The sequence below is a fragment of the Castor canadensis genome, chromosome 3, assembly GCF_047511655.1.
Source record: "Castor canadensis chromosome 3, mCasCan1.hap1v2, whole genome shotgun sequence".
In the NCBI taxonomy this organism is placed as follows: domain Eukaryota; kingdom Metazoa; phylum Chordata; class Mammalia; order Rodentia; family Castoridae; genus Castor; species Castor canadensis.
Window position 1 is genome coordinate 195308642 of NC_133388.1, and position 288358 is coordinate 195596999.

Genomic DNA, 288358 nt, shown 5'->3' on the forward strand with positions numbered 1-288358 from the left:
ATGAGAGGAAATTTTTGCTCTGGGAAAAATATCTAGAAAGGCTAATGAGTGTTTACCTCCCTCCTTGGTAAGAAAGGTAGGATTTTTTGCACGGGAAAGATAAATATCCAGCTAAAATTTGGCCCCATGAAAAGCCTCTTTAATCAGACTCTGCTTGAAGATCAGGTCCAAAAGACAATTTCCGTTGAATTTCTGTGAGGTACAGAGGGACTACCTGTCAGACCTAATCTGCCCAAATGTTCACACTTGCTTTTGTGATTGCTGAAAGAGCAAGGGCAACAGCAGGCCATTCCTCCCCATCTCAACCCCGAAGGCATGTGCCTATCACTTTACAAATGATGGGGACTTCTACATTGACCTTACACCTGTCAGAGCAAACAAGTAAGCCTTCGTTCTATTGTGGGCAGCAAAGGTGAAGGCAAGTAATCTTTTCAAAGCCCTCAACTGTCAGTCAGTCAATCAGTCACTTCTCCATCCCTAACTGACTCAGAGTTTAATGGCAGATTTGAAATAGACTACTAACCCTTCTGTAACTTCTTAACTGTGTCCAGAGGAAGTTGCTTAGTCCCTCAGTCTGGAATTGTTTATTGAGCAGATATAATCAGATGTATTGCTTTGTTTTATTTTCATAGCCAAGTATAGTAGCTGTAACAATCACTTGAGGCTATGACGTATGTAGTTCATTCATAATACTTCACCATAAAACACTATAAAACAGTGTAAATAAGGGTGCTAATTGGTTTACACAACGAGCAAGGGGAAATCATTGCTTTCAGGACTTAAGATCGTAGAGATGTTCACGTGTTATTAAGATCAGAAATCATATCTCCAAAGTTGGGTACATGGCAATCTTTCTCTTTGATCAATACCAAATATATGCTAACTAACATTGGTTATGGGAGATTGGCCTTATTTAAAATTAGTGGCTTTTACAATATATAGTCTGGCTAAAATATGTCATCTACTTCTCTGCTATTGCATTAGCTAAGTAGGAAAACATAGAACCCTATCTAACCTGAATCCCTAGGGATGACAAATAATGTTTGATCCCTAAATAACCCTGTGTTCAGCTACTAGGTAGAATTCTTATTGACTGATGATCAAGACGGTGGCATAGTTTGGTTTCTGGAATACTTCTGTTTGTTATTCAGTTAATGTTGCATGCAAGGCATGGTGGGATCACCTAAATTACCAAGAACTAGAATTTCATCCAGTCTAGAAGTGGTTTTGTGCCAGCTCACTAAACTTCTTTCATAGATCTTTACCTGGATAGCAGAATTGAAACTCGTTGTTGTCAACAATCAAGTAGCCCAACCCATTTTCATAGCTATCTGGTCTAGTGCTGCCTCACCCTTACTAGATGGACCAAGGGATGGCTTAGATGATGAACAAGGCAGGACAGTGGCTGCCAGCTACTTCTGTGAGTCAGAAACCGGGGCAGTTCATGACTACAGACCTTCTGGGAGCTTCTAGTATAAGCTCTACCTGATTTGGCTGGGTTTATTTTGTGAATTGAGTGAACTAAAGCAAAAAGTTAAGTACTTTTAAACATCACATGAGAATTCCCTGAAGAGATGTGCTTTTTGCCCCCTTCTGGGTGGGACCTAAGGAAAAGAGGCAGTAAAGCCTGGTCTCTCAAACATTAGCTTTCATAATTGAACATTCACGAAGAGAGCTCTTCATTAGTAGTATGTAATTATATTATGCCACAACTTGTTTTGGCTGTTGGAAGCAGATTCAAAGTAGGCCATCTGAGAGGGTATTTGTGGAGAAACTAAAGTCCTCCATGTGGTGAATGCCTCCCCTCCTCCCCCTCCGCCCTCCCCCCACTCCCCTTCTCCCCTCTTTCCCTCCCCTTTCCCTAATGCAGTAATTGCTAAGAAATAGAATTTCCCATTATTAGCTGTAAAGTGAATGAACACAACAATCAAAGCAGAGGATGAACCAAGGAATGTCCCAACTGGAGCATACCATCTAATGGCATTCTCCAGACCATAACCTCTCATCTTGACTTTGTATGTAAATCATCTTGGGACAATTGTGATTCAATAAGGCTGAGGTGACACTTCTAATGTATTCTCCTTGTCCATAGACCACACTTTGCATAGCAAGGGCATTTCACCAAGATATACATGGAATTTGAATGCACAGTAAAATTTGAGAAACTCTATGTCTACCTCAAATTCTTGACCTTAAAGAACCCTTTGGGGTGACTCTGAGAGTTATGAATAAGAGGCATTGACTCAATGCAGAGGATGTGGTTGGGCATATGCAAATTTCAGTAACTCATCTGGGTGATAGCACAGCTACTGTTTCTTGAATGTATTCACATATTACAGTCCTTCATTCTAACTTATTAACATCAGTTCTCTGAGGCAGGAATTGTGATAATTGCCAATTTATAGATGAGGAGGCCAAGGCTTGTCAGGGATTGTGTAAAGGTCTCGTAGGTTTCGCAGTTAAGTTTGAATGTACTAATCATGATCAGAATCCACAGGCTTAATGAATACTTCCCTCCTAGTTCAGTACTCTGATAACCACAACAGAAGCAGAGACCTTCATGATGGGGCTTGATCAGCAACAGCCAAGCTGGATCATCTGTCTCCCCTACAATTTTTTATTTTCTGCATTGGGTTTGAAGCCAAAAAACTGAACTTGCTGCCTCCTGGGGTCTGGACCCAATCCCTTCACCTTCCTCCCCTGGCCCAGTAGACTTGGCAAGCAATTGTCAGACAGGACTGGAGGTAAAAGTGCAGACTTCCCTGTTGAGCTCTGTCTGGGGTTGTAACATTTCATGAATTCAAAACATCTCCAATTCACCATAGACAGGGCCTAAGGCACCTTTCTTCATTCTTTCAGCATTTTTGCCCCCAACCTACAAGGCTATTTGAGGGTACATAAGCAACTAAACTTATTTTCTTCTAAACCCTTTAATTATTGTAAAAATAGAAAGCACTCAACCACAGTTATCCAACTCGATAACCATGAATAATGCACATTAATGCACAGGCTAAGAATAGGAGCTAGGAGCACCGATTAAGCCAGCCATGAGCAACCAGGACCAAGGGTAAACTGTATGTAAACTTTCAAGGGATATTTATTCGCACACATGTGATGTTCAGGTACCATACTATGCATTAAATAGGTTTGAAATCCCCAGAGCAATGTCAACATCACCTGGATTGAAATTCTAGGAGTGGGACCTAGCCATCTATTTTAACAAATAATCCAAGTGATTCTGATGCTATGTTTAAGAACCAGTTTCATCTCAAGAACAGCTTCAAAGATAAACAATTTTGCTTGACTTTGAAAATGTGTCTCAAAGGAAGGGAAAGGGCTAGAGCTGGCCAATATAATGGTTAAGAACGAGGGACCTAGAATCAGACCCAACCTGGGCTTCCCTCCATCAGCGGATGACCATGTGTCCTCAGGCAGGCTAAAACTTTTCTAAAGGACAGTTAGAATTTTGGGAGAGGATCTATTAATACTACAGAGAAATTACAATGACACATAGCAGCTCAGTGAAAGACGGTTGTAATTCTCCCCTCCACGTGATATTTTAAGCAAGAAATCACTTCACAGTACTAAAATCACCCAGCTTTGGCTGACCGATTGTGGATTTCAAATCTTTGTCCTGCCATTGCTAATATCTCCACTGTACGTATACTGAAAAACTGAGTGAAACAAAATGTGCCAGTTGTCTGTTCTACACCATGTATTTCATCTGTACTATTACTCCAGGTAATTTGAACTCCTCTTCTAGAATATGGAACCAAAAAATGTTCACTACAGAGAAACAGAAGATCTTTGAGGAAAATGTTAACCGATCAGAGTCCATCATCTCCCTTCAACTAACAACACATAGTGAGCAGATGACTTCCACTGCTCACTTCTGCCCCTAAAACTTCTTTGAATCTCAGAATTTCAGAGACTCACACTGAAAAGCATTAGAGAAATATCCAGGTTCTGATTCAGACCCCCTTTGCTCCTGGGCTATTTTCGCTCTAAAAGAAGACGTAGACATCACAAAAAGCCCCTCTCTAAGCAGGGCCTACAGGAAGACCTGAGGCATCACTGTGACCATTTGGTAGGCAAGCTGTCCTGGGCAGCATCAGACCAGTGTCTCAACCAAGATCTCCTGTCTAGTTGGAGGCTGAATAGAGTGGGGACATCACCACTGCTACCTTTTCCATGTTAGCCACATAGCAGTGGGACAACTTCCCAAAACAAGTCTGCTGCCAAAAGCCTGAGAAAGATTCCACGGTTCTCACACTTTCCAGAAACTTCCCCTTGTCTTCACTGAGCTAATTCAGTGGTTCTCATCAGGGGTTCAGCAATGATTTTGGCCTCTTTCAGGATCATTTGCCAATATCTGGAGGCATTTTGGGTTTTACAGTTGGGGGATATCTCAGTGGTAAAGCACTTGCCTCATACGTATGAAGCCCTGGATTTAATCTCCAGCACACACGCCTGAGTAGAGGCCAGGAATATTCTACTAAGTGTACTGCAATCCATAACAGCTCCCACAACAAAGAATTATCCAGCCCAAAATGTCAACAGGGCTAACATTGAGAAATCCTGAGCTAAATTCTCCTGAGCTCAAGCATTTGCTCTCTCAAGAAGCTTCTGGACCTGTATCCTCTTAAGACTTAAGAGTCCTTATCCTGGGTATCCACAGAAGTAGCACCCAAAAGGAATATCGGGGTCCTCAGACCACTAAGTTCGTTAAGTTGGTTACCCCTGGTTCCTATCTGTTTCCTCCACTGGACCAGAAATAGGGTATTCCAGGCAAGATCCATGCCTACCTCCTCTTTCCTCTTTATTTAACCTCAGGTATAGAGCATTGGGTTAGTCATGCTAACTAATTAATAGAACTTATCTTCCTTGTTCTATTTAGCATCTTACAAAGGTTTGCCACACAGTATATACTCAATAAATTGCTGTGCAATCAATGATACAACTGGAGATTATAAATGATTTTTTTTCTTCCTGCTACAATCACTCAGCCTGAAAAATAAAACTTAAAAAGGCATCTGGCACCATGGTAAAGCAGGACTCTGACCCACTGTGAGGAATGGATTTTTGGCAGGACTGTGGCATGAACTCCCAGTGCCTTTCAGGTCACTGTCTTCTCTGTTGATGCCAGTAGCTTTACTGGAGCCTCTTGAGCTCTGAAAGGTCACTGCAGACCTTTGTCACTTTGCCTCTGAGATAAAGACAGTGAGATACTTGGGAACCAGACAAAGTTTTACTGGCCTTGGATGACTTGAATTTAGGACTAATGTGCCAGAAAAGTACTTGTCTGACACCCACTCCCCAGGGGAGAATGCTCACTTGATTGATGGGAACCTACGTCTCTTGCACAACCTTCTTTAATTTGGGCCTTGGATTGCCTTTTGCATGTCATCTGCTTGACTCTGTATTTGCTTACCTGCATGGGTGACCCATGCTAGATCTTGGGTCCTCAGCTGTAGAACACTTGTGCACCATTCTCACTGACTAGGTGCCTGATACCCCACTGCAGAGATTTAGAGAAGCCATAAGAAAGCAGTACTCAGGGGACACAGAACAGCTCTGGCTTCTTTTCCAGCTCACAGACTTCTCCTTCACCATGTTCATCCCCTGCCAGGTTTATGGCCCTGGTGAAAAATGAAGCAAACCATAATAGACAATGGACTCATGGCTGTGCAATCTAAAATGCTGTCTGTTGCTGAGTCAACTAACTCAATAAAATTCAGCTGCATTTCTTTTATTTGCTTGCTGAACTTTTTTCTAGCATCACAGGAATGAAATGGGAGCATAAAATCTATATGAAGTCTTATTTATTGCCACATATATTATGGTAAAATGCTAAAGAAATGATTTCTTGGTAATGACAGCTCCCAATCAAATCTGAGTTTCTGATCACTGATGTAAGTTTGTATTTATAAGACATGGTGCTTGTTTCATGTCTTCCCTATGTGCTCAAAGGCCCCAATAGGTAATAATCCAAAACCCCATATGGGCACATATGCCATTATGAGGTTTTACCCCATAGCATCATCTGTTACTCTCTACTACAGGGAACTTGGGACTGCTTGAGAGCTGATGCCATCCTGTCACCTTCCTAGTCACAGACTTTCCTCTCAGCCTAACAATGAGGATAGTGATGAAAATAATGATGATTTTAAATGCCACCTCTACGTATTATTCAAAACTCTTTCCAAATTTTAACTAATACAGTCCTTATAGGAACCCTTAAGCATTGTCCTATTGTTGTTCTAACTTTACCAATGAGCACACTGAGTCGCAAAGGATTAATTTGGCCAAGGTCAGACGGCAGAGTAGATGCAGATGCAAAAAAGTTCAGCACTATGGAGCTCGTGGGCTCCATAGACTGTGATCTTAGCACGGGGTGGTTCCATCTTCAGTGACTACGAAAGCTTTTCTAACCTGCACTAGTCGGCAAATGTATCGCCAACTCTGAGATGTCAGCACAAGTCACCATTCTAAAACTATATCACATCTTGCCTTCACTCTTGCATGATTGAAAATAAGCTGTACTATTATTTTTTGTATTAGGACTGAGGTTTTTACATGAATTTTTTATATAAAAATTTTAACTTTGTCCATTTTTATGTTAGCACAAGAAACTAACATTGTAAGTCATATTATCTTAATATATCAGTGCCTTTGGTTATGCATGCATCTATTTTAGGTGTAAACTTGTGCAACTTTGTATTCTGCTCATATATTTGTATTACAATTGCATATTTATGCATTTGTCCCCACCTTTTGGTGTCTTCCTAATTCTAATTTTAAACTGTTGAATAATAGTCCATCTGGCTCATATGTCCCATCTACCCTTAAGTTATTTCCATCTTTTCGTGCTATTTACAAAATCCTGTAAATAATTATTTTTGGCATATTTTATTCTATTGTAAACGTTCATCTTAATTATTTGTGTAGAATAATTCTGGAAGATAAAGTCCTGGGTTGAAGGCTATGACATACTTAATTTCACCTCTGAATTGTCCTTTCTGAGGTGAAGTAGACTTCTGAGATTCTCTGAATATGTGACTCCATGTCTCTATGGACTGGGTGTGGTTATTAGAGCCATTAGCTCCTGCGCTATCTGTGAACATGGATGGAATAATAATGAGAACACTGCCTGACTAGTTGGAGGAATACAAAATATCTCAGAGAAATTTCTAATGTTCTTACCACAAAGAAGCAATGTTCGAGGTGACGGGTATGCTAATTACTCTTCTTTGAGCAGCACACTGTATGCATAAATGTGGTAAACATACCATCGATATGTGCAACTGCTATGGATCAACAAAATTATCATTAAGAATGTTAATGACTAAATGCCCTGCAACAATCTTAAAAACAATTATATTCTTGCTTAGCACTTTCTCTCTGTTGGGTGTTTGAGCTCCTGGGGGGGGGGGAACATAGATTATAGAGACCTGTGAACCTCTACTTTTAGTATTTGGCTTCCATCTATTAAAAGAATAAAAGTCTCAATCTTTTAGAAAATTTATTTTGCAGTGAAAGGGAAACATCAAAAATAAGACACTAACTTTTAATGTGAATATACTGGGTATCAGAAAATGCTCAACGTGCTTCCCATGCATTATCTGTCCTTCTTTTATCAACATGGCTATGAGGAAGCAAACTGAAGGAAATTAAAGCAAGAAGCTGCAGATCATCCTGCAAGGTAATGACACACTTGAGATGCCTCACAGGAGCCCACATTTAAACATGACAAGAGGGCTCCTCTTCTCCTGCATCACTCCCAGAGCTCCAGGTTCCAAAGAGAAGCAAGACAACCCAGAGGTGGTGAAAAACAAAACAAAACCCAGAAGCATCCTGCCGCAGAAACACCTGCACACAGGAAGCCTGGAGCAGATGCAAGGGCTCCAAGCCACAAGAGGGCGCTGCGGATCCAGGAAGATGCAGCTGCTAGCATCCCCTCCACTTCTTCCAAGTCCAGATCTGAGACAGTCTCTTAGGAGTCACTGAAACAGATCTCGGTAGAAACAATACATCTTAGAAAATGCAACTAAACCAGCTCACATCTTTTTCTACTTATATATTTTATAGTCCAGTGGGATCTACCTTCCACCTTAGTCTGAACCAGAGTGACTCAGATGCTTATGAGACAGCCAACCCCAACCTCCACCTGAGCTCATTCTAACAGGCACCTGTCATATGCCCATATACTCAAAATATACATGTACAATAAAATATGACATGGAGTCCCACCTAAATATGGCAAGTCTCACACCAGGGTGATTCTTAGGGTGATTCTACTAAGGAACCAAGAGGATGGAGAGTAACTCCCAAAAATTAGTGGTGGGGGAAAGGAAGGTGACCAAATGTAACAGGATGATCAAAAATGGTAGGCAGTGAAAAACAAACCAAAACCTGGAGGTTGTTTTGCCAGCATTAGGAAGAACAGACTCCTCTCAGCTACCTCTCAACATGGGTGTCAGGATCTATGACCTTCTCTTTCTGTCTATTCACCAGCTCAGGCCATAGATGGCTGTTTGGGGACATGATCTTTATAATTGAGTCAGGTTTTTCCTCCAAAGCACTGTACTTATGGATGAATATGCCAGGATCCATAAACACTGTTGAACACAGGAGAGGGACCAGTTTCCAAAGTGAGGAACAGAGGCAGTCCAGGGGCACCAAGGAATAGTCTTAGAGCAAATGATGACGACATGGGGATACTGCCTCTTGGCTCTGGCAGAGGCAGGAGGTCTGACCTGCTATGTTAACTTGTACCTGCTACTCCCCTTCTCTAAACTTCAGTGTTTTCACTTGGAAAGAAATAATAGGCTTTGATAGGATTTTCAGCTCACTCTCATTTTAATGATCATCAACAGCTTTGTGTAGCCAGCTACAAGCTGTTCCACAGCCCATCTTCTTCAGATCTCTAAATGTAATCTTGAATCTGCAATCTCCTGATCCCTGAAAGGGGGATAACATTAATGTCTTTGAAACACTAGCATAACAACTAGATGTCAAGCACTAGCATAACTTGCATTTGCTTAACATTGAGTAGGGACTAAACCCAGGACTGTCACAACTACAATTAGCAAAATGAAGGTTAGTAACAAAAAACTAAAAGCAAAAAAGCAATTTCTTGGGGCGTCAGACTCCATCCTGGTGAATTTCCTTAGCACATAGCAACTCTGCTGGAGAGACGAGACAATCTAGCAAAAGAGCTTATTACCAGTCCCTTCCATGAGTCATCGGCTGTCACCTCCCTGCCTGGGGTGAGGGTGGCCAAGACTGATCAATGAGGCCAGAGCGTTTGGGCTGGGGGTGGAATGATCATTTGTTCATCTGCAAAAATGAGGAGGTTGGAGAGAGGCACAAAGGCCCTCCCAGGTGGGGAAATCTGAGAGTTGGCAGAGGCCCAGATAGAGGAAGTGACTCACCCCAAATCATCAGCTATGAAGAGTCTGCAGAGCTTGAATTTAAACATGGCTTTAAAAAAATTACCCAAGTGCAAGACAGTGTCACTGAGGCCTAGGCTGTGTTCTCCCATGAGCACTTGAAGTAAAAAGTGCTTCATATGCAGGGGTTTCCAAGGGAGCTCCATGCTGATGGGGCCCGGTGTTTTGAATTAGTAATAAACCAAAATTTGAGGTCAATGGGGAGTTAGCCCTAATAATGAAGAGAAAGAGAAAGAAGTCTCCAAGGAAAAAGCTCCCTATGCATCCAATAGAGAAAGGATGGCCTTCCCTGGGATGACCGAACTCACACAGCTGAGCATTATAGAGGCAGATCTTCGTGTGCCTGGCAAGGTGACTTCTCCCCAGGATACCACCATCCTTGTGCCCCTAGGCCAGAAAACTCTTGACCCATCGACTCAGCATGCTTTGCTCTGAATGATAAATCACACCTGCAGGATCCCTGCATGGAGGAGCTGGAGTTGGTTTCTATCTTCCTTCATGAAAATAAAAATTGTTCCCCTATTTGACCACTAATGACGTGCTGGATGCTCTGCATTTCAGCTGACAAAATAGTTCTCATTAATCTCCATTCTGAATGAACTGATCGCAAAGAAAAGTAAATTGTTTTTTAATCTAAGATCTGAGGGCTAGAAATTGTCTTGATTTCAGCCAGATCGGCTTGACTCCAAAGGTCTTTGCTAGGACACTCTGCTGTCCCAGACTTTGACTATAGCCATATATCACAATATGTAATGATGTAAATAATGTATAAACATATTTAGTGTAGACATTCTTCACATAAACAAACACAGTATGTGTTTGTTGTGGAGTCAATGGAAAATTCAAATGCCAACCAGCACCTTAGGACAAATGTTAAATCTTAAGAGTATTTTTCTCCAGACTGTCTGTCTCCTCTCTCTCTCTCTACCTCTCTGCCTCATTGTCTCTCTACTTCTCTCTCTCTTCTTTCTACCTTCTCGCTCCTCTTTCTCCTTTTCTGTCCCCTTTCTCTCCTTTCTTCCTCCTTCTGTCTTCCTCCGTCTGTCTTTCTCCTTTTCTCTCCTTTCTCCTTCATTCTCTTCTTTCTCCTTTCTCCTTCCCTCTTTCCATCTTTCTCCTTCTGTCTCACATATACACACACACACACTCTCACTAGTGGTACATACTTTTTCAGTCTGCTTCATGAAATTATTAGTATATTGTCCTCATTTTGCATATCAGTAACTATGCTACCAAATACAATTTTGGATCATTGCAAGCTTGTTCAGAATTTGGTTGTGCCATGATTTACTTCACTGATTCCCCTATTCCACAGCATTTTGTTTTTGCTTTTACTCACAAATGACACTGTAACAAACATTTGTGTATGCAAATATCTGTACCTGTAGCTCTTTTCATTTTCATGAATTAGTAATTCAACTTCCATGATTGGCTCAAAGGTTTAAGGTATTTTCACAGTCTTTGATGGGCCCATCTATGGGGGAGAATGGGACTGACACACCAACAGAAGTCTGCTTATGTGACCAGACTCCTTCTCCATGAAATTAATAAAGAGGCATTTGGTTCACTTATCCACTCCCGTGTGATTAGCTAATGTGAGCGAAGGCAGCTGCCCCTGGGGAGCTCTTGAAATCACCTCTCCGAGCCCGCAAGCCCTGCATGAATCAAGGTGAGTATTCCCTGTGAGCTCTGCTGCCTGCTGCTGTGAACAGCCCTGTTGAGGAAGATGAGCACTCACCAGGCAATCGCCTCTGGATTTAAACCACTGTCCCAAAGGAAAGCAGACGCTGAGTCTGCTGAGTGAGCATCTAATTTATGAATGAGGAATGGTACTCTTAGTGAGCTCCTACCCTCTGTCAACCTCATGGACACAAGCCCTGGAAGCCCTTTCCCTCTTGGAAGGAGCTGTATACGGCTCAGAAGTAGTAGGATGAGTACTAGTACTAAAGAAGATGCAACTTTAAGCAAAAGAAACACTTTTAGGGTTCCCCCAGTGTCTCTGTCACTCCTCTCTTCCTGTCCAGTCTCATGCACATGTTGAGCACGTTTCAAACACATCAGTACCAACTTTCTACATCCCCATGTTAGCCACTTGCGGTTACCCAAATGCCTCTCATCTCAGACCTGCTAGTGCTTTGTTATCAGAACTGTCTGCTGAAAACATCTTTCTCAGAAACTCCAGCCTTTGTCAAACCCCACAAGTAACTTCCTAAAAGAGCACAGATAAAGACCCCAGACTCTGCTTCATTATTTAAGATCTTTTGAGGTGGTCCAAACCACTTCTCCAGTTTTATTTCCCAATCTTTGATTAAAACAATAAAATAGAATATTCTTCAGTCATTGCCATTCCTAACTGAGTTCTTATACTTTCTCCCCTCCTTTCATTTATGCATTTTGCTCAGCCTACAACCTGCCAAATACAGGTCTATAACTGGAGCTGCACAATGGCCTCCCTCCATTTCTAGAGTTCATCAGAAATTCTACCTTCTAGACTGGTTATTCCCTGTGGACCTGGCCTTCCAGTCACAGTGGAGTGGCTAGAGGCAGAGCAATGCATCCACCAAGAACAAATAGAACAACCTGAGAAGATGCTAGAAGATTTTTTCTGAGGGCATCAGATAGCTATAGTAGTATTCAGGATATGGGGAGCAGGATTCTTGAGAAAAATGAAATGCAGAAAAATAAACCCATATTCTATGCCTGCATTCCCTCAACTACATTTGCTGATTCATACTTCAGTGTATGAGAATCTCACATAAAAGAACTGGAAAAGAGCCACTGCTGAAAGGCAGAGAAATTGGCAGGATGGAAATCACATAGGGAGGAACTGACCAAAGGGAAAATGCAGTTTGGGGTCATCCAGGCAGCAAGGGCATAAGATTCATGATCTTGCTAAAAAAAAAAAAATTAAGCACAGATACTCAGCTGCTCTCTCTACCAAGCACTAATACTCTTATAGTAGCCAGTACAACATTTAAAAGGTTCAGCAAAAAGCCACTGGAAACAGAATAATGCTAATCATAATCCCAAAGTGCTGAAAAGACAAAACTTGTAGTTAACAGCCAGTGAAGGAAGATACATTCTAGGTAAATCACAGGGTGAGCAACGGCAACCCAGGACTGGGGACAAATCTAAGGGAAAAACAACATTGTGACACTGCAGAGAAATCTCAGCACCTGATTGGTTTAGGGTGATTTCATCTCTCTATCTAGTAGAAGGCAACTTCCTAGGTTCTACAACATTCCATATGTAGCTTCAGACACTTATTTTAAAATATCAGGTTTGTCAAGAAACAGCATCAGAAGGGAAAAGAAAGACAACAGGAACAGACTCAAAAGCTTAGTCATTGCAATCCTCAGACAAGGGCTTTTAAAAGAGCTGTAATTATTGGATCTTAAAAAACACATGACAAGGTAGAGAATTTCACCGCAATATTAGACTGAGTAAAAATAATAAGCTTGAAATTTAGCAATTAAATTGCAAAAGTTAAAATTAAGAATGCAGAAGAGGAGTTAACCATGGATTGAATATAGCAGATATGATCTGTAAACAGGAAGGTAGAGCACTAGAAAAGAGAGATGGATAATACAGAAAAGACTGTAAGAGGCATAGGGACCACAATGCTAGGGTATAACAGTGTATCTGGGGTCAGAGGGGAAGAGGAACGAGAAGAGTATCTGCACCTGTGCATGCAGGGTGTGTGCACACAGCAATGAGCCTCCTTATGTCATTCCTTTGGGTCCCCATGACTGAACCAATATCTGACCTCCCTGCCAATGGTTGAGCAAAAGGGTCACCAACTCTGGCTCACTCCTTCCCAACACAATTCTTCCAGTGTGTTCAGGGTACCACCCTCCTATACACACACCCATCTGTTTGAGCAAGACTTTCACAGAGCTGTTCTCTGGCATGAGATGCTTCCTGCCAGACTCCTTGTCTATGCTTTTCACCTCCACATTTATTCTTCACAGATGATCCTCCCCATAGATCTCTGAAATGTCCATTCTTAGCATCTACTTCTAGAGAACCTGCAACGACAGAACAGGTAATGATGCAGAGTTATGAAAAGTGATGAAAGACCATAGGGCACAGACTCAGGGTGCTCTGTAAAGCATGTGTGTGATGAATACACATTAAACTTCAACTAGGGCCTTCCGATTTCAGCTGAGATATGTAAAGGAGCTGGAAGTGCTTACTCCCATGCTTACAACAAGGAAAAGCTGGACAACACAAGGCTTCATCTGCAGGGTAAGATATTATTGGCAAAATGCCATCCAGCTCCAGCCTTCCTATGTCACCTAAGGAAAAGTGAAGCCTTAATGGGTCACAGAGAGTGTCTCAAGAGCATGAATCAGAGAATACTGGAGAATAAGAGTGAAGACTCAAGCATAAAATGTTCCGTTTAAGAACCACTCTGCCTTAAAGGAAGACAGAAATGTATGTGAAGAACACACCCTCGGGTACAGCCCATCGTGCACTCTAATGCCCAAGGCTTCATCAGAAGGATACAGAATGATGGAGGAGCAGGGTCCACCAAAGCTCAAAGCCAAGAGGAGGGGAAAAATGTTCACTAGGGGAATTTTAAGCCTCCTGTGCCCATCGACACAACCAGCACACACCAGAATCCAGCTCCTGACCAGATTAACATATCTACTCACAACTACTCACAAGAAAGGCCTGTGTTCCTCAGTATTGATTGCATTATGTAACAGAACAAAACCTGCAAGGCATGCCAAAGATAAGAAAAAAATCAGACTAAAGAGGCAAAGCAGTCATGAGAACCAGAATCAAATGTTACATAGATGTTGGAATTATCAGACCAATTTAAAATCACTAAATTTCTGATAAATCTTTTCAGGGGTATAATGCCCATGGTAGGCAGCATGCCAGACAAGTGGGTAATGTCAGCAGAGACATAAAAACTGAAAGAATTAAGAGAATTCTTAGAAATTAAAACACATTAATAGAGATTAACAATATCTTTGCCATGCTACTTAGTAGCATCAACATAACTGAGGGAAAATTGAGTAAATTTGAAGTTGAAATTACTCAAACCAATGTACAAAAAGTGACCAAAAAGCAATAAACATAGTGCATTCAGGAATTGCAGGTCAATATAAAAATACTAGCCATACAGTCAGTTGGAAAACCAGAAGAAAGAGCACAAGGCACAAGAAATAGTTAAAGAAATAATGGCTGAAATATTTCAAAATACATGACAGACCAAGATCCAATCCAAGCAGCTCAGGAAAATACTGAACAGGATTAAAACAACAACAACAACAAAAATGCAAAAAGAATTCAGGCTACCTAAAACTTGAATGTGGTTGATGTGCTCACTGTACAGGAGCAAATAAAGTAATCTTAAACTGTCAGAGGACACTATGGGAAGGGAACTGGGAAGCAGTAAAAAGATCTGGCAGAGATGAACCAATGTGGGTTGCAATACACAGTGCATGGAAGCAACACTAGGAATCTCTCTGTATAATTATTTTTATCTCAAACTAGCAAAAATGCTATATCTTTATTATCTCTATGTTTTCTCATCAACAAAATTGGAGAAGAGAGGAGCGGGAGGAGGAGGGCGGTGACCCAAACAATGTATACAAATGTAAGTAAATGTAAAAATGATAAAATAAAAGAGAAAGGACCCAGGCATATAATATTCAAACCAAAGAAAAACAAACAAGAAAAAGAAAACAGGGAGTATCCAGGAAAGGAAGCCTTAAGGGAAATTAAACTTTTTAAAACTAATTTCAAATAAAATGTAATTATCCAAAATTTATAGGTGTAGCAAAAGAATACTTAAAGGGGAATTTGTAGCATTAAATGCCTATACCAGGAAAGCAGAGAAATAATGGGCCAGTGTAAATAATATACAATATAAATCTAACAAGAACTGTCACTATGAATCCCTCTGTGTAATGAATATATCCTAATAAAAAATTTATTTTAAAAAGTCACAAGAAAAGAAAGCTCTAAAACCAGTAACCTAAGTTTACACCTTAGGAAATTAGAAAAGATCAAATTAATCCTAAAACAAGTAGAAGAAAGGAAGTAGCAAAATATAGCAGAAATAATGACATTGAAACAGAAAATCAAAATTTGATCCACTAAAAGTTCAATAAATTGATAAATCCATAAGCCAGGAAAATCAAAAGAAAAAAGAAAGGTCAAAATTACCAGTACTGGAAATGAGAGAGCGGACATTGTTACTGGTCTTATGGACATTAAAAGAATGATAAGGAAACACTGAAACACTGTGCACATACATTTGGTAACTTAGAAGAGGTGGACCAGTTCCTTGGACGATACAAACTATCAAGATCATTCAAGTAGAAATAGATAGGCCTGAGTAGCCTTCTATCTGTTGAAGAAACTGAACACTAATTCACTTTCAAAAACTTGTCAACGTAGAAGAACCAAGCTCAGATAGTTTCACTTGGAGGCTGTACCAAACATGTAAACAAGATGTGGGAAGATGTGATACAAATTCTGTACCTCTCCTAGAAAGTAGGCAAGAACACTTCCCAAATACTTTAACGAGGCCAGCATTAGCTAATGAATGATCAGACATTTCAAGAAAACCATAGGCCAGTATCTCCCTTGAACATCAATGTTAACTTTTAAATAAAATAACAAATGCAATCTAGCAATAAAAAAATATTCACCACAACCAACTGGGATTCATTTAGAGAGGATATACATATGGAAAATGAGCACATGAAAAGATGCTATTATTAACCTAAGGTCATTAAGGAAATGCAAATTAAATCTACAATGAGATAGCACTACATTGAGGTGTGGATCAATCCAAATTGCTGTACAGAACTGGGAGGAATGCAAAATGAGAGAGCCAAGTGGGAAAAGAGTTTGTCAGCGGCCTCCAAAGTAAAACCCCAGTAACACTCCTACTAAGTATTTACTCAGTGAGAAGAAAATTAGCTTTACTAAAGTACTTATGTCTGAACATTTAACGATGACTCTGTTCATAATTACTGATAAGTGAAAACAAAACAAATACCTCTCAACAAGTGACTAGATCGACTATCCACAAGATGCACAGAGCATGGCATTTGAGAATTAGAAGGAAGAAACCACTCAACACCACACTCAACAAGAGTGGATCCTGAACACATTATGCTAAGTGCAGGACTTAGGCCTGGTGGACTGCACATTGTGTGACAGGCAAAAGGGTAAGGGCAGAAAATAGCTCTGTTGTCCCCAAGGCTTCCAAGTAGGGGTGGGTTAGCTTCGGGGGGGCAATTTTACAGATGGTGGGGGGGGGTCTTTCCTGTCTTGATATTTGGTGGTGACTTACACAGCTTTTTACATTTTCAAACTTTGTAGAAGGGTGTAGTAAAATAATGTTTCTGGGCCTATGCATCTCTATCAACCCGGCAAAATAGAAACATCAGAAGTGACCTTGGTGGGAAGATGAACTCAGAAAGTAAAATGGCCTGAAACCCTTTCCAAAGAATAATTTAGCTCCCATCCCTTGCCCTGTGGGAAATGGAATATGGAATTAAGAACACAGAATGGATGCCTTCAAATACATAACCAGTGGGAGAAACAAATGCCATAGTAAGAAGACACACAGCTTCCTTTTCTCCTCTAGGAAGTCATGAGGAAAAGTGCAGGATCTGAGCTTTCCAGCCCCTGAGCACGACCGGAGCTCATGCAGGGACCAGGGTCAAGGCCATGCTACTTGGGGCAGGTTGTCTTGGGTTAAGATCCATGCTTAGGAAATGGCCATACCAGCAAAACAATCTGTAGTGTTCCCTCCTGCAAACACTTTTCTTATGCTTTAAAAAAATTCATTTGAATTTTTCTCTTATTGTTTGGCAGAGTCTAGGGTCATTATTTTATATTAAACAGAGGAACATGAGAAAGAACTGGGCTCACAGTTCCACATAAAATGAAAGGTAATTTTGGAAAATGTTAATAGAGGACATGATGTGCTGTGGGAGAGTGGTTGGAGCATCCGAGGCTTTGGAGAGGTTGGCAGGGTCTAAATGCAGGCACTGTCTCCCACGAGCCAGGTGATGTGGCCTGGTTATATAACCTATCAGAGCCATCCTGATCTTGAGCAGCCTACCTCACAGGCTGTTGTGAGAATTAAGTGGGATAAGGTACCCAGAGCATATAACGTCATATAGCAGGTCAGTGATGCTTCACCATTATCATCATTACTGTTGTTAACAGGCTGTCATCAAAATTATGTCCCCTCAAATACAAAGCTACCATAAAATTTTCCAAACCAAGCTGTATTTCTCAGGGGCACAGGTGGGCAGGCTACCTTCAGAAAAAGCTGAAGTTCATTTGACTTTGTCTCTTGAGTACTTCTTCCCCCACAAAACTCCCTTCTGAGATTGTTTGTACTTGAGAGAGATCTTTTAGACATTATTTTGGCAGTGAAATTCATCTTTTTCAGTGAATGGTTCTGCAAAGTTTGACCTTAGCTCTTGTTTAGTGTTGCTCCAAGGTTCAGAACTCAGGGTGCACTCCATGTGAGAGATGGCAGGCAGGAGGCATCAGGGCTCACATCGAGGTGAAGGGTTTGAGCCTAATCTTGGGCTGGGTTATATTCCCTACTACTTCCTAGCTGTGTTAACTCAGGCAAGCTCCTGGACTTTTCTGAGGCTCTCTTTTCTCATCTGTAAAGTGGGAATCACCATGATACAAATCTCACAGGATTGTTACGAAGCTTCATGCAAAATTCCTTCATGTGATACCTGAGCTTCCCTAGTAGGTCACAGTTTTTAAAACAATCGTTATTTTACTGTTTGAAATACCACTGTCATTTTCACATCAGGAAGCATTTCTAACACTAAATTCTGCCCAAAACATCATTCTTTCATTTCCTATTCTACTACCAGGGAGAGAAAGACAGCAAGACAAAAATCCCTGATTTCATGAAATTTAAAGAATTTGATGGGGTTTGGGGGTGAAAAATAAGTAAGGTACCAAGCACAAAGACAATTTCAGGTTCTTTACGTCCCATGAGTAGGGCCTGGGAGTGGAGCTGATCAAGTGTGGGTGGTTAGGGTAGGAGAGGACTTTGGAAGAAGGGCAGAACTGCTTATTAGGAGATCGAGGGGGGGAGGGGACGGAGTGGGTGGTAAGGGAGGGGGTGGGGGCAGGGAGGAGAAATGATCCAAGCATTGTATGCACATATGAATAATAAAAAAATTAAAATTAAAAAAAAAAGGAGATCAAGGGGTACACGGAAAGAAGTTTCTAGTTGAGGGAAAGCTGGAGCAGCTGGTAAGATTGTGGACTCTCCTAGTGAGAGCACCCTTTTGAATAGACTTTTCTTCAGATTGTTCCATTTCCAGATGGAGCTCATTACATCAAGGTAAATAACGTTGGGGTCTTCAGAGACCCAAAACAAAGTAGGAGCTGGATTTATTTCCCTCCAGATCTGGGTGCAAACATGCCACAGCCCTGGTGTGGGAGCAGCCAAAAGAAAAGGTCACAGCCTTCCAAAGTCCCAGCAAGCACTGGGAGAAAGGCTCAGTGCTGATAGTTTTCCTTTCTACATCTTCATGGGAAGGGGAAGAAAAGGTAAGAAGATAAAAGCTGTATTTCCAGTGTATTGTACTATAATAAAAAAACCTGTAATTCCCGGGTAGAGAATAAAAAAAGTAAACTTCAACGTGAAAAACTTTGAACAACAAGCAATTAACTAGGTGGCAGCAAAGGGCACTGAGAGAAAAGATGAATTGCCTGAAATAAATAAGGGCTGGGAAGGAAAATGAAAAATGTTCCTGAGGTAAATGGGCTATAATGCAAGGCGCTGTGAGATAAAGAAGCAATTGTTTAATGCAAAAACAAAGGGAAGGCATCTCACTGGAGCCTCAAAGTCACACAGGAGAAGATGGATGGTTCTTAATTGCTGGCTGATGGGCTACTCCTATCTACTGTGTGCCCAGCACCTACTGTGTGCTTCTCAGTTCATCCTTTGCAGTCTGCCCTGAAAATACATCTTTTCTGAGTATCCCAGGCAGGATTGGCTCCTCTGGGTCTCAGGTGACTGGGGATGAGGTAGCACGACTCTTTATTCCTCCTTCTTAGTAGGTGGTGTGCTCCTGAAAGTCCAAGCAGGTCCAGTGTACTCATTCATCCCCAAAAATGTGTACTCATTTTTGTTCTTGTTTGAGACACTCTTTGTTAACAGAAAATTGGAGAGAGACAGCAACTAGGGGCAAAAGAAAGGAATTTGAACAACATTCATTGAACACCTCCTATTTGTTCAGATTCCAATAATTAGCATGCATATCTTTCTCTCCTGGAACACAAGTGGAGAAACAAAACTCACAACACGTCATCTCAGGATATGGACACATGAGAAGGCAGAGCATGTCTAAGATGCAATATGAACAGTTGCTTGTTTTCTTCATGCAGCTGTGTATTCAGGAGGACCTCCTGGAGAGGGTGAGTCCTGATCTGAATTTGGAAGGGCAGGTGACAGCTGGTCAGCAAAGGGGGATGAGGGAACCACCACAACTACATCAGGATGACAGGAGCTAGAGGTGAGGACCAGGAACCACTGGCAGGACTGCCTGGGGAAGAAGGGAAGCAGGTGTTGTAGGTATTACCTGCTCCATTTAGGCTGGTGGTCCAGTGGTCACCATGGGTAGTGTGGAGCCATGGAAAGATTTTAATCAGAAAGGTATGAATTTTGAAGATGTCACCCTGCATACTAGGTATGAGAGGACAGAGCAAGGTTGGAAGTGAGAAAACCCATCCCGAACCCTTGAGGTAGTTTCTGATGAAGTAAAGGCGTCTTTCTCCTGGGTGTTGTTGGCATGACAGAAATGAGTAGTTGTGTTGGAAAGATGTAATAGGGCAAAGTGAATTAGAATTGAGATTCCATGGGATGTGGGGTTGAGGGAAGAGAAGAATCCAGAATGTCTGGAGCTAAATTTAAGACTTTCTTCATGTCTGCATTGTTACTTAAATATGAAATAATTCTGACTCTATGCAAGTTGTGTGAGATATTCAGAAGTCAAAGTCATAGTTATGAATACTTAGAGTGGATTCCACACTTAGAGTAGAATCTTCCTGTCTGTCCCAGTAGTAGGACCAGTTGCACACCTCACAAGGCCCAAATGCAAGAAAGAAATATGGACCTCCTATTTTAAAAAGTTAAAAACTGGAAAAAATGTGCCAGGAGGCACGAAAACTTGAAGCTAATTTTTTCTTTTATGGTCCCTTGGCATGTCATGGGTTTTTTTACTTGTTTGTCATTCTAGTAAAGAGAATTAAAATTTTAAGTTTTGAGCATGAATTTTACTTTACATCTTTATAATGCACAATGCCTGTTTTACTTATTTTATGTATCAAACTTATTGTTGGATAAACAGTACAAAATTGTTATCCCTAGTCACTCTACTGTGCAATAACTCACCCAGACTTCTTATACCAATGTAACTATAACTCAATATCCATCGATAAACCTCTCCATGTCTCTCTCTTCCCCTCTCTACTCTTCCTACCCTCTGGTAACCACCACTCTACTCTTAATTTCAAGGAGACCAACTTTTTCCTATTCCCCAAGTGACATCATGTGACACTTGTCTTTCTGTGCCTGGCTTATTTTACTTAACATGATGAGCTCTACTTCCATCCATATTGTAGCAAGCAACAGTGTTGCATTCTTTTTGTGGCAAAATAGTATTCCCTTACATCCATCTGCCATGATTTTTACCCACTCATCAGCTGATAGACATGTTTCCATTTCTTGACTATTGCAAATAACACTGCAGTGAACATGGCAATACAGATGTCTATTTGACATACAGAGTTTATATCCTTTGGATGTGTATCAAGTAGTGGGATTGCTGGATCAAAATAAAATACCTACTTTAGGGAGTATGGACAAGGCTCTATGCTGTTTTATGTAATACAAGTTCAAATCTACATTGCCACTAACAGTGTGCAAGGGTCCTCTCTTTTTTCCAAATCTTCAGTACTTTTAAAAAATTTTTTATTCATTTATTCACATGTGCACACATTGTTTGGGCCATTTCTCCCCCCTGCCCCCATGTCTCCCTCTCTCTTCCCCTCTCCCCCCACCCCCCCTCAATTCCAGGCAGAACCTGTTCTGCCCTTATCTCTAATTTTGTTGAAGAGAAGACATAAGCATAATAAAGACAAAGTGTTTTTGCTAGTTGAGATAAGGATAGCTATACAAAGAGAGTCCTAGCGTTGCTTCCATGTACAAATGTGTTACAACCCAACTTGATTCATCTCTGACCTTTTCACTAGTTCTTGATCCGCTTCCCATATTGACCTCTATTGCTTTAAGGTTTCTGTATTAGTTCCTCTGCAGTGGGAACATCAAACACTTTCAAGTTTTGGGTTTTCTATGTATCCCCATACCTCCCGTATGTGCTCTTCCCAAGTCCAGCATGTGACCCAAGTCAAACAACATTGCTGTATTTGCCCTAGATCTAAAGTCCGCATATGAGGGAGAACATACGATTTTTGGTCTTCTGAGCCTGGCTAACCTTGCTCAGAATGATGTTCTCCAGTTCCATCCATTTACTTGCGAATGATAAGATGTCATTCTCCTTCATGACTGAGTAAATCTCCATGGTGTATAAGTACCGATCTTTACTCTCTTGGTACCAGCCATTCCTAATGGAGTAAGGGAACATCCCATTGTGGTTTGATTTGCATTTACCCAGTGATTAGCTATGTTGAACATTTTTTCATGTACTCATTGGCCAATTGTTTGTCTTCTGGGAAATGGCTTTTTAGGGCTATTGCCTATTTTTTAAATTTACTTATTGCTACTGAGATTTTTGAGCCCCTGATATATTCTGGACATTATACTCTTGTCAGATGTATAGTTTACAAATGTTACAAGTGTTGCAAATGCTGTCTCTTCACTATAATTACTTCCTTTGCTGTGAAGAAGCTTTTGAGTTTGATATAATCCCATTAATCTATTTTAGCTTTTTACAGGCCCAAAACTTTTGGCCTGCCACAATATCCTGAAGCATTTCCCCTATTATCTTACATTTAATATTTTAACCCATTTTGAGTTGATTTTTATTAGCTGGTGAGAGATGGGAGTCTTCTGCATGTGAACATCCAGTTTCCCCAGCATAGTTTATTGAAGGATAGCTTTCTCCAGGGCATGCTCTTTGCACTTTGATGAAAATCAGTTGACTGTAGACACATGGTTGACGTCTTGTCTCTGTTTTGTTCTGCTGGTCTGTGTTTTTATGCCAGTACTGTGTATATTCTTAAGTCGGGTTGTAGAATGCCTCCTACTTGGTTCTTCTTGCTCAAGACAGTTTTGGTTATATAAATTTTAGGATTGTTTTTGATAGCTCTGTGAAGAATGTCATTGATATTTTGATAGGGATTGTATTGGATCTGTATATCACTTTGGGTAGCATGAGCAAGCAATGCCAATTTTAAATACAAATGTCAGAACATTTAACTCATATGGCACAATGTGTATTTTGTAGCTCATATACATATGGATTTTGTTCATAAGAAGGCAATAAGCACACTACCTAAAATTCAATTATTTTCATCTCAGTCTTCATGCACATGCATTTTAAGACATGCTTTACTTTTGGTTTACTAATGAGGAAGAAAGGACTGGGAGGAATAGAATAATGCATGCTCATCTTTCCCTTTCCTTCCATGTCCTCATCTTCAGTGTGTGGTTGGCTGTTACAGGAAAGGTACATGAGTGAGAAAGGGTGTCATAGCAGCCTGGATCCTTCATGATTCTTGGAATGTCATTGCTTTGTTTTGACATTCCAAACAAGTTAAAATTGGGTAACCATATACAGAAGAATTAAACTAGACCCCTGCCTCTCACAGTTAACAACTGGTGTCACACATTCTGAAGGAGAAATGTGACTTCTTAGGGCTGCCGGGGCCCAGCTCACTCAGATATCCATGGAAGCGCTTTCCTATAGTACTCACTCACATCTGGTCTGTCTGACCTCCCACATGCGAGCGTCCGTTGGGACATCACAACTACTCTATGCCAATGGGACAGAAGCCCCAATGGTCACACATACCACAGGAGCCCCATTTACCAATGTTATATGCTCTGATGTTCCATCTGATTTTAGTTAGAAAGCACAAGTTCAAGAAAAGAACTTCAAGATGGTAAAAGAAGAACATGAAACCAGTCGTGGGCCATTCTGAGCACACAGAGGTTACATGTCCTCCAAGTGGACCCAGGGAAAGAGGGAAACTGAGGCTCACTGACCTCACGAGACTGCAGTAAGGCCAGGAAATGTATCTGGTAAGCCTCAGGGCCCAGTCTAAGGTCTGTTCCTCCAACTTCCTACATCTAGTATTTTCTTCCTATAGCAGGCAGATCCTATCTTTCTATTGTTCCTACAACAGGCAGATCCTATCCTTCCATTGTTCCTACAGCAGGCAGAGCCTATCCTTCTGTTTCAGGCCAAATACATTCCAGTAGCCTCAGTTCTTTACTGGAAACAAATAATGTGACTGCTGTGGAAACTGAGTTCCATTCAAAACCTACAAACCTCAACTGTATTTAAACTGACAAGGCATATTCTCCATCTCTTGCTCCTACCCTAGCTTGGGGTAGCTTTGTGTAGGCAGATTATGATGAAGTGGGTAAGACAGACCTTTTGTCCCCAGAGCTGTGCAGACAGGACTCCCATGCCATGTGTTGATGGATGTCCTCTGATCTTGTGATGCATTTTCCAGAAGTCTCAGAGTTCACAGACAGTGGGCTTCAGGATTTATTGACTGATCAACGCAGGATGATTCTATTCAGTCACCAAGTAGGTCTTCACAGGGGTCTCTTCACATACCTAGAGCTGTGTTTAGGAACTATGAAAGAAGATAGGAAACCTATGAAAGGTTTGAAACCTAGAAGCATGGCAGAGAGACCCATGATTCTTTCTTTCACGAGTGCTTGTGTTTCCATGTTGTCCTTGCAGTCATTCTGCTGATTCTCCACACACTCTTGTATGCACTCAGCAAATATTTCTGAAGCACACCAGGCTCTCTGCAAGGTCTAGTCCACAGAGATGGATGCACACTCTTGAGTAGAATCCGCTCCCGCACACTTTCCAATCGGATGGGGAGAAACAGAAGTGAGTGAGCATGAGGCGGTATGATTGGGTTATCAAGAGGGTAGCATTTGAGTTGGGCTTTGAGGGAGGCATCAGAGTTCACCAGGTAGACAAGATGGTGCACAAAAGCAGATCTTATTTCTTTGTTATTAGGACACATGCCTTGTTACCTTCATACTGGGTAGTGAGAATGACATTAAGAGTCCTGGTAAGTTACTCTGAATCGGGATTTTTAGGGAAACCACTTTAATGGCACATCTAGAGGGAGAAAGGTGGGAGAGGGTTGCGCGGGACGCACTGCAGGTAAGATGGTGGCAGCAGCTGAGAAGGAATCATCTTATGCAAAGAAGCATTAGGAGGTCACCTCAAGCTGACCCCTGACTCCTTCCCCAGCACCTTATAGGAGCCATAGCAAGCTCTGCTTCCTACACCAGAAGCCTGGACCTCTCCTCTTGTACCCAACACATCCCTCACTTGCATCCTTCCTTTTGGCTATGTCCCCTCTGGTTCTGCCTTCCTGTTGTTTTTCCTAAGGGTGTTTCCTCAGTGAATCCCTATTCCAGGCTCTGCTTCTAGACAAAATGACCTAAGGCAGGCATCCCAGAGGAGGCTCCAGTAGACAGATAAGATGGAGATCTGAGGTTGGAGTCACACTGCACAGAGATGGCAATGAGGACCCCTTGTTCCAACAAGAAGCATGGGACCTGTCCTGCCACCACAGTGTGAACGCTAAGACATCCACCTATGGGTGAGCACAGTTGGAGTGCAGTGGGAGGGTGTGCACTGCTGGAGAAAAAGTCATGGGAAAATGATGAGCACTTGTGGCTGCTGCAGGAGCAATTGATGCATTAGAAAGTAGCAGGCTCCATTGGTTCTTTGAAAAAATAAACAAGATCGATAGACCCCTGGCAAACCTGACTAAAATGAGGAGAGAAAAAACCCAAATTAGTAGAATCAGGAATGCAAAAGGGGAGATAACAACAAACACCATGGAGGTCCAGGAAATCATCAGAGACTACTTTGAGAACCTATATTCAAATAAATTTGAAAATCTAAAAGAAATGGACAGATGTCTAGATACATATGATCATCCAAAACTGAACCAAGAGGAAATTAATCACCTGAATAGACCTATAACACAAAATGAAATTGAAGCAGCAATCAAGAGTCTCCCCAAAAAGAAAAGTCCAGGACCTGATGGATTCTCTGCTGAATTCTATCAGACCTTTAAAGAAGAACTGATACCAACCCTCCTTAAACTGTTCCATGAAATAGAAAGAGAAGGAAAACTGCCAAACACATTTTATGAAGCCAGTATTACACTTATCCCAAAACCAGGCAAAGACACCTCCAAAAAGGACAACTATAGGCCAATCTCCTTAATGAACATTGATGCAAAAATCCTCAACAAAATAATGGCAAACCGAATTCAGCAACACATCAAAAAGATTATTCACCACGACCAAGTAGGCTTCATCCCAGGGATGCAGGGGTGGTTCAACATATGAAAATCAATAAACATAATAAACCACATTAACAGAAGCAAAGACAAAAACCACTTGATCATCTCAATAGATGCAGAAAAAGCCTTTGATAAGATCCAACATCATTTCATGATAAAAGCTCTAAGAAAACTAGGAATAGAAGGAAAGTACCTCAACATTATAAAAGCTATATATGACAAACCTACAGCCAGCATTATACTTAATGGAGAAAAATTAAAACCATTCCCTCTAAAATCAGGAACCAGACAAGGATGCCCACTATCTCCACTCCTATTCAACATAGTACTGGAATTCCTAGCCAGAGCAATTAGGCAAGAAGAAGGAATAAAAGGAATACAAATAGGTAAAGAAACTGTCAAAATATCCCTATTTGCAGACGACATGATCCTATACCTTAAAGACCCAAAAAACTCTACTCAGAAGCTTCTAGACATCATCAATAGCTATAGCAAGGTAGCAGGATATAAAATCAACATAGAGAAATCATTAGCATTTCTATACACTAACAATGAGCAAACTGAAAAAGAATGTATGAAAACAATTCCATTTACAATAGCCTCAAACAAAATCAAATACCTAGGTGTAAACCTAACAAAAGATGTGATAGACCTCTACAAGGAAAACTATACACTTCTGAAGAAAGAGATTGAGGAAGACTATAGAAAGTGGAGAGATCTCCCATGCTCATGGATTGGTAGAATCAACGTAGTAAAAATGTCGATACTCCCCAAAGTAATCTACATGTTTAATGCAATTCCCATCAAAATTCCAATGACATTCATTAAAGAGATTGAAATATCTACTGTTAAATTTATATGGAAACACAAGAGGCCACGAATAGCCAAGGCAATACTCAGTCAAAAGAACAATGCAGGAGGTATCACAATACCTGACTTCAAACTATATTACAAAGCAATAACAATAAAAACAGCATGGTACTGGCACAAAAACAGACATGAAGACCAGTGGAACAGAATAGAGGATCCAGATATGAAGCCACACAACTATAAGCAACTTATCTTTGACAAAGGAGCTAAAAATATACGATGGAGAAATAGCAGCCTCTTCAACAAAAACTGCTGGGAAAACTGGTTAGCAGTCTGCAAAAACTGAAACTAGATCCATGTATATCACCCTATACCAAGATTAACTCAAAATGGATCAGGGATCTTAATATCAGACCACAAACTCTAAAGTTGATACAAGAAAGAGTAGGAAATACTCTGGAGTTAGTAGGTATAGGTAAGAACTTTCTCAATGAAACCCCAGCAGCACAGCAACTAAGAGATAGCATAGATAAATGGGACCTCATAAAACTAAAAAGCTTCTGTTCATCAAAAGAAATGGTCTCTAAACTGAAGAGAACACCCACAGAGTGGGAGAAAATATTTGCCAACTATACATCAGACAAAGGACTGATAACCAGAATATACAGGGAACTTAAAAAACTAAATTCTCCCAAAACTAATGAACCAATAAAGAAATGGGCACATGAACGAAACAGAACTTTCTCAAAAGAAGAAATACAAATGGCCAGAAAACACATGAAAAAATGCTCACCATCTCTAGCAATAAAGGAAATGCAAATTAAAACCACGCTAAGATTCCATCTCACACCTGTTAGAATAGCCATCATCAGCAACACCACCAACAACAGGTATTGGCGAGGATGTGGGGGAAAAGGAACCCTCTTTCACTGTTGGTGGGAATGTAGACTAGTACAACCACTCTGGAAAAAAATTTGGAGGCTACTTAAAAAGCTGGACATCGATCTACCATTTGATCCAGCAATCCCACTCTTGGGGATATACCCAAAAGACTGTTACTCCAGAGGCACCTGCACATCCATGTTTATTGCGGCACTATTCACAATAGCCAAGTTATGGAAACAGCCAAGATGCCCCACCACTGACGAATGGATTAAGAAAATGTGGTATCTATACACAATGGAATTTTATGCAGCCATGAAGAAGAACGAAATGTTATCATTCGCTGTTAAGTGGATGGAATTGGAGAACATCATTCTGAGTGAGGTTAGCCTGGCTCAAAAAACCAAAAATCGTATGTTCTCCCTCATATGTGGACATTAGATCAAGGGTAAACACAACAATGGGATTGGACTATGAGCACGTGATAAAAGCGAGAGCACACAAGGGAGGGGTGAGGATAGGTAAGACACCTAAAAAATTCGCTAGCATTTGTTGCCCTTAATGCAGAGAAACTAAAGCAGATACCTTAAAGCAACTGAGGCCAATAGGAAAAGGGGACCAGGAACTAGAGAAAAGGTTAGATCAAAAAGAATTAACCTAGAAGGTAACACCCACGCACAGGAAATCAATGTGAGTCAATGCCCTGTATAGCTATCCTTATCTCAACCAGCAAAAATCCTTGTTCCTTCCTGTTATTGCTTATACTCTCTCTACAACAAAATTAGAAATAAGGGCAAAATAGTTTCTGCTGGGTATTGAGGCGGGGGGGGGGGGGAGAGGGAGGGGGCGGAGTGGGTGGTATGGGAGGGGGTGGGGGCAGGGGGGAGAAATGAACCAAGCCTTGTATGCACATATGAATAATAAAAGAAAAATGAAAAAAAAAAAGAAAGTAGCAGGCTCCAGTCAGTCAGTCAGTCATCAGTACAAAGTATGGCATGGGAGTCCTGTGGCACTCTGGGCAGCATTTAACCAGACCCTTGTCATGTGCGACTGGGGAGCAGACCCAAGACCAGCAGGCACAGGAGTCAACTGTGAGTGCAGCATAACCTCAGAGAAGCCAACATAATGAGCCTGAACCATCCTCCTATGACAGCACTGGGCCCTGATGGGGAAGGAGTGGGGGACTGGGGGACAGAGATGGGCTTGGGGACACCATCTGCACAGAGGTGATTGTGAGCCTTGAGTCCCCAGATGTGCCTGACATGAAGAAATGACCCAACCATACACAAGGAGGCCCTGAGGGAGAATGCCCATAGGACAATGCATGTCTCCAAGGCAGCCCACCACAAGTCCTGGTCAGCAGACCCATAGCACAGCATGCCAGAGCTAATGGGCAAAAGGCCTCTGTCCAAAAGAGACTACAGAGGTGGCTGGTAGCTGTCATATATCAGCAGGAAGCATAAAAGCACACTTGGGAGTACTTAGAGCAGAACAGATAATATGGATAGTTAGGAAGAAATTGTCAAGGCTGGATTTAAGGACCTTGTGGAGGACATGGGCCTGGCTCTAGTCCACTGTGCACATGCCACTTGGAGAATATCCTGATATTCATATGGCCCAACTTCAGGGCAGTACTTCCTGTGCAGGCATTAACCCGCCAGACTCAGACAAACCTTTCTCTGTAAAGCTCAGGACCCCCACTGAGTGGACTGTACTCTGTCCACTGTCCACTACAGCTTCCTTTGTTTCCTGGGGCTGAGGTGACCAAGTTTCACGAGAAGGCTTAGAACAATGGAAATGTTTGGTCTCATGGTTCTAGAGACCAGCAGTTTGAAAACAAAGCATCCTGTGTGCCCTGTGAAGATGCAAGAAAAGATGTTTTGCCAGCTTCTAGAGGTCTTGGGTGTTCTGGGGGTTTGTGGGTGGCCATCTTCGCCCTGTGTCTCTGGATATTGTCTTCCCTCTGTGCATGTCTGTCTCTGTGTTCAAATCCCCCCTTTCCAAAAGGACATCAATTCTATTTGACAAAGATCCCTAGTGATTTCCTCTTAACTTGACCCCTGTAAGGGCCCTATTTCCATTCAGGTCACATTCGGAGGTGCTGGGGCTTCTGACTCAACATATCATTGACTGAGTGACTATTCAATCCTGGGCAGTAGGAATCCTGCAAAGTAAACTGAGGACAATGCTGCCTGCTTCCTGCACTCTGATACAGCCTGGTGAAGAGGGCGTATAGGGACCACAGGGAGCCTGGCCTTCCTGGGGAAGGCAGGATGTCTCCCTGGAGGAGGTAACTCCTGTCATTTGTTTGGAAGGAAGATAAAGTGTTGGCCCAAAGGTAAGGAAGGGCAAGAAAATATTTCAGACTTCTATCTAATCTGGGAGTTGTTGATGTGACTGGAGAGATAAGCAAAAGTCAGATCACGAAATTATCTTCCTTACCATAAGGAGGAGTGCTATACAATTCTGAAAGAAGAATGAAGACAGTCACCACTCTAAGTCACAAGTATAATTAGAAGGGTTATTAGAATCTTTGAAAGAGCTGAGGCATCTTTCTGCCTTCAGGTTATTTGGGCACTCACCATTATTCTCAGCACAGATAAGGTTCTTGTTTATGGCAACTATCTTTTCAAGAAAAAGTACCACAGGCTAAATTGATCCAAATCGATCGAGACTTTTCATTAGACAAAATGTTTTAGTAGTAAATTATGCTCTTGTTTGAGAGCTAATAACAAATGTTGCAGACGTAGAACCACAAATGAGATTTTAATCTTCCAAAATTCATGTTCTTGTGTTCTATAAAGCATAAAAGTTTCCAAAATATGTGAAGATCAATGGAGCAAGTCAAAACAAGAGTCATACACATAAAATTTACTCTGACAGGATCTTACTTCCTTGTGATTTCTCTCCTAAAAAAAGGAATCCACTGTCTCTTTCCTGTGGACTATAAAAAGCAGAAAGCACTTGTTCTATAATACAAAGCCTCAAATTCAAGTCCTAGCCCTACTTTTCACTTGGATAACTAGCCTGGACAAGTCTTGTAACCCCTGATTGAGCTTTGGTCTTATTATCTGTGAAATGATCTTAGGGAAAAAAACCATCAAAAATGGACCTGTTAGAATTACTTTGATAATTGAGTGAGATAAGCCCATTAGCAATTTAGGTTCCTCCCATCTTTGCAGTCATTCTGGAGCAGTTCAGTCCTGGGAATGGCTCCTTAACACACACTCACACACAATTTCTGGGTGCTCTTGTTTTACTGCAGACATAGTTAGAACCTTGTTATAAATACACGTAGGGACTAGATCAGGTCATTTCCACCTTTGTAAGGGGCATCTTCAGCCATTACCCTAAAAGCCATCACAAACTCAAGAAATGGGAGAGTTCGTATTGCAAGTTGAATTCCTCCCCAGCAGGTCATTAGTCAAGGTTAGGTGGTTAGGTGAGGTTATACTGGAGCAGCATGGCCACTAATTCAGTATGACTGGTATTCTTAAAAAGCTTTGGACATGGTGATGGTCACAAGAAGACTGGAGCATTCTGCTACCAGCCAAGGATCCCAGAAGCTAAGAGCAGATCCAACACAGCCCTACTGACACCTTGACCTCAGACCTCTGGCTTCCTGAGTGGTGAGACATTACCTATCTGCTGTTTAAACAACTCAGCATATGGGTCTCGTTATGGCAGCCCTAACTAACTAATGCATTTTAGAATTGCCCAGGCCTAATGATCCGGGCAGATAGAGTAATATTCAAAGCCCAGTGGCTTTGGATCTATATTGATTATGACAATCCATGACTTAACATTGGCAGCCTGGCAGAGAAAATGATCTGGGGATCGTTGTTATTTAAAAGTCACTTCATGGGAAGGCTCTTTTACTTGACCACAAGGAAATCCTTGAGGCTTTTGGCAATGGACCTCATACCAAACTGAGCCACCAGGCCTGGTTCTCCACATACCCTAGGAGCCTGCCCTGCCTCCAAACCTAGGAAGTAAAGAAGATGGCAAAAATTTCTGATGTTTCCAGACCTCATGTGTAGTGTGTACCGTGGGTTGGGTAGGTCTTCATTCCTGAATGGACCTACAATGTGTTTCCAGTACTTTGGGCAAACTTTCTGGTCTCAAGTAGTTTAAAAGACAGTTCACATTTCATTTGGATTACTCAGAATAAATGTGGCTTCAGGCATAGATAGGCGATCGATAGATATAGTTACAGATAATTAGATGTAGGAGGTAGGTAGATAGGTGCAGATTGATATCACAATTCCCAGTTGTACTTTGGAGCTCCAGGTGGACATTCTGCTATTTGATAAGAAGATGGAATCAGCATCTCTGGTGGCTAATTTTATGTGTGAACTTGACTGGGCTTCAGGTTGTCCAGATTCTTGGTTAAGTATTGTTTCTGGCTGTGTCTATGTGGGACTTCAGGGATGAGATTAGCATTTGAACTGGTAGATTTAGTAAGACAGAAGGTCAGAAGATCGTCCACACCATGGGTAGGCATCATGTACACTGCTGCAGGCTTGAAGAGAAACAAAGAGGCAGAGGAAGGGAGAATTTGCCCTCGCCTGATGGCAGGAGCTACACTTCAGTCTTCTGCCCTCAGACTGGAACACCACGTTTTCCAGGTCTTCAGCTTGCATATGGCAGCTAGTGGGAGTTCTCAGTCTCTGTCATCACAAGAGCCAATTCTCTATAAGGAAGTCTTATATATCAATACATGTAATTATATGCATATAAAGTATAAATGTATATGTATATATGCATATATAACACATGCACACACATGCATATACACATATATAAATTCATTCTGTTTTTCTGGAGAATTCTAGCATATCACCCAGAGCCCCTCTTACTCTATAACTGTATGCTCTTTTCCTATAGATTTTGGGCAAAAGTTTGAGAGGAAAAATAGATTACAAAAGCTTGAATATTGGGCTCTTAAATTCTTTTTTCCTTACTTCATTTATCCAGACATGAAAGACATATTGTGCTGTGGATATGTGCCAACCACCAAGCCTCAGATGCACAGATCTGAGATACAAGAATAAATACCTCTCTTGATACAGAGATGGATATACATGAGCTACCATGGTCCCTGCCCACAGGAAGCTCCCAGATGACCAGGGAGACAGACCCAAGAGAGGTAAGGGTGGTAAAATGTTCCAGTTGTTTCAACATCCTCGCTGTAGAGAGATGAAGGGTATGATTCTAGATGAACAGCCTCCTCCTCCTTCTTGACCTTAGATTCAGCTTAGGGCCTCGCATCCTTCCCACCTCAAGCTAGGTAGGAGGCCTCCTCTGAGCTCAGAGGTTTCTGAACATTGGCTGTCCTACTGGACTGGAGGTTCTTCCAGGACTGGGCTGTGTCTCATTTACCTCTGTACCTCCAAGGCACAGAGCAGGCCTAAACACATTGTTGGCCTAAGGAAAATGCCTGGTTGAAGGGAAGGGGCAATTGTGATGCTTGAGCTGAGCATAAGGACAAGGACTGGTCAGAGGACAGGTCCACATGCAGATGGTGTACACAGATGGAAATGAGTGAGTGAGCAGCTTTCCCTGCGAAAGGAAATGTCCAGCTGTTTCCACATGGAGTTTTGTACATAGCTATTCACCCCTGAATGCTTACATGTGGTAGATAGCATACGGTCAAAAAGCTAATCCAGATCTCTCCATTGCTGAAAGAACTCTGATTTGCCCCAGACTGTCACTGTGCCGAGCCCCAAGTGAAGAGCCACAGTTGATCTGTCTACTCCAATTTTAATAATTGCATTCTTCACTACACCAGCCCCTCTTGAAGCTAAGAATGGCCATGTCATCTACAAAACCTAAGCAGAAGTTAGCTGGAGTTGTACAAGGAAAACATAATTGTTTGAAGAAAGAAAACAGAAGGAACTGGGAATGGTAGCGATTCCACCATCGAGGTGTTGAAGCTTCGGTAGCCATTTTGTTACCTGATGAGATAGACCAAGAGGATCAGGAAGTTGTGGCCCTTACCATGACTCAATATTGGCAACTATCTATCTTTTGTGAGAAAGTAGACCAACTCCCACTTGATGAAATCACTGAAGTTGAGGTTTGTTTCTAGATACTCTTGTCCCTTCACTTCCCTAGAACCCATTTTCAAGGACATTGAATGAATCTAGGTACAAATTTCCTTCTGGACTTTTAAATTCAATCAGTGAGTGTCTGGTGAAGATAAATGCTTCTTTTTCTAGTGTAGAAGAGACTCACTAACCACAATACCACCATCATCCCACAGCTATGGACTCAGCTGGTAACCACTGAGGACCAAGCAGAGAAATATTCCCTTTTCTCAGAGAGGAAGGGTTAGCAGGGTTTCAAGCTTATATCTAATTAGTTCTTGCATTCATTTTCTCCTTGGAATACAAGAGAAAAGGAAAGTAACTGCTTGCATTGAGCCCTGGACCTAGGAAGTGTCTTTTCTAGGGCCATGTTTCTCTGCCCATTTACCTCCCCCAGTCTGCATGACTATTACTGCCCTCTTAGGACCCTCCAGGTGCGAAGACATCTCTGCAGGAGTGGGTGTCCTGGAACCAGAAGGAATCAAGTAACTGCTGTGTGCATGCTGTTTATAGCTGCTGCGTGAGGAAAAGTCCACCACAGCTGTGAGGCTTGGCCATTCCAGGGCATCTATCATTGACTGTGTGACCTGAGACTAGCCATTTAACTAATCAGGACTTGTTTTCCTTAGTGGCGAGGGAGAAAGATGTGTGTGGTGAAGGCAAGAGGAGAGGGAGGCACAGAATCTCACAGGTGTCTCTGAAGATGGTCCACATTCAGGGGTCTCCAGTTAGAGCTTTCTGCAGTCCCTGCTTTTCCTTCATTCCTATTTCTGGATGCCTGGAAATCCCTCCAAGGTGAGAACACAGTGCCTAGCAGGCCTTGGGGAGGGACATTCTCCCATCTCTTCCAGGGCAGACTCTTTCTCTCTGTACATATGAGAAAGCCCACTCCAGAGGTTAAATAGGTGGAGGGTCGTGGTTATAAATAAATTCTTCCAAACAGACATACAGCAGCTGGTGGATTTGAAAATTCAGATGCATTTAAAACCTAGGAGAGGAGGTTGTGGGACCTAGGTAGGAGATCAATAGGACCAGTAGAGGCCAGGACAGGATGCCTGGTGGTCTGAAGGGGACCAGACAGAAAGTAATCAGTGTGCATCCATCACCCCTAAACAGCCACCGCTGAGTGCAGTGACCACAGAGAGATGGATGACATTCCAAGTGGCCAAAGGAAGAGGTAGAGGAGGAGAGGGATGATTCAGACACCCGCAGACACACAGCCAGTTCTTCACTACTCCCCAGACAACCATCCAACATAGAGATTTGCGGAAGGATCAGAAATGACAGCAGTTGCCATGGTTACCCAGGACTGGGGACTGGAGTTGGTCCCCACCACAGCCCGTTAGTATAGAACTGAAGAAGCTCTGTGAGGTTGGTGGGCTGTCCAAGCTCACAGTGGCAGCTCATAGCGTTGATCCCACTCCACCACCAATCATCTCAGATATGTGTGACGACCCTCAGCAACCTGAACTCGACTTCCAGCCCATTTACCTTTTTAAATCTAATGCTTCTCTCAGAATTCACTTGTGTGCTTATTCCATCACTTATTTCTTCAAGGAACAATCATTTACTTTGCTAAACACCTGGTGCCAAGCTGAGAAGTGGGGACACTGTGAGGAACAAGGCATGTGAGTGCCTGCTCTCCAGAATGTCCATCCTCTTAGGGACTGGTGCTTCTGCTTCAGAAAATCAAAACAAAGGAGGAAACAAAGGTCTTTCTGCAGGCAGAGCTTCCTTGGCCCTGGGGAGTTCTACCACCCAGACATGCATGCAGAATGACAGGTAGTATGGTGACACCAGTACTGTGATCAGTGACTCAAGGACAAAGCTTGACATTCCCACAGCAGGTTTGTCAGGAGGCAACCAGCCCCAAGAATGGTGTCTGGTACATGGTAGGTGATCAATAAATGTGTGTGAGGCACAGAGGGGTTTTACTGCTCTGTGGCCACCCCTGGAACCTTTGCAAGCACTTGACACACCTTCATGTTCATGAGAAAGACAATACTGACTTCACAGGCTCCCCATGATCTCACATTCCTTCCCTCTGAGCCTCATCAATTCAATTCCTTCTCTCATGTCCTTTAGACTGGAAGGAAGGTCTGTGTCCATGGTCTCTAGTGTAATTTAGGGGAGGCAGGGGATGCCGATAAATGTTTCAGAGGCTTCCAAAAGGAAGAAGTTCATCACCAGTAAGAGAAATCACCCCGAGCCTGCTGACGGCCACCTGCTGAGGCCCTGCCTCCACAACACCTTTGTCTGAGAAAGCAAATGTACACCACTTGTAACTTGGGCTGAGTCTGAGGGGATGGACTGAGCCCTAGATCTGCCTGTTATTAGCAAGAGCTGCACTCGATCCCTAGCAGAGTTTGAGCAGATGGAGGCCCTTGGCAGTGCCACCTGTCCTCACCTGGTGCCAAAGTGGACATGTCTGCGCACCCAGCCAGGCAGAGAGCAACATACCCTGCCCTGTGTATTGCAGGAGCCTCAGTCAGCCAGTCCTAGGTTCAAGTCAGGGGCTTATCTGTCAGATGACTTTTTCCACCAGCACTGGAAAAGGCCCTTTCCATACATCCTTATGGAAATTAACAGCTGTGGACCCCACATGGTACTCTGAGCCTATCTCAAGATTCATTCATTAATTCATCCGTATTTTTTACTTGGCATGAGAGAAGTCCCTTGTACTAGGAATAAATGCAAACAAGTCGAAGATCCAGACTAACCCAGCTATCTTCTCTCAGCTATCCCATCACGCTAGTCAAAAACCAAATGCTGGTGAAGATGTGGGGAAAAAGGAACCCTTATACACCATTGCTGGAAATTAAAAGTAGTGCAGCCAGTATGGAAATCAGTGCGAGGCTCCTCAAAAAACTAAAAACAGAATTACCATGTGACCCTGCTCTACCAGTCCCAGACACACCCTGAGACACAGGAGTCAGCTTACATAGACACCTGTGCAACCATGTTTACCGCAGCACAGTTCACAATAGCCAAGCTACAGATCCACTCAGGTGCCCGTCAACAGGTGAATGGATGACAAAAATATGATTTGTACACAATGGAGTATTGTTCAGCATAAAGGTGAATGAAAGTATGCCCTTTGCAGGAAAATGGATAGAACTAGAGATGACCGTGTTAAGTAAAATAATCCATACTCAGAGAGACAAATGTGCATGTTTTCCTTCATATGTGGACTCCAGATCTAAAATAGTCCGCCAAAATGGGGGCTATTTGTGGGAAGAACCACGAGGGAGTGGGGCAGAATATAATGGAAATAGATTGTATATGTGTATGAAAAAGTCATAATGATACATATTTAAAACTTTGCAAGAAAGTTTCTAAAAGGGAGCTTTGGGGATGGGGGCGAGAAACACAGGTTGTGAATTCAATCCAAGTGCATTATATGCAAGTATGGAAGTGTCACAGGGAAGTCCCTTTGGATTATACATGCTAATAAAAATTTTAAAAAGTGCATGTGGACTGTGGGCATGGGGTTTGCAGTTGACCTGGAGGGGTGGATGAAGCAGGGCTAGACAGTGGACAGTGGGCAACAGCCCTTGACAAGGCCACATTAGACTATAGTATAAAAGGTAGGCAGTTGGGGCTGGAGCTTCTCTGCCAAGGTCACCCACACAACTTTGCTCCTATCCATTTCAACTGGATGTGCCTGTGGGTGAGGAACCATGGGAAACTGTGCACTTGGGGAGATGCTGAGCCTTGTAGCAATCAACCTAAATAACAAACAGCCAGAGGGAGACTGTTGAAAGTATGATGTTTGTTTGCAGATGAGCAGGGAACATGCATGCCATAGAAACCATGGGCAAATTCAGAGAGGGTGGGACAGGGAAACTTTTAAAAACAAAACAAGGAAGCTTACATCAGTTATTTTGAAGCAATAATCCTTGGCCACAAGGATTGATAACAAGGGTGGCATCTGTCCAAGGTTGAACAGACAGTGACTGGGCAGATGTCCTTGAGGACGTATTTTCCATGTAAGGTTGTGGTGACCTTTGGGAAAGGTTGTGGGTCTGGCAGTCTTTTGTGACAGCTCTTGTTAGCAGGCACACACATGAGATCACCCCCTTCAGAACCTCCCAGTTTGCTGATTGATTTTTGTTGGGACTTGACACAAGTAACTCCATTTTGATTCTAAGAATTTGCACAAATTGGATGGAGATGCTGTGTTTCCTGTCTTCACTGAAGCTAAGTAAAGGCAGTGTGCTGTCTGTGAATGTCCACTGCATTGAGGAGTGTGAACCCATCCATGGTCACTGGTGGCAGGGACAGTGGCTGTCATGAGACCCACATTCCAGGGGGAGGGACAGACTTAATGAGGCAATAATAGCATGGGCTAGTGACGGTTCCTAAATGATCATTGTTAAGGAACTTAGTGAGATGCTGCAGGGATGGACATGAGGGGGGCACTAGCTACTAAATATTCCAGTTAGGAAGCCATAGGGATGCAGCACACAGGATGAGAGCAGAAGGATGCCCAGGAACAGAACAGCACAGGCCTCCATGGTCCAAGAACAGGAGAAGTACAGGGAGGGAACCCTTCCCACATCAGGCCATATGGGATCTCATCACCCAGACAAAGGTGTGGCACTCATGCTCAGTGTAAGGGGAGTGGAGGGTGGGATTTTGAAGGAGAGCAGCTTTTAAACCCATGTTGCACTTCTCAGATTCCTCCAGCTTCCCAACACGGAGTGGTTTGTCTGGTGGAGAAAGCCAGCAGGAGAAGATTGCGGCATGGCACGGTGATTCTCACTAGTTGTAATACAGAACATTATAATCCCCAGATCCCAGTGCCCCATGATTTCAAGTGTCCCTGGGTTTCTCCTCATGGAGCAGCACCAGTAGGTGTCACCAAAGACTGAGTGAAACTTTCACCGTGGGGACCACAGTGGAGAGGGTCTTGCAGAATCTCTGCTCTACCACAGAGAAATAGCAAATGCATAAAGAAGGTTCAGTAACTCTGTGTTCAAAGGAGAAAAAGGGCTTAGTAAGGTCCTGACTTACACAATGAAGACTGAGTGCATAGGGAGTGGAGCCAGAATTCAACAGCTGCGATCCAATAGAGTGAGGGGTGTGTGTGAGAAAGGAAGAGATGGAGGGAGAGAGACAGGAAGAAGGAAAGAGAGAGAAGAGGAGAAGGAAGGAGAGAGAGAGAGAAAAGAGAAGGGGATACACAGAGGAAATAAGGGGGAGAGAAGAGGGAGAAAACACTTGACTTGCGCAAGGTCACACAACTGGCCAGTGCAGAGATGGGATGCAAACTCTGACCACTTGATTTCAAAGTTGGTCCTCTCATACATCTTCTCTCTCACATGACTGGTAATTAGTGCATTAGCTCCTTCCAAATGTGCCTGGGGCCTCTGCTTACAGAGTCCCACTGTCACTGGCCTTGAAGGGGCCTGAGTGAGCACCCAGTGCAAGCCCTGCCCCAAGCATGCTTCAATCCACTTCTGGCCCTCCTGGGAGTGGTGTTGCACATCTTCTGAGTATCCTGGACATCAGGAGCTCCCTGCTTGTGAGGAGGATACCATTGTTCATGCTGTATCTTTCCTGAATGACCTGCTCTGCCCACTGGACCTCTGTGAGCTACAGCGATGCGTGTGTCCACAGAAGACTTTCTGAGATATGGTATCCTGCCAGCCAGGTGAAGCATCCTATCTTACAGTCACAGGCAACTTTGTCATCACCCCCAGCCCTGTCCCACCCAAAGCCAGAGTCTAGTCCCCTGGGAGCTTCGCTCAGGAGGACATGCCCATTGTAGCCATGGACAATCTAGGGTGGCTGGGACCCAGCAGGTACAAAGGGAGCAGGGACACAGCCCATGGGAGCCTGAGGTGAAGAGGACATCGTGGAAGAGAAAGGGGTGCAGAAAGATGGACCACAGCCAGGCGCTGTGTTCGCCCTTAGGTCAGAGGCTGGAGGCTGCAGACATGCAGCATAAGGGTGCAGATTCCAAGGGAAATGAGGTGCTCTGTCCTGATCCTCTCAGGGCCCTTCAGTTTCTGTTCTGGGTGCCATGCTTGCTAACCTGTTTGGAATTGTGCCGTTGGTTGTGCATCAAGCATACCAGTCAGGGCATGGCATTTCCACTATGGGTTTTGTGCGTGTGCATGACCACAGTGAGTACACATGGGACTATCTGCGCTGACTGGCTGAGGGGTGTGTGTGTGTCTGAATCAATTTCCTGTTGCTATAACTGAATATAACAGACTGGGTAGTTTATAAAAAGCACAGGTTTCTTTGGCTCACAGCATGGAGGCTGGAAAACCCAATATGGAGATGCTGGTATGTGGTGGGATCTCATTGCTGTGCCATAATGAGGCAGGGGGCATCACACAGTGGCACAGCAAGTGTAATGGCGGGGTCTCTATTCCTCTCCTTATAAGGTCACTAATAGCTCCATGGGGGCCCCACCCTCATGACCTCATCTCATCTTAAATAACTCCCCAAAGCCCCACTTCCAAATACAAGTGTATGAATTTGAGGATTGTTTCCAACATATGAACTTTTAGGGGATACACTCAAACCACAGCAGCATGTATGCAGCTGTGTGCACCACAGGTGTTTGACAGATCCTCAGGTGAGGCTCCCATGTGATAGTGCCTGTGTGGACACAGTCACAATCACAGGCTGACCCTGAGAGCCCTTCTGAACTTGGCAGGATCCTTCCAAGTTGAACTGAGACCCTCCCCTCACTCCCTCCAGGGAACTAGACAATACTTGTGAGACAAAATGAGGAGTAAAATGAGATTTGATATCTTATTACTGTAATTTCTGTTATTTAACATCTTGGCGTTTCTACAAAATGCAGATAATTATTCCTTCAAATATAGTGAAATTAAAATAAAATGAGTATTCAGGGTGTGATGGCACACATCTGTAATCCTAACTACTCAGGAGGTAGAGATTGGGAGGATCACAGTTCAAGGCCAGCCCAAGCAAAAAGTTAGCTAGACCTTATCTCAACCAACTAGCCAGACATGGTGGTTCACATCCGTAATCTCAGCTACACAGTAGATATTGGCAGGAGGACCAAGGTCTAAGGTCAGTCCTGGGCAAAAACATAAGACCCTATCTAAAAAAGTAACCAAAACAAAAAAAAGGGGTGAGGGCATGGCTCAGGTGGCAGAGTACCTGCCTTAGAAATCCAAGGCCCAGAGTTCAAGTCCCTACTGCCAAAATAAAATAAAATGATTATGCAGATGCACTCATGATGTGGAGGGCGTTCATTCATTCACATATTCATTAATTAAATTAATATTCACTGTGAACCCACTCTGAGCCAGGCCCTGTGCTGGGCATAGGCTTAACTATTTATTCAGCTGAAACACAAGATAAAAATATACTGTTAAAATTAAAACTGTTCAAACACCAGCAGATGTCAAACTTGGCACAAGGTCAGGCCAGACTGCAATGTGTTCGGTGAGTGAGTGGGCAGGATTAAGCAAGAGAAGGTATCGTATCCTGGAAGTCCTGAGACTGGGCTCCCATCACCACCTCCTCTCAATTCGGCCTCACTGGCTCCGAATGAAAAGACCCTCTAAGCAACTCCTTGCCCACCCTGCTGTCACCTGCCCAGAGAACACAGCTTCCTGGATTCCATACCTCCAATCTGTCAATTAGTGTTTCCTATCCCACCTCCCAAAGCTTGACTGGAGCTGCAACCCTAATGTGCATGCACAAACAAATGCACACATACACCACACACCAATGCACACACCACACAGACACCACAGCCACATAACACACAATAGCATACACACACAACACACCCTCCACACACTGCACAATACACACACATGCAACACATACTACACACACTACAAGCCACATGCTGCACTGGGTGTTGGTCTCTACCCATCTTAGAACTCTGCTCCAGATAAATGGTGAGCATGCTCTGAGCTGCCTAGAAAGCCCTCACTTCCCTGTACAGAGATATCCTGAGTGTTCAGTTCCCACTTCATCACAGAAGATGGTGATGCCCTGTGATGGTCAACCTTGACTGCCACCTTGACTAGATGGAGACCCCATCCAGTCACTAGGAGATTAGTAAAGCACACCTCTGGGTGTATCCTTGAGAACATTTGTAGAACAATGGGATCTGATCTAAAGAATGGTTTAATCCATTTGTGGGTTTGAAATTTGAATAGACTATTTGGAGGTGATAGGTGAGGCCTGGTTGGAGGAAGTAGGTCACTGCTCTCCTGTGCTTGGGGACTATATTTTGCTTGGCCCTTCCTGTCACTGCTCTACTTTGCTTCCTGTCTGCCACCCCACCACTATGAACGAAAACTTCTGAAATTGTGAACTAAAATAAATCTTTCCTCCCTTGAGTTGTTTCTGTTGAGAATTTGGTCACAGTGACAAAAATCCTGAGTGAAACATGCCCCGAGAGATTAAATCATTTGCCAGAATTAGGATTTCAGCATGAAGCTTTCTGTTTTCAGCCCCTAGCTCTGCCTGGAAGAAGGGGTGTAGAAGGTTGTGATGGTAAATACTTTGCTAAGTATTTCTGCACATATGTATTGCTTGAACCTGGAAAGCATGGGTTCCAACCTACCTTGGCTACTTGCTGCCTTTGTGTCTTTGGAACAGTCATTTAGCCTCCATGTGAAGTGGTACAATGACATATGTGCCATATTTCCTCCAGGCGTTGGCCATAGAAGGTGAATCAACTTGTAAATGATCAAACATCATACGAGGGAGATGTTTTCACCAACCGTACATTAAATGTCCCATCCAGACCTAGAGAGAACTTTGTCACCCCAAATCATTCTCCCTCTTTCTCAGAGATGGCACCTGGCTCTCGTGGTGGATGGTGTTCAGCCTGAGATGTGGAAGGTGTGGGATATTTTGGACTTGGAAGTGACCTCACTGGTTACTCCTTCAGTGCTCCCCCAGCTCCCTCTTTTTTTTCACGTACTGGGAATTGAACTCAGATCCCCACATATGCTGGACAAGTCCTCTACCCCTTGAGTCATGCCACCAGCCCTTTTGTTTGTATTTTGTTTTTCAGATAGGGCCTCACTAACTTTCCCCAATTGGGCTTGAACTTATGCTCCTCCCTGCCTCCACCTGACAAATAGCTGGGCTTACAGCTGTATACAACTATGTCCAGGCAGGCATCCCCTTTCAGTGGTAATTGGAAGTTGGTCACAATATTCCCCAGGCAACTGCAACTTGGGAGGTGTATTTTGGGATATCCAAGGAAGCTGAGAAGTCACCTCCAGGCTGTGGTGTGGTTAGGAAGTCTCAGTGGTGCCCCTGTCCATGCAGATGTGGCTAGAGTCCTCCTTAAAGAGGTTCACTCTGCTATAACTTCTCGCCATCTTCAGTTGTGCTGGAAGAGATAGGTCTAAGATAAGGACCAGGCTGTAGTGGAATTTTACTACCAGAAGATAAAAATCCACATTCAAGACAAAATGAGGGATTGTGCAATGACAGATGAAGGCAAAACCTGTGCACTTGGGGTCATGCACTCCCTTCCATCAGCCAGGTAACCTTGGGTCCGTTCCTTATCCTTGTCTTCCCCAGCGGTCACAGAGCACATGCAGAAAATAATGGCGTGCACTCAGAGATGCTGAGGTGTCAAAGGATAATGAGCATTTACTGGATACCCATTACATACTTTAAGTACTTTCGAAGTTGCTGGTGGTTGTTATAAAATTGCCTTTTCCTTGTTACAAACAACACATTGTCCAACACAGAAGAGTCTGAAGAAACAAACAAGATAAAATGTACAACACCCACCCAGAGACAATAGTGTCAACACAAAATCCCGTGTACTCAGATAACTTTCCATTTGTATATAGTTACTTCTAAAATGGAATCGCCCTCTACACACCTCCAAATAACCTCACTTTTTTCCCTCCAGTTAACAGTCTGTCATGGTGATTGCCCGATTCACGAAGCCCACTTTCACTGTACCAGTGCAATGTTCACATTTCCTTGTGTGGGTAGGTCATCTCCTGAGTTTGTTCCCAGTTGTCGACCACAGACATGTCCTCTCAGTTTCCTAATAGAATCTGCATGGGACTCATGCAACAGTCTGTGAGGTGGTCCTTGTCACATGCATTTTACAAACTTCATAATGAGCCAAAAGCCCTGGAGAGCTCACAACCTGGAATATTCACAAGGAGGCTCGGCCTGGACTTGGTCTGGGTCTTGAGATTCAGGAAACCTGTGATGCAGTTGAAAAGCTTCCAGAGACCTTCACTAAAGCCACCACACACGTACACACACGCACACCACAGACTACACGCACCATACAGTGCAATTCATACAGAGAAATTCCTGGCAGCTCTTGAAATGATGGCTACAAAATGTATTTATATTGATCAACATAAGAGATAATCCAAAAATTGTCTGCTTTTCAATGCAGAAAGAGCTGGGCAAGGTAGAGTACGCCTGTCATCCCAGCAACTTGGGAGGTGGAGATAGGAAGATGTCAAGTTCAAAGCCAACATGGGCAAAGTAAGCGAGAGCCTATCTCGAAAACAAAATACAGGGCTGGGGTGTGGCTAAAGTGGTAGAACATCTGCCTAGCAAGTGCAAGGCCTAAGTTCAACCCAGAACCATCAAAGGGGAAAAATCAACCACAAACAAACAAACACAAACCAAACCAAAAAGGGCTGGCAGAGAGCATGTCATTCAGGAGGCCCTAGGCTCCTTCCACAATACCACAAAAAGAAGATATAAACTTCATGTTCAGCACAGTCATGTTTTTATTAAGAAAAAGACTTACGTGTCTTTGTGGGCCCATGTGTGTTGATGTTTGGAAGAATATGGGGAAGAATATTGCTAACATCTAGGAAGGCAGAATTATAAAAAGTATTTTCTTTATAGTCTGTGGCATTTCTGAACTATTGTGCAAATAATTTATTAACTTTATAAAAGAAAAAGCAACAAAGATACTTGCACACAGACACAAGGCACACCTGTTGGCCTGTGGTGTATGTGTTTGTACAGATGAGAAGGCTTTCCAATCTTTTCTTGGGCCCATTCCACTCTTCATTCCTCCCCCATCATCTTCCTATTTTGCTTATTTTTCTTTACAGTGTTATTGAGGTATAATTTGCATCAAATAAGATGCAGAAGTGTAATGGAATAGTTTATGAATAGATGCAGTCAGGTAACCACCATAATCAGGATGGAGAACACGTCCACACACCAGGAAAAGTCACTCAGTTGTTCATCAATGTCCTGGATAAAATCTACCAACTTGTTTGTTTTCTATTGGTTCCATCTTTTTGTTTTAGTCATTTGTTTCCTCTTCTGAATATTTTTAAAAAATATTCGTCTGTCTCCATTACTGAGTTAGTGCTGTCTTTTGATATGATGTTTGTTTGTTTGTTTAAGTGGTACACAAGGGTTTCACATTGCACTTGAAAACCTTATGATGGCATTCCACCCTTTTCCTTTCCTGGCTTTCATGCTAAAGTCCTTTGCATTTACTTCCATGTTGTCTTAAATCCCATTACTCCTTTTAAAGATTCTACTGTCTTTCAGTGATATTGAAAATGGAAAAATACATCCCAAGGCACATTATTTACCTGTGGTTCTTCGATTCATTCACGTAGATACAGATTTCTTTTGTTATCATTTTTCTTCAGCTTAAGGGACTGCAGCATTTATCACAGAGCAGGTCTGCTGACAACTCTCTGGAAAATTCCGTATGCTTTCACTTTTGAAAGATATTTTTGATGTTTATCAAATTCCAGGTTAATAGGGATTTTGCTGTACTTCAAGGTGTCCCTCTACTATTGTCTTCTGGTTTGCATTGTTTCTGACAAAAAATTGACTTCTCTTATCCTTTATTTATTTCTGTGTAACATGTAACATGTCCTTTGTTTCTTTGGGTGCTTTAAGATTTCCACTGATTGTCATCAATTTGACTATGGTATATATTTTTTTTCCTTTTTCTTTTATTATTCATATGTGCATACAAGGCTTGGATCATTTCTCCCCCCTGCCCCCACCCCCTCCCTTACCACCCACTCCGCCCCCTCCCTCTCCCCCCCACCCCCTCAATACCCAGCAGAAACTATTTTGCCCTTATTTCTAATTTTGTTGTAGAGAGAGTATAAGCAATAATAGGAAGGAACAAGGTTTTTGCTGGTTGAGATAAGGATAGCTATACAGGGCATTGACTCACATTGATTTCCTGTGCGTGGGTGTTACCTTCTAGGTTAATTCTTTTTGATCTAACCTTTTCTCTAGTTCCTGGTCCCCTTTTCCTATTGGCCTCAGTTGCTTTAAGGTATCTGCTTTAGTTTCTCTGCGTTAAGGGCAACAAATGCTAGCTAGTTTTTTAGGTGTCTTACCTATCCTCACCCCTCCCTTGTGTGCTCTCGCTTTTATCATGTGCTCAAAGTCCAATCCCCTTGTTGTGTTTACCCTTGATCTAATGTCCACATATGAGGGAGAACATACGATTTTTGGTCTTTTGGGCCAGGCTAACCTCACTCAGAATGATGTTCTCCAATTCCATCCATTTAACAGCGAATCATATCATTTTGTTCTTCTTCATGGCTGCATAAAATTCCATTGTGTATAGATACCACATTTTCTTAATCCATTCGTCAGTGGTGGGGCATCTTGGCTGTTTCCATAACTTGGCTATTGTGAATAGTGCCGCAATAAACATGGATGTGCAGGTGCCTCTGGAGTAACAGTCTTTTGGGTATATCCCCAAGAGTGGGATTGCTGGATCAAATGGTAGATCGATGTCCAGCTTTTTAAGTAGCCTCCAAATTTTTTTCCAGAGTGGTTGTACTAGTCTACATTCCCACCAACAGTGTAAGAGGGTTCCTTTTTCCCCGCATCCTCGCCAACACCTGTTGTTGGTGGTGTTGCTGATGATGGCTATTCTAACAGGGGTGAGGTGGAATCTTAGTGTGGTTTTAATTTGCATTTCCTTTATTGCTAGAGATGGTGAGCATTTTTTCATGTGTTTTCTGGCCATTTGAATTTCTTCTTTTGAGAAAGTTCTGTTTAGTTCACGTGCCCATTTCTTTATTGGTTCATTAGTTTTGGGAGAATTTAGTTTTTTAAGTTCCCTGTATATTCTGGTTGTCAGTCCTTTGTCTGATGTATAGTTGGCAAATATTTTCTCCCACTCTGTGGGTGTTCTCTTCAGTTTAGAGACCATTTCTTTTGATGAACAGAAGCTTTTTAGTTTTATGAGGTCCCATTTATCTTCTATGCTATCTCTTAGTTGCTGTGCTGCTGGGGTTTCATTGAGAAAGTTCTTACCTATACCTACTAACTCCAGAGTATTTCCTATTCTTTCTTGTATCAACTTAAGAGTTTGGGGTCTGATATTAAGATCCTTGATCTATTTTGAGTTAATCTTGGTATAGGGTGATATACATGCATCTAGTTTCAGTTTTTTGCAGAATGCTAACCAGTTTTCCCAGCAGTTTGTATTGAAGAGGCTGCTATTTCTCCATCGTATATTTTTAGCTCCTTTGTGAAAGATAAGTTGCTTATAGTTGTGTGGCTTCATATCTGGATCCTCTATTCTGTTCCACTGGTCTTCATGTCTGTTTTTGTGCCAGTACCATGCTGTTTTTATTGTTATTGCTTTGTAATATAGTTTGAAGTCAGGTATTGTGATACCTCCAGCATTGTTCTTTTGACTGAGTATTGCCTTGGCTATTCGTGGCCTCTTGTGTTTCCATATAAATTTAACAGTAGATTTTTCAATCTCTTTGATGAATGTCATTGGAATTTTGATGGGAATTGCATTAAACATGTAGATTACTTTTGGGAGTGTGGACATTTTTACTATGTTGATTCTACCAATCCATGAGCATGGGAGATCTCTCCACTTTCTATAGTCTTCCTCAATCTCTTTCTTCAGAAGTGTATAGTTTTCCTTGTAGAGGTCTATCACATCTTTTGTTAGGTTTACACCTAGGTATTTGATTTTTTTTGAGGCTATTGTAAATGGAATTGTTTTCATACATTCTTTTTCAGTTTGCTCATTGTTAATGTATAGAAATGCTAATGATTTTTCTATGTTGATTTTATATGCTGCTACCTTGCTATAGCTATTGATGATGTCTAGAAGCTTTTGAGTAGAGTTTTTTGGGTCTTTAAGGTATAGGATCATGTCGTCTGCAAATAGGGATATTTTGACAGTTTCTTTACCTATTTGTATTCCTTTTATTCCTTCTTCTTGCCTAATTGCTCTGGCTAGGAATTCCTGTACTATGTTGAATAGGAGTGGAGATAGTGGGCATCCTTGTCTGGTTCCTGATTTTAGAGGGAATGGTTTTAGTTTTTCTCCGTTAAGTATAATGCTGGTTGTAGGTTTGTCATATATAGCTTTTATAATGTTGAGGAACTTTCCTTCTATTCCTAGTTTTCTTAGAGCTTTTATCATGAAATGATGTTGGATCTTATCAAAGGCTTTTTCTGCATCTATTGAGATGATCAAGTGGTTTTTGTCTTTGCTTCTGTTAATGTGGTTTATTACGTTTATTGATTTTCATATGTTGAACCACTCCTGCATCCCTGGGATGAAGCCTACTTGGTCAGGGTGAATAATCTTTTTGATGTGTTGCTGAATTCGGTTTGCCATTATTTTGTTGAGGATTTTTGCATCAATGTTCATTAAGGAGATTGGCCTATAGTTGTCCTTTTTGGAGGTGTCTTTGCCTGGTTTTGGGATAAGTGTAATACTGGCTTCATAAAATGCGTTAGGCAGTTTTCCTTCCCTTTCTATTTCGTGGAACAGTATAAGGGGGGTTGGTATCAGTTCTTCTTTAAAGGTCTGATAGAATTCAGCAGAGAATCCATCAGGTCCTGGACTTTTCTTTTTGGGGAGACTCTTGATTGCTGCTTCAATTTCATTTTGTGTTATAGGTCTATTCAGGTGATTAATTTCCTCTTGGTTCAGTTTTGGATGATCATATGTATCTAGAAATCTGTCCATTTCTTTTAGATTTTCAAATTTATTTGAATATAGGTTCTCAAAGTAGTCTCTGATGATTTCCTGGACTTCCATGGTGTTTGTTGTTATCTCCCCTTTTGCATTCCTGATTCTACTAATTTGGGTTTTTTCTCTCCTCATTTTAGTCAGGTTTGCCAGGGGTCTATCGATCTTGTTTATTTTTTCAAAGAACCAACTTTTTGTTTCATTAATTCTTTGTATGGTTTTTTTGGTTTCTATTTCGTTGATTTCAGCTCTTATTTTTATTATTTCTCTCCTTCTATTTGTTTTGGGATTTGCTTGTTCTTGTTTTTCTAGGAGTTTGAGATGTATCATTAGGTCATTGATTTGGGATCTTTCAATCTTTTTAATATATGCACTCATGGATATAAACTTTCCTCTCAGGACTGCCTTAGCTGTGTCCCATAGGTTCCGGTAGGTTGTGTTTTCATTTTAATTGACTTCCAGGAACTTTTTAATTTCCTCTTTTATTGCATCGATGATCCATTCTTCATTAAGTAATGAGTTATTTAGTTTCCAGCTGTTTGCCTGTTTTTTGTCTTTACTTTTGTTGTTGAGTTCTACTTTTACTGCATTGTGGTCAGATAGTATGCACGGTATTATTTCTATTTTCTTATATTTGCTGAGGCTTGCTTTGTGCCCTAGGATATGATCTATTTTGGAGAAGGTTTCATGGGCTGCTGAGAAGAATGTATATTGTGTAGAGGTTGGATGAAATGTTCTGTAGACATCTATTAGGTCCATTTGATCTATTGCATATTTTAGATCTTGGATTTCTTTATTGAGTTTTTGTTTGGATGACCTATCTATTGATGATAATGGGGTGTTAAAGTCTCCCACAACCACTGTGTTGGCATTTATATATGCTTTTATCTTTCATTGTATGTTTGATGAAATTGGGTGCGTTGACATTGGGTGCGTACAGATTGATGATTATTATTTCCTTTTGGTCTATTTCCCCTTTTATTAGTATGGAATGTCCTTCTTTATCTCATTTGATTAATGTAGGTTTGAAGTCTACTTTGTCAGAGATAAGTATTGCTACTCCTGCCTGTTTTCGGGGGCCTTTAGCTTGGTAAATCTTCTTCCAGCCTTTCATCCTAAGCATATGCTTATTTCTGTCGGTGAGATGAGTCTCCTGTAAGCAACAAATTGTTGGATCTTCTTTTTTAATCCATTTTGTCAAACGGTGTCTTTTGATGGGTGAATTAAGTCCATTAACATTAAGCGTTAGTACTGATAGGTATGTGGTGATTCCTGCCATTTAGTTGTCTTAGTTGTTTGAAGGTTTGATTGTGTGTACCTAACTGGATGTTACTCTCTACTGTCTTGCTTTTTCTTATCCTGTGGTTTGGTGCTGCCTGCCTTTTCATGGTTAAGTTGGGTGTCACTTTCTGTGTGCAGGATCCCTTGCAGAATCTTTTGTAATGGTGGCTTTGTGGTCATTCCATGCTTATCATGGAAGACTTTTATTGCTCCATCTATTTTGAATGATAGCTTTGCTGGGTAGAGTATCCTGGGGTTGAAGTTATTTTCATTCAGTGCCTGGAAGATCTCACCCCACGCTCTTCTTGCTTTTAATGTTTCTGTTGAGAAGTCTGCTGTGATTTTGATGGGTTTACCTTTGTATGTTACTTGTTTTTTCTCTCTTACAGCCTTCAATATTCTTTCCTTAGTTTCTGAACTTGTTGTTTTAATGATGATATGTCGTGGAGTAGTTCTATTTTGATCTTGTCTGTTTGGTGTTGTGGAGGCTTCTTGCATTTGTATGGGAATATCTTTCTCTAGATTTGGGAATTTTTCCGTTATTATTTTGTTGAATATATTACACATTCCCTTCACTTGCACCTCTTCTCCTTCTTCGATGCCCATGATTCTCAAGTTTGGTCTTTTGATGGAGTCAGTGAGTTCTTGCATTTTCTTTTCACAGGTCTTGAGTTGTTTAATTAATAGTTCTTCGGTTTTTCCTTTAATTACCATTTCATCTTCAAGTTCTGAGATTCTGTCTTCTGTTTGTTCTATTCTGCTGGACTGGCCTTCCGTTTTGTTTTGCAGTTCTGTTTCATTCTTTTTTCTGAGGTTTTCCATATCCTGGCAGTTTTCTTCTTTAATGTTGTCTATTTTTGTCCTGAGTTCATTTATCCATTTATTCACTGTGTTCTCTCTTTCACTTTGGTGTTTATACAGTGTTTCTATGGTTTCCTTTATTTCTTCTTTTGCTTTTTCAAATTCTCTATTTTTATTGTCTTGGAATTTCTTGAGTGTCTCCTGTACATTTTGGTTGACCCTATCCAGTATCATCTCTATAAAATTCTCATTGAGTACTTGTAGTATGTCTTCTTTTAAATTATTCTTGTGGGCTTCATTGGGTCCTTTGGCATAGTTTATCTTCATTTTGTTGGAGTCTGGATCTGAGTTTCTGTTCTCTTCATTCCCCTCTGGTTCCTGTACTAATTTTTTGCTGTGGGGAAACTGGTTTCCCTGTTTTTTCTGTCTTCCTGTCATTGTCCTTGGTGTTGTTACTGTCCCTGTACTGTGTGTAATTAAGTATTTTCTAGCTTGTAATAATAACAATGGTAATATTTCAAATGGAAGGGTGAGCTGAGATGGAAAGCAAGAAGTTAAAGAAAAGGGGAAAACAAATATACAGACAAGAGGGAGAAAGCAGAACAAGGTATCAGACAAGAGAGTTTCAAAGGTATAAACAGGGAGTGTTAGTGTACTAATCAACAGTAAGCTGAACAGACATTAGAGAGACAGAGAGAGGATTGAAAATCAAAGATAAAAAAATAAAAAATAAGTAAATGAAAGAAATATCTATAAATAAAAATGAATTAAAATAAAATGGAAAATAGAAAATTAAAAAAAAAAAAAACCAAAAAACTTCCAAGTTTATATGCAATGCAGTTTCAGTCTTAATAATTTAGGTGTCCATCTCAATCTCCAGTCCTGGAGTTGGTGCCTCAGATGTTGTTCTGTAGTTGTCTCATCAAAGGGGATGCATAAAGTAGAACAAAACTATACACACACACACACACACACACACACACACACACACACACACACACACAAAAGCCCCACCAAGTGTCCCAAGTTCAAATGCAATACAGTTTCAGTAAGTTTTTTGGCTTGCAGGTGTAATTCGGTTGTTCTCTCATCAAAGGTAGGGAGAAAAAGAAAAAAAAGCATCTGGAGACAGTTCTGAGAGTGGTATCTGCAACTGTGGCTTGCCTGCCTGCTGCTCTCAGCCTGTAGCTGGCGGTGTTATTTATGCAGATCTCTGGGGTGAGCTAGCACTCACCTGGTCCCACAGGCTTTGTTTGCTCAGAGTTCTCCTGTGCGGGAGCCTCTGCTACAGGCTTTCCCCTTTCCAAGCACTGGGAAAGGTGACACTGCCCCCACATTGTCAGGCCTGTGTGTTTATTTACAGTTCATGTGGGAGGTGGGTCTTCCCCCCTCTCCTGTACAGTTTTCCTCCCACTGCCACTTTCAGAAGCTTTCCTGCTCCTGCTTACTGGGTGGTGCTGCTGCTCCTGCCGGCCGCCATGTTTGTTTACAGCTCACGTGGGAAGTGGGTCTTCCCCCCTCTCCTGTGGAGTTTTCCTCCCTCCTCCACTCTCACAAGCTTCCCCGCTCCTGGTTGCTGGGCGCGTGCCCCGCTCCCACCAGAGTCTCTCCGGCCCACGCGGCTTGTTTATTTACAGTCCCGGGAAGGATTCCCTTCCCCCAATCTTCAGTGCTCAGGGCGCCCCACCCTCTTTCCAGTGTGTCTTAATTGCTCTTATTGCTTATTACTCAGTTTCTCTGTTTTTCCCTGGGTGGAGGTCAGTCTGTCCAGGGGGCTATGCTGCTCTGGCCCAGGCTTGTCTGTGGGGGTACTGCGGTACCACGAAGCTCACCTGGTCCGCGTCTTCCCAAGCCATATGGGCGCCAGCCACTCCTATGGTATATTTTGATGCTTGTTTTTTCCTTGCTTGGAGTTTGTGAACTCTCTTCTTTTGATTTCTGGTTTTCATCAGTTTGGAAAATTTCCAGCCATAATTACTTCAAATCTTTTTCGGTTTCCTCTCTTCACAGGACTCCAGTTATGTGTATTAAGCAAACACTGGAAGAAGGGCCCTTGATTACCTATTCACTTATTTTCTTCTTTTTTCCTCCTGTGCTTCATTTTGAATAGCCAACCACTTGTGGTCAAGCTTACCAATGGTCTCCTTTTCAAGGTCTTGATTTCTGTTCTTAATGTCAACTCATGTTTTTGACTTCTGACATTCCATTTTCCAACTCTCCCTATATGTTTAAAATGTTCGGCACCTCCCATTTCTCCCTGTCTTGTAACCATTTTATTCTGTCTCCCTCAATGTGGAGGATGCATTAATAGCCCCTGTTTTAATGGCCTTAACTGATAATCTCATCAAGTCTGTTATTTCTGTGTACGCACCCATCCACTAGTTTTTCTCCTGGTTTTCAGTTATGTTTTCCTGCTTCTTTACCAGACTGATAAGTTTGACTGAATTCTAGACATTGCTGTGTTGCTAGATTCTGTTATATTCCTTTAAATGTTGTTGTCTTTGTTGGGGAGGGGGCAGTTCAAGGCTTGTTTTTCAGCTGTATATAGGCAGCTCCAAAGCAGCCTTAATTTAATCACATTACCAAAGCAATACCTTCATAAGAGCTCTACCAAATCCCCAGATATTAGAAATTTTCCAAATGGGCTGGTAGAAACTGAATCTTCTCCCAGCCCCAAGGTCCAGGCCTTGTCTGCCTTTCTGATTTCCCAGAGTTCTTTCCCTTGCCTGGACAGTCACCTCAAATGCCTGCTCAGCTGAGGATTCAGCCACAGGATAAAGGGCGTCCCTCTGCAGAGCTCTGGCTCCCCTCTCACCACTGTCTTCTTTGTGATGCTCTCTCTGTCCCATGGATTCTATCACGTTGACCTCCCAAACCCTTACGTCTGTCTTCTCGATTCAGTGTAACTACTGAGTTCCATTGGGATTTCCTTTTCCTACTTCCATTTCATTTATATATTTATTCATTTATATATGCAAATCAGGGAAGATATATGCCCACACTACTCCAATATGAGCTCAGTATGAACTCAGTTTAACTGAGTACATCTCAGTGAGTCTATTCCAAATAAGGTCACATCCTGAGGTGCTTTCATTTCTCTAGTTAAGGTGGAAAGCAAATGTTTTCAAAACCTTGTTAACATCTCCATGCCACTAAACAAAGCCAAATCCCTGCCTTGGCTGAGTTGATCACTAATAAAATTGAAGCATTTGAGTGTGTTCTCCCAGAGGCTGGACTGAGAGATAATTCTTGAACGTGTTTCCTTTTTTCTTTTTGACATAAAAACCTTCCTTTTTTATGGGGGCAATAGCTGCTTCAGTGCTTTCGGGATATTTGTGACTGAGGGCCAGGAAGGTTTTAGGCTTAGGGGTTATAATCTCAAAGAAAAATTGCTTGAAGGTTGCAAAGGGTTTATGAGTTCAGGAGGTCACACCAAAGATCCCTTTATAGCTTTTAAAGATGGCCTCCTGGAGGCCCAGGGATGGACTAAATTGTGAGTATGTGAGAGAAAACAGCATGATGTTCCAGAACCATTCCTCACAGCAGCCATCAGGTGTCATGGCTGTGGCCCCTGTGCTGAAGTTAGGAGTTGTGCAGCTTTCACCAGCTCAGCATGTCCCTGTGAGACCCATAAGGCAAACGGCTGTCCCTAAAACTATGCATTGCTACATCTGTGCATCAAAGTGGCAGGTAGGGTTTGTTAGCTTTCTCATGGACCTGAAAATGAAGCTTCATCTTCCAAACATGTAAGAGGAGGATGTTACAGATTGATTTGCAGCCCTGCAAATGCAATGCTGAAGCCCTCATTGCACCTCAGGATGTGACCTAATTTGAAATAGTCGTTGACTTACAACCCATCCTGGAGTAGGCTCGGCCCTATCCAAGATCACCAATGTCTTTATAAAAGGGAAATCCTGAGCACATATATGCACACAGGGAGAAAGCAATGTGAAGGTGGGGATAAGAGTTCAGGTGATGTTTCTCTAAGCCAACGAACACCAACAATTATGAGCAAACCATCAAGAGCTAGGGGAGACACAGAACAGATTCTCCCTCTGACCTCACAAGGAAGCAACATTAATCTTAGATTCTGGCTCCCTGATGAGACAATAATTTTCTGTTTTGCAAGCCACAGAGTCATGGCCCTTGGTTTTGGCAGCCCTACCACACTGACACAGGAAGATATTTGTACACAACACAGGCTTACCCATGAGCCTCCTGTGAAGCTTGAGAAAAATTTCATTGTTATCATTTCATCACCACCATCGGGAACTGTTATAAATTAAAAATGTAAATGTGAGGGCTTTGTAGTTTATTTTTAGGTTCAAGTAGACAAGATTGAACTTGGAGAAATATTGCAATGAGTTCACCTGGCTTGCTGTATAGCTTTCCGCAAAGTACTAACCATCTCTGCACTTCAGTAAAATGGTGAAAACAATCTCAGAGTATTAGAGCACTGATAAATTTGGATGAATTCTTCCCCCCATAGTAGTCAAGCCTCCCAGAGTCCCCAGGCTTGAGCAGTTTTCTACCATGGTGAGTTGGGGTTGCTATCCTGGAACAATAGAATGTGGTTGAGAGAGTGTTATGGAAATTCTAGCACCTAGACCGTAAGAGGCAAATCCAACTTTTGCTCTCTTAAAACTTGGCTCTGATGCCACCTTGTAATGAAGCCAGTTGTCCTGCTAGAGGATGAACTGCCACATCAAAGAGAACCTAAATGCTCAGGTGACTGAGCACTGCCAACACATGAATCAAACATCTTGGACCTCGTAGCTCCACTGACCCTCTAGCTGACCCTCATGATACAGTCACATGAGCAAGCCCAGCTAATTCCCAGACCTGCAGGAAATAAGAGCATTTGATGTCTTACATGCTCGAATAACATAACATTAAAGCCATGTGAAATACATTACATATGCCAAGTACACAGAGATGTCCCTTCTTCCCAGGGAGTCAGTCCCACAGCCCAAGAACTCCTCCACCCAGTGCCAGATGACAGCCTGCTCCCCAAATCCACCCTGTGTTTGCCAAGCTCTGATGTGCTACACAGCCCTTAACAAAACATGTTTGTTAAAAAATAAAAAAAAACATGTTTATTTTGGGATTTTGTTTGGATTTTTAAGCATGCCCTCAAATCTATATTCATAACACCAGCCCAGCACAGCAGCAGACCTCTAATGAATCCAAGCTCACAACCTTGATCTGAAGGCAGTTCTAAGAGCACTGCATTCTGTCTATGAAAATTCTCTTTTCCTACATCCTTCGCTGCTTCTTTGGGGTTGGTGCTTCATGATCCTGGGTTCAGCTGAAAATATTATGGGGAGAGTTTGTTCTTCATATCCTCCTACAGATCGGTATAACTAAATCCAGGGAAGTCCATCCTTGAGGCTTGAACTCTCAATGACATTTATTTATAGTCATGAAGAGCCACCATCATACCTGCTGTGGGTACAGGTCTCTGTGGAAGCTCTCACTGCACATGTTGCAAGATCCATTCATGTGTCTGTGTCCTTGCTTGCCTCTGGTCTCCTTGAGGGTAGACACTATGCTTCACTGGTATTTCTAGCTCCAGTGCCCAACACAAAGCAATTGTTCAGTTAATTGGCAATAATAGGAAGGGAGGAAATTGAGGATTTGCAGGAAGGAGAGAAGAAGGAAGGTTGGACAATTCAGAGAAATGCAGAGCTGGGGAAGTCCAGCCTCCAGCAATCCTATGCTCCATTGCCAATTTTTTTTTTACTATTCAATGCCGTGCTAGAAGTTGAGTTACATATTTTATGGGTTCTTTTCTTTTCTTTTTTTTTTTACACAAGTGCAGAATTTTATTGCTGGAGGAGATTTTAGAAATCATCTAATTTGAACCCTTTATACATTTCATAGATAGTAACTCACAAATAAATGTGATCAACTGACTAACTTACAAATATTCAAGGGACAGCAGTCCTTCAAATGAATCCTTATGTAACTCAGTCAGGCGATTTTCACTGAAAATTCTGGAAGATGAAGGTTATTGCTGATTCAAAATTCATTAAAAAGATGGAACATACCGAGTGGTGAAAGGTATGGGAAAATGAGTGTTGTCATATTCTGTTGCCTGGAGTGTAAGTTAACACCACGTTTTGGAGGGCAGTTAAAATTCCCTATCTATAATAGTCTTCACCTCAACCATCCTATTCCTAGATCCCTATTGTACAGGAGTACTTGTCCATGCACACAAAGAAGTATGTATAGGGTTGTTCATTGTAGCTATGAGTGCAACAAGAAAACTGGGTGTGCTCTAAAAAGTATAAGGGATTATGAAGTCAACCATGATGTGCCCATACTACAGAATATTATGCAGGAGTCTAAATGAATAGGGAAACTTCTATGTACAGGGAAGGAAAGAAACATGACATAGTGAAGAGAAAGAATCAAGAGGCAGGATGTTACCATTTATGTAAAAAAAGATGAAAGTCATGCAATAAAACTATTTGCTGTATGTAAATATGCATGCACGCAAATACAAGGGAAAAGATCTGGAAGGGTAGATACCAGACTCAGATTAGTGGTTACCTCAACAGTGGGGGATTATGACAAGGAGGGTTTTCACTGTACCTGATATTTCACTTGTATTACTTGTACAATGGAAAAATCAATTTAAATTGCCTCTTATTTCAAAGAGGAATAATGAAAGTTTATTTTTTATTTTGGCTATAAGGACTCATGCATGCAAGACAAGTTCTCTACCACTGAGCTCTATGCCCCAGTCCCTGTGAAATTTATTTATGTTTTTTTTTTAATTCATTTGTTCATGTGTACATACATTGTTTGGGCCCTTTCTCCCCCCTGCCCCTCGCCCTCTCCCTCTCTCCCCACCCCCTTCGCTTCCAGGCAGAACCTGTTCTGCCCTCTTCTCCAATTTTGTTGGAGACATAAGCAATAAGAAAGACATAGCATTTTTGCTAGTTGAGATAAGGATTTATGGTTTCTTTATTGACATGAAACCTCCAAGTTAATTCTCCATTCCACCCTATGAGGAAGATTCCGCTATGATTCCCATTTGATAGCTGAGGATAATTTAATTGTTTAGTCTGGGTAAAATAATTAGGCCAAAGAAACATGGTCTGTAGCAGAAGTGCCATGATTTGAATCCCGAATATTGACAACCAAAGTGCATGCCATTTATCAGATAGCTACATGGCATGTCTTTTATCTGGCATATGGCCTTAAAGAAAAATTTTATGTACAATTGTTTTTCTCCCAAACAAGTAGACTGGACATACTTTTCCATTTTCTCCTCTGAATATGACAGAAAACCTTAAAGGTTATATGTAAAACAATGAACAAGTACTGGCTGAAGACTGCAGGACTCAAGAATCATGTGGTCCCAATGAGTTCCTGGGTTTTCTTTTTCCCTCCAATATCCCGGATTGGATTCTGGAGGAGCTGGCAAGGCAGAAATGACAGGTAGTAGAAATAAAAACAGCCTGACAAAAGCCTGGTCTCTCTAACCAAAGGCCCAGGCGAGGAGCAGACTAGCAAGATAGAAAACTGCTCTATTCTAGTCAAAACCCACAGGAAAAGCTGAAATTTCATCTCCATCTGTACCAGCTAAGGCCAATGAGAGAGCTTGGATGTCCTCTCTTGCCAGGATGGGAGGGATTATCCCAGTCCTTCTCCTTCCTCCTCAGTTCCCTCTCAGATGGCATCAGAGGGTCAAGTGGGAAGTCAGAACTCAATTCCCCACTGGGAAGTGGACTTCCACCAACTTGGATTACTAAGGACCCACTTTTCTGGATAGGAACCTAATAAAGAATTTTCAGACATGACCCATGAAGCAGAATCCACAAAAGAGCAAACTGATATATTGGACTTCATCAAAATTATAAACATTTATTCTACAAAAAAAGCCTTGTAAACAGATGAATAGACAAACTACAGACTGGGAGAAAATATTCACAAATCACATATCTGACAACAGATTCATATCCAGAGTATATAAGGACTCTCAAAACTCAACAGGAAAAACAAACAAACAAGCAATCTAATTAGAAAACAAGCTGAAAAAACATGAAGAAACATTTTACCAAAGAGGATATACAGATGGTAAATAAGCACATTAAAAATATTCAACATCACTAGCAATTAGGGAAATGGTGAGACATCACTACACATTTGCTAGACAGCTTTACAGAAAAGCAACAGTACTAAATGCTGGAAAGGATGGAGAGAAATTGGATCATTCATTCATTGCTGATGGGAATATAAAAGGCATAACCATAATGGCAAGCAGTTGAGCAGATTCTTTAAAGTCCAAATACAGGACTTAACAATTGTACTCTTGGACATTTGTCTCAGAGAAGCAAAAATTTATGCCTACAAAAGAATCTCCACATAAATATGCATGGAAGATATCCTAAAACTGGAAACAAGCAAAATATTCTTCAGTAGATAAAAGGCTCAACAAACCGTAGCATGTCCATGCCATAGAAAGTTCTCATTTAAAAACAATGGCAAAAGCCAGGTCATGAGCACATACAACTTGGATGGATTATGCTGAGTGAGAAAAGCCAACCTCAAAAAGCTTCCTATTTTGTGGTTCCATTTGTATAACATTCTCAAAATGACAAAATTATATGAGATAAAACTTACTGGGGTTAGGGATGGTGGGGACAATTATCTTTAGTCTTCAATTTCTGAATTACTCCATGTTATTGTCAGCTCCTCACCCTTCTCTCCTGTCCCCATCTTAGGGTTACAGTCCAGCTAGCCTGGGCTCCTTCCCAAGGGCAGCCGTGGGTGGAGGCAGGTCACACCTTGGGTCTTTGTGGGGCAGAGCCCAGGCAGTGGTCCTCCAAAGGCATAAAAATAATTCCCAATGTCCTCTCCACTGTCACTGTAGCCAGCATTCACTGTATTAGGGACCAGGGCAAAGAAGAGTGGTGAGCAGAAAGCCATTGAGTGACAATGAGATTCAGTACACTGGGAGGACAGCCTGCATAGAACGTGAGCTCTGTCTGATTCAGAGCCTGGTCCTTCCTATTGCACACCGGCACTAAGCAGAATGGGTGCAGGCACTGATGACATGTTGTCAGGGCAATGGAAGAAGCTGAGGGTAAGAATTTTGCTGTGACATAAATGTATAATGTGTCTATGTCCAGACCACTGAGCTGGGTCTTATTGTTGCAGCCCTGACTCTGAGCACTGCCTGGGTTTCACTGGGTTTTTTTTCCCACTCATTCATTCATGCACTAAAAACAGACGCCACTCACCATGGTGTCTAAGATGCTGCCTGAATTGATTTTGAAGTATAGTGGTGGAGGTTGATGAGCAAGGAGATTGTGAAATATGACAGACTCCGTGTCTTGCTAGGGGCAGCCCATGGTGGAACAGAGCACATGAAGAGGTCCTCCACCCAGTTTAGGGAGATAAGGAAAGCCTTCCTGGAGGAAGAGAGCTGCTTGCGCTGAACTCAGAGTGACTGGTGGGAAACCAACAGATAGGCAAGCATTACCTCCACCAGCAACAACCTGCTCCCTGTCTAATTTCCTCAAAGGTGAACACAAGCCTACAGTCCCCTCTAGAAGGAAGCAAAGTGTTTCAGAGTTGGGGTGATGGGAGTGACAAAAGGACAGGCAGGATGGTGAGCTTGGGATTCATGGAAGACCTCTATGTTTGGCAAAAGGGTATGTGCAAAGGACATAGAAAAAGAGGTCACCCTAGAACATGAGAGGTCTGCATATTATGTGTCACAGTGGGCACACAGAGGTTGTTTTGAATTTTCCCAGAATAAGGACCATCATGACCTAGCACAGAAGGGACTAGTGCAGATGTGGGCCCAGGAGGGCCAGGGACTATGGCATCCTAGGGGCCAGAAAGCCTACTGAGACATAGATTGGAGCTCCAACAAAAGGCTGCAGGGCAGGGTGACTGATTGGGTGCTGAAAAGCAGGTACAGGGAGATGCCTTCAATGACCCCAGGTAGTCTGGTTGGATAACTGAGGGCCAAGTGCTAAGGTGGGCAGCATTAGAGCAGATTGAAGGTGGTGATGAGTTCCATGTGTTTGTGGGGCATCCCATGGACAGAATCTAAGGGCAAGGGAACAAACACACATGGTTCTCAGTAGAAAAGATCTGGGCTGGAATAGGGATTTGGGAGTCATTAGCATAAAAATAGAAATGGGTTCCCAGAAAGAGTGGAGCAGGAAACAGAAGGAAGAGAAGTCAGTTATGATTCTCTGGGTTACTCTTTGCAGTACTTTCATTCCAACTTGGGAAATCTTACATTTCTTCTCCACCATGAATTGCTTTTCTCAGTTCCTTGTGTTTTTACCTGTCAACCACTGGGTGGGATGGTTTGTGTGACAATGACAGTTATCCTCTCGTTCTTGGATTAAACCTTTATCATCCAGGTGACTCCCACTGATAACTTCAGAAGGGGTCCTTGGGCACCAGCCCCTCTATACAGCTTAGAACACTAACAGTGATGGCAAGTAATTTAGTCTAGGTCACAGAGCCATCTACCAACAGAGGAAAGGTTTGAAACCCCAAGGAAGGGACAAAATAGGTGCCTACTCTGAATAGGCACTTCCACACATTACCCCATTTAATCAAGAGTACACCCATGAGGATCCTGAGGGCAAGCCTTATGCTTATTGCGCCCCACTGTATACCCACTGCTACCACAGCCACCCACAGATGGTGAAGGAAGGGAAGGGAAGAAAGAAAGGAAGAAAAAAATAAAGTCAAGCGAGCAACCACACAGAGGAAAAGCAGGATTTGAACCATACAATCTATTCCCATTCTGAAAAATAGAGCCAAACTAGCAGGGGGATCTAAGGTGACTCAGATGTCCTTGCTGCCCTTTTTTCATTTGCTGAATATGCGTAATGAACAACATCTGAATGACTAAGGTGAGCATCATCTGTTTCCCAGAGTTCCCTCATCCATCTCTGTCCTACCCCCAAAATAGAAGCAACCCAACAGCCTCTCAGTCATTTAGCAGGCATGGAGTTAATCCAAGAGGCAAGCAAGTGATCATGAGGGCATTTCAGTCCATGTCAGAAAAAAAAAATGTGTCTAAAAGAGTTGAGTGTGACCAGAGTGTCTTGCCTCAGGTACCCATCATCTTCTTTTTAGAGGAAGAATTGGGATGGACATTCTTAAAGAATTGTAGGGATCCAGGTTCATGTGGGAGATGGAGGCCCATAGAAAGATAGGGGGTGCAAGCAATTATGGAACTCCCAAATTCATATGTTGAAATCCTAACTCCCAAGGTGAATTATTAGGAGGTAGGACTTTGGGAGGCTTTGGTCATGAGAGCGGAGCCCCCAGGAATAGGGTCAGTGCCCTTGCAGAAGAGATCCCAAGGATTATTCTCATCCCTTCCACCCTGTGAGGACATGGCAATAAAGCCCCTTCTGTGATCCAAGAAGTGGCTTCGCTGAACCCCTTAATCTGCTGGTGCCTTGATATTGAGATTTCCTGCCTCTGGAGTTATGAGAGACAAATCTCTGTCATTTATAAGCTACCCAATATATGGCATTTGGTTATAGCAGCTGCAAAGGACTAAGGCAGCGGGAAAATCTGGTAAACTTACAGGGCTGGGTGCTCAGGAGAGACACGCAGCTCCCCAGAACCTCACCATCTGCTGGGAATCTCATTTCTGATTCCCTGATCTCATTTCCATTCTCTGTTCTCTCCATAGAGTCCATCATGCCCTCACCTGTGTTTGTTTTTTTAATTTCTTTTATTCATATGTGCATACAATGTTTGGGTCATTTCTAATGATGGCTATTCTAACAGAGCCTCACCTGTGTTTTTAAAACTCATAAAAGCATGGGATTTTGGTCAGAAAAGCATGGTGTTACAGACTGGGTTATGCCCCCTGAAATTCATATGTTAAAGTTCTAAAACCCAGACTTGGAAATCCTTGTAACAGAACTAGGGCTTTAGAGAGGTAAGCAGGTTAAAATAGGGTCCTTTGGGGTGTTGTCTAATCCAGTATGAATGGGTCATTATAGAAAGGGGGAGGTTTCAACGTGAAAAACTGCACAGAGAGAAGATGATATGAAGAGACACAGGGAGAAAATCCTATGAACAGAGAGGAATGGAATGATACTTTCTACAAACCACGGAATGGCAAGATTAGCAGGAAATCAGAGGAAGCCAGGAGAGAGGCACAGGTCTCCAGAAGGAACCAGTCTTGCTAGCACCTTAATCTTGATCTGAGGACAGACCACAGTTCCAGTCCAGAGCTCCAAGACAATAAACTTCTGTCGTCAAAGCCATTTTAAAGTTTTGTTCTTATTGTTTGTTTTGGCAGTACTGTTTGAACTCAGGGTCTCATACTTTCTAGGCATGCACTACCACTCAAGCTACACCTCCAACCCTTTTTGCTTTAGTTTGTTTTCAGCTAGATCTAGCACTTTTGCCCAGACTAGCTTTTGACTGCAGTCCTCCTAACCCCACCCCCTGAGTAGCTGGAACCAACTGGCATATATCACCATGCCCGTTTGTTGGATAGGGCCTTACTTTTTTCCCAGGCTGACCTTGAGCCATGATTCTCCTGGTTTCTGCCTCCCTAGTAGCTGAGATTACTGGGCCACCATTCCTAGCCAGTTTATGGTGGTTTGTTAAGGAAGACTTGGTAGCTAATACATGTGGGTTCTGTTCAATCTCTACCACTATTGGTTGTGCAAACCTGAGTAAATTACTTCAACTCTCTAAAACCAGCACCATCAAATAGAAATCACTTATGAGAAACATGTGCCTTTAACTTTTCTAGAAGCCAATTTTAAAAGGAAAAAGAAACATGTAGAATTAATTTCAGCAATTTTTTAGCACCATATAGCCAGTATATTGTATGAGCAGTATAAATGCTATTAATATGTAATTTCACACACGTTAGTAACAGGTCTCTGAATGCCACATGTATTTTATACTTACAGCACATCCCAATTCAAAATAATCTTATGGAGTGTTCAATAGCCACATGGTTTACACTGCAGTTTTGACCTTTAGTTCCTCTGTCTGTGATGTGAATATAATACTCCACTCACAGAGACCATGGGGCTTTGGGGATTTTAAAGAATGTCTCGAGCTAACAGTGGGCCATGTAATATGTATGCAGACTGACTTATTAAGGCATCTTCAAACTGGAATTCCCAGAACTTTTCAAGAAATGGCTCTGAAAGTCATTTTCCATTTTGTTCTTGAAAATCACAGCCTGTCTTCTGCTTTCCTCTGCTTTGCCTATCAAATATTCCTTTTTTAGGTATATTATAGACTCCAGTCTTTTTTATGGGAAGTCTCATCTCACAAATTCCCAGTTGAGGAAGCATAAACCCTCCTCTGAAATGAGGGGCATAATGACTCTGGGATGACCAATCACATGCCTGCGTCCCCCTGTAGCATGGGATTTACTAACCCAAAGCTGAGCCAACCAGAGAAATTTTGCTGGAGATTTCAGAAAGAGACATATTTGCTATGTTACTGATCCTGGCGATGCTGGTGGCCACCCTTCCAGACTAAGGGGAAAGTGTACTAGAGACTGAAGTCACATCTGAGAAGAGCAAAGGGAAGATTCATCATTTGAGAACCAAACCAAGGTCTTCCTAGAGACAGCAGCAAAACAGGATTTTTGTTTTCTATGAGCCCAGCATGATGGATGATGGATGACGATAGGTGAGCTGGAGGAGGGAGGGAGGAAGGGAATATTTTTAAATGTCATCCAGTTTGAATTGTTTTGTCACTTGCAACCAACATTATGATGACTCCTAAACCCACACAAGCAGGCACTACATTTGTATAAGCTCCCGGCCTCTCATTACCTATGTTAATATCCTCCATAAGCAGAGTATGAAACAAGGAGCCAGTAAAGACGAAGAAGAAAGATGCTAGCTACACACATAAGGTGGAATACTGCCATAAAAAGGTGAGCCCCTCTCAGCTGCAGCACAGGGACAAAATTCAGGGCAACAAAACTGCCTGATTACTTCCTCTCCTGAATTCATTCAGGCCCCTTTGATATCTTCATAGGAGAAAGACAAGGAAAGGCTGAGGGTAATTAGTCAATAATTAAATTTCAAGTTTGAAATCTAGTGGGCTTTCTGAGTAGCATGTGAAGAGACTCTCCTGCAGCCCAGGAGATGAAAACTAAGGATGGAACACAGGACCTAATTACAAGAGCAGTGGAGCTCCTCCAGAGTAGTTTTCTTTACTAACCTTGGGATGTTTTCTGACGTAATGTCAGGGTCAGGATTAAGAAGTAGGAGCCTACAAGATACCAGGTGTGGAAATTTTGCTTAATGCACTTGAACATCTTTAATGTAAAAATTGCTCAAAACTTCTGGACTGCCAGACTTATTCTACTCCCCATCATGGAAGGCTTAAAGGTAATGCAGAAGTCTTTTGTATTGTAAAAAATGTGAATGTCCCCTCTCCATGATGGTACCAGACAACAGCTGGGGTTAAACCACAGAACGACACAACTGGAAACCTGCTGGGTCTTCTAGGAGAGGAGAGGGACTGTCCTCCTGAGGAGCAACATAGCCTGCCAATTTGTAGGAACAGGAGAGCAGATGGAACTGGGTGTTCAGGGTGCTGGATCAAGGAGAGTGAATAGAAGTCTGAATAAGGAGATGTGCTCAATGTAAGTAAGTACATCTCTCATGGTGCCAGATTTATCATGCTGGTGAGGACCCATGCTCTGCTGGCCCTACTCTTGGAGCCTGAAGAAATAAGCACCCATGAGAGAGTTGGAAAAGCCAAGCCAGACAATTGGAAATGGCTCAGGGAGGTGGATGTGTGAGAGTGGACCTACCTATGATGCCAGTCTGGAAAACTCACCAGCTCAGAGGACAGTCCATTGAACCTAACAGGAAGACATGAACTGATGACAAAGGTACCAGTGCCATCAAGGAGCTTGTGGCTGTCCCTAAGGGCAGAATGGCAGTGGACATACTGTTATATTGCAAAATAAATCATACTATTTCTAAGTAACGATAGAGGCCATATGGCAGCACTCAACTGTCACATGCAAGGTGGGAACAGTGACTACAATAAGCAGCAGGTCAGGGACTTTGACCCAGGGAAAGCCATGAAGCTGGTTATTAGAATATGACACATGGCAGGAAGCAAGGCTGCTGCTCAACCTATGAGACCAAGCAATATCATGAGCTGACTACAACAGGCACGACCTGACCCCACAGGGAAAATGACCACAAAGGACCTTATGGGTCGACTGACAGAATTGGAATTTAGTAGATTAAAAAAATTGCATCTGAAGCTGGTGCATTTTTTTAATCCATTAAATTATCCCAACTGAAGTCAATGGAGCATACCTTCATGGACATGGCTGAGGCCAGTCCATCCCCCAGAAGTCTTCCTAATGACCACAGTCCTGTCCCCTGTTTGTGGCAGTCTCACCCTTGGCTTCTGCTTTTCTCCAAGTAATGTCTCCTTTAAGGTGTTATTTCAGCTTTGCTTTGTTCGTTTTTTGGTTTCTTGTTTTTGTTTATTTTTTATTTGTTTGTTTTCAGTCTGTTCATCTCCATTTTGTTCCTTACCTTTGATAATCCTCATGGCTCTTTCTACTATATGTCACCATTCTCCAGAAAATTAATGCTTTTGTTTACTTATTTATTTAAGCACAAGCTTCATCTGGGCAAAGAATCACCACCACTCAAACCCGTTCTTTCTCTGGTCCCTCTGCTTAATCCTAGACATGCCATGAAATCTGTCCAAACCTTAGTGACAACATCTGAAGAGTGTGGTCACCAATTCCTACCTCACAGGACTGTCACAAAGCTTGCATGAGATGAAGCTATAGGCCTGGCCCGTGGGAATTGCACATTCGACATGGCATGTTCACATCCTGTTTGTTATGATGACAGGGAGAGGAAGAACCAAAGTCCCTGTGAGTAGGAAGTAACTTTCACAGGGTATACAGTCCAACCTCCAAGATGAGACTTATCTCTCTCAAAGAGCTTCCCACACTGTCTTGTAGGTCTGTTTGACACTCAGTTATGGGATGCCCATCACTTTATGAGGTCATCCCTTAATCATGCAGAGGTCTCCTTGTTAATTTCTTATCTATTGATAAGAATTGTCAATAAATTCTAGACATTAGCATTGATTCTTCTCCTTGGGAACTGAAGCAGAGGTGGTTTCTGCTCCAATCGGTCCCTTCTGTGGGGCTGTCAAAGTCATTCTGTAGTTTCTAAGAGCACCGCACCTTGCTTAGGAGGTGCTTCTGTTGATAGGAACACCTGAACTAGAAATTCCTAAGGGGTCATGTCCCTACCCCAGGGTGATGAGTAGCAATACCACGCCCAGCCCCTTGCCACAATTGAGATAGCTGAAATTCAGACATTAGCTGAAACAACGCCCTACTTTGTCACTTCCTAGGAGGTCTCTCCTCTGAGCATTCCATGAATTGACCACTTGTATGAAGCATTCAGTGCATAAAACCCATGGAGACAGGGACGAAGAGAGGAAATCTTCAACAGAGCAGCCCTTCTTTCCATAACAGCCTTGTCCAAGGAGCCCTGAATCTTTTGTTCCCTACAGTTTCACACACCCCCTAAGGCCATGGCTTTGAATTCCCCATGCTTCCTTGCTCTTATCTTCCAAATGTTCCATCTGATAAATGACTTCACCAGTTAGGAAGATATAGCCTACAGCCCAATTCATCTACATCAGAAGTACCCAGAGGGGCAAAGCTAGTAACATAAACAGGGAAGGTAGTTTGGGTAATGCAATAGGGAAGAAAGGAGATTGCGGATAACTGGAGAGCCCCTAGTCTCGGCTGAAGTGGGCCTACTGCCTTTGAGAAATTAGAACCACTTATGCAACTCTGATGCTCCCAAAGAAATCAAAACATCTGACTTTTATGTGAAATCTCTTAAACTTTAAATTCTGACAACTTATTTTAAAAACTATCAAATACCATGTGAATCCATCAAACCCTTCTAACTTTAGTCCAATATTTCATATTTTGAGGTGGAGGAGGGCATTTACTCTTTGATGAAAGCTTTGAATAATAACTTGAGGAAAATCTGCTCTCAAATTGTCACCAGACTTTAAATAAAATTGAGAAGTTCATAGAACTTCTCAGAGTAAGAAAGAGCCCTGACAGAGTGCAGTCATTCAATGAACAAGGTTGGAGATGGGAGGGGTAACTACTGATATTTCTCACCTCAGGGTTTTTGTAAATTATTATTTTAAAAATCAACTTTGCTCGGAAATAGTTTACATACAATAAAATGCACCCATTTGAAGTGCATCTTGAGGAATCTTGAAACAGATGGGCACACCCGTGTCACCATCACCACAGAGAAGAGATGCCACAAGGCCTTCAGTGCTTGGATTCTCCAGGACTCCTGGGTAGTTAACAGGTGAAGCCACTTCTCAATGTCTTCAGCTCAGCAAACACTGATCTGCTTTCTGTTGGAACAGATTGAGTTCATCTCACCTTGGTTCACATCAATGTCGTATACCATAAGCATTCTTTGTGGGCGGCTTCTTTTGCTAAACATAATGGCTTTGAAATTAATCCTTGGAGTGTGCCAGTAGTTCTATCCTTGTTTAATTGGAAGGTGGTGGTCTGTTGGGCCAATGTGCTTCAACTTGTTTCTATTCACCTGGTGGTTATTTGTTGAGCCACAAATTCTGGTCATAACAGATCCTTTCATAAATCCTCTGCTAAATTTAGCCACAGCTTTTACATGAAGCTATAGTAATAAAGACTAAAAATGCATTTTTCATTTGATTTGACCATATGATACTTAAATTAAATAATGGCATTTAAATCTTGGATTCAGTTCCAAAATTTAAGAGACATTTACTGCCCCATAAAAATCCATTGACTCAGCTTTATGAATAAGTTTTTTATTTCATTTGGAGTATAGTATATTTTTAAAAACCTGAATAGTTCAGATTATCTGGTGCTCTAAACTCTAAATAATTTATAGGGTTTCTCTCTTTGTGGCTTTAATTTATAGAAACTAATATTGCTTGCCATTTAAATAATAACATTTTAATTTGCTAAGCTAATACTTTACATTTTTTTCTTTCCTAAAAATGAAATTTCTAGTGCTGAGCTGAAGACATATAGATGTGTTGCATGGTTAGTTTTATTTTGTTTTGTTTTTTTAATAGATTTTGCTTTTTGAGATGTTTTAGATTCAGCAGAAAATACAAAGTTCCCACATTCCTGTTCCCTACAGCCCTACCATCAACACCCTGTGCTATGATGGCATACTTGTTTCAATTAATGAACCAACATCATTACCAACCAATGTCCACTCGGTCAATGTGGGCAAGCATATGATGACATGTACCCACCTTGATACAAGATAGCTCATCCCTTCCTCCTTCTCTTCTTCCCTGCCTCTGGGAACTACTGATCTTTTCACCTCTCCATAATTTTTACCTTTTCCAGAATTCCTGGAGTAGGAATCAGAACATGCAGCCTTTTCAGGTTGGCTTCTTTGACCCAGTAATCTGCTTAAGAGTTTCTTCAATGTCTTTTGGTGGCTTGACACCTCATTTCTTTTTAAGACAGTGTGATCCGCTCTCCAGACGTTCAGCAGTTGGCTTAGGCATTCATCTACTATAGGAAATCTTGTTAGCTTCCAAACTTTAATAGCTGTTTAAAAAGCTGCTGCAAACATCCATGTTCAGAGTTTTGTATGGACATAAGTGTTTGATTCATTTGGATAAATATCAAGAAGCATGATTCCTTAGTCATAAGATAAAAGATGTTTAGTTTTATAAGTCCAAAGTGAAATTCCCTTGAACAAGCAATACACACTTAAAAATGAAGGAAAGGTCCTATCAGGATTTGGATACCAGTGGAAGGGCAGAGGGTAAATGGAGAGTGTAAAGGAGGGCAGATATGGTTGATGTACTGTGTATACCTGTATGCAACTAGAACAATGAAACTGTTCTAAGAGGGTGGGGAGATGAGAGAGAACAATGGAGGAGGTGAATTTCATCAAGGCACACATTTTAAGCATGCATGTAAATGTCACAAAGGGAACCTCTGAGATATATAATATATGTTTATATATGCTAATAAAAATTGTATTAAAAAAAAAGCAAGACACTTCCAGACTTACTTCCAAAGTGGCTATTTCACTTTTGCATTCCCACCAACAGTGAATGACAGTCCTTGGCACTCCATATGCTTACCAGAATTTGGTGGGGTCCATTTAGGATCTTAGCCATTCTAAAAGGTATGTAGTGATGTCTCAAGGTTGTTGTAATTTTCAGTCCCCTAATGGCAACTGTTGTGCAGTGTCATTTCACATGCCTGTTTGTCATCCGTATGTCTTTGGTGAGGCAACCCCCAGACTTTGAATCATAAATGACATAACATTCACTGTATACCTTCTCTGTGCTGTTATCTCTTTCAATGATCATTGGATAATTTTCTTCATTTCACAGAGGGGAAAAGTGAGGTTCCTAGAGGCAAAGGGGAGGGTCCCAGGTTAGCAAGGGACATAGTTTGAGCTCTTGCCCACTTGATTATACCCTACTGTACTGTAGCCAGATGTACCATCAGAAGCTCATCCACAACGAGCAAGCCCTAAAACTTAAAACTTCGCCCAGAAATCTCTTCCAACTAAACCAGGACAGAGCAGCAGACTGTGAAGCCAGGCGACTCAAGCAGGTCGAGAAGTTTGGCTTTCCATGTCTCTTCCAGGATAGAAAACTGCAGTGAAAGAAAAACTAGGATCAGCTTAATTTGGATTGATATGATTAATGTAGAGGTGAAGGCACTCTGCCAGCAGCCAGTTCAAGTTCCTCCACCCCAGGGGATCCAGAGCCAGAGCCTGCAGAACAAAGTCTCCATAGGAGAGGGAAGAAGGGCAGGACAGGTGCCCAGTGCCTGTGACACCGGATGGAAACTCTGATCAACCACAGAGGAGACAATTCAGAGACAGGATAAGAAGTTGTCTGGACACTTGGAGAGGGTCTGTCAGGTGATAGCTCCAAATTTAAACAAGATGTGCAGAGTGTATAAAAATTAACCAAGAACCTAAGAGAGCCTGGGTTTTTGTTTCCCTCAGTGTTGTCTATTTGTTTAGTTGCTTGGTTTGTCTTGTTTTGATTTGGTGGGGAATGCTCTAATTTTGCTCCAAATTTCTTACTGATATTTGGAAGATGCTGAGAATTTGGAAGAATCTTCTGCCTATGTAGGTATTTACAAAATGCTCAGGTGCATTTCCACTGACTTGTCTCTCCCTTACCTGAACTTCTGGTGAGTCACATACAGACCAGCTCAGGGTATGGGCAACCTGCAGGCAGTAGGGACAAAGGCATTAAACCACTTCTTCCAGATGTGCCTGCCCATCTGCCCAGAGAAGAGAGTCTTACCTGACAGGGGTGTCCTAGAGACACCGCCAGTCCCACAGGGTGACCTGCTGGGTATAGCCCTGTCCCCAAAACTTGCCAGCTTCAGCTTTCAAGAACATTTCTAATGAGTACTCTCCAAACAGTAAAAGGAATAGCTGAGAAAATTAATTATAACTCAGCTAAGCAAAGAAGATAAGTTTGAAAGACAAAATAAATTAGACCTATAGTAAAATTTCTAAGCAACAAAAGAGGAAAATATCCCCCTTGAGGAGAAATGCAGTCCTCAAAATGAACTACAGTCAGTGAGGAAGGAGGTGAGGAGGAGTTGGGCGGATGGAGGGGGAGTGGAAGTGGCCGGGGCCCAAAGTCTGGGAAAGACAGAGATGGGCAGGAGTCTGGGAAAGGGTGAAGGAAGGGAAAGGAGGGAGTTACGGGGACAGTGAGGCCACCCAGTGCAGTTCAGAAGGGACAACAGCTCCCTTTCAATGGTAATTTGGGTCCTTTCTACTGCCAAGTGTGGAATTGCCATTGTCAGTTCCTGGAAAGTTTGAAGCCAGCACAGGGTGAATGGGGGCCATGGGTGGATGTCTACTCTGCCTGGACCTGCAAACCTCAGTCCCAGCTGCTCTTGTCAAACAGAGTGAGGGTGGCTCCCCACCCATGTACAGGTCATAGATTCTATGGCAGAAGTTCCTCTACAGGCAGTGTGGGTGCAAGAGGGCAGTAGACATGACACCTTTAGTTTTGGATGAGAGAACAGAAGGCTCACTGAGAGCCATTAAGTCACCTGCAGAGCCACAGGGATGGGAGCCTAACCTGAGTGTTCAGAAACTCTTGCCTCGTACAGGGTCTCCTCCATAGACACTCACAGATGGTCTCAGGGAACTTAACTCTGGACCATCAGTCCTTAAAAAGAAACTACCTAGAAATATTGTAAATTATATGAGAACATTAAAATGACTCTCTTAGCCCACCTGCCCACCTTTAATAAGGTTCTAAAAATCAGGTTTTTTTTTTCTTTCTTCCACGAATTTGTATTAGCATACATTAGTTGTACACGGGGGATTCATTGTGATATTTCTGAACAGCCTTAAGTTGAACAGTGATTAGGTTTGCCCCACCATCTCTCCTTTTCATTCCCCTCCCCACCCCACCTAAAACAAAAGCAAAAGTTTCATTGTTCTATTGCACATATGTATATAAAGTATATCAACCATATTCATCCTCCTTTATCCCCTTCATTCACCCACCCCACTCCCACAGGCCTTTTTTTTTCTTTTATTTCTTTGACTGCATCTTGTATAGTAGCAGACTCCTAACAGTGTGACTCATGTGAACACAGGATTATCCCCACCTAGTCTCTGTCTGTCACTCCTCTCCTGCCTTTCTCCAACCACTCCCTTGTCAATTCATTCTGCACATGCTTACTGAGCTCATACTCACCCCAGGGTCCACGTAGGTCTAAGAACTGGAGCAAAAATGGTGGTTCCTGGCCTCCACAAATTCATGGTATATTGATAGGATAAGGCCCTGGTACCATGATGGGAACAAGACAAGTGCCCTACATCCCAGAGCCTCCTGGCCAGATGTTGGTATACCTTCTTGGTCCACATCGCATTGGGCTATGCAGATAACTACGGTGGGGCTGGGTGCCAAGGGTTGTGTGTGGTGCTGGCATGCTGGCCAGCCTGAGGGGCATGAAGCTGGCATCCAAAATGGGGAGATAAATTGGAAAACAAGACAGTAAGGAAGACACAGTCATGGAGCAAGGCGCGGTTGGTGGGGCAAGTGGGAATTTCAAATTCAAGAATCAGAGAAGACCTCTCTGAGGAAAAGGAGCAGCACAACCAAGGAGGAGACTTGAGGGAGCACTTGAAGGGTGACCTAGAGTTGAAAGCTGTCCTGGGCCTCTAGACAAAGGAAGAACTTGAGTGTGGAGTCTAGGACTCTTTTTGTGGCCCAGGTCTTATGAAGACTGTGATGCGGGGAGGACAAGCTAGATTTGGGATCACGAAACAAATGAGGGGGTTGGTGATGCCTACAGAGGTTGATCACAAACCTCACCATGTTTGAGCAGCATCCAATGAAGGACACCTAGAACAGTGTCCCCACTCTAAAGTCCCTTGTGCGGGGAGGATGGGGAAAAGGGGCACCAATATGGCAGCTTCTCTCCTAAGACTCTTATAGCCAACTTGCTGCCCTTTGCATAGGCCTCATCCCTTCCTCCTATTCCATTTGCTCAGTAGGAGCTATGCATGTCTGAGTACCCATATTACAGGGTGAAGTCCCCTTGGCATTGACATTTTTAGATATAAGCACAGATTCAGATTAAGACCACACACACACACACACACACACACACACACACACACACACACATCCATTTCCTAGGAGTGCAGCTGGAGGCCAAAAAGAGACAAGTTTGCTAGAGACCTGAGAGTACTCACAATCCAGGAATCTCCCAACACAATGTACTGACTTTGCAGAACCTAATTTCTCTGCAGAAATGGAGGCATAGGTCTGGAAGTTCTGGGAGACATTGACTTTGTTCATCAGTCTTTCCCTGATGAGACCTGGTGGGACAGGAGGCTAAGGCAGGAAGCCCCAGGGTGATGGTGGCTGGACACTCTCACCTGGCTGATGCACACAGCATCTATCTGCAACATTCAATCAAAGTAGAGGAGTAGCCCCAGGCCCCTTCTGCCAGGGCATAGCACTCTCTCATTGTCCTCCTCACCAGTTGGGTCCAGTGGAAAAGTTGATAATGTGCACATGGGTATACACATACATATTTAAACAAAAACTGTATGCTCTTAAACAAAACAAGAGGCAATTCCCTGCAAACTTACATTTTCCCATTTCCTCCAGTTCCCAACATAACATCTTAAAAATAATTTCAAAGTAGTAGTAATAGCAAAAAAAAAAAGATAGTATTAATGAAAACACTTGATCATTGTAAACAAATACAAGAGAGCCTTAGTCAGTCTGTGCCAGCCACACACCATGAGCTATCCATGTGTGAGTGTGGGGCCATGTGATTTACGAGGGGTGTATGTGTGTGGTGACCTTGGCTTTTTGGGCTGCTCTTGCTGTTGCTGTTTGATTTTGCAGGTGGTTCTGTTTCTCTTCTCAGGACCACACACAGGCATCTTTCATCTTGCAAGAGACAATGTAAGAAAGGAAAGCAGGAGCATCCTGGCCACACTGGCGTGTGCTCAAGAGCCTAGTTTCATCTTTTTCCAGTGGTGATCACAGCAGCTGCCCTACAAGCCTGTGAGAAGATAGGTGGAGGTATATGGATCACTGCTTCCCATCCATATGACTCCTTTGCTCAAAGTGGAACCCTATGTCCTACCTGTGCCTCCCACAGGGATGATGTTGGCTGACCTAGAGTTTCTCCTCCAGTGTCTCCATCTGTATGGTGCCAGGAAAACTAAGGATCAACGGGATAACTTCTCACAGGCTATCATCTTACTAATGGAACCATCAAAGAATCTAAAATAGTGCAGCAAATGAAAACCAACCTTACCACATAATAAATGTCTTAGTCTACCCCAGATGCTACAACAAAAATACCACAAACTGGGCAGCATGTACTCAAAAGAATTGTGCTGCTCACAGCTCTAGAGGCTGGGTAGTCAAAGATCAAGGTGCAAGAAGGTCCTAGCTGGTGAGGACCATACTCTCCACTTCATAGATGATGTCTCCATGTCGTATCCTCACGAGGTGGGAGGCCTAGCTAACTGCTGTAGTTTAGATATATGTCCCCAAAGGCTCATGTGGTGAAGGTTTGGCACCCAGCACATGGCACTGTTCTGATATAGTGGATCCTTTAAATTCATGCTCTCTAAGGGCACAGGGGGACTTCAGCCCCTTCCTTTCCTCTGTGTTTCACTTCCTGGCTACAAGGGGAGTGATTTTGCTCTGCTGGGCAATTTCACCATGATGTGTTGTCTTGCCATGGCCCCAAAGCAACAGAAACAACAAATGATGGACTGAAACCTCCAAAACTATAAGTCAAAATGAACCTTTTCTCCTTATAAGTTCATTACCTCAGGTATTTGTTCTAGCGACAGAAAGCTGGCTAACACACTAACTCTGGGCCTCTTTTATAAGAGCACCAATCCCATTCACAAGGGCAGAGACTTCATGGCTCCACCTCCTGCTAGCTAAAATGTTTATGAGCCCTCCAAAACTCGTGTTGAAACTCAATCCCCAATGTAATATGTTGGAAGCCAGGGCTCTTTTGGGAGAATGCTCAGGTCATGAGGTTGAGAATAGGTTTATTATAAGAGGCTTTGACTGGGGAAGTTTGACCTCTTTTCACCTTTTTGCCTTTCTGCCATGTGAAGACCCTACATTTTCACACCTCCAAAGGTTGCAGTGACTTGGTGCCATCTTGGAGACAGAGTAGGAGTTTCTTGCCAGACACAGAGCCTATGAGCACCTTGATCTTGTACTTTCCAAGCTCCAGAACTGTGAAAATAAGTTGCTGTTCCTAATAAATGTCCCAGTTTCTAGTATATTGTTATAGAAGCAGGACATCTGCCAAAGGTTCCACCTTCTAATACTGTCACACTGGGGATCAGGGTTCAACATAGGAACTTTAGGGGGACACAAGCATTCAGACCACAGCAAAAGGGCATTGAACCCTTACTGTGTGCTTGTACTGTTCTAGGCACTAGGAAGACAATAAAATTATTCAATTTTGGGCTGGCAGAATAGCTCAAGTGGTAGATCATTTGCCTAGCATGCCTGAGGCTCTGAGTTTAAACCCCAGTATCATCACAATAAATAAGTAAATGAAATTATTCAGTTAAAAAAAACAGGGTAGAATTTAAAACGGAGGACTGAATGATGAAACAGGCATGAAATGCTTATGAGAGCACACCAGTGGGTGAAGACATGTGACCCAACCAAATGTGAACTGCTCACCACAGCCCCCCATCCCATGTAAACAGATATCAACTCCCCCGTGCTTTGGACACAGGGGATCTTGTTGGAGAAAAACAATATACCCATGAAGTGATCAGAAATACACACACACAAATTCCCTGTGAAGGTATTTTGACATGTTTTTAAAAAACAAAGGACAGACTTTGGTTAAAGCACTTGTAGCAGATTATCTGAAAATACCAATGGTTCAAAGAAAAAAAATTGGTTAGATCCATTTGTAAGCAATCATATCCATTATAGACATCCAAATCAACTCATTGGCGTATTTACAAATGATATGTATTCAATTGCAGAAAATTATAAAATGCACAGAAATAAAAAAGAAATAATTGCCCTACACTGATCCTGTCATCCAAGAGTAAACCAGTATTTTGGCATACAGTATAAGCCTGTGGACCATTTCTATGCATTCATAAATATTTAAGGGACACAGATGTCCCTGTCTTATTGCTGCCTCCAGCTCCCTCTGTACTGTGGGACTTTCTTTTCACCAAGTTCACTCAGAGAGAGGCAAAATCCAGGTCACACCAGCATTTGGCAGAACTTTACTTTTTAGCTGTGCACTACTTCATAGGAAAGGGCTTCTAAGATGAACCACATACATGACAGTTTCCAAAGGAAAGGTATTGGAAGGAAAAATCTTATGCTAAGCAGGTGAGGGAAGTTTCACCTGTGGCCCTGATGATCACAAGAAGGCAGCCTCCAATGGAAGAACACTGCCCAAAGACATCCATCTGAGAAAGGTGAGACAGAAGAGAGATTTCCTAAATACCAGGTAAAAAAACTCCTTTGCATCTATTTTGCAGACAGAGAAATCAAGGAATAACTTGAATGAATACCCCAATATGGGGAGAAATGAAATAGAAATGTGGTTTGCAGATGAGCTGTACCCTACCAGGCAAGACAAAGAAGCTATACGAAATTATGAATTGCCTGACGAAGCAAGCATAGTGTCAAGTCCTGCAGCCCATGTTCTAAGACCACAGAAACAGTTTTCTTCTTGGTCTTATGTGTTCAAAAGCTACAACCTCTGGTCAGCTGCTAGCTGAATTTACAAATCATCCCAATATACATCCAAGCTGCTCTATGAGACCCCCAAGTCAGCCCCACCCTTCTCACACAGGAGGGGCTGTTGTCTAAACAGCCTCTCACTAAACCTGGCTTTGACTCCCCGATTTTCTTGGTCTTCTTTATAGAGAGTCTTTAATGGTAATTGTGCTTATAAATAATGGACATCCACTGAGGATTTTTTAAGCCCTCAAAGACCCATTACTTCAATACTTTATAATAACAGCTTCCTCTTTGCTACATTTTCTTTTCACTTCAAGAGTAGAGAAAATTGCACTCAAAGATGAGATTTTTGGTGAGAATCCATTTGTTTCCTTCCATAAAATCACACACTTCACTTTGACGAAACTACATCTGTACCTAGCAAAAACAAAGCTGGATGTGCTATGCTTCTTAGCTCCTGCAATTCAGACTCTTCCAATCTGGAGTAAATGACAAGCTACCTGGCATCCAGGGTCTCATGCCCTGCAGCCTTTACCCTTCCAGGACTTAGGTGCCAGGGGCAGCACCACACCGAGGTTGTCCTCAGCAGCGTTGTTCTAGTCTTGCTCCAGGGTGACCCCTGCCACTATACCCTGTCACTCTGGGTGTGGACAAAAGCAGTTAGGACTGCAACCGAGTAAGCATTTCCCCAGAAGGCGAGAAGCCATGTTTTCTGCCTTAGCTGTATTGGGAGAAAGGGCCCCTGTGTGTCAGCTTCTTCTGGAGGTAGAGATTAGGAGTGTACATATGGATGATCTACTCGTGGAGATTCTAGACAGCATTCCACTCCAGACTGTGCTTGCACCAACCTCCCCTAGGGGCACCCTTTCAAAATGTAAATCAATCTACATCATCCCTACAAGAAACCTTCAAAACCTTACTTCCTATCACCAGAAAAATCACGTTCTAAGTCCTCTCATGCTTCTGAGTTCCTATTGACTTGTCCAGCAGCCTCTTTGGCACCCCATGTCACTCAAGGTGTTCCACCCTCACTCTTAATACAAAACACCAAGGTCTCCCCACATTGGGGTGTCACATGTTATTCTGGCCTCAGATATCCTCTGCCCTCACCTCATTCAGGTCTGTGCAGATCTTACCTTGTTAGTTCTTCCCCGATCAACACTTTTACCAACACTCATTATACCCTATCTCCTTACTCTGTAGAGATGATTTTAAAATGCTTTGTAAGGCATGATGGCTGTTGTGAAGAAAAGATAACAGTCGTAGCAATCATCACCCCTTACAATGCATGGTTTTTGAATCACCCAGGTCTCATGCAAAATCCATGAGAGCCAGTGCTGGTTATCCAGTGCCTAGAAGAGTACATGTCACCCAGAGACTGAAACAAATCCTGATCAAACAGGTGAAGTTCAAACAGTTTCACTCATGTTCCATTGAGAATCTCAAAAATCTCTGTAGTAGGAAAAACAAAAACAACTGCACCCACCTCCATGGGCTTGGTTCTCTCTTCCGCCTCACCACAGTGTGTCTAAACTCACAGTGCCTCTAGTGGATGGAAGACAGCACTCCACTCGTGAGAAGAACATGGAAACCCAAGGAGTTCTTCAGCAATTCAAACAATGCCTAACGCAGGTTCCTTGTCTACCACATGGCTTGGGTGGAAGCTTCACCTACAGAAGGAATATTTTTCGGATTATCTTTCTGCTCTGGAGTCTTTGATTCAGAAAAGCTCATGGAGACAGGATGCTGAAAAATTCAATTCCAGTTTCATGGTGGTTCAGAGACCCTCTCTGAGCATAAAGAGACAAGACAGTGTCTTTTCTGACATCCCATTTTATTCAGTTGAGCCAAAAAAGACTGTTACTAACTCACCCCTCATCACCACCTGAACACTGTTAGGGCAAGCTTCTTTATCCATGTGCCTGCTGGATTTGTAGGACAGAAGCAGTTACGTGAAGATCAATAAAGAATTCAACATTTCTGAACCGCCCTGCTCACTCCTGCCCTTTGACCAATTCCCCCTCCTTCTAGGATTTCTGTCCATCCCCAGTGGTGACTGCTGTGGTTTGAATGTGTCCTCCAAAGGTCACTTATTGGAAACTTAACCCCCAATGCCACAGTGCTGAAGGCTGGCAGGTTCTGAGGGTTTCACCTTCATGAGTGGACTGCTGTTGCCATTGCATGGGGGCTTTGTATGGCAAGAGTGAGTTTGTTATAAAAGTGAATCAGGAGATCTTTAGCTCCTTCATCACCCTGGGATGCCCTCTGCCATGTTATAGCATAGCAAGGAGGTCCTCACCAGATGCAGCCCCTGGATCTTGGACTTCTCAGCCTTGAGAACCATGGGCTAAAAACACTTTTCTTCATGATAAGTTACCCAGTCTACATTGTTCTGTGATAGCAGCACAAAATAGATTAAGACAGTGACAGACCCATGTCACAGATCAGCTTGTTCTTGGCAACCTCAGACCTTTGGACCTGAGGCCTGTGAGGTTGAAGCTTCTGTGGCCCCTGCACATGGGACAGTCTGGCTGTAATATGGCATGCCAGCTTTGCCATTCCCTGAGTGGAGCTCCATCAGCTCACTGTAGGGGTGCTACCTCTGCGATGTGAGAAAGGGAAAATCTGTTTAGAAGGCAAAAGGAGGGAGTGAGTTTTATTCAGTCTGTTCTCCACAGCACAGCCTGTCTCTTGCTTGGCGTCTCTGGTCCCTAGTGTGCTCATGGTGAACTCTCTGTGAATTTAGCAGTTTACAACCATTACTTATACTTTATCCATACAACAGCCCCCTCAGAATGGACACCCATACTTCAAGAGAGGAAACTGAGATTATAATGGAGGTTATCTGGATCACAGTCACACAGCTGGTTAAGTGGCTGAGCTATCTCATGATTTAAAATTCATCAAGAGGCACAAAGTGTCAAATGCAAACATGAAAAACTTCTCAATTTCTCTAGCACCTCAGACTATAGTCCCAGGAGACAGAGATATATGTATGGAATGTTCATCTTGGCACTCCTTATAATTGTGAAAAATTGGCAATAACCTAAGTATCAACACAAGTAATGAAAACTCCGTATAATGATATATCAGGCAGTCGTTAGGATTGGTAATGTAGAGTCGTGCTTATTTTCGTGTAAATGTGTCTAATGCATTCCACCGAATGAAAAAGAAAGGTTAGCAAACAAGTCTCCCAAAAGTGCTCTCCGCTCTCCGTAAGTTGACACCATCATGTTTCTTCTGCAGCTTTGCAGATATTTACAGTACACTTGAAGGAATTTAAGACACAGACACTGAAAGAGAGGTGAAAGAAAATAATCTATTTTACAAAACAGGGACAAACAATACATGCTGTTCTGCAACTTGCCTCTTTCACTTCACAACCTTGGGTATCTATTTAGACCTAGCTTATTGTTTGAAATGACCACTCTGTATTTCATTAATTTATTTGTGCATTTATTTATGCAACACTCATTGAGCATCTATTGCACGCAGGGGACCACCCATAGCACTAGAAAGCTATTCTCAAATAGCTTAAATACTGTTATTTATTTTATGATTTTCCTGTTCATGACTTTTTTTGTTTTGTTTTGATTTGTTTTCCTGTTACAAATAATACTGTGACAATTCTCCTGTATGTATCTATTGCAATGTGCAGTACCTAGTTTTGCCTGTGAGATAAATTCCTACAGATGTGATTACTTGGGGTAAGCACAGCTTCAGATTAGATAGAATTTTTTTCCTGAACATCTTAATTGTTAGTGTCTGATCCTGATCAATAAAGCAACGTCAACATTTCTTTGTTAAGGGGACGAAGCAGATGGGGACTTTGAAGCAGAGAAGTTGGTTTACAAAGTGGAACTTGTATCAAAGAAGAAAAGGAAATAAGTTGCCATGCCATAAGCTCAGCTATGGACTTGGGTGTCCCATAGGTCATCACATTTTTCCTTTACACACCTGCAGTTCTCAAGAAGTAGAGGTAAAGGCATCAGAAATATTTCTCACTGGACTGGGAGGCATGACTCAAGCAGTACAGATTCTGTGAAGTATAGCAAACATGAAGCCCTGAGTTCTAACCTTAGCAGCACTAAAATAATGTTTTTCAGTGAGTGTAGGTGAGATAGATGTTACCATCTCCACTCCTCTGAAGCCAATTAGTTAAAACTGCTCTCACTCACGCAGCTGGCCCATGGTGGGGCTGTTGCCCAGAAGCCATGTGTCTGCCTGGGGGACAGGTCAGCAGGAAGGAGGCTGAGCCAACTGGTGAGTTGGGGCTTTATTTGCAGCTCTGCCCTTCTGTTATGAAAGTGTGGAAAATCAAAGTAAAAAATAATGTCTAAGGTTCAGAGAGAGAGAGAGACAGAGAGACAGAGAGAGAGAGCGTGCCCTGGCCATAGAGTGGCATTATCCATCCTTCTTATTTAAGAAAAACATTAATCTCCTTTCTTAAATTGTATGTCTCTCTCTGTATTATAGATATCACTCTTTCTCCCTGTCTGCTGTGCATCCTTTGCCCTAGCCCTCTGTCTGGGCAGTATCGATCATTTTGACAAATTGCATGAGCCTGGGTTGGCTTTTTCCTCACTCACTTTTTCCAGGACAGACAAAGACTCTTGACAAACATTCAGAACATGAAGAGTAGCAGGAGTGAGGCTTTGGAACCAATGCTGAACTGAGCCAGCTATACTGGCCTAGAAATGCCAATTGTGTACACCCCTCCCCAGCTTCATACTCAGCAACATCAGTCCATAGGAGTTTACCTTTGGCATATGGGAGCACAATGGTCCCCTATATCCACAGTTTCAGTTCCCTGTATTCAACCATGGTTGAAAATATGGAATGGAAAATTCAATTATGAACAATTTATAAGTTTTAAATCAAGTGCTTTTCTGAGTAGTGTGATGAAATCTAGGAGGTGGATCCTCCCTTTGTTCAGTGTATCCACTCTGTATATGCTACCCACCCATTAGTCACTTTGTAGCCATCTTGTTTATCCAACTTTCTGTCCTGGTATTTCAGTGTTTGTATTCAAGTGACACTATTTACTTAATAATGGCTCCAAAGTGCAGAAGTTGTGATACTGGCTGTCAAAAACAAGCCATATAGTTAAGAGGTGAAAATTCTCAAGAAATGATGACTATTTCAAAGTGACTCATTTGTTGCTACTGTCACACAGAGTATGTCTCTATCTGGACCCCAAGAAGGGCCAGGTTGGGAAGGATCAACCTTCCTGTGTCTGCAATTTATGCACATCAGAAGCCTGTTGGGCGGCCTCAAGAGAAGGAGATTGCCACTGGATGGCCTTTACCACAATTCACCAGAAATAAGAAGTTCTAACTGTAAGGCACCAGAGTCTATCCATGCCACTGACAACAAGGACAGAGGAAATGTCAGTGCTGGGCCACCACCACTTCAAGAGCTGCAGACATCACACCCAACATCATGAACACGTTAGATTCCTGCCTGCACCTTCCTCAGCTCACAGCAGCCAACTCTCCTGATGTACAGGATCAGTGGCTCAGCCTCAGAGCCTCTGGGAACAAAAGGTCTTCCTCTTTTACTCCAGGCCTGTCTGGGTAGGGAGAATGAACCCCCAGCCCCATGGATGGGGAAGAAGTGATGCTGAAGAATGCCTACCTCAGGCTTTACTTTGTTTATTTGTTTGTTTGGTTGGTTGGTTGATTGGTTTGGGTGTTTTATTCCTCCAAATATGTTCTTTAAAATAACATATCTTAGGTATTGTGTACACACCTGGAATCCCAGCTACTTCAAAGGCATAGGCAAGAGAATAATGAGTTCAAGACCAACCCTAGCAAACGTAGGGTACCCTAACCCAACATCAAAATTGAGGTGTGGCTCAAATTGTAGACCACTTGCTGAGCATACGGGAGACCCTGAGTTCAATTCCCAGTGCCATTAAAAATAAATTAGTTATTTAGATATCTGACATCTTTCTTACTAAAGAAATAATATACCCTTAGGCACAGGTAATTACTTTCTAAACAGGACTCCAATTGCTCAGGATGCAATTGCACTGGAATGATAAATGGGATTGCATGAAAAAAGCTTCTGCACATCAAAGGGAAACAGCTTCCAAAACCAAGAGACAATACAGAATGGAAGGAAGTCTTTACCAGTTGCTCATCAAAGGATTCATGTCCAGAACATAGAGAGCTCAAACAAACATCCAAAGAACAAATACTCCAATTAATAAGTGCGCAGTTCTCAAAAGCAGCACAAGTGACTAATAAATACATGAAGAAATGCTTAAAATCCTCTGCCATGAAGGAAATGCAAATCAAAACTACATCAAGATTCCATCTCATCCCAGTCAGATAGTCATCATCAAGAAAACAAACAACAATAAGTGTTGGTGAGGACGCAAGGAAAAGGAACCCTGTGCACTGCAGGTGGGATGTAAATTGTGCAGCCGCTGTGGAAATCACTGTGGAGGGCCTCAAAACTCGAAGTACTTTTGTTCTTGAGCTACTGTATGATCCTGCTATACCCTCCTTGCCTGTGTCCAAACAACTGTAAATCGATACACAAGAGACACTTGCACACCGTAACAGCATATGTACAGTGGCCAAGATGTAGAACCAGCCCAGTCGCCTAACAAATGACAGCTGGATAAAGAAGAGAGGTACATGAACACTCTGGAGTATTAGTCAACCATACGGAAAAATGCAATGATGTCATTTGCAGGAAAGTTGTTAAGCAATATAAGCCAGACTCAAATGACAAATACCAAATGTTTTCTCTCATAGGCAGAATCTAAACCTAAATAATAATAATAATATTACATGATTGTAAAAGGGAGATTGTTTGGGGGAGAACCAGTGGGAGGGAAGAGGGGGAAAGGAGAAGGTGATAGGGGTGAGTATATAGAAGTATATTATATATTTATGTATGAAAATAGCACAATGAGTCTTACCAAAATGTGTCAAAGAATAGGGAGAGAGTGGTGAAGAAAGAGTCATACAGATGGTCTGAATTTTATTAAGGTACATTATATGCATAATATAAATATTGCAATGTAACCCCTTTAGACAATTAACTTACGGTAATAAAAAGTTTTTTTTAAATAAAAGCAGCTTAGTGACAAGAAGAAAAAAGGATAATATATCTCGCAAAACACATCACAAAGTTTACATAAAAGATGCATCTGCAATTCAGTGTAACCAGGGTGACCACTGAGTCTTGCGCTAGCAGAGGGAGCTTCCTGGACAACACATCAGCAGGGTAAGGTGTGTTGGCAAGGAAGGGCATGCTTAGGCCGGGTCTCCAAGGATGAACAGGAGTTTTCTCTGGTGAGCCAGTGATGGATACTCCCAGCAGAGTAGGTAGTGAGTGTGTCTTAGTAACTGACTAAGGATTTGACTCTGAGTTTTTGGCCAAGCCATCTCACCATCTTCTGGAGACCCTGGAATGAACATCCATTTCTCACAAGTGTGCATTGCTTTGTGCTTGCCTTCTAGTCCCTGGAAGGGCAAATTCATCACAGCAAGCCCACTCAGCTTGCAGATGCCAGTTTAACAGGTGCGTGTGTGTGTGTGTGTGTGTGTGTGTGTGTGCACGTGATTTCCAGATTCCTCACTAATCATATGCTAATCTATAATCAGAATGCTGTTAAGCACATTTTGCTTTGCAAGTTTACAGTACTTTCTATGGAAAGAAATGGGGTCGTTGCCATGTAACAAGTGACTGTGATTGTTTTTTTTCCAGGGTTTTTTCCCTGCCACAAAAATACTGGGCATATATTCTTAAGGCTGGTCATCCTATTTCTGTAGTATACTTTCCTCAAAGTGGGTCTAATATCAGGTGCATTTTTAATTTTCATAGCACAGATAGCTTTCCAGAATGACTGTAGTAATTTATAATTCCACATGAAAATCTGTTTGCCCTCATCCACTGTCAGCCCTGAATTTCATAGATCCTGTTTGCTTTTGTTGGTGGGATAGTCGGAAGTTACAATTAACTTCACGGTTAATGATGGTTTTGTTTCTCTCCTCTCCGGGAGGCTGAGCGGGTTGCTGCCTCTTGCTGCTGGGTGGCAGCTGGTGAGCTGGTTGTGATGCAGGAGGGAAGTCCTGCAATGAGGAGCTCACACAGCAGTCTGGGCCACTGCCCCCAACAGGGTCTGTGCCAGAAGGGTAATGTTCGTCATTCCATGGGTTACCTTTTCATGGTTTTGATGGTGTAAAAACATAAGTTTTTAACTTTACAGTGTTCAATTGAATTTTTTCTCACTTGTGCTGCTGATTTGTGTCGAAGAAGGCTTTGCCTCACCTGCAGTCACAGGTTTATACCTCTGTCATGTTCTAAAGGTTTCATCACGAATGTAAATGTTTATTTATGGACACTCAGTTATTCCATTGAGCTATACCTCCATCCTGTGCCAGTACCACACTGCTATGGACAAATGCGGTCCTGGGTAACAGATCAACATTGGAAATTAACACACGTAGTCCAGAACAGTAATGAAAACACAGCATAGCACACATGGCCTTTGGGAGACAAGTTCCAAGCTGGCAGCCAGGAGGCCACAGGCTGTCTGTCCCCCAGAGGAGCAAGCACAGCTGTCTATACTTCAGGAACATCTTGTTAGGCGCAGGCCAGTTTGTAATTGTTGTGGGTCACCACTGGGGTGGTGACCGTCATTACTCAGTGGTCATTTCATCCCTAATCATCATTTTGCCTTAAAAATTTTGCTGTTACTGCTTTGCTTACTAACCATCTTCATCATGTCTTACCTCCCATATGCTTTAGTGTTTATATATTTCTGTAACTTCAGTTCTTCTAGTTTGGAACTTGTTTACACTGTCCTACTATTGCTTTGTCTCTTTCTTTTTTTTTTGACCATACTGGGGTTTTGAACTCAGGGCTTCACACTTCCAAGGCAGGCACTCTACCACTTAGTCACTCCTCCTGCCCTTTTTTCTCTGGTTATTTTGGAGATGGGGTCTTGTTTTTTGCCCAGGGAAGCAGGGACAGTAATCTGCCATTTATTTATGCTTCCTGCTCTAGCTGGGATCTCAGGCACGAACCACCATGCACAGCTTTTTTTGGTTGAGATGGGATCCTGTGAACTTTTTTTGCCTGGAATGGCCTGGAACAGCCTGGAACCGTGGCCCTCCCATTCTTAGCCTCCCATGTCACTGGGATGATAGATACTATAAGCACCTGGTTCATTACTATTCTTTTGAGGCTGTCCTTTGCATGATAATATTAAAATGACTTTATAAATAAAAAAATCGAAACATCCTTTCTTTCCTAAATGCAAGTACATCCTACCAGTGTGATTCTTACAAACCCTGACTACCTTCACATATGATAATGTTGGTATTTTATTCTTTAGCCACATGTACTTATACATTTTTACATATATTTAAAGGAATGTTTGCTGAAACTTATCTACATCTTTCCCTATTGGTTTATTCACTATTACTTCTTACATCTTAAACCTTTCAGGGCTCATTTTTCTTCTTTCTAAAGTATGTGCTCTAGTAATTCCTTAAGGAATAGGAAATTAAGAGTTTAGCAAAAGTCTGAGATGTCCGCTCTCAAAAGACATCTATGTTTAATCTTTAGTGATAGCTCTGTTCGTACCTAATTGTAAACTGATGGCATATTTTAACACTCCCTTATCACTTCTGTAATCCTAATTGTCCTCTTTGTGAATGACATGTCGTGTCTGTATAGATGTTTGACAAATCATCTTTTCTCTTCTATAGATTTAATGCACTATGCTTAGGTTTATTTATTTGATATTGTGATGTTTGTTGTAAGTGATGCTTTCGGTACATGGGTGTCTTTCAAGTGTAGAAATGTGTCAGCCATGTTTTCTGCAGCTCATGTTTCTCTTACATTTTTTCTTGCTTGGGAATCTGATCAGATGTGTGCTAGAGTTTCTAATTCTACCTTTTTTGTCCCATAAAATCCTTTTGTGTTTTCTCCCTTGTTTCTTGTTGCTGCATTTCAATCAATATTTAAGTCACTAATTCTTTTTCAGCTGTGTCTTATCTTTAGTTTTATTTCATAAAATGTCTTTTTACCTCTAATAATTCTATTTTAAATTCATTATTTTTATGTTTTGTTTTGTTTGGCTCTTGTTTTGTTTTTGGGTTTTTTTGTGATGATAAGGATTGAACCCAGAGCCTAGTATATTAGACAAATTCTCTACCACTCAGCTACATCCCAACCCTCAAGACTATTTTTAAAATCAACTTTATTCAAAATTTAAGTGTATAATTTAACAAGTTTTGACAAATATGTAGAGTTATATAATTGTCAGCCCTCAGTGCCCCTACAGCCAGTAAATACTGATCAGGTTCTAGCACATAGGTCTGCCTTGTTTGGAATTTATTATAAATGGAGCCATTGATGTAAGATGTAAGCATTATGGTACCTGGAATTTTGCAGGTACCATAATGCTTTTTGAGATTTATCTGTATTGTTTCATTTATCAATGGTCCATTCCTTTCATGGCTAATTAGTATTTCCTTGTATAGGCACACCATAATTTGTTCATCCTCTCACCAGTTATGGGCATTTGGGCCATTTTCAGTCTTTGACTGCTATGAACAAAGTCTTTTTTGCAGACGTGTGCCTTTATTTCTCCTAGGAAACTATCTGGAAGACTATTGGCTCCTATGGAAAGTGTATATTTACGTATAAGAGAAACTTGTGCTTTTCCTTGACTTATGTACGCTAGCTGTCTTGAACTAGAGCTTCTGCTAATATTCTTGGGTAGTTGCTGTCCGACACACATCTTCCCCTGCCCTCTCTGCTCTCAACATTGTCGCAGCACTACCGTTAAGCTGCTAAAGAGTCTATCCTGACCACCTGCTCCCTGCAGAACAGAGCATGTACTGTAGTGACTTAGCTACTTTTTCCTATGGTACATTTTCAATTTTTTTTCTTATAATTCCTTCTTTGTATCAAATCTCCCTTTTTAAAATTGCCCAAAGCCGTATCTTTTCGGTTATTTTATTTAGTGTTCTACTTCTTTTAAATTGCCATCTGTTAGTTGTACAAAATAATGGATTTCAGTATATTTTCATACATCTGTACAATGTACTTTGATTATACTCATCCCCCCACACATTTTCTGATGGCTAAGGATTATTTTTTCATGTATTTATTGGTCATTCGCAGTTTATCTTTTGAGAGCTGTCTCTCCAATTCATTTCTCTCTTTATTGATAGGTTTATTTGTTCTTACGGTCTCTTTTGGACAAAGTTCCATGGGCTGCTGAGAAAAATATGTATTCCACAGCTGTTGGATGGAATCTTCTGTAGATGTTTGTTAAGTTCTTTTGATCTATGGTGGAATTTAACTCTGATGTTTCTTTGTTAGGTTATTTTTTTGCAGGGGGTGGGGGTGTCTGGATGATCTGTCTATTGATGTCTGAAGTCACCCACTATTATTGTTCCTGGATTGATCTGTGCCTTTATGTTCAGTAGTGTTTTCATGAAATTGGGTGTACCAAAACATTTGGTGTGTATACATTTATAAACATTGTATCTTCTTGATGGATTATTCTCTTTATTAACATGTTGTGACCGTCTTTATCTCTTTTAACTAACTTTGGCAGGAAGTCTACTTTGTGAGATATGAAGATGACCACTCCTGCTTGCTTTCAGATTCCATTTTCCTAATATACTGCTTGTCATCTTTCCACTCTTAGTCTGTGTGTGTCTTTGCCAGAGAGGTGTATTTCTAACAGACAAAAACCAATTAGATCTTGTTTTTTAATCCAATCAGCCAGTCTGTGTCTTTAAATTAGAAAGTTAACATTCTTTATATTTAAAGTTTTTATTGAGAGGCATTTTTCAATTCCTACAGTTTTATTAGGTTTTTTTCTGGCTGATTTGAGTATTTATCCTTTTCTTTCTCCATGATTAACCTGAGGAGTTTGCTGGTTTTCTAACAAGCTTATTTCTCTCCTAACTCTCCTGTGTTCATCCATTCCTCTTGAGAAATGCATTCCTTACTGAGCTCTTGGGTTTGGAACTGTCTTTTTTTTCTTACCCATGTGCAGGACTCATTTTCGTACCTTCTGCAGTGCTGGATTGGTGGTTATGATTGCTTTAGCTTGTGCTTATCTTGGGAGGTCTTTATTTCTCCATCAGTTTTAAAGGATAAATTTGCTGGCTATAGCAATTGTGGTTGGCAATTATTTACCCTTGGTGCTTGTTTTTGTTTTATATTTTATGGGGGGGTTCTTAGTGGGCACCCTTCTCTTGAGGTCATTATCCCTACTACCACTCAAAGACAACAACAATTCTAAAACTAACCAGATACCTAAATGTAGCAAAAATTAATTGTAAACATCATCTATACCCTTTTAAAGTTAGAAATAAATGCTTTTTTTTTATGAGGAAGACTAGGAGTTTAAAATTGATTAAAGCTAAAAGTATTAATAATAAAAACAAGGGGGATGCGGAAGTAAAAAAGAGCAGAAGCAAAAGAGAAAGGGAAAGTGTATGGGATGGAATTATAAGAAACAACAGAGTGCCAGGCACAGTGACTTACACCTGTAATCCTAGCTACTTGGGAGGTGGGATTAAAATGATCAAAGATCAAGGCCAGTCTAGGCAAAAAGTTAGTGAGACTCCATCTCAACAAACCACCTGGATATGGTGCCTCACATCTGCAATCCCAGCTATGTGTGAGCATATGATAGGAGGATTACAGTCTGAGTCTAGCCCTGGGTAAAAAGCGCAGACCCTATCTGAAAAATAACCTAAAGGCAAAAAGAGCTGGAACGTGTGGCTCAAGTGGTACAGTACTTGCCTAGCACATGCAAGGACCTGAGTTTAACCCCCAGTACTACTAACTAAATAAATAGGGAGGACGGAGGGAGAGTGACAGGGAGGGAGGGAAAAAGACAAAATAATCTAAAAAGAATAATAGAAAAAAGCACCAGTCAATATTTCTTCCTTGCTGAGGAGACAGAGCTCCAAGTCAGCTGTGGGTTAACAGAGGAGAGTGACAACATGACACAGGATGGTTGGCACTCAGCTAACCTAAGAGTTCAGTGCTATAAGAGCCTATGCCAAACCGAGTAAACTTCAAAGGGCAGGCCTGGGGGAGACCCACCCTCTTCTCCTGAGGGTAATCTTGGAGACCCAGACACGGTCCCCTATTCTACTCATCAACATGTCACACACCTATGGAGGCCACTCTATCAAGACAGAAAGTACATGTCACAAGCCAGACAAGCTGATTATACCGGTTAGCTTTAACTAAATGATAATCCCAAACTTCATGGCCTGGACGAACAACTACTCAGTTAGCTCATGACACTCCATGCTACTGTTTGGTTTGGGCTCAGCCTGGCTGCTCTCCTGCTCTCACTGGGTTGCTTATGCAGCCAGCTGCCCTCCAATTATCTGCATTTGGAGCTAGTTGCATGCTACATAGGGCAGTGGAGGAGACTGGCCCATGTGTGTCACTTTGTGCAGCAGGCTAACTCTGACTTCTCACATGAGAGCAGGGTTGCAAAAGCAATAAAAGCAAGCCCCAGTGTGCAAGCACTTCCCTGGCTTCTGCCTGCACCACATCTGCTAATACCCCACTGTTTGGAGCAGGGCACATAGCCAACCTGGATTCAAGGGTAGAGAAATAGATCCTATACAACCTTGCATGGTGAGGGCATGGATACAAAGAAAAGAGTAATTTGCAGCCATTTTTTTCAGGCAGCCACAGTGCGACACCAGTGACCTGCCAGAAGCCTGGCATCACAGACAGAGTGAAGTGACAGACAGCAGGCTCTGAGCTGGTCATGAAGCCATCAGACTACATCACAGTCCTCTGGCAGTCCCTGCCTGGGGCAGACTGCCACCAACAGCTGGGTCAATAAAAGGGAAAACAAAATCTCAGCACAGAATAACAAACCATAAATTCTTTTGTTCTAAAAAAATATATAGAAGCAATTATTGCAAAATCATTAACCCTAACAGAATAGCCTTGCACATGATGCTTTGCAAAATGCCTTCCTGATCTGCTGTGCCCTTTGTCCTCAGGAAAATTCTGTGAATTAAGAGTGATCATCCCACTTTACTGATGAGAACTAGGAAATGGCCTGGAGAGGTGGTATAAGTTGCCCCACAGAGATACACACCCCACATGTGATTTCAACCACTGCCATCACCGTAATGTAATGTCTTTTTCCACATCACAGGTACGCTCCAAGCCGGGGCTCCCGCTCCTCAGAATGGATGCAGAGGGAGAGGCTCATGACAGCTGGGAGGCAGTGGCTGCGACACCTTGAGAGTTACCACCTCTGCATATAAGTCATCAAACACACATGACTTCCTTCTGGGTGGTGACCTATAGCAAAGAAATAGAGAACGTGGTGACACACTGCCCACAGCACTCCTTTAAGGAGTGCCAAACCATTACAATATAATCGTCATAAGTTTTAACTGGTTTGCTTGTGTGGGTCTAAGTACCATGCAAGAAAACATAGATCTGAGCAAAAAAAAAATATTTCAAGTAGGTGATTCAGAATATGTGCAAACAAGAGGGATAATCTCTCACTTTCAAGAAAGCAACAGAAAAAGAAAGAGCCAAATACAACCAGCTGGTCTGAGGGCGTAATTGCCATGCTGGTAACACTGGCCTCTCCCCGTGATCATGCTGGGCTCTAGGGCCAATGAGACAAGCATTCGAATACCAGTTTCTGCTTTCAAGAGTCGTCAGAACAGTAAAACAGAGGCTGAAACAGTGTGGGAATGGGTGAGGGAGGTAAGAGGGGTCTCTAAGTCTCTCAGAAATGGGTACATTCTTATTGCATGCTAGGAAATTGAGGAAGTTGGGCCCTTGGCCCTGATTCTCCTGGCCTGTATCGGAGTGATACATCCATGCATCCTTGCAGTGGATCTGGCCAATACCCACCACACTTGGAAGATTATCGCCCCTAGCATGGAACTTGGCTATTGAATATGAATCCACGTCAATGGACGGCATTTAGAGGACACTTCACTATGAATCCCCATTTGCACTTCTGATGCTCTTTCCACTCATCTACAACTGCTTGCCAAGGACAAGCAAAGCTGATGTGACCAAAGTTAGAAGCCCAGTCTCCTGCAGACCCACAGACTTGAGAATGAGAAACAGAAGTATGTACTTCTGCAAGTCACTGAAGAGTAGAGGTAGCTTATTAGGTAGCAAAGAAAAGACAAATGGCTAATAACAGCATCTATGCTGCTGGCCAGAAGACCTGTGCTCTGGTCCCTGCTGTCAGGGTTTGGGTTTTCCTAGACCTCTCAGGTTTGTTTCTGGATTAGACCACAATTTACCCCATCCTGGTGCCAGCAAGTGATCAGTTCCAGGCAGATTGTAGGCATGTAGTTCCACTTTTGGTGTTTAAGTCAACATCAGGGTGTTGGGGTACTCTAAGATGTACTTGTTAAGGTCCCTGTCCTGTATTCCCCTCTAAGCAGTTCATGTTTGAGCCCTCCTGAGCACTGAAAGGGTCTGTATTATTGCAAGCTGTGGTTTAAGAGCAGCCTGTTGGCACCATGTTCTTCCCTTGGCTCTGTTCTGAACTAAATGAAAGATGAAAAGAAAAAAAGAGAGTCCCAGTATCAGGCTGGCATTCTCTAAGATACCTGGGCTTCAGTGTCCTGATCCACAGAAGAAGACAGGTTGCCTCAGGAGCCAGGACTGCAGGACTGGCACCTCACACACACGCACACAGGCTTCTGTGCCTCACACAGGAGGAATTGCCAACTCTCGGTCGATTGTTTTGAGTCAATAGGACCCAGAGAAGGACATCTGAGACAGGAGCCCAAAGCTGCTCGGGGAAGGGGACAAAACATAAAGTCCCACAAAGGCAAGTGTGTCCATCCTGAGGCCTACTTCTGAGACACAGGATTTAGCAACACAGCAAGGTCCTGGGACACAGCGCTGAACACTGCTGAGATAGCTTCTGTAAGCAGGAGCAAAGCGATCCCACACCGAGCAGAGGAGACACACTAGAACATTGGCAGAGGGAAGTGTGGGGTAGGGGTGAACGTATATAGAGGTGGGGAGAATCCACTAGATGACTGCCGAGTGGCAGGGCCTACGTGACGCTCTGGTTGTTAGAGCAATGGTGTGGGAACCACAAGCGCAGCTCCATGTCCCCAGGAACCTCCTAGGTCACTCTCTATGGGGACTAAAGCCAAAGATACTGTTACAGAAGTGGTCTTCCTCATGATGCTGGGGCTATCAATGCTGAAAGAATAGAGCCCCGTGACAGCCCTTAAACACGAGAAGCAAGTCCCATCACCAGCACTGAGGCCATGCAGGAGAGGAACCCAGGGACAGAATGTGAGGTGACTGCACTCCATGAGCCTGAGAACAAATGTCTCCCTGCATCCTGTGCCTGGGATCTTCTCTTGCCTCGTTTGTCCCAGCCCCAATGGTCATCAGGGAGAGATGAACAGGACAGTGCTCTAGGATCAACCTAAAAGCCCCAGGCCCATCTATGATCTTCCCTCTTTTTCGGAATGTATCATTGGAGTAGATGAATGGGGTTGCACAAGTGCCCACTGGGCTCTTAGTCTGTGGAATAAGAGCTGTCATACTACTTGGCAGGGGCCAAGCAGAAGCTGTGAAATGATTCCCCATCCAAAAAAAGACAGCAAAAGAAAATATTGTCGCATTCCAAGAGAGAAGGGCAGAGGTCCTTTAAAGGACACAGGTGGCAGGACCCATCACATCTTGCCTTCAACTTGAGTCAATGTACATAGGCAGTATATGTGAGCAGGGGTCAGGCAAGCATTCATGTCAGCCCTATGAGAAAGGAGGATCTGAAACAGTTGTGGTCCTACCCAGGCCTGCATGACTCCCACTGTCTCAGCATAATCCAGGGGCATGGACCACCTGGGTATTTTCAGAACAGCACAATGGTCAATGCAAAAAGGCCACCATGTTCATCACATTAGCTGAGCAGGAAGTGCCAAATATGCCAGCACTTGGTAAGACAAAGGCACTCTGAAGAAGAAATGAAGCTCGTGAAGATCCAGGGCTCTCTGCATCAGTGCAGTGGTCTTCGACTGCCAGGATTCTCTTCTAAAATGAAGTTATTACGTCTTATACCTCCTGCCACTAAGAAGGAAGTGCAATACCTGAGAGGCTTCTTCAGGTACAGCAAATGGCACATTTCACACCTGTGCACCCTGCTTCACCCTGTATATTTACTGGGTAGCACATCAGGTCAGCTTGGATTGGGTTCAGAGCAGGAGGGCTCACCAGCAAGCATGGGCAGTGCAAGTGCCCTGACAGAGCTTCTTGTGTGATGGGTAAGCACACTAAGGAGAGACACTACAAAGAACACACAGTAAGCCCCTGGGGAAATTATAATTTAGACACAGACATCAATAATGCAAGGTCTTGCCATCTTAGAGGAAAAATCACATGCTTTCTAAAAATAGTCACTGACATGTGGCCCTGGGAGAGAAGTACCTGTCCATGGAACATGAAGAAAGTTCCATCCAAAGCAAAGCATCAGGTGATCCATCAAATCATAAGGTCACATAAAAAAAAAAACTGCACCTGGGAGCAGCATGAGCAGGGCTGCAGGCAGCTGAAGCTGGTGACCCCATAGCAGCCTACCCTTCAGCTCACACCTATAGCAACATGCTGGTCCCTTCTGACCAGACAGTGGAGGAGGAAATAGCCAAGCTTGTTCACAGCTTCATATGTGCATATAAGCACATATGAAAACTGGAAATAATGCCTCTTAACTCTCAGGGTGGTGATGAAGACTTATGACAGCATGGGTCAAATACTGATGCATTCAGTAAATGCAATACCAATCTTGGCATTGCTGTGGAAGTTATCAGCATCACCATTGTGCAGAGAAAGCTGGTGGGCAGACCATGTGGCCTGCACTCACATCTCTTCCCCTCCTCCATATCCTGGTTCTGATGTATCTCCTGACCCACTCTCTCCTGGATGCCCAGCCTGTGTCACACTGAGCCGGAGCAACTTCAGAGCATACACTGCACAACCAGGCCATGCCAGTTCTGGGTAGACTTTGGCCTCTCACTGATCAGGTCCTTCAAATGCTCTCTGGAACTAACCGAAAAAATAACAAAGCAGCCACTCAGACTAATTGCAAAGCTTTGGTCCACCTAGAGGAGCCAAAATCTCTTCACCTTATTTTGAGTCCCTGCCTCCAGGAGAAAAAACCATACAGACCTACACATGCACACACACACACACACCCTAACTCACAACATCCTCGAAGGGCAGAAGCAAAACTCAGGACCAGCATCTGAAAAAGCAAATCTCAGCAGGGAACAGCTAGGTAGGCAGGAAGGACAGGAGAGGTGAGGCACTGCCTCTGCCCACGCACAGTGTCCACGGGGTGCAGAGCCTGTCTCTGCGCATTCAAGTTCTATGTGGCAGCCAAATAAGGAATGACCCAACTTGCTAATGGGGATAACTCTGTACCCTCATTCTCACTCCCTGTCTCCCTGTGAAACCGGTGGGTGTTGGAATGCTGTCCTGGTGAGTGATACAGAATTCTGATGCATCTAATCTCATCATGGCATAATTAATTTGACAGCTATTTCCTAACTATACTGAGATCCCTGTTCCTCCTCTTTTAAGACAGTGAATTCCTCCCAAGTAAACCTGAACCCCTGGGGAGACCCTGGGGCAACAAATGTGTTAGCTAGACAGGTGTCTTTGCTAAGCCAAAATTCACAGGAGGACTGGGACTTCTTTTCATTCCAGAAGGTTAAAAAAATGTCTTTATTTATTCTTCTGCCAGGCCACTGGGGGAGAATTTGGAAAATTTATACACACTGACAATAAGCTTGTTGTCTAAGGGGCACTGATGTTCCCAGCTGTGATGAACAATTAGCAAATTCTCCATTCCAGGCTGTGTTTATCCTTTCATTGTGATGCATAATCACTGTTTCCTTAAGAAAGTCTGTGTATCTTAATCAGATTTGACTTTGTAAATCTTGCATTTTCCCAGAGAGAACACACAAATGGTTTCTTTACTTGCTAGTAGACTAACCCCAATCTTGCTGCTTGTAAAAGGGACAGGAAATTCAATTGAAGACATTAAAACATAATCACAGGACCCCAGACAACAAGCAGCACGAGGAGATTAACCTTCACCCTGCCTGACCCTCTTCTTGGCACTCACCCTGCTCATGGGCTTTCACCACCTGGGCACAGGTCTCTGTTAGGAAAAGGCTATCACGCCCTCCCTGAAGGACCACACTCTCTTGATGGGCCACCACAGCTACCAGAGATTGCAGCTGGCTTTTTTTTAAAAGGGGAAGTTACTTCTTCTGTTCCAGCCTGTTCTTCTCCTCCTCTCTGTGTACAAGAGGCTCCCCCACTTTCATTGCTGTCTTTAGGAAATAACATATGTGATGACCACCTTGGGCAAATCATTTAACCTCTCAGACATTCAATTTCCTCATCAAGAAAATTGACATAATAATACTTGTGATTATGTTCTTTTGACAATTCCATTGCATAACACACTCCTGGTATTAATGACTTCTCTGTGTTACCTAATGATGTCACCACCACCAATATTTTCATTGTCATGGTTGTTAACACCATGAATGCCTCCATCAGATTCATATTCATCATCTTTATTTTATGAATAGTAATAAACAGCCCCAAATCCCTCTCTCTGTGTATCTCACAGGCTTTGGCATGCAGAGCTCTTACTGTCCTCACTGCTTTGTAGCAAAAATGTCCCTTAGACCAGTCACTCAACTCTATCACCCTTGTGTCCCCATCTTTAAATAGGGAAGTTAATGCATTAAAGTGCATTGTATGTTGGCTGATCCAGAGTAGAGGTCAAGTTCCCCATTGACCCAAGCTCATTCTCTAGAGTGTTCATTGCCTGGTCTTTGCTTCCCTCCAGAAATTAGGGCACAGCCATAAACACCTAGCAGGACCAGTGCTTGTTCTTGGCATGAAAGCATCATGTTTTCATTCTTTCTCTGGGTAGTAACTGTTTGGTGGTGTCAGGATAGATGTCATTACGCCTATGAACGATGTCCAAACATGAGAAGACAAGATGGTGAGCTAGTTAACTCAAGACGTGTCTTTAAAGCAAAAATCCACTTGCCAATCTCAACCTGGCATTCTTCTATGGGATAATGGGCTTTAGGGTGACATCTTTTGCTATCCCACTATTTTAACCAATTTAAAATCCACCTAAATTACAGATACTTATTTAATATCTTTAAGCCTCAGTGTCCTCATCTTTGATTTGGGGGTTATAATAGCAGGTACATCAATAAGTATTGAATGGCATAATTCATATCAAGAGCCAGTCCAGTACTTAGTAGTAAATACTTAACCAGTTAACAATTCATAAGGGTTACCAGCACTTAAGTCACAGTTCTTATGAAGAGAAGTTTACAAGCATGGTCTGGAGCCTGCCATGCTTGGCTGCCATGGCAGCATGATTTTCTCTTTACAGTTATTTTGCTCAAAGCTCCAGCCCTTATGCCCACCACATCTGAGCAACCCACTGTCATTGCACCAGTCCAGTCTGACTGCAGAGTTGGCAGCCACACCAGCCATCTCTGACACTTCCAAAAAAGTTTCCAAACTGAATTCCAAACAGCAACTCTGGACTGGCCACAAGAGGACCCAGAGCACATGCAGGCTGCTCACAATCAAAGTCCCTGCAGCTGCAAGGCCCCTGGCATCCTGTGTGCCACAGCCTGGGGCTGAAGAGTGCTCAGGTGATGGATAATTATCACACACACTGCCAACACCTGCATTCCGATGAGGTATTATTCAAATCCACCTGCTTTCCAAAGAGCATTGTCTTCTCAGGCCCCAGGACAAGCATCCATACAGCCACCACCTGGACCGGTTGAAAGTGGACAGGCAAGAAATAGTGCAGAGTTAATGATTTTAGCTTGCTCTGGTTCTTCGACCATAAGGGCTCTTGCTCTGCTCAAGGATCTTCCCATGATCTCTAATTCATGTGGCTTCCTTTCGAGGTAGGGAGGGAGGGTGAAAAGAAGACAGGAAGAAAGAATGAAAGAGGAAAAGAGAGCAGGAGGAAGAGAGAAAGGAAAAAAGAAAACAATCTTTTCTGTGAACACTCATAGCATCATCGCCAATCTCTGCTGGGGGTACCTCAAGAAGCCTGATTGCACAGCCCTCCCCCAATCAATGTGTGCCTTGTACACTGAACCCCAGGAAGGTGACCATTGCTGCATCTCAAAGGTGTACCCCAGATGTCCCCATAGGAGGCCTTCCTGACCAGCATCAAAGAGTGTGGTCAGAAGGCAGCCTCAGCTCTCAGCTCCTTCAGAGTCCACCTCAGCTGCATATAGCCACTGTGCCCAAGGCTATGCTTTTCTTGGGACAGTCCACACCTGGTGACTGAGTGAGGTGAACTTATTAAAGCCCCCTCATTCCAGCCGACTGTAAAACACTGATGGGTAACACTTTGTCCAGAGTTCCCAGTGGTCAGCTGAGGCTCTGTGGGTCTTTATTCCAGTTGGACATTTTCCTCTCCCCATTCCAGCTTTTTTCCACCTCCTTTCACACATAGTGATCCCCAATAAACATCCTGACCCACAAAGTCTGCCTTGGCATCTGCTTCTATAAACACAGCCTTTACCATTTGTTACTGAGAGTGGGCTGAACAAACTGTGCAGATGTTAAGGTGGAAGGGAACATGCTAGTCCATGGGATGTCTCTGTCATTTGAGACTATGAAAAAGTTTCGAGGTTAACACTAGTGGGTGGCATTGTTGGATGCCACCAATATCCTGCAGAAAGATAGTAAACAGCTGGGAATAGAAACCAGCAGCTGAAAGCCAGCTGTGAGTACTAGAAAGCCTCTTTTAGAAGCAAACACTCATCTCCAACAACTGGCAGGTGGAGAGGGCTGAAGACCAAGTCCAAGACTTAGTAGTCAGAGCAGCTGAACATGGAAGATGGTGCAAGGCCCAAGCAAGCAGGTCTGAAAAGCTTACTGGGAAAACTTAGGACCCTGAGGCTTGGATGGCCCCCAGGGATTTCCTCTGAACACTGTGAGGCTGCAGACTTAGGCCACCCATCCATACTGGAGGCAACGCAGAAACCTCTGCCCTTCAGACAGCACCCTGTCCCCAAGAGACCTCCCTACCCATTCCTGGACACTGGCCTATAATTAGGGTTATGTCGCCATAAACCCAGAAAAGGTGGCTCCCAGAAACCTGAAGACCATGATGACCCACACTGAGCAAAGCTGGAATGTCAAGTGGTCATAGCTGACAGTGGAGAAGGATGTCAGCACAGAAAGTAGTGTGTGCAGGAATGGACACTTACCAAAGGACAGAAAACCTTCTGTTCTGCAGATGGCAGCCTTCCAGGAACAGGCCCAAGGATTCAGCACTTGCTGAGGTCATGGGAATCTGACAGTAAGAATGGCACCAGGAGACTAAAACAGCCATTGTGACTCTCCTCTAAAGGCCTAGGCTAATGGAGGAAGAGGTTGTTTTAGAACTTGGCTCATTGAATGCAATGATGATGATAGGGTTCCTGAAACAGCTGGAGCCAGGTGGCAGTCCTTGACTGACATCAACCAGGAACTCACAATTGTCACGATTACTGACAAGACTGGGCTGACTCCCATGGGCCTAATCCTCAGAGAATTATGGAGATGGTGGACAGAACAAAGCATTCCTAGGGCCAAAATAGATGTGTAGTTCATTAGGGCACTAGCCAGCATGTATCTTCAGAACAGGTAAGGATGAAGGACCAAGAGACCAAGTCAGAATACTTTGTTCAATCTCCACACTTGGCATTCCCCAGTGTGGGCCATTGCAGAGGCCTGATATGTAAATGAAAAAGAAACCTGTTAAGAAACCTATTATGGGTTGAACTGTGTCCTCTCCACAACCTGTCAATTCGTGTGTGGAAGCCCTAACCTCCAGAATGTAAGAATTGAAAAAAAATATATATATATATAATTTGTATAATATACATTTACATGAATATGTAATGTATATATACACATATATAAGTTAAATAATCTATAGGATATATATGATCATGTATATTTCTACTTCTTTCTGGCTTGTGCTATATTATATCTCCTCCTATTCTGTATTAGTGTGAAGAAACCCAAACTTAGGAAGATATTCCTTTGTTTTATTCTAACAGCTTTAAGATTTTTCCTCTTACATGTGGTTTATGATATATTTCAAATTATCTTCCTGTATGATGTAAAAGTTGGAGCCTGTTGCTTTACACATGGATATCCAGCTGTTCCAGCACCATTTATTCAAAAAAAAAAACCTTTTTCCCACTATCCTGGAAGGCCTTCATAGTAGTCAAGGTGACAATATAAGTTGTGGGTCTATTTCTGGGCATACTTGTTTTCCATTTGTCTATTTGATTATCCTTCTGCCAACGTCACATCTCCTTAACTACGATAGATTTTAAATAAGTCATTGCAATGACATAGAGTAAGTCCTTCACTTCATTGTTCTTCAAGTCAGCCTTGGTTTATTCTGGGTCTTTTGCATTTCCATATAAATTATTATTTTGATTGGGATTGCATTGGATCTCTAGATCAATCTATGATAATAATGAGTTTCACAACAGGAATCTGGTATCTCTCACACATACTCACAATTTCTTTAATTCTTTTGTTTAGGTAAAAAGTAGAAAGTAGGGGGTCAGTTTGTCTGTCATTGCAGCAGCTGGGGTAGGAAGAGCCAGGCCAGCAGGGGGAGCTCTCCAGTAAGCATCACCCACTGGAGAAGCAGCACCTCTTGCAGAAATGTTCCTGGGATAGAATCCCTGCACTCCTTGCTAATGCACTGGGAGAGGCTCATGAGAAATGTGTCCCTAGCAAAACAAAACAGCAACAAAAAACAGCAGTGGCTGGATTCAGAATGCAGCAGCTGGGGGTATGAAAAAGTGGCAGATCCCAATTTAACCCCAGCTGCCAGGCCTCAAGTCCTCACATTTCTTCACATTGCTATACTATCTAACCTCACTGGTTGTAGTAAGTGTTAAAAATAACAAAGTGTGAAGCGGTGTCCCCGCCTGTGCAAGCGCTCATCCACAGCTACAGCTGCTCACTGCTCTCTTACGCAAGTCTTCTCACTGTTTCATGTCAGGTTTAGCTACAGTACCAACAAAAGCAACTTCCACCCTGTTCACGTCCACTTCTCTGGAACCACCATCATCAGACTTTGTAATCCGGCCTGTTGGCAAGTTTCATTTGGGAAAAAGATGAGAATCATGCAGTGTTTCTCCCTGTTCATCTAGGTTGTTGCAAACTGTAGGATTTCTCTTTTTCTTAACACTATGTGTATCTACATTTTCTTTATCCATCTGTCAGTGGACATTTGTGTTGTTTCCATACCTTGACTATTCTGAATTATTCTGTAGTGAACGTGAGAATACAGATCGCTTTGAGATGTTGGTTTCAATTCTTTTGAATAAATACGCAAAAATAGAAATGCTGGATCATATTATAGCTTTTTTTTTTTTGAGGAACCTCAATGCTGTTTATCATAGTAATGTCACCATTTTACATTCTACCAACAGTATCCAAGGTTCAAATTTCTCTACAACATTGTCTTTTGTTTTTGTTTACAATATCATCTGTTTTTGTTTACAATAGCTAACCAGTAGGTCTGAGGCAATACCTCATTGTAGTTTTGATTGCATTTCCCTGACCGTTAGTGATACTGAATTTTTATCATATATCTGGTGACTGTTTCTGTGTCTTCTTTCAAGAAAAGGCCATTCAAATCCTTTGCCCATTTTTAAAATTTGGTTATTTAGGGTTTGTGTGTTTGTTCTTACCATTTTCTTTTCTATTGATTTGGAGAAGTATCTTATAAATTTTGGGTATAAACCCCTTTCCAGATAAATGTTCTGCAAATATTTTCTCCCATTCCACACTTTGCCATCTCATTCTTACGTCTGTTTCCTTTGTCATGCAGAAGCTTTTTAGTGTGATGTAGTCTTACTTGTCTATTTTTGCTTTTATTGCATATGCTTTGGTGTCACATCCAAGAAATTATTGCCAAGACCAATGTGAAGAAGGCTGTCCACTATTATATAAGGTCTCTAAAATAGTCAAATCATAGAACAATGGGTAGAATGGTGATTTTCCAGAGCTGGGGATAGGTGGAAATTTGGAGTTGCTCAATGGGTATGAAGTTTCACTTTCGCAAGATAAATAAGTTCTGGAGATTTGCTGTACCGTGTAGCTCCTGTGCTAGCATTGAGGTATTGAGCACTAAAACACCTGTTGGAAGGGTAGAGCTCCTGTTAAGCATTCTTAACCTACATTGGTGGTGACAGGATAACCACAATCAAGGTAATTCTAAAAAACAACTGTTTCCAAAAGTTTCCTTGTGTCCTTCATGTTTTTGTTTTTTGTTGGAGTTGTGTGTGTGTACATTAAACATGTACTAAGCATCAATTATACCTTGATAAAGCTATTTACAAAAAAAAGGAAAGAAAAAAATTATTAAATCAGTAATGTGATTAAGCTTTTTCCCGGCATCTACCGTCTCCAGGTAGACTCACCCCTACGTTCCAACCAACTCTCCTGTTTAATCTCCTGGTAAACATTTGGCTCCACCCACACTGGCTACTGTGCTTCCTAAATTCATGCTGCTCAGCTGCCTGGGAAGGGTTTCTCCCTGGTGCCTTCCCACCTTCCCCCAACAGGCAGCCAAGGTCCCTGGCCCTCCAGGGGATGGTCCTGGGCGGCTCAGCCCACACATCTCTCAGCAATCTGAGCCTGAACACTGTCTTTATTGATCACTTGGCAATTAATCAAGCTGCATGAAAGCTCCTCTACTGTGCCATTGAAACATAAACTTGTTATTTTACTTCCAATGTTTACATATTGTCTCCTAAACCAAACTGAAAGCTGGGTCAGGAGCCATGTCAATTCAAGAAAGCTGTTCAATTCATCAAAAGCCTTTCCACACTTTCGATGCTACAAGAAAACAAGTTAGACTTGTCTTTCCTTCAAGGAAGGAAGATGTGACTATACAAAGAGACCTAGGCTAGAGACCAATGACGAGAGTTCATGTTTAAATTGTGTTACTCACAAAACATGTGACCTTGGGTAAGTCACTTACCCCCTATGAGCTTCTGGTTGAAGGGGAGCCCCTCTTCCACAAGAGTTGGTTTGGTTTGTTTTGGTTTGGCTTGATGTTTTTTAAATGGGGTGAGAAAACTTCAAGGAGAGGGACAGAGAGTATAAAACTCTTTGGGAAAAAGTAACTTATGGTTCAGGGAAATAAAAGGAAATCAGATTGTTTATATTAATTATTTGCCACGAAATGACAATTTCTTAGCACTTTACATGCATTATCTCACTTCAGTCATCCCAATAACACTGTAAGAGTTAGCTTCACAATTGGGTAAGGTTACATAACTTGGCTTGCAGCTGATGTGTGGTAATACTGAGATTTGAACCAAGGAAATGTGTTTCAGGGCCTGACCTCTTCTGCTGCTGCTGACTTGGTAGCAATATGTCCTGCAAAGCACAGGAGATCTGCTCACTGTGCTTAGATGATCTTCAGCTAATGGAAAGTATTCTTTAAGTATAACATAACCATTGAAAGGTTTTAAGCAAGGAATACATGATAACTTTATTCAGTAAGAATGCCATTTTTAATAGTAGCTTTCATCAGAGAACAAGCTACCTAAAAAGGTAAACAATACCCAGCTCAATGAAATGCCTCAAGCAAACACACACTTGTGTTACCAATACCTACATAAAGAAATAGATCACTAGCAGGATCTAAAAATGCCCAGTGTCCCCTTCCAATCCCTGCTTTCACCCAAGACTAATTTTACACACCATAGATTAATTTTGCATACTTTTTAAACTTTATGCACATGGACTCATATAAGTGTGCTTTCTTTTGTGTTTGCCTTTTTCCTCAAAGATGTTCATGAAATTCACCCTTGGTGTTGTCTGTAGTTGTAGCTCTTTCATTCTTATTGTAAGTATGCAGTCTGTGTATTGAACATACCATCCTATTTATTCAGTCTACTGTGGATCGCCATTAGGGTTGTACCTGTCTGATTTGGGGCTACTATGAAAATTACCACTCTGAACATGCTTGTTCTTATTACGTGACAAATGTATACACACACAGTTCTTTCAGGAGCATACGTGATTCTGGAGTTCCTGAGCATAGAGTTCACCATGTGTCCAACGGTTGATCCAGTTTCTTCCCACAGAGACTGATAAGAAATTCTGGCTTCACATCTCTACCAGTGTGTGGTTTTGCCATGCATTGACCAATTTAGCTCTTCATAATAGGTATGTAGTATTTTTTCATACTGTCTTCAATTTTTAGTTCCTTGATAACTAATAAATTTGCCACCTTACCTCAGGTTTTTTTGGCCATTTGTGAAGTCTCTGTTCCTCAAGTCTTTTGCCCATATGTCCAGTGGGGTCTCTTTGTTTTTATAGATTTTAGGAGTAAAACCAGAATTTTAGTCACCTGGTCCACACTCCTGGGCTTCCACATGTCAGGTCTGGTCATTATTTACACCAAATAAAGAGATATGGTGAAAGTTGGAGAAGGGAGATTTATTACAAGGCACAGGCAGCCATGAGAGGGACAGAATGATCACTTCAGCCATCTTCGGGGTACTGACATGAGCGTTAGGTTTAAACAGAGTAAGAATTAGGGCAGGTATGCATGAACAGGCTCAATCACAGATGTGACCTCTTGACCATTATCTCAATGCTTGTTTTCCCATGGTTATTGAGACGTTGTTACTGCTTTTCTGAGGAGACTCTGATGCTCCCTTCCTTTGGGGCCAGTTTCCTCCTCACTTCCTGTATGTTATCAATAAGTCCTGTCCTTCCTAGATTCCAAGGTGATTGCAAAGTGACTGCTGAGAGAATAGCTTAGAGCAAAGACAGATACAAAATGGAGGCAAGGAGGCCATGATTTTCTCCTGCTTTTGGTTGATTCATGGGGCTAAGTACTGATTCAGTACTTTTCAGCAAAAGCAGCTTAAGTGCCTGTTACAGAAGGGCTTTCTAAAAACATGTCAGTCATGACTTCCTTGTTAGAGAAATGCTTTACAGTCTTCTGCCAGCTGAGGATTGCCTCTATAAGTTCTTAATGGCGCTCCAGGTGTGTGGTATGTTCCTTTGATCTTTTCAAGGTGTTTTCTTTTTCCAATCCTGTCAGGAAGGACAATCAAAAGCAGTTCTTAGTCATCTAAGAGGACATCAGCACACAATTGCAGTGTTTTAGTCCTTGCCTGTGGATATCTTAACTCTTAACTTCCTGAAATATTATCGTCTGAAAGGACCTTTACCATCTGGACAGTCCAAAGAACATCACATTAATTCAATCAGTGTATCAAAGACATCTCGCTAATTCGATGAGGTGTACCAGATATATCAGGAGCAAGAATGATAAAAGTCTCTATAAGGAACATGTGTTCCTACGATCAGGGAATAGACCATGTTAAGATTTAAGAGACTACCATGTCAGTGACATTTATAGGGAGCTAATGGCCTGGGGCATTCTGGGACTTTCTTACCAAAGAAAAATGCCAAACCATAGCATCCACACCACCCACAACTAATGTCTAGTAGCAATCATCAGGCTCTGCACTTCAGAATACAGTTGACCATCCATGGATTCCACAACCATGGATTAAACCTACTACAGATAGAGAATGTGCAAAAAGTTCTGTTCCTTTCATGTATAGACTTTCTTCCTTGTCATTGTTCACTAAACAATACAATATAGCAATTATTTACATAGCATTTACATTTTTTAGTTGTTTTAAGTAATCTAGAGATGATTTAAAACATATGGGAAGGTGTGCAGATCAAATGTCTGCACAGATGTTAGTACCTATGGAGAATCCTGGAATCAATCCCCTGCAAATATAAAAAGACTACTGTACTTGTTCCAATCCATTCACCATGTAACACAGAAGGCTGCCAAGTTTGAGTGGGACCAGACCAGGAAATGGCTCTGCAGCACATTCAGGCCACAGCACCAGTGCTCCTGTCTCTGAGGCCCTACCAACTGAGAGACTGTAAGGTACTAAAATATCTCTAGTGGCAGAAAATGCCATGTGAGGCTAAAGAAAAGTCCTACCAGCATTCCAGTGTAGATCACATGTGTTTGGAGCAAGGGTATGAAAATAAGCAGGTCCTAGGATGAAATCTGGTCCTGGTAAAAAAGGAACATCTGATCACAGGGCATTAATTGATCATGTGGACAGATTTTCCTTTAAACATTTGGATTAAAACAGACCTTACAAGTCACACATCTGGCAGGAGTGTTTCATCCAGGATTAGTCTTTGCAGGACCAGAGGACATAGTGACGCCTTCTCAGGAACAGTCCATGTCAGCCAACACTGAGGCTCCAGGGTCCCACCCTTAGGTCACATGTGTACTTTTAAGGGTCTCCCTATGTCCAACTGACAGGAGTGGAAAGGCTGAGACATGTTTACAAATGGGTCAGTGTGGAGTGAGGGCAAGCTGAAAATAGCTAGTCACTGCTCAGCAGCCCTTACTCAGGACTGTTCCTAAAAGACAGTGATGCGTGGAAATCCTCCCAATGAGCAGAGAATCAGGCATGCCACTTGGTCATTCACTTCATGTCTAGGAAAAATGACTTAAGATCAGAACACGTCAGGACTTATGGACAGTGGCAAATGGTTGGGATGGTTAGTTGGGCCCTAAAAGAACAAAACTGGAATACTGAGGACAAGAGCCTTAGGAAGACACTGGGATGGACCTCTGGGAAGTGAAAAATACACGAGGGTCTTTGTACTGTACGTTCATAATCCATCAGAGGGCAGAACCCAGGAGGAGGCACCAAGAAACCAGATAGACAGTATGGCTTAGCCATCTGATACCAGCTAGCCTCTGTCATTGCTGATGGCATGATCAGTTTGTGAGCACAATGGGCTCATAATCATGGTGGCAAGGATGAAGACTACATGTGACCACCCTTAAAGGTTCCACTCATCAAGAATGACCACTTCTGCCACCATTTCTACCCATTCTGCCAACAACCCATGTCAATACTGCACTTCTAATACTGTACCACTCTCAAAGAGATTAATGACCCATTTGGTAGTAAAGTAGCGTGGGCTCATTTCTCCTTGGAAGGGGTTAGGAATCACATCCACTGTAACTGATACATAGGCTGCACCTCTTCCAGAGGTCTTGGGAATATCCACCTGAAAGAGCTGTCTCCCTCAAGGCACAACCCTCCCAGCCTCCATGAACTGAGGGGGTCATCTAGCCACAGATCTCCCCATAGTTAGAGAAGGGCTCTGGTGCAAACCACATCACATTGCAACACCTGGCTCACCTGATACTTCTTTCCTCACACTCTCAGGGGTGTTACTCTGTGAGCAGACTCCAGCCAACTCCCCAAGTAGATACCTCCTTTGTACATGTTTTCCCAGGGAACATTACCTAGAATAGAATTCCACACTGAAAAACCTAGAGGAAGGAATGAAGCCAATTCTAGGAAACTCAAGTTGAGGAAACAACAGTAAGAGGGAACAGTCACTTTGGCAATGATAATAATTTCAGCTTATTCGCCTCCAACAAGGAGGCCAGCAAAGCTAGAAGGACAATCAGGAAGGGGGAGTTAGTGCAGCAGATGACAACCTGAAAGAAACAGCCACTGGACATGGTTGGACAGAGGAGTGATATCAAATTTATCTTGTGTAAAAATAACTCTGAGCCAGGTGCTGGTGGCTTATACCTATAATTCTAGCTACTTGAGTGGCTGAGATAGCGAAGATCAGAGTTTGAGACTAGCCTGGGCAAAAAGTTCATGAGATCCCATCTCAGCCAATAGCTATGTATGGTGGCACATGCCTGTCACCACAGCTACAGCAGGAAACTTAAAATAGGGGGATTTAGGTTCAGACCAGCCTGAGCAAAAAGCAAGGGCCTATTTCCAAAATAATAACCAGAGCAAAAAGGGTTGGAGGCCTGACCCAAATGGTACAGCACCTGTCTAGTGTGTGTGAAGCCCCGAGTTCAAACCCCAATACTACCAAAAAATATTCAGCTGCTGAGGTAAAGTTAACTGTAGGGACAAGGGTTCAAGCAGGAGACTGGTTAGGTATCACTGCAGTAATCCAAGAGATGATAATAGAAAGATGATGCTCTCTACCACCCATGAGGGCACTTTTATATCTTCCCTACTTAGAGAAGGAATACACAGATCTGTAGGTAGAACAGCTCTTCTCCCCTTCCTCCTCCTGACCACCTCCCAGTGTGGACTGGCAGAAACTACTGAGTCCTTCATGGGAACCCTGCCCTAGAGGCACCAGCCTCTCAGCACTCACAAGGACATAGAAGGACACGCTCACAAGTCTACTCTGCCCACCCATGATCCTCCGGGGGAGAGACCCCATCAGATGTGCATCCTCATCCCCTGTGGAAAAGAGGCTGCCAAGGAATTCTGTTGGAATGAGTAAGCAAAGTAGCAACTCATCTCATTGAACCCCACAAATCCTCCCTAAGGTAACTTTTCCCCTTTCCCATTTTACAGGGGAGGAGGCTGAGGCTCAGAGAGGTCAGGAGTCATGCGGATCTGTGAAAACACAGTATGAATCCAGAGCTGTCTAAACCCAAATGCAAACATGGTTTCGACTCATAGCTAGAGGGATAACAAATTTTAAAGTATTTGGCAAAAATGTTGTTAAATATTATTTTAAAGTCAATTCATGTGTGTATGTACTCACACACACACATACATACACAGCAAGGTAACTTTACCTTTATTCCTCATATGCAAGGCATAAATATGTGTCTTTAATAGATGAACCATGCATGCATCTGTGCACACACATACACACAGCCACACTTATTATGGACAAGGGGAAATATAGCCATGGCTTGTTAACTGAATAGTTATCAGGTGCCACTTTCTATGGTAATGTTTATGATTGGTTCCACCCTTTGAAGAATGAGGAGAAGGTAAACAACCAAATGTAGCCTCTGGATCACAGAGTTTACTATTTAATGCAAAATACAGGTCTACCTGACCCCAATGCTGCGGTTATTCCCATGTATGTGCCATGTTTTCACATGCATTTCTCCACAGGGAGGTATTGGATGCTCACAAGACGTACGTTAATTTGTGAATCCATCACCTATATGTATGGAGATGTGAGCTGCCCTCTGCATTAAACCTGAAGGTTTTATATCTGTTTAATGTGGAGTAGTCTATATGGTGCATTCATGTGCATATAGGAAAGTAGCTTTTGCTGGCTGAAGAGTAGAATTACTTTGGTAGCTTTTTAATGTGCTTTTCATTCCTCACCTGGCATGACATTAATCATGGCAAGATTTAAAGGACTTTAAATTCAATTTTCCTTCCTCTTGAATGCCAGCCACACAGCCTTGTTTACAGGGAACACTAAACAAAAGTGGAAGAAGAGGGGAAAAGGTTCAATCAATTCTTCTCACTAATTGGGGATTTATTACTGGCTCGTTTGCTCACAGTGGTGGGGAGCAGTTACACCCTTCAGTATCCAAGCTGTGGGCTGCTAACTAGAAGGCATGGCTGCCTCTTAAGGAAGCAGAGGGAGGAAGACAAAGTGATATCTTTATGTAGTCATCATTTTCTCTGCAGGATGGGAAGAGCTTTCTGGAGTGTGGCCGATTTATCCTGTAGGGTGCTGAGTTTTGGCAGAAAGGAGGGGCTACCCTCCAGTTGCATTTTTTAGGAGAAATGCCCCCATGGACTTGGGTTCAGTCATTCATTCCTTCGCTCACACATGTATAGTTTGTTGAACTTTTAATGAGTCCATGTGAAAGGCGAGCACTGTGCCAGGGCTTGAAGGTGCATGGAGAGACATAGGCTATGAACACATGAACCCAGTGGGACTTTATGCATGCTCCACCACAGGGGGAAACAGTGGCCACAAAGAGGGTCAAGTCAATCATCTCTGGGACCCAGAAAAAGTCAGGCCACTGAGTTTTGAAGGGTGAATAGAAGTTCAGAAAGTAAAGAAGTCAGGACATTCCAGAGGAAGTCTGGAAGTCTTGACATGTGCATGGCTGATGAGAAAGGCACATGGATGGATGAACGTGGGTGGCTGTTAGCAAATGGTTCCTCCTATGTGGCTTTTAGTCTCCATGGAGAGATGTCTTAGCAGGGATCAGCATCCAAAACCCTAGAGGCATAAGAAGAAGCACAGGTCAGAGTTCACATCTGGCACCTATAGGAGTCACGAGGGGCTTTTAAAGACATGGCCTGGGGCTGGCTGATGAGAGAAGAGTGTTGCAGAGGGTTGATTCAAAAAAGAAGAAGCAGAGCCAAGAAATCAGAAGACAAATGCCAGCTTGGGCAAAATAGTTCATGAGACCCTATCTCAAAAAAACCCATCACAAAAAAATCCCAATCCATGTGCAGGACTCTCCATGCTCAGATTTTCTCTGTCCTGCTCTGTGCCCAGGGGGCTGGCTAAGTCCAGGAAGAAAGTCTCCAGGTGTCTACTGCCTCCTGGCCTCCAAGTGGTTTGGACAATAGCCAGTTGGAGGTTAAAGAGCAGAAGAGGAAGGGACTGGGGATTCGTTTCTCTGCTCCCATCTTCTGCTGGTGTCCTGATAACAACCATTTATGCATCCATCCATTGTCATCCCTTCTGCTCCAGCTTTTTTTTTTCAGTACTGGGGTTTGAACTCAGGGCCTACACCTTCAGCCATTCCATCAACCCTTTTTTGTGATGGGTTTTTTTGAGATAGGGTCTCATGAACTATTTTGCCCAAGCTGGCTTCAAACCATGGTCCTCCTGATCTCTGCCTCCTGAGTAGCTAGGATTATAGGCATGAGCCTCTGCGCCCAGCTCTAATTTCAGCTTTCACTAGTCACACTGATTCTTTCTTCTCCAGGGGTACCATGTCTTCCCCACTCCCACCCCACCCACTGCTGCTAGTTCCTGCTGACTCAGCACCATTCTGTGCTGGTTCTCTTGATTCTGATCACAGGTTTAGGGGCTTTTCTGTAAAGAATGCCTTCATTCAGTCTTCAAAAATTCCAGCTCAGTGGGTACTTGTTTCCTGCCAAGTACCTAATGACTTTAGTTTTATCTAACAGGTTGACTTAGGTTGATTGCTGTTGGTTTCCTGTAGTGGTATGTTTAGAAAGAATGCTGTGGTCTGTTAGTGATGTCTGTCAGTGTGCAGCAGGGGAGGAGTAGTAAGAGTGCTTGGGTTGGCCTTCTCTTAACTAGATGATCCCACTCTTTGCTGACTTTTATGGTACATTTATAAACAAAGGGATGCATTTCCCTGACCAGAAGATCCTAAAGAAAATGATGGAGTCAATGACTCTGGCCAAGAGGCTGACAATTTTCTGTCAAATAAGCCATTGTTACTATGGGAAATAATCTCTGTGGCCAATTAATCTTGACTTTCTAGCTCATGTACTGTTTATGATGCTGACAGAAATGGTTTGACAAGAAGGGTGGGGTTTATAGGATGTTGGGAGCAAGGTAAATAAAGACCGGATGGCCTATTGAATGTCAACACTTCCTGTTACACGTGGGAGATTTAGACCGAGACAGAGGAATGCTTTGCTCCACAACCTTCATTAATACATGTTTTCACTTAAAATACTTTTGACCAGTTACTATGGGCCAAATTTTGTGCTAGACCCTGACAGAGAATAAGAATAATCATATAGCCCTAAAACTAGTGAGGACAGGAGATCCTAAATAGAATAAGTGTGTGATTTCTAAATTTGATTTAAATTATGAAGGTGAAGACTCATAATTTTCATTAGCATTACGAAAGATCTGAACTCTGGTACTCTGATAGGAAGGAGCCATAGGGGGGCTGAAGGGTTATTGGTCCAGGCCGTAGAAAAGGTAGGAAAAGACCCTTACGCCAAAAGATGCAGCGGTCAGAAAGCAGGCTAGCATATTTGGATTATAATGGAGAAGAACCAAACCCATCAGGAAGAAGGGAAGAAGAAGGCAGGACCAGATCCTGAAGTTTTGAGGCCCAGGGCACACCAGGGAGAGGGCTGACCTGGTTCATCCGGCAGATGCTCCCTGAGCTGTGAGCCCTAAGACAAGTGGAAAAGAGCTACGTGTGGAGCATGGGGAGGCATGGCTTTTGTATCCTTACCTGTACAGTGTTGTGTCATCAGTGCCTACCCCCTACCAGGAGGCTCCATGAGATTCTGTGTGGGATGCACTTATAAACTGTGAAGTGGAGTGGAGGCAAAGGGGTTGGAAGTGAGCAGGTGTGTCCTTGCGTTCACCAAAAAGCAGCCAGAGCATTTCCTGCTTCTGTATGCTTTGGTCTGCATAAGGATGGTGCAGAAAGGAAGTCCCTGCCTCTGGGCAGTAGGGAAGGGGTCAGGGAGGATGGGCTGTTGGAATTGACCCTGGAAGCTCCAGGGGCTTGATGTGTGCCATGCAGGTAGGAGGCTTCCTGGAGAAGGAACTGTTTCAAGTCAGAACAGGGCAGTTCCCACCAGGAAACTTATAGGATCTACTCACCTCAACTCACTTGGAAGTGATTTATGGAGACTTCCTGTGCAAGGGGCACAGGAAACTGAAGCAGCAAGAGTCAGTCTGTCAACAGAATCCTAACTGGGCTATAAATTCAGGAAGAGGAGAAGATTGGGACAAGGGCTCTGGGAACAAAGGGTGCATGGACCGTTAGTCCATGGTGACAGTGATCACATTCCTTCTTTGCTGGTGGTCTTGCTTTCACACTCCTTCTACTTAACTTCAGGATCTAATGTCCTTATCCATCACCACCTTGAACATATCAAAAAGGCTTTGCTACAAGGCCTCTAGCACACAGGGCATCCAGGGTGAGCTCTTCTAAGCAATGTTTGTGTCTCCAGGGTATTCGGAGCATATAAAGAGAGAGAAAAGTGGATAAATAAAATATTGAAACACTAGATTTTAAAAGTAGGAGAATTTAACAGGATATTCATGGAGAGAAGAGTCAAGAACTCTTCAGGACCTCCTAGCTCATCGCTGGCCTAGAGGAAGTGGTTGGAAAGGTGTCCCAGGTGAGGTATGTCTTAGTTTAAACTTGGGCAATGCTTTGATAGCTAGGCAAGTGGGGGTCAAGGAAAGAACACACTTGGTACAGGGAACAAAGTTCTAAGAGGACTTTGCCCCACATTTGGGTGAGAGGAAGGAGAGGTCAGGGTCAGATCACGGTAGCTGGCATGGGAGGTTGGGCTTTATGCTGTCTAAGCAAGAATCTAAGAACAGACACACAAGTCAGAGCTGCTGATAAAGAAACACAGCACCCAGCACTGGAGACGGAGGCAGGAAACCAGCATGGGCTCAGTCCTGGTGAACACAAGTCTCTGTCACCTGGTGGACAGGGTCAGCTGCCCTGATCTCCTGGCCTCCCCATCCCTGCCTCCTGGGACAGCTATTCTTTTCTTCCTGTTGGCTGCTATTTCAAATTTGATTTATTTTCTTCTCAATTAGCAACAATCCAAAGATGTGCCATCTACCCTTACATGGGAGCTGGTGGACTTCATTGTATGCAGGGTTTTTTACAAAAATGAGTCTCTCCTGGACCTCTGCACTTGTGGAAAGAGCTCAGAAAGAAAGCAATCAACTGTGGACTTTTCTGATTTGGCAAGTCTAAGCATCTCTTGGTTCTAAAACTCCACCAAGTCTGTTCCTCAATCAGTATCCCTAGCCCAATCACAGGAGCCCACTCTGGTCAAAACCTTAGGACATGTACTTTATTTGAAACAGACCCCAAATCACCCTCTGCTCACTGTCTCCACCCTGTGCTCAAGTCAAACCCATGGATCCTGTTCACCAGCATTCACACTTGACCTCAGGAGGAGGCCGAACATATTTAAGGACCTCTGAGATTTTGTCTCTTACTTGTGCTCATATCTCATCTTCTGCCACTACCTGTCCCTACGACACACACACAGATGCATGTACACACACACGTGCATGCATGCTACCATGCATGATGCCCCAACAACACGAGACCAATTTCAGCTTTACTTTTCTATTTTTCTGTTCCTTTACAATTACTGTCCACTCTACTCAGACAGCCTTTGTCTCCACTTGACCCATCTGAAAACTTCTATAAATGCTCTGACTTCTGTGAAGCTCTTGAGTTACGTATACAGTCTGCTCATGATGGATACATGTCCACATTTACCTGCTCATCTAGACTATGAGCTCTCTGAAGTCAGAAGCAGGCTTGGGATTCTCCAGGCCCAGAACCCAGTAGGTAGACTATGGAATATTTGTTGAAATGAGACAAAGTAGTCAGGGCCACTCACAGCCCACACACTCTCACAGCAGAATCCATTCAACCTCTAGGAAAAGGGAAGTGACTGCCCCAGATTCCCAAGTGATTAACAGACTCCAGCTAAGAACCCAGATGTCTGCTTCCAACTCGGAGCTTGCTTCTAGAATCCCATGCTTTCCAGAGACCTGGGGATGTGACTGACTGGAAGGCCAGGAGCACGCACTGGATCCAAGAATGTGGATGTAAATAATAAAAAAAGTTATTCATCATTTAAGTGACCATTTGGGATCTAAATTATCCAAGAAATGAGGAACAGCTTTATAACTAAAGATTATATTGAGAAGAAATATTAACTGTCGCACCAGTGAATTCCTTTCCTCAGTGGGCCTGCTAAAGCTGCTCTTTTCTTCTGTCCCTATGACTTTTTCACATCTCCTAGAAAGAGAGAAGACTGAGAATACTAACTGGTGTTTGCATCCTATCTTTTCTCACTGATCCTTGAAGATTTGGTATGTTTGGAGGATGAATAAGTAGTGTGCATGTGTGAGCTTGCCTCCCCTTTTCTTGCACTTCTCCAGGGCTTTGACTGCATGGCAGTCATCACCCACTATTGTATTGTTTTAATAGGAACTAGACATCATATCAAGATGGCATAGGAAGCTTAGCTTACACATCCTATCCACCCAGCAATTCCAGGAAAAGGAGAGTCCCTTTTATGACCAAATCCAACAATTATCACCAGCTCTGTCCTTTATTTGTTACCAAAAAGAACTGTGGAACCATGGTCAGAGAGCCGGGGAACTTGGTGGCTCCATTTCCTTTCTTCTTTGATTTCCTAGAATCCTTGAATTCTTCTGTGCCTAGCACAGCAGCTAGTTTTAGCAGTCCCATAACAAATGCTGGGTGAATGAATAAAGAAATGAGTAACACATTATTCTATAGCCCCTACATGAGTTTTCCTTAAAGAGTAACAAGAACTGTCGGTGATTTGGCCAACCCAGGTTGGTGGAATGGTTTACTTCTTTGGGAAACTTTTGGACATGGACTTATTCTTTTGGACTTGTAGAAAAGTAAGAAAATGATCACCAATTCTTATGCAAAGAGAAAGGTTTTGAAAAGGCACGGGATGGCCATGAATGACTTGCAGTTCAATACATGTAGAAATAAGGAGCTGTAGTAAGGATGGAGGGGTTTTACTCCTCCCTCATTTGCCTTTCTGGAACTCATTCCAGACCTCCTTCTTCCTGGCATAGGAAATCCTTAAGGCAATGATGGGTCTGTCTGTGGAGACTCTTTGTCTTGTCAAAAGTGACATGCTGAGTCTTGGCCTTGGTATCTTTTGTATCTTAGTCCTTATACTAACCACCCACCTACCCTTTGATCTAACCCTGGCCACTAGTCCTGGTTCATTGCATTTGACTTAGCAAGGATGCCCCATTTATCTAGAGTAATTGTTTATTAATTCTCTGACTGTTGGCAATTCTGAGCATGCCTGCACATGTTACTCAAATGCCATTTTAAAACAATCAGTCCCAATGAGAAGAATCAACCCTAAAACAAACTTCCACTGGATATCTGAGAAGACTATCAAGATGACCAATGGCTTATAAAATAGACAGTAATGTACAAAATGAGGAACAATTTGTTAAATGCATATAATAGTGTCCCCAAAATTTGGAAGAACAAACTCAGTTTCAGAGGTTTTCCAAAGAATTAGCCCACTCTTTCTAACTGATCAGGCTCAAATTACTTGGATTTCTTCTTGTTCCTTAAAGAAACAGAAATCTAGGGGGGAATTCCAAGATGGTGGCTAGAGGGAGGAAGCAGAAAGCAAGCCTCCTATAGTGAAATCTTGGAGAGACGCTGGAGACACACTTTGCAGGCATAATCACCGAGAAAAAGCATAAAAGCGAGAGCACACAAGGGAGGGGTGAGGATAGGTAAGACACCTAAAAAACTAGCTAGCATTTGTTGCCCTTAATGCAGAGAAACTAAAGCAGATACCTTAAAGCAACTGAGGCCAATAGGAAAAGGGGAACAGGTACTAGAGAAAAGGTTAGATTAAAAAGAATTAACCTAGAAGGTAACACCCACGCACAGGAAATCAATGTGAGTCAATGCCCTGTATAGCTATCCTTATCTCAACCAGCAAAACCCCTTGTTCCTTTCTATTATTGCTTATACTCTCTCTACAACAAAATTAGAGATAAGGGCAAAATAGTTTCTGCTGGGTATTGAGGGGGGTAGCGGGAGGGGGTGGAGTGGGTGGTAAGGGAGGGGGTGGGGGCAGGGGGGAGAAATAAACCAAGCCTTGTATGCACATATGAATAATAAAAGAAAAATGAAAAATAAAAAAAAAAAAAGCATAACTTTGACCCCTCCACACCTCCAGCCGGCGCAGAGAATCTCCACTTCACGTTAAACGGAGAACCGAGGAGGCCCCTGGGGCCGCCAGTGGCCGGCGCCCATACGGCTTGGGAAGACGCGGACCAGGTGAGCTTCGCGGTACCGCGGTTCCCCCACAGACAAGCCTGGGCCAGAGCAGCATAGCCCCCTGGACAGACTGACCTCCACCCGGGAAAAAAAGAGAAACTGAGTACTAAGCAATAAGAACAGTTAAGACGCTGGAAAGAGGGTGGGGCGCCCTGAGCGCTGAAGATTGGGGGAAGGGAATCCTTCCCGGGACTGTAAATAAACGAGCCGGGCGGGCCGGAGAGGCTCTGGCGGGAGCGGGGACGCTTGTGAGAGGAGGGAAGACCCACTTCCCACGTGAACTGTAAATGAACACGCAGGCCTGACAACGCGGGGCAGTGTCGCCTTTCCCAGTGCTTGGAAAGGGAAAAGCCTGTAGCAGAGGCCCCCCTCCCCCGCACAGGAGAACTCTGAGCAAACAAAGCCTGTGGGACCAGGTGAGTGCTAAGCTCACCCCTGAGATCTGCATAAATAACGCCTCCAGCTACAGGCTGAGAGCAGCAGGCAGGCAGGCCACAGTTGCAGATACCACCCTCAGAACTGCCTCCAGACGCTTTTTTTTCTTTTTCTCCCTACCTTTGATGAGAGAACAACTGAATTACACCTGCAAGCCGAAAAACTTACTGAAACTGTATTGCATTTGAACTGGGGACACTTGGTGGGACTTTTTTTTTTTTTTTATCTTCTGTGTGTGTGTGAGTGTACTTTTGTTCTACTTTATGCATCCCCTTTGATGAGACAACTACAGAACAACATCTGAGGCACCAACTCCAGGACTGGAGATTGAGACGGACATCCAAATTATTAAGACTGAAATTGCATTGCATATAAACTTGGAAGTTTTTTGGTTTTTTGTTTTTTTTTTATTTTTCTATTTTCCATTTTATTTTAATTCATTTTTATAAATAGATATTACTTTCATATACTTATTTTTAATTTTTTTTTATCTTTGATTTTCAATCCTCTCTCTGTCACTCTATTGTCTGTTCAGTTTACTGTCGATTAGTACACTAACACTCCCTGTTTATACCTTTGAAACTCTCTTGTCTGATACCTTGTTCTGCTTTCTCCCTCTTGTCTGTATATTTGTTTTCCCCCTTTCTTTAACTTCTTGCTTTCCATCTCAGCTCACTCTTCCATTCTCAATATTACCATTGTTATTATTACAAGCTAGAAAATACTTAATTACACACAGTACAGGGACAGTAACAACACCAAGGACAATGACAGGAAGACAGAAAAAACAAGGAAACCAGTTTCCCCACAGCAAAAAATTAGTACAGGAACCAGAGGGGAATGAAGAGAACAGAAACTCAGATCCAGACTCCAACAAAATGAAGATAAACTATGCCAAAGGACCCAATGAAGCCCACAAGAATAATTTAAAAGAAGACATACTACAAGTACTCAATGAGAATTTTATAGAGATGATACTGGATAGGATCAACCAAAATGTACAGGAGACACTCAAGAAATTCCAAGACAATAAAAATAGAGAATTTGAAAAAGCAAAAGAAGAAATAAAGGAAACCATAGAAGCACTGTATAAACACCAAAATGAAAGAGAGAACACAATGAATAAATGGATAAATGAACTCAGGACAAAAATAGACAACAATAAAGAAGAAAACAGCCAGGATATGGAAAAGCTCAGAAAAAAGAATGAAACAGAACTGCAAAACAAAACGGAAGGCCAATCCAGCAGAATAGAACAAATAGAAGACAGAATCTCAGAACTTGAAGATGAAATGGTAATTAAAGGAAAAACTGAAGAACTATTAATTAAACAACTCAAGACCTGTGAAAAGAAAATGTAAGAACTCACCGACTCCATCAAAAGACCAAACTTGAGAATCATGGGCATTGAAGAAGGAGAAGAGGTGCAAGCGAAGGGAATGCGTAATATATTCAACAAAATAATAACGGAAAATTTCCCAAATCTAGAGAAAGATATTCCCATACACATGCAAGAGGCCTCCACAACACCAAACAGACCAGATCAAAATAGAACTACTCCATGACATATCATCATTAAAACAACAAGTTCAGAAACTAAGGAAAGAATATTGAAGGCTGCAAGAGAGAAAAAACAAGTAACATACAAAGGTAAACCCATCAAAATCACAGCAGACTTCTCAACAGAAACATTAAAAGCAAGAAGAGCGTGGGGTGAGATCTTCCGGGCACTGAATGAAAATAACTTCAACCCCAGGATACTCTACCCAGCAAAGCTATCATTCAAAATAGATGGAGCAATAAAAGTCTTCCATGATAAGCAGAAACTAAAACAATATGTGACCACAAAGCCACCATTACAAAAGATTCTGCAAGGGATCCTGCACACAGAAAGTGACACCCAACTTAACCATGAAAAGGCAGGCAGCACCAAACCACAGGATAAGAAAAAGCAAGACAGTAGAGAGTAACATCAAGTTAGGTACACACAATCAAACCTTCAAACAACTAAGATAACTAAATGGCAGGAATCACCACATACCTATCAGTACTAACACTTAATGTTAATGGACTTAATTCACCCATCAAAAGACACCGTTTGACAAAATGGATTAAAAAAGAAGATCCAACAATTTGTTGCTTACAGGAGACTCATCTCACCGACAGAAATAAGCATATGCTTAGGATGAAAGGCTGGAAGAAGATTTACCAAGCCAATGGCCCCCGAAAACAAGTAGGAGTAGCAATACTTATCTCTGACAAAGTAGACTTCAAACCTACATTGATAAAACGAGATAAAGAAGGACATTCCATACTAATAAAAGGGGAAATAGACCAAAAGGAAATAATAATCATCAATCTGTACGCACCCAATGTCAACGCACCCAATTTCATCAAACATACCCTGAAAGACCTAAAAGCATATATAAACGCCAACACAGTGGTTGTGGGAGACTTTAACACTCCATTATCATCAATAGATAGGTCATCCAAACAAAAACTCAATAAAGAAATCCAAGATCTAAAATATGCAATAGATCAAGTGGACCTAGTAGATGTCTACAGAACATTTCATCCAACCTCTACACAATATACATTCTTCTCAGCAGCCCATGGAACCTTCTCCAAAATAGATCATATCCTAGGGCACAAAGCAAGCCTCAGCAAATATAAGAAAATAGAAATAACACCATGCATACTATCTGACCACAATGCAGTAAAAGTAGAACTCAACAACAAAAGTAAAGACAAAAAACATGCAAACAGCTGGAAACTAAATAACTCATTACTTAATGAAGAATGGATCATCGATGCAATAAAAGAGGAAATTAAAATGTTCCTGGAAGTCAATGAAAATGAAAACACAACCTACCGGAACCTATGGGACACAGCTAAGGCAGTCCTGAGAGGAAAGTTTATATCCATGAGTGCATATATTAAAAAGATTGAAAGATCCCAAATCAATGACCTAATGATACATCTCAAACTCCTAGAAAAACAAGAACAAGCAAATCCCAAAACAAATAGAAGGAGAGAAATAATAAAAATAAGAGCTGAAATCAACGAAATAGAAACCAAAAAAACCATACAAAGAATTAATGAAACAAAAAGTTGGTTCTTTGAAAAAATAAACAAGATCGATAGACCCCTGGCAAACCTGACTAAAATGAGGAGAGAAAAAACCCAAATTAGTAGAATCAGGAATGCAAAAGGGGAGATAACAACAAACACCATGGAAGTCCAGGAAATCATCAGAGACTACTTTGAGAACCTATATTCAAATAAATTTGAAAATCTAAAAGAAATGGACAGATTTCTAGATACATATGATCATCCAAAACTGAACCAAGAGGAAATTAATCACCTGAATAGACCTATAACACAAAGTGAAATTGAAGCAGCAATCAAGAGTCTCCCCAAAAAGAAAAGTCCAGGACCTGATGGATTCTCTGCTGAATTCTATCAGACCTTTAAAGAAGAACTGATACCAACCCTCCTTAAACTGTTCCATGAAATAGAAAGGGAAGGAAAACTGCCAAACACATTTTATGAAGCCAGTATTACACTTATCCCCAAACCAGGCAAAGACACCTCCAAAAAGGAGAACTATAGGCCAATCTCCTTAATGAACATTGATGCAAAAATCCTCAACAAAATAATGGCAAATCGAATTCAGCAACACATCAAAAAGATTATTCACCACGACCAGGTAGGCTTCATCCCAGGGATGCAGGGGTGGTTCAACATACGAAAATCAATAAACGTAATAAACCACATTAACAGATGCAAAGACAAAAACCACTTGATCATCTCAATAGATGCAGAAAAAGCCTTTGATAAGATCCAACATCATTTCATGATAAAAGCTCTAAGAAAACTAGGAATAGAAGGAAAGTTCCTCAACATTATAAAAGCTATATATGACAAACCTACAGCCAGCATTATACTTAACGGAGAAAAATTAAAACCATTCCCTCTAAAATCAGGAACCAGACAAGGATGCCCACTATCTCCACTCCTATTCAACATAGTACTGGAATTCCTAGCCAGAGCAATTAGGCAAGAAGAAGGAATAAAAGGAATACAAACAGGTAAAGAAACTGTCAAAATATCCCTATTTGCAGACGACATGATCCTATACCTTAAAGACCCAAAAAACTCTACTCAGAAGCTTCTAGACATCATCAATAGCTATAGCAATGTAGCAGGATATAAAATCAACATAGAAAAATCATTAGCATTTCTATACACTAACAATGAGCAAACGGAAAAAGAATGTATGAAAACAATTCCATTTACAATAGCCTAAAAAAAATCAAATACCTAGGTGTAAACCTAACAAAAGATGTGATAGACCTCTACAAGGAAAACTATACACTTCTGAAGAAAGAGATAGAGGAAGACTATAGAAAGTGGAGAGATCTCCCATGCTCATGGATTGGTAGAATCAACATAGTAAAAATGTCTATACTCCCAAAAGTAATCTACATGTTTAATGCAATTCCCATCAAAATTCCAATGACATTCATCAAAGAGATTGAAAAATCTACTGTTAAATTTATATGGAAACACAAGAGGCCACGAATAGCCAAGGCAATACTCAGTCAAAAGAACAATGCAGGAGGTATCACAATACCTGACTTCAAACTATATTACAAAGCAATAATAATAAAAACAGCATGGTACTGGCACAAAAACAGACATGAAGACCAGTGGAACAGAATAGAGGATCCAGATATGAAGCCACACAACTATGAGCAACTTATCTTTGACAAAGGAGCTAAAAATATACGATGGAGAAATAGCAGCCTCTTCAACAAAAACTGCTGGGAAAACTGGTTAGCAGTCTGCAAAAAACTGAAACTAGATCCATGTATATCACCCTATACCAAGATTAACTCAAAATGGATCAAGGATCTTAATATCAGACCCCAAACTCTTAAGTTGATACAAGAAAGAGTAGGAAATACTCTGGAGTTAGTAGGTATAGGTAAGAACTTTCTCAATGAAACCCCAGCAGCAAAGCAACTAAGAGATAGCATAGATAAATGGGACCTCATAAAACTAAAAAGCTTCTGTTCATCAAAAGAAATGGTCTCTAAACTGAAGAGAACACCCACAGAGTGGGAGAAAATATTTGCCAATTATACATCAGACAAAGGACTGATAACCAGAATATACAGGGAACTTAAAAAACTAAATTCTCCCAAAACTAATGAACCAATAAAGAAATGGGCATGTGAACTAAACAGAACTTTCTCAAAAGAAGAAATTCAAATGGCCAGAAAACACATGAAAAAATGCTCACCATCTCTAGCAATAAAGGAAATGCAAATTAAAACCACACTAAGATTCCACCTCACCCCTGTTAGAATAGCCATCATCAGCAACACCACCAACAACAGGTGTTGGCGAGGATGCGGGGAAAAAGGAACCCTCTTACACTGTTGGTGGGAATGTAGACTAGTACAACCACTCTGGAAAAAAATTTGGAGGCTACTTAAAAAGCTGGACATCGATCTACCATTTGATCCAGCAATCCCACTCTTGGGGATATACTCAAAAGACTGTTACTCCAGAGGCACCTGCACATCCATGTTTATTGCGGCACTATCACAATAGCCAAGTTATGGAAACAGCCAAGATGCCCCAGCACTGACGAATGGATTAAGAAAATGTGGTATCTATACACAATGGAATTTTATGCAGCCATGAAGAAGAACGAAATGTTATCATTCGCTGGTAAATGGATGGAATTGGAGAACATCATTCTGAGTGAGGTTAGCCTGGCTCAAAAGACCAAAAATCGTATGTTCTCCCTCATATGTGGACATTAGATCAAGGGCAAACACAACAAGGGGATTGGACTATGAGCACATGATAAAAGCGAGAGCACACAAGGGAGGGGTGAGGATAGGTAAGACACCTAAAAAACTAGCTAGCATTTGTTGCCCTTAATGCACAGAAACTAAAGCAGATACCTTAAAGCAACTGAGGCCAATAGGAAAAGGGGACCAGGAACTAGAGAAAAGGTTAGATCAAAAAGAATTAACCTAGAAGGTAACACCCACGCACAGGAAATCAATGTGAGTCAACTCCCTGTATAGCTATCTTTATCTCAACCAGCAAAACCCCTTGTTCCTTCCTATTATTGCTTATACTCTCTCTACAACAAAATTAGAGATAAGGGCAAAATAGTTTCTGCTGGGTATTGAGGGGGGGAGCGGGAGGGGGTGGAGTGGGTGGTAAGGGAGGGGGTGGGGGCAGGGGGGAGAAATAAACCAAGCCTTGTATGCACATATGAATAATAAAAGAAAAATGAAAAAAAAATGAATGCATTAAAGGCACAAAAAAAAAAAAGAAACAGAAATCTATAGAAAAAAGTGTCATTTTTGTTGTGCTCACTCATCATTTATCAAGTGAGTATTAAAAGTCAGATATGGGACCAGACTTAGGAGATTCAGAGAACAAAGGGTTTCTCAGGCTGCCCTGCATTATTTTGTTGGAGGACAAAGAGAAAGTCACTTAGCTAGTGACTCTTGTTGGAATTGTTCTATAAAAGGAACAGTACTGAGGTTGCTGAGTGGATAGGACATCAAAGCTGAAGCTTCTATTGACCGTCTTGTCATGGGCGGGCAGCCTGTCTAAGTGAAATAAACACAGTAGAAAACAGAGCTGAAGTATTTAGAGGTCTTGTCCAGGAGATTTTTTTTCTCCTACATCTACACATTCCTAACATAATCTCCCCTGCAATTCTCAATTATTTGTATCTCTGCAGGGAAAGCTCTTGTGTGTATTTCAAAGCCCTTGGTCTTAAATGTTGTTCCACGGACAGATAGGTCAACCACTCCTTTGGGTTCCCAAACTGCTCATTCATCTGTGGCCTGAGAGCACCTCATTCAGAGGTATATACCATCCTTCCGTCTTCCGGCCCCATGGCTTCTCTGATTCAGAGTGGGGCGAGGACAGTAAACAAGTCATATCACATATTTAAAATCCAGAACTCCGAAAATGTTGACATAACTTTGGTAAATCGTTGTCAAATAGGGCATAGAAGTCAGTGATCAGTGCTTCCAGCTTTCATTCCTCAAACAGATTTCTCAGAGACATACCCCATAAGCATACTTTACAGATAAAGTATCCACTCAACCCTTGGGAATTGCCTATTAACCCTCCTCCCTTTCCCACTGACCCTCACACAGTCACAGTATGATCAAATCTCCAAGTGAAATACTTGCATATAATCTTTTTCTTGACGGAAATGAGGCTAAGGGAGTAGAGACCAGGGATAGGGTTAAAAACAGACCTTCTGGATAGGATTTAGATCTTAGTATCACTTCACTTAGATGCAACAGGACCCCACTACTGATGGTAAGTGGGGTGCTGCTAACACAATTAGAAAGGTGTTAGTGATGGTTTATTGGGGTGAGCAACAGACACAGGAAGAAACATTGGTGCACTTGAACAATATGGAGGCAGCTGTAACTGTACAGTTGGTGGAGTGGACTGGCTTTTGATAACTGCTTTGGAAACCTTAAAAAGAAAGTGATAGATTTGAGTTGGCCAACCACAAGCTTGAGGCTTGTTGTAAAAGTCAGAGGGTCTCTAAGATACACTAAGGAAATTCTAATTTCAGCAGTTTAAGGCATAGTGTTTTAAACATTAGGCCCAAGGTCTAAGGTAAGAGTAGCCACAAAAGAGATCGAATGCATAGCTTAGCCTGTCTCTCACATCAACGTCAGGACTACATAAGAAGAGAAACTTAGATAAGAAATGGGAGAGTTCAGGGAAAAGCCTACTAAATTTGAATCCAATTCCCCTAACTCCACTCAGTCTGCATAATAAGCCCTTTCTGCTGGCTACAGGACAGAAATTCCCCTCAGCATGGACTTTGTACATTTACAAGGGAATTTTGTACTCATATCCTCTCATCACCTGTAGGCAAATAACTAGGGTTATATTTTAGGATAGGCTGAATGGGAAAATGAAGAACCTGATCTGAGGAAAATAGCTTACACACAGAAGTAGTTGCAGGATCAACTTAAAACATGGCAGTGGAAATGGGGAATGGGCTGGTTGGGTAAAGATATGTAGCACTGGGTATTGAGAGTGTTGAAATACAATACAAGGCTAGAAGAGATGAGATACTAACATGGGATGGTGGAAGGTGCATGTTCCCATTACTTGGAACTCAATATTTCAGCAGACATCCCTAGTTCTAATTCTAACATTGTGCTTGGAACTTGAATATGACCATGAGCTCGAATAACAAACTGACGGTTTATTTTAAAGTGTCAAGGAAAGGGTCAGAGAAGACAAAGAGAGTTGGAATTTAAAATTAATTATGTAAAGTCAGAAAACATAGCACCTGTGTTCACTAGATGGGCAAGAGGATAGCTACTCCACTAAGACAATAAGAAATCACAGATGGCAAGTGACATCTTTGAAAACCTTGGTGGTGGTTGGCCTCTGATTGTTGCATTGACATTGGAGATGCTGCCATGGAACCTGCCTCCATGGTACCAATGGTGATGATGTGACTCCACGGTGGCAGTAGTGAGGAAACAGAGACCAGGTTGTGTCCTCAAAAACACAGTGGTCATCAGAGTTCCTTGATCTGCAGGGGGATTTCATGGTAGCTGATAAAGAGTAATATTCTAGAGGCAAGATAGATGGGCAGATGTCTAAAATGTTTATAACTTTTTATAACAAGGAACAAAACAAGAGTTGGTGGAAGTGTCACTTAACTTGTACAGTGATAAAATTTGAGAGCTGATTGCAAAAGGCTGATATCTTCCAACTCAATGGAAAATTGCAAATTGCAGTACCTCATCTACTTATCAGACCTAAATCCGTTCACAGACATATTGCTCACTGATTGAAAACAAGTCTCCCTCCCTTGAAGAAGTACTCTGCAAACCTGCTAAAACTTTTGACAATATTCTCCCAAACATTCCCCCAAAGAGAACTGTAGCAATTTATCAAGATGTCTGTGAATGGTGGAAGAGGAAGAGACAGCATATTTGAGGATTGTTTGGTGTAAAAATTGAGGTAATGTTAATACCAGGAACCCTATAATGGTCCTTTGCTTACTTTGATGGCTTATTGAGTCCAGGTGATAAACAAGGCTGTCACTCAAGTGCTATCACAGTCCAATGTGCCTGTGGATCCACACTGTGGTTAGTCCAGGGTTTTATAGGGCATAATTAAAAAAAAAATATATATATATATATATAGTACACACTTGGATGAAGAGCCTCATTTGATCCCTGACGTGTATTGTAGTAGTGATGAATACACACAAGTCCATGAAGATGTAATTCAACCTGAGCAATATTGTACAACAAAAGCAAGATTATAGACTTGGAGCCATTGCAGAAATTAGTACCACCATCAAAAACGGAAAGATCCAGAGGTTAATGTTCTCATCATATCATCTAAAACCATCAACTAAACCTGTTTAGTTCCTGCAAAATCCAGGATTCTTTCTGGTTATGGTGGACTGTTTAAGCAGGTGTGATTCTTGTAACAACTGCACTGGGTTACCCAGAGCTCAGGAAAGCTCTTGAAATTACCCAGAGATAATTTCTGTACTGGAATAGATAGCTAGCTTTGGGCATTTGTTTTGAGGGTATTGATCTTGGAGTCATATTTCATCAGTAGTGAAGATGACAAAAGACACCTTCACATAAGGGGAACAGAAGTAAACATCCACTATCATTCCCTGACTTTCCTAATCTCCGTTAGTATATAGTTCATAGGGAGAAGATTGTCTTGCTGTTGTCCAAATTGTCACATTATTCCAACTCTACCTAGTTGAGTAGCAGGTAATTCTGTGCTCCATATTATACAAGCATGCCAGAGGATATACCCAAGGGGGATTCAGATCATTATCACAATACTATAGTGGCTAGGGTATACCACAGTATGGGGTATACCACAGTATGGGGTATACCCCAGTATTCCCTCACAGGAAAGGGACAAGTTATATATCTACCAACAAAGAAGTAAGGCTATTGGAGGGGCTCTAGATGTTGGAGGCTGCATAAAATGTACCTCCAACAATTCTGCAAATTCTGCTCTGGCTGCTTTATTGAGTGACTGGAGAGAGCTCTGTGTTTGGATAGGATCCAGAATAGAAATTCTCTAGCAGTTCTCTAGCAGTGCTTGGACACTGTGGTCAGGAGATCTGATTGTGATAGAGATATGTGGAGTGGTTAAGGAAGCTGTGTGGACTATCAAGCAAGCCCCAGTAAGAGTCAGAAAACAGACCTCAATGATTCTGGAGCAAAAGTATACTTAGATAACAGACAATTCTGAAACGGTTGAAAAGCCATGACTCTGTGCTATTAGACTTTCTATCTATCTATCTATCTATCTATCTGTCATACCTGTGCTCATCAAAAGAGCAAATTTCAAATCAAGAAGAATCAGTAGACATAGTAGAGACATTTTATAATTATAAAGGGGCTAATCCAATATAAATATTCATGTATACCATATCATAGTTTACAAATAAATAAAGCAATAATTGACAGACTGAAAAAATTTTAAAATATCTAAAGCCACACAATTGCAGTGGACTATTGTAACATAACTCTCTCAATAGTTGATAGACCAAGCCAACTAAAACTCAGTAATGACACAGAACATCTAAACAACACAAAGAACAAATCTGTGCCCAACAACATAAAAATTACCTTCTCTCAAGTGCATCTAAGTCATTTACTACATCTGACCATATGGTGGGCTACACATTTCAAAAGACTGGCCATATTTATCTAAATATTTAGAATATCTTAGACACATTGCAAGCACATATGTAAACATCACAATGAAACCCCCCATACAACTAATATATGTTAATAGAAAATTTTAAAGACAACAATAAAAAAGAATATCTTTAATAGCATCTGTGGAAATATGCTAGAAATAAATAACAAAAAATTATAAAGCTCAAAGTGCATGACAAAGATTTTTTATCTGATCAGATAAAGACATGGAAAAGAAAATTCCAAATAATTTGTACCAAATGATAAAAAGATCTTGAGAGCTTTCTCAAGCTCTGTTCCTACTGACCTAACTGGGGGCGACTAGAGATGGGAAAAGGACAAATGGTAGAAGAGAGACATGCAGAAAGTTGGGATCAGGTGTACTGGGTACTGGGATGGAGAAGCACAGCAGTCTCCTTGCTTTTTTTACTTCTCTTCTTTTACTTTGCTTCTTTATTCTTTAAAACCTTACTTCTTTACTATTCTTTAAAGTCTCTTTCCTTAAACTCGCACTGTCCCATGTTTTCTTTAATCTCTCTTAAAGTCTTGGCCCTCAGACTTGCACTGTCCCATGTTCTCTCCTAAAGTCTCAATCCTCAGACTCGCAGACAAACAGCCAGCAGCAGTAGCAGCAGCCCTCCCTGTCATTCAGCGGCAGCCTCACAAGCAGCCAACCAATCAGTCCACAGTCCCCTGTCCTTCTTCAGCAAGTCTTTTATATCCAGTGATAAACAAGGAGGTGAAGCAATAGTTCTCAGGGAGGGGATGACATTGTAACAGGAGAAACCTACATCCCTACTTCTCTGAACTTAAACATCTTAGAAAAACAGCTGTGCTGCATTTTGCCTTCTTGCTCCCTTCTGCGGCTGGGGCCATGCCAACTCAGCCATCCGATTTGACACAACTGTGCTTATGTCAAATTCTCATAGGTTTCTCATTATCCACTCCCCACAAAAAGATATGCTACATCAAAACTTGTGAGGAGCAACTGAAGAAAGCCAATAGCAATAAATGCAAATAATGGGGAAAGGGGTAGAAAGCCATTGATTTAATTTTCTATCAAACATATCTAGAAAAAACAACAAATGAAATACAAGAAAAGTTGAGTGAGATTAATAATAGGAGTGAAATCTAGTTATAAAATAATATAAAATAGTGAAACTCAATAAAGCTGTGAAAATACTAATAAAATTGAAAAACCAGAATACTAATCAAGGCTTGACATTCTATTTAGGTTGCAAACTTTAGCCGATCCAACACAATAAATCACCAGAAAAACAAGCATAAAATTCATTCTTTTAAAAAAAAACATTATTTAAGTGCTATGAACCAAAAGGAATCTAAAAATTCTAAACTCTAGAGTAATGAACACTTCCTAGTTGAGCAACGACAGAGGACATTTTCACACCTGGAGTCAGTTTCAATGACCAGGGCAGTATGGATGGGGGAGAGCCTGTCAAAGGGCAGATCTGAGGGCTGATGTGTCTGATTTGAATCTGGAAGGTACCCAAATGCAGATGTAATTAAATTACGTGGTTCTTTTTCTGAGGAAGGGACAGTGCCAAAACCAGAAAAAATCCGAGTAGCACAGAGAACTTGAACTTGTGACCTTGTGGTCTCACTGTTCCACATCTACTGATCTTGACCTCCTGTCTTCTTTCAGTATAGTGGTAAGCCTAACCATAGAAGTGAAAGTCCCATCGCTAATAGGCTACAAAATATATGTGTGTGAAATAGAGAATTCTTGCCGTCTTAACCATTTTTAATGTAATGATACATAGTTATGGGGTGCACAGTGATACTTGATCAAATCAGGGTAATTAGCATTTCCATTTCCTTATGTTTAGTGTTTCTTTGTGTTGAGAACCTTTGAATTCTTTCTCTTTTACTTCTTCAAAATGTATGTGATAAATTGTTTTGAACTATAGTCACTCCGCTATACTATGGAACATTTGAATTTAATCCTCCTAACTAATTGTTTTATACTCTTTTTTGCAGTGCTAGAATTTGAACTCAGGGCTTACACCTTTCCACTCCACAAGCCGCTTTCTTGTGTATGAATGTTTTTGAATTAGGGTCTCATGAACTATTTGCCTAGCCTGGCTTCAAACCACGATCTTCCTGATCACTGCCTCCTGTACAGGCTGAGCCACCGACACTTGGCTTGTTCTATACTTTTATCTGAGCTCCCTCCTCCCTTCCTAGCCTCTAGTGACCACTATCAGTGAACAATTATGTGACTTTGGACTAGCAAAGATGTCCTTAACAGGACACAGAAGATGAAAATAATTTTCTTAAATACTCTATGAAAATTAACTTTTGTATACCAAAAGTAACCACAATATAAAAATACAGTTTGGGGAGAGAGCAGAGCTTGTGAATCAAAAGGGTAGGATGGAGCAATAACACCATCAAGAACAAGGTGGCACACGTAGACAGAAGCACTTTGGAGTCAGGTAAACCTGGCTGGATCCTGGCTCTGCGGTAACACTCTCTGTGACCTCAGGGAAGACTTCTGCTTTCTCTGAGCCTGGGTTTATCCTTGCTTGGCTTGGAGCACAACACCAATGACTTGGGTTTACGTTGAGGATAAGATGGTGTTTTTAGTCAGGTTTCTGCCTCTGTGACAAAACACCTGAAAAAATCAACTTCAGGGAGGAAGGAATTATTTTGGCTCATGGTTTTTGAGGGTGAAGCCTATGGTTGCTTGGCTCTGTTGTTTCTGGGCTTGTGGTGGGTTGACAGGGAGAGGAGAGGAGAGGAGAGGAGGGGAAGGGAGGGGAGGGGAGGGGAGGGGAGGAGGGGAAGAGAGGAGAGGAAAGGAGAACATGGGCCAGAGGCAAAATGACAAATATTCCCTTCAAGGGCATACCCTGTTGACCTTCTTCCTCCAACTAGGTTCCACCTCCTGAAGTTTCTACCACCTCCCAATAGTCTTTTAAGCTACCAATCCCTAAATGAGTCCATCTGTGCATGAGATCAGAGCCCTTGTGATCCAGTCACCTCCCAAAGGTCTCACTTCTGAACATTGCTGCACTGGGGACCAATCCTTCAACACATGAGCTATTGGGAGACAGTCCAGATCCAAACCATAACAGACAGAATGAAGTTTTCACACACATAGTATTTGGCATTTCTTCTGTTGCATCTGAATTGTATTTTTGGTCCACAGGCCACAAGAACTTACATCAGAAATGATGCCTGGTTTCCTGAGATTATGATTGGCCCCTGGATTAAAACCCTCTTTTCCCAAGTCTGGCATACAGGGAGTTAGACCAACCACTATTCCAGCATCAGTTTCTCCATGTCAGACCCTTTCTAGCCAGTGGAACTCCTCACAACACCCCACATGTCCAGTGTCCAGGCCAGTAAGCAGGCAGCATCCTTCTGAAAATGCTGTCCCTCCCACCTGCTCTTCCACATCCCCCAGACCCTCCCACCTACATTAGTTACTCCATCGTGAGTTCCTGCACCCCCATTTTTTTTACTACTCTATATTCTATGCCATCAGAGCACCTGGACACACAGCAGTACACACACAGTTTTGTCTAGAAAAAAAGTGAAGAAAATGATGGAGTATGAGTATATCTTTACCATTAACAGTTGCCTTATGGGCAGTATCCTGCAGGCTGTCATTTTTCTCACCTATAAGGTGGGGAGATGCAGGGATCTAGGATGTCTGAGTTTCTAAGGGATTCTAATGATCTTGGGAAACTCCAAACCCAGACCTTCTGGAAATACTGTTTGCAAGTGCTCCAAATGCCAGCTCTTACCAGCAGTGCAGAAGTACCAGGTGTCCCAAACAGGCATCCTTGGAGTTTCACCAGAGCTGCCTGGCCATCTCTCTCCCTGTTCAAGGAGAAGGAATCATTCTTTTTGAACCAGCAGCCAGCAATAGACCCAGAAGGCCCACTTGCTTTTAGGAAAGAACAGAGGGAAAACTCTAGGGTGGGCTTAGGTAACAGCCAGCCAAGGGAGGGAGCCCATGGCACATCCACAGGTGTTGTTAACGCTGCTGTGTGCTCTGTGAGCTAAGAGAAAGCCAGATACCACCTTATTAATCAAGGCTGTCATTTTCATGGAAGCAATGACTTTGCTAATTGGTTGACACATTCACACTTTCCTCCTTTTTACCTTTGTGTCCATTTAGCTTTTCTCTTCTCCAACACAATGGGGTGATGATGCAGGTTTTGACAGGCCATTGTGATGACCATTGGCAAGGTGGAAGAGGGCCTATCTCCACTCCTGGCACAGGAAGTGTGATTGGAGGTCTATTCTATTAGCACTTCAATTATGAATCACTAAGCCTTTGTCTCCAGCTGTCATTGACCAATTGAGTTTTCCTAAGACTCCATCCATTTTTGCTGGAGAGACGTATCAGGAAAATAAAGAATGCTCAGCTGCTTCCATCTTGTGTGATGGATGGGTCCATTTGCCCAGAACTGAGGCAGTCCAGGGCATGAAGTGCCCAGCTCTAAAACAGTAGCAGGCCTAGGCAAACCGGGACAAGTTGATCACCCTACCCCAATATCAACCATGCAGAAAACCAGTAACAGAAACCAAGAATCCACGAAAGGTCTTGCCCATGCATGGAGAATGCAACTCATCTTTCTTGATTTACAAAAATTTACACTATTCTACACCCATCAAGAACACTGGAGACAGTAAGGGGTAGAAGTGAAAGCTGTTCATTCTGGGTTCAAATCTAGATTTAGTCACCTATAGCCCATAAGCTGTTGGACAAATGACAACTTCCCTCTATTTCCTTGTCTGGATTTACCTTACAGTATCTTATTTAGGATTTTTGCCTCTATATTTGTAAGTAGCTTGGCTTGAATTTTTCTTTTCTATCCTGTTGGGGTATCAAAGTAATATTTATCTCACAAATGAGTAGAGGAGTAAGTTCTAATCCATGGAATCAGTTGTATAAAATTATAATTACAATAGTACCCATTCCTTTATCTGTAGTTCCTCTTTCCCTGATTCAGGTACCCATGATTGACCACAATCCAGAAATATTAAAGAGAAAATTCCAGAAACAAACAATTCCTACATTTTAAATTGCACCCTATAATAAGTAGTATAATGAAATGTGCTGTCCTACTCTATCCTGCCCTGGTTGTGAGCCATCCCTTTGCCCAGTGTATCCACACTGTATACATTATCTACCCCTTAGTTACTTAGAAGACACCTCAGTTATCAGATTGACTATTGTGATATCAGTCACAATAGGTATCACAAAATAAGGGTATTCACATAACCCTTATTTTGCTTAACACTAGCCCCAAAGCACAAGAGTAATTATGCTGGTATGCCAAGAAGAAGGCATAAAATTCTTCCCTTAAGTAAAAAGTTAAAGTTCTTGACTTAAGAAAATGAGAACATCATACACTAAGATCTACCATAAGTCACTGTTGTCAATCTCTTACTGTCCCTAATTTTTAAGATAAGAGGTGAGGGCTGCAATGTAGATTTCTGCAGATCTTGAAAGGTCTGTGGAGACATTTTGAATATTATTTTCTGGGAGGTATTTGTTTTGTCTATTTTTTAACTTTTTGACATGGAGCATTCATATTGTCTTGTTATTAATGCCTCAGCATTTTCATCCCCAATGTTCACATTTATTCTCTATCTTGTTTATTGATCCAGCTTATCAGATGTCATCAAGCATTTGAAAGAAACAAATGTTACCACTTTCTAGATTTGTTTCCTGAGTCAGTATTTTCTGGGCTCTATTTCTCACATCCTGGTGGGGGTATGAAATAGTCATCTTGCTGCCTTTTCAGACTTCCTGATGCTTAACTAATTAATTGTAAGGCTATCTTTATTCCCAAGGTAAGACAGCATATCTTGGTATATAATAGTTTTGCTATTAGCAATTTGTAAAATATTGACAATATTCTATTACAGTTTCTTCTTTAAAACATGAGTGGCTTAGAATTTGATGCTATTTCAGTCTTCTTAGGATGTGAAGGATCCCAGCTGCTTGCTTCTTTAGGTCCATGCTCCATCCATCTTCCACCCTGCTCTCTACCTGATAAATGGATGGATGTGATCTTTGTCAACTGTTTCCACAATGAAGGAAAGGGAAATCCGACACATCCTCCAGATTCCCTTTTCATTCCTTCGCACCATTCAGATTACTTATCATACCACCCTGAGATCATGCTATTTACGTTTTCTTCACTACTCCCTTGTTTTCTGACTTTCCATTAAAAAATTAAATTCCACAACAGCAAAATCTCCCATTATCAAACCTAGGGCTTGGAATGGATCAACAGCCCGCCTGGTGCCAGGCTCCTGAAGGTAAGAGATTTCAGAGACCCACTACTTTCCAGCACATCTGAGAAAACTGAGGCCCATGAGATAAGGAGAACTGTCAAAGGTCAAGTGTTTCCTTAAGAGACAGAGCCAGAACCCACACCCCAATCCTTGAGTTCCTTCTAACATATCATGAGGTCCCTCAAAGGAATATAAGAGGGAGGGAGGAGCCCATTCCTGGACACTGCATCAGGGAGCAGGCCTCCTAATTCTCAAAGCCTAGGAGGAAGTGCCCATAAATCTGAATGTCCAGTTCATTTTCTGAGCTTCACATATCAAGCCCGCACAGCTGTGCAGTTCACTAAATGAGACCAAGTGGCCAAATGACCTGGGAAGGTGTTCATTTCACTGCCAGGACTCATATTTTAAGGCTAAGCTTTTGAAAATAGAAAATATTTCACAAGAAAATGAGGAAAAGCTATTTTCAAATAGTTGAGGTCAAACCAGATCATGCCAAGGCATGCTCTCAGAGGACCCAGGACCCCACAAGGCCACCTTGGAGGGTGGACCACTGAATTCCATATCATCCTCCTCTTTCATGAATTCTTCAGGATCCATAACCAAAGCACAAAAATGAAATATAGTGACATCATAGGGAAAAAACACAGTGAGCTGTAGGTGGAAGGGAAGGCCATGAAAAGTACTGATAAGTTTATGCTTCCATAGGAATTTTCCCTAACAGCCAAAACAATCCTGAGCAAAAAGGTTTCATACAATACTACAGAGCCATAGGAACAAAAACGGCATGGTCCTGGCACAAAAGCAGATGCATAGATCAATGCAATAGAAGACTCAGAAATACGCCCAAGCAGGTACAGCCCTCTGATCTTTGATGGTGTTGGAAAAACTGTATATCTGCATGTAGAAAAATGAAATTAGATCTCTATTTCTCACTTAGTACAAAAAACAATTCAAAATGGATCAAAGACTTTAATGTAAGACCTGAAACTGAAACTACTGCAGGAAAACACTTGAAGATACAGGCAAAGGCAACAACTTTGTGAATAGGACTCCGGTAGGTCTGGAAATAAGAACGAGAACTGACAAGTGGAATTGTATCATATTTAAAAGATTTTGCACATCAAAGGAAACAATCACCAGAATGAAAATATAGTTGACAGAATGGGAGAAAAAAAATTTTTTTAATTTTTATTTTTTTATTATTCATATGTGCATACAATGCTTGGGTCATTTCTCCCCCCTGCCCCCATCCCCTCCCTTACCACCCACTCCACCCCTCCCTCTCCCCACAACTCCCTCGATACCCAGCAGAAACTATTTTGCCCTTATCTCTAATTTTGTTGAAGAGAGAGTATAAGCAATAATAGGAAGGAACAAGGGTTTTTGCTAGTTGAGATAAGGATAGCTATACAGGGAGTTGACTCACATTGATTTCCTGTGCATGTGTGTTACCTTCTAGGTTAATTCTTTTTTATCTAACCTTTCCTCTAGTTCCTGGTTGGGAGAAAAATTTTGCCAGCTATTCATCTGATAAGGAATTAGTATCCAGAATCTATAAAGAGCTCAAAAATTAAACAACAAAAATAATCAAATTAATAAATGAGCAGATGAATTAAACAGACTGTTCTTAAAAGAATAAGCACAAATGACCAATAAGGAACATGAAAAAAACGTTCAATATCCTTATCCACACAGGAAATGCAAATCAAAACTACACTGAGATTCCCTCTCACCCCAGACAGAATAGCAACCGCTGGGAAAACAAACAACAAATGCCAACGAGGGTGGGAGTAAAGCAAGGAACCCTTATATACTGTTGGTGGGGATGTAAATTAGAATGGCCCCTATGGAAATCACCATGGAGGTTCCCCCCAAAACTAAACATAGACCTACCCCATATGATCTCGCTATACCATTCTTGGACATATATCATAAGTTAGCATGCAACAGAAATACCTGAACACCCGTGTTTATTGTAGCACTATTCATAGCAGCCAAGCAATGTAATCAGCCTAGGTATCCACCAGTGGTTGGTATATATACACAAGGGAGTATTACTCAGCCATACGTGAAACAATGAAAATAGGTCATTTGCAGGAAAAATGGATGAAACTAGAGATCATCACATTAAGCAAAATATACCAGCCTCAGAAAGAAAAATATCACATTTTCTCTCATATGCAGACTCTAGACCTAATATATATATGTAATATTATATCACGTGTACATACATGACAAGAATGTAAAAGGGAGAGGGAAAAAGAGGATGATGGGGGTGCAGTATGATCAAATACCATTATACAAATACATGAAAATAGCATAACGAAACCCATTAAAATTGTAAAAAAAAAATAAAGGGGGAGAAGAGCATAATAGAGGTAGTGAATAGAACACCCTTTTGTATAATTAATAAATGTTATTAAAAATAAAAGGGCATACACACCAAAAGTATTAAGTTTAGAAACATGGAAGACTTCAAGGAAAGCCTCTCTCATAAACAGGTTTTAAAAACTCCTACTTTGATTTAAAGGGGTTATTTTTGAATATTTGACCATGGATCAGAATCCCTTGATTCCTGTAGGCCCTGACAGACTTCTGACTGGAGCATTTGCACCCTGGGAGCACCTGCTCTATATCAGGCACCTGTGCCCACTGCACATCCTAGATCTCAAAATAAAGTTTCAGGTGAGCCCATTCCTGGAAATCACTTTATCCCTTGCAAAACCCTTCCATGAGTTTACTGCACACAATCATGTCCATGGGACAACTGAGGTTCGCGGAGGTTGAATCAACCTGCTCAAAATCCACCCAGCTACCACCTGGAGGCCTCAGAATCTGAATCTCACCTGACCTGTGTGTAAGGCTGTGGCATGTCATGTGTTCATTGACAGCTGATGGTGCGCTTGTCTCCCCAGGAGTCTAGAAGTATCTTCATGTAATGCCTCCTTCTCTTCCCTGTTGGCCACATCTACCTTGGCATATGTCTACTGCCTCAGTGTTGTGCATTTAAAGCATCTGCATCCTGGTTTGAATGAGTAACTGGAAATCCACCATGGCAGGAAAGACTGGGTGACTTTGGACAACTCACTTCCTTATTCTTGTTCCTGTTTTTCTACTTGTAACCTTTAAATGCCATAAATTTCTAATATTCTTCTTCATGCCAAAGGCACTGAGTGATGCAGAAGGGCAAAATGTAAAGTGATATCTCTTTCTACCTTATTAAACCGAATCAGAGACACGATTGAGAGAAAGCCTGAAGACGCTGTCTTAGCATGAGGACACTGCAGTGACTTAGGCTACAGGACCAGATACACAATGCACAGAGCTCAGTGTGAAGTGAAAATGCAAGTCATTGGTTAAAACTGCTTTTGAGAATTTAAAATGGTGGCAGCAGAGCATTCAATAAACTGCAGGTCCTTCTGAGCACATGTTCCTAAATGATACTCCATGGTTTGTCCACTCGTGAAGCTGGCCCTCTGATCAGTAACCACAGCTTAAATATACATCTCTGGCAATGACCATGGATGGAAGTACTTCTCCTTTAGGAGCCAGGTCCTCTAAACACATGGCACCTGGGGTGATGGTAAGCTGGGCCCATCCTTTTTCCTGATTGGTTCCCAGACCCTTAAATCTACCTGCTGAGGTATAGAACCATACAATTGTAATTGATTTAAGGTGACAGTTTTCAAGCCTCTAAGGACATTTGACATCTGGAGAGATATTGGATGGTCATATCTCAGGAAGCAAGCCAGGGCTGTTGTTAAACATTCTACAGTACACAAAGCAGTGAATTATCTGTCTCTAAGTGTAAGTAGCCCCAAGGGTGACAAAAGTTGAATTAAGGTAAATACTATATCTGAAACCTAACTAACACAGCAAGCCACCAATCTTCATTCGCTTGGGTTTCACCATGTGAACAGCATGTCTCTCACAAATTTCTCCAACATAGTTGCTCAACCAGTCCTGCTGGACCAATGCTGTCATCAGAAATATCACAGTATGTGGGATTTCAAATTGTCTAGATCCCTTTGGGCTACGTGATAGCAAAGGATGTCAGATACCTACAGCTTTGGGCAAGACTGTAAATATATACTGCTCTCTGTCTCATGTGAGTGCAAAGTTTTATGATATACTTTCTGACTAAGACTTTAAATATGACCAAGTTCACTGCATTCTGGACTCCTCAAGAATATACGTGAAACTCGAGCAGATTTTTTAGTGCCGTGGTGAAGAGGATGGAATGTAAGCTATTTATAAGTGGGAATGACTGAATGAATAATCCATGACACATACACCCATGGATAAAAAATAAGAGCAAGTTGTAACACAACCAGTGGTGGCTATGACAAAGCATCCCGTGAACTCAGGAGCAGGGATAGCAGCTCGTCCCTCTCATTGTACACCATGACAAAGGTAGAAACAGAGCGCAGATTTAGGCAAAAGGATGGTGACTGGTTAATTTTACATCTGGCACAGCGAAGTGAAAATGGTGAACTGGGGTGGCTAGAAGTGAAGAGCCAGCTCCCAGGAAGAAGTGAAGCCCTGAGGGCAGACGGGGGCCTCGGGACAGGTGCCTAGAATGAGTGAGTTCAGCAGACCCAGCAGAGAGCTCCAGGGAGCCCGATCCTTAGAGGAAGAAAGGAAATAACAAGACCGTTCAAAAAAGCTTTAAAAGCCTAAAATGTGTAAGAGTGGGCAGAAGATTGCAACATGAAGGCAGCTGTGACAAAAAAAGAATATCAAAGTCCTGCATGAATAGCTCTTCAAAGGCAGCAAAGAGATGCTGCAAGATAAAGGCTGAAAGCTTTTCTAAAACTTGGTTCATGATTTTTTGTTCTTACCCAAGATAAAGCATTGCATTGCAGTGAATGGGTTTCAGGGAGTGTGGAGTCCAGAAAAGGCTCAGAAAGCAAGTCGATAATTCCTCCAACACCCATCCCTGGTTTACTACCAACCATACCTATGATCAAAAGTGAGCACCAGCACCTATTTAGCCTCTAGTTTTACTGTACATGGAATAGGGGGTACTAAGTACTAACATATGACATACACGGTTTTATAATACTCATGTGAGAGGGAAAATGTAAAAGCGCCCTTTAAACTGTTCATTAGTCCTTTTATCACATTGGCTAATGCTAACATGGGATGTTTGCATTGCAAACCCTTCAGTATAGATTTCAAGTGTGGACTTTTTATGGACACTTTCCTCATGTCTACTACGGACATCACAAAGCTCAAACCTATGGTATTGTCCAAAAAGATAAAAAGGGACTTTGACATGTTCAAAAACTAAGTGTTGAAGGGGGCATGTTTGAAAGCTATTGCAAGTCACTGCTTCTGTTGACTCCAGCCTGGACAGAAGATGAGCCTGTCTGGGGCCTGTGCCCTCCAAGTCAAGACCAAGTCTCACTCATCAAACCCTCCCAGCAACCAGCACAGCACCTCATACAAGAAAGAGCACCCAAAACATGTGGCAAAGAAGAGGAAAGCACTTGCTAAAAAATATATATATATATGAAATGAGGAATAAACAAAGGAGAGGTGCCTGTGCCCTGAAAGAACTTGAAAGGGTTCATGGTAAAGAAAACAATGAAAAAGAACTTTGAGGGATTGGATGGGTAGAAAGCAGAGAGAAAGGTTCCTGTAAATCTAGAGAAAAGAGTGAATAAAAGCACGTGAAGAAAATGCAGCAATGTCAGCAGCAACAATGTTGTTCTTTCCTACTGATCTTGAGGACAGTCATATACATGGAGCACTTGCCTTTGCCAGGGCATGCTGGACGTTTTCCCTTATCATTTGAGTAGCAAGGACATGGGCCCCAGAAATGGCCCAGGATAGCAAGTAACTACAGGGTGCTGGGATCAGGCCAAATGTGCTATCATCTCAGCTCCACCACCAAAGACAGTGTGGTGTTGGGCAACCTAATGAATGTCTTATGGCCTCTGGCTCCTCATCGGCCCCAGGAGGCAGCCATGATCTTGGCTGTGTGATGAGATCAACTTGGGATCTGTGTGATGAGTAAATGACGTAATGAAATCCTCATGTGCCCAGCGTTGAACCTAGAAGGCACTCAAGCAATATTTGCCCTGTCCCTCCCCTGGGAGCTCACCAATCCTGGCAGCCTTTGACATACTGGGGTACCCAATGGTTCCTTTTGCTCTTCTAAGACAGTAAGGAGTAACTGTGAGAATCTGAGGTGCCATTCCTACGTGGAAAAGCACAGCACACAATTCTCCCCCCAAATCAGGTCTGTGGGGTACCCTTAAAATGGTGCAAAATTTCAGCAATGCAGCTCCTTTTCCCTGCCTCTATTTTTATCTCTTCTCACTCCATCACGTTAAACAGGATGCTGCCTCTTGCTGTGGTGACAGACATGAGGCTGGGCTGGGTGTAGTCAGAGACAGATGGGGAAGATTTGTTGGAAGATTCCTCGAACACAGGAGCTGGAAAGAGTGTTTCTCACTCACTGCTCCCCATGGGCTCCTCCAAAGCTCTGGAGAGAGAAGAGAGAGACAATCTCCTTCCCTGCCTGGGGGTCAGTGTTTCTAAGGCCTGCCCAAGGGAATAAATTATGTTTAAGCAGAGCACACTGGTATTTGAAAAATGCGTACATACTTGATATTTCAATCCAAATATATCAATCTTCATTTGTCACTTCAAAGTAATACTTTAAAATCACTTAAAATTTATTCAGCAAAGAGTGTGTGTAAAATTGATGCTCCAAGTATAAGCCCACATTGAATATTTGTGCCCTTAGGGTCAAGCTCTGCTTGGAACACGTCCAGATTTTCTTGGTGAAAAGTGGATCTCAGGTTGGTAAACATGAAACTTCAAATTATGGAGCTAAACCCCAGCGATGAAGTCAATTGTTGTTTTATCTCTTCACTTTCACATATCTTCATCAACATTATCTCATTTAATGCTCACAACAGACCTACAAGGCAGGAGGAAGAGAGGGCTGTTGTTATTTTCATTTCACGGGTGAGGGACTGGATCCAGCAAGATGATGGGATTTGGCTGTGACCTCCCAGGTTGCCATGGTGAATTCTGGTCTAGAAAAGAAGAAACACATAGTACCAAGTGAAGAAGCATGTCTGCTCTGGCAGAGGGGAGGAGAAGGCTAGCTAGGAGCCCTAGGGGGCAGGTAACACAGTTGGAGACACACAGAGGCTTTGCTTCCATGACAGACAGCCACCACCCACACAATGAGAATTTGCTTGTTGCAAATTCAAGTCCAGAATGGAGCAGCCTACACAGAGCCAACTGTTTAAGTGGATTGACAAAAAAGGCCACCCCAAGGTGATCTAGTTGGCAAGATGAAGACTCACAAGAAAAAAACTTTTAAAAGATCAAAAAAATAAAATGTAGCAGGTCTGTCCATCCTTCTTAAAAGAAAAGAAATAGGACAGAAAGACTGCTGCTCCCCTTACCTATGCACACATCAGGTGAACAAGCACCGAACTGACCCAATGAGCCCAGCATCTCCAGACCTGGCCTCCAGGTCAGCTTGTGGGGACCCCAGCCTCTATTTCCAGCCCTCAGAACCAGCCAAAAAGCCTCCAAGCCCCTCACATATGGCCACAAGCGAATGTCAGTGACCTACTTGTTTATAAGTGTTTGTCTCTCTGAATTTTGTAACTTATCCTAAACCAGAGACACCTTGGGGACAAGGGCAGATAAGGATCTGCCATGGCTTGAGTGAGTGGTTTATCTCTCAGAAGTGAGTGACTATGTCCCATGAGGGTAAGTGACCAAGATGGAGATTGACGAGGACCAAAAATGCTAAAGGAACTAACACATTTATTTCTGAACAAGCAGACTTAATGTCAGTGCTCCTCTCTAAGTTCTGAAAGTCTCCGTGGGTTTGGATCTCTCATCTGCAAATAAGCACGGTTCATTATCCTATGCAACCACAGAGCCCACAAGGACTCCCCAGGGAAGCCTAGCAAGCACCCTTAACTAATGGTGCAGAAACTATGATCTACTCATTTGCTAACCCTTCCTTCTCTACCTATGACAAAAACTCTCTGAGGCTTGGCAAGGAATGAATACTGTTCTTAGTAAGACCCTGATAGCAGGGGTGGCCATGTGACTGAGCCCTGGCTGATTAACGTTGGCAAATCTCTAATGAGAGTGGGCCTTCTCAAGTAAGATGGATGAAGCCACAACCAGAAGAACCCTTCTTCTTTCTTTCCCTTCCTAACTACCTGAAAAGCAGCAGCCACCAGAGTACAGCAGAGAGGAAAGCAGGGCTAGTGCCCAGCTCTGGAATGCTGCCCCTCAGCATCAGCAAGCGAGGCCTCCTGTGTGTGCTTCCTGGAGCCACAACAAAATACCAGAGATGGTGCCTGAGACCGCACACATTTCTTTTCTCACAGTTCAAGATCAAGGTGTCAACAGAATTCGTTGCTTTCAGGGTGGTGCGGGAAAGATCTGCTTCATCTCTCTGGTGTGTTGCTGACTCTTCGGGATATCTCCACTTGGTCTTATCTTTGTATGCTGTGTCCCAAGGACACCAGTCATATTGGCTTAGGGCTCACTGTAATGACCTCACTTTAATTCAATTGTCTCTTTAAAAACGTCTCTTCAAATAAGGTCATATTTTGAAGAACTAGGAGGTTAGGAATTCAGGATTTGGATTTTGGGAGGACACAGTTCAGCCCATAGCATCATTCACAGTAGGATTTCTGTGACTTGCTGCTATCCTCATTCACAGCCAGTAAAATCCATAGACACACAGCACAAAAGCTGGATGGGCTGTTTGGTCTAAGACTGGGCTACAAAGGCCAGCAGCCATTTCTGGTTGGCACAGATGTGTGCAAGGGGCACAAACACACCCTAGGAGAAGAGGCCAGGTGAGAAGCACACCTTGCCAGCTGTGGATGATAAGCAGTCCTACAGGTGCCAAAATGCCTGGCACTTAGTTCAAATTAAGTGTTTAAGATTGGCTGGTTTGTTTTAAATTTTTATTACAGCTCCAACTTTTCATCCAAAACCACAGGTTCATGCCTTACTCACTACTCTAGTCTCCGCTTCTGGTTTCTCTTCATAAATATTCACTTTGCAAACTCATTCACTAAGTACCTGCCTTGGCCATAGCTCTAAGGGCAGTGCTGTCCTTGTCTTCCTTTAAGGTGTAAGGGTTGAGTAAAATTGTAGTTGCTAAAATGCACTGCAAACTGTGAACTGCTGCATATATTTTAAGAGTTGCCAATATTATGGTCAATGTGTACCTTGGCTTGTTTTTCAGTAATTCTGGTGGGCCATTCTGAGGGACTGTAGGGTGAAGGAGGACCAGGCAGCATGAGACAGGAGGCCCAGAGAGACCAGATGTCAGGAGAGCTGCCCACTGGTACACATCTGCAGGGGGCAGGCACTGCACCAGTCCCTTCGGCATGCATCACTCATGGTGGAGAATGCAAGGGCTCCCTTGGGCCCAGGTCTTTGCTCCTTCCTGGGGCCTGGAGAAGCTGCAAGATGCAGACCTTTTCCAGGAAGAAGGTGCCAGTGACTACTTCCATCCACTGGGCTGAGAGTGGGAATGACCTGCTTCTTCTGAGTGGTGGCACCGAAGGGTAGATACGGGTCTCTCTTACTTCGGTTTCCCTTCTATCCAAATGTCAAGGCCATGAGTTCCAGATGGCAATTTCAAAAGATACAGGAAGATGGCCTCATCTGTGTCAGAAGCACCATGAGCCTTCCGCACACCTGCACTTCCTGGGTTTACCACCCCACCCCCATGTCACACATAGCAATCCTGTGATGACATAAATCCTCAGCTCCTGTGTGGGCTCCCTTCCCTCACAGAGAGTCCACAGTCCTCCCAGTGCATGGGTCCATCTTCAGTCCCAGACCCTCTCCACCAGCCTGCCACTGCTCTGCCCCCCAACTCCTCCAGCCATGGGCCTCCTTGTTCTTCCTCCCCTCCCACACTCACGCTTCCCTGGCCCTCACTTGCTTGCTCCAATGCTTTCTTCCGGTCCTTGCTGGGATGTGACCTAAGTGAGGTCTTTTATCACTGACCCCACCATGGCCTCTTTGTTCCTCTTTATGCATTAATTTTCTGCATCGCTTTCAGTGCCAGGTGACATGGTTATGTCCCACTATCTAGACCCAACACAAACTGGATTATAACATAATCTTCATGAGGCAGAGAGTTTAATCTGTGTACTTCACTGCTGTCTCTCCAGGGTCTAGAATTATGCCTAGCACAGGGAGGCATCCAAGAATTATTGACTGTACAATCCTATAAAATCCATATAACAGCCCAAGACACCACAGCTGAGCAGGACTCTGAGAGGGAGATGTGCAAACAAAATTTCTTAGGGTACCTCTCAGGATTTAACCTTAGAGAAGAAGAGGAAGAAGCAGGTATGTGTTTGTCTTTCTGTGCCTGCCTTACTTCACTTAACATGACATCCCGCAGGTTCACCCATATGGCCACGATGACAGGATTTCATTCTTTTACATGGCTGAATCGTATTTCATTGTGTAATCATACCACATTCTCTATGATAAGTGTTTAACATAATGAATATGCTAATTACCCTGATTTGATCACGGCACAATGTATATATGAATCAAACCTCATCCTTCACCCCATAATTATGTACAATTATTATATATCACTCAAAAACACAAAGCAGGATTGGGCAGAGACAAAAACTGAAGTGTGCTGGTGGTTCCAAGAGGGCCTCTGGAAGGGAGATGGGAACTGGCACGGTGTGAAGAATTGTTCTGTTTGAAGTGAGGGACCCAGCTGGTCCTCATGGCCCTGGGCAGGCCAGGTATGGGCTGTGAGCAGTACACGGGGAGGGCGCATGGCCCTCAGCTGCAGCTGTGTGCTGTCAGTCACGGTCTCAGTCCTCATTTGGACCTGAATGCCTCCTCCACCTGGGTCACTGCAGTGCCCCAAGAGTCCTTTCCTCTGAACTGCACTTTGGGGTGGGGGAGATACTCCAGGGTATCAGCACCTTTGCTGAGACAAAGGAAAGCCAGAGGGCAGGGTGGGTGGAAAGTCATTCCAGAAAACACCTCACTCACTCCACTAGGATGCTAGAGCACTCACTATAAGCTTTTAGGATTTTTCTTATAATTCTGAGGTTTTCTTCTGAAATCACAGAAAAAAACAAAAAGCCATGCTGTCAGATAACAGTAAGTTTAAGCCAAGTATGGTGACAGACGCCTGTATTCCCAGCACTCAGTGACTGAGGCAAGAGAAACATGAGTTTGAGGCAAACCTGAGCTGCAAGTGAGATCCTGTCTCAAAACAATAACAATATTAATAATAGTAGTAAGTTTAACAGGGGAACAAAATCAAGCAATAAGTTTGCTTGGAAACAGGTGACTCTTGGAAATTTAATGGTGAAGGGCAAAAAAGTATAAAGCGAAACCACAGTTGTGTCTTCTTCCTAATCCTACCTGCTCTTGAGACAGTCACTTTAATGATGGAGTAGGGGGTGTGGGACTAATGGCGAGCTTTGCCCTTGCAAGGTCTAGAAAATGTGGATACTCTCTACTTCATCCCTCTCCACTGCTCCCTCCCTCCACCAAAGCCAGGCTTACCAACTCCTGGAATCCACAGAGCTCAGCACCCTATAGGGGCTCTGTTCCCATCTTCCAGGAAAGCTTCTTCTCAATGCATCCCTGTCCTCACCAGGATCTCTGTGCGGGGCTGCCTGACCACCTCACAGAGGTAAGGCGGTCACCTCCCTGCCCTGCTCCTCACCTGCTCTGTTTATCTTCACACAGCGTGTCTCCACGTGACATATAACTGCATGGTCCTCAAACCCCACTCCCACACACTGAATTCAAGCTCCAGGAGAGAAGGGCTTTGGTCCTGGAATGAGTAAACAGAGTGGATTGGTCTGCTGTTCTCTCCAGACCTCAGTTGTCTTCCTTTCCTCAATCTCTGTTCTGTGTCTACACCTCCATGAAGCGCACCGTCTAGACCCCTACCATTCCAAGCATGGTCTCACTTCCTCTGTGAAACTGGACAAGTGGATCATGCTTCAGTTTCACCAATGTAGAACGGAGAAGGTAATGATATGGTGGGAGTGAATGAGAGCCACGCGTTAGGACGGGAAGTGCTGTTGGAATACAGGCTAGAGTATGTGGTATCTATTTTACACCAGTGCCCATACAGGACCCACTCCTGTCATTTCTGGTAGCTATTAGGGATAATGGTTTGCATGGGCATGCCATCTGGGGACCCATATGCTTCTTAGAAGCAGGGAGCTCCATGGGACCCTCAGCCGGTCCCTCACAGCAAGGTAAAGCCAGGCCAGCATCAGAAGGAAACCACAGAAGGGCTTTGTCTCCCCAAAGATGAACAAGCAGCTACGAGAGCTCTGAGCAGCTACTGCAGAGAAGAGCTCAGCTGAGCCTCTTGCTTCACTACCCTGTCCCATCGTGAAACACGCACAGGATCCTGAGATGAGGCAGTATTAGACTGAGATGCAGAACAACAGCTAAGAAGGAAAATCACAAGAACATTTTCTGGCCCGGTACCAACCAGGAAGAACTGCCGGGGCCAGTGCAAAACAACCTTCTCTGCTCTCGAGGAGGGAGGTAAGGCCATGTGGACAGCACAGGCTAGGCTGGGGCAAACCTAGACTTGAACTTGGTCTTGACCTCTCCACAGAGTGAAGAGTCTACACACTTCTCTGGCTGTTTCCTCAGTTATCCAGACACTTGGTATTCATGCTGTCCCCTCTGGAAGAACTGGTGGCCTTTCAAAGCTGGCATGCATTCCAAAGGGTTCCCACAGTGTCATTCAGGTAGCTCTGAATTTCAGATAGCTAATTAACTGAGACAGCAAACGGGGAATGCCTATCCCCAAACCTGCCATGGTGCCTGCTTGGTCAGCAGGACCACCTTCCTTCAAGACAAATGATTGCTTCTGAATGCTCTCCATGTTGTCCTTGGCAGGCAAAGGTCCACTTTGACAGGTGACAGAATGACCTTGCCTTAGAGGTTTAAGGAGCTTCCTTTGACTCATGGAACTAGAGATGGCAAAGAAGATAGATGGAAGTAAACTATCTTGAGGACAGTCATCTTGAAAATGAAGGTCACTGATGGTCCCATCTCTTTAGGAAAGACAACCGGTAGACAGAAAGCCTTCTAAATTTCTTTCCTATAATCATGGCTACTTGAGAGACATAGATAGGAGACTCATAGTCCATGGCCTGAGCAAAAATTTGAGACACTCTCTGAAAAATAACAAAAGCAAAAAAGGGCTGGCACCCTCTGGTAGACTGCCTGCCTAGAAAGTAAGTGTTAAAACCCTAGTAGTGTCCTGCCCCAATTTTTATTTTATTAGTTATAAATTGACAAATATGATTATATATGTTTGAGGTAAGACGAGATGCTACAATTCGTGAATATAAGATTTATAGTTAGTTGCTGAGGTTTGTGGATCATTTGCTATGGGTTCCCTCTTCCTTCTCAACTAGTGAAGGTGACCATATGCCAAGGAAGTGAGGAAGAGAAGGGAAGCTCTTTGTCAGTTTAGAAACTCACTTTCAGGATTGTTTAGAGTCCCTCTTTGCATAACTCAGTTTTTACCATTGTTATACCTCAATTTACATACAAGTGTTGCCACTAACTTTCTAGGTGATCTCAGAAAAACTGACCATCCTTTCTGACTTTTTTAATCTTGAAGATAACACAGCTGGAACAGATAACTTATAAGTGCTAGCAATCTTAGGAAATTATAGTCCAATTTCTGACCTTACCAAGAGGAGGGTAAGTTCCAAAGTGGTTTCCAGAAGCTTTTTGTCTTTAAATTCTCAACAGCTCACACAATGCCTGAAGAAAGTACCAATATTAGATGCACAGAGACAGCCAACCAGGAAGGCATAGGTGCTTTCTCAGATGTACCTACCAATAACAACAAGGAAGCCTGGTTGAAGGACTGCTTCAGAATCCTGTTCGTTTTCTTGAGTATGTCTCTGTTAGGTTATGCAGGGTGGAGAGGAGAGATAATGGAGTCCAGTCCAATTTCCTATATAGCTGATAAGGAGTAGGATCAGCTGCCACAAGGACCAGGGATGGGTAGAAAGCTCCCACCTTCCTGAGACTGACTCAGATACCATGACCATCAAGTGGCAAGGTACAGTCCCCTCAGTGATTTTCATTAGAGGCAGCTTTGATTGAAGGAGCTATTTGAGAAGAAGGAAGAGGAAAGAACAGGTGTGGAGAGAGAACAGTGACCTCAGGAAATATAGGCTCAGGCACAGAGGATACTGAATCTTGGAGAGACAGAAAAGGCTGCCTCTCTCCTGGTTCTTTTTACAAAGAAACATTTTAATAAATACTTCTGATGCCAAACTACTTTTTTCAGTTCCATTGTAAGTCCCCCTTGCTCTGCCTGGTCCTTCAAGGCTGACATCCCCATCCTTCCAAACTCTGTTCTCATCACTCTGATTTTGAGGCCATCGATCTCCCTTAGAGGATCTCATAAAAATGTTGGTCCCCTCCAAGAAAAGGTAATAAACATATACAGGAAAGATGCAGGGTGTTCAAAACCCTTAGTCTATGGGAGGGTTCCCTGCAATCCAGTGACTTCTATTCTCTTAACTTTAAACCATATTTTTTCTCAAACATCACTGTCTGTAACCCAAAACGCCCTCTTCCATCAACATAATGGACAGAACCATAGCAACACCTGTATACCCCCCAGGATTTGTGAGCATGAAATGAGACAATGAAGAAGCCACAGAGCACAGTAAGGTGTTACATACACATCTCAGAGAAGCAGGATTATGCTCTTCAGTTAAGGAAAACACCAGTCACATGGAAGGAGAGTTACCTTTGTCCTTTCTTCCACAAGGACAGAATAAGAGATGGGATTTTTATATAGCAGTATGTCTTGGGTGGATGGGATAGAAAATTTTCTAACTACGAGTCTTGGTCCAAGTAGAAATTCAGACTATGGTAAGATTCATGTCTCTGCTTCTTTGCTTCTAGCATTTATTTTAGAGAAGAGATCCTAGGATTTATTTTACAGAAGAGCTCTTGGTTGTCAAACTGTGAGTCTAACAGTTGTACATTTGGAAATGGGTGTCTCTCCCTTCTAGCAGTCTGTAGTGAAACTTTCCTGGGTTACTAGGGTGGCTTCTAACACCAGCCCTTAGGAAATGTGCTCATGGCACTAGGACTTGTTTCTCCAAAATCCTTCCTGGTCTCTCACTCTGGACCAGATAGAGACCTAAGTAAAGTGAAATCTTTGGAGTCCAAAAGATTCCAAATGTTTACACACTAGTTTAATCTAAAGTTGTTTCTAAGAACTCTGTTTTCTGCCACTGTTTATTCAATAATCCCTTCTCCACCTTCACTGAAGTGTCAACAAAGACTTCTCCATGATTTAGAACTAAAATTAAGTTCTTAAGAAGTCATTGCCTATGCCTATTAATTTCAGTTTATTCCCTGGCTTTCCTGTACCAGCTTCAAGTTTTCAGGTCTTATATTAAGGTCCTTAAGCTACTTTGAGTTGATACTTGTACAGGGTGAAAGACATGGATCTAGTTTCAGTTTTTTGCATGCAGATATCCAGTTTTCCCAATGACATTTTTTGAAGAGGCTATCTTTTATCCATCATATGTTTTGGGCACCTTTGTCAAAAATCAGGTGGATGTAGTTGTGTAGATTCATATCTGGGTCTTCTATTCTGTTCCACTGAACATACTGATCTTCATGTCTGTTTTTGTGCCAGTACAATGCTGTTTTTATTGTTATGGCTTTGGAGTATAGTTCGAAGTCAGGCATTGTGATACCTCCAGCGTTGCTCTTTTTGCTCAGTATTGCCTTGGCGATGCATGATCTTTTGTGTTTCTAAATGAACTTTAGGGTTGATTTTTCAATCTCTGATGAGTGTCATTGGAATTTTAATGAGGATTGCATTGAACATGTAGATTACTTTTGGTAATATAGCTATTTTCTCTGTTGATTCTGCCAATCCATGAGTGTGGGAGATCTTCCCATCTTCTGTAGTCTTCTTAGATTTCTTTCTTCCGTGGTTTATTGTCTTTATTGCAGACATCTTTCACATCCTTTGTTAAGTTTACTCCTAGCTATTTTATTTTTTGAGGCTATTGTAAATGGAATTGTTTTCCACTTATAATTTCCATTTGTTCTCAGTGTGTTCATTGATGGTGTATGAGAAAGGCTACTGATTTTGTAAATTGATTTTTTGTATTCAGCTACTTTGCTGAAGGTTTTTATGGAAAAAATGTGACATTTTCATTTGTTTAAGATAGCTATACATGGAGTTTCCTCAAATGGCTCAGCGACTAAAAGAAAGGATTGACAAATGGGACTATATGAAATTAAAAATCTTCTGCACCACAAAAGAAATGGTCACCAAATTGAAGAGGCCACCCACAGAATGGGAGAAAATCTTTGCCAGCCATACATTTGACAAGGGCTTAATAACTATAATATACAGGGAGCTCAAAAAACAAAACTCCCCCAAAAATCAGTGACTTGATGAAGAAATGGGCAAATGAACTGAACAGAGGTTTTTCAAAGGAAGAAGTCCAAATGGCCAAAAAACTCATGAAGAAATGCTCAACATCCCTGGCCATAATGAAATGCAACTCAAAACCACATTAAGATTTCACTTCACTCCTGTTAGAATGGCTACCATCAAGAACACTACTAACAAAAAATGTTGGTGAGGATGTGGGGGAAGAAAAGAGCCCCCATACACTGTTGGAATGTAAATTAGTACAAACACTGTCGAAAACAGTATGGAGGATCATCAAAACAACTAAAAATAGATCTGCCATATGATCCAGCAATACCACTCCTAGGGCTATACCCAAAGGGATGTAACTCAGGTTACAATAAAGGCACCTGCACACCCATGTTTATTGCAACATTACTCACAATAACTAAGCTATAGAAAGAGCCAAAATGTCCCACTATGTTAATGGGTTAAGAAAATATGGTATTTATATACAATGGAACTTTATTCAGCCACAAAGAAGAATGAAATTTTGTTGTTTGCAGGTAAATGGATGGAACTGGAGAACATCATCTTAAGTTATCCAGGTTCAGAAAGCCAAAGTCTGCATTTTTTTTCTCTCATGTGTAGAATATAGACTTAATACAGCAATATTATGAAAAACAGGTCCTGCTTAGGGGAGGTCGCATTTGAGAAAAGGAAGTAAAAGAAGGAAGTTAAGAAGGTGAATATGGTTCATGTACTTCATATATAAGAATTAATATAGATTTTTTTAGCCTATTGAAATCACCATAAGAAGGGCCTAAGTTAGAAAGGAGAAAAATAGGGCCAGGGGTAGGGGGGAGAAATGGCCCAAACAATGTATGCACATATGAATAAGTGAATACAGAAACCTTAAAGTGACAGAGGTCAATATGAGAAGGGGATCAGGAACTAGTGAAAAGGTCAGTTAGAGATGAATCAACTTGGGATGTAACACATTTGTACATGGAAGCAATGCTAGGAATCTCTCTGTATAGCTATCCTTACCTCAACTAGCAAAAACGCTTTGTCTTTCTTATTATTGCTTATACTTTCTCTTCAACAAAATTAAAGATAAGGGCAGAATAGATTCTGCCTGGAAGCAAGGGGGTGGGGGGGAGAGAGAGAGGGAGGGGGTAGGGAGGAGAAATGGCCCAACAATGTATGTACATATGAATAAATGAATAAAAAATGGAGTAGATGAAACAATTCAGGTTATAGTATACATATGCATGGAAATGTCACAATGAAACTCCCTGTATAGCTATAAAAATGTCACTTTTTTTTACAAAATCAGAGAAGAGGAGGGCAGAACAGGTCTTGCCTGGGGAATTGGTACCAATGAGAGAGGGGAGGATGTGGGGGGAGGGTGTAGGAGAGTGAATATGGTATAAATACTGTGTACACATGTATGTAAATGGAAAAATGATACCTGTTGAAACTATTCCAGGAATGGGGGGAAGGGGATAAAGGAGAATGATGGAGAGGGTGAATTCAAGTGTGACATATTAGATATATTGTAAAAACTTTTGGAAATGCCACAATGTATACAACAATAAAAAAATAAAAAAGAAGAGAGAAGGGGTGATGAGGGAGAATGATGTAAGGGTGAATCTGATTCAAATATATTGTGAGCACATACGTAAATGTCACAATGAAACCCCCTGTATAGCCTGTATATTAGAAAAAGAAGAACTAAGATTAATTCTAAATGCGGACTCAAGGTGGAAAAATTATGTCCACAAGAAATTGTTTGCATAAGTGTATTTATAGTTTAATTCATTATAGCCAACAACGGGAAGCAACCAGAATATCCATCAAAGAAAAGGAATAAACACATTGTGACATATTCCTACAATGGAAAACTATTTAGCAATAAGATGTCGGCAACCACCAACACAGAGAACAACGTGGATTAACACCCCAGATCATGCGTTCAGCACCGGGAGCCAAACCCAAGAAAAGCTCACATGCAAGCTATTTCCCTCCTGTGAGTTTAAAAATGAGTCTCTGGTGATGAAAATTAAACACAGTTTGCCTTTGGGAGATGGGTATTAACAAGATGGTAGAAAAAGGGAATTTTATGTTGTGATCAATATTTTCTGAATCTTGATTGCAAAGGCCCTAAGTAAATACCCAACCAGTTTGGCCAAATCACTCCTCAAATCATTAGTTACAAGGAATGAGAGAATAAAGGGGAGAGGATTTCTTAGGGAGAAATCATCAAAATTCATAGCATTGCACCCTTCTGTCTGATTACCCACTCCCTGTGCTCTAAATAGAAAATTGTATATGCACAAAAAAATGGCAGAGATCTTTGAACACTCAAGAGATCAGCTCCCTTGTTTCATAGAAGAGAATACTCAGACAGGAAAAGCAACTTGCCCAGAGTCACAAAGTCACACAGTGAGTGGGGCAGAATGAAGACTGGACACTGGACCCCTAACTCCTTATCCATCCCCCTTTCAGTTTATTGGGCTAGTGCCCACCCAAAGCCACACAGCTCGTAACAACACATCCAATACCATGACCTAGGCATTCTCATTCAAAAGCTGAACGTAGTTTTCATGATTATTTGATACTCAAAAAATCATGGTATAACTCACCCAAGAGAGGAAGCCATGGCTGTGAAGAGAAACTCTAAGAACATGAGATTCAGAGCCAAGTTGGCCTCTTCTTCCAGAAACTTCCTGTGCCCCCTTAGGGCCGCTCTCAACAGCATCATTGCGATTCGGAATTCCAAGATGGCGGCTAGAGGTAGGAAGCAGAAAGCGAGCCTCCTATAGTGAAATCTTGGAGAGACGCTGGAGACACACTTTGCAGGCATAATCACCGAGAAAAGGCATAACTTTGACTCCTCCACATCTCCAGCCGGCGCAGAGAATCTCCACTTCACGTTAAACGGAGAACCGAGGAGGCCCCCCGGGCCGCCAGTGGCCGGCGCCCATACGGCTTGGGAAGACGCGGACCAGGTGAGCTTCGCGGTACCGCGGTTCCCCCACAGACAAGCCTGGGCCAGAGCAGCATAGCCCCCTGGACAGACTGACGTCCACCCGGGAAAAAAAGAGAAACTGAGTACTAAGCAATAAGAACAGTTAAGACGCTGGAAAGAGGGTGGGGCGCCCTGAGCGCTGAAGATTGGGGGAAGGGAAGCCTTCCCGGGACTGTAAATAAACGAGCCGGGCGGGCCACTTGATCATCTCAATAGATGCAGAAAAAGCCTTTGATAAGATCCAACATCATTTCATGATAAAAGCTCTAAGAAAACTAGGAATAGAAGGAAAGTTTCTCAACATTATAAAAGCTATATATGACAAACCTACAGCCAGCATTATACTTAACGGAGAAAAATTAAAACCATTCCCTCTAAAATCAGGAACCAGACAAGGATGCCCACTATCTCCACTCCTATTCAACATAGTACTGGAATTCCTAGCCAGAGCAATTAGGCAAGAAGAAGGAATAAAAGGAATACAAATAGGTAAAGAAACTGTCAAAATATCCCTATTTGCAGACGACATGATCCTATACCTTAAAGACCCAAAAAACTCTACTCAGAAGCTTCTAGACATCATCAATAGCTATAGCAAGGTAGCAGGATATAAAATCAACATAGAAAAATCATTAGCATTTCTATACACTAACAACGAGCAAACGGAAAAAGAATGTATGAAAACAATTCCATTTAAAATAGCCTCAAACAAAATCAAACACCTAGGTGTAAACCTAACAAAAGATGTGAAAGACCTCTACAAGGAAAACTATACACTTCTGAAGAAAGAGATAGAGGAAGACTATAGAAAGTGGAGAGATCTCCCATGCTCATGGATTGGTAGAATCAACATAGTAAAAATGTCAATACTCCCCAAAGTAATCTACATGTTTAATGCAATTCCCATCAAAATTCCAATGACATTCATTAAAGAGATTGAAAAATCTACTGTTAAATTTATATGGAAACACAAGAGGCCACGAATAGCCAAGGCAATACTCAGTCAAAAGAACAATGCAGGAGGTATCACAATACCTGACTTCAAACTATATTACAAAGCAATAACAATAAAAACAGCATGGTACTGGCACAAAAACAGACAGGAAGACCAGTGGAACAGAATAGAGGATCCAGATATGAAGCCACACAACTATGAGCAACTTATCTTTGACAAAGGAGCTAAAAATATACGATGGAGAAATAGCAGCCTCTTCAACAAAAACTGCTGGGAAAACTGGTTAGCAGTCTGCAAAAAACTGAAACTAGATCCATGTATATCACCCTATACCAAGATTAACTCAAAATGGATCAAGGATCTTAATATCAGACCCCAAACTCTTAAGTTGATACAAGAAAGAGTAGGAAATACTCTGGAGTTAGTAGGTATAGGTAAGAACTTTCTCAATGAAACCCCAGCAGCACAGCAACTAAGAGATAGCATAGATAAATGGGACCTCATAAAACTAAAAAGCTTCTGTTCATCAAAAGAAATGGTCTCTAAACTGAAGAGAACACCCACAGAGTGGGAGAAAATATTTGCCAATTATACATCAGACAAAGGACTGATAACCAGAATATACAGGGAACTTAAAAAACTAAATTCTCCCAAAACTAATGAACCAATAAAGAAATGGGCATGTGAACTAAACAGAACTTTCTCAAAAGAAGAAATTCAAATGGCCAGAAAACACATGAAAAAATGCTCACCATCTCTAGCAATAAAGGAAATGCAAATTAAAACCACGCTAAGATTCCACCTCACCCCTGTTAGAATAGCCATCATCAGCAACACCGCCAACAACAGGTGTTGGCGAGGATGCAGGGAAAAAGGAACCCTCTTACACTGTTGGTGGGAATGTAAACTAGTACAACCACTCTGGAAAAAAATTTGGAGGCTACTTAAAAAGCTGGACATCGATCTACCATTTGATCCAGTAATACCACTCTTGGGGATATACCCAAAAGACTGTTACTCCAGAGGCACCTGCACATCCATGTTTATTGCGGCACTATTCACAATAGCCAAGTTATGGAAACAGCCAAGATGCCCCAGCACAGACGAATGGATTAAGAAAATGTGGTATCTATACACAATGGAATTCTATGCAGCCATGAAGAAGAACGAAATGTTATCATTCGCTGGTAAATGGATGGAACTGGAGAACATCATTCTGAGTGAGGTTAGCCTGGCCCAAAAGACCAAAAATCGTATGTTCTCCCTCATATGTGGACATTAGATCAAGGGCAAACACAACAAGTGGATTGGACTATGAGCACATGATAAACGCGAGAGCACACAAGGGAGGGGTGAGGATAGGTAAGACACCTAAAAAACTAGCTAGCATTTGTTGCCCTTAATGCAGAGAAACTAAAGCAGATACCTTAAAAGCAACTGAGGCCAATAGGAAAAGGGGAACAGGTACTAGAGAAAAGGTTAGATCAAAAAGAATTAACCTAGAAGGTAACACCCACGCACAGGAAATCAATGTGAGTCAATGCCCTGTATAGCTATCCTTATCTCAACCAGCAAAACCCCTTGTTCCTTCCTATTAATGCTTATACTGTCTCTACAACAAAATTAGAGATAAGGGGAAAATAGTTTCTGCTGGGTATTGAGGGGGGGGGAGCGGGAGGGGGGGGAGTGGGTGGTAAGGGAGGGGGTGGGGGCAGGGGGGAGAAATGAACCAAGCCTTGTATGCACATATGAATAATAAAAGAAAATAAATAAAAAATAAAAAATAAACAACATATAAAAAAAAAAAAAACAGCATCATTGCATTGAGCCAGAAGCTCTTCAAAAATCTTTCCATTTCTGATACTCTGCAACTTAAGTACCACAAAACGTCTGCCCTTCCAGGTTTACAGTCATTGCCCTGTTGGCTCCATGCATGAAAAAATACAGCATTTAAATTTAAAACTAGTGAAGCCACTCTTTGGAGCTCAGAGGATTGCATTACCTATGTGTGGCTGGCACACCACCATTTGCTCTGTCCTCTCAGTGGAAACATTCATTGTGAGTCTCCCCAGGGAACCTCCGCAGCTCCTCCAGGCAGGAAGGCTGGCAATCACTGAACAGGACGAGCACGCATGGAAGTGAACTTTGTAAGTGATGATAAAGGTCAGTATCCACTGTGCTCCAGCTACACGTGAGGGACAGCTGAACGCTTCCTACTCATCTGACTCATTCCATCCTCACCTGAACCCTATGAGGAAGCTGCATGTGTTCCTCTTTTCATATCAAGAAATAAACTGAAAAGGGCTAAGTTACATGGCCGACCACCACACAGCTAACGTGAGGCAGCCAGAATCTGGTAACATTTTTACCTTCAAAATATGTGCATTGAAACCCTTCCCTGCCTTGCCTTTCCATTCCAGCCTAGGGAGCTGCAGAGCCCCTTCATAAATACTCAGCCAGTTTTCCCAAGCCACTCCTCAGATCTTTATTTATAAGGAATGAGAGGACAAGGGGAAGGATTTCCAAAAGAGTTTTAGACTTGGACAATCTGTCCAAGTCTAATGGTAGACTTAGGGTTGAACCCCAGAACTTCCTAAGTATAGATCAGTCCACCGTACTGAGCTGCTGCTGGCAGCAGCTCATAGTCTGCAGGCTGAAAATGAGTAACTGCTACCTTTGGGACCTCAGCAGCCTTTGTCATTGAAGAATAGACAGATCCAAAAATACCTCAAGGGCTTGGCAATGCATTTCATATAATCTCTTGCTCTGGCAATGAAATAATTAGACTTGTTTTACAAACTCCAATGTATGTAGGCTGTGGCCTTTCTCCAAAGTCACCAGGACTTGTGAAAATTATTCCGGATCTGTTAACTCACAGACATCCCCAAGCACATAATCCTGCCTTTTTAAGAAGCACCCGATGCCTGTCTCAAAGGTAGGTACCCTGGGCAAATCACCTAGACCAGTGTCAGGGATCCCCTGGCGCTTAGATAGTGTGTCACACTATGGGAAGCTATGAAGAATAACTGAAGAGGCCAGGGCTGACCACTCACCCAATCTGATGGGAGAAAATAGTAATAATTAAATTCATAAATCAAAAACATTGGTTAAGCAAGGCACCAGTGGCTCACATCTGTAATCCTAGGTTCTTGGGAGGCTGAGATTGGGAGAATCATATTTTGAGGCCAGCCAAGGCAAATAGCTCACAAGACCCTATCTCCAAAATAACCAGAGCAAAACTGGACTGGATGCGTGCCTGAAGTGGTAGAGTGTTTGCTTTGCAAGCAGGAAGCTCTGAGTTCAAACTCCAGTCCCACCAGTATATACATATATTGCAATGTATTAGGTGCTACCTATAAAAAGTATGGAGCCAAAGCACACATGTCATTGTCTTGAAAACATCTGCCCTTCTAACTTAGTAGTCAATTATATGTTAGTTTCACACATACAAAATCCAACACTTAAATTGCCCACTCAGACTCCACTAACATGAAAAGGTGCTCCTCAATGCTCAGAGGACAGAGCCCAGCACCAGGTGTGATTGTCATATAAAGCTTCTCCCTACACCAACACACCTGGCGATCAGCAAGTGATTGTACTAGAGACTGAGTGTCCTGGCTCACAAATGGCCAAATCCATGGTAACTCTTGATGGGTGTGACATTTGGGACCACACCAGGGCAGATGCAGCAGATAAGGATGAAAATGAGGGCTAGGGATGAGTGGGAAGGACAGCAGCTTTCAGCTGAGTACAGGAAGATGGACCTGGTGCCACAAGCTGGGGAAGTGGCACTGCTGTTGTGACCTGAAGGCTTGGCATGAGTGTCAAGGGGAAGGAGATGAGTTGCAAGCCCAGAGGCCCCTGTTGGACTGGATCATGGGACCTCCAAGGAATTTAAAAGTTATCAATGAGAAGGGAGCAAGAACCAGGAAGACAGGAATCTGGGGAGCTGGACCTTTATCTTAAAACCATGGGACTATGCAGGAGGTCTCAAACAAGGGTGACAGTACATTGTATGTGCTGAGATAACACAACATCCCGCATCTCAGGACAGAAAAAATCAACAAATGCTGTTAGCTGTATAGAAACGTGCAAATAGCCAAAGCATCAAGAATGGGGACAAATGGATCTGTATGGATTAAAGAGGTTCTCTCTGTGACATGGGATTTCAGGAGGATTTTTCTTTTCCCAGTACACATTTCTGCTCTTAACAAGTATTTTACATCAGTACATTTTGTGTTTTCTGAGAGGAAAATAAAGTATGTTTTGTTTTCATTTTTAAAAGCAAAGTCTTTGCAGACAATGGCTTCTCTGACAATAGGAATAAATTGTAGAGGGAATTGCCCGAATGTGACCCAGACGGGGACTGGGCATGCTTTAAACCAAAATAGAAAAGTCTTCAGATGATGTCATTTTTAAAGTGTCCTTGACATTCTCAAAGGTTTTAGCAGGCCCTAAGAAAAGAAAAAAAAAATAGACTCATGTTGCAGTAAGGGACTTTACAGTTCCAACAGATCAACTCATATTTCACCACTGTGGAAAATGTAGCTATGAAAAACAGATGCTTCAAAGAGAAAGCTACCCATTAGTCAACAACATTTCTGAACACCAACCACAGCCACTTACATATGTAAATAAGGATTAACTTACACATATAACTTGGATTAACTAAGTCTAAATCTAAACAGTTTGTGTACAAATTCATTACAAAGCGTGTAAGGAAACTATTTAAAATATAAAGTAAAACTTATATTTTACTACCAGGATCTGAAAATGGACTGACTATACACTCCCTATATCTTGTTGATATGGAATCCATTGGAAACAGGTCAATTCTCCCCAGGTGTTAATCAGACACTCATTGCCCTTCCAGCACAAATCCTGACAGGGTCATTTGGTTCATTTTTTTCTTTTAAACTCAATTTTATAGAAATATAATATACATTAAATAAAATACATCCGATTTCACATGCACAGTTGGGTGAATTTGACAAATCTCTACGTCAGTATATAACTACCACCCTGCTCAAGATTTCATTACTTCTAGAGTTAGCGTAATTCTGTAGCTCCATTTGCTCCTCCCGTGTTATGCATCATCACTTTTAAAAATCTCATTTCTACATTTACATGAAGCTTTAGCTCTTCATTCTAGCCCACATTTTTCATGTGAGATCACTTTCTTCTCTCTGAAGAACAATCTTTGGTTATTTGGTGCAGATAAGGTGAAATTAAATATTCTCTCTCTCTCTCTCTCTCTCTCTTTCTCTCTCTCTCTCTCCCCCTTCCCTTCCCTCCCCTCTCCCTCCCCTCTGCTTTTTAAATGTATTTTTATTTTGCTTTTATTTTTAAGTTCTTTTTTTCTAATGTAGACTTATTGGATGGCCTCCTTTCAAAATCCTACCCATCTTAATATATTACAACTATAACAAAATACAACATAAATTATTCCTTTCACCAATTTCCCCATAATGCTAGGACCTTGGACTACTCAACTTATAATCACTGCCTTCACAATTTTCTGTCATTTGTACTCCAGCAGATTAAAGATCCACAGTCTAATCCCTACCTAGATAACTAGATGCATACCGAATCATTGAATGGAAGGATAGAGGAAACTAAATTTTATATGAAAAATGTCAAAAATAGAAGATAAAGCGGAGCAGACAATAAATAGATGGGTCAAATTTAAAAAAATAGTAAGAAGGCAGTAGACCCCCAGAAATTGTAAATGAATCAAATGTTTCACTTAAAACCCTGAGATCACCAGAGTTGATTTAAAAAAGCAAATCCAATATTTTTGCACACAGGAATCATACTTTAATTAAAAGAGAACAGAAACATACAATGTACAGGATATAATGAAAATACTAGCCAAAAGAAAACAGGTTTCACTGTACTGATATGAATCAAAGCAAACTTTAAGGCAAAAGAAATACTAAAGAAAAGAAATATGTCTTAATCAAAAACAAGTCAAATCACCAAGAAGAAATAACAATTCTGAATCCATATACAGCTTCAAGACATATACAGCAAAAACATGAAGAATCAAATGGAAGATAAAGAAATTTGCAATGATATTGGAAATTTCATCACACATCTCACCTTATCTGACAGATCAAGCAGGAAAAAGTCCATAGGGATAAAGTCAGAACAAAACAACAAACCAATTCTTTGACATGTTGAACACTACCCAGTTTTTCTCATACAATGGATTGCAAAGTAAACCTTAAGAAAATTTAAAGGACTGTAACCATTCAGACTACATTCTGTGATTATAGTAAGATTAAGCTAGAAATACATATCAGAATGATAATTCTAGTATTACAACAACTTTGAATTTAGCAATATACTTTCCAATAATCTCTGAGTCAAAGAAAAAACAAGCACAAGAAATAGAAACCTTTTGAACTGAACATCAAAGATACAAAGTGTTACATGGCAAAACTTCGGCAATGCAGCTAAAGCCATCCCTAGAGAAAAATGTGAAGCCACAAATGCATATGCTAGAAAGGGAGAGAAGAGAAGGAGTTATTCATATAGTGCTTCTGGAGAAACTGGAAAAAAAGAAAAGCAAATTAAAAGGAAGCCCAGGAGAAGAAATCAAATGATAAAGCAATGAAACAGAAAAAAATATAAAGCAGAGGAAAAGCAAAGTCAAAAGTTTATTCTTTGAAAACAGTAATAAAAATTAGTAATTTTCCAGTCGTACCAACCAAAAAGAATGAACATGCATTACAGCATCAGAAGCTGGAAGGGAGGCGGTAACCTCAGATCTTCGCACATCACTGATAGGAGGATAAATCAAGAAAACTTCTCTGGGAAACAATCTGACCAAATGTGCGAAATTTTAATCCCCATGACTGCAGGCTGAGGCTCGTGATCCTGAAACCTGGATACACAATTAGAAACAAACCAAACACAACATCGATTCATGAAATGGGACATCCGATGGGAAGCCTGCATATATGTGAATTTTTTAATCCTCCCTTAGTACACACTGGAAGTTCAGGAACCCTGCTCAGGGAATCACTTACATAGGTTTTGAAGGAGACAGACAACCACGTTCTTTGTACCACCCATAAGGTAAGTTAGAAACTGCACAAACACCTGTCAACAGAATAATTAAGAATAAATTTGAAAACATTCAACAGTGGAATACTATACAGTGTTTACAAATGCCTGAATGTATTAACGTGAATAAATCTCACGTAGTAGTAAGAACAATTTAGATTAAGGCCAGCACAGTATGATATCAATTTTGTCAAGGTGGAAAGATGGAAGGGTTTCTTACATATATGAAGGGTGTTGTGCACAGTAGTTAACGGACTCGGACTGTACTTTAGATATTGGCTTTTCAACCAACAAGGATGACCTTGGTGATTGTGCGATACCCGTGCACCTTGTTTTCTCCTTCTGTAAAACGTGGATGCTATTACTACCCCCCTGGCCTTGCACGATTGCATGGACGATGAACGAGGTGATCCACACACAGGAAGCACTCCCTGAACAAGTGGTTTGCAACTATCCGCCACTACTGCAGGCATCCACTAGAATCTTTCATTTCTTTAAAATTCCCCTAAAGCAGGTATGGCAAGATTTTAGAATTTAATAGAGCTGGATGGCGAGCACACACATGTTCTCTAATGCTACCTCTGTCCTTTCCTGCAAGGTGAAGCTCCACGAGTGTGCTCATAAGACAAGTCCTCCATGTGACGCACTACTCAAGTTCACTTGCCTGTTTCCTAGAAAAGACAGTCGTCAATCATCAGCGGCATCCAAGGACTCAAAGTCCTCTTGCCCCAGGATGCAGGAAATTAATCTCATAACATGGGTTGGAATCATTTTTCTTCTAACCACTGACACATTGGCCTGGCCAAGCCATGGCTTCTAAAGGTCTTTGTGATTCTTTAATTAGTTTTTATGTGCTGGATTCTGCTTTGCACTTGAACTCAATCAAAAGGCTGAGAAGCTTTTGCTGGGCTGCTTTCACTTTGCTCACCTCTCCTTCATTGACTTATGACAAGAAAGCCCAATGGTGAAAATCACCCCAGTAACTTTCTACCTTACTGAGAACAAAACACAAGCTTAAATATCTGGCCCCCAAAGTATTCCTTACTCCGTGTTTTGACTCCATCCTCTCTTTGCTTCCCCCAGTTCAGGCCACACTCACAACCATTTTTGTTCAGTTTAATCCCTCATCTCAGTCGTGGCATTGCTTTGCTAGGTGTCTGTTCTGCAGATCACTCTAGGGCTCTCTCTTTCCCTTCTTCCGGGTCTGTGCTCAGACACAACTCCTCCCTAACCCACATGCCTAAGGAGCCACTTTCCACCATGACTCCCTACTGGCCTGTGTTTATCTTCCTCACAGTGATGACCTAGGCCAACTCCCAAGAGGTATAAGACAGAAGGCAAGGCTACACAGGAAGGCCACTACCTAGTTATTTACAAGTTGCAGGTTCAGGGGGCAAGTTGTTGGTAAGGTGCTGTTTATTCTCTGTACTAACAAGCAGGAGGTCCACACCACTTTCCAGGCTGAGCTGGACCTAAGAATTTTTTCATATCAGAAAGCAGGAAGTGCAAAAGTGGATCTGCTACATTCTGGACTCTGTCTCCCTTTGTCTTTTCCACCCAGCTTTGCTCATCTCCACATGGGCATCCTGGCTCACACATCCAATCTCCATCCACACCTTCCACATACTGTAATCAGAACCCTTAAGCCCCCCCGGGTCACAGACATGTGTAACAATCAGGGGAAAGAGGCCCTGTTTCTTTCCTAATGTACAGGCACAGGAAAACCTTCTAATGCTGTGTGTTTGTATGTTAACCTTTCAGGTTAACAGCTCTTCCGAACACCCCCACCCGACATCCTGCTCAGTGCTGCCCCTACTCAGGGGGTCCAGGCATCCCAAAAGAAACTGAGGGAGGCAAGCAGATTAGCACATCTGTCAATCCTGGAAGAAACCAGCCCACATCACACGGTGATGGTAGAAGCAGCAGGTTGTAGCCCCAGTGTGGGAGGGCTTAAGGACCAGGCTCTTGCTTCATTAGGCTACTGTCACAGCCTGGCTCAGTCTCTCTGCTGTCTACCTCTGAACAAGTTATGTAACTGTTCTGACTGCTCAGAGGGTGTCCAAGGTGAGAGTTTGCATTAGTGCAAGTGATTAGATTAGGGCCAAGTCGTGATTAAATCCCTGAGAGGTGTTAGCTGGCTGCAGTGGCAGTAGCCTTGAAAGGACTCACTTCCCATCACTAAATCCTGATGGCTTATAATAGAATCAGGAACTAATATCCAGATTAAATATCTCCTTGAAGACATGCTCTGAGCTGTGCACTTTATGTTTCATAAGCTCCAGAGAGAGGAAAGGGGCTATAGAGTCCCCCAGCAAAGCTTCCAAGAGGAGGTGGGGCCAAGAGGAGCCCAAGGTAAATGGCATTTGGCTGGACAGGGGCTTCTAAAGCCAGGCACACAAGGGCCACTTCATTGAGTAAGGGCACAGTGTCTGAGGGCAATATTTTGAAGGACACAAGGAATTTGGGTTTTAAGCCCACAATTGAAGAACAGTCATGCTGTGTTTTAGTTGTAACTGACAGCAAGTCCCCTTCCCCTGGGACAGGGGGACTGTCTTCTTAACTATTCTAATTTCTATCCTGTGACCAGGCTTTCTTCTGTCCTAAGTCAGTGCCCTCTTCCCACTGGTGACTTGTTTGCACAGTTGCCAGCGAGCTTGTTAGAAACCTGCCTGGAATGCTAACTAGGGTTTGTCCACACAACTCCGTGTTCCTGTCTAATTGGAGTTTTTTTAACAATACGCAGACAGCGATGGCTCTGCCTGGACACTGCATCGATTTCAGCCCATCCCTACAGCCCGCCCACCTCATGCCCACACTCTGTTCTCTGCTAATTAAACCCCAGTGTCCTGGAAGTCAAGCTAGATCCAGAGGCTCTCTCTGCTCCCCTGCATCCCTTCCCCTGCAGTCCCAAGGACTGACCCAAAAGCCAGCCCAGGACAGGTGTCTGGAAAAGGATGTTTATGAACATGTGAATTTACAATGTGAAAATCAGCCCAGGAACAAGGCAAGCTGGTTGTAAAGAACTCTAGGGTGTCATCACAATATACTAATAAAATACATTGTGTATTATATAATGCACACAGTGTTACCTTATCGCTGTGTCATGCAGCCTTTGCTCTAAAATCGCTAGCACATTTTGACAGCACTCTTCTGACACATTTCTATTTGAAAATGCCTCAGACCCTCAGAGGAAGGCCTGTTCCTTTTCAACCCCTTACCTCTCCCCTTTCATTCCCTTCCCTCACTGTGTTTTGGGTCTTCTGCTCTCAGTCTGCTTGGGGCACAGACTGGGCTCCCATACTTTTGCTCCACTTTCACTCCTGATCTGACCCTTTTCTTGCCCTCCCACTCTTCAGGGCAGGAACACAGTGCCTGGCAGTTTTGTGTGCCACCTGGGAGCCATCTTCCTTGGCTCTAATACCATTGACACTGGAGCAGAAGAGTCTCCCTTGTTTGTCACTGTCTTGAATATCTTAGGACGCAGAGACACATTCCTGGCCCCTCCCTGCAGATGCCACCCATGTTCTACCACCCACATTTGGAAGACATTTTCTGAAGGCAAGCTTCTCCTGTGAGGCTGAATCCACTGATACAAACTACCCTGAGTTTAACCTAAAGAGTCCAAGCCTACAAAGAAAGAGAGCAATTCACCAAAGTAGGGAAAGAAACCTCCTGTAATTGTCTCTGAAGTTCCTGCCTTGTCAACCTGACTGTCATGGTAGCCATTGTTCTTTCTGAGGAGAGAGACTCTTTTACAACTTTCGTTCCCTTTCCATCAGCCTTCATCATTCATCCATTAAAGTAGTTTTCAAGGGAATTTTGCACTGCAGACATTGTTCTAACTGCTGCCACCACAGGGAATATGGCTGTGAACAACACAGACAAAACTTCCAGTCTCCTTAAGCTGACATCCTGGAGGGTGAAGCCAAACAACAAACAAACCAATAACATGAAAAATACATAGTACGTTTTACATCACCCAGGATGTACTTCATCATATATACTGTGGTATAGTATAGGTTATATGAAGAAAAATAGAGGGAATAGGAAGTTCTCAGTAGGAGAGAGGACATTTCCATTTAACTAAGTCTTTGGCAACTTTCTTTGTAGTGAAAACCAGTTACCAGATCTCACTGACTTATGACTTATCATCTCCTTCTCATGTGTGGGTCTCTAGGTCAGTTGCAGCTCTTGATGCATTTTCGATTAGCTGAGTTCCACTGATCTTCTGGGTCCAGAACTCAGAGGAGAGGGTAACCTCTAGATGGCATCAGTGGCCCCAGCATCCAGGATAACATCTTCTTCTTGAGTGAGGACTGGACTTAATGAGCCACTTCTAATAAATGAATAAGGCACAAATGATGGGATATCACTTCTGATTTAGGTCATAAAAATACCTTGTCTTCTTTCTTACCCACCATTCTCATTCTCCCTGTGAGTCTTTGCTCTGGAGCAAGCCAGCTGCAATTGTGAGCTGCCTTGATGTGGTGAGACACCAACTCTGGCCAACGGCAAATGAGGGTCTGCATGTCTGGCTCAGGATGATAAGGAAGAAGATAAGAGAGAGGCATGAGTGCACCTCTTGCTGGGGATGGCACCATAGACACTGTCCAGAAGGCAGAATCCTGTGAAGAGGGTAGAAAACACATTTCTCACAAATTTGTTCTAAAAACAAGATGCCCTTTTATTTCTTCGTTGGGAAAAGTGAAATGAGGTGAAGATGGGAGTTTTTTTGCTTTGTTTTGTTTAAGATTCCCTACTAAGGAGCCACTATTATTTTGAGTTTCTTAGCTATTTTTTTACTGATCTGAAACTTTGGGTGTTTTAAAATTTTCCCCATGGTTTAATTATTGGTTTTCTTTCTTGTAGAACTAGAAATACTACATTCTCTACTTTCCAAAGAGAAAAACATTTAGCTTTTATGATACTCATGTACAAGACTCTTTGGAGATCATTGCACTTTCCATAATTGCCTTCATAGTAGAATGGAAGAGCTGAGTAGCTGTAGTGCGGGCCATAGAGTCCACATAGCCTAATGGCCTTTTGCAGTAAGTGATGGAGTTTCCAACATCAGCGTCAGAGTCACCAAGAGGAACACTGGAGAATCCTCAACCCTACAATGAACTTCAGACAATTAAGTCAGAATCTGCAGCTCTGTAGCTGGGGCCCAGGCATGAACATGTTTCAGAGCCCAGGTTGCTCCAGTGCACAGCCAAGATGGAGAACTGGGAGATTTAATGCACACATGGACAAAGGCCAGACCACATACAATGATAACACTTGGACTGGCAGTCTCTACAGTAACCCTCTGGGAAAACTAGACCACAAGCTCAGAAGCAATCATTCCCACATCAGTCAAGGACTACCAGCTTCCCTAATTTTTGCCTCCATTTTTAACTCAGGACTGACCAAGAAAGTCATATATGCCCCCCAAGTCAATCACATAGGATGCCCTACTGGTAGTCAGATGCTACCTTCTCCCCTGTGTCACAGCACCCCTGAAGCCTCTCTTTTACCTAGCTTGCTTCCCACTTTCCTGCCTGTCAAATGCACACCACACCATAGTGACTGGCTCCCTTGCAGTAGGACGCTTTGCATGAACAGCCTTGCCTTGCTCTTATGTGAGTGGGCTTTGCTCTTTCTGCAGAACCACTGCCCCAAGGTGGATAATAAGCCTGTGGTGGAAGGAGCAATGTTGTGCCAGAGATACCCAAGCCTCCAGAGAGCAGAGAGGCTCCAGAATCCATATCAAGGAAGGCAAGGAAAAGGAGAAGGAAAAAATCTGGGAGAGAAGTTTAAGAATTAAAGGGAGGTACAGGTCCTTTTTCCTCATTGCCCAGCCCATAGCTTCAGACAGTGTCAGAAGCCAGAATATTCCCTCAGCGAGGAGAGGACCTGCACTCCAGAGAAAATCCATCCTAGTCTGCATCTTTATCCTAAGGCAGAGCAAAACAGGCTGGAGAGGAGAGGGTAGCGCCTGGAGGCAGATCAGCCAGGCTGATCTGAAGGTGATCAGAGTTACGGTGAGGGAAGGGTTAGAAGCTGGGAGCTCAGGGAGGTGTGGAGATGCAATTTCAGAATCGAAAATGAGAACCAGGCTCCTATACAGTGTGTTGCCGAGCAGTGGGTGGCAGCTGCCAGCATCCCTTGGCCAACTCCTTTCTCATTTCAAGGTGATGATGCTGCTGTAGACACTGAGTCACTCTCTCAGCATTTAATCTGGACCATAGTGCCTATGGGTTTGACTAGGTCTGTGCTGGAGAGTTGGGAAAGAGGTGGAGGAGAAAACTTCCAAGAAGCAGTAGCTAGGTGCTCACAGGGCTGAGCACCCACAAAGCAAGTACAAAAATTTGGTTACAGGTATTTGTCTTGTCCTTTTCCCTTAGCTTCCCCAAGCCTATACCCCAGAGCCTCCCAGTCATCCTCTATCCCAAGCATCCTGCACTTTGGATCTTAATCCCCTACAAACCATCCCTAGAGAGAGTGTGATTAACAGCTCTGCCTGTACTGCCAAGAGTCTCAAAAGCTTATAGAATGTTTTGAGTGACAATTCAACTTACCCACAGGCACCAGCATGTTAACAAGGGTAAAAGACAATGCCTTAAGCCAAAGAAAAAAATTTCAAGCAGTCTGAGCTCAGATCTTGTGGGACAGGAGGGTTTGTTGTACTCTGGTCTCCAATTCTCAGATCACATTGATTATTCACCCTCATCTCTTCAACTGTCAGGAGGACCAGAGACCAGCATTTATTGACTGTGAGCTCTTTGTGAGGCATCGTGCTAGGCTTTTAAACACATATGATTAGCAAGATTCATCTTATTCAAACTTTCCAACAGCCCTCTGAGGCATACATGAAGGAATCTTGTTTTTCAGATAAAAAGAGAACTTTGGTGTTTGAGTGACTTGCCAGGACTCACAGGCAGTAACAGAACTGGAACTGGGACCCAGATCTAGCTAACGTTGAGTTCACATTCTCTTGTTTTTCAGCTTCTGCAAACACAAGAATCACCTGTGTTGCTACCCAAAAAAATGCAAATTTTGGGGAACCCTTCCACCAGGTGTCTGCTTTGAGTCTGGAAATGATAAGTATGACCCATCTGCCTCCCCTGCACTCCTGAATCTGCCCCAAGTCCAGTGTCTCGACCTGAGATGGAAATAGGTGAGGAGAGAGCCTCTGCATCATACCCATGGGGGAAGGAAAAGATGTAGGTCGGGCTGTATTGTCACCTTATAACAGTGGAACCTACTTGAAGCTCTGAACCTGAGTTGGAAGGAGGGGTCAGAAATTTTTACCGGACTAAGAACAGTCCCTAGATATGAGTTTCCCTGAATGGTGGGGGATAGGATCCAGGGCCAGGTAGCTCTCCAATAAGGCAGTTCCTAAAATGGCTGAGTGGAGGAGTTACCCAACAAGCTTCCCAGCAGCTGACGAAATAAGCCATTTAGTGCTGAAGTGTAACACAACAACCACAACAGGAGCCCTGTGTAAAATCACAGACTCAGTATGAAGTCATAAGAAATACACTGAACCACAGCATGGAGACCTACTGCTACGGTCTGCACCAAGCTTTGAAAGGCCAGGAGGGGACACAAAAAGCTCACTAGGTGCTAATACTGAGTACTAAACTAGGGCTGGTGATTGGCATTGGCTGGGAAGGTGTTGGGGTGTCAGGAGCTCAAGCAAGCCCAAGACCACCCAGAACCATCATGAGCAGAATCTGAGGACAGATAGACAGGTGAGACGAAGAATCTATATCAAGCAAATAAGCATAGTTCTACAGGTGATAGGGACCTCTGAATGGTGGCATTTGATGTTCTAGGAAGCTTTCTCTGTCTGCAGGGAGGATACCTTAGTAAGGGGTTCAACCAGTTTGCAGCAATGCAAGAAATCACTTGGTCTTGTTATCCAGGTCTAAAAAAATTGTGGAGGTAATGATACCCACCTTATGGAGTTCCTATGCCAATTAAGAGAAATAAACTATGTAAAATTCTTAGCCTAATCCTTGATAAGCAATGCTTATGAAACCTTAGTAGATTTATTATTTTCATTATATTGGCAGAGATATTTGTGATACAATCAAGAGGCTGTATGTGCTGACAGATTGATTTAAGGTGAGGAGGACCTTGAGGCCATCAATAGAAACCAGACACAGACACAGACAGAAGGTTTGCAGGCAAAGGAAGAGGAAGCTCAAGAGGCAGAGAAGTCTGGGCCCACTGTCCAGGAAAGAATGGAGATATTGGGGGTCCAAGAGTCAACAGTATATTGGAAGAAATTATACCAAGAGAGATGCATGAAGGTACCTAAGAGATGGTCAAACAGGTAATTCAGCATACAATCAAAATAGTTTCATTGGAGAAAACGAGTGAAAAGGGAACTATGTGGGACCCTGACATTTTCAGAGTAGTAATGTTATAGAGGAGCAGCCCAGATTGAAGAATGGAAAGGAGGCCAGGCAGGTATGAGGAGCACAGGTTGAGATGCAACCCAGAATCAAAAGACAGTTGCTCACAAAGTGCATAGATGTCTCTAGAGAGAGTGACATTCCTAAGAACAGCCTCGGTTAGGGCAGAGGCCTAATTGCAGCTAGCTCTGGAGGCGGGGAGAGGCAGCAGACAGTCAATGGAGACACATGGGTGATAAGGTGGACAACCTAAAGAGAGCAGGCAATGTGGATGGACAAATGTAGGAATGGAAAGAGACATGATGGACAGATGGACCTAGACATACTAAGTTTCTGTATCTTAAAATCTCACTGGTCAAATCTCTCCTCTAAGTCCTTACCAGTATCGTCCCATTTAACCATATAAAACACTTACTGTTATCTCTATTTTATAAACAAGGACTTATACACAGGTATAGAATTGGTGATTTGAAAATCTTTAACCTTGCTCCTTGGTGCTCAGTTACATTCTCATCAGCTGTGACAGAGTGGGCTTTGCTCCCGATCCTTGCAACATATCATTTTATCTTTCAACCTTTATTGATTTTTGGTGATCTGTTTGCTATGAAATCATATCTCAATGTGAATTGAATTTGCATTTCTCTGATTTCTAGTAAAACTGTGTATCTTCCTTATAAGTTTATTGGGCATTTAGGTTTCTAATTCAGTGAATTGCTTTCTTATATCTTTCTGTCATTTTTCATTCAACCTTTGTCATTTGCACATTGATTAAAAGGAAGTATTTATACACTCTAGGTGCTAATACTACATCTAACTTCTCCTAGTTGCTGGCTTACCTTTTATTTTCTTTAAGCTGTCATGTTACACAGAAATCTTTTAATATAATCATTTAGTATAGTGTATAGATATTTTCTTTTATGGTCTGTATTTATTTTCTTATTTAAGAAATATGTTCTCATCCATAAAGTTATAAATATATTTCCCTAAATGTTTTTCAAAACTTAAATTTTTGCCTTTTATAATATTTGGGTCTTTAATGCACCTGGTATTATTTTCTGATCACAGTATAAAGAATCTATTTTTGCTTGTATTTAATCATTTTAGCATCTCTTTTAAAAACTCATTTTAATGAATGCTCTGTGGTATACAAAATACATCCCTATTTGGTTCCATTGGTCTATTTTCCTATCCTTATGCTAGTGTTACGTCATGCTAATTGCCCCAGCTTTATAATAGGATTTAATATCTGATACTTTGGACCTTGTTTTTCACATATATGATTTTAGTATTAGCTTAAGTTACAAGAGCAAAAAAAGCTTACCTATTTGGAGAATTTCCTTAAGTTTTTTTATCTGGTTATTATTGGAATCTTTATTATAGTGAATCTACTCCTCCATAGTGATATCACCATTAGTTTCATCTTCCCTTATACCCTTTAATAGTGTGTCAGAATTTTCTACATGGAGTCATTTCCTATTAGTTAGATCTTGCAAGTTATGTAATCAAGTGACTCGGTCTTTTTTGCCTTATAACTGCTAACTACTTATTATTAGAGCATAGCTATGCTGTTGACTTTTGTGCATTCACCCAGAAACTTTGATTTAGGAAGTTGGCATCCAGCACGAATCTGAGGTAGTTCCACTCTCTCTGTATTCTCTCATCTTCTCTATATAGACAGCCTTAGTAGCGTATTTGTAAATAAAGACAATTTTCTGCCTGCCTTTATAATCCTTTTTTTTTGTGTGTGGTACTGAGGTTTGAACACAGGGCTTCACACACTAGCAAGGCAAGTACTCTACTGCCTGAGCTGAACCTCCAGCCCTTCCTTTGTAATTCTTATGTCCCTTATTTTTTTATTCTGCTTAATTTAGTGTGATAAATAGGATCTCCAGCAAAATGGTAAATAGATGTGTCCATATTTATTTACTCCTTCTTTCAATATATCTCTTTAGTCCTTCTTTCAGTATAATGGGTACGCTTCTAACATTTTACCATAAGAACAATGTTTACTGTAACTTTAAAAATTTTATTACCATGTAATAGTTGTAAAGGGAGATACATTGTGATATTTACATATGCACTTAACTATACATCTTAGATTTTCCTTCTCCATCATTCTCCTTCTTCCTCCTTTCTCCCCCTTCTCAGAATAATTTCAACAAGTTTCATGCTTTCACTATCAAATATGAATACAAAATAAATCCAACATATTCACCCTCATTCACCCTTTCCTTATGCTCACCCCTCCAACTGATACCTGCCCCTGGAAAAGATCTATTTTACCCTCCTGACTTACAATTTTAAGTGTGTACTGATAGTCCAAGAGGTTTCACTGTGGTACTTCAAGTAGATAGATAGATAGATAGATTTAATTAAATCAAACCCCCTGTTATTCTTTCTCTATCACCATGTTCTCCTAATATTTGACAGCTTAGAGAACAGTACATTACATTATATTCATATATAGAAGGATTGTTTCAATATTTTTCATTCTCTAACATTTTCTTTCCCTCTCCTGCCTCCCATAGTCTGCTCAGACAGGCTCACTAATACAATTTTGTTCTTTCTCACTATGTGTGTGTGTGTGTGTGTGTGTATAGATGCATGTGTATATATATATATATATATATATATATATATATATATACCACAATTAAAAGTGTATTAAAGACTTTAATGTAAGTTCTGAAATGATTAAATTAATCTAGGAAAAAATAGTGAACACACTGGACCACACAGGAATAAGTAATAACTTAATGAATAAAACTCTAATAGCTCAGCAATTAAGAGAAAGGATTGAAAACGGGACTGCATGAAAGTAAACAGCTTCTGCATAGCAAAGGAAATGGTCACCAAACTGAAGAGGCGGCCTAAGGAATGGAAGATCTTTGCTGGCTATACATCTGACAAGGGATTAACAACCAGGGTATAGAGGGAGCTCAAAATCCTAACCCCTCAAACAATCAACAATGCACTGAATAAACAAGCAAATGAACTGAACAGACAGTTCTCAAAAGAAGTACAAAGGGCCAATAAACATGTGAAATGTTCAACATCCGTGGCCACAAAGGAAACGCAAGTCAAACTACATTGAGATTCCACCTAACCCTGGTCAAAATGCTCTCATCAATAACACAAACAGCAACAAAAAATACGGTGAGGTTGCTGGAAATGGGGAGGAACACTTCTACATGGTTAATGGGAATGTAAATTAGTGCAACCACTGTGGAAAGTTTTATAGAGGTCACCCAAAAAACTAAAAATAAAGCCACCATATGATCCAGCAATTCCACTTGTGAGCTATATCCAAAGGAATGTGCTCCAGTATACAATAGCGCCTCCTGCACACCCATGTTTATTACAGCACTGTTCACAATAGCCAAGCTTTGGAAACAGCCCAGATGCCCCACCACTGATGAATGGATCAAGAAGATATGACTTGCTTTCATAAACCTTAAATTTTATTCCACACTTCTTTTTTATGCATGTATATATATATAACTATGTCTAATGAGGTGTTGAATTATTTTAATTAATGTTTTAGTCTTAAACCATCCTTGTATTTCTGGGATAAGATGTTGCCATTTGAAATTTATTTTAGAAATTAAAACCAATTACCTTACTCTACTATTGTACAGGATTATATCAATAATATTTCTATATAAGTGTTTTCTAAGAAGTATTTTTTATGTTCAGGATAAAACCACATATCTAATCATCTCTTTCCTCCATTTAAAATTCTTTTAGTGTCTCTCTTTTGTCTCCTATAAACAAGATCTTTTGCTGTACATGCAAGGTTCATCATGACATGCCACCCAAATTGTATCTTCAAATTCTCTGCTTATCTCTGTCTCCTTCTTTTTGTTCATTGCATTTGGTCTGTCATCAAGTCCGTTAACTTTCTCTTTAAATGATATTATTCTGATATAGTTAGGTAGGTACGTCCTCCTCCTTGTACGTCTACAATTGATTATTTAGTTTAACCTCAAGAATGTCTTAGAATGGGCTCCTAAATAGTTGTCCACAGTGATATTGTACCCACAAATCAGCTTTTGTCACTCACATAAACAAAATATTTCAATTAGTCTTGCATGGTAATGCATGCCTATAGTCTTGGGTACTACTTAGCAGTTTTCCTGCACAACACTGAATAGAGCCCTTTACCCAAGAAACAAAGGACAGATCCCATGATCAAGTTTCCACTTTGTGCCATGGCTAAACTTAAAATTTCCAGAGCACTTTTACAACCTCGATTTTGCACTCTTTTCAGGTTGCCATTCACTTCCTTGCTTCAGCCAATCTCTACCCCTTGCCTGGGCTCAGCTTAGTGCTCATCCTATAAGGAATCACTTACAGGCCCCCTATTTTTCTGCACTTCTACAAAAGGCACTTATTACATGAGGCTGTAGTCACAGGTTTCTGGTTCTGTGTACTCCTTAGTATGTGAATTCCTTAAACACATTCCCTCTTATTCACCTATTGTCTCCTCATGGTCAATATACTGCCTGGCACATGTTAAGTAGAGCATAAGTGTTGTTCAAATATGAAAGTCATGAATAGAAGATCTTCCCATATTCTTTGTAGTACCTGTGTCTCTCATGCTTACCTCCTTTCAACCTGTCTTCCTACCAGTTCCCCCTAGGTGTGCCCCATAAAGAGAAATGTAAAGTGACAACACTTCTATTCCCAGTCTTAGCCACAAAACAGAATTTGTGAATTGACCCCATATCCAAAGAGAAACCAAACTGAATGGGTTTCTCTCTTCCCATCTGGAAGAGAGAATGGAAACATTCTGGATCAAATTGATGCAAGAGATTGCTCCAGTTATCTATTTCTGTATCACAAGCTACCTTAAACTTTCATAGTTTGAAAGAATTATTTTTATCTCTCTCACAGTCTTGGCTATGAGTCAAGAATTCAGGAAGACTGTGGCTGCAAGGTTTCACTCTTATCCATGGGGTCTCAAGTGGTAGAGCTGGGGTTGGAGGAACACTTCCAAGATGGCTACTTTGCTCACATGTTTGCATCTCTCTGTTCTTTGGCCTCTCTGTCAGCATGTGACTTATATCATCTGTCAGGGATTTTTCATGTGAGTTGGGCTTCTCACAGTATTAAAACCTCAAGATAGTCTTTGATATATGGTCTTTCAGGAAAACAAGGGTATCTTAGAGTAGGCATAAGGGCATTTGTCACATACTCTATTAGTCAGAGCATCCCAGGACACCCCAGATTCAAGGGGAAGGGAATAGACCCATTTCCAATGGGAACAGATTCAAATATTTCATTTCCACCTTTAATCTCCCAAAGAGATGACTCATTGTTGTCTCTCTCTGATAGAAATGAAGCTAGCAAAGCTACAGTGAGAGAAAAATAGGAAGCCTAAAGATATCCCCTACAGAAATAGTCATTATCTCTATCCAAGTGGAGTGAAGCCTGGCACTAGACATTTAATCAAATCCCTCAAGAAAGTTCAGAACTCATTTTTTCTAGCATTGACCCCAAATCTATCTTAGCTGACTTAACACCCTCTCAGCTAACCTCTAGCAATCCTCAGAAGAGTAGATAGAATATATTCTTAAACTGTAGCTATTAGAGAAAAAGTGTTGCCTTGCATAAGATGGGCAGTGAGTCAGGAAGTCATCTTCACAGCATGGGAGCAAACAGACAGGACTGAGCCATCTAAAGATGACCAAATTTTTTTAAATGGCACATAAACCAGGCAACCATGCTACAGAAAAGAGGAAAAAGCAAAAATATACATTTAAAGCACACAAGCAAAACTGGATTTTGTTCCCCAGACATTTGTTTCTGGAGGAATAAGAACTTCAGTCACTAAAGGCTTTCATACCTATGCCTCATTTTAGATCAGACAAGAAACTGATGACATACTCAACAGAGGGATGAGAATAATGGAGCAAATAGCCCTTTCCACCAAGTTGAAGGAGTCGGGAAGGGAAATCAATGTAGATAGTACAGCCCAATGGGAAAGCAAGAGCAAGACAATTAACCCTTGGCCTGAAAGACCAAAGAAGAAGCTAACACTGGAAGCCAACAAGATCCGAAGCTACAAGAAAGAGCTGCCTGGCAGGGACTGTGGCACCTGCAGAACTCAGCCACTGCTAAAAGGACATAGCATTGCATTCGTGGGCGAAAAAAACAATCTCCCCCTGCTCCCACTTGGGATCTCCTGTCAGTGTGTCTCTTGACTGAATACAACCAGAAGGAGAAGCCAGGAGAGCCTATTTGATAGGTCCAGAGTTCAGCCTCCTGAAGCTCAAAGCAAACTGGGAAAATATAGAAACTGACCCTAAAGAGACAAATGCAGATTTCATAACTGACCCGGCCTGGTAACAATATTCAATGTAATTTCTGTAACATCTGAAAATATATTAATAGTTATATCCCTTTAAAGGACAATCTTGGAATTATTGTTATCTTCCCCCTTTATCTACAAGACTTAAAAATCTAAATCCATTTGATTCCTTATGCTAAACAATGTGCATGGCAGATTTACTCAACTGACATAGTAGAACTAATATGCGTATTGAGCAGAGTAAATATGGTTGACTATTAAACTGTTGACATAGAAGATAGACTTTAGATAGAGATTTCTGATGAAAAAGGAGAACTATTAAGGCAATTAAATATAAGCTAATCAATGGGATAATTCACTTTTATATGGAATCTGAAATGTTGAACTCACAGAGAGAGCAGAATGATGGTTATACGTGTTGTATGGGGGTGTGAGAGGGTCAAGGAAACCATGATCAATGTCTACTAAATTTCTGTTAGACAGCAGGAATAAGTTGCAAGATCTATTGCTTAACACTGCATTATATACTGGAAAAGTACAAAGAAAGTAGATTTAAACTTTTGATCCATGTGTGTTAGCTTTTTCACCATGGTGACAAAATGCCTGGCATAAACAACTTAAAAGGAGGAAGATTCATTTTGGCTTATGGTTTCAGTCCATCTGAGGTGGGTGTGGCAGAGAGAGGCTCAGCTCATGGTAAGCAGGAAGCAAAGAGAAGAATCCCTGAACTAGCAGACTTTCTCCTTTTCCACTATTATCCTATCTGGGATCCAAACCCATGGAATGGTGTCACCTACACTCAGGGTGCAATGCTTAATTAGTTCTCTCGGGAAAAATACCCTCACAGACATACTCAGAGGGTGTTTACTAATTTTCTAAATGCTTTTCAATTTAATAAAGTTGACTATCAAGATTAATCATCACAAGCCAAAAAATAAGTACGGGGTAATAAATATTATATAGCTTGATTAGCCATTCTATAATATATATATGTATCAAAACATCCTGCTGTATCCTATGAATATATACAATCTTTATCTGCCAATTAAGAATTTTAAAAGGTAAACTAATACACATGAAGGACATAAACAAGCCAAACTAAATATATTTAGTAGTTATAAGGTATAAAAACCAACAAAGTGTTCAGAAAATCTGTTTAAAAGTAAAATAAAATGTCTCTAAAATATAGAAATTATGACCTACGAAGATTGAAATAAATATACAACCCATGGCATATTCTACTTGATAAGTTGAACTCAACAATACAACATATTTTCCAGCAGAAAATAAATCACAGATAAAGGAACACAAAATGTCATGCAGGACTCAGACATCTTCAGGCCAATATTTAAATAGGAAACAAGAGAGTAAATGTTTACAGAAATTCCAAAATGAAAAAGTTGAAGCCAAGAATATAATTAAAGTTAAGGTTGCCAAGCAAGCTAACAGCCACCCTCTTATTCCTGCCTAACAACTTCAGATTTTTTTCTCCAACAGTAACATTCCTTTCTGCCCAGAATATGAACCACAATCAGGCTATGACAATCATAGTTATATAACAGTGGGCATGGGCTCACCGCTGAGACCTGAGAAGGAGCACAACTGAGCTTCAAGGAAGGCTTTCGCCAAAGGCTGGCAAGAGGAAATCCTCTGTTGTCCGAGCCAGCAGTGGGACCTTGCCTGTGTGAGTCGGCATCTGGCCTTGTGCGAAGGCTCCAAGGAACTGGGGCAAAAGTCTGATGCTCTACCGACTGAGCTAGCCAGGCAGGGTCCCACTGTTGGCTCTGACACTCTGTACTGCCCCGTTACCTTCCTTGGCAACTATGGTATGAAATCGTGAAAGAAGACACCATCAGAACCAAAGGACCAGAGAACACAAGTCAGAAGCCTCAGAGTTCAGTGCCTTCCTCTCAATGTCAGAATCAACATTGGGACTGCTTGTTTCTCGGTAAATAACTCAAAAGAGTCCTGTTGTCTTAACACCTTAGTCAGACGTCCACTTACCTGCCAATGAAATTATTCTAAGATCATTCTTCCCATTAACAAAAATCCTTTGCATTATAATTAAATCTACGCTCCATGGGGGCAGGAATTTTTGTTGATTTTGCTTATTGACATCTCACTAATGCTTACAAGAGTGGCACATCAGGTATAAAATAAATACCTATTGAATAAATTACAATAAAAACTAAAACAAAACAAACATGTTATATCCAGAAATTTAAACATTAACAATATCTCAACAACAGAATTGCCCTAAAATTTCTTCAGAATGATCCTTCTTAGAACAAACAAAAGCCTTTCTGACAAATTTTAAATCCACTGTCCATAGTCCATGGCACATATCCAGAATATGTCAAGAAAATTATGATTGGTTAATACTCTTCCAGTCACACAATACAGACTGCCTGGCTCTGATCTCACAGGTAATGCAAAAGTCCTGTGTACTCTTGACTATTTTACAAGAGTTGTGATGACTCAAGATCATTTCTATGTTTTAGTGAGTAACAACCACTCTAAGGCATTAGTCACAATGTATATATTTCTTAATTTCAATGTATATATTTCTTAATTCTTATAGTTGAATAAAAAACCAAGAGAATATATCCAGATGATGTAAATCTGGATTAAGTAATGTAATTTAATTTTTATCTAACTAAGCTCTCTTGAACTGATTAGTCTAAATTCCAGATATATTTATCCAGAATAGAGTAAGACATAGAAATTCCAGGGAAATTGTCATCTAATGCACCTTCTCAGATGTTCCTGTTGTCTAGAAGAACACTTCCCAAATATGGAGTCAACTCTCTGGTATGTCTCAGTGAGCTGAGAGATGTGACACAGTAATGAGGTTAATAACCATTAAAGAACTAATGTACTTTAAATGATGTACTTTATAAATAATGTAGAGAAAATCAAAGGTTACCTATGTGAAATCATTCCTCTTGCTTGCATTCTGATTTGTCTTCTTAAAGTGTTATCCTGAATATCATCTACTTCCTGGACCTTTCTTGGTGCTCCAGAGGCTGATCTGAACTCTTGGAGATTGCCACTAATAGTGACAATTTCTTCCCTTCCCTATATCCATACCCTTTTGCAATATCGTTTGCTGCTCTTCCCAAGAGTCTGTCCAATTCCTATTTTTCCCCCAGAACCTGAGTTGTTTTGTGACATACATTGACCACTAGGATGTAGCAACAACAAATTGTGGGGGTTCCGAGCTTACACCTGAAGAAGGCTTGCAGCTCTTGCACCCTCTTGGAATCTGTAAGAGGGAGCCTGGTCTGGCTTCCTTGAGGATGAGTGACCAAATAGACAGAGATGCCCAGATGGGAGCCAATACCACCTGCCAGACATGTGAATGAAGTCACTTTAGACCATCCTGCCCCAGGTGAATTACCCATATGCATGTGAGCACATGAGCAAACTCAGTAGAACTGTGCAGGTGAGCCCATTCCTAATTACCAACTCACAGAACATTAAATTTAAAGAAAATTCTGTGACATTTTATTGAGTTCAGTGGTCTGAGTCATGTTAATATATCCCTTCCAAGATGAAGTCCAGTCTATATCTTGTCCCTCCTGTTACTTTACAAAAGGCATAATGCCTAGTGGATCTCTCTGGATCTTAGAGACAACATATACCTCACTGGGTCAAGCTTTTCTGGCCCATTTTTCCAGGTAACATAAAAAAGCTGGCCATATTAATTGAGAACCAAAAGAAACAGCATAGAATTAGGTCCTAGCTGTCATTCAATCAAACCACTACAACACTTATAACAAATAATCTGAAAGGTCTTGTGGTGTTTGAAGTGTCTGGGTAGATAGAAATGATTCGTGGAGCCCTCTGCGGGCCCCCACAGAAGAATCACAAATGTGGCAGCTTTACAGTGAACCTATGCTATCCTATTCAAAACTATTCTCTTGAATGATTCTAGATTTCTGCAGGCTATAGTAAAACAGCAAATGCTTGACCATAGTCCACCAAATTACTAGTCTACATAAGGTATCCCATCAGGGACTGAATAGTATATGATCCACAAGTGACTGATGCATCTTGTATATCTTGAGGTACATAGATTGGCTGATAGAACCTGAGGCTCAAGTAAGTTGCATGGCCGAGTAGCTCAGACTTCCACAGATCCTGCTCTTTTCCATTGCCTCCTTTCCCTCCATTTAACACCAAGTTCCTCATGGGGAATTCTCTATTACCAGATCACTGAGGAAGAAAAAGTTCAGATCTTGTTTACAGATGGCTCTGCACAAGATTTTGGAATTTAAAAAAAAATGGACACCTCAGTTACATTCAGGAGTAGACTAAAAGGACAATAATGTCAGTAAAGGGATATCCTTCCAGTGGCAAAAACTTCAAGCAATGCTCCTTTGGCTATTAACTAAAACTATGGCTGGAAAATAAGAGACTTGAAAGTAAAGTGATTGGAAATTTGGTGTCGGGGAAATCTGGGGAAGTGATGTGTGGAGAGACCTCTCTGAATGGGTACAACTGGAATGTTTGTGTCATGTGTGATTGTTCACCAAGAATCAACCTCTAGAGGACGATCATCGTAATCAGATAAATACAGAAACTGAATCTATGGATGTCAGTCAATCTCTTTTCTTTGTCACCTCTGTCTTTAACCAATGGGCTCATGATAGAAGGGGCAGAAATTATGTGTGGGCTCAGAAACAGGCACACAGAGCTATAAAAGCCAGTCCAACTAGAGCTGCTGAAGGATCCTCAGCCTGCATCACTTTGCACACTGGACAAGACTGGCTTCCCAGACTGACTAGCTAGTGTCTCCTTTTCTGGTCCTTTTACTGCTCAAACAAGTGGAAAAAGTCTAATTTTACTTGAGTCTCTTATTCCCCAATCTCACACTGCCTCTGCCCCCTGAATGAAACTTGACTGTTAGAGTTTTTTGCAGACTGGATTTTGGAGCGATCTGGCCAATGAGGGATAGGTGATGAAAACATGAGGAAGGAGAGTAAGGTCAGGGAATTGATTGCCCTCCTCCTCATCACACTGAGTCTCTCTGGGTAAGCTGTGCTCATCAACCAAAGATCACAGCTCCATTGGTCAGCCCTTTCCACAGAACTCATTCTATGCCCAGTTTCCTCCATTACTGCTCTTTTTCATTGTCCCTTCAAGGTTTGCTCAACATTTTATCCTATTACTAACTCAAGGGGACTATGTTATCACTTCTGGTTTTCCTTCATCCTATCCTTATAATATTTACTTCAGTACACTTTTGTAAATACTCACTTCAATAGTCTACTTAAGTGTGTCTCATAGACTTAAATGTAAGACCTTAAGCTGTAAAACTCTTAGAAGGAAACTCAGGAGAAAATCATCATGACCTTGGGTTAGGCATTGGTTTCTTAGGTACATTAAAAAGCATATGCAACAAAAGAAAAAAAAGATACAATTTAAACTTGTTCACTTCAAAGGACATTTTAAGAAGTGAAAACATAGCAAGGTGCTGGTGGCTCATGCCTGTAATCCTAACTACTCAGGAGGCAGAGATCAGGAGAATCACAGTTCAAAGCCAGCCTGAGCAAATAGTTTCACGAGACTCCATCTTGAAAAAATAAATCACCAAAAAGTGCTGGTGGAATGGCTCAAGGTGTAAGCCCTGAGTTCAAATCCCAGTACCACAAAAAAAGAAGTGAAAACACAACTGACAGAATGGAAGATATATTGCATAATACACATCTGAAATATATATATACATATGTATGTATAATCTTAGCACTCAACAATAAAAGAACGAACAACCCAATTAAAATACATAAAGACTTGGGTAGTCATTTATCTAAGATTCATCAATGGAAAATACATGCACTGAATGATACTCAACATCATTACCTATTGGAGGTGACAAAAAATAAACGAGACAGCACTTCCCACTCACTAGGATAGAGAAGAGTTAAGATAAAAAATTAGGGTAATACAAGAGTTGGAGGTTTGGAGAAATTAGAGATCTTATGTATTGCTAGTAGGAAGGCAAATGCTAAACAGTTGCCATGCAACCCCACAATTCTACTGCTAGTTACTTAACCATGAATAAAACATACATTCATTAAAAAAAACTCTTGTGTGACTATTCATAGCGACATCATTAATAAAGTAAAAATGTAGAAACAGTCTGAAAATCCATCATGAGTGACAAATGAGTAATCCAAGTGTGACAAATGCATGCAACGGAATACAGGCAACAAAAGAAGGGTAGCAGTGTTAAATACTATGATGCAGATGGACCTAAACACATGCTAAGTGGGAATCCAGTCAGACAAGACCCCACAGTGTATGCTCCCATTTATGAAAACATTCAGAATAGGTCAGCACATAGAATACACATCAGGAGCTATAGGGAGGGGAAAATGGAAAGTGATTACAAATGGTCATGGTATTTCTTTTGGAGGTGATGAAAGTGTTCTTAAATTAAGTAGTAGTAAAGGTTACATGCCTCTCTGAATAGACTGAATTATACACTTTAGAAGGTTGACTTTTACACGATGTAAATTATACCTCAATAAACCTGATAAAAAATTAACTGTGTCACCTGCTACCGGCTTGGATGCTGACCATCCTATTTCATAATAAAATCTGGTTTCACCCACAGGAGTTGGTTCTGAGCCTAACATTGTACATCATAAAGGTCATGAAAGAAAAAAGTTCAAAAGGATAATGTCTAAATTCTGGACCATGCTATATGAGGCCCTCAGGAAAAATAATTTTTGATAACACCTCCTGGCCACAAGGAAACATCTAAATACCAGCCCTCGAAGGAACCTCAGAACTTTCAGTACTGCGCCATCTTGACTTAGTTGGGGAAATTGAGATCTTGAATGGAAAGCCACTATTCCAAGACATGTGAGCTAGGTCAAAACATCATTGAGGGGAAACTTCATCACTTAATTCAGAGAATTATGAAGTTTGGAATTTTCATTTTTCTCTCAACAAACAAAAGCCGAGTCTCTACATGTATATGAAGTGAGAATTCAGAAGGGGCTGAGGTTGGATTCAAGAGCTGAGGCTACACAGGCTATGTGGACCATGGTAGGAAACCTCTCTCAGCAGTGGGTAGAGGACTTCTTGGTGCTATCATCACTCATAAGCTGCAGGTGAACTTGTTGAGGCCATGGTTCTCTTAGAACCTCAGTTTCCTTCCCTGCCAAGTGTTGTTATGTATTAGGCAATTTTTTGCTACTACAACAAAATAGTGAGTCTGGGTAACTTGTAAAGAAAAGATATTTATTTAGCTCACAGTTTTGGAAGCTAAAGTCCAACTGTCACCACATGGCCACATCACCTCATAGCTGATGACATCACAATGGCAGGAGGGCATGCAGGAGATGGATCACATCGCCAGACAGGAAGCCAACAAGCATGGAAAGGGGCCATTCCTGCAACCTCCTACAAAGCCCCCACCTTTACCTCTTAAAGAACTCTTTACATCTGGATATCACACTGGGGTGAGCTTATAACCCATGAACCTTTTCAAGACCCACTCAAACCATATCCAAGCCATAGCAGATAGATGAAGTCACTGTTCCAGGGCTGCCTGTTTCACTGACATGAAATGCTTGGCACAGCATGGGTGTTGCTGTGGTAAGACATGATTCCATATGTATCTGCTCATCTCATTTCTAGATCCTCCAATTTTTTATGTTAAACTAGGTCAATGATTTCTAAACCAAATGCACATCAGAACCATCCAGGAGATCTCTTTAATATCAGGGAGATCTCTGGGGTCAAAGCCAAGTCTGCTGACCTGAAATGTACAGGGGCAGGAACAAGGAAGAAGCACACAGCAGGGATTCTAATCTTCAGACAGATCCCAGGATCAAACTGGGAAGCTGCTGCTCTAGGTGTCCTTCAGGGCCCTGGAGTCTCTGTGCCTCTGGCTCCAGGCTGTGCCAAGTGTGACCTCTGGAGGTCACCTCTGCAGACAGTCTATTTTCAGATCCACCTCCTGGGCCTTGGAGAGCCTCGCAGATTGCGTTGGATGCTTCTCTTTATCTCCATCTCTCTGCTTCCTAATCTAATTATCACAACAACCAGATGTGACAGGCTCCCTCTCAAACCCATTTAAATGTCTCCAAAGGCACCTCTCAGGATTCAGATCTTCTATAACTTCCGCCCTCCTGCCTCCAGCTGGACACCTTGGCTCCTGTGCTCTCCCTATGCCAATGAGCCAGGAAGCATCTTTCTGCTGAAATAACGCAATCACAGGGCACTGAGTAGAAGCCATGGTCTGTCACAATCAAATCCACATTCACAAAGAAAAGATAATTGACCCTTTTAGCATCTAAAGGGTCAGCCTCCTGGAATGTAATGCCACTGTCCTTTGATGGTCTTACTCATGAGAACTTTTGTGAGTCTTTCTGTTTGAAAATGGAATGGAAATAAAGGTATTTATCTTGGTCTCTTTTCTGTTACTGTAACAGAATACTGTAGACTGGGTAACTCCTAAGCAATAGAAGTTTACTTGACCCATGGTTCTGCGGGGTGGGAAGTCCAAGAACATGGTGCTGGCATCTGCTCAGCACTAGAGTGTCTTCTTCTTGATGCATCACTCCATGGCAGAAATTAGAAGAGAGAGAGAGAGAGAGAGAGAGAGAGAGAGAGAGAGAGAGAGAGAGGAGAGCTCAAACTCACAGCCTCAAGCACTTTGCAACTGGCATTCATCCTTCCATGAGGGTGGAGCCCTAATAACTCAGACACCCCTCATTAGGCTCTACCTCCCCACACTGTTGCATTGGGGATTAACTTTCCAACACATATTTTTTGGGAGGAACACATTCTTTTCCAGGAAAAAAGTATATGTATTCATTATTCATATACAATTTCCAGAGTTCATGGCTCCTTAGAGAACATTCTTAGACACCTGGTCCACCATGTCTCTTTGGTGACTTGCATACCCTGGTCCAGGTCCAGTTACTCACTATGCATAGCTTCTCTGTTCCTTTTTAGACCTTTCTCTATACAGAAATTGTATTTTCTTTCTAGAATAGTTAGTGTGCTCTCATTATTCCCATCATTCTTCACTGTCCTCTTTTTACTGAACAATACCTTGTCACCATCTTTCCAGTAATATCCTTGCCTATTATTTTTAATGCTGTACCAATTGCATGGCATAGATTTTTCTAAACCACCAACAGAAACTTAACTTGTTCCCCTGCACTCTGAGGCAAATAATGCATCACTAGCAAAGACTTTAGAAGTCACAATAAACACTATTCATAAGAAAAGGCTTCAGGAAAGAGCACACGATATATTCAAACATTTTCAAAGACAGAGCAAGTCATGTTGTAACAAACAGGTCTGCTATAGGATATGTCTTCACTGCCTGGCAAAGAGATGCACAGTCCTTAAAATGACCTGTTTAAGGCCACTACCATCTGGGTGGCACTAGTTGCCACTTCAAGCAGCTAGTTTGTGGGTGTGCTTGCAAACTCTCCCTGTGTTATTTATGATTTCCTGAGCAGTCTGAGCCTTTTCTCCTGCTATTTCCTAGCTGGAATATTCAGCTTTCTTCTCTTTGTTGCATGCTCAGATCCTACAGACAGATTCACCAAATTTCCATACTAAAGAGATAGAGAAGGGGCCACAAGAAAGTGGAAGATTTGACCTCTACTCACTACTCAGGTATTCCTTCCTGCCAAGGGCAATTCTTCTTTCACACCCCCCTATGTCTTCCTCATACTGTGCTTGATCCAGGAGAAGAAGAGGGCAAAGTGGACCTGGTTCCTCCCTCCATCAGACTTGCAAGCCCCCACCCCGGGTGAAAGAACAGGTGCAATTCAAAGTATGTGAACAATGAACGTTCTTCTACCAGTTGCCCAGAGACCATCCTGTGTCACAGAGCTCCTCAGATATGTAATGTGGAATTACTTTCTATTTGAACAGCACTTGACCTTCTTCCTTTTCTGAGGCATGCCTGACCTCTTCTGCACCTCCTCTATGAGCCGTGCTTCAGATGGGGCTTGTCAAGTCTTCTTTCCTTCCATACTGGAAGTTGGTCTGTCCCAGAGAAATTCATGTTACAGGAAATTTTAGGCCATGGTCCAAACAAGGCCAATCAGAATCAGTTCCTAGACTTGCTGGCACCAGGAGAAAGAAGTCATCTCTTCCTACCAGGGGTACCAGGCTGTCACTCATCTGTAGTGAGGGTGGGAGACAATAATGCCTCTTTGCAAAGGGAAGCCATGTTCAAGAAGGACAAAAAGAAAGGGTCTACACATGAATGCTGTAGACTTAGATGGAGTCCCTTGGGCTTAGCTGCTGAAATTTCTTCCTGGATCTCTAAGCTAGTCTAGCCTGCTTTCTACCAATGTGAGACCATAAAATTCTTTCTTCTGCTTTTTTTTTTAATCACTTAGTCTTGGGGTTCTGACGTTTGAAAATAAGAGTCAAAACAAGTACCCAAACAGTATAGCAACTACACAGTTCCTTTTGATGTGATTAAAAGACACTGTGTCCTCTAGGATTTCCACCTTTGAGCTCACCTTTTTACCCAAATTCAGGAGAGATATTTTTTTCCATTTTGCAAAATACACTTAAGGACTTTTGAAGGCATCTGCTCTTAAGCTTAAAAACCCCTTTGCTTAGATCCTCTCACAAGTTTATTCTTGCTAAATGACTGTGAGTTCACAAATCCCCTCCCCCAAAAAGCCCTCTCAAAACTCCTGTCTGATGTAGCTGCCTGTGATTTCTCAGGGCCCGTCCCTCATCATGATCTGAAATGACCATGTGACTACTGACGGGTTCGTGGTGTTTTAATTGGTGGGTGGAGTGTTCCAAATGTTCCCTGGTTTTTTGGGTTCAACATCTAAGATCAGGGTGCTGCCCCTGCCCAAAAGAACCACAAAGAGTAGCAAGAGAGCACAAAGTGATTAACTGGCAAAGTGATTGTACAACTTGAGACAGGAGGCAGGCAGTTTGGATAACGGCCAACTGCCCTGAAGTTTTGGGGGTCTGGAGTTTATTATCCAATAGTGAAGAATTGCTAGGCAGCATGAAACTGAGGCCCTCCTTTGGAGGCCTCTCACACAAATGGCTGAGGACTATGTAGTGGCCTGGTGTGGGAAGACACAGGCTTGAACTTTTGAGAAAGTGAGGGCAGGTACCTATGCAGGTGATCTTTTTATGCTTCCTGATTTAGTGCTGCCTGTGGAAGGTCATATAGCAGTCATGATGGCTTCAAGGCACAAGCACAATTCGATAGAGGGAGTGTGTTCCAGTGAGGATACAGGGTTATTATCTAAACCATTGACCCAGAGTGTGGAACATCTGGAGTTTTATGATTATACTGCCACAAAGGAAAATGGAGTTTTGTAAACCAGAGCAGTTCCACATCCCTGCTCATGTCTACCTTGATGCCTAGCCTAACAGTTGGTACCCTTGAGAAGGTAAGCTCCAGGAGGGCAGGTATCATACATAGGTTTGAAATCAGCTAGATTTCAAACATCAAGGAGGATGCTAACATTGGATATCAAGTTAACGAATGTCAATCAGATGACTGAATGACCAAACTAATATGAAGGAATTATTATAAAGCAAGGGACTTAGATGTTGAGCTCAAGTTGCTATAACAAAAATACCATAGTTTACATGATTTATAGACAACAGAAATGTATTTCTCAACATCCTGGAAGTTGGAAGTCTAAAATCATGGTGCCAGCATGGTTGGAGAATGAGATCTCTGGGGAAACTTTTGTAAGAGTGCTCAACTCCACCACCACTTCCCACCAAAAAAAATTTCTTAATACTAACATGTTTGGGATCAAGGTCAATGTCTGAATTTGGGAGACACAAACATTAATTCCATTGCATAACTTCGGCTCCCTGAAAAGCTTACTTTTCTTTGGAAAAAGTAATTTATTTTCTGCCACTTGGTAGCACTACTTGCAATGGGGAAAAGACTAAGGCACAAAACAGTTTTTGATTTGTTTAACTTTTATCCCCAATAAGAGTAGACATGTGAGTGTTGTATGTGAACTGTGAGGCGGTGGCTACATTACGATGATGGTGGTGACGATGCTCACAACAGCTAACAATTATTAAGCACATACTGTATTCCAGACATTGTGTTCATAGCTCTACTGTGTAAATCAATTCCATCTTCACCATGACTCCTAGGTAGGTGATGATACACTGACGGTAATGGTGGAAATGGGGAGCTGACGAGCAAAGCTTTAAGTAGTTTTTTAAAACAGTCTGCTATGTCCCATTAGAATATGAGCAGAGTAGACCATGCAGCTGGCAGGATGACTGGACTAAGTGGCCTGTGAAGATTCCCTTGAACCAAGAAATTCTGTGGACTTCAGAGTCAACCAGCTGTCCTTTATAATCTCTATCTCCAATGAAGCTCATCTTCTTCTCAGCCACTGTTTAATCAGTTCAGCCCTCAATCTGGCCTCTCTGATCATGAAGCTTCAGGTACATTCAGGAGACATCCTGGTGGAAGAGTGATGGAGTTTAACCTGTGTGATCTGGACTTGGAATGCCTGAGCTTGAGCTAGGCTTGCTTCTAAATAACTGAATGATCTCCCCAGCAGGTTATCAGCCTTTCTCTGCCTCAGTTTCTCTATGATAAAGGGGTGATAACAAACTTTCTTTGTCATAGGCTGGCTGGGAGGATGGCAGGAACCAACATGACTGAAACTTTATCTGGCCCATAGCAAGCAGTCAATAAAATTCACTATGTAGAAATGAAATTCACTCTAGACATGAAAAAAAGTGAGAATTAGCAAAACATTGTATTAAAAAAGACCTTTTGGGAAAAGATAATTGCAGTGCCAGCTCATTAAGAAGGTATTTAGTACAATACCTTCTCAAAAGTGTGCATTTCTTTTATAGCACTCATCTATTCTTGCATTCGGTGTTGGAGGTGGGCACCACAAAGCCCACTGAGCATGTAAAATGTTCCTGCCCTCCCCATCTCCCGTCTGACATGCATGCAACTATTAGCCTCAGGAATGAAGGTGGAGGAAGTTTTAGTCAGCAGAGTCCCTCCAGGTAAGAGAGTGATGTTGCGTGTGTGTCACCAGGAGGAATCCTGAGAGAACTTCCAGGGGCAGAGATGAGTCTCCAAAAGCTCATTGTAAATTGCGTCCTAAGAAGGGGTGACCTGCTCATAGGTGGCCTGTTGGTTTGTAGAGCACAAATAAGTATGGAGGAAAGTGCCCAAGAAGAGCTTGCACTTCAATCTCTGCATAAGTCTGGGGGCGGTGCTTTGATAACGGGGTTGAGAGTGAAATCTACAAAGAAAGAGGAGGATAGGAGCATTGATATTTGATGTTCTCAGGAGGTGGGTGACAAAGAACAGTGGAAACCACACCAGGAAGGCTTCCCAGCGGAGGTGCTAGCAGGAAACACACCTCTCACGGTACTTGGAAGGGTGAGCTCTAAGGACTGAGGGAATCCTCTGAGATATTTGTTTTCCATACAAAAAAGTTTTATTTTTATATACACAAACTTTTAAAATGAATGTTTCTGCTTGGTGATATGATGAGTTCTCTAGCAATGGAAGTCTTTAGGGATGGAATGCTCACTGATTGACTTATTTAGAAAAGAGAAAAAGTGACTCCTGATTGTAAACTGTGCTAAAAAGGCTGCACAACCTACAGCCCCTTCCTCATATCCCCTGTTGAACACCCATGCAAGACCTTACTATGGGTAGATTATTTAGGGCCAATATGAATATGCTCTTGGGCTTGTGTCCAGGTTAGTGATAAGATGGGAGCCACAAGAGCAGTGCATTTGAACAAAAATAAAAGGATAAAAGGATGTATGTGGTGAATTGGGCTGCCCCCAAATTCATATGTTGAAGCCCTAAAACCTAGCCCTTTTGAACATGACTGTGTCTGGAGACAGGGATTTTTAAAAGGCAATTAAGTTAAAATAAGGCTTTTTGGGGAGTCCCTAGTTCATTTGGATGGTGCCCTGATAAGAAGAGGAGGTTAGGTTAGGGCACATGGAAAAGCACAAGGGCTGCATGTATATAGGAAATGGCCATCAAAAAGACAAGGAGAGAGGCCTCAGAAAAAACCAAACCTGATGATACCTTGATCTTGGACTTCCAGCCTCCAAAACTTTGAGAAATAAAGTCCTATGGTTAAGCATCCAGTCTGTGGTGTTCTGGTACCGCACCCCTAGTAGACTAAAACAGAAAAGTTAATGTATGGGCAACCTCTGTTTTACAGAGAGGAGCCTATGACTTTGTGAAGTTGAATGATTTGTCCCAAGGTAAATGATAGAAGATGATTTTAACCCAGGTATGTCTGATTTCAGGACCTAAATTACTCCCACTCTTCTGCTCTGTTTCTTAAATGGAGGCCACCATGTTTAACACTATAGGAAATAAAAAGAGAGGAATGAATTCCAAGCAAAACTTCCTTCTGAGAGCATCCCATCCCTGCTTAATACCTCCATTGCTAGAGAGATCACCCCCTATCCAAGAAGCCCATCCATTTTTGAACATCCCAATGCCTAAAAATAATCCTTATATAGAAAACAAAATGTTATCTTTGAAGATTCACCCAGTTCTTTATAGTTCTCTCTTTGGAGAAGGATGGAAGAAGTATCTCTTTCTGTCCATGGAACATCCTTCAATCTCATGTAGAGAACAGCTATGTCTATATTGGGCCTTCTCTTCAAAAGTACCTGATGTTGACAATAATTCCATGCTCCTAATTTACTCCTAAATTAGATTAACCAAGACTTGCCTCGTCCAATTAGTAAAGCCATCCTTAAGAAATGGACAAGCATGATTTGAAATGAATATAACTTGGCATCTTTACCAACTCCTAGGCACAGAAAATTACTCACCACCGGCTCACCTTCTTCCTGAGCCAGAGACATATTGGGAGTGACCTGGAGCACAGACTCATGCAGCCAAGGCATGAAGCAATCAAGTGAAAACCACCATCTGTGACATGAAAGGAGCACCTGAGAATCACCTAGAGAACACTTCCTGTCTCAAGCAGAATAGCTAGTCTGGTGCCCACAAAATCCATGGGAAGGAGAGTCTACTAAAAGACCCTGTCCTTCCCCTTGCCCCAGCACACAGAGAAGACAGGAGTATACAATGTGGTACTGAAATTCCTGGGAAGCTGACTCTGGTTGGCATGTTGGAACAGTGGGAGGGACATGCATGTGGTACTTCCATGTCTGTCTCAGTCCCTGGCTGTCATCCCTTTAACCCCAAGGTTCAAGTCATTCCAAATCATTGTCAGTCCACATCAAGGTCCCTGCCAAGAAAGGTTAGGAAAGATTGTGTGCCAGGGGCCATTGGAGCCAAGATGGACCAGTGACTGTAGGGATATGGAATAGTCACTAAAGAATTTTGAATAGATTCAGCAAAAGTGCCAGAAGGGGCAACCCAGGATCACAGAACAAACAAGGAATGTTCACAAGCGTCAGGCAGAAAACACAGTGTGGACGATGGGCATTTAGACATCACTGGGGCACCTATATAGTGTGGCTACCTAAAGAGAAAACAAGCAGAAGACATGTCATTTTAAATACTTTTAGAGGTATATGATTTTCTGCTTCAAGTGCATAGTTACATGCAAATAAAGATAGTAACAGATACAGAGTAAAGAGTCTCAGTGAACTACCTTTAATTAAGTCGCCCTGTTAAGCATTTCTTAATGATATCTTCTGATATGCCTGAACATTTTCTATTAAGTCCATTAAAACGTTCTTCTCTCCAAAGAGCAACAAAAAGGCTGAAATGCCTTGACAAGCTTAAAATAAATTAACACAGCTTATTTGAAAACAAAATAATGAAATCTAAAAATACCGCTTCCCCCATAGACTAAAATCTGACAAAAGTTTATTGATGGGCATCAAGCAGATTTGAATAAATAGAGAACTAAAATATGTTCCCAGACAGGCAGACTCAATATTGAAGAATTGTCAGTTCTTTTCAAATTAAATTATGTTTATAAAACTCCAACTTAAATTTTAATGTGATGTTGTGGAACTTCACAAAGTATTTCTAAAGCTTATCTGGAAAAAAATAAGCACAGGAAAGTAGCCAAGATATTTTGAAAAAGAGAACTGGGTACAATTGGCCCTTCTAGGCAACAATAAACCTAAATTAATGTAAACAGTGTGATACTATTCTAAAAATGTACAGGAACCCCAAATATATTCAATAGGATATACATAAGCATACCTGATTATATAAAGGTTCCAAATGTTACAGGTAAAGTTTCAAATTAGAAGAATATTAATTAAATGTTCCTATGAAAACTGGTATGCTTTAGAAAACAGTTGACTTAGATTCTCATCTATCTATATAAAACTAATTTCAGATAGATAAGAACACTAAATGTATTTTAAAATGAAGTCGCAAAAGTACTAGAAGAAAAAAGTCCATATTTTTAAAAGGAAACTGGTAGTAGTAAGCTTAATAAGAGTAAAAATGGATGGTTAAAACCTTTAAAAATAGATTTCCCTAACTAAAGTTTTAATTTTCATATTTCAGAAGCAAGAAAAAACTAGAGGTAAAGGAAAACCACAGAAAAAATAGTGCTTCACATGTGACATGGGGGAAACCTATAAATAGTCATAAACATTCACTGAAAGCATAAAATGAGAAAATTCATGAAGTAGGATTATACCTGTATTTACTTTCCCATGAGTGTGGTATCGGCTGATATGTTTCTCATTTCACAATAGGTTCTACTAGATTAGCTATGTGTCTGGGGAAGCACTTGAGGACATTGCAATGGACAAAACCCTAAAAGCACATAAGACAGAAGCAGGAACACATCAAACTAAAAAACTTCTCCACAGCAAAGGAATCAATGAACAGAGTGAAGAGAAAACTTACAGAGCAGGAGGAAATATTTGCAAACTAAACTTGTGACAAGGGTAATATTCAGAATATTTAAAGGGCTCCAAGGATTCAATAACAAAACCACACACACACACACAAACCAACCTGATTTAAAAATGAACAATAGACATTTCTCAAAAGACATACAATTGATCAATGTGTATATGAAAGAAAATGTTCAACATCATTAATCAGAAAAATACAGATCAAAACCATAACAAGATACCACCTTAATCCAGCAAGAATAGCTATTATCAAAAAGACAGCAAGCATTGGTGAGAATGTGGGGAAAGACACTGTTGGTAGGAATATAAATTAGTTCAGTCATTATGAAGGACAGGGTAGGACTTTATCAAAAAATTAAAAACAGAACTTCCATATGATCCAGAAATCCCACCATTTGATGTATATCCAAAGGAAATGCAATCAGCATGTCAATGAGACATCTACAAGCTCTTGCTCATTGCAGCGCTGTTTATAATAACCAAGATATAAAGTCAACCTAAGTGCCTGTCAGCTGATGAATAGATAAAGAACATGTGTTGGATAGACACAATGTAATACACATTATTACATTGTGTAAATATTATTACACAATGTAATAATATTTGGCCGTAAAAAAGAATGAGATCTTGTCATTTGCATAGAAGTAACTGGAGATCATCATGTTAAGTGAAACAAGCCGGTCAGAGAATGACAACTGACACATGATCTCACTCATATTCTGAATATTGCCCTTACAGAATGTGAAACTGTCGTGGTCATTGAGAATACAGTGTGGTTACAGAGGCTAGAGAGAGAAGACAGATAGGAAGGAATGGGAGAGGTTGATCAATGGGAAGTTACAGGTAGGTAGGAGTAAGAAGTTCTAGATGAAAGGATTTTGAATGTTAGGGGAATTATCAATATTTGAGGAGATAGGTATCAATATTTGAGCAGATGTTTAATCTGATATAAACATTACACAATGAATGCATCTATTGAAACATTACACAGTACCTTATAAATATGTATAGTTATGTTTTATGTATCAGTTAAAATTAATTTAAAAAATAACTGATCAGAATAAAAACAAAATATATTAAAAGTATGTCTGTAATATTTAATACCAAGAGTCCAATGTTCTTAAATATATTCATGCAATAAAATTAGATATCCAAGCAGAATAACCTAGTCAGGTAGAGGAAAGCAGCCTTGACAACAAATGTATAAACAAAAACACAGTCAATTTTCTAATTGTCCTTCCCTCTGGGAAGTCTGCATCATAAAATAACTTTGTTTCATATGTTAAAAGCAGAGTAGTTTTTTTGTTTTGTTTTGTTTTTTTTCATTTTTCTTTTATTATTCATATGTGCATACAAGGCTTGGTTTATTTCTCCCCCCTGCCCCCACCCCCTCCCTTACCACCCACTCCACCCCCTCCCGCTCCCCCCCTCAATACCCAGCAGAAACTATTTTGCCCTTATCTCTAATTTTGTTGTAGAGAGAGTATAAGCAATAATAGGAAGGAACAAGGGGTTTTGCTGGTTGAGATAAGGATAGCTATACAGGGCATTGACTCACATTGATTTCCTGTGCGTGGGTGTTACCTTCTAGGTTAATTCTTTTTGATCTAACGTTTTCTCTAGTTCCTGGTCCCCTTTTCCTATTGGCCTCAGTTGCTTTAAGGTATCTAGGGCAGAGTAGTTTTAATCAGCATTTGCTCCATATAAATCATTGCAAAATTTAGTGGTTTAACATGATGACACTTACTGACCTTCTGAGTCTGTGGGTTTGTAACTTGGACTGGACTCAGCTAGACAGTCCCACTTATCTAGCCAGGCTCAGCTGATCTTGCCTGGTGGTGACTCTGTGGTCAGCTACCAGGACACTGAGGGCCAGCAGAAACTTGCTGGGACACCAGAATTCTCCTCTACATAGACTCTATTACCACAAAAATCAGATCAGTTGCCATGGAAACTGGATTCTGAGAATGAGTGAGAAGCTTGCAATTCCTCTGGGGGTCCACATTTAAAATGACATGACATCACAGCTTTCTATTGGTGAAAGCAAGTCAGGATACAAAACAGATTATACTTTTGATATTCTGAAAGTGCCAAAAGACTTGTGTCCTTTGTTTGTTTGTTTTGCAATCTACCACAAAGGTAAATTAAGAAATCCAAAAAGTTATGAATTCTAAAGCCATTTGTCCACATAAGTTTTCAGTTCTAGATTCTTGACAAACTGCAGCCCAAATGGACCAAGTCCAGCCTGCTACTTGCAGTAAAGTCTTCTATTTTTGTTGGAAACCATCAGAGTTTTGTAACCGGAGCTGAGACCAGATGGCTGACACAAAGTCTAAATAGTGATTTTCCTGACCTCTTTAGGAAAGTCTGCTGGTCTCTGTTTAAACCATCATGCAGCCAGGTTATCACCAGGTGGTAGTAATATTATCTTAATTGTCTTAGCCCAATGTAAAAAGAACACAGCAGAGTAGCATATAAATGATAGATTTATGTCTGGCATAGTGAAATATCATAGTGGGCTGTATGTATGACTGTAAGTTTTCCAACAGTTTGGAAAGAGAGACATAAAAGGAAGTCAAGTCTTCAGATGGTAAGGAGTGCAATTAGACCTCACATTACCTCTCCCATATGAATGCTGCCATTTTGAGTACAGTTGTTGTGTGTGTGTGTGTGTGTGTGTGTGTGTTTGATTTTGTTTGGATTTCTCTTACAAATCTCATTTCTGCTGTTGTTTTAGGAAATTCAGTTATTCTCTCAAAAAAAGAGCAGAATCCTTGATTTTGCTGGCCCCACTTTGGATGCAATTCAATAAAATAAACCTGGAATAGATGTTATCAGAGGGAAATCTCTGCTCTCGTCTAGGATTCGTGTTTTAACTTGAACATCAGTGCTTCAACTTAATGAGCTTAACCTGCAAAAAGTCTCATTAAGCAGTAGAAAAAGCAAAAATAAGAAACAGAAAACAAAAACTGACAGAGTTGAAGGTATAAATAGACAATTCAACAAAAGTAGTCAACTGTTAGTCAGATCCAACAAACATCTGTGGAATACTCCATCCAACTACAGCAAAACACATAATCTCTTCAAGGGCACATTCTTGAGGATAGACCATAAGTTGGCCATAAAACCCTTTTGAATAAGTTACAAAGAATTTAAATCATATAAAGTATGCTGTTGCCTGACAATAATGGAATATAAGTAGAAATCAATATCAGAAGGAAGTTTGAGAAATTCACAAATATGAGGAAATTACATGATACATTTATAAGTAACAGATGGGGAAAATCACAAGAGAAAGTAGGAAATACTTTGAAATTAAAAAAAAAACAAAAATATCGCCCACCAAAACATACAAGGTTCAGCTAAAGCAGTGTATGGGAGGGAAGTTTCTATCTGTAACTTTAAGAGAGATATCACAAATAGATAACCTGACTTCACCTCTTAAGAAACTGGTAAAACAAGAGCAAACTAAACTCAAATTTAGGAAAATGAAATAAATTAAATCAGATCAGAAATCAAACATAAAGGGAGTACAAAAATATAGAGAAAATTTCAATTAGTTCTTTGAGATCTAAATTCACAAACTAAGGTTGATATACTTCCTATACAAGAAGGAATGTAGAATTTTTTTTATTCATATGTGCATACAATATTTGGGTCATTTCTCCCTCCTTCCCCCCGCCACCTCCCTTACCCCCCCTACTCCCTCGCTACCAGGCAGAAACTATTTTGCCTTTATCTCTAATTTTGTTGTAGAGAGAGTATAAGCAATAATAGGAAGGAACAAGGGTTTTTGCTAGTTGAGATAAGGATAGCTATACAGGGAGTTGACTCTCATTGCTTTCCTGTGCATGTGTGTTACCTTCTAGGTTAATTCTTCTTGAACTAACCTTTTTTCTAGTCCCTGGTCCCCTTCTCCTATTGGCCTCAGTTGCTTTAAAGTATCTGCTTTAGTTTCTCTGCATTGAGGGCAATAGATGCTATCTAGTTTTTTTGGGTGTCTTACCTATCCTCACCCCTCCCTTGTGTGCTCTCGCTTTATCATGTGATCAAAGTCCAGTCCCCTTGTTGTGTTTGCCCTTGATCTAATGTCCACATATGAGAGAGAACATATGATTTTTGGTCTTTTGGGCCAGGCTAACCTCACTCAGAATAATGTTCTCCAGTACCATCCATTTACCTGCAAATGATAACATTTCATTCTTATTCATGGCTGCATAAAAGGGAATGTAGAATTTTTAAAACTGTTAAAATCACCATAAGAAGGGGATTGGGGTAGAAAGGAGAAAAAGAGGGAATGAACCAATTCAGGTTATAATACATGGAACTATCACAATGAAGCACCCTGTACAGCTATCTCAAACAAAAATGTTAGTTTTTTACAGAAACAGAGAACAAGAAAGCAAAACAGGTCCTGCCTGGGGGTAGATACCAGTGGGAGGGGGGATATAAGGAAGGGGTGTAGGAGGGTGAATATGGTAATATGGTGGGAATATTCTGTACACATATATGTAAATGTAAAAATGGGACCTGTTGAAACTATTCCAGGAATGGGAGGAGGGGAGATAAAGGAGAATGATGGAGGGAGTGAACTCAACTGTGATAAATTGTAAGAACTTCTGTAAATGTCACAATGTACCCCCAGTACAACAATAATAAAAAAAGAAAACTGACAAACGCTTTGGTAGACAGACCATGAAAAATAAGAGAAAACTCAAATTCAAATAGCTAAAATCAGGAACAAATTAAGAGATGTCTGTCACTAGGGATTTAAAATACAAAGAAGTGTAAGGAAATATTATGAAAAAATTTATGCTAACAAATTAGACTTACTAGATGAAATGGACAAATTCCCAGAAGACAGACTACAAAAACCAATTCAAGAAGATGGAAATTTTAACAAACCTATGAGAAGTAAAGAAAGTGAATCAGTAATCAAAAAACTTCCAACAAACAGAAGTGCAGGACCAGATGGCTTTGTTCATGAATTTTATTAACTGTTTAAAGAAGAATTAACACCTAATTCTCCTCAAATTCTTGTAAAACATAGAACAGGAAACACATCCAAACTCATTTTATGAAGCCCTTATTACCCTATTATGAAAATCAAACAATGATACTACAAAGAAAAAAGCTGTAGACCAATGTTCTTTATGGCTATGTCTTTAAAATTCTCAACAAACTACTAGCAAGATATAAAAAAGGATTATAAAAACAAAGCCAAGTGGGGTTTACCCAAGAATAAAAGTTTGATTTATTATACAAAACTGCCATTGTAGAGCACTGTATTAGTAAAACACAGTGCAAAACTCATAGGATCACTTCAACATAGGCAGAGAAAGCCCTTGACAAAATCCAGCACACTTTTATAAAATAAACACTCAAAAAATATAGAAGAGAACTTTCTCTACCTGATGAAAGATGCTATGAAATAACATAGTTAACAGGATAATGAATACTGAAAGGTGGAAAACTTTCCCTCTAGAATCAGATATCAAATAAAGATGCTTACATTACCACTTGTGTTCAACATTGTTCAGGAGGTTTTAGCCAGGAAAGTTAGGCTAGAACAATGAATAAAAGCATGCAGATTGGAAAGCAAGAAGTAAAACTATCTCTACCTGTAGATGGTATGATCTAGTATATAAAAAGTATAAGGAACTCACAAAAAGAGTACTAGAGCAACCTTGAAAAGATAGCAGAATGTAAGATCAATGTACAAAAATCAACTGTTTTTCTACACACTATCAATGAAAAACCTGAAAATTAAATTACGAAAATAATTTCATTTATGAAAGAATCTAAAGAATATAAAATATTCTTTAGATATATTTTTATAAATATATAAACTTATAAAATAAGTGTGATGCTTATACACTTACACACAATAACATATGACATTTAAGCTATTAATGGAGTTAAATTAACTAATGGTATTAATTAGGTTTTCTCCTCATTATGACCAAAAACCTAAGCAAAACAACTTACTGGAGTGAGGGGAGATTTATTTTGGCCCTTAATTTCAAAGAGCCATGTTGCTTGACCCTTTGCCCTTGGACATGGATGTGGAGGATCTCTGCACCTTATTGCAGATGGGAAGCAGACAGCAGAAAGAGGCCAGGGACAAGATATACCCAAAGACCCTCTCCCAGTGAACTACTTCCTCCAGCGAGGTCCCACCACCTTCTCTTCATCACCTCCCAATAGTGCCATATTACGAATCCATCAAAGGATTAATCCATTGATTAGGTCAGAGTCCTTAGGATCTAATCACTTCCTAAAAGCCCATCAGCTGTCAACCAAGCAAGCTCCCAATACATGAGGCTATGGAGGACATTTCATAACTAAATCATAACACCACACCCCTTGCCTCCAAAGGCTCATAGTCCATCTCATAATAAAAAAATACATTTAGTCCATCTCCAAAAGTTCCCATCAACTCAACACCCCAACATTACTCAAAAGTCCAAATTCAAGTCTCCTCTGAGACTCAATGCAAACTCTTATCTGTGAGCCCCTAAAAAATAATAAGTTACATACTTCCAAAATACAGTTGCACAGAAAAACATTCTTAAATGGTAGGAATAGGAGAATAACAAGGAAGAATTGGGTTAAACCCAGATCAAAACCCAGCAGGGCAAATGTCAAATTCTGAAGCTCCGTGCCAGCATCCACAGCAAGTGACAGCAGGATGTGACCACCAGTGGGCTTGGGCAGCCCTACTCCTATGGCCTTTCTGTTTGCAGCCCTCATGGCCTTTCTGTTAGGCCACCTCTGCTCATTGCCTGAAGCTTTCTTCAGCAGACATTTCACATTCCTGGCATCCTTCACATCCTGGGGACCCTGTTGTGTCATCATCTTCACCCTTGCAACTTTGTACATCAACCTTTCTGAATGGATACTGACACTGCCACCAGGGCCTGGCCTGGGAGGCCTTTCTTTAAATCTGGATGGACTACATAACTTGCATTCTGCATGCCTGAAAAACCAGCATTGTGTGCACCACACCAAGGTCTGCCTCCAGCTACAGCAGTAGCCCAGCCTCCTTGGACCATGGCTGTAGCAGCCTCCAAGTCCCTGAACGGCTGAGCACAGTGAAATGAATCCTGGGTAAGCAATTTCCTTGGCATCCCCCACTTCAGTAGGGCAACCCAGAGGTGCTGTCTTCGCACGGGAAAGTCTCTCAAGTGAATTTACCCGCTAATAAGCTTGAACCTGAGTGGGGTCTGGTTAATTCCTGAAATGACCTCAAGGTACCTTTCCTATTGTCCCAGTGCAAATTACATGATTTCTTTCTAGTGACTGTAATCTCTTTAATAATCTCATCCTCCTTGTTCCCTTTCTGGTCAAACTACAAATTCTCACTGTGAACCTAGCTTAATGCAGCCAGCAATAACCATGCCACAGCCTAAATGCTCAACTGCTTCAAAATTTCTTCAAATCCAGACTCACCCAAGGTCTCAGGACATGAATCAAATGTAGACAAATTCTTTGCCAGAATGTAACATGCATGGCCTGTGGTACAATTTCCAATCGAGTTCTCGTTTTCATCTGAAACCTCAGGAGCCTGACCTTCATAGTCTACATGACTGTTGGCACTCTGCTCTGAACCCCCACCAGAATCACCCATTAAGCTACACTTATATCATTCTAGGTTTTCTCTAGCCTAACTCTCCAAACTCAAATTCCACCCACAAACCAGTTCCAAAGGCTAATGTTTAGTCACAAAAACAACCTTACTTCTCTGGTACCAATTTTCTGTATCAGATAGTCTTTCTCGTTGGTGCAGCAAAATTGGTGCAGGAAAACAACTTAAGGAAGGAAAGATTTATTTTGCCTCATGGTTTCAGAAAGAGTTTAGTTCATGGTTTTTTTGGCTCCATTAGCTTGGGCAGAAGACCATGGCAGAGAGAGCATGTGGCAGAGGAACTTCTTCACCTTTTCATGGACAGGAAACACAGAACAGGAAGAGAAAGTGGTGAGGGCAAGATATAGCCTACCCAAGAACTCAAGCCCTCAGTGACTTAAGTCCTTCAAGCAGGCAGGAAATTCCACCACCTCACAATAACCTATTCAAATTTTGAATCCATCAGCAGATGTAAACATTGGTTAGGTCAGGGCCCTCAAGAGCTAAGTGTCTCTGAAAATGTCCTCTCAGACATACCCAGAGGTGTCCTTCACTAATCTCCTAGGTGTTTCTTAATCCAACCAGGTTGATAGTCAAAATTAACCATCACTGTCACTTATAATGATAAATGAATCAATATATGAAGAGGACATAAAGATCTCAAATGTATATGTGCCTAAATAGAATTCTTCAAAGTGTAGAGCAAAAACTGATAGAATTAAAGGGAGAAACTGATAAACCTATAATTCTCTTCAGGCATTTCAGCAGCCCTCCTCAATAACTGATAGAAAAAAATAAATGATAATTAGTTAAGACATAGAAGACTTGAGCCATGCTATCAGCTAAATTTAACTGATTGACATTATTGAATGCTCTACCCGAGGACAGCAGGATACAAGTTCTTTTCAAGTACAAATAGAATATTTACCAAGATAAACCATATTTTGGCCCCAAAGCAAGTTTGATTCCCATAGAATTAAGTTAAAAATCAAAAACAGAAATGTATCTGAGAAATCCCCAGATAGTGGGGAAAGTAAATCACAGGATTCTAAATTATCACAGGTCAAAAAAGAAATCACAAGAAAGTTAGAAAGCATTTTGGGTTTTTTTTAACAGGATAAAAATGAAGCACAAAGTTTCAAAAAGCCGTGGTGTTTTAAGGGTGCACAACACAAACTGCCTATATTGGAAAAGAATCAGTTACCTCAGTTTCTATGTCAAAAAAAAAAATAGAAAAGGAAAAGCAAATTAAACCCAAAGTAGGCAAAAGAGGATTAAGGACAGAGCCAAAAAAAATAGTGAAACTGAAAAAAGAGAAACACAAGAGAGAATCAATTAAAATCCAAGCTTTGCTCTTTGAGAAAATCAATAAACTGATAATCCTCTTGGCAGACCAAACAGAGGAAAAGCACTCAGTAATAAAGTCACCTTTCTTGCTCCTGGTATTTTAATTTAAGCCTTCTCTTATTTTCATCTGTGTTTTTATAGACTGCTATTCGATGATATTTATCAGTTCTAAAGGAAAGATGTTCTAATACCTGATGAAGCCGCTTTTGCAGGCTCTGGTGGGCCAGTGAAAGTTGGGGTACAAGGGTCACAGGTGAGTTTGGACAGGTCTCCAAGCCCATCTTGTGCTCTGTACCTTTACGGATGGATATAGATGCTAAAAAGATAACAAACCATGCACCCAGCCAAGATACTGAATCAGCCTAGTTGCCCAATAGCAGATGAATGGCTAAAGGAAATATGATATGTATATACAATGGGATATTATTCGGCCATAAAGAAGAATGAAATTCTGTCATTTGCAGTAAAATGGATGAATGTAGAGAAGATTGTGTTAAGTGAAATAAGCCAGACACAGACAAGTACCACATGTTCCCTCATACATAGAAGTTTAAAAAGTCAGCCTCAAAGTAGACTAGTGATTACCAAAGATTGTGAACAGTGGGGGACTGAGATAAAAGGAAGTTGAATTTGATCAATGTATATTGTATGCCTGTGTGGAAAGATCACAGTAAACCCCATTGTTATGTTCAATTAAGATGTGTTAATAAAAACAGGTACTATTTTACAACATGTAAAAATAATATATTATGATACAGTGGAGTTTATTCTAGGATGTGAGGCCAGTTTCACATTGAAAACTGAATTGTTCACCATATTAGTAAACTAGAAGAGAAAAATTCTCTCAATAGATGCAGAAAAAGCATCTGACGAAAATTTAACATGCACTTCTGACAAAAATTCTCAGTAACCTAGGAAAAGAAGGAAGCTTCTGAAGCATAATAAAACCCACCTACAAAACCTGCAATTAACATCATACTTGACAATCAAAGACTGAATGTCTCTTCCCAATTACTGGGAATGAGGCAAGGATATCTGCTCTCAACACTTCATCTAATGTTACATTGTATCCAACATTTAGTAAATGCAACAAGGGGGAAACTAGAGAAAGAAATAAAAAGAATCTGGACTGAAAACAGCAAAATAAAACCTTTTTCACTGGTAGACAACCCGGTATTTTACATGGAAAATTCCACTGTTTCTGTAAAAATGTCCTGAGAATTAAGAAGTGGGTTCAGCAAAGCTAAACAGGATACATAATCAATATTTTAAAAATCAATTGTGTTTCTTTCTACTAGCAAGAAACAAATGGTGACCATCATTAATAATAATATATTGTATATATTAATATATTAATAATAATATATTGTATATTTCAAAACTAAGAGTAGATTTTAAATGTTCTCACAAAAAATTAAGTGAGGTGATTGATATATTAATACTTACCTTAGTCTTTGTACAACGTACACATATTTATATACCAAACATCACATGTACCTCATAAATATATGTAATTATTATTTGTCAATTAAAAATTTAAAGGTGTAATTTCAAAACAACGCCACTGGGTCTTCTGCTTCCAGGAAGAAGAACATCCCCTTTTTCCTATACGCCCCATGCTAAGTGCAAGGAAAACCCTGGACCTGATACATCATTCCTCAGTGTCCACAGCAGATTGTTTCCAAGACGCCCATGGATACCAAAGTCCTCAGATGCTTCAGTCCCTTACAGACAATGGCATATTCTTTGAGATGCCCACACATGCTGCCATGTTCTCAGAATCATCTTCAGATTACTTGCACTATCTAATTCAATGTCAGTGCTATGCAAATAGTTGCTACACTGTATTGTTTTGATAATAATGATAAAAGGTCTGAACATGCTCAGATACATTTTTTTTTACTATTTTAGATCTGCAGTGGCTGAATCTGCAGATACAGAGTCTGACTCTCTATGAAATAAGCAGAACGACTGAACAGTGACAAGAAGCCATGACCTATTAGGAACTGCAGGATCCAAGTTAAAAGCACCACCAGGCACAGCCTTAAAAGCCCCAGCAAAAAGCCTGTTGTCTCCAGGAACAAGACAGGCTGGTAAGACAGAAAACTAGACAATAACCACTTTCCTCCAGCCAAACACCACAGAAAACACTTGACCCCACACACACACACCAGCAAAGTCTAAGTTGAGAGTCCAGACTTTCACCCTTTGGAGGCAGTAGTAAGCCCTCTTCTTGCTGCCTGTCAGATCAGGCCAAGCCAGGGACCAAACTTGTATCCATGCCTCCTTTTCCCAGGTCAGGAATAACATGAAGGTGCCTAGACTTCTACCCCCACCCAGCAGTAACAAGGTTCCTCTGCACCAGCCCCTGTCAGGACTGTCATCATCACTCACATAAGCCAGAACTCCCACCCATCCTGCAGTGGGGAGGAGCACCCCCCAGGTGTGATCAGAGGCAGGGGCAGCAGCTGGGTATGTATAGTTGTGTGAACATAGTGTGACTATGTTCTTAAAAAGATAAACATGCACCTGCCATGCAATCCAGCCATTCAACTCACAGATTTTCCCCCAAATACAGAAAAAGCATATGTCCACCCAAAGACGAGTACACAAATGTCCTGAGCTGCTTTATTTGTAATAGGCAGATACTAGGAATCAACCCAAATGTCCAAGTCACAAATGGATAAACAAACTTTGTATATTCCTGCAATGAAATGTCACCTAGAATCAAAAGACATGAATTATTGTTACATGCAACCACCTGGACAAATCTCAGAATAATTATTCTAAGTGAAAGAAGTCAAACAAAAGGACTACATACTGCATGACTCCATTTTAAAAATTCAGTACCCAGAATGACAGAAAGTACGTCAGCAGTTGCCTAGCGACCTGGAGTGGGGAGAGGGTGGGAGATAAGGACTCCTGAGGGACACAGGATGCTTTGGGGCTGATGGATTTGTTCATTACTTCATTCCTTTTGTTCATATGTATTGACTAGAACAAGAGGGTCTGGAACATTGATAAATTAAGTTGATTGCCTTCATTAGTAAAAACAAAATAAAAAACCCAGAAGATTAATTTCTCCTGTATCTGAATTTGAAAAAAAAAGTTAAAATGAGCACATTTATTCAACATACTTGAAAAACTTTTCGCTCCAAAAATAGCCCCATTTAACAAATTGCAGGGTCCTCTCTGTGTGGACTTCAAGCTGGGTCCCGAGGTCCCCGTGTCAGTTTACAGACACAGCCCAAGCATGGCAGTCAACAGAGCTGAAATTTTCTGAATCCAGGAAAACCCATTAACACCTTTGCAGGAATAAACTGGAATGCATAATGGATCATGACTTTACATTTATTTTGATAAATGGTCCAATAACCTGGAGTTAAAATAAATAATACATCCTCCTCTCTCCCTCTACCCACACACGGGCGATATGTCATAACCTGAAATCATGGTGCAATCTTAACACATCTTTCACTGAATCTCAGTCCTAAAGACCCGGCTGGGATGGTTCCTAATGAGAATCAGTCCCTTTACCTCTCATGCTTGCTGACTATTTGTATAAAACTAGATTTGCAGGAGCACACAGTAGCCATGGAAGCTCCCTGTCCCTGCTAATTAAATTCTCCCACTTTCTACTTCCTTCTACTTCCTGGGGACCTACTTGGATCACCCATTTTGGAAACCTTGCCAGGTTGCTAGAGAAATCCCTACCTTTCTCTTCTGGAATTCAGTCTAAATGCATCCAAAAATGGGACAAAAAATGCCTCAAGCTGTGTTCTTTCAGTTCCATGAACCAAAATCAAAGAGCATCTTCAGACAAGTCACAGAAGCATTTTTCCTCTTAGTGGGACACCCTCTTGAACATAAAATATTTGTTCATTAAGTCCTTCCTGTATTCAAGTAAATTTATGAAACAATAGCATGTCCCAGATTGTATTTTTTATCCCAACTACCCTATTAGAGACAAATAAATTATATGTCATTAACAAAATACATATTCATCGCTTAATATACTCACTCTGTAAATGTTTACTGACCACCTACTATGTGCTGGTGACTTTTCCAGCACTGGTGATACAACAGAGAAGAAAAGAGACAAAATTCTTGTCCTGCTAGAATGCATTCTAATGAACGCAGAGGAAACATGCAATAATTAAAATAAGTGAATGTCAAATTCTGGAAGAAAACACTGCATTTTCTGAAGAGTAGTGACATGGCAATGGAAACATGGTATGCTAGAGGAAGGGGCTGCCACCAAATAGGGAGAACAGGAAGGCCAGAGGGGAATGTAGATTTGAGGGAGGGATTAAAGGAGGAGAGAAGGGAGCTGGGAAAAGATCAAAGGAATGGGGATTCCTGGCAGAAAAACAGTAGAGGCTCCTGGGCAGGTGTCTGCAGATTGGGGACTTCACAGAGGCCTCTGTGGTGGAGGAAAAGGGTAGAGTCACAGAGCAAATGGAGCCATATCACTGTGGACCTTGAATGGGAGGACTTTGACCTCAGTGTCCAAAGGGAGATCACTGAGAAGTTTGAGCAGGTGTGACTTGATAGGACTAAACTTTTTTAAACTCCGGTCAATACACAAAGCATAAAATTTAACACCACAACCATGCTTAGATGGCACAAAGTACATTCATGCCATGGTACCATCATTCCCCCTTCAGCTCTTCAGTGCTTCATCTTTTCAAACTGAAACCTATGTTCCCAGGAAACACTAACTCCCCAGTCCACTCTCCCCAGCCTCTGGCAACCCATCCTACTTTCTGTCTCTGTAAATTTGACCCCTTTATGGACCTTCTATAAGTGAAATCACACAATATTTGTCCTTTCATGACCAGAGTATTTTCCTTAGCAGAATGCCCTCAAGGTTTATCCACATTGGATCGTGTATCAGAATTTCCTTTCTTTTAAAGACTGAGTTATATTGCATTGTATGGAGATCACATATTCTGTTTGCCAATTTATCTATGGATGGACACTTGGGTTGTTCTATGTCTTGACTACTATGGATAAGCATGAGCACAGAACTATCTTTTCTAGACTCTGCTTTCAATTCTTTCTATTTGGATAGCCAGAAGTGCAACTGCTGAACCATATGGTAATTCTATTTTTAACTTTTTACAGAAGTGCCATGCTGTCTTCTTACTGCAGTGTTTAGGAATATGCTATCAGTAGATGAGAATGATAGCAGGGAGGTCACTGAGGAGATGGAAATCTGTATGCAGAAAACAGCCTGGGAACGGCACTGGAGAGAAGAGATGTGTTTGGGAAGAGAAGAAAGTAGGATGCAGCAGAGGAATGGTTTGAACAGAGATGCAGTTGCAGAAAGGCCTCCTCTAACCCCACAGGCTCCATGATAGCTAATCTTCATTATCAACTTGATTGGATTGACAGATGCCTGGGAGATTAATAAAACACTCCTCTGGGTGTGTCTGTGAGGGAATTTCCAGAGACAATTATATTAATTAGGCAATTATGACTACTATCTAATCAACAGTTTAATCAATTGATGGGTTCAAATTTTGAATAGACTATTGGGAGATGGTGGAAGCCTGGTTGGAGGAAGCAGATCATGGGGGTGGGTCTTTAAAGGACAAATTTCATCCTGGCCCCTTCCTGTCTCTCTGTACTTCCTTGTTGCCATGATGCGAGCTGCTCTGCTCCACCATGCCCTCCCTGCCAGAATGGACTCAAAGCTCTGAACCTGTGAACTAAGCACATCTTTCCTCCTTTTAAGTTGTTTATGTCAGGCATTCTGTCACAATGACAAGAAAGTTAACTAATACAGACTGTAAGGCGTGGAAGGTTCAATAAGTTCATCCCACTGAGTCAAGGCAATTTTAACCTCACCTTGATGGGTCAGCATGCGCTGACTCAAAGATGCAGGCATGACTTGCATTGAGCAGTGGTCTTCATGGAGGATGATTCCCAGGAAGAAATTCACTCAGAGCCTTCATCCACTAGGCATTCCAGCAGCTCAAGTAATGTAGGCTTCAGTTCTCAAGCCATAGCACCCAGGATGAGGATACTTCAGCAGTCTGTAACTGCTAAAAGTGACTTGGCCAGGGACATTAGCACTTGGGTCATGAGCAGTGTTAGGTTTTTTTTTTTAACCATTTTGAAGGTAGAGCAAAAATTTGGATATTTGATATAAGAAAACAAAAGATAAGCTAGAATAGTTCCAAGATGGTTGACCCAGCAACTAGAAAGATTAAGTTACATTAACTGAGACAGAGAAGGTGATGGTAGGAGCAGGTTTGGGGTGGTGCTCAGCAGATTAATTTTACATATGGTACAAAGGAGGTGCCTGGTCATATCCAACAAGGTGCCTGATCAAGTGGATAGTTCAAGACGTAAGATAGGTTTCAGATCAGGCAGATAAACATGCAGAGGGTCAATAGATGTTGCAGGAAATAAATGCTTGAGACTGAGCAATAACACCAAGGAAAGTTGAGAAGGAAGAGATGAGGTCTGAATGTTCAGTCCTGGGACTCCAACTTTCAGAGATGAGGGAGATCCAGCATAGAAGATGGAAGGGCCATCAATAACAGGAGAAAAATCAGAAAATTTAGTATATTATCTACTCTGTTTTCTACCACTACCCTGGACTCATTCTTTGTCCTTCCCACTGTGGTGTGACCTAGAAAGTTGCCCTGTTTCACCCATGCTGGGCTTCCCTCAGGGTCTAACCAACCTTCTTTGCTGCAATTCTGGAGGGTGCTCCTTCAATGTGACTAGATCCTTTGTCCAGATTCTCTCTTCTTTGGCTGCAGTTCTCAGCAAGATTCTGGCAACATTTCTACCATTTGGTCCTCAGGTCCAGGAGTGCTAATGTCTTGCTGGGGTTGATATTCTCTGGGTGTATCCATATCCCTTTACCCCACCACCCTTCTCTACAGAGTGCATTTATTGCCATTTCTCATAAAAAAATCTCTGCTCAGAATTTTATCTGTATCTGCCAAGACCCTGACTAATGTGTGTGTTGTCCTAGAGGAAAAGTTTTTTAAAAATATTTCAAGGAGAAAAACAAAATTAGCTGTCTGAAAAGCTACTTGTAGTTTAAGTAAGAAAGAGGTAGAAAAAAGACCACAGAGTTTCACAGCATGGAAAAATGGTAGATTTTATCAAGAGCAATTTCTTTAGAGAGTGATGGTGAACGGATGCTCAGAATGTGTTTAAGAGAGCAAAGGAAGAACAGAATTTTAAAAAGCAAGAGTGGGCAACTATTTGAAGCAACTATTTTGCTGTAAATAGTAGAAAGCAGAGCAGTCTGGGAAGAGAAAATGAGATCAATCGTAGGTTAAGATGGGAGGAATATTAGTATGTCCTCATCTTCTGGGAATGATCTATAATGGTTGGGAAAATGGTGTTATAGGGAGCATGGAAAATTACTTCAGCTATATCCTGAAGTAGGGGAAAGCGGGTGCTTGGTTGTGCAATAAATTATAGAATTTATCTATGGTACTTGGAAAGAGCGCATAGGTGCAGATGCTGGATAGATGGGAGGTATGGGAGTAGAAATGTGTGGAAATCCTTTCCTTATCCCTTGTATGTTTTTAACTAGAAACAATGGCTGCACCTGAGACTGAGAAGGAGGGAGACTATCAGAAGGTGGAGGAGAGAAGAATGGTCCAGGGTAAGGTACAGTGACTGTAGGGCACATGACACAGAGGGTCTGTAGAGTCAGTCAGAGTTAGTACAGTGTGCAGAAAGAGAATGATTGTGACTGCCCTGGAATCTTAGCAAGCTAAGGAGGAATGTGGACAACAGTATGAAGGTGTGATGTTAGGTACTAGAAGGAATGATCTCTACTGTTAGTGGTGTATTAAATATATCAAGTCCCACACAAGGTGCATTGAAGGGCACAAAAGAATTTTTGTACGTATGTCTTAAAATCTGATGGGTGGTGATAACTTTCTCACACTATGAATTCATCAGTTTTACTTCCATACTTCCTAAGTGCAAGGAACTCTGCTTACAATTTCTACTATAAGACACTTCGCAAAAGCGATGGGAGTTGGGAGCACTGTGAACTTTAAGCTTAATAGCTTGCCTCATGCTGCCAGGAAAATTATGAGTATCTTAACTCAGACTGGCATGGCAAAATATCACACACTAAGTGGCTTATACAGAAATTTCTTTTCTTACAGTTCTGGAGCCTCAGAAGTCCAAAGTCAATGTGCTGGCCAATTTGCTTCTTGTGAAGGATTCTCTGCCTTCTTGCTGGGTCCTCATATGGAAGTGATTGGGAGAGTCAGTGTCTCTCTCTCTCTCCCTCTCTCCCTCTTTCCCTCTCTCTCTCTTTCCCCATGCCTCACTTCTTGCTCTCTCCCTCTTCTTATAACAGATACCAATCCTATACAATTAAGATGCCGATGCCACCTTCAGACCTCATGTAATGGTAATTACCTCCTAAAGTCCATATGCCCAGTTATAGTCACACTGGGGTGAGATCTTCAACACATCAATTCTGGAGGGAACACAGCTCAGTTCATAGCAACAAAATCTTTTCATTGTAAAATTTCTTGCTCTTGACACTTGGTCTACATAGACAAATTCAGAGAACATTTCTAGATGAAAAACCAACAATTTACTGGGCATGATCTGAACACTCTCCCGGTGCTCCCTTTACACACTGAGGCTATAATACTGCAATAATATGCTCATACTCAAGCTTTGATGAGAATGACAAAACAATGGATTTATAAGTTCTACCATCAATGTCCAGGTAGAGCGAGTGGAAAAAAACAAGCTTCAAGTGGTCAAACTCAGAAACGGAAAATGGAATGATGGTTTCCAGCCTCTGAGGAGAGGGGAAATTAAGAGTTCATTGTTCCATGGGTATAAAACTACAATTATGCAAGATGAATAAGTTCTAAAGAGCTGCTGCATAACAGAGCGCCTGTGGTTAACAATACTGTATTGCACACTTAAAAATTCATAAGAGGTTAGGTCATGTGTTAAGTGTTCATATCACAAAACAAAACAAAAAAATACCTTCTATAGAGGGACAAAAGGAAGTAGTTGGAGACAACAGATACACTTACTGCCTGATTGTGGTGATGATGTCATGAGTACTTGCATAAGTCCCAACTCAAATTGTGTGCTTTAAAAATGCACAATTGTTCTGCATATCAATTATACCTCAATAAAGTGGTTTTCAAAAAGCAAATATCAGAACACAAGTACGGTAAGACACCATTTGTTTTCAAAGGGTATTGTATTAGGTTTGCTGTAACAAAGTACACAGACTCAGTGTATTTCATAAAAAGAAATTTGTTTCCTCATAGTTCAGGGGGCTAGAAGTCTGAGATCGAGCTGCCTGCAGGACTGAGCTCTCTTGAGGCTTCGCTCCTTGGATTGTGTCTCCACATGGCTCCCTCTGTGTTTCTCGGTCTCCAAATTTCCTCTTCTTTTAAGGACAACAGGCTGGATCAGGGCTCACTCCAATGACCTCATTTTAACTTATTTACTTCTTTAAAGATCTACCTCTAAATACAGTCACATTCTGAAGTGAGGACTTCAGCATGTAGAAATTTAGAGCCACAATTCAGCCCGTAACAGACATCAACATTGTGTGCGGATGGTCTCTGTATGTGAGCATTTGTGTTTCTAAAAACATGCAGGTGTGTTTGTAAATGCATAAAACGGCATTTGGAAAATGAGCAGCCTTTTGCTTGGGAAATTGATTTTGAAATAAGGCATGAAGGGGAACTTTGCTTTTGATTCTATACAGGTGGTCATTCCAAAAAGAATAAGATGTTTTAAAAATAGGGGGAGGAGTATGGAGCAACAGCCATTTGGCTCTTCATTATGTAAATAAGGGTTTATAGACTCAACGCATACCCAGTGTAGTTCCAAGTCCAGATGCCTGTGGTTGATGTTACATTACAACTAAATTATGAGCACTCAGGACCTCTACATTGGTCCCTAACTCGTCCCTCTCTGGACCTCAGTGCTTTCGTCTGCAGAGTGAAGCAGCTGGCTGAAATGATGGGTATGGCCTTCTCTGTTTCTAAGTGTCCACATTCCATGGTCCATGCAGGGAAGAGTGAGAAACTAGATAGGAAAGAACATTGAAAAGCCAGAGATGTGAGTTATAACCCTCATGCTGATGTCTATACCACTTTGTGAACTTGGGCAATTCACTTTCTCACTGTGGGTCTTGGTTTGACCATTAGTAAAGCAAAAAACTTGAACTAGATCAATGATTCTTAACTTAGTAGTATACTAGCCAGGAGTGATTTTACAAGAGGCTTAAAGGGCCACTGGGTAGGGACCTCCCTCTATCATTTTCCCTCTCCCTCTCATTTTCCCTCTCTCCCCCTGCCCCACCTCATCCTCTTCTTATTGATGAGGCCATGTCTAGAGGAATAGAGAGAAAAAAGTAACAGTGATATAGAGAGGGTTGTGGCGTGGAGGAGGAGGGAAAAGGAGTAATCAAATGTAACTCAAGTTGTGAATACAGGGGCTAAATTCCCATGAACAAGGTGCACCAATTTATCTTCTATGACAAAGATCTTGGTTTCAGGCAGATAGACATAGATTCAGTCTGCACACCTCTGTCTTGGGAAAGTCACTTTGCTTTCTTAGCCCTAAGTCTCACGTGTGTAAGGTGAGAGCTGTATCCTATCCTCTGTGGGATGAGGGGGGATAAACTGAAATAGAAAGTGCTCCTCACAGTGTAGGAGCACAGCCAGGAGTGAGCCTCAAGCCAGTTCATGTCAGAGCTCTTCTTTGGTGCACATCCATCCCCAGGAGGGTTGAGGCAGATGCCGTGGGCCTCCATGGCAGGGAGCACTGGACAATGCAGTGGGGAAGGTGGAGGGTTGCTTCAGTTAGGGAGAAGACTGTAAACTCAGGAAAAGCTTTATTTCCATCAGCTTTTAACCCTGAAATATTTTCCATATTTTGGCAATAAAGACAAATATGAAAACAGAATAAAGGTGAGGGCTACTTCTTCAGCTTCTTCTTATCTTTTTTGATGCAACTCTTGCAATTAAACACAAATCTTGAATAATGCAAACCTATAATTCATGCAAATTGATCCCTAATGAGATGGAAACAAGCCAGGCTTTAATTTGTTGAACTTGTGGGAGATAGTATAATGAGTTGCAAAGAACAGATGCAAAAATATGTCCTCTTTCATCTAAAATGAACCCAACATTTTATTTCTGTGCTCAGTCTCAAAAGTTCGTAATGCCTTCAATATGATTTTGTATTAGTTTGCAAAGGAGATGTTCATGCATCCAGGTACATTGAGTTACCTTCATGGAAACCTTGTGGTTTTCCCAGTTCCCCATAGTTTCCCAGAATCTTCAGTGACTTCACTTCCTAAGACTTTCAAGCCCTGTAAGAGGACTTAGTCCATTAATTGTATGCAACAAACAAATGCTCTGAGTGCAACCTTAACCAAGGCCTCGGGATTTTTTGTAAATAGTTGGCAATTGATTTGAAATATGGGGAAAAGGGCAAGCCACTTGCAGACTCTGTTCTGATGATAATGCTGGAAAGGAAGCCAAAAGAGAAAAGCATTTCAGGCAGAAGAGCCATGTAAGCAAAAACAGGGAAACACGAATATGCATGATTCATTTAGAACATAATGACTAGACTGAGAGTGCCCTGGTCTTTATATTAATTGTCCTCATAGGTACACAAGAAGAAATAAACATAGAGAACTTCTGAATGGACACCTTCTTCAGTTCCAATCCTCCCAGGAGTCCAAACCATAAATAATGCTTTACTCTTTGTACAAAGTAAGTAAGAAACCGTGTGACTGTATGCAACCTGGGATGGATAATGTGCCTAAAATATAGTGTCCATCTAGGTAGTGTTTCCAACTTCATAGAGATGTATGTGGCAACACCATGATAATTCACTAGGAGGACTCACTAGTACTCATGGCTAAGCATTACTACAATAAAAAAGAAAGTGAAATCCATGATGGGAAAAGGCACATGGAGGAGCATCCAGGGGAGACCTAATTCCCTCAGGATGTACCTAATTCCTATAGCAATGAGCTATGAGACACCTATGAAATATCATATATCATGGAAGCATATTAGATATTCAATCCAAGGTTTCTTATTAGGGATTGATCTTGCAGGCTCTGCCTAGCACATATCAAACTGCAGATTCTTAGAAGGAGGGCAGGCATTCAGTATAAACTGTTTTTTGTACAGTCCCTGCACAATGAGCACTCATCAGTTCTGGAAATGGTGGGAATTCACCATAAAATCCAAGTTTCTATCCTCCCTATGCAAAGTCTTTGTTGGATGGTAGTCTCAGGCCTGCCATGCTAAATCTTTGCTTCACAGGAAGAGCTAGAAGTACTCAAGCAATTATCATCCAATGAAGTGCAGAAAATTATACTGGTGAGTATATCTTACCCTGACTAGGCATATAGAAAAAAGGAATTATTTCTAGATTACGACAATGTAATGTTTATCACACACTTACAAAGAAGCATGCTGGAGACAGTAAGCATATGGGGAGCCCAGATGAAAAAGGAAGACATGAGCAGTGGTGAGCAGGTAAGTCTTCTCTAAACTGGTCTTGAGGGATGAAGATGGGTAAAAGAGTGTGGGAAGATCATAGAGATGGAGCAAACAGCAATAGCAAGTGAGTATTTAAGGAATACACAAGGTAGATGACCATATGAGCTCCTATGCTGTAAAAAAAGTACCACAAATGAGGTGCCTTAAAATAACACAAATGTATTCTTTTATAGTACCAAAAGTCAAACATCTGAGGAGTCTCACTGGGTTAAAACTGAGGTGATGGTAAGGCTATTTCCTTATACAGATTTGAGGAAGATCAATTTTCTTGTCTTTCCCAGATCCTCATAGCCACCTACATTCCTTAGATGGTGACTCCTCCCTCACATCCTGACAACCTCTTGCCTTGGCATCATATCTTCTGCTACTCTAGCCCACCTCCTATAAGGACCCTTGTTATTACATTAGGACCACCCAGGTGATCCAGGACAATTGCCCCTTCTCAAGAATCTTACTTGATCATACCTGCAAAATATCTTTTGCCATAGAAGGTAAAATTCACATATTCTGGGAATTGGGACAGGTCTTGTCCATGTCATACACCCATTCATTGATTAATACAGCAATATATATCTAATAATATATATTATGCACTATTCTAAGAAAAGGGATTTTTAAAAAATTATGCCAGTTGCTAAGTTTGTGTGTGTCTGTATGTCTGTGTGTGTCTGTGTGTTAAGTTTTGGTCAAGATACTCCTCGGGTTCATAGGAATACAAGCAAACCTTGTGGATATTGCAGTTTGGTTCGACATCATAGTGATGAAGCAAATGTTACAATAAAGCAAGTCACATGAACTTTTTTGTTTCCTAACGTGCATTAAAGTCATGTTTATGCCAAGGTATGGTCTATCAAGTGTACAATAACAGCATATGCCTAAAAACAGTCTACATGCCTTAATTAAAAATGCTTTCTCACTAAAAAGTTCCAGAAATCACCAAACTATTTGAAAAAATGGTACCAGCAAACATTCCTGGCAAGTTTCATCTGTGAAAAATATGGTATTTGCAAAGCACAACAAAATGGGATAAGCCTGCACAGCAGTCTCCCTTTGTTCATGATTTTACCTCTTACAAGTTCAGTAATTCAAGTCAACTTTGTTCCAAAAAATATTAAATGGATAATTCCAGAAATAAACAATTCCTAAGTTTTAAATTGAGCCCCATTCTAAGTATGATGAAATCTTGTGCTGTCTGAGACAGGACTCATCACTTTACACAGCCTCCCTGTGCTGTATATGCTACCCGCCATCTCAATTATCTGATCAACTGCTCCAGTACTGTACTGCGTGTGTTTAAAAACCTTTATTTTACTTAATAATGGCCCCAAAGTACAAGAGTATTGATGCTGACAATTTGGATGTGCCAAAGTGAAGGTGTAACTTAAGTGAAAAGGTGAAAGTCCAATAAGATATTTTGAGAGAGGCCACATTCAAATAACTTTTTATTACAGTGTATTATTATAATTGCTCTAATTTAATACAAGTTATTGTTATTAATTTCTATAGTGCTTAACTTGGAAATTTAAACTTTACCATAAGAATGTATGCATAGGACAAAACATAGTAAATATGGAGGCTGGTACTCTCTGAGGTCTCAGGCATCCATTAGGGGTCTTAGGATGTATCCTTTGTGAATAAGGGGGTGCTACTGCATAAGGAGGCGTCACCCTGCCTCCTTTTTTAATGAGTTTTTTTTAATACTGGTTTTAGGTTTAGAAATCAGTGAATTTTCTAGAAGCCTGGTAAGGAGAGCAGTTAAGGAAAGGTTTTGAAGACCTAACATAGGGTTTCCAGTCTTTACAAGGAAAAAAAAATTCTGTGTCTCACAGTAGCCCAGCCTCAAAACACAGGGACAGATTATTCTGCAACTCAAATTGCATATAAAATATTATAACCCTGGAATGGGAGGAATTCTTCACCCACTGAGGATAGCAGCCTGAGCCAAGCAAAGAGGCTATTTTTTAAGATCAAACCAAAGAAAAATGTCCTGAGATATTCTGGTGCCAAATTATGGAATATATTTACTTGGACAATGCTTGAATCTATTTTATACAATGACGTGACTAAATCATTGATTGATAATCTAAGTTGATAATAATTAAAATATTGGGTCTATCAACCCTATTTCATCATTAGAAATGTGTGGAATTCTAAGTACTGGGTATTCAGAATAGACCTGGAGCCTATATTGTACTGGTCTTTGGGATAGGAACACCACAGTTGCTAGTGCACCATGCACACTTATAACTCTTTGGAAAACACTCAAGAATTTACAAGTGGGGCTGGGGTGGAGCTGAGTGGTAGAACCCTTGCCTAGCATGTGCAAGGCCATGAATTCAAGCCACAGCACACTCCAAAATTATAAGCAAGCCTAATGCCTAAAGATCAGCTGATATTGTTAATGAGGATGAAGGAGATACTGCTTCCTTCTCACCTGATAAGAAGATGTAGCTTTAATGTTTCAATAAGGGATATTTTGCTAGCACGAAGACATAGCCTTAATGAATGCTAGCAAATGTTCAAAATGAAGGAGCTATGCTAACCAGACTAATCTGTGCTTCATCAAAAGCACAAACAGATGCTAAGTAAATGTGCTTAAAGGAAAATGTGCTTGCTCAGAGCTCTGCAGAGCTGTCACATCCATAGTCCAGTAAAAGCTCAACCTGCAAACAGGCAAGAGTACACCTCCCACCAGATCATGCCCCATCCTGTTACCAGCCCCAAACTCTATTCTTTCCAAGTCAAAGACAAAGACTATCAGTGCTGGAAATCACTGCACCAAGCCCCAAATTCCTAGCCCTGACCCAATTAAACTCTAAAGAAGGTCTTCCTGCTTCATCATAAAGTGACAAAAATGAGATTTTTACAGTTACCCAAAATTGCTATTCAACTGAGGGGATTATCACACTGCATAGTACAGGGGTCAAAAATACAATAGAGACAGGCACACTTGCTCTCTCCTATAATCCCAGCCATGTGGGAGATTGTAGGTGGGAGAATCCCAGACTAAGACTGGCCCTCGTAATAATGTGTAGAGCCCACCTGAAAAATAACTAAAAAGCAAAAAAGTGGTAAGCAAGTGCAAGGCCCTGATTTCAAAACCCCAATACTACAAAAAGAAAGAAAGAAAAGAAAAGAACAGTCAACTTTGGCTCCAGATGGTCTGGGTTCAAATCCCCACTTCACCTCTCGTTTATCCACATGAACTTAGTCAAGTTACATAACACATCCTGGCCTCCGCTTACTTACTTATAAAATGCATGTGATGATAACAACCTTATCACAGAGTTTTGTTTTGAATATTAAAGCTATCTATGTATGATAATTATCTATAAATATATCATTTATTATAATAAATTTTGAGGCATTTAGAATAGTGCTTGACACACAGTAAGTGCTAGATCAATGTTAAGTAAATAAAATTTGTTTAATCTGAGATTATGTTTCAACTGTTTTTCTAGTGTTTTTAAGCTCTTACGAAACACTGGTTTGAGTAAATTTTTTGACTTTTTGTTGATTAGGTTTTGATATTCTTATTTGACAGGAAAAAAAAGTAGGCAGCTGGTTCCACAGTGGTTGTACACCCTCCAAACTATTTTTTCACTTCTCATTGAAAACTCCAAAACTGTAGATTTGGCTACTTTAGCCAAATCACCCACTGCGTGGGCAGTGTGACTGGTGTCCACAGAAGTTATATGGATTACCGTGCCACAGCAATCCTGGAAGATTGGGCTCCTACCACCATGATGGCCTCTTGGCCCAATATTTTCCTTCTCATTCAGTATTCTCTTCCCAACTACTTCAGTGTCATTACCAATTTACACCCTACCTTCTTACTCAAAAGGAAAGTTAGACAATACCCATATATCTTCCTGCTAACACAGCTATTTTTATAATTTTTTCATGAGAAAATCTATTTCAGTGTGAATGATTTTTTTGACACAGGACCTCACTGTGTGGCCCAGGCTGGCCTTGAACTTGGGATCCTCCTGTCTCAGCCCTCTGAGTGCTGGGATTATGGGTGTGAACCACCAAGTCCAGCTGGCTGTGAATGATTTTTAATGGAATGTACATCGGATTAGAATTGCAAAGGCTGTGAAATCAGGAGACCTTTGCCTGATCCATACATCAGTGCAAGAATCCTCTGTGTCCATGCAACTCATCAAATTTAGGCTAATTCCACCAATGGGGAAGTGATAAAAATTTAGACTTTTAGATGAGGCCTAAATGACTCTAAAAATTTAGACTTTTGTACTCTCCAGTTTTATAAACCTTTCCAAATGAATAATCAGTTAATATAAACACTATTTTAACTGATATTAATTACATATCTAATGTGAAATGTAAAATATAGACAAATTCTAGTGAAGACTTTCCTCTTCAAAAGGAAATAGAGTCCTAAGAGAAGCATTTTACAATCTACCATGACATAAAAAATGAGCCCTTATTTTCTTTTCTCCAAAAAAAATGATGCAACCAAATATAATCTAGATACCAACAGACACAAGCTAAGAAATGTCCACAGATTTCATCTCTCTACTCAACTGAGAGTCTCTCTGCAGCCTATCTGATTGTGCCCTGTCACACGGAATGGATTATTGCCACCCAGAGGGGGAAGAAGCAGTCATTAATCTCTACCAGTGAAGTAAAAATACTTTCAAATAGTTCATTAAGTTTGGATTGGTCATATAAGCTAAGCCATATATGAAAACCAACATAAGTCTTAAATAAGAATTCAGTATTTTAGGTTTGGGGGTATAACAACAAAAGGATTGCACTTCTCAGCCATGTCTCCTAAAGATATGTCTATATAAAATAAAATACAAACTCTGGGTGGCCCAAGTTTCTGCATAAACCAAAAGAAATAATACAGCTTCCCAATTTGATTCCACTAGACAGGGTCAGATGCAGATCTGGGATCTGGGATCTGTAGCCAAAAAAATCTGTTTTACTTATCAAACAGGAAATTGATCCTATTTTCTTACCTGTAGGGACTAATGGTAGGTCATAACAGTGTTCTGCTTTATGTATCAACCTGAAGAGGATTTTTTAATGCACATTGCAGCTCCTATTTCCAAAGAGAAGGTGTCAGAAAGTCATGACTGGGGAGTTAGTGGCAAGAATTCCCACAGGAGGCTAACATGGGAGAAGAGAAGGTGGGATGCTCTTGGTCACCTTAGCAGGACCAGCAGATAGAGTTTCACATCAGCGTACAAAGTCTAAAACTTGCTCTCCCAGTTGTATACTTGATATTAAGGAAGGTCAAAATTCTGGGGGTATTTAGGAATTTGGACTACTTAGAAAATAAAAGAAAATGCTTCTTTCTGCAAAAACTTCATGAATCCTAGAGAAAATGGGAAATGACTCACATACTCTGTAATGACATCCCCTAGCCCAAGGCCCACTCCCATCCATGTCTTCCAGAAAACATGGAAACACACAATTTATACTGATCTTTTTTTCCTCTGAAATTCTATAGCATAACATATGACCGTATCACAAAATTGGCTTTATAACTTAAGCTATTTTATCTCTATCTAGAATGTTTATTCATTAGACAATTCAGATCTGACCTTCTACAGATACATCCTTGTCTCAGGGTCTTGGGAAACATTACACATTGCAGCCTTCACCTAACTCTGTCCACAAAGCTGTCAGTCTTCTCCATCTTCCTGTGGTGAACTCTCTAAACCCTCATCTACTCCATATCTTCAGCCACACTTTGCATTGCAAACCCACCTCATGTTCAGAGTTGAGCCTCTGTAGCAATTCCCATGGTTAAATCACCTTGCAAGACAGCCCTGAGCACTATGGCAACTAAACATTCATCCCTCCCCCTCCCTTACCTAAAACTTAGTTCCTTCTGCAATTCAGAAGCTGTGGGTAGGATACAGTCCCAAACAAAAATGGACAAATATCATTATCATTATAGTTTATAGGACCTCATATTTGATATTTCTCAGAGGAAGTCCTCAAAAACATTTGTAGTCTGCAATCTTGGAGTCAGATAAAATGTGTTCAAGGCCCAATTTTTCACATTCTACCTTTAGGGCCTTGATCAGTCATTTTACCTTTTGAACTTCAGAGTTCTTATCTGTGGCATGGGGATTAGTAAACCCATGTATGACACTGTTGGGCTGTTTGTCATAAGAGAACTTTCTCATCCTTCTCTTCTTCTGAACCTCTATTGCACAAATGTAATATCTTTGCTTCACATTTAAAATATGGGATTATTTACCAAAGAACATCCAATGCAGCACCAAAGTACCAAAATTCACCCAATCAGATAGCCAAGATGAAGTACCTATGATGCCTACCAGTGTCTTTCCCTAACCAGATGCTTGCTCAGAGTAGCCATGGTGGCATACATGGAGTTTATGCACAGGTTCAAACCCAGGTACATATGATCATCAAGGCTTCTCTGGCTACCATTCAACTTATGCATCCAATTTGCTAGTAAGGTAAGTCATGGCTGAGTCCCCAGTGTGGGAACTGTCCTGGAGAGATTAGCCAGCCATCTTGTAGTGAGTTGACCACATAAGACCCAACTCATCACGGTGGAAGTAGTGATTTCCCATTACTGGAAAATATGTACATTCTAGCTCAGGATTTTCCTCGTCTGCATACCATGCTTGGGTCCTATCTGTGAACTTAGAGGATTCATTGTTCATCCCATGGCATAACATGTTTTGATTTAGAATTTCACTTCATCCTTAAGGAATTTAAAAACAAGCTCATAATCATTGTATTTCCTGGTCTTACAATCTATACCAGCTCCATCCAGAAGCAGTGGCCTTCTAGACTGGTGGAATGTCCTATTAAAGTCTGAAAGATACCATTAAGTAGGGTAAAGCGTTGCAAATTCAGAGCCCTGTATGATAGGATGTGATATATTTTTGAGCAAGTACCAAAATGATGTTGTTTCTTCCAAAGTCAAATATGCAGGTCCAGAAAATGAAGGATGAAAGTGAGAGTGCCTCATGATTATAGCACCCAATAATTCACTCACAAAATTTGTGCTTCCTGTCCTGAAACTTTGGGTGTTGCAGACTTAGAGGTTTCAGGTCTCGCAAAAAATTCTTCCATTAAGGGACGCAAAATTGGTCTAATTAAACCAGAAGCTGAAACCACTCCTGGTTATTTTGGGACCCTCGTGTCATAAAACACCATGCAGAGATGGGATTTCCATTATAGCTAGGAAGATTGATTGAAATTGCCACAGGGAAACTGCTGGCTTCTTCAGAGCAGAGCAGAGAACGGTGAGGGGCATCCAGTGGATTCATTAGGGCACTTCTTAATGCATCTATGTTCAATAGTAAGTACCAAAGAGAGATGATAGCAGCCCATCAAAAGTTAGGACCACTGAAGACTCTGAATTTCACAAACAAAGATTTAACCATTTAGCCACACCAGGTTAAAAATTGGTGTTTTTGATATTAATGTTGGCGTTTTTGCTGTTTTGATATTTTTTTGAAACAGGGTCTCACTATGTAGCCCAGCCTGGCTTTGAACTCCCAATCATCCTGCATGAACCTCCCAGGTGCTGAGATTACAGACTTGTACCATCATACCTGCTTCCAATGTTGGGTTTTTAATATTAATTTTTTTCTATCACAAGAGGGACTGGTTGAGGATATAAAAGTAACAGGAAATGGTGGGAAAAGGAAGAAACAAATATCAATGGTGGCTTCATCACCATCATATTGAAAGGGACCGCAGAACTGAGCATATTTTGGTATGAACAAATGACTTCCTTTTTCTTCTATGCTCCTCCACCCTTTGAATGAAGAGTGTTAGCCTCATTCAGTTTGTAGATCACAGAAAGCCTCCAAAGGGAGGATCACTATCACCTACAGATCCATGGCCTTAATATCATTCAACTATGAGTTTTTGTGTCTCCCATCAATGTCTGGATGGCAGAAATATCTTTACTGATATTGCATATTCTTGCCTTATGTTAAGCAGAGGAGTGTATGTTTACAAGAGTTACAGATGGGCCTAAGGAAAAGGGTGCCAAAAAGAAATGAACTATGCCAGTCCTGGATCTGCGTTTCCCTTAACCTATTCCTCACTCTCCTCCACCCTGCCTGTGCTGACCCCGGAGGCCAATTTTCACTTGTGTCCACCCAGTGAGAAGCACTGAGAAGAGACCACAGAATTGGAGGAAAGAAGAGCCCAGGATATTTCTCTTCTGTGTGATCAGAATCTCCACAGCTGCTTCATAACTCACATGAGTTATGAAGAGCCATCTCTCGGATGGCTCTACATTGGCTCCCCTCTTGTCAAGGAATACTGGATGCCAGGATCCAGCAATAGCAGCTCTTCATTTTGTCTCTCCAAAACAGTGAACATAGTAGATCTGTGATGTTACTAAATCTGAACTGGCTTACTCTTCCTGATTGACCAGTCAGCTTTCCTAATAACCTCACAGCTCTCCACATTAAATTCCCTCTCTTTGAAATACTGGGATGGTGTCTGATTTTCTGGTTTTATCCTGACAGATACACTACCTTTCTGAGTTGTTATAAAGTGCCAAAGTTAACATACTAATGTACCTAGTACAATGACAAGTGTCAAGTCAATGCCTAAAAATGGTGGTTGTCATGGATACATTGCTTAGTAGTAAGGACCAGGCTGCATAGATTTGAAATCTGGTCCTGTGACTACCAGCTATTTGAGAGGTCTATTTAAAGGTTTCATGCCTATTTTTCAAATTGCAAAATCAAGATAACAATAATACCTACTCAAAGGGGGATTGTAAATATTAACTAGGTCCATAAAACGCACATCATACATTCCCAGGTACAAACAGGCCCATCTGGGTTATTTCCATAAGATTATAATTTATAAAATGTCAATTGTAAAATTCCAACAGAAAAGGGAATGAGAATCAAAACCTTTGAGGACCTTGTTTGTGCTAGTTGGAATCACATGATTCCAAAAACAAAACACTTCTCTTTTAAATTATTTCAAGATGTAGATGTATTCCTCTGGGTAAATGGAAAGTCTCAAAACTGGATTCTTTTATCCCTATAGAAATATAGAAAGGAAGGGTTGGTGGAGTGAGTGGCTCAAGTGGTACAGCACCTGCCTACAAAGCATGAGACCCTGAGATCAAACTCCAGTGCTGCCAAAAAAACAAACACAAAAAGAAACCCCAGAAGTATAGAAACAGTAAATGTGCATGCGTGTGTGTGTGCATGCATGTGTGTGTGTACTTGTCCAACATCAGCTAGAAGGTGCCTGCTGAGTTGGCCCTGACTTGGCTCATTACACACTACTAGTGGAAAGAGCACTGGATCTGAGTTAGGAGTAAGAAGATTGGGTATCTGATTCTGTCAGCCCCACACAGGCCATCATGTGTAGATAACAAGTTAAAAACCCTCAGAACTTAACTGCATTTACTATAAATAGGAAACGATATCTGCTATCAGTTTGTTATGCATGAAATGGAATTTTTGCCTATTAAAAGATAACTGCAAATTATGAAAGGCATTTCAGGTGTTCATCAATAAAAATTAGAGGTGGAATGTTAGTCAGAAGAAACCAGGACATGTGGCTCTATCTCTTGAACATTTAAAATAATGCTATGTTTTGGTTCTATTATTAAGCCCCTTTAGATAAGGAAACAGATTCACCAACTTGTCCAAGACAGTTAGTGGGCCACAGAAACTGGATTTGAACACAAAGTGTCTGGAGTCATATGTCAGGTTAGCATCCATGACCCTCTCACCCATCTCTAAGCAGGCGGGTCACAGGCTAGAGTATGTGTTTGAGGGTTCTGCAGGAGGCAGGCACGTCATCTGTGTTGAATGAAGAGGTACCTCAGTGTAGGGTGGGGACCAGGGAGAAGGAAAATCCCATTGGGTACGCTATAGGATCACTATCAATAAGTTCTCAGGCCCTGGACAGAGTTTTCAACAAGGCAACTCTTACCCGAAGGAATGTGAGTCAGGTTACAAAAAAGGCACCTGCACACCGATGTTTATTGCAGCACTATTCACAATAGCCAAACTAAGGAATCAACAAGGCAACTCTTGAGTGAAATTCTACTTATTGAGAACAATGGTGAAGGGATGGAGTCTATACCAGCCTGTGCAGTGTAACTAAGAACAAACAGATATTTGCAGGTATGCACAAAGAAGGCCATGACAGAGTGATGATAGGACATAAGTGACAGGCGGGCCCTTCTCTCAGACATCAGGTGCCACTGGACAGATTCATCCATCGCTGTGAATGGATTCTTCATTTGTAATCTGGGAACATCACCTGCTATGTATATGCCAGACCCAAATGAGAACTCAACAGATGGAATCAGAGCTGATTCATTAGAGACATGTGTTGGCAAAATGTTTCCAGATCCATCATCAGCCCAACATTATTGATAAAAACTGACACCTGTCGAAAATTTCCAACACAGCAGGCAGGACAGTGGTAAACATTTCACCTGATTTTTCTCATTTTACCTCCAAGACAATTTCATCTGACAGATCAGGTAACTTGTTCAAGGCCTCCCATCTAGGGCTGGTGGAGCACAGATCCAAAACCAGAAAGTGAGCTTCCAGGAGGCCCTGATGGGTGAACAAGGCAATTACAAAACCCTGAGCTCCTGATGGAAGAATGGTCATATATTTGGGTGACCAATTGACAAACAACATTGAAATGTATAGAGTGCTTGGCTGAGGAATCCCTTTGATGCAAATACAGACCGTGTTGCCAGTAGTGAACATCAGCTGCAAGTGCCACATTTTCCTAAGTAGCCCCTGGGCAGACAGCATCCTATCTGGTGTGTCTGCATCTGGCCAATTCGCCTGACAAGTGCCATGCTGCTGTGGGCTTCCAACAAGCAGAGAGAGCTTTCCCCAGCCCTGGCTGTGCTAACCAAATGGTCTCTGCTTAGTCATTTGTATTTCAAACAGAGTCAGGCCTACCTTTCTGAATATTTCATATTAGTCAGGGCAGGAAGGTGCCTGTTGTTTAATTTATACCTGTATGTTCAGCCTTTATCCCCGTATCATTGCCTGAAGGTGGAGCTAGACTTCGAGAAAAGTCTAGGGCTGGGTTCAAAAAGAATTCAGATTGCAGCAATCCTTGTTCTATGGCATTTTTATGAGATTCAACCCAGGTCAGTTTGGGGCCGGCAAGACCCACTTGCAAGGTTCAGGGGAAGAATACAGCTAGCCACTAAGCCAGCCACCAGGAGTCCCACCAGAGCAGCTTCTTCAGTGCATCTAGGGCCTTTTTGTCCTAGGCTTCCCTTGATTTGCAGAAAGACAATGAAGAGAGCCTATCTGCTCACTGCTGGAAGCCCTTTCTCAGCCATGTTGCTCTGTCCTGCACCTAGCATTCAGAGGTGGCCAGAGGTGACCTGGCCAGCAGAGCTCTTTCCCATGCACTAGTTCCTGGTGCTTTCACTGTTCTGGTCCAGCATGGTTCCTCAACAAAGGACAACTCCACCCCATGTGATGCTAACCTGGACCACAGCTGGCACCCCTGAGCCATTCTGTGTATTTTTACCCCCTTGACCCATTTGCTCAGAGTGAAGTCTTTGGGCCAGGGGATGGGTAGGGGACAGACTTCCTGCCATGGCCTCAGATCATATCCAAACGCACCCCTGCCTCAAAAGTGGCTGAGGTTGTGCTGCTCAAAATAGAGAGTATAATGCAGATTCCAAGACAATTTTATTGCTTCTCTTAATAATAATACTACCCCATTAAAAAAGCAAAAGGGGACAAATGTTAGCTTAAACAGGATGCTGACATGATTGGTAGAATGACATCCACCTAGGGAAAACCAAAGCTATGAGTAACGTAAAGCTGAAGTGAATGTGGCTCTTATTTCCAAATAACTTCAGCAAGTGCCTCAGATACCTTGAACATAAATATTTTATGGCATAACTACTTTCTTCCATGTCTCCTAAAGGCCAACGGAAGACAAAGAAGAGCCTTTAAATCCTGTGGTGACTGGGAATGGAACAAAATCTCCTGGATTAAGCTACATTTGAGCTTCCTGATGAGGGGGAGGAGATTTAACATCCCTGGCCAAGGAAAAGCAAGGAAAGGGGAGTGGTTGAGGCTGATCTGGGAGAAAGGCCTTGTCCCCCATGGAGGAAGCAGAGGACTAATGAAGAGAGGTGCTTAGCATGCTCTCTAAGGAGTTTAAACTCGATCCCCAAGTGAAAGTAGATCCCTGCCAGGGTTTGTAGTAGAGAGTGGCCCAATTAGACTTGGATTCAAAGGAAATGCTGGTAGCAACTTGTGTATTTCCCTAGTGGAGAAGAACAAGAGGCAGTGAACAGTGAGGAAGTCCAGACAAGAGGAGCCCATAGCTAGACTGCAGCAGGAGGTAATCAAGAAAGGAGAGGCAATGAGAGGATCAACAGAACTCAATGTTCACCACAGGGGCCACATTCAGCTCTTGTTATCTGCTCTTCTGCATCAGGAGCTGAGCAGGGTGCGTGAATAAGAGATGAAGCACTATGTTCTGCCATGGTGGATTCAAATGAGTATTTAAGTGCTTAAGTGAACATTCAGGGATGAGCATCAGGAGAGGCTGAGCACTGGGTCTCCAGCGTGGGTCTCTGGGTGATGGGTAGTGACATCTAATGATGTCGCTGGAATGGCATGATGTTTGGGGATCCTTGTGAGGAGACCTGGAAGAGCAGCTTCTGCCACAATGATGCAGATCTGAGGACAGAGCAGGACTCTGCACCCCTCTTATTATACCTATTGCTGGCAAAAATAACCCTAATTAATTTAGGGTCTTTTTTCATTCTCATTTCATACAAGCCATGAGCATAACCTCCTCAAAAGGGAAGACTTGCATAATTAGAAAAGGTCCCAAATTGGGCTCAGAAGCATTTTCCATATGTGCTAGTCAGTCTTGTGACACTGAAGTGGAAATCACCAATGTTGTCAGCAATGACTTAAACTTGAACTTGGGTCCTCTGTGAGAACTGAGGCTTCAGAAACTTACATTGCAAACTTGAAATCAAGCAAATTCTCACTGATATCTTTTCAGTAATTATGGTGATGGTTAGTATTTACTGAGCATTACTAGTACCAGGCTCGGGGCTAAGTGATTTACAAATGCTAAGGCATTTAATTCTCAAAACAGCCACTGAGGGAGAATCTATCATTGTCCTTTAACAGCCAAGGAAACCAGTTTCCCTAGAGTCTCCTAGCAAGCAGGGAATTGGCCTCAGTTCTTTCTGGGTATGAAGACCTTGCAGGTGCTTATGGTGTGTAGGTCTAATACAACTTTCACAGGAGCAACTCGTGTTAGCTGTTAGCTCTTCTTTCAAGATAATATAAGGATGTACTATCAATACTCTTTTCTTACAGCCAAAGTAACTGAGGTCCATAGAGCTTACAATGACACACTTAAAAGTCACACAGCTCGAGAGTGGTGTCAGATACTTGCAGCAAGGGCTTCTGACTCCACAATATGTGGATACACAGCCCATTCTTTTCCTGTTCTGACCCTGTTTCCTCTCCTTTAGTTATCCCCTATTACCAAATCACCCAGCTCAAAACCAGACCCACACTCAATTCTCCTCTCCTTCCTTCCACACCCACCACTACCCAACACTGTCTTCTTTATTCCCTGAGCTTTCCTTTTGTCCTCTTTGGTTCCATCTCCCCTGACTTAAATAAAGCCCCCACCTGTAGCAGTGCACTAGTCTTTCCCTGTATCCTCTCTTCCTTTTTAGTGGATCTCAAACTTTTTAGTGAATCCCCCTGGAGACTCTGAATCACTAGGTGCTATGGCTTACATATGTCCATCCCCTCTGAAACTCATGTTGACGGTTAACACTCTCTATGATAGATTATAAGGCAGAACCATGTGAGACTTCGAGACGTAGATAGCACTCTGTCCTCCTGAGTGAATCCACGCCATAAATTCATTAATAAAATAATGAGTTGGGGGTTGAGAGTGGACCTGGTATAAAGGTCATTTGGCTACGGTACAGGAGGCTCCCTGCCTGTCACCATGTGATGCTCTGTGCCACCCTAGAACTCTGCCAGCAAGATCCCATCGCCAGATTTGATTCCTCAACCTGGGACTAGAATCATGAGGCAAAACAAAATTCTTTTCTTCATAACATAGTCAGTGGTATTGTGCTATTAGCTACAGGAAACTAAGACAGTAAGTTTGGGGTAAGACCCACAAATTTGCCTTCCTAACAAGTTCCCAGAATAGGCCACTACTGTTTGTCTCAGGACCTCACTTTAAGAATTTCTGCCCTACAGCATGACCACCAAAATGATCCCTTCTATCTATGGCTTCTTGGTGTCTTGGACAGACAGAAACTCAGCATTTTAGTCCAAAGGAGTCCAGATAGGGTAACAGCTGACCCAAGACCATCAAAACAAGAGCTGAGAAGTGCCACTCATGCTAACAGTGCTGGTGATGATGGGAGGACTTTCCTTGGCCCAGAGAAAGAAACTAAATCCCAAGGAAAAAGGGGTCTCAGGGACCAGGTCTGGGGTAGCTGATCTTTGTTAAAAAATCATTTCCAATTTCAGTTGTGCATTTGTTTGTTTGACGATTTGTTTACTATTCTAAGTGAGGGGTCAGCAAACTAAGAATAACAAGGGATTGCCCTCACAAGGGAAAGTCCATCATGAAAAATACAGTTGACATTACATTTGACAGTGAAAGACTGAGTGTTATGCCCTCAGATCAGGAATAAAACAAAAAGGTTTGCCATAGCCACTTCTGTTCAAAATTTTAATGGAGTTTCCAGACAGGGCTGTTAGGCAAGAAAAAAATCATGGACTGGAAGAAGCAAAACTACTTCTATTTGCAGATGACATAATCTTGGATGTAGAAAATATAAAACTAAGAACTAATGAAAGTTAGCAATATTGCAAGTTTGACAATATTTAAGATAAAAGATCAATATATAACAGCAGTTTTATTTCTATATGCTGGCCATGAATAATCCAAAATAAAATTAAGAAAAACAAATCCATCTTAGCCAGAACATTAAGGCAAGAGAAAGAAATAAAAGATACAAATAGGAAAGGGAAAAGTCAAATTATCCCTGTTTGTAGATGATAAGATCCTATACTTAAAAGACCCTAAAGACTCAACCAAAAGACTCTTAGATCTGATAAACACTTTCAGCAAAATAGCAGGATACAAAATCAACATACAAAAATTAGTAGTTTTTCTACATACCAATAATGAACTTGCTGAAAAAGAAGACAGAAGGGCAATCCCATTCATAATAGCCCAAGAAAATATCTAGGCATAAACTTAACCGAAGATGGTAAAGCCCTCTATGATGAAAACTATAAAGCACTGGAGAAAGACATAGGCAAAGACACTAGAAGATGGAAAGACCTCTCGTGTTCATAGATCTGCAGAGTAAATATTGTTAAAATGGCTAGATTACCAAAAGCCACTTAAAAATTCAACACAATCCCCAAATTCCAATGACCATTCTTCACAGAAATAGAAAAAAAAAATCCTGCTTTTCACAGAGAAACACAAAAGACTAAATAGCCAAACCAATTCTGAGCAAAAAGAGCCACAATGCTGGAAGAATCATAACACTTCACTTCAAGTCACACCACAGAGCACAGCCATAATACCAAAAGCATGGTGCAGGCACAAAAACAGACAACAGACCAATAAAAGAGAGTAAATGTTCGGAGAGAAGCCCAAACAGAAATAAGCCCATCTTGACAAAAGTGCCAAAAAAACATACATTGGGAAAAGACAGCCTCTTTAACAAATGGTGCAGGGAAAACTGGATATCCACAAATAGAAGACTGAAAGTAGATCCCTATGTCTCACTCTGTACAAAAATCATTTTAAAGACCTTAATGTAAGACCTGGAACTTTGAAACTACTAGAGGAAAATACTTCAAGATGTAGGTATTAGCAATGACTTTCTGAATAGGATTCTAATAGGTCAAGAAATAATAACAAGAAAAAACTGAAACTAGATCCATGTATATCACCCTATACCAAGATTAACTCAAAATGGATCAAGGATCTTAATATCAGACCCCAAACTCTTAAGTTGATACAAGAAAGAGTAGGAAATACTCTGGAGTTAGTAGGTATAGGTAAGAACTTTCTCAATGAAACCCCAGCAGCACAGCAACTAAGAGATAGCATAGATAAATGGGACCTCATAAAACTAAAAAGCTTCTGTTCATCAAAAGAAATGGTCTCTAAACTGAAGAGAACACCCACAGAGTGGGAGAAAATATTTGCCAATTATACATCAGACAAAGGACTGATAACCAGAATATACAGGGAACTTAAAAAACTAAATTCTCCCAAAACTAATGAACCAATAAAGAAATGGGCATGTGAACTAAACAGAACTTTCTCAAAAGAAGAAATTCAAATGGCCAGAAAACACATGAAAAAATGCTCACCATCTCTAGCAATAAAGGAAATGCAAATTAAAACCACACTAAGATTCCACCTCACCCCTGTTAGAATAGCCATCATCAGCAACACCACCAACAACAGGTGTTGGCGAGGATGCGGGGAAAAAGGAACCCTCTTACACTGTTGGTGGGAATGTAGACTAGTACAACCACTCTGGAAAAAAATTTGGAGGCTACTTAAAAAGCTGGACATCGATCTACCATTTGATCCAGCAATCCCACTCTTGGGGATATACCCAAAAGACTGTTACTCCAGAGGCACCTGCACATCCATGTTTATTGCGGCACTATTCACAATAGCCAAGTTATGGAAACAGCCAAGATGCCCCACCACTGACGAATGGATTAAGAAAATGTGGTATCTATACACAATGGAATTTTATGCAGCCATGAAGAAGAACGAAATGTTATCATTCGCTGGTAAATGGATGGAATTGGAGAACATCATTCTGAGTGAGGTTAGCCTGGCTCAAAAGACCAAAAATCGTATGTTCTCCCTCATATGTGGACATTAGATCAAGGGCAAACACAACAAGGGGATTGGACTTTGAGCACATGATAAAAGCGAGAGCACACAAGGAAGGGGTGAGGATAGGTAAGACACCTAAAAAACTAGCTAGCATTTGTTGCCCTTAATGCAGAGAAACTAAAGCAGATACCTTAAAGCAACTGAGGCCAATAGGAAAAGGGGACCAGGAACTAGAGAAAAGGTTAGATCAAAAAGAATTAACCTAGAAGGTAACACCCACGCACAGGAAATCAATGTGAGTCAATGCCCTGTATAGCTATCCTTATCTCAACCAGCAAAACCCCTTGTTCCTTCCTATTATTGCTTATACTCTCTCTACAACAAAATTAGAGATAAGGGCAAAATAGTTTCTCCTGGGTATTGAGGGGGGGAGCGGGAGGGGGTGGAGTGGGTGGTAAGGGAGGGGGTGGGGGCAGGGGGGAGAAATGAACCAAGCCTTGTATGCACATATGAATAATAAAAGAAAAATGAAAAAAAAAAAGAAAAGAAAACATAAAAGATAATAAGAAAAAAAAAGAAATAATAACAAGAACTGACAAATGTAATCATATCAAAAGTTTCTGCACAGCAAAGGAAACAGTCAACAGAAGAAAGAGACAGCCTGTAGAATGGGAGAAAATCTTTGCACATATAAAGAGCTCAAAAGAACACAAAAGCAAATAGTCCAATGAGCAAATGGGCCATGAAACTGAACAGACACTAAGAAGCACAAACGGCCAAATAAGTATGTGCAAAGTCTGCCATCTCTTTAGCCATCAGGGAAATCCAAACCAAAACTACACTGACATTCCTCTTCACCCTACTCACAATGTCCATCATTAAGAAAACAAACAGAGGGTAAGGGAGGGGGTGGGGGGAGGAGGGAGAAATGACCCAAACATTGTATGCACATATGAATTAAAAAAAAAAAGAAAACAAACAACAAAAGCTGGCAGGGATGTGAGAAAAAAAAAAACCTTCTTATTCCTACAAACTAGTCAAGCCACTATGGAAATCAGTGTGGAGATTTCTCAAAAATTAAAGGTAGAATTTCTGTATGGCCCAGCCATCTGCTTTTCAGTATATTCCCAAAAGAATCCACATCTGCTTACCCGTGTGCCCATATTTATTGTGGTGCTATTCACAATAGCCAAATTATGGATGAGTCTAGGTGGACATCAAGGGATGAATGCATAAAGCAAATGTGGAACATGCACAGGGAGTATTATTCAACCATAAAGAAGATGAAATTATTTCATTTTCTGGAAAATGGATGGAACTGGAGATCATCATGTTAAGTGAAATAAGCCAGCTCCACAATGACAAGCATTGTGTATTTTCTCCCATTTGAGGAAGCTAGGAGGTAAAAAGAAAAAAACAACAAAATCATGAAAGTAGTAAGACTACTGGGGAGGAAAAAGGAAAAGAGGAAGAGGAGACAAGAAAAAGTAACAGAAGGGGTTAGCATGATCAAATTTTATCATATGCATGTGAAACCCCTTACTTTATAAATTAATGTACACTAATAAAAAATTCCATTTACAAGAGCATCAAAAGAATAAAATAATCCTTTTAATAAAAAAGTGCAATACTTGCACATTGAGAAGTATGCAATACTATTGGCAGAAATCAAAGAAGATTTAAATAAATATAAAAAAAAATCCCATGTTCATGGATTATCAGATTTAATCTTGTTAAATGACAATAATCTTCAAGTTGATCTATAGAGTCCATGTAATTCTTTTCAAAACCTCAGATGATTTTTTGGCATAAATTGATAGAACGATTCTAGAATACATTTAAAAGCATCAGGGACCCCAAGTAGCTAAAACAAGGTTGAAAAGAGAAAGTTGTAGGGAATCACACTTGCTGGTTTTAAAACTACTACAAAGGCAGAGTAATAGAGGTAGTGAGTGGTACTGGTATATACACTTGTACATAAAGATAAATGGCATCGAATCGAAAGAAAAGAAATGAACCCTAATATACATGATAACTGATTTTCAACAAAGGTACCAGAACAATTCAATAGTACAAATAGTACTATGAAAACCAGATATTCACATGTGAAACGTGAATTTGAACCCCTCTACCATAACGCACACATACATACACACACCCTTCAAAATGGATCAACAACCCATAAAATTCTTAGAAGCAAAGAAAGGCACAAATTTTTATGATCTTGGATTAAGCAATGGTTTCTCAGATAAAACACAAAGAAAAATTAGATAAGCTGGAGTTCAATAAAATTTTTTAAAACATTTGTGCTGAAATTCTATCATCAAGAAAGTGAAAAAGAACCCACAGAATGGGAGAAAATATTTGCAAGTCATGTATCAGAGAAGTGACTTTTATCAAGAACACATATAAAAAAACTTTTGCACTGATAAGAAGAAAAGAACTTAAGTGGACAAAGATTTAAATTGACCTTTCTCCAAAGAAGATAAATAAATAGCTAATAGCCACAAGAAATGATGCTTAAAATCACTAGACTTTACAGAAATGCACCTCAAAACCACAGTGAAAACTACTTCACACCCTCTAGCACAGACAAGGATGTGGAAAAATTATAACCCTCAGACATCATTGGTGGGAGTATAAAATAGTGCATCCACTTTGGGAAATAGTTTGGCATTTTCTCAGAAAGTTAAACACCATTGCCATATGACCCAGCAATTCTACTCCAAGGTATGCCCAAGAGAAATGAAAATGGGCCCATGTAAAATCTTTGTGCATGAAAGTTCATAGAAGTCTTACTAATAATATCCCAAGGTAAAAGCAATCCAAATGTCCATTAATTTAGGAATATGTGGTACACCCACACAATGGAATGTTATTACATCATGAATAGGACAAAATATTTATTTATGCTACAGCAGAGGTGAACATTGAAACATTGTGCTATGTAAAAAAAAAAAACAGACACAAAATGCCACACTGTATGATTGCATTTGTATGAAATGTGAACAAAATGTGGTTTTGTGGGAGCCCAGGACTGAAGAAGTGAAAGGAATAGGGAGTTGAGCATGGAGTTTCTTTTTGGGGTGACAAGAATGATCCAAAACCAAATTGTGATGATACTCATACAACTCTCTAAATATAAAATGTAAAAAATATTGGCATATACATTTTAAGTGGATAAAATTCATTGTCTGCAACCTATATTTTATAAAACATTTAATAAACTTTAAATTTTTATTTTTAATTGATACACAATAATTGTTCAAAGTTATGGATATAACAGTGTTTCAATACATGTATATGTTGTCGAATGAACAAATAGGATAATTAGCATATCTGTCACCTGAAAGCTTTCTCATTTCTTTGTGGTAAAATATTCAAAATCCTCTCTCCTAGCTATATCAAACCATACCTTATTGTTGATCATAGTCACCCTACTCTGCAATAGAACACCAAAAATTATTCTCCCTGACTGGGACTTTGTGCCCATTGAAAAATCTGTCCCCATCCCCTCCTCCTCCTGGCCCTTTACAGCCACCATTCTACTCTCTACTGCTATAAAATCAGCTTTTTTTTTTGGTTTCCACAAGATCAAGATAATGTGGTATTTGTCTGTCTTTGCCTGACTAATTTCACTCAATATAATGTTCTCTAGGTTCACCCAGGTTGTCACAAATGACTGAATAATATTCAAATATATACCAGATTTGCTTCATCCCTTTGTCCACTGATGGACACTTAGGTTGATTTCATACCTTGGATGCTGTGAATAGTGCTGCAATAAACAAGGGAGTACAGGGGTCCTTCAACAGGCCGATTTCATTTCCTTTGTTCTTACACTTGACCAGATCCAGCAGAAGAGATGGTGTGTGGGAAGACAGCATTAATGAAAACACCTAGAATGCAGTACAGGGTGATAAAGAGATAAACAAGAAAATGAAATACCAGGCAAGAAGCACAAAGGCTAGATTGGGAACCTCTAACACCCAGGTAATAAAAGTACAGAAGATGAAAACAAATGCATGTTGACAATAGAGATATAACCAAAATGTTCCAGAAGTGAAGAACTTTTAAAAAGGCACAGATTCTCACATCAAGAGAAGATATTCTGAGTTCTAAGCAATAGGCAGAGATGTCAACAAACTTTTCAGCAGTGGGAAAAATGAGAAAATCCTAGATGCCTTCCAGAGCAAATAGATTACCTACAAAGAAATCTGTTTGAGAGAAAATTTCTCATCAGCAAGAAAACAGTTGCAGATGGAAATTAAATAATATCTTCCAAGTGCCAAAGGGAAATTACTGTCAACCCAAAATTCTAATGATAACAAAGCCATAATTTATGTGCAATCAAGTAGCTGTTGAATGAGAACTGGGCATCTAGATCACCTAAATATTGAAGTCTATTTTTTATGTGGTCCTGGGGAGAGTTTTCTTCAGTTTTCTGACTGATAACATTAAAAAATCAACTTGTTACGAATTGTGAAAATTAAATAAATTTGTATATGTTACGGTACTCATCACACAAAAGTATAGAGTTGGTTGCTAATTCAAGAAATATAATTTGACAACAAATATAGGTAACAACTTCACAATCATGTAACCAAGAAAATTATTTCACAATAATTTAGTATCAGACTAAAAAATACTCAAAGGAAAACTACTAAAAGAATAAAGGAATCAAATCAAAAGTATTTTGAAAACTATTCACTCAAAATATATCACACGTAGGACGTTATTTATACGTTTGTGAACAAAGTATGGCCTCAAATTACATAAAATTAATAAAAATTGAAGACAAAAATTGACAAATCTACAAATACAATAGTATATTTAATATAAAAGATTAAAACATAAGTAAATAAAACTGAACATATAAACACACACAAACTCCCTCACAGAAATCTCATTGAAATGTTTCAGTGAATTGAGAAGCAATCCACAGTTTTTGCCACAAAGTAATTAAATTAGAGGCCAACATATAGAGTAAAACAAAACAAAACCAAAAATGCACACAATGAAATCAAAGGAAAAAAACCAAGAAAAAAATATATACATACATATACTAGGTATTTGACAATCTAGAAAATAAATGAGCAAGATAAGTTTGCTGATAATTCAGACTTCAGAATCCACTAATATTTGATTCTAAGATCCCCTCCCTAGTTTCTCCCACTTGTAAAATATAGCAATATTTATTCGATACACATACATTTAAAATTGTTTTGAATTTCTTAAAATTGTGAGGCTAATCCCATAGACACTGCACCCTTTTATATGTGTTTGGAATGCTTCTGAGAGGCTGCAAATGCCATAGGGAATAAACTGTGATCTGTTCAATACCATATCCCTACTCCATGTAACAGTGCCTCACATCCAGGAGAGTGATAAATATTTATTGAATATTGTTGTTGAATATGAAGTAAAATGAGTCAAAGGCTAACCCTCACAGAACTTTCAAAGTCAAACAGAACTGGATTATAATCCTGGTTCTGGAACACTTTGGTTGGAATCTAGGAAAGCTTAATGTCTCCCAGCTACAATTTCCTATGGCACAAATTGGAAATGGTGGTGACTACTTGACAAGGACTTAGGAAGGCAGCCATGTATCACCTATTAAATTACCCCTTCCACCTACCTATCCTCTTCATGTTAAGCACTGCCAGCAGAAGGCACTACAGTGAGGCTGAAAGACCTGAGAAGGAAGAAGGGATTTGTTCTTTTCTGTTCGCTTTCCATGGACTTCCTATCTGTTTTCTGTTCTTCTGAACTTCAGCCTGTAAGATTTCACACTGGCAGTGATGTTCCCTCCCATAATAACTACAGAACCTAGTCTGTAGTGTTGGGAAACACTCAAAGAACCACCTTTTACAAGGTCTCTCAGACACACGGTCACCAGGTAGGCAGCTCTCATCCCCAGAAGGTTCCACACCCATCTTCTAAGGTTTAGATTTTAAAATACACCATTCTAGCTGTTCTCTTTTGCCACTGTGCCATAATATTCCTACCTCAGTGAAATCTTAGTGTGTCCTTTTCTGTCCTTTCAGTTATTTAGTCAGCAACTTTATATCTAGTTAGCAAGTCTTTATATTAAATGCTTTAAGTTTAAATGACTGGTATGGTCTCTCTCTCTTGTCAGGCCCCAGATTGGGAAAGGACTCAAAGCACCTAACATGGAAGTTCCTGCCTTCTTTCCTGAAGCATGTTTACATGCATTATTACACGTGGTCTTCAGAACAATGCTAGGGAGAGAAATCCTACAGATAGAGCTCTAGGATACAGATACAAAATCCAAGATATACAGAGTTTACATTTCTCAACATAACACTCTAATAAATGACTGAGCCAAAACCAAACACAAGCTATTTTCAGGATGCTACCCGTGCCTTGTTAGATATACTCATTCCAAAATTTATTAGCCACTATGTTGTTTTAAGATAACAATTCGAACTAGATATTAAGTTAATCCTTGTTGCTTTATTACAGCAGAAGACTGAGTTGGAGCAAAATCTTTCTATTCTTTTAAAATGTTTCCCTTAAAGTAATACTCAAAACAATATAAACAAGGAATAAATTGCAAATCGTTTAATGTGTAAGAAAGAACACAGGCTGCATTTAACTCAGTTCATTAACAGGCTTTGGAACCTGAAAGGCCTGGGTTTGAGTATGACCTCCACAAGGTATTAGCCACGTGAACTTATAGGAGATACCTCTCCTATCAACCTCCAAATCTAGGCTCTTTATCATTGTCCTCATGTAATAGTGAGAAAACAGATCTGCCTCTGAGACCATTCTTCTTGTGTTGTGGAAATATAGAAAACTTGAGGAAACAATGTGTTGATGAAGGTAAAGCCCTCTTGGGTTATTTTGCAGGCAGTCTTAAGAAATTGTTGATAATTAGTATTCTGGCTATTTTCCGAAGGATGAATTATTCAAAGGTAAACAGTTCATCTTTGCAATACCCGAAGCAGAAATAACTTGCCATGAATACAGGGAACAGCCACCAAATGGTATCCACTTAAAAGTGTAAGATTGGCACACTGAGACACCAGGGCAGACCCACAATCACAGCCCCTGCAGAAGGAAACAGAAAGCCATCCAGGGGAAAGGCCAGAGTAGCCTCTAGGTTAGGCAAGGACCACTGTCCATCCTCATGCAAGAAAGGGGCAGTCATGAAAGCCAGAGACACGGAGACTCTCCCTTCTGACAAAGCCTGTGGAGGGACAAAGTCTGTGGAGGGACAGGGCAAGAGGCAGAACTCCTGTCCAAGTCCATCCCTCAGATGGACCCTGATGCCACTGTCACAAGTTACTCCAACCTTAAGGGCTTTAAACTACACAAATTTATTCTCTTATAGCTTCCTAGGACACCTAGTCTGAGGGCTACAGTGGGAGAATCTTACCTTGCTCCTTTTCTTTGCCCTCCCTCTACCAACTAGTATTCATCTCCCACAGCCATCTATGAGGATGGTCTCATGGTCTCTGTTTCCGTCATCATGCATGAGTGTGTGTGTGTGAGTGTACACGTGAGTGTGAGACTTCACACATGTGTGCGTGTGTGACTTTCTATTCATGAGTGTGAGCATATGTGTTGGGAAAAGAATCCTGGTGTGTAAGATGTTCATATAGAAGTCAATAAGGGCTTCTATCCATAAAAAGATGTTTTTTACATCATGCAAAGATTGCCTTGGCAATAACAACATACTTTTCTCCTGTGCTGCTGTGAGCTCCTCCTCAGGTTCCTTTCATTTCCTCTTAGCCTATTGGTTCTTGGCAAGCGAGCACGCAGCAAGCAGTGTCTGGACATCCCTCTCCACACTCCTTCTGTGACTCCACGCACTGGTCATCTGGACCCCTAATGTGGCTTTAACTGCCAGGTGCACACTACAAGTTACCATACGTTGTGGAGTCTCACAGTGATGAACCCACCTGATCCCCCGACACATCTACTTGGATGGCTGCAACTTACCATGACAAAGCCAAGTCTGGATCTTTCCCCAGTGAACCTGTTCCTCTCCTAGCCTTATCCCTCTCAGCAAGTGGGAAAATCCCTGAAGTTTTCCTCAACTCCCTTCTCTTGCATCTCATCCAAACCAGCAAATCCGGTTGGCAGAATCTCAAACCTCTTACAAACCCCATATCTCCACTGCTACTACCCATCCAAACCACTAGCTTTCTGCCACCAGATGCCAGCTCCTCTCCCTGCTTCTACACTTTCCTCAAAGACCTATCCTCAAAACACCAAAGTGATCCAGAAGCTTAGGCCAGGTCCCCTAGAATTGGAGTCCTAGGTTGGAACAGTAGTGAATACAACCTGTTAGGGGAAGGGGTTCTCTCAGGGAATGAGGGAAAAAGAAGACGAAAGGAGAAAGATCAGTGCAAGGAGGAAGCTGGCCTTGGCTTGATCCACCCAGGGGAGGGCTGGATATGCAGTTTAAACCACATGCAGAGTCACTAGTCCTTAGGAAGGAGGTCCCATCTTTTGTAATCACCACCACTTGGCCACGGACCTGTGGAGGTTCTGGTCAACTTTGGGCAATCATCCAGAGAAGGGGTGGCTGGAATACATTAGCAGCTGACAGCTGCAGAAAGTGGGTGGATACCCCAGCCAGGGGAAGGCATCTGGGTCAGACATCACCGGCTTACAGAACAGTGGTTCCCAAGCTCCAGTGTGTACCACAGTCACCTGGAAGCATGGCTGCCAGGGTGAGAAGTGAAAACACAGAACGCCCACTTACATTTGAATTTCAGATAAGCAATGAATAAATTTTAATATGAATACACAATATCTGAAGCATAGTTGTTTATCTGAAACTCAAATTTTACCAAGGGTCCTGCAACTTATTTCCTCCCTGGAGGGCTTGTTGAAACACAGATTGCTGCTATTTCTGACTCACTAGGCCAGGGGCTTGGTCCAAGAATGTCTCCTTCTAACAGGTTCCCTGGTTTAGCTGATTCAGAAACAACACATATATTGAAAGCCATGGTTGTAGTATATCTTTGATAAATATGTCAGATTGTGTTGTTCACAATCTTCTAGGGCTTTCTAAATCCCTTATAGGAAAACCCAAAATCCTGACAAGGGCTTTTACTAGTCCACGTGACCTAGCCTTGGCCTTTCTTTTCCCTAACTCCACCACCACCACTATCAAGAAATGCTGGCTATAGAGCAGGTTCTGGAACAAATCAAGCACAATCAAACCCAAGGAGATTTGCACTAATACTCCCCCCATTAGATGATTCCCTCCTAAGTAGATTCAGGGGTCAGGGATGTGCCTCTCAGTCTTTGCTTACTACCACCTTTTCATTATATTCTAAATGGCCACCCTCACATGCTAACCCATTAATCTACTTGGCTTTGTCTATCTCCATCCCCCGTCTCCATCTGACAGGTGAAACAAACATATCATTTGCTTATTATCTACATCCCCCACTAAAAATGTAAGTTCTGTGAAGGTGAAGGTTTGTGTTTTTTACATTCACTGCTATTCACAGTAACAATATCATTTCTGCATGCATAAGAGGTGCTCAACAAATGTGTGGAATAAATGTTTAAAGACAAGAAATGCCCTGATCCAAGACATTCATTCATTCTTTGATGACTGGCACTAAGTCACCCTGTGTATGAGGCATAAAGAACCAATTTCAGAAAATCTTTTTCATGCAAATGGCTAAACCTGTCATCCAAATACCGGGGGTTGGGGGGAACATTAGGATTTTTTTGAAATGCTATTTCAAAATCACTTAAAGCAATTTAGACCATTCAGAAATTGTTGGTTCTTGGTATTGTTAATGTTTAATTTTTTTTAATCAATAGTCTATAAACGGGATGGAAGATATGTCCTGTGTCCTACAAGCCTACTACCAGATCATACCTGACATCAAAGACTTAGGGCCCATTCTTTGTTCCTACAGTTTTATTGAGGAAGAATTGACAGACAAAAACTGAATGTATTTACCATGTGCACTGTGATGTTTTCATATGTATCTATAGTCTGAAGTGATAACCACAAATCTCTAGAGCCCATTCTGATAAATGTACAAGTGTTCACAAGTAATCAAGCCTCAAACTGTCATATGCCCTATTTTTCTAAATTCAGAGAAACCCCTATAGTCTGTTCTCAGCCATTCTACAAACAGGGTGAAAGTTTCACTCTAAGCCCGATGGATCATAGCAGATCAGGCCAAACCTTTCATACCGTCATGGGATTTGAGTCCTCTATGAAGGGTGGAAGGAAGACTGCAAGCCCACAGCTGGCTCTGGTTACAGTGCACGACTAGGAAGGTGGGGACTGATGTGCTTGCTCAGTGCTTAGACCCCCTTCACCAAAGGGGGTGGCATCTGCACAAGCTTTCAAGCCACACACCTGGCTCATTGTGCCAAAGAGAAATTACTTCTAACATCCCCAAGAAACAGATGAAGGTATTTAAAATGCTTGGTAGTCTATTCTAGTTTAGAAACTCATTAAGTCACTTGGAATGTTAACTAAAGCTTCACCAACTTGTTACACTGTTTCCATGTGTGAGTTACACAAAAAGGTAACTGGTGTCATATATTGCTTAAAATTTGTAGATAAAATCACCAGTACCAATTGAAGTGAGACTTCACAAATGGAATACAGTTCAAGGTGCTTTAACAGCAAAACTGGGAATTGAAACAAAATTGATTTTAATTCATGAAGCTCATTGCATTTCCCAGTCCTAACGGCAAATAAAAAGATAAACAACCCACACATATTGTCTAGTTAATATTCAAGATTCTTAATTCTAGCCATTTACCTTCTGCTCATAGGGTCAACTTTCTTTTATACACATAGAATCCTAACACTGAAAAACCTGACATTTAACTCCTGAAATACAGGACAAACAAATTTCTAAACAAAAATCTTCCTGAACACAATTGTTGAGTTTATTCATAACAAAGGCCCAGAAGAATATGCTTAAATCTCATAAAACTCTTAGTCTTCCTACCAAAAATTAAAGTAATTTTAATTCAGGATAATAGGAAATACTTACTGTCTTTAAATAGGCTGAGTTGGGGTATTTCTATGGTAATTTTTAATGATAACAAGTTTAGAAAAAAGTGTTTAATTGCTGCAAACTATCTCCTCAAAGCTGCCTGCCCAACCCTACTGATGGTGTGGGGCTGATTATTCCAGACCCCTAAACTGTGGAGATTGCTCTAACCCCAGGATAGGGAGGGGGGCTGTCCTCTGCTGTGGCAACCAATTTCTCAATTGTCCAGATTATGTAGGACTGCCCATGCTAAAAACAGGATCATCTAGGATGGATTGCTCTACTAACCTGAGTCCTCAAAGTCCCTCTCAGAATGACCCCTCCCAACAGCTGCCCCGAATGGCCAGTGAGTATGTTGTCTTAAGTCAGCTGAGCCATTTTCCCCTCCCCTGATTAGCAACACATGTAGCTACTGCCCCTCATCCACCCAGAGAACCCACCAGAATGCTAGCTGCTAGTGGGGGTAGGGCAGGTAAGGCACTAGGGCCCAGGTGGCTGTAGTCCTAGTAAACCAGGAGGAGCAGAAAGAGGCGTATAAAAGGGGAGGCTCTGGCTTCAGTCCTCACCATTCCCTCTTGGGAGTCCTGGCTAGTGCAAGCTGCCCTGGGGGCTCTGTCCTGTGGGTGATTAGTTCCCACAGCCCTTGGGGTGGACCAGCTCTTATGGTTCTGTCAGGCCGTGGGGAAGGGAGGAATTGGGGTGCTGGGTTTTTCTGCCTTTGCTTTTAATCTTGCAAAGTTAGCTCTCTCTCTCTCTCTCTCTCTCTGGCTCCTTTCTTCCTGAAAATTCTCAGGTCTTAAGGCTTAAGATGACCACAGCCAATAAAAGCTTTCCTTGGCACATCTCCACCTGAGCAAGGTAGACTAGTTCTCCCCAGCACTGTTGGAGGCCTCCTTCACACAAAGCCCTCACCTTAGCTTCAAGGCTTTTCTCTTCTTCTCAGAGAAAGATCTTAAGAATGATGTGCTCCGAAGCTCAGAGAGCTGAGGTGATGCTCCAGGAAGAATGGGAAGGAATAGGTTGGTTGCCTAAGGACCTCAGCTCAATGAGGAAAAATGGAGTAGGGACTCATCACCATGAAAGTCCATGCTGGGATGGGGAGCCATGCAGGGCTGCTTCAAATCATGTACTCAAAATCTGGGAAGCATCAGGGATGGGGTGTCAGGTAGACGATGAGCTTTATGGTAAAGTTGCTTAACAATCAGTAGCCTTCATGAGAATTGTGGTGGCCTGACACAACAATCCTATCAAAGGGAAAGTCGCATAAAGCACTAAACTAACTGTGAGTTGTTCCTTACCCTCAGGTTGCTCCCCTCATAAAAAACTAAGCCAGCAGCTTCTGGGTCAGAACCCTGCCTACTGATATCATCTTAGGATAGATCCACTCGGCACTTCTTAGGGTCCCTCAGTCAGATGGGAGCATCACAGAATTGCATCAACAGAACTCCCAACCCAACCTTCTCCTGAGCTAGAAATTTAGTACCCAGGCCCACATGGTCTCAGACAAGGCATGACCCCAGAAAAACTGATATGTGCAAGGGTCTTGCCACAAGCTGAAGTCTAGGATGCTGGTCCTTCTCCAGCCAGTGAATGACAAAAATGGGTGCTAGCCCATAGGTATTCCCAATAGATCAGACCAAGTACTCGTAGAGCAAAGAGCAAAGAGCAAAGGAGTGAGAAGATATTTTGGGCTGTGCTTGGTTTCTAGGAAACCCTGTGAACTTGTCTCCCCAACTCACAAATCATGGGCATTGATGCTTGCTGTTACTTGAAGTAACATCTGGGGCCCAGATTTAGCAGACATGAGCTGCAGAACTTGAGCATCTCCATAGGCTTAGTGAGGGTCAGACTCCACAAACCCTAAGCATGTAGTGGATCACAATCTTCTACTGACCCAGCACATCCAGTGTCCCTGAGATGCAATGTTTGTGGTCAGCATTTGTTACCAATGAAAAGCACCCCAGATGTTGGTGTCTCGTGGAGACTTGTTACCACACTTCATCTCACTCTCTGTATGCCCAAGGTCCACAGAGCACACTCCTCCTACCTTAAAAAGAAAGGGCATGGCATTTCGGACTTTCTCAAAACAATACGGTAGTGACTGGTAAAGGATTTTGACCCATTTCTTTTCAGTCAACTGACTCTTAAACCCCGATGCTGGGATCCAAGTAAAGTTAGCTGTAGCTTGTCTTTACCTAACCTCAGAAACCTGGGCTTAACTACACTGGTGCTAAGTTGCCCTCACCTGAGAAAACAGGATAACCATTCCTAAGGTTGCTTCAGATCCACTTTAGTGTGCCTACTCTTTGAGGACCCCAGGTGATCAGCTTTTGATCCAGGTATGCATATCCAGCTGGAAGTGAGACGCTAACTAGGTGACTGGAGATGGTCACCTGCCTGTAAACAGCATCTGAAGCTCACTTTAAATGCCCAGGATGTCAGTAGCTCCTGTAGAGAATGTAGAAACAGAGGGCTAGGGAAGGCTCTGAGCCTGCACTCTGCAGAGCAAGTAGCAGAGCCTAGCTCTTACTGTTTTACTGCTACAAATATGGACAAAGTTTGAAGTAGCCTTCTGGTGAAAAATTCTGTGGTCCAACACAGTTGCTTAGAGGAAGCCTCTAAAACATCACCCGATGTTGGTCATAGCCTAGCTTTCTGCCTAGCTTCTACCATCTGTCATGGCCTCTGTCTTCTATGCTGAGTAGCATTATCTTTTAGAACTTTTGCAACTGAACAATGACTCCAAACGGTTTAAAGACCTAGGAAGGAGTGACAATTTCTAATCTTCAGTGAAGTAACCATATAAGGACTAATACAAAGCTTTAAGCTGCTTCTTACTTGTGTTCTTGGCCCTAAAGTTGCGTTTTTCAATGTGAAGTAGATGGAATTGGTTTTATCTCCACAAAGTATCTGCACACTTCATTGTTTTTTACCATCCTGTCACCAATAACTTTTTCCAAATCTGGGTTTGTTCCCCAGAGCAGAAACAATAACACTGGAGAACAATCAAAGAGTGACCAGAACTTATTCAATGACCAGTGAAGGGTTGGAACCTGGAGTCTGACAGCACATTCTCTCAAACTCTTCTACCCCAAGCCTGAAGATCATAGACATCTCCAGGGTGAGGAGCGATCAGTGGGCCAATGAATGGGTGGGATACCTGTGAATTCCCACACACCCCACACCCCCATCCCCGCCTGCCACCAGGAAGGCACTGGTTTGTTTCAAAGAGTTTACGTACTTGGCCAGTTCAGGCGTTGCCATAGAAATTGTAAACAGTCACTGCATTAGTGGGTGGGAATTCTATGGAAATGTATTAAGATGAAACTGTAGGGGGGAAACCTATCCAAGACAGCATTCAACCCAGCTTAGACTGGCTTAGTTGTACCGAGCTAAGCATCCTTGTAGAAGACCCCTAGGTTGTAGATCTTGCTTTTCTGTAGAATCTCGTGTCTGACGTAAGTTGGGCATCCTCAGTACATACACTGACATCACGAGTGTTTGATGTATCAATCTGAGAAACAAAGGGTAAGGCAAGAAGGGAGGTAGGAGGGGCTCAGTGACAACCCCATCACCTTGCCACAGTTGAGTGTGAAGTGTGACTGCAGAGGCCACTCGTGAGTACTTTCTGGAGGTTAACCTCACTAGCAAGCTACAGCAGCTTGTGACATGGGTCGGGGCCACCTGGGGACCAGCCTGCATACAGATAGTGGGCTCAGGTGGCACTTGTTTGAATCAGAGGCACTAAGTTCCCAGGGGACAGACTTTCTGCTCCAGGGAAATGAAGCCTCTAACAAGAAGTCTGAGTGTCAGCTTAGATGGAGAGTTTGACAACGGCCACCTCCAAGATGAGCCTTTTGTGTGGAGGGGGCTACTCAGTGTTAGAGTTGGAACCAAAAAGTCCTCTGTAAACTTTAGGTCTTGGATCCCTAAAAACATAATCTAGGACTTTCAAGAGTGGGTGATAAAGAGAGCTTGCAAGTTCACAGCCTCCTGAAGGAAGTTCTGTCCTAGGTTTCATCTTCAACTGTGTTCACACAAGTGTCAGTGGCTCCTTCCAAGTAAGGAATCCACTGATCAGATGTCAGGAAGACAAAAATACCTATACCATGACTCTTGGGAGGGTCTAATGCCCTCAATCGCAAACCTAAACAAAAGCTGACCAGCTTAGACTGAGCATCTTTGCCCTGAAGCAGGCTCCTTGCAATTGGCTCAAGTCTCCATGGCCTTGGGTTTACCTAGAGTTCCTTCAAGCCTATCTCATTACCTATTCCTGACCTATAGCCTAAGCCTGGGTCTTGGTGCTTAAAATACAGATTGAAAAGCTATTCCAAGACACTCAAAGACCCTCGAGAGTTCTGTTCCTAAGCTTTTAAGATGCTGGGCTTGAATCTAGTAGCCAGTGTTGATTCCACTCGTAGACAAAAGCCTACACTGAACACAAGAGAAGAAAGCTACTTAGGTTGGATGAAGCAGTATTGTACCAAGCACTAGCCATGGACCTGGGAGTAACAACACAGCACGTGACAAAGTGAACAGTTGGGCTGAGGCCAGTTGGAACTGTAAGTCTAGTGCGTGAGTTTGGAAGAAAGCATCCTCCCCCACAGGGAATCTTCTAAACAGGAACCCTTCCTCTTCTGATGTGTGCAGACAGCGCTGACAACTAAGTGAAGCCAAGCCAAATGATAGACTCTAAACTTGGGGCTCTCCAGGATTTCTCCTTGATCCTATCTCCATTTGATCTGTGTAAGTTTGGGAAGGCTATCACCCGCATACAAGATCCTGTTCTACCTTCTGTTGAACAAGGCTGAGTGGGGTTAATAATGCATGCTACTGTCAATGAGTCAGGCTCCATCTTTCACACATGAGCTGTCTTTGTGGTATGGATCTTTCCTACATGGCTTGTTGTGCTGCAGTCTGGCACATAGGACTAGTACACAGCAGCTTAATGCAGGATGGAGTTGCTCTGGTGAAGAGCCAGAGGACTGGTCACACTACACAACTGTCTTTTCCCTACATGCTACCAGTATCACTCACTGAGACAAAGTCCATGATGTGAGCATAGCAGCTCATATCCAAGTCTGGACATGATGCAAAGCCTTCTTACTGTGTCCAGCTCAATAATGGTATCTCTAAGCCGCCCGTCCAGCGCATCTAACATCTTCCAATGCGTCATTTCCTCCAGTTCTCAAAAGGCCTACCCCAACTTACTATTAAGTAGAGCAAACGCAGTCACTTTCCCCTCATTCTTACACTGTCTTTGAGGTGGTCCACATCCCTGTACACAGCAAGGATACTGAGGCAACCTTGGCTCTTGGGAAACCCTCACTGTGGATGCCTGAAGCACAGCCAGGTCCTTGGCCTTTCTTAACCCCTCAAAGTGGGATGTCTTATCTATGTAAAGAACCTAGGAGAACAATGTCCTGACCAGAGAAGGCAACTTCCCCAACAAAGGTGTCAGACCTGCTCAGCCATGTGACCATGAGGTCAGAGCTGTTATCACCCACCTTCTCCAGTCCCCCGGGCAGGAGCTGCTTCGAGGAAGGCGGAGGGTAGCCTACCCTGAGATGTTTCAGATCAGGATGTCTCGGTGGCAGTAGAGGCATCCCTTTCCCAGATCTTCTAAGAACTTACTCTACCTTCCGCCATTCTGTACCTCTCCAAACTAGAGGAGAAACAGTAATGTGCTAGAAAGACACTGTCTTCAGGCCTTTGAAGTGATGGCTTGGGACACCACAGCTCTGTGCAGACGCACTGCCCAATGAGATTGTCCTCCTGAACTGGACTAGAGTTCCCTAGAGATAGGGAGTCTTATGAACTCACCTGAGGGAACAACTGGAAGAATCCAACTTCACAAGTATTCTGGGGAGACCCGAGTTCCGTGGGGAAATGGTAGACTAGAATGGAAGAGATCTGCACTGACACAATATCCTTCCTACAGCTGGGGGAGGGAGACATACCAATTCACATGAAGGCGGGTCCTGGTTGTACAGACTCACTTGGACCTTCATTAATTGCTGATCTTATCATTGATCTACTCAAATTCAGTGACCCCTGTGTTTCTATTGTTACCAGTGAATTTAAACTATCCTTCAGTACCAAATTTTCTATCTGGTTCCACCTGAGGTTTTTTGGTTTTTTTGTTTGTTTTTTAGTTTCAACATAGAATTCCTAACAATTCTACTAAGTTCATGTCAGATGTCTTTTGTTCCATCTGAAATGTTTCTGGCTCTTGGTATGAGTAACTTTAGACTATATCTGTTTAGGCTTTTGACCTATGATACCTACTGAAATCTATCTTAGCATAGCATAGTTGACCTATTAACTCAATGGACACTTGGTCCAAGCCTGTGAAAGTGCTGTGTGTTCTGAGTACATGGATCCTGCAATACTATTCTGGCCACTCTAACCTGTTACCTACTTGACCATCCTCTTCCCAGAGTCTAAGTCAGTTTTCATTGGATGGGTACATGGCCCCATTACTATTGGAAAGACTTACGGAGGAAGGCAGTGCTCTACCCATAATCTGCAGGGAGAAAAAAGGTGGCCCCTTCCTACTGCAGGGGGTGAAAGCTTCTTCCCATAGCTCGGCTGCTTCATCCAATAAGGTAGAACTTACAGTGTGTTTGCTTTTCCTCTTATTCATTTGAATGATTCCTCTTACTGAAAATGACCCTTAATTTCTTAAACGATTACAGATGGCTTAGTCAAATCTTGTTTTGTGGGATGGGGGTTGGGAGAAAGTTATATATTGATGTGACATTTAGACTACCTGAAGAACACAAAAGCTATGTTTTATGAACATGAGAGTTTTAAGTTCCTATGGCAGTGAATGAGGAGGAAGAAGGTAAGGACCCTGAAGTCTCTTTCCTGACCACTCTAATACTCACCAAGTGTATCTCTGCCCTGTTTCAGAGTAGAAACTTGATATGGAACAAGAAACCAAGAGGGTGAAGTCCTCTGCCATAGAAAATTTGACTATAGTGAGGGTTTGAGGGTAAAACCATGGCAGAACCAGGTTGCTTTGTTCCCAGTCTTCAAGCCTTGCACTCAATATCTGAAACTGAGCCCTTGCTTGCTTGATAGGCCACAAACCACTAAGTGCTGACCAAAACCACCTTACAGCTGTAAATGGGTATCTCCAAATGCTCAGAAGTACCTCTCCAAGACCTGAGAGCCATTCTCAAGAATGCAATTCTCAAAAGCATAAAACCTCTGTTTCCAAAACTCCATGGAAAAACAATCCATCTCTGATCACTTCAGTCAAGGAACATGGCTGGCCCATCTCGTGTACACTCACCAACCCATTGTATTTCCAACCCATTGTATTTCCTAACTGTGACATATGCTCCCACACAAACGCCCACATAATAATGGAACTCTGCTTCTTCTACTAATGTGAATCATTCTCTGAATTTCTCACTGCTTTTTAATATCTTAGAGAATGTTTAAGACCACAAGGTGGTTAGAACTAAAATATCAAACCAACAGGAACTCTGACTCAGGACTGGGAGCTACACCAACAAAACTCATGAGTAAGGGGTACTGCCCATGAAATACAGCATAATATTAACATAGTAAAGATGTGACTGCATCCAATTAAGATGCAAACTTCAAACCCATTAACCCTCAAAACCCTTAAGTCATCCTCACTGGACAATTGTGGAGGCCATTTTGACCTACTCTCCTGTTTTTCAGGTAACCTTTAACAGAGCCTTATTCTTGATTAAAAATCAGTACCGTCATATTGCCCTACTACATATACACAGCTACAAGTGAGCCCTTGATTGGTATCCTATCCTTCACCACAAAAGGCGGATGCTCCTTCCAAGCATTGGAGATCTAGCACTCTCTCTTGCTTGCACAGCATGTGGAATACTTCTGTCCTTACCTGATACATTCTTTTAAAACGGTCTACGTCAATCAAGGGGTTAGAAGTAAACTTGGTTGCAAGAATGAGACTCCAGGAGGTGCATCTCTCCTGGAAAAGAGATCCTCACCTGGGAACGCATGGTCTGAACTGGTCCACATCATACACAGCAAATCCAAGTGTTTGTGTATTTCCCAGTTTTCATTCTGAAGTGAAATCTCTCCTGGGCCTTGACCCTAGAAAGACATTAATATGAGACTGCATTAACTACATCAAATGAACTTGTGGGAGACAGTGGAGCTTCCCATTAATTTAAAGATGGAAACATATAACTGGAGTGGTGAAATTGGGGTGGGTGCTAGGATACTAAAAATGGGATGAGTTTTGCCATCCTTCTGAGCCTAGACCATAGTGTCACCAGTTTATCTAGGGGTAAAATGTGCATCAGTCACCAAGAACAACAGGGTTACAATAAGAAGTATTCTGTGTAGAATAAGACAAGAGTAAATCTTTCAGTTCTCTCAAGAGTAAGCCAAGGGTACAAAGCCTGTTCAAGGTCAATGAATCTCAAGGGCCCATTGTCAGTGTCTTAATATACACCACAAAGATGGGATTCCAGAATTAGTCTTATGACAGCTAAAGGACCCCAAGTTCATGCCTTCTCCTGCCTCTGTCCTAAGCAGGGCCCTGACCCCTCCCTCCCCCAAAGTGCCACATGGATAAGGAAAATGCATATGTTGCTTTCTGGGTACTTGATGCTTTGTGCCCTTAATAAAAGCCAGGGCGAAGCTCAGAAGAATTCAACTTCAACAGCCTGCTACAGAACTTGATATGACTTGGGCTTCAGTAGGTGTCCTCAGCGAAAGGGCTGAGTGTCCAGACAACATGTAACCAAAACCTCTCATGGGCTCTCATCCTGGGAAATCATGCCCGGAGGAGACTGGACAAAAAGCCCAGGTCCAGGCCCATTTGCACTATCTCAAGCCTGCCAGAGGGCCATTTCCAGAAAGATCCTGCTCTCTAGGATAGCACCAGTCTTTTAGACTGGAAAATGGCCCTATGCCCAGGAGCAAGTCCGCTCATGTCCTGAGTGTCAACACCTGGCTCTTGAAAGTCTAACAAAGACTCTGAAGCTTCCCAGATTATCATCGGTGGCAGCAGTCAAGGTTTTGATTCCACAGAAAGTGTGGCTTCACCTTGTTACCACTCAAGCTGTGTGGTTTTGTCTCAACCCAGCTTTGTCTCTGCTGCCATATTTTGGGGCAGGGGGAGCAGTTCTCATTGGATTCGAAACTGTTGGTACATCATCCCCTGCATCTAGAAGTAAAGTCAAAGCCAACAGTGTCTCCATTGGCCTACTGCACTTCTTGCTTTTGATCTCTTCACTTGAGCAGTAAGAATTTTTGCTGAAACATATTGTGAAGAATATACCTTTGAGTGACAATTAGGCAACACAGAGCTTCTAGATGCTTGCCTGCTCCAATCCTGCATACTCCTAAGGGTTAGTGGTGTTCAGAGTAAGCATTCCCCTTCAGGCCTTGTGAGGAGAGACCAACTATATATAGATGCAGCTAGTGGGTATAAAGTCACAAGTGAGAACAAGGCAAGGCCTTGTAGGTCCATGTAAGGATTTGAAGTGAAATGTGGGTGTACTGGTGACCTTTGAATGATGCACCTTGTTTTTAAGGGGTTTCATTGACTGTGTGGAGAACGTGTGGAACAAGAGAGACAGGAACATAGACACTAAAGAAGGAAGTACTGGCTTGGTCTAAATGGGATTGGGGTTGGAGAATTGATTTTTAATATTTGCATATCTTGAGGGAAGAACTTCCTTTGAACCTGGGTGTTCCCTCTCCTCCAGCAGAACCAACAATGACACAATGAGAACAATGGGATAGAGTGAAAACTGTTTAGTGATGGGTAGGAACCACAAGTCTCAGCTCTTAACACATGCTCCCCTTCTCACCCCCACATGGACAAGTAAAAAAACTAAGATTATATAGATCCACAGGGCTAGTGGGGGGCCAGTGGGCAAATGAAGAGTGGGATATTCATGCTTTTTCTAGGAATGTGCCAATTTGTCTCCAGAGCTGTCCTTTCCCCTCCTACAACTGACCATATTTGGCTAGTTCCAGGGGATGCTATGGAAACTGTAAACAGTCCCTGGGTGGGAGTTCTCCTATAGAAATGCATTAATCTGAAACCAAAGGGCAAAAAGTGGACAAGATGGCCATAAACCAAGCTAACAAGTTCAGTTCTGTTGTATGCAGCATCCTGCTTACAGGCCCTCTCATCATACTCCTTGGTCTTATTTAGAATCCAGATGTCTCATGTCCCTGATATCAATCGGGAATCCTCATTACATGAGCTGATTAAAAAAAAAAAAAAAAATACTTAGTATAGGGAAAAGGGCAATGTATGTTGGTCTCCACTTCTTCTACAATGGTCCTCTTTGAGGTCAAAGAGTAAGCCATTTGAAATGACAATGTCATAGTGGAATGACTGTCAACATAGTTTTTCCAAAGGTCAAGATGGTGTTTTCGGGTAACCATGGTAACTAACTTTTCCCTGGAATGGAAGGAAAGTCAGGACAATGGGCCCAATTCTTTGGCTCTCTCATCATGCATGAAGTTGACTTACATGTGACAGGGAGTACAAGACAGGACACAAGTTGACAGTGTAGTCTAAGAATAGGATGACCTGTACTCAGAACACACATACAGGAGCTAGTACACAGGCTAGAAAAAGTTGACTAAAATTGAAGTTTAAAGGAAGAGTGAAACATTGGGAAGGTGCTTAAAAGACCTGTTTCTCTCATATGTATAATATTGGCTACAGGAAGAAAAGTTTGTTTTTTTTTTCCCTGTAACCGTCATGGGCACATACAGCCTTTCAGGTTCAGTTACATTTCCTCCTAATCCATGAGGAAGCCCTATGGATTTGGGACTCGGGTCTTTCTTTGGCAGAGTGGCCCATCTCAAAGACTCCAGTGAAATGTTTCAGGGCTCCACAACTGTGTATTACCTTTTATGCCTATAAGAAACTTCGGTGCCATTGGCAAGGTCAAAAGAGATTGTCTACCCCTGTACTGTCTTTAAGGGGATAACATAAGAGCCTTGGAATTTGAGATGGTTTCAGAAGTAGGAATATTTTTGAAAGTACACATATGCCAAAAATCTCATGGTTCTCCAGGGAACTGAAGAAAGAGAAAGGTACACAGGAAGCAGGAACTGAGAAGGGTTCATGGTGACGGTGATATTGCAGTCAGGGGAGGCAGAGCTGACCTGAAAGCTTTCTGTCCTGGAGTGAGCCTGTTGCCTGGAACAAGGGAGGTAGGAAGTTGACTTGGTGGGAAGTTGATCTTGGGAAGATTTTCCACATCAGAGGCCCAAGGAAACTGGGAAAAAATAGAAGGCTGGGAAGCTTGGTGTGAAGAGTAGCCTTGTGAGGACAGTCCTCCCCTCTGGGGTTACAGTCAGGCTGACTTTGGTATCTAGGGCTCAGCACCACTGTACTGTAGCCTGAACATCCAACTAGAGAGCATGGGGTTTTGCAGTTGAATAAGAGATCAGCCTTGTTTAGAGTATTGCTCTCTTGTTGAATGAGAGATCAGCCCTGTTTAGAGTGAAGCAGGACTGAAGGTAGACCCTAGATGGTAAGGAATGCTGCCTAAACCAGAGCCACAGGGCAAGGCTCAACAGTTGACACTTCACAGAAATGCATGTGGGCCTAAGACAGAATACAAAGGAGAGTCCTCTACAAGCCTTTTCATTCAGCCTGAGGAGCCTTTCTGGGCCCTCCCCACATTGGTACCAACACAGAGTGCCAAGGTAACTCACCTAACTCCTCAAACATTCCTTCAGGCCAGGTTCCAATGCTTAGACATAAGTAGACTCATTCACAGGTGCAGAGGGATTGATTCAGACCAGAGACTGCCGAGTAGAAAGAAAAAACTGAAGACTACAAAACTGGAATCAGAGCCGCAGTCTCAAAAACATAGAAGCCACCTTAAATAGGGAGTCCCTTCAACTTGGGTTAACTTGCAGTATACACCAGAGGTCTCAGGTAGCATGTCAGGAAGAAAAATATACTGAGGCTCATTTTTGGAAACCCTTGTGTGGTCACATCAAAAAGTATATTTGGGGCTGGAGACATGTCTCAAGCAGTAGAGCCCCTGCACTGCAAGCATGGAGCCCTGAGTTCATACCCCCTGTACCACCAAAAGTACACCTTGAGCACAGGCTGTTGCTTAGTTTCTGGGAACAGCAGGTAACTCTTCACACTCCTTGAGAAAAACTGTCCCCTGAACAGGTACAGGTCTAAGCACAGCCTTTGGCACGATGATGTAACCTATGGTTTAATACCTGAAAAAAAAAATCAGACTGGCATTGGATGAGTGGGAAGCAGGAGGTTGGGTGCCTGGAAGTCTTGGGGTAGTAGTGGGGCCAATCTTAGTGCTGACATTCCCTCCTAAGGCCTGGGCCACGGGAGGTACTCCTGCTCTATCATGAGTGTTATGAAGGACTAGCAGCAAGAACTTGAGATTCCATCATAAGACCGTCAACAGTGGATCTGATGGTAGCGTAAGCTGAGCTTCCTCATGTTGCCCATGCCTCTGGGGCTGTTAGATCACTGGAGCTTGGTGGTTAGGAGTGGATGTATTTTGACAACTTTATTCTACGTAGGAACAAACTGGGCTGTGAGGACTGTAGTAGCCAGAGCATCTGAGCCATTACAGCCTTAAGAAAGGATGGCTGTGAGAGCCACCTGCCTCCTTCGGTTTCTCTGGCTGAAACCTGAGAACTCGGCTTGATAACACAGAGCATTTTTTGCTTATCCCAAGCCACATTAAAGAGATGGTGTCAGGAGAACGCCTCTGAGAGAAGGAGACCCTGGTTTGAATCATGGATTCAGTTTTCCCTGTTGTCTTTGGGACTGGGTAGTTTCTAATTCCTATGTCACCATCTCCTGATACAAAACAGTGATCTAGACAAAGTCATAAGTGACTTCCTTTGAGCTCACTCAGAGCTGCAGAACCTGTGAGGTGGGTTTTGTTTTGTTTTGTGCCCTGTAGACACCAGGCTTATTTGTTTAGAAACAAGTCTCCTGTGTACCTCTGGCACTGGGCACAGTCTATCAGGGGGTCATTTCGGATTGTTAAAGTGACCTTTCCTCAACTGGGGGAGGCAATAAATCTGCCATCTTGGTTCCCTTGGACTCTGGCATTTAAGTCAAAAGGGAGAATATGTAAGTAATCTCAAGAAAATGCAGAGGCATTCCCCAAAACTGAGATCAGTTTGGGCTTATCTAGAAGATACAGATTTCTTGAATGTACAAAGAGAAAAGCTGAAGGAAATGCCATTCAGGTCACCCTGCCCACCAGGGAGCCATGGGCATGAGATGAAGTTCAGTGTGAGGAGCAGGTACCATGGCGTCTGGGCTCCATGCCAGGGATGTTCACGGGGCCTCCAGTTTGACTTACGATCATGCTATCAGCATTCTGTTCAGTGCAGCCTCATAATGCAGACACAGGTGACACTCAGGTTCTGATAGGTTAGCGACTGAGAATTCCCAGGCTTTTGTTGGCAAGTCTTCCAGTGTATGGTTACAAGTATGATCTTCAAATGTAGAACATTTGCTGGCAGAAGTAGGTATTGCACTTTCCCCCAGGAACCTGTGGTACAACCATCCAGCTGGGACTCTCCAGTGAATCCAGATAGCAATTCTGTCTTAGATATGTCTACTGCCACATCTACTGAGACATAAAAGTTGTGTGGCATGTCAGCTCATATCCTAGCCTGGATATAAATCGGAGCACTCTCCAGCTGAGTCTGACTCCATAACGGAAGCTTTCTTCGTGCTCCGAGCAGCCTCCCCTATGTGTACATCCTCCAGTTCTTAAGAGGCACACCCAGCAATGTCTCTGGTCTGTTAGATGGAGCAAGGCAGTTGCTTGCCCCTCATTCTTCTGAGACTATTTTGAGGAGGCTTTCACCCCTGTACACAACAGTGACTCTCAAGGAACCTCTTCTCTAGGGAACCCTCATTGCATGTGCCTGAAGTACAACCTCAGCTTCATAGCCTTCCTGATCTGGGGTCTGAACTGTTCCCACCACTGAGTCACCAGCCTCAGGAGCAGGAAATTCTTGGAGGGAGTGAGGGAAAAAGCACCTCCCCTAGGTTGCCTTTGTGATGAGGTTGCCTGGAGAGGCATCTCTACCTAATGCCTCTAAGGAAGTCTGTCCTGCCTTCTGTCCTTCTTCACAGTAGGAGATGGAAAGAAGTGTGTGCTAGGAAGAGGCCACCTGCTTGTCTCAGGGTTTGACCAAAATGGAATGACATGGATGGCACGGCTCCATGCACACATTCTGTGCAAAGGAATCTCAATTCCTGAATTTGAGTCAACTTAACACAGGCAGTCTAGTATCCTAAGGGAGCATCTCTTGCTGACCTGCTCCTAAATATTTTGGGAAAAACCTATGTTCAAGGTGGAAATGATAGAACAGAATCTAGATGCTCAAGGCTGACTCATCACTACCTATCAGGAGCATGTCAATAACTTGAATATGGATCCTGACTACACAGACCTCTTGGACTTGTTATCTTTCTCCGTAGACTTTATCATTTCTACTAATTAATGCCTTTCTGTCACTCTGAGTTATAAAGTTTACATTAAAAGTTTTAGTTCTAAAACTTCTATTTAGTTTCTCCTAAGGTCTCCTGTCTCTTAATTTTCTACCTTTTTTTCTTTTTTTGAGAGTGTTCATAGGGCTGGGGATATAACTCAGTGGCATATCACATACCTAGCAGTTAAAGACCCTGCATTCAATTCCAGGCATTGCCAAAAGTGTTCGTGCTCATTCCTGGAAAATTTTAAAAATCATTTTCTGTTAATTCCAATATTTCTACCTTCTTAGTGTTCACATCTCTTTTCATTAAAGCTGAAATGTTTCTGGCCCTCAGTAAAATGAATCTCTAACTGTACCATGAGCTTTTGACTGGTTCTAAAATGGCTTCCTACTGAAATCTCCCATCTTAGCAGATGCACTGTCCTGTAACTGCGATAGACACTTGATCCACAGCCTGGAAACACGCTACGTGTTGTGAGCATGAAGTTCTGTGGCCCTGTCCTGGCACCACTCACCTGTTGCACAGAAGACCAGGCCCTGAGTCTCAGCTCCAGCCTGCATGGGGTAGGAGCTGCCTCCCTGCCACAGGAAGGAAGTGCTGTAGAGCGCAGTGTTCTTCCCACAGGCTGGGATGGAAGGGCAACCCCTCCCTGCTGTTAGGGAGTGAAAGAAGGTTCTTCTCATGGACTCTGTTGCCCTGCTCTTCAAGGTGGTGGGGGCGTGGTTGACTGTTTCAAACAAGCAAGTGCAGATAAACTCTTGTGTTGGTATCCAGTTCCCAGACTGTCTTTTCCTAGAGGGTTTTCCTCTGTTCCATATTGGTACTTCAGTGTTGCAAACCACACTGGCACCCAGGTAAAGGGGTATAAGGGACCAGACAAAAATCCAGTAAATGGCCAGGATGTCATATTCCTGAGGTCCCTACCAGAATGCCCTCTTCTGTCTACCTCAGTCCTGTGGTAGTGACTTATGCAGTGAGTAGAAATCTTCAGGTCCACTCCAAATCAAGCTGATAGTACAGGGAATAGACCACTCCACCCAAAACTGTAAAATATGAGTTCCTGTTGTCCCCAGAGTCTTTCTCTTATCTGCTAATCCTACTAGCCTGGCTGACTGACCAGCTAAACATTTCTGACCTCTTCATCCTCTTTAATCTTCTTTGGTTATCTTCGGACACTGAAGCAGAAACAAAGCAGTACTGTATATCTTCCTCACACCATGGCTGTGCTGTGAACTTAACAGACCACATGCTTTAATCGCCTCTGATTCCTGTTAGTGAGAAACAGACTCTTCCCTAGGGTTGTGGCACAGGATAGATGATCTCAACAGCAATTTATCACAATCACAAACCAGCTAATGACACCGTGCCACCCATGCAGGACCACACAGTGGCTCCATTTGGGAACAGTAAAAAGCCAAAGGGCTTCAGGGAACAGGCTGTATAATGACAAGAAGGCTAGGTGCCCCCTGGTTTCCCATGAGAAGTCAATGGCTTGTCTGAGTAATTCCATGGGCTGACAGAAAACTGAAACCCACTCCTGGGAGAAATACAGACTGAGCTTGCTCCCCAGGATTGAGGGGTATTTGGGAGACTTTATGTGCAGGCACAGTGAGAATGTGCAGTGAGGCTGTTCCAAGTCACACACAATGTCAATACAGCACTTAATACTAGACCTAATTACAGGCCTGATGTTCCCACTGATACTGCAGATCAATTTAATAGCTCCTCCATTAAATACCTCAGAAGGAAGATTTCCTCCTTTAGGTTCCATCTGGTACCTGAATCCTTCCTTACAAAATTAATCCCAATCTCCAATCTTATGGCAACTGGGACTTCTGAGTTCATTCCAGCTTTTCAGGGATGTACGCTTGGCAACTATATTTGCTACAGTAGTTTGTTCTCTTTACAAATATTTCTACTTGCTTTGCAAGTGACTTTTAAATCTACTGAAAATCTGCCCACTTAGAAAGACAAAAATATAAACTAATCCTGACAATTTTTATGCTCCCAAGACAGTTTATGTCTAATTTGAACTCCTATGAGACACCAGACTTACATTTGGGCTGTTCCACTTCCCACCACCAGCATACTGACTTATCCTGGGTATTAGGGTAACTGCTAAAAATATTGAGGTAGTTAAAAACTACCTCCCCTCCAGCAGACCATGCTTCCCTGAGAACACCCGAAATGAGGCAAGCGTGGGCTATTCAATCTCGAACTCACTCCTCATGTATGCTGGATGATTCCCATGGGAATGACAGGAACTTAAAAGTCATTTTTCTCACCCAGAGGACCCCCTTCTTCTCTGGGGGTCCAAAAATCCAGCTTAAACACATTAGCCATCATTGTGGTAAAAATTCTAGTACTTAAGTAGGAATTTGGGCTAAAACTACTTAGTTAGGCTACACAATTATATACAGTGAAGGACACAGTTTACAGCTAGGCTAAAGGGAAGTTACTTGGTTCTCTTAAAATAGCAGTCCTAACTGAATTTGGGAGCATAGTCTCAACTCATTATCATGACCAGAATTTTAGCAACCTAGGTCACAGGCTATTAGTCCTGTTCATAAGGCCTAACAAACCTGTTTCCAGTCATTTCCTCTATTACACTTGGTGGCTGAATTCTGCCCAGTGTCTTCATATCGACTTTACAACTGTGTCAAGTCAGATGATTCTACAACCAATGTAAGTGACAGAAGTATGCAAGATGAACTCTCCTGTGACTACAGACGTGAGCATCTTCTAATTGGAATTTCTATAATGGCAAGGATGGATGTAGATGGTCTGACTTCATCTGCCCTTGGCCAAAGCAGATAATGGGGAGGGGGATCTTGATGGCTTTCAGCAGATAGCAGAATCAGAACTAAGGTTCTATAAGGTCACTCAAACAGTGATGGAATGAGTCACTGAAAAGTTGAGGGTGGGTGACCTCTGGCATGTATTTGGGAGAGTGGGATTTAATTTAAAGGCAGATACATCTATAATTTCAAGATGTTAATACCAACTCACTTCTTAGGCTCACACTGTTACCACAGGGTAATCTCAGAAGATCTGTTTCTTGTGTCTCCTGAACAAAGAACTAGATGGAGACACTCAGATTGAAAAGCAGTAGCAAAATTTTACTGAAAGGGAAAGTAAAGGCAGGAGGAAATACCACCAGAGCAGTGGGCTGTGGCCAGATGGCACCGAAGCCTTAATCTTATTTCAAAGGGAAACTTAAGTTACAAGGGAAAAATCTGGGCACTCTTTGCAGCAGGGGCTAGGATGACTGACAGGTTTGAGGTCTTGTTATATAACAGGGCATTCTGCATGTGCAATTATGCTGATTCCCAGGTCTCTCATTAAAGTGTTAAGTAGAGGGCTTTACCTGAGAGGTTAAATTGAACACAGATTTCCCTTTAGCAGGAATGCATCATTTTCTAGTCTGAACCCATCAAGAGACCCTCTTGCCTTTTTGGGTAACTCACAACTGCAGAGGAACTTACAACTGCAATGCTAACCATACAATGACCATTTGAGGGGATGTCTGAGAATAGTACTGGGATGGAACTCCTGAACAAGGAAGTTAGCATGGAGTGACATTTTGCTGAGAGGGTCGAGTCTCATGGTGGCTTGTCTCTTTCCCTGTTACTAGCCTGCCTCAATTTGAGTGCTTGAAGCATATGGGAACCTGGGAATTGTGACTCTGACTGAGAAATGTGTCATCACACAGCAGCTGTGATGAGTTTAGCTTTCATTGGAGCAGAAAGTTCATAAAATTCAACTTATCTCTACCAACTTTCCAGTTTAATGAAGGGCTAGAGGATAAGCCCATTTATAACAGACTTAAATAAGTTATATCAACCCAAAGAAATCAGTGACCACTTTGGAAATAAGGGAAACCTTAGCAAAGCTATAAAACTAAACTAAGTATTTCCTCTTCCTACAAGAGGAACTATGAGCCATATCCACTGATGTAGGAAGACTTGACCTGTATTTCTTCCAGGCCAAGTTCCACTCTCCCTGCAAGAAGGAAGCCCAGGCCCACACTGTCTTCAAAAGGGAAATTGGCTCATCTGCAGAGATTGGGGTGCATGGATTGTCTTCTAGCTGAAGTGTTAGGGCCCATGGCTCGAGATGCATGCCAACTCCATTGGTCCTCAAAATTTGCATTCTGTAGCTTACCACCATCATAAAGCTCCCAAGTTGTGGACTCAGGAAGAGAAAAAAGCTGTTTCTAACAGATAGGACACATCCATAAAGCATACTAATATTATCTGTAGAGGTAGAGGAAAGGACCCCTTACTATGTGAGATATCAAAGGGAAGAATCTCAGAATTTTAGCTAGCAGGGGTATCTGAATAAACAAGTTTTAAATCACTTCTCACTTTCTTTCCTAGGAAATATGGATATAAACACATTGGTTTGGGGTGTTTTTTTTTCTTTTTTAGTGCCTTATGATGCTTCCTCTAATCCTAATGCTCAATTTCATACATAAATGGCTCTCTGTGTTAGCCTGGTTAACACACCATGAGAGAATTTTCTAGGGCTACTCCAACCATTTCATGACTTGAAAGAATCAAAAAGTATTTAAATGATTGTGGTGTGAGAGTATGTTAAATGGCAATAGTGCTTATTAGTAACTAAACTCAAAAGAATGTGAGAATTTACAATCTTTGCAAAATCTGCATTTTTCTACCAGGATAATATGGACATTGACAAAGGAAATACATTTTCTATAGAGCGAGTCTTGATGTCTAGTTATTTCATCTTTTAAAAGCAGCTCTTTATTTATCCTTACATTAGGAATGTGGACATATTAAGAAAGTAACCTGTGTCTTTTCTTTCTTCTTGGAAACTAAAACGGAGGGAAAGTCTTTAGAGATGCAAGTGGGCATAAACTGAGACCTCAGAGGGTCTTAAACTCCCTTCCATCTTCCCAAAACCTTCCTGAGTGTTTTCTCCCATCTGAGAACATCAGAAACTCCCAGGCATTGGCATCTAGTACTATACCTGTTGCCTGCATGGTGAGAATTGCCACAAAGCTATCATTCAGCTGCATTTTTCTGTGTTGCCAACCTTGGACATATGGCCAAATATGTTTACTAAGACATATCAGGTGCTGGTCACCCTCCCCAGTGGAAAGTTGGTTTGTCAGAGTCATGACTCTCATGTTAATCTTACCTAAGTTGTCTAGGTGTTTCAGGACTTTAACCATAACAAGCTCAATAGGACTATGAGGCTGAGAAGAGGAAACTGGTTGTCTGGAAGATCAGGAATGAGGTACCACCTACAACAACTGGGCTGATGCTGTAGACAATATATACTGCACTGTCTGGTATCTTCAAAGCCTTCTGAAAAGGACAATGTGCTCTTGAAGCCACAGTGGTCCTCTCTACTTCTGATGTGCCTAGGTTTGATCATCTCTTCCCTCATGCCAATCATCTCAAGGCTGTCAACAATATCTTCTGTTCTCCCAAATACTGCTTGGTTCCCAAAGACATCACTAGAATAACAGAGGGACTCATGATTATACACTGTCACAACATCAAAAAACTATGAATGACCCTCTAACGAACTGGTATGAAGGTGTCAAGTTTCAGGAACATCACTGCATTTACTAATTCTCCCAAGGCTGTGCACAAGGTCACCACAAGCTTCATAGTATATCAGCACCCCTAAAGGCTATCATGGTTCTCTGTCATCTGTAGAAAGCACTTGAATGTGATGCCAAGGAGCTAATAAAGCAAGAGTTAAAGGACTTCCACTGACTTACCATACTGCCATAAAAGAGCTTTCCTTGCCAGGATGCAGATATACTTGTTTGAAGAGGAGAGACACCTTCCAGTCAGAGTTCTAAATTGTCAACCTGAGATCTTTCTATGGAGGGAGTTTAGCTGGTCTTAATCTTGTGTCTAGTCAACATTTTAGATCCCAAAACTTTAGTAAAGGCAAACATCGATGGTAAGATGCTCTTGGTAGGTGATCTAGATAACCTACCCAGACCATCACCTTCATCTTGCTACACACCTTTGAACTGGCTCTTATGAATCTGTAGCCTGAGAAGTGAGGAGAACCACATCCCGTATATCTTTTGTTTCCTAAGTGCAACTATTGCAAACTCTAATTCCTCTGTGGCTAGGCAGGTTATCTAGATATAGGAAGAGTACCTATGAAGCTTGGGAAGAGCTGAGGTCCTTGGGCCATATTGAGAGGGAAAAGGCACTGACGGGTTAAAACAATTTTTACTACATGGGAACTCAGCCATTGCTGCCACATTACTCCGTTTTTCTAAGAGCTAGAAATCTTTTTCTAGATAAAATTTCTAGATTTATGAAAACTGTTCAAATAACTGCAAAAACTTATACAAGAGTGTATATTGAATAACTTCACTTATGTGAAGTTCTAGAACATACAAAACTAGTCTGTAGTAGTGTAGCATATCTAAACAGTGGCTGCCTGTAACAGAACAGGAAAGGGGATTGGTTGGAAAGGATCACTAAGGAGCCAAATTACGCTTAAGATATGTGTACTTTAAATTCAAAGGGGAAAAATAAGAGCTTCTAAACACTGAAATGTCATGAATATTAACTAAGTAGCTGTAGTATTTAGGCAGCAGAGGTAACACCCACAACTCGCCTTGAAATATAACATTGTTGGATAGACATATAGTAAGCAGATAGTGTAAATGTTAATTATAGCAACTAAGTAGTGGTAGCACTACAAAATTTTCAGCTTTTCTATGTCTAATTTTATTCTATAATGCTAAAGGGAAAACTTCACTCAAAAGTGGGTAAGAGTCAAAGCTGATAGCTTGACACCTTTATACGTTAGCATCTACTCACTTATAAAGAAACACAAAATGGAAAGAAATTCCATTGTCCCTTCCCAACTGATGGTATTAAGACATAAATCATTACCATATTGTTGGAAACAAGGAACTGCAGTTTTTGTAGAAACAAATTATATCATCAATCACCATAGACATTGTGGATAACAGTAAAATGAAAATACCAGCCACTTAGTTGGTCAGTACTTTATGTTGTCTTAATTCTCTTGACGGATTCCCAAGGCAGTTACTCTCAAATGCCACTTTACTCATGTGAAAACTTAAGCAGGAGTAAGTTAAGCCTTAAATTAAGAAACAGGACCCAAACAAAACATCTGTCTGTAGGATTCACTTCCTGGGGAAGTCTGGAGTCGGGTGCAACTTTGGTCTTGGTATAAGACTTATATTTTAATAGTGGTTCTCAAACTCTTCATTATTTAACATTCTATGCAAACTTAAACAATTCCAAATTGATACTCTCTTGAATTAGAAAAGTATTAATAGGTTCATTATGGCCAGGATATGGGGAATTCCAGTAGCTACATGTTTGAGTTCCCCACTTTTCAGTAAATATTTTATCGGGTGTAATGATCATGTCAATAGTTTGTAGCAAAAAGAAGAACCTGGTACAATGCAAATAACTTATACTGACTGTTTTCACTAGAATGTATGACATATGACAAATGAATTAAAGAAAACTCTGTTGCCAAAAGGAGCAAAGTAATGAACTAAAAAGTAGCGAGAAGGAAGTCGTGGGAGAGTGGGGCCAGTATGTAACTAGGACATCACTCAGGCAGGGCTGCGGGCATGAGTATCCATGGCAAGGGCTCAGCTGGCCTGGATGAGGTGTCCTCTCTGCAGGGACAGAGACTGCTTCCACCATGAACACATTCTACCCATGTTTCCAAGTGGGTTGTTAGTGTTGAGAAACCAATCCATGTGCAAAAGGGGAGCCCTTGGGGAGAAAAGATGCTGTTTTTGTTGAATCTCCAGGGACTTGTTTCCACTGAGCCAGATAGTGAAGGTGGAGGCAGTTTAAGACTGTTCATCTCCAAGTTCATATTCAACTATGTGATCCTATGTGGACATGCCCACTGTACATGCTTCATATTCCTACTAAGAGATGGGCTAAGAAAGATTCTTTAGTTCTGTGGAATATTCCAGAGCTGAATATTCAGACATCCCTTGAGAAAGGGACATGGCCTCTGTGTATAGCCAAGTGCCCCTCTGATACAATCTAGATTTGACTTGAGCACCAAGTTCAGGGAAAGAGATTAGGCTCTATCAGGCCCAGGAAGGAAGGGAACGACATGATAGCCCACTCTGCCCAGGAGCTCCTGGATCATCTTCTACACTAACATTCACAAGGGCTGGCCATCTCTACTTGTAGTTACAAAAAACCAAGATCTCATCATGCTAGGAAAGGCAATCACATGCTCATTGAATTTCTCAGTCTAGGGTGTTCCCAGAAGATGGCCTCCCCATTGTATAACAGGCCCAAAGTTCCTTATTCTTGACTGAGAGTCCTTTGGCCTTGGTGTACAGCTGAGTGCAAGGCCAGCATCTCCTGAGGAACTCTGCAGGCCTTCCTGAACACAGCCCTGATCTTCAACTGCCTTGCTCCAAGTAAGGACAGTCTATGGCTCATAACACAGGAGTTATCACCAGGTAGCCTTCCCTTCTGGCATAGTCAGTCTCACATAGCGTATGTCTAGGAAACACTGAGGCAAGAGGACTAAAGATGGTCTTGGCAAAATCTGTGCCAGCAGGAGCCAGGCACTGGCTAGAGTGAAAAGATGCTTGATCAAAGGGGCTGGAATCAAAAAGACATGGAAGAGTTGGACAACTAAGATGCTCTATTGGGATCCAGGACTTAATAATCCTGCAAGGTTCTCATGAAATGGTGCAAACACACTACCAGGTGCAGACACCTAGGGACACCCATCCTGAGCAAGATGAAGTGTTTTGAGTTGTTGCAGACAGAAAAAGGGTGAAGGGGCTCAAGACGGTATGCTGGGGTGGGGGCTGCACAGTTATAGTTCAGAAGATGAAAAGAAGGTTGTGTCTATGCAAAAAAATCAGACGTGTCACAAAGGCCATAAGGCATGCAGTGGTGAGGGGACAACATCACTAAGAAAGACAATGGCAGATCCTCTGCAGGCCAGGGCTGATGATACAAGAGGCATTCAGAGAACTTGGGTCATTTATGGCAACAAGGGTGTTCCATACTCTTAGCTCTACCCAAGCAACAGGTTAGGCAGCACTTAAACACCAAATGGCTAGCAAAGTGTCTGTGTAGTCAGGCGCCATGACCTTTAAAGAACAGTGAAGATGAGTAATGGAGCACGCCATATGATAAGCAGTACACTTAACTGGTTATTTTGCCCATGGATATGATGAAAAGAAAACAAGAATGAATAGGATTAGTCTCTTACACAGCTCCTGGCTAAAGAGGGCTTTTGGATCCAGGACCTACAGACTGAAGTATAAAATACATAAAATCTGAAACACCACAAGCATACAGTCTTGTGACTTGACAAGTTCTTTCCCAGACAGACTTATTACTACTGAAACTGTATCCTGAGGAAAGGGGAAAATGTGATCATTTAAAGGACTCTTAGACATAAGATATGAACTGGTATTGATCTCCCCCAAATCGTTCCCATCCCCTTGCTTCCTGGTTAAATGGAAGCATTTGAGAGCCAGTTAGTAAGTGGTCACTTGGACAAGGTGAGGGCCCACTGGATCCACTAATCTGCAGACATACCTATTGGTCCTTTCCCCAGTCCCTTAATATATGACTAGGTATTACACCCTTGAAGTGGAAGGACCCTCGTATTGGGTTCTTTGTCTGTGGGATAAGAGTTATCATTGCAGACAAGGTTCACTAGAAGCCGCCTAAACTGCCCCTTCCCAAAGATAACAAATCCAAAATATTGTATGCTGGGGCAAGGGCAAAGATGGTACTCTTAAAGTGACTGAGTATGCAGAAGGTAGTCATCCCTACCTCATCATTTTGTTCACCTGTCTTCCTCTTTAGAAACTGGAGAGAATTTGCAGAATGGTTAAAGATTGACATGAGTTCAACAAAGAAATTGAACCCTTGAATCCAAAGATTGAAATAAGCTACAAAAGAGAAGACAAATCCATAGCACCTCACCTCTCCAGCCACAGAAGCACATGCTTGGTAGGTTTCTTGGGATTCTAGAGGCCATTCTCCAAACCTAGTTACTTTGTTCCAAACCATACACTGGGTGATGCATAGGAAGCTGCCAATTTGAGTGTGACTGAGAATAGGAAAGGACTCTGCGGCCATGGAACAAGAGGCTCTGATACTTGGGCCATGAAACTGGACCAATCCTAAGGTGTTGGAGGTGTCAATGATGGTAAAAGATTTATTGTAAAGGTGAGGGTAAAGTCCATGGGGAAAAATCGCACTGCAGGCTTCAGAGGTTCTAAAAGCCATACCATGTGTTTTCAACACCACAGAACATCTTGATAAAAACAAGGCGGAGGCCAAGCAGCAGCACAGGGTGGGTGCTCTAGGGGTAGAAGCCAGCCTCCAAGATGGAGAATGTATGCTGAGTTAGGTCTCTGCCTGACCTTTCTACCCCATTAAAGCAATGAGTCTAGAAACCAAGGTGTAGAAACAGGTGTGGTCCTTCTTATCATCATTCCCAATAGTTCACTGAGGCTGTGCATCTCAAACTCTAAGCTATGAAGAATTGGAGGTACTAATCATGAAGGAAAGGGCTATGGGGGAAGCATGGAGGTCCCATTCTTGCCATGAGATACAGTAAGTGTCCCATTGAAAAGTCGGCTGTGATGCAGCCAAAATACTTTGAACTCCTTGTGCCCAGAGATCATCGAAAAGAATTGTCATGATCCTGGCTGAAGTAACAATCACCTGATTGGGTAGAGGTTGGACTGTCATTATACAAGAAGGGAGAGGGCTACATTTGCACCTCAGGTGAGTCCCCTGTGTCTTCTCAGTTGTGACAAGTATAACAACCCAACCTGAAGGATGTGTTTACCAGAAATTCAACCCCAGCGATGAGGGTTTGTTCTCACCACCTAAGCTGCTACATGCAGCAAGATGACAGCTAAAGATCAAGAAAATCCCAAAAGAGAAAGTAGAAAAGGAAGGTGATGGGTACTAACGTGGTCCTGAGACAAATTGCAGTGACATGGTCTCCAGTCATCTCACCAGCTCCCTCCTTCTGGCTTTCCCCTCAGGAAGGGAGGCCCATGAGGGCTCAGGAAGAGTGCTATAGAAGACTGCAAAGGTGTCTCTCTGCCCTCTACCTGACCTGCAGACTGTGGCCAACATGACACAGAGACTTCCCGTAACTTCTGGTGGTAGGCCAGGGAGCTCTGGGAATGAAGCTCATGTCTATTCTTTGGAAGGGTGTTGGTGTGCTTCTAGAAGTCTGAAGGTCCTGGCTCCTCAGCAGCAAAACATAGAGCCTTCCTATTCCTCAGAATGCCAATCTATCCCATAAAACAGGCCTTACAGTTCAGGGAAGGATGCATATTTTCAATGGGGCTCAGAACAGGCACTTCCATTGAGTTATGTTATAGATGGAATTTGAAGAATTGGGGTCTTGGAACAAGAAAATCAGATCATCTTTACAAAATATTTTCTCCAAGCATCACAGAATTTGGAAGAACATGCTCTCGTGGCACAGAATGCATCTTATGGACAGAACTTTAATAGTCAAATGTAGATGTTAGTGAACAAACGAGAGGTGAGTTCTCATCATGAACTTTTAGTCAATGAAGTGAAGCTTTAAGTTGTATTTTCCTGTATCTCACCAGCACTAAAGTAGCATAGCCCATATTGAAGGACATGTGCTCTCACAATGGAGGGAACAGTTCTGATCTTCGTGACAGAAGACTGTGGGAGCAGGTTTTCAATAATTCTCCTTCCACCTATGGAGGGAAGGTCTTCCTGACACTTTAACTGCTTGATTTCCATGTCCTGGAACAATCCTATGTGCCAAGCTTTCCCTGGACAGACAAGGAGACGCCCAGAGTACTACAAATAAAGGAGTCACAGGCTGCCAGAAGTTGGTACTGAGACAATACTCAAAAGAAAAATGAAACCTTGGCCTAAATATTCCCCTCTCCCAAGGAAATACTGGAAAGTTCCTAGTCCGTGCCTGGGACCTGTTAGTGATCATGTACTACAGCTAATCTGAGGCATCTCTTTTGGGGTTGGCACAGCCTCTACATGGTGCCTTTTGACCACCCTGGAACTGCCTAGAATCCTAGAATTCCAGGGAGTGACTGTTCCAGATCTGAACTCAGGACTGCAGGTGTGTCAGGTGAATGCCTGCTGGTATTATGGTTTTGACATACTGTCCCTAAATTGCTCACTGTGAGAGGCTTGGTCCCTAGCTAATGAATCTAATCATGGACAGGTGATTGGATCATGAGGATTCTGACCTAATCGATGGATTAATCCATTGATGGGTTCAAAATTCTGAACTGACTACTGGGAAGTGGTAGAAACTGGAAGGTGGGGACTGAACATAGGAAGTAGGTCACTGGAGGTATGGCTTTGAACACTGGTCTTGTCATTCTCCTTCCTACCTCCCACACAATGGCTTCCATGAGGTATTTTTGCTCTACCATGTGCTCCCTGCCATGATCTTCTGTCTCACCTTGGCACTGAAAGCAGTTAAGCTGGCCAACCATGGACTGAAATCTCTGAAACCATGAGCCAAAATAAATCCTTCCTCCAAGCTGATTTTTTTTTTCTCAAGTATTTGCCACAAGAGAACCCTAACACAGTTGGTCACTGTATGAAGTGGGGTTAAAACCTCACTTTTGAACAGAAGGTTTCTTGGGCAAGCATTGACTCCCAACATGGCTGCATGCCACTTGTGAGACTTCATATATGGTTTAATTTGGGATTGTAGATTATATTGAGTACAACCTTCTATGTCAGTTAGGATTTTCTGACAATCTCTGCTCCATTAAATGATAAGCCAGCCTGGTGTTCTTCTACTTTCAGAACTAGTTGAAACACCTCAACATGGAATATGAGATTTGCGTTCCTGAGAATATATCAAGGGGACTAGAAATATGGGATCCAGCTCTTCATGGAATAAGCCTTGACCTGTCAAGAGGAGGTAAAACCAATCGGGCAGATACATTCTTCCTTTTACATGGGCTACTCAAAAGTGTGGGCTGGATGTATGGCTCACATGGTAAAGCACCTGCCTAGCAAGCACAAAACCCTGAGTTCAAACCCCAGTGCTATACCCTGCCCCTAAAAATGTGCAATTCCTCACTGACCCTTCTGGGCCTAGTGAACATACCTGTGAGTCAGCATGTGTGTTAATTTATCTCTCGAAGATGTGTGGCCAGAAGGACAATGGGTTATATTATGTTGCTTTTGTCTTTCCTTAATGTCACCTATTTCCTTATCCTCACCATATTCATCATCCTAGGTGAGCCCAGACTGTGATACAAAGCTGGCTATGTTGGGAAACTTCAGAGCACAAAATCGCCTTGTGAGATGGCAGGTCCTCATACCCCACCATGCTTGGTCAGTGGCAGGGACTTCCAATAGAACATATATCTTCAACTCAAATACTGTGACAAATCCTAAAGGTTGTCTGACAGTCTCCAGCTATTAGTGCTCTTACCCTGGAAAGACGATCCAAGGCTCAACTTCTCTGGTTGCCACACCGTTACTTGTGCCTTGTGGCCCACTTCTCTGTGTGTGCAGTGGAGCCTCCAGTGGGCTTCTCTTCCTGGGGGAACTTGGACGAGAGAAGGTTGGAAGAGTGAACCATACCTGTCTACTCTTGCTGGTCTAACCAACTCCTGTGATAACACCATTAATCCATAACCTCTTCAAGGTCCCACCACTTATCACTGTTACATTGTGTATTGAGTTTCCAACACAAACTTCAGGAAATGCCTTCAAACCACAGTATCATTGGCAGTCATGTATCAACTCCATGCCCTGTCTTGCCACACTTCCTACATCTGGGTTCGATGGAGGCCTTCAAGCAAATGGTTTTTCCTATGCCACTTAACAAAAGCCCAAAAGGTCTACAGAGCTGGCTTCCTCAATTGGAAGCCTCTCACAAAATCAAAGTGAGTCTGTGACCTTTGCAGATTTCAGGCATCCTCCAAGGACAAAATGTCACAAAAAAGAACCTTGATTTGTTACTTAAAGGCAAGAAGTGGCACTTGTTACATCTCCAACTGGTGTCTGGAGATGGAGATTCACAGGCTTTTGGAGTGTCCAATTAAAGGACTTTGTTCCATGGGCCAAATGAATCTTTTAGGTCACTAGCAGAATGGAGCATCCACAGGAAGGTTCAGACTCCTTGTCACATGTGCCCAGGGAGGTTGACTCAGTTCAGATTCCTTATGCTCTTCCCAATCCCTCACGCTGCTGTACATCTGATTCATGTAGGACGAGAAAGAGGCCTGATGTCCAGCTATGACAATCACTTGTCTTGCAATTAGCCACAGACAGCTCTGTGAGGCTAAAAGCAGCTCCCCTGATTACAATCAAGGCTGGCCAGAGCTCCCTTTCAAAGCAATACAATCATTGACCTGGATGTTAGTAAGGAGACTATGGGGAAATGCAGCCAGGCTGAGCAGGCTGACTGAGGACACAGAGTGCAGGCAAGTTCATGCACAACAAGTAGGAAAGGCCAGGAATGCCGGTCCCAGGGTAGAAATCTACCCCAGGGAATGGCTCTGCTGACTTCTAAACTGGTGGGGTTTCCTACTGCTATGCCTTAGCCAGTCTTTAGCTTCTTCTAAACTCTGAGACAACACTCTCACCCAAGATAAAGGGTACAAATGAGGCAGGTCACCTGGTGAAGCAATGACTCTAGGAAAAACCGTCAGACTCTTGAGATGAAGAGAACAGACTGCTGTCAATGGAATGATGAGCATCCTTCAAGAGCTGCCCCCGTGGAGGGGCAAGTCCTGCACTGACTCTCAATGCCTTCACTCATGTGTAGACCTCCATATTTCCTCTCTGATTCACCTCCCATCTGACCACTGACCTGGACCTGGTGAAAATGGAGTGACCCGATCTGTGTGAAAGGTTTAGTCAAATATTCCTTGAGTTTACCCTGGCCTGACCTTCTCTGCCTTGGTACTTTATCCCTTTCATTAGCCTCACACATCCTGTATGTGTCAAGAAGGAGGCTACTTCAGGTTTTGCCTCTGGTCTTTTTGAGGCTTTTTTTTTTCCCTGTATGATCTTAAATTTGGCAGCTTTAATCTTCCATGATAAAAGTTGAAGAAAAAACTGAAATATTAAATAAAAGACCAATCTGGCTTTTTCTTCAATCCTATCCCACCTGTTTTCAGTTTTTGATGGATTCCTTTGTGCTAATGTGGGTGTTGGAAATAAGTATATCCTTTGAAATATAAAACATGAAATGATATAATTAAAAGTAATGTTTTCTTGAAATGGATCTGAAGTTATTCTTGACACGAGAGTTATAATAGGCTATAAGAACTATTTATTTCAAATATTCTATATAATGTGAAACAACTAAAATACTTCCAGTGTTCTGACACTTCAGTGGAACTCAGGCCACAACTTGGGAGCATCAATTTCCCAGCCACAGAAGATACATCCTGCTTCCCTCTTCCTGTCCCCAATCTCTAACAGAGTTCATGAGCAGGAGATGGGATCTGCCTGCAACAGCCACCTCAGTTCAAGTCACTACTCCCCCCAGGAGGAGGAGACACACCCCATGAAAATACAACTGGGGCATGAGAAAGTACTGGGGCAATAGATCAGTGCTTGAGGCCATCTGTAGGAAGTTAGGCAGAGGCCCCCTGTCTGGAGTGGCAGTAACTGGCTCCAATCCTTAAATGAAAGCACTGGACTTCATGGTCACAGCCACTTCCATCTTGCTCCTGCTCCCTCCTTAGCCCTTGGCAACAAACCATTTTGTATACTTCAATCTTTCATTTCAAGACTTTTAAAATAGAACCACAATGTGTAACTTCTAGGTTTTTGTCACTCCATATAAGTTGTAAATGTACCACATTACATTTGCTAAGAGTAATCATTCCTCTCACAATTTTAAAGACACTTCAGTGAAGCTATATCTTACATAATTAACTATTTCACAGTGTACACTTCTATAAACATCACACTGTATACCTTGTATATGCAATTTTATTTGACAATTATATCTCAAAGCTGGAAAAAGATATGAGGCATACAGATAGCAAATAAGTACATAAAATAATTTTGAACATAGTCATGTGGAAAATGCAAGTTAAAAGCACAATGAAATATCACTATACCCATCAGAATGGCTAAAATAAAAGTAGCATCAAATGCTGGGAAAAATGTGGAGAAACTTGACCACTGAAATTTCTGGGTCATGAGGGACAAAGAGTAACTGGTCTTCAATGCACTGTTCCTCCCAGTGGAGAAATCGTAACACATGACAGTGGGTGGGAGACACCTAAAATCTCTGCTTGTGAGTGCAGGAGGGAATAGGGAAATCATTGCCAAAGGGTGCAAAGTCTCAATTACATGGGAAGAACAAGAGTTTTTGAGGCTGAGTATGGTGGCTCGCACCTGAAGTCCCAGCATGCAGGAAGCAGAAGCAAGAGTATCATGAGTTCAAGGCCAGTCTGGACTACATGCTGAGATCCAGTCAAAAAAAAAACCATTTTTTTCCTCTGAGATACATCGCACAGAGTAATGACTATAGAAATGTATTGTTTGAAAGTTACTGAGTAAATTTCAAATATTATCACAAAATGTAAAGTAATGCTATGCTCTATGATTACAATATAGAATTAAATACATCAGTTTATACCCCATAAATACAATTAAAATTTGTCAACTTCAAACTTTAAAACCCTACTTCTGTTTACGCTTACCTTTTCCACTCTCTCCGGCCACAATTGCTCCATCACTTACCAATTGGCCATCTTTCTCCCACATTTTAGTTGCTCAGGGAGTCCTTATGACTTGCCCTGTGGTACACCCTTTAGCATACCCAGTGGTCTGTTTTTCCATAGTCTTTTCTCTTTCAACTCGCTCCTGAAGTCATGACACTCTACAGAACCTACTCAAATAACCTTCCACTCCCATTAAGCCAGACCTAAAGCTGAAGAAGACATGGACCTGAGCAGTTTGTTGCCTAGCACCCACTAGGCAGACATCCTGAAACCTCATGCAACACCCAGCTCAACAATTTCAGCACTGGCCTTGTTGGACAGCTCCTCGCCCAAAGAAGTCAGCATTATGCCCGAGGGCCTTCTCTAGCACCCAGCGACCATGGCTTCTTCCAGCCCAGAAAGGGAAGAGGCATCAATGCCCTGGGACAACTCTCAGCCTATCAGCCAGGAAGGAGAAGGTCCCCACTTACACATTCAGTGGTTGATTCCAAGAAGCAAGTCGCACCCTCTGGGTGGCAGAATTGTGAACATGGACAACCGTGAAGCCCTTGCAGCATGTAGTTTTATACTCTCCTGTTTCCTTTCCATTACTACTAAGATCTACTGTCTTGGTTTCACAAGCTTGTGCCCAAATAACCCTTATTTCATGTAACACGAGAGTATAAAATGTGGTAGGACAGATTAACTTAATTCTATTTGGCAATGCTGCAGGGCTTAGAACTATATACAGGGCTCAGAAGTACCTGAGGTGGTTCTTAGAATATATCCCCCATAGATAGTGTACCACCAGGTCCTTGTCTCAAGATCTGCTTTTGGAAAATCTCAGCCAGCACAAAGCAGTAGCACAGAGAGGGAAACAGGTTTCACATACCTGGGTCTCACTCCCTTTTCTGATGTCCTTCTGAGACACCTTTTGACCAGACAGATGCCAGAGGGCACTGTGACCTGTTAACAGGTATGGTAGAGTGTGCCCTAGATCAGAAAGTAGGTTAGGAAACTGGAACTTGGATCTGAAGGTTTAGTGGAACATGCCCTGTGTGTGTGCTTTTTTAGTTTTTAATTCAGTCTAGAGCTTCCAGCTGGAGCACTGTCAATAACATTGTTTATGTTTATCCTGAATACCCTAAGCTCCAAGCACTCCTCCTTTCGGGATAATTTTCATTTCTCTTTATTTCCCCTCTGAGCTCTAACACTGGATATTTTGGTAATTACCCTACAGGTTTCTACAAAATTGACATCATAATCTAACAAATAGAACTCTTGTCTCTTCAAGAAAATATAATATTCCACTCCAGGTGTTCTAATGTCACACCTTATTTTTACATATGCTACTTAACATACACCCTATATACTTATGTATTCAAATCGCTTTGTTTTAGTCAATGTTATATTTACTTTGTGTCCAGAAGTGCTGTAAGAATGTAGTGATCAGGGCTGCAGGACTTGGCCATCACTGTGGAAGCCCATCTCTCCAGGCTTCCTGGCCACCTCCTTAGCTTGCCTGTCCTCAGTTTGTTCATTCTAAGGAGTTTACAAGCATGAACATGACAGCCTTTGTCTGAGACTCAGAAGGAGGCCACAGGCAGGTCTTACCAAAATGAATAAAGAGCATTTGTCTTCTATAGTCCTCTGCTGCCCTTCAAGAGGATTTGGGGGACTAAATAGCCCCACCTCAGACAGCCAAGGTGAAGCCTGGGTTATTGACTGATCCAAAAGAGCTGGCAAAGTCCAAGAGTGGCCTAACACCATGGAAACCAGTGCCAGGAGGGAGCTTCCTGTGAATGTAATAAAGATTAGCTAATCAAATAACTGGGGGATAGAGCCTGGGGCCAAAATTGGAAAGTCCAGGAGTGAAGCTTTTCATGATATCTTTTTTACTGATATTCCTCATGTTTGTCTAACAGTCCTGTCACGGATGGCCACACTGCATGCGATTCTCTACAGGACATAAGCACTCGTGTGGATCTCTGAACTGGAAGACATAGACTGGCCTTTAACTAGTGACTCCACTTTGGCTGTATAATGGAGAAAATGGCTACACAGTTTTGCCAATGTCCTCTGGGTGGTGTTACTTAATTCGATAGCTCTTGTGGTTTCTGGGGATTAAATGATGTGTGTGTGATCACTCTTTATGGATCAGAGCAGGTGGCTATGGGAAAGTATCAGTGTGTCACTTGCTTGACTCAAATCTCTACTATTCAGATGCCCTGTGTAATCACAGGATGCTTATAGCAAAGCTAGGCTGAAAATTCTCAAATGCCAGTTCTGTGGGCAGTAAACTAAAGGTCAGGTGTTACCTCTAGGTCCCTCTTTAGAAATAAAACCATGGGAAGGGTGCCTGGAATGTGAGGTGGGGATGAGCCTCAGCAGGAACAGAAGAGGTCATGAGCAGGTTTGGCTTCCCCCAGGAAACTTGCAATGAAGCTTCCTCAAATCAGGAAGTGCTAACTGTACTGACCAACAGTGCTACTGGAAATCCAAGTCACAGCCACAGAAAGAGTGTTTGCTTGCACAGCTTAAGTAAAAACCTGGGTCGACTAAGACTCAACTTGATATAAACCACATTCTGGCTAATCAATCTTTTTTCCTTATCCAGGAAGAATGTCTGTCTTCTGTAATTCCCAAGGACTCCATGGTTTACCATTACCCATCTGGTGCCATGAATCTGGCCCCTGACAGCCATAGCTGGGAACATGGAAGCCTGTCACTGTCTCAATCTCTGCTCTATGAGCTATACCATCATGGAGCCATTGTTCTCACTTGAGATGTAGGAAGTGAACTCACTGCTTGGTTTGCTTAAGGCAACACAACTCGGCACTAGAGGAGAAGAAATGGACTTCTGGATCTTCTACCTAGGTGGAAATCCCTTTCTTACCCAACTCTGGAATTCCATGGAATGGAGATGCAATCCAGACTTACTACAAACACTGGCCTTATACTAGTCTTCTAAGAGATGTAGTTTTGAGCTTTTTTCCCCATCAGTAAGCAATGGTGTTCCTGGGGTTTATAAGGTCTCCCTCCCATGCATGATATAGTCAATGTTAAAGATGCTAAGGCCTGGTCATGTAAGAATTCCAGTGGAACTGGACTATCTGTGACACCAAATGAAGAGGGCTCTAAACAGTAAGCATACTGTACTAGGAAGGGCTTTATAGAGAAATGCAAAACGGAAAGACTCTTCATAAGAAATTGTCCTAGAGTAATGGCTGACTACAGTTGAAGCTACTTCTTGGTAGAGTGACCAACAAGTCCCCAGCAGCAACCCAAACAGGAGCTTTCCCAAGGATCTGCTATTGTCAACACTGACACTACAGTGGCACAGCCTGGCTCTTGTTCCGACCCCATTATCTTTGCAGTTCACATATTGGAATGGTCAAATGTTCACAAGGGTGACACTGGAAGATGTTTTTATCAGCCAGAATGATCCTCAAACAATAGATCCTCTAACAGAACACAACAATTCTCACTCATGTGCCTCAAAATGAAATAAAAATAGGGTCAATTCTGTGTCATATAAAGCAACACAATATTCTATGTCTTGGTGTTCCTGAAATGTTTGGATGGTACTTTAGTCTTGTCAAAATAGTCTATAACCTAGTCTCACCCCTAACCAATGTTTTAGCTTTGGAAAAACCTGGAAATCCTGGCTACTTATTAACAGGACACATATATTTCTTGGAATAAGAACTGGCAAACAATCCTCATTTTCCTATGGCATCTGAGTGCAGCACAGGGAGGATGTTGTCTTGCAAGGTTAATGGGGCCGACTGACCACTAAAGTTGGCATAGACTTATCTCCAGGATGTGTAGTTGAGTACAGAACTAGCACCATCTCAGAGGGGAAATTCAATCATTGGATATTCTGTCACTATAAATGATAATACCTAATGTATTCCCTTATAAAACAAGGCATTAGGAAGGGTGAGTGAAAATGATATGGGATTGATAGTAGAAACACCTGAGGTAGAAAGACAGTCTTTGCTACTTTTTATGTTCAATAAAACTCATGTGGTCACCACGTGAAGTTACATAGAAATCAATGACAACTCTTCCTGGTCACTGAAGCATCTAATTGAAAGTGAGCCATTTTGCTCCAGATGTGAACATGATTCAGTGTTCTGGAACATATTTCCTGTGGGACCATCTTACACTGGAACCATTTAGTCCTGAAGGTTTAGGAACCATGAGACCTCTGCATATATTTCAAGAACACTATCTAGTATCCACGGTAAGGACAATGGCATTGGTCACCATGTCAACATGAGGATCTATGAATGTTTACAGCAAAGAAAGCATGGCTCAAAGTAAGGATTTTCTAACCAGCTGTCAAGAAGTTGGATGAGGTAACTAATCACACAGATACTTCAAGTCACTGCTAATGGCTAAGCCAACACGGGCTCATGTGGTAGATGCCTAGAGTAGGTGAACGGGACATGGCACGCGCATGAGTAACACAGACATGACGCTGGAGCTTCCTGAGTCCTTACTGACCCTGGATGTCCTGAAGTCCTACATTACTATCCCTAGTCTTTAGATAAGCCCAAAGGACTGTTTCCTTAAGCCACATTGCCAATAACGTGATGGTTTCATATTTTGATTTGCCCTTCTGTGAAATACTGGGACATCTGAAAGTGGAGTTCTTTCTATAGGTTGGCATGTGATGCCCTGGGTTGATGTGAGTTCTTAGCTTGTGCACAAATTCTTCCTCCCTGAGATAAGTTTACTCCATTTCCCATGGGTGGCAGTGGAGGAGTCTGTCCCTGTTGGCTTCCATACTGACCCTAGCATTCCCATCCATCTGGGAGGCTCTATTTTAGTCAGCAGTTTTTCTAGACTTGATCTCTAGATTGCTTTGTTCATTGATTTAAAGCAAGTGCCTGCTATGTCCCAGGCCCTGTTCTATGTGCAGGGATGTATCTGAACAAGAAGAACAAGGCCATTTCTCTCATAGAGCTTCCACTAGGGAAAGACTAACAAATGTGAAGACATCAAGTAAACAGGAGTTAGTGTGTGGAGTGGCTTTCCTGACCCCTAATAAACCTGAGGTCCCCTTCACATGTCCCCATATAAACAGGAAAAACTGATAATCAAATCATAGCTTTGGCAGGATTCCTCCTAATGCTTCCAGGTTTACTTCCTCTACAGCTAATGACAAACACCATTCTAATCACATGCAGTCTGGTCTTTGACATTATTCCTAAGGAGAATTTATGGATGTTCTTGTCTGCCCACAACATATGACATTTAAAAAGTGGGGGAAAGCAGTTATCTACTCATCAGGAAATTAGTGTTATTTGGCCAAGTTTTAATGGAATTGAATTTAACACAGTCTCGGCTGCATTCTCCCAAAAGCAGACCCTGAGACAAGGGTTTACATAAAATGCAGAAGGATTGTCAGGGCATGGGAAGGTGACACTAAAAAACAGCCAATAAGAGGTGCCTAGAAGCAAGCTACCACAAGTGACAAAGTTTCTGCCTTCAAGAAGGCTCTGGGAATTTGTATAATACACATGCTTCAGAATGATCCTGAATCAAGACAGCTGGATTATACAACAATGAATCAGTTATTGACTAAAGTGTGCCTTTCTGGGGGTGTTCATTCCATAGCACTTCAACCCACTGTGTATGCAGACAAAGCATCTTGTGGAAGCCCCCCAAAGAGGATGGAGATTTCTTCAGTCTTATGTGCGAAGAAATGTGCTCATGGGGACAGGAGGGGCATGGTGGGATGTTCCCAATGTGTTCCACTGGGGCTTGAGCATTGGGTATGAAAGGTGTTTCATATTTTCCTTTATGAATCATCTATACTATGGAGTAGGTACTGATAAAAGTGAATGTAAAAAGCTAGATTTTCTACCTTTGCATTAAACAAGTGTTTCAAAAGATATTAACAGTATTCAAATGCTTATACTCTTCTGTATTACACTAACGGGCTTTTTTCTCACATTCAAATATCTTAAGTACAAACTACCACTCAAACTTGTTTGTTCCCTGTAAAATGAGGTTCCTATTCCATCTTATACCAAGCCAGTCCTTCATAGAAGTCTCTTGCTAGCCTAAACTCAGTCGTGGATCTGTGGAACTTATGGAAAAGTTCTGGTCATGGAATCTGCAGGTCTGGTCACTGGCAGGGTCTTTGCTCAAGACAGTGAAGCCAAGGAGATGGTCTCATTTACCCAGAAGTCTGCACCACATCCATCTCCCTCACTACCACTTTGGATTCTCCAGCTGTCAGGAAGTGGAACTAATTAAAGCTATTCTTGAGAGGCATGAGTTTGACAGGTGGCTGTAGGTTTACTAGATGGTATAATACACAGACCCTCTGTAATCCTGCAGGAGAGCTTACCTAGCTAGCTATCATTTATTAACAAAAAGCTTGCTGCACATATGACCTGTAAGATATTGGCAGATATCTGACATTCTTCAGTTGCAAATCTTTTAAGACTAGAAGGCTTTCAGCAAAATGGAGCTCAGTATTGGTAGGAAATAAGAACATCTCAAGAGGTAGCATCAGGGCAGCAAGAATGGCTGGAAAGAAGACTGAGAGCAGTCAAGGTTCAAGGTTATAATCTCCCCTAGCATGAGAAAGAAATGCATTCATTTTTGTTTGCTTATTTAAAAATATAAATAAAATCATAATTTAAGGCAAACTGATTTAATTTAAACATTTCTTGTATTTGCCTCCTTTTCATTCTCCCTTTCCCTTTTCTATTCACATGTTACAATGCACTTCCAGTGCAACAATATTCAGATTCACCCCCTCCATTCTCCTTTATCCCCCTCCCCCTACTTAGAATAGTTTCAACAAGTCTCATTGTTCCATCTTCATAAACGAGTACATAAGATTTCCACCATATTCACCCCCTGCACCCTTTCCTTATCCTCCCCACTCCCACTGGTGCCAACCCTCAAATGGTACCTGTTTTACCCTACTGTTTTTCATTTCTGAAATGCACTGAAGATAGCTATACAGGGAGTTGCATTATGACATTTCCAAGTATACATATATATATGTATATATATGTATACATGTATATGTGTATATATATATATATATGTTATATCCCAAATTGGGTCCTTTCCTTTTCTTCTTTCTACCTTAGTCACCTCCTTATGAGTTCAACAGGTTTAAATATTCTACACTCATTCTGGTATAGAAAGTACATCTACCATATTCACTGCCTTTACTTCTCCTCTCCCCCTCCCATTAATGTCCTTCCCTTAGCACAACATATTTTTCACTCCTATCCTTAATTGTTCTGGTGTCTGTCTGTTGTTCAGTGGGAATCTTGCCTTGGTATCATTTCTGTATGTGCATTGTGCTTACATCAATCAACCCCCACAAACACTGCACTTTCTTGCTCTTCTTCCCCTATCCTGCATTAAGTTTTCAGTGTATATCATGTGTTTTCTTCCTATACAGATGTATTTCACTACTATTCACTATCTTTCTTTCCTACTTTTGCTCCTTAATCCCCCTACCAGTCCTACTTTCAGATACATGTTCTGCATATCTTTGAATATATAACAATACTTGTATTTGTATCAGATCTATATTCCACATATGAAAAAACATGTGGCCTCTGGATTTCTGAACCTGGATAACTTAAGATGATCTCCAGTTCCAACTATTACCTGCCAATGACAAAATTTCATTCTTTATGGCTGAATGAAATTCCATTATATAGAAATACCATGTGTTCTTAATCCACTCATCAGTAGTGGGGCATCTTGGCTATTTCCAAGCTTAGCTATTGTGAATAGTACTGCAATAAACATGGGTGTGCAGGTGCCTTTATTGTAACCTATATAGGTATAGACCTAGGAGAGGTATTGCTGGATCATATGGCAGTTCTATTTTTTTTTTTTTTTGGAGGAGCCTCTAAACCATCTTCCATGGTAGGTGTACTAATTTACATTGCCATCAGCAGTGTATGAGGGTTCTTTTTTCCCACATCCTCACCAACATTTGTTTTCTTGATGGTAGCCAGTCTAACAGGAGAGAGGAGGAATCTTAATGTAGTTTTAATTTGCATTTCCTTTATGGCCAGGGATGTTAAGCATTTATTCATGTGCTTTTTTTTGGTCATTTGGACTTCATCCTTTGAAAAATTTCTGTCCAGTTAACTTGTCTATTTGTTCACTGGGTCATGATTCTTTGGGCATTTTTGTGAGCCCTCTGTATAGTCTAGCTATTAATCCCTTGTCAGATATATATCTGGCAAAGATTTTCTCCCATTCTGTAGGCAGTCTTTTCAATTTAGACCATTTTTGTTGTGCAGAAACTTTTGTTTCATGTAGTCCTACTTGTCAATCTTTTCTCTTAGTTGCTGAGCCATTGGTATACTATTTAGGCAGTTACTGCCTACAACCTCTAAGTTCCAGTGTATTCTCATTCCTGTAGTTGTTTCAAAGTTTCAGACCTTATTTAAGGTTTTTAATCCACTTTGAGTTGATACTTGTACAGAGTGAAGGACATGGATTTAGTTTCAGTTTTCTGCATGCAGATATCTAGTCTTCCCAGTAACATTTAAAGAGGTTATCTTCTTCCATTGTATGTTTTAGGTGCCTTTGTCAAAAATCAGATGGGTGTAGCTATGTGGATTCATATCTGGGTTTTCTATTGTTCCATTGGTTTTCATGCCGTTTTTATTGCCATGGCTCTGTAGTATAATTTAAAGTCAGGTATTGTGATACCTCCAGCATTGCTCTTTTTGATCAGTACTGCCTTGGTCGTTTGCTCTTCCATATGAACTTTAGGGTGGTTTTTTCTTTGTTTTGGTGGGAGTGAGGTTTGAAATCAGGGTTTTGCACTTGCAAGACAGGAACTCTACTGCTTGAGCCACACCTCTAGCCCTAGAGTTGTTTTCAATCTCTGAATGTCACTGGAATTTTGGGGATGGCATTGAACATACAGGTTGCTTTTAGTAATATAGTCATTTTCACAATAATTGATTCTGCCAACCCAAGAGTGTGGGAGATCTTTCCATCTTCTGAAGTCATCTTCAGTTTTCTTCTCAATGGTTTAGTTTTAATTTTAGAGGTTTTTCCCATCCTTTGTTAATCCTATTTCTAGGTATCATATTTTTGAAGATTTTATAAGTGGAATTGTCTTCCAATATTTTCCCAGTCTGTTCACTGTTGGTGTATAGAAAGGCTACTCTTCCATCACACATATTCTCCTTTGTAGACCAGTTCTACTTGTGTATGGCTACCAACCATGACAGCCCCAGTCTATAGCTCATAAGATCCAGTTCCTTTACTTATCTGGGGCCTACTGTAAGTGATATGGCAGGGAATTCTAAGACTCCATGTTTCTACAAAAGTAACTAATATACAGACAATAGCAACTAATAAGCAGACAAAAGCTTTCAGAAGCAACTCTTGAACAATTCCTAGAATCTAATCGGACAACAGACAAGAGAAAGATTTACTATTGAAAGAAATGGCTACACTTTGGAGAGGTGTGCACTTTGACATTCTCACATACTTACCATCCTCTCACCCATCCCACCCCCAAACACACATACACAAAAACGGTAACTATGAGGACAGCAACCTACATCCCTGGAAGAAGTTTTTGTACTGGAGAGAGCAATATGGACTTTATTCTCAAATTATGATTGTGTTGACCTATCTGGTGGGCTTCAGCTCAAGGGTTTAATTTACCTGAAATTCCCTAATGAACTGGGTGACGTGTCAGAAACATTCAAAAAACAAACATGTTATCCACAGATGCTTAAGGCAAGGGATAACAGATAGTAATAGATTAAAAAGCTTAGAAAGGACATTTGACATTTGTAGGGAGATAGCCTTTGAAAACCTCCCAGGTATATGAGAAAATCTAGAATGCCATACACATTTCCAGGAAATGAAGGGAAGGCAAAGTTGTAAATGGCCAGACTAAGTATTGACGGAGTGTTCAAGACAGAACCAATCTTCAAAAATCAGGAAAGGAGTTGTGTATTTGTGTCTTACAGGGGTTGGGCTATAAGCATTTAAGAAAACCTGTTTAAACACTAAGTTAATAGAGACACTAGTGGCCACACAGGACAGAATACAGACCCCATGAATATATTCCAAAAGAACTGCCCACATGACAAATCAGAACAAGAAATAACAATGGCTGGGATGTAGCTCAGTGGTAGAACACTTGCCTAGCATGTACAAAGCCTGGGGTTTGATTCCAGCATCAAGAAAAAGTAACAACATAACCTTGGAAAGAAAATGGAATCTTAATATTTGCTATATTAAAAATACCCAGTTCTCAAAAAATCAAGGCCTGCAAAGAATATAGCCTATTCAAAGGAAATAAAAATAGGGACTATCTTTGAGAAAGCCCGGACATCGACTTTCTAAACAAAGACTTTAAATCAACAATCTTAAATGTGCTCAAAAAGGTAAGTGTAACAATAGACAAACAACTAAAGAACCAAGCAAGCAATGCCTCACAGGAGATATTAAGACAAATTATTAGAAACTCCTGGAAGTGAAAAGTACAATTACTTAAAACATTCACTAGACTGGTCCTACAGCAGACTTAAGTGGGCAGAAAAACCAATCTGAATTTTGAAGGAGGATCAACTTAAGATCAGTCTTTAAAAAAGAGATGGATGAAAAACAATATTATCTAGGGTTGGGTAGACCCCATCAAACATACCAGTATACTCAAGGGGAGAAAAAGAAAGGGACACAAAGGATGCTTCTAGAAGTAATGATTATAAATTTCTAATTTTGATGAAACACATGAATATATACATCCAAGAATCTCAATGAATCCAAAGTTGGGTAAACTCAGATCCACATCAAGGCACTATAATCGGTGTCAAAAGAAAACCCTGAAAGCAAAGGAGCAGCAACTCAACAAATAAAAGATCAACAATGAAACTAGCTGGATTACTCATCAGATTAGAGACCAGAAGGTTTTGGGATGATATTTGAAGTGCTGAAAAGCCAAAATTTTTTATACTGTAGACTGGTTTGTTACCCCACAGTCAACCACAGTCCAGCAATATTGAATGGAAAATTCCAGAGGCAAACAATACACCAGCTTTAAGTGCTGCACCATTCTGAATAACATAAAATCTCACTATCCTAATCCACCCAACTCAGGGCATGATTCATACTTTGTCCAGTGTATCCGTGCTATAATAGCTACCCACACCTTAGTCGCTTAGTAACCATCTTAGTTATCAGATAAAGACCGTGGTATTACAGACACTGTGTTCAAGTTACCCTAAAACAGTAACTTAATGCTGATAAGCTCATGTGTCCTCGTTTCATCTCATCCTATAGACATTGTATCATTCTACATTATCACAAGAACAAATACTGTAAATTATTTTAAGAATGAGACCACATTTGCATAACTTTCATCAGTGTTATAACTTTAATCTCTTAATTATAGTTTAATGCCTAATTTATGAATTAAATGTTATCAATGTATACATATAGGGAAAAAACAGTAAATACAGGATTAGTACTAGCTGCAGTTCTGGGCATTCATGGTCAGGAGGGCAGTCTTGACATGTGTCCCTTGTAGATAAGAAGGGACTACTATGTTAACAAAATTCTCCAAAACACTAAAGGGAAAAGTTAACACAGTTCCAGATGAATAAATGCTAAGGAGGTCCATCATTAGTAGACTTAACTACAAAAAAAGTGCTAAATAGTCCTAAAGATTCTGATGAAAGGACACTACACAGTAATTCAAACCCATGAAACCATAGTCTCCTTCTGATGTGATGAAAACATTCTGAAACTAGACAGTGGTCATGGCTGTGCAGCATTGCACATATACTAAGTACTACTGGATTTTTTTCTTTATTTCCTTTATTCATATGTGCACATAATGATTGGGTCATTACTTCCCTGTTCCCCCCGCCCCCTCTCTCCTCCCCATCCCCTTGCCTCCAGGCAGAAACTGTTTTGCCCTTGTCTCTAGTTTTGTTGAAGACAGAGTACAAGCATTAATAAGGAGGACCAGGGGTTTTTGCTAGTTGAGGTAAGGATAGCTATATAGGAAGATTCCTAGTTGTGCTTCCATGTACATATGTGTTACTTTCTAAATTCTTCTCAAACTAACCTTTTCTCTAGTTCCTAGTCTCCTTCTCCTATTGGCCTGTTGCTTTAAAGTTTCTGCATTAGTTCTTTTGCATTGAAGACATCAAATGCTATCTTTTTTTGGGGGGAGGGTTACCTACCTATCCTCATACCTCCCTTGAGTGCACTCACCTTATCGTGTGCTCAAAGTCCAATCCCCTTGTTGTGTCTGCCCTTGATCTAATGTCCACATATGAGAGAGAACATACGATTTTTGGTCTTTTGGGCCAGGCTAACCTCACTCAGAATGATGTTCTCCAATTCCATCCATTTACCAGCGAATGATAACATTTCGTTCTTCTTCATGGCTGCATAAAATTCCATTGTGTATAGATACCACATTTTCTTAATCCATTCGTCAGTGGTGGGGCATCTTGGCTACTTCCATAACTTGGCTATTGTGAATAGTGATGCGATAAACATAGTACTACTGGATTATGTACTCTAAAATTGTTAGAAGGGTGAATTCCATGTTCTGTGAGTTCCACCTTTAAATAAAGTCTGTAAGAAGACATAAAAACTGAGGAACTACTTGAGATGCACCTGATTAAACTAGTGTATTCCTCCAAAATGTTGGCAAATCCAAAGTAGATGGAGTTCTAACACCTTGGAACAGCAGTGACTGTTGGAAGTTGTGTTTAGTAAGACATGTACGGTTTCGGTTACGCTGGTACAATTGAGTCAATGGCAAACTTTTAGCTAAAGAACCACCACACTGAATCCATGTCACACTATTGGTCACAGTGGTAAAGTGAAAAATGGTAGTTCTCAAGTCGCAGTCTCCAGATCAGCAGCATCTCCTCGGACCCTGCTAGAAGTTCAAGTTCAGGCTTCCCACTCCAAACCTGCTATCCCATATACTGTCATGTAGCCCAGTAACCTGTTCTCATGTGCTTCCAAGTGTTACGGGTGCTCACTTAAAGGTGGACCCACACTGGTGAGTCTGCATGGTAGAAGGTGATTTTGAGTAATATCCCTAGCATACAAGAGAAAGGGCAGAGATGGCAACTATGAGGACTGCAAATAGCTGAGTGTGGCTTGGTCAGTCATGGATGTCCTTGGGGCTCAATGGTGTTTAAAGAAGCCTAAACCTCTTATAGTCCTCAGCCCTATGTAGGGAGCCTGCATTATGGGATTCTGTTCATGTGGAGTTCACAGCCCTAATACCTCACAGATCTTAGACTCCTGGACACCTTTGACTATCTCCAAACTAAGCACCCAGCAGGCCATAGCATCGTTCCCTGCCTTTTCTATGTTGCTATGTCACTGTTCTATTATGGGATCATAGGACACTTAAACAATGTACTCACCTAACTATTGACTTGGATTTATTTTTAAAAACAAATTAAAACAGGATGTTTGTTCTCACAAGGAGTCAGACTGATAATTAAAAGGCTAGAAATAGAAAGGGGACTTCACACCAGCAGTCTAAAATTTCTGAATGGTTGGTTGTAATTGGTCACCAAGTTATATACATAGTTGCTCTCTTGGCAGTATTAAATTTTCTTTCAACCTTTTACTCACTCCTATTTAGCACCAATTAAGCATATTGGAATTTACTTGAGTCCCTGTTAATAAAATCTCCAAACTGACTAAAGTGATTCTACTCATGTGTATCCAATTTAGTGTAGTCTTTGGAATTCAGCTGCCAAAAATTGCACGAGATGTACTTATACTAAAAATCATCTGTTGTTTCCTGTGTTTTTATTTTCCCAGTCTGTAAGTGACCTTTAGATTCAAAGGCAATAAAAATAGTCTCTTCACATGACAATTCTCTCAAACCAATATTCTAGATTTTTAGTATTTCCCACCAATAACAAAACCAGATATCCATGCCACTAGTTAATCAGGATACGAGGATCAGACTATCCTGACAGATAGGGTGACTCCATCATGCTGGAGCACAGAGGACAAGACTCACTCCAGAAACTGCCATCCTTCACCCACATTTCAGTTGGCACTGCACACATGAATGTCAGGACCACGTTGGCCTGTGAAGCCAGACCCTGACTCTGACTTTAAATATCAGCCTCAATAAGGAGAGCCTAGCACTGGGATCCAACCTGGAACCCAAAACATCAACTGGCAAATTCTTAATTTTCAGTTACTTGGGGGCCTAAGTTTTCTTAAATCCCCATTA